We start from the raw sequence: 245,491 nt of genomic DNA, 5'->3' as shown, positions 1-245,491 counted from the left end.
ACCCGGCTTTGTCCCTTTGCATCTGTTTCTCTGTGTCTCTCTTGTATCTGTCTCTCCTTACCTCTACATCTCTCTACCTCTCTGTGTCTCTCTTTACAAATCACTGTGTCTCTCAGTTCCTGTCTTTATCTCTGTGTCCCCTCTTTCCATTCCCTAGTTCTATTCCTATTCTCTGGCTTGCGGCCTCTGGGGGCTGCAGTAAGTCCATTGGGACAGCCTGGGGAAACCTCGGGGCACTGCCCAGGGTCCTCTTCCCGGTCACCTACACATGCCGTCACCTTGGCGCGGCCTCCTTCTTCCCTGTGTAGCCGTGAGGTGTGGAGGGGGGGCCCGGAAGGGAGGACACAGTGCCCAGCATCTGCTCAGGAGCCCCGGGGCCCCTGACCCCCTCTACCGCTATTAAGGGCGCCGGTCTCGAGGCTTTGAGATGATCATGATTGCATCAGTCAGACAGCCGCGGCGCCGGAGCCGCGCGGCACGCGAGAGAGCGAGACAAAGACGCCCGCACCATCTGTTTATGCAAAGTGCTCTCCGCCGGGGACCCTGGCGTCCCGGAGCTTGACCCGGCTCGGGGCACAGGGTCATGAGTCCGCTCCTGCCCGGAGCCTCAGCCGCGCCTCGGCTCCCCCCCCTCCCCAGCACCCAGAGGGGCTGCGGCGCGAGCAGCACGGAGGGAGGCGGGGGGTGTTGATGTGATTGGAGCGGACGCGGCTGTTTCTTCAATAATGGATGGAGATGATGCGGATGGCGGAGCCAAGCCCGCCTGGAGAGGAGAGGAATAGAAATAGGGAGAGGAAGGGGCGGGGGCGGGAGACTCACCCAGGCGCGCGCCCGCGCACACACACTCACACACCTGAGCGCGCGTGCGTCACGCTGTCATTCGAATACACGCCGCCTCGCGGCTCACACCCAGGCACACGCCCACGCACTGTCACCCAGACACACACACCTGCAGGCGGAGATGCCAGAGCAGCATACGTTTACCAGCGGGCTCTTTCTGAGTCTCACATACATAGTCCTGCAGGCAGAGACACACAGAAATGCCCACACACGAGGTACACCTAGGCGTGAAGGCAGACACATAAACACGCCTAGCACATATGCACACCTAGACACTCAAGGGTTCAGACAAAAATTTAGAGGTTGGGGGAGGGTAGAACGGGTACGATACTGACAGATACGCAGGGCACAGACACACATACACCCACACACTACACCTGGAGCTCTGATACACCTCACATGCTTGGGGGCAACCACACACATATACTACACGGCAGGGGCAAAGGCACCCATAATGGCCAGGGGCACAGAGAGACCCCCATCCCCCCCACATCAGTTTCACCCCCGCTCCTATGCAGGAGCTTCTGCCTTTGCCCTGCGGCGGTGGAGTGTGGCTGAGAGGTCGCTGGGGTGCCCCAAGCAGGCCTTGTTAGCCTAGCCAAATAATGAGGTACTGGTGATAGGAGTCGCCTGGGGCTGCGGACACTGCGCCCTTCCCTTGACTGCCTGCAAGCTTCCCTCTTTGGGCCACAGCATGCGGATCTTGAGCCACTCTGGCTCCAACCCAGTTGGAAGGGGGCATAGAGGGATATTGGCGACTGCATAGAGATTGCCAAGATCGCCAACACAGCCACGAGGCAAGGGTCACTCTATCCTCTCTTATCTCCCGTGCTGCCCTACCTTTCTACTACAAGGGGCACTTTCTTTGCTAAGAGTAAAGTGGGAACTGAGGCGGGGTAGGATATCGGTTGTGTCCAAAGCCTAGTAACCCCGCCCCTCCTCCAGTCTGTTTTCAATTCAGTCCGCTCCTTGGCCCAGACTTATGACCTTTGCTGCGTGCGGCAGCATCATCCATCAGCCAGGCTGCTGCTTGCTAGAGTGGGAGCGTTGAGGGCTCACGTAGGGTCGCTGTCACTCCCGCCTCCTCCTGAGACCTTTCTGCCAGCCCACCAGGGCTCAACCCGCGGGCAAGGGCTGGGCGGAGGGCGTGACCATGGGGCTCATAGGCAATACTGGGCCTTGTGTCCCCTCTCCCGGCACCCCCAGCGCCCGTGCTTCGAGCTCGGCACAGCCGGCCTCCCCGCTCCTCTCGCCCTCCTTCTCTCGGGCCCTTTGCTTAATTTCCTATTAACTGCTGATAAATCCAATTAAACCGCCGCTCTAATTAGGGACAGCTGCCAGCTCCACCAGGCGGGAGAGGGGGGTGCCCCCGAATGCAGAGGGGGAGAACAGCCGCGCTCTCTCCTCTCGCACCCCCACACCAGCACCGCCGCCCAATGAGCCAGTAAATTGGTTTTGCTTCAGCACTGTGGGGGGCCCTCTCGAGAATCTCGGGGGGCTGTGGCCTTGAGTCCTTCAGACCGCTAGATGAAGAGCTGCGGCCCGAGCCCTAGCCTCCCCACCCCCACACTCGTGCCAGGCGGATCACGAGGGATGGGGCACAAGGCTGGATTTGTGTGGGGTGGAGGGGGACCTGGGATCTGCTCCTGTTGCAGCCCAAGGGTGATAAAAGCAGGGCTGCCGAAGTCTTCCTTTATGACCCCGCTGCCGCCCCGAGGCGTCCGAGACAGTCAAGGGCAAAGGGAACAGGAAACTGAACCCGGTTCTGCAGTCTTCTAGTGTGCTTCCCTACCCCCACTACACTTCAACCTTCTGGAAGGATGGGGGACGCGCCCGTCCCGGGCCCTCCTCTTCCCCAGCCCAGCTGAGCCTCTGCCCTCCCCCGCCAGCAGCAGATGGTGCCCGGGCTCCCGCTGCCAACCTTGCTAGGCGGTGCCAACCTCAAGCCTGGCAGACAATGGGCAGAGATCTGGTTGGCCAGGCTGACCCTCCCCCATCCATCAAGCTCAAGACCCTCCTCCTGCCCCACTTCAGGGACCACCCCAGACTGCCTCTCACTGGTCCCCAAACTCCTCGTCTCCTTCAGCTCCTTTCCCCACACCTTCCCGAGCTCAGCCACCTGCCACCCTGACCGGGGCCGGCACATTTGCATATTTGCATATGCAAACAATAACATTTGCATACGGCACGCCGCAGGGGGTCTCTGCGTGAGCCGGTTAACTGTCTGCCACGTGCCCTCTCACTCGGTACCTGTCGCAAAGGGCTGGGGCGGAGGCCGCGCGGGAAGGGTTAGGCCCCCTGGCCTCGCTAGCTGGGTTCCCGGAGGACATATGTTGCCATGGAGACGGCACGCACCCCCACCTCCCCCCTAAGGCCCAGGGTCTCTGGCTCTGTGTCTCCGGTTCTCTCCTCCACGCAACACCCCCAACCCTTCGCTCTCCAACCGAGATCTTCCATCGCCCCCTGGCGGCCTAGCTCGGCATTGAGCCAAGTTCCTAAATGTACCGGGCTGCGCGACTAAATCGCCCCCAGCTGGAGGGCCTTACCCTGTTACCCATCCTCCCAGTCACAGGGGATACGGGGACCCTAGCCCGGTTTTCTTCACTGACAGGCCTTTTTTTGGCTGGCGGTCGCACCTGTCTCCTACCTCCCTCAGCCTTAGCCAGGTGTGCCTTGTCTTACTCGATGGTGGTGAGGTGAGACAGCTGGGGAGGATACTCCACCCCCTGCGCAGGCCCTCTTCTCCCTCTTCCCACAGCCCCCAGGTAGAGAACAAACTTTCCTAACTTTTGTCAAAACTTTAATAAAATCGCATGATTCCAAAGCTCACCTCCCACATCCCCAGGGCGCCCCCTAGTGGAGTTCATTCTTTTTCCAGCTTCCACAGGCTGTGTACCCTGAGGGTCGTGGGTGACGCTGTTCTGGGCACCAGGTATCTGAGGCCCTAAGGCCGGGGTAGGGAGTCGGAACCGGTCCCTTCCCAGAAGCCTCCTCACGCTCTGGTGGGCCTTTCCACTCCTCCCTAAGCCAGCAGTACAGTTGCTTTGGCTCCCTTCCTCCCCAGCCTCCTCTGGGCCCGCCCAGAATGGGGCTTGGGTATCTCCTGCCAGCAGGCGCTTGCACGCCTAAATCTCCTCCAGGAAGTCGGTGGGGAACAGCCCCACCTTGCGGCCTGTGTAGACTTTGACGTAGCCCCCAGCTTCATCTCCTTTCTGCACCACGATCTAAAGGATTGAAGGTTTAGGGAGGAGAGGAATCAAGGAAAACGGTTAGGAGAGGAGAGCAGAGGAGTCGGAGTTACGGAGCCCCATCCTAGCCCCATTAATGGGTCAAGATCTGCAAGGAGTGTGGTTTGCAGAGGTGCCTCTGGGCCTCGGGTTAGGTTGGGGCACCAGAGCTACCTGGTCCTTCTTGAGAGTGACCTGCCCTATCTCGCGGTTCCCCACGAAGGATCTCGTTACGCGGTGCACACGCTCTCCAGACCGGACCCGAATGATGAAGTTTGGAGGAAAAAATCCGACTTTCTCTCCTATTTTCCCCTAGAGGAGATGGTAGAATCAAAATCTTAATCTTAGTTTCTAAATTCAACCCATGTCACATCCTAGCCTGGGCTGTTTCTCTTACCCGCCACCATTCCTCATTGGAGTCATCAATTACTGTGATCTTCTCTCCAGGCCTGGGAAAGAAGGGGAGACGCCTCTGAGATTTTCACTCACATATCTGGCCCTTGGCTGTGCCCAGGTCTGGCCCCCATAGGATTCAAGCCCTGAGTTCCTCTTTTCCTTTCCCATAGGGATCTGGGCTCCCCCAACTCCACTCCCAGTACATCCCACCCCAATCCTAAGGCCTCTCACGGGAAATCCAGATCGTCCTTCTCCAGGGCTTTGAACCGATAGAGAGCCACAAAGTAATGAGACTGCTGGAAGCCAGGCTGCTTGTGCTGGGGATGAAAGTGGGTGATAAGTCTCAGGGCTCCTTGGTCCCACAATTAAGGGCAGGAGTCCAAGGCACAGGCACTTTTCAGACACACTGCATTCCAGCTTTCTTCTAGGTCCATGAACTAAGAGGATGTACTGGGTGTGAGTTTGTGGTGTGCATGTGTTTGGTGGTGAAGTCAGGTTAAGGGTGATGGGAACCCACCGAGTTAAGTGTGAGCTGCTGAGACAGTAAGTGGTGTCAGACCTGGGCTGGGCGAGGACTGGGTCCCTGCAGGGAGAAAGGAGTCTCACTTTGTCATCAGGTGTCTTCTTTTCAGCCTTCTTATCCTCTTCAGGGTTTCCTGGGATGAGAAACATCGACAAATTGCCTCTGGGTCCTGGAGGGTAGCCCTCATTTTATTACTCTTCTGTTGCAGGGCCTCTTTAATCTCCAAATCTGGCATGGCCCTCCAATCCATATGCCACAGCTGAGCCCCTGACCCTACTCCATCTCTGTGGATGGAGGTGGGGGACACTCACCATTCTGGGGTTTGCCTTCCTCTGGTTTGGCAGATTCTGGCTCCTCTTCCATCATGGCAGCTAGGGGCTGAAGGGAGCACCAGAGTTAGGAAGATACTGTCCTGGGAACCCATGCTTGCCCTGGCTCTTCAGTCAGGCCAGAGAACTACAGAATAATAGGACTGCAGGGTTGGAAAGAGCCTTGGAGGAAATACCTAAGTCTAATCATCTGCCTAATGCAGAAACTTCCTCTAAAACATCCTGGCAGGTGGGCCATCCACATTGTGCTTGAATGTAGCAAATGAGAGGGAGCTCACTACCTTACAAAGTAAGCCCAAGTAATTTGGGGGCAATTCCCTATAGTAAGCCTATGTCAGTCTTCCTGTAACTCTTAGTTATTAGTCCAGATTTGCCCTGTGGAGCAACAAAGAATACAGTCTCCTTAAAGATCTGAGGACAGGTGATAAGTCGTTTTTGTCTTGTCTTTTTTAATCAGTCCCTTTAAATCACCCCCAGTGATCGTGAATCCAGGTCCTTTACTATAATGTCTGGCCTTAAAAATGGTCCAGTGTTTAAGAGAAAAAAAAACAGGCAGCTTAGTTCTTGTAATTCCCTTAAGAGAATGGGTTCTGAGTGGGCCAATCTGCCTGGGATCAGCAAACTACACTGCTAGTGCCTTATGAGTCATAGCTGAAATCTCTAATTTGCACCCAACCTCTATTATATCAACTGCTTGGAGGCCAGGTCTCTAGTTGTTTTTGTGCAGTTGATTTTTTTTTTAAATCCAAGAATAGACCTATACATTTTTCTTTACAAAATTTCTAATTATTAGTTTGGGCCTTTCTTCTAGTCTGTAAGGCTTCTGAATATATTATTCAGTGTGTAAGTTTTCCCTCCTATGTTTCCCACAAACTTAATGGGTATACCATTTTTATCTTCATTTGCATCAGTGAGAAGAATGTCCACAGATAAGGACCAAGGACCAAATCATCTTAGAAAGGTATCAGAAATCTCCCTCTAACTGCACACACCCTAAAGGATTGGGATCTTTGGGGTACTCATGCAGCCAATTTTAGGAATCCACCTAACTGTAACCACTATCCACATTAGTCCATCCTACTTGTCCAGAAAGATATAAGGTCATGCTAACTAATTCCTTGTTCAACTGAATGCCAAGTCTATAGCACTACCAATCTGGTAACCCTATTATGAAAGGAAATGAAGCTGCTCTTGGTCACTAGCTTTGTGCCTGTCTCCTCATCTACAGGATAAATGGGTCAGGTCAGATGATCTTCATGGACCCTTGCACAGCTCTCAAATTCTCTGATTACTTGGCATGACAACTAATCCCAATCCAAAAGCCTAGCTCTTGCTTTTCCCAGCAATGCCAGCAGCCTAGCCTTCAGCTGGTTATGGTGGTTAATCTGGCAGTTTCAGAAGGGAGTTCTGAAGGAAACACACACTATGGGAGGAGTTCTTAACCTGAGGCCTATAACACTGCCTGCAAAAATTTGTCTGTTGGGTTCTGTGCAGTTTTAGAGGAAGAGGATCCCTAGCTTCTGCCAGCTTTCCAGAGAGGAGGCAGGACCTGCTCCATGGGGTCTCTGGAAGGGACCTTAGTAGAAAGTGGTGCTCACATTTTTCTTATCTGCCTGTCCCTTCTTCCGTTCCTTGTTTGCCATGATCACCCCTGTGCGCAGGGTTTCAAACACAGGGTCATTGCGATTGGCAGCAGCTAGTGGGAATTGGAGAAGAAAGATTACTGGGGAGGCAGAGAAAAGCTTGGAGGAAAGAGACCTCTTAAGTAAGGGAGAGGTGGGATTGGGCAGATAGATGTGTGTGTGTGTGTGTGTAGGATCAGGGAACGGTCAGCTGGGCATACTAGGTCATCAATCTATAAAGACCTCTGAAAATGTTTCTAGAAATGTAATGTAAGAGAGAAAAATATTTAACAGCACTCCTTTCAGGCAGAGAATTACATGATTTTAGAATGACAACTTTGCTAATAAGTAGCTTGGGAGTTGGGGAATGCTCAGAATCTCTATTCTCCTAACAAGAGTGGTCCTCTGACTTTTGGTCCTCTGAGTGGCATGTATAAGCTGGGGTACTGCTCAGTGGGTTCTCCTTTTCCCATTCATGCTCCTCACAGAATTCTACTTCTCCTCCAATACTGAGCAAATTGTCAACAAGTATGTTTTTAAGGCTTGCCAGATTATGAGTCTGCCCAGGATGCCCATAGATCTAGATCTGGCCCTGAGTCTGCCATTATTCTCTAACAAGGATGAAGACAGTCCAGAATCCTTGTTTCTGTTTAAAAGTGGTTTTATGTATAAATAGCACAGAAGTCAGGCAGATGAAGGTTTCAGTCTTGGCTCTATCTCTTGCTACCTGTGTGGACACTTAGTTGAATCTTATCTCCTTCAGCTATGAAACGGGGGAAATTGACTCTGCACTCAAGATGGCTCAAATATTAGGTTGAGAGATAACCATGGGAAATGGCAACTTTCTGTTTCAGATTTTGGCTTCCAAATCTAGAGATGGTGCTAAAACCATCTCTAGACCTGCCCCTTCCCTCAGGTCCCATATGGAGAACTTACAGAGATCTTTGACACAAGCGTACTGCTGGTTGCTGTAGAGTGGGGAGCTGTAGGCCCGATGGAAACCCGGGGGCTTTAGGATGGGATAGGAGAAAATCATTAGAGACTGCAATGTAGAACCCCATCATACCCATGACTGCAACCCCTAAAAGAGGTGGGCTGAGAAAGAAAAGGCAAGGAGAAAGACGTGGGGAGGGACCGGCAGCATGTCCCCTCCCTCCCCCTTTTCTGTCCCTCAGAGCCTACTCACGATCTTGCCGAAGCACCTCTGCATCTCCACATAGGACTGACAGTGTTTATGGATGTTAGTTTTACAGTTCTTACAGCGAAGCCCAAACTTGTTGTTGACTTGGGAGAGGGGGAAGACATTTGGGTGAGGTTCCCGATTTCCCTTTCTCTTTGTACCAGTGCTGCTACTCTAGCCCTTAGGTCCCTTTTCTGTCTGGGACCTGACACTCTCAGTTTCTAATAGTATTTTCTTAAATCTTGTCACTGCCAGTCTGCTATGCAAATACTCCTAAGCACACCCCTCCCTGCCTTCAATGTCACAATCTGTCCTTTTCCCTCCCTGACTCACGCACAATCATCCGGGCACAGACATCACAGAACTTGGGCTTCTTGAAGAAATGATCTTTGAATTTGTGGGGCTTATCATTGACAAGCTTAGGAGGTTCTGGGGGCAGCTCCTCCTCCTCTTCTTCCTCCTCCTCCTCTTCCTCATAGATGTAGTAGATGGGGCCCCCCCCAGCTCCCACTGCCTCCCCATTGGCCTGGGGCTCTGGGGGGAGCTCCATCTCCTTTGTCTCTGTAGACTCCTTCCTGAATAACTGCTTCAGCCGCTGGAGCTGAGGAAGGGAAGGAAGGAAACCCAATGTTAAAAGAACTGTCATGCTCTCTGGAGTAGGTAAGGCTGAAGCCAACTAGATGTTTCTTTAGCCCTGGGCAAGGGGCACACCCAGGATTAGGAGGTATGGGGGCTGCAGGTGCTGGCTAGCATTCTAACAATAAATGAGTCACATACAAGTGACATCAATTCAAGCACTTTTGTTCAAGGGCTACAATAGTTTCCCAGCTCCCCACACCTGGTCCTCAAGGCCAAAGACTCACCCCACTTTGCCGAGTCTCTGCTGGGATGGAGGGCTTAGGGGACTCGAGCATCTCCTTCTCTGTCATCCTGCAAGAGGTTGGACCCCACTATGGAACCTAATCTGCTATTCTTCCCTCCCTTATTCCTGTCCCTTGGAGTAGGGTGGTCCTTGAAGGAGAGGCTTCTGGAGAAATTTGATTAAACAGAGATCCTTTCAGAGGACTTAAGAACAAAGACTCCATGGAGGTCCAGGGAAAAGTCCAATAGACTGAAGAACTTCCTAATCAACTCCTCAAACTTGCACCTATCCTTCCAGCCTGAGGGCCAACCCCAGAGTTTACAGCTCCAATATGGTGCTCAAGGCTGCATGGTTTAGGGCTTTCTCGCTTTCTCTACAGGTACTTGTTTTGTCTGGGAATCTGTGGGCAACAAAGTGACACACACCTTCCCACATCACCTTTCTTCAAGAGGTTTAATGTGTCCTCTAGCATGCACAGAGGGATGGGCTGGAATGTTTACTCTTCCCTCTTTTTTGGGCCCCAGGGGCCCAATGCCTACTTCCCAGCCTGCCTTGTCCTCAGCTATTTTAAGTTTTCGAGTAATATGAGCCTTTCCTCCCCTTACTACTCCAGTCCCTTGACCTCACCCCCACCCCACTCTCCAATCATAGCTCTTGTCGTGGAGTGGAATAATAATTTCACTCCGAAACCCCAAACTACTCAGACAGGAGAGAAATGAAAAAGCTGTACAGACTATGGATTGGGGAGCTGGGGTGAGCAGTCATGGAAATGGAAAAAGGATGAAGAGGCAACTTACATTTGAGGTTCCCTAAGTCAGGCCACAGTCTGTGGAGGGAAGAGGGAGCCCCTGGGGTCTTGAAGGTAGTGCTGGGGAAGGCCTGGTCCTCTTCTTTGGGGGCTAAGCCCCCCCCAGTACCCTCTGACTCACACCAGCCACCCAGACGGTATTCTAGCCTCTCGCCTTGGTGTCAGAGCTGAAATGACAGGGCTGGAGGAAAGTGGACAGCTGAGCAACACAGCTGACACAGAGAAATTGGACACGGGGAGGTCTGGACCCTAACTCCTCCCATCCCCCAGTCACTGTTCCGGGTTATTCATCCACGGTGTACAGGTCAGTATTGGCTAACCTCAGGAAGGGAGTGTCTGCTCATGCTGCATACTCATTTGGGTGACTTTAGATGACTGACAGCTTTCTCATTCTTTTCCCCCAAGGTCCAAACACCTCCCCAATTCTACCTTCCGTGGACCTACTTTAGGAGCCAGCCTCCAATTTCTCAGCCACTGTCTTCTTGTGGCATGTGTTCTTACACCCTTAGGCACATATCTAGTATCAAGCCTTAAGGAAGGCAAGGTCTTAGAGCTCGTGAAGAAAGGGAAGTTTTGGTTCTAGAGCTCTCCTGTCAGCAAGCCTAGACTGCTTTCTTGTCTGTAGGTAGTTGGAGGGCTACATTGCTGCCATCTTGTAAGGGGGTGGAGAACACTCCCAGTAATGCTTAATTTCCTCCAGTGGCCCCCAGGACACCTTCCCCTTACTTCTCTAAAGTCTTGTCCTCAGGATGACAGGAATTCCAAGAGCTGCAATAAAAAGCCAGGCTAGAATTTCCATGTGAGGAGCTCTGGGGGTGTGAGAGCCTGTTGAACAGGTAGAGATGATCTCATTAACATTGGACAGAAGGCAATAGCTGCCACATAGGGAGTTTTTACTGTCTGGAAGAATGCCCCCTTCCCCATGAGAACCACACACTCTTGGAGGTAGGATGGGTAAACACCAAACTTCCTAAATAATTTTGATTCCCTGATTCTACCTCCCTCCTCAAGGCCCCAGTGTATGAATGGATGGCTGGATGAGGTATCTGGCATTCGTATCTCAGAGGGATGTGCTTTCTCCTACTCTGGGCTGTGACATGGCTCAAAGAGGAGATATTCCCATCTTGGAGGAGAACAATTTGGGGTGGTAAGGTAATGCTGCTTTCTCCATACCTCTTAGAAGGTAAGGATTATGTCGGAGGCTGGGTCAGACAACCTTTGGAGGAGCCTGGCTAGAGATACCACTACCCAGACCCAAGAGATTTCCAGGGCAATGTGCTTTGTCACTTCTACCTCTGCTCTTTTTTCTGTTCTTAAGGAGTGGGTGAGATTGAAGAGGGGCTGCTGGATGGTTCTGGGACTATAAGCCCTTTAACAACTCAGGTGTGACTGTACATGACAGGCCAGCTTTGAGAAGACTGAAAGAGGAAAAGCTCCATCTCACAGGCAGGTGATTTCTTTCTCCAGCTTCACAGGATGGGGACTGTTGAGCATTTTGGCACTGTAAGTTGAATTGATGAAGCTTTTATTGTAAAAAAAAATCCACTTCTATTCCTGCTGGGTAGCACTCAATCCTTTGGCTTTAGGATTAAAGAAAGGCCCACTACCTCCATCACTGAAGTATTCAGAAGATTAGAAGGACAGGTATGAGGCCAGCATCTCAACTCAGCTCTGGACCCCTCCGCAACTCAGCTACCAGGGCCCAAAATTAGTACTACAGGACTAACGGGGTAGAACAACCTGCAAATGTAACCTAGTTAGTCCAAGTCTCTTATTTTACTGAGGAACACTCAGAGGCCCAGAGTCAAGAAGTGATGTGCTTGATGAACCACAGTTAGTGGCAGTGTTGGGAGAGCTCAGAAGCAAGGTCCCATTAGAGACCCAGCCATTGACGGGATGCAGGGAATAGTGTTAGGAAGATGTTTGTTCAGAAGCCAAGGAAAGCCATCCCAACCCACATTACAATCCCGCCAATGGCTCTGGGGCTGTACCTGCCCAGGACTGCCAACCCCCACCCATACCAGGGCAGCAACAGAGAAACAGCGATTGATGTTCAGTGACAGATTTTTTTTTTATATTTTAAAAACAAAATCAACCTCCCTCCTCCAAGTAACCCCCCAAACAAACAAACAAAAAATCAGATTAAATAAAATTTACAGTGAATATACCCAGCAAACATCTGTATGTGCATTAAATACTGTCTGTTACTGTGGCACGAACCTCAAACAAACAATATGCAAGTGTTCTGGGAGGTGGGGGGAAGCCCAAGTTTTAACTTTGTGGAGTTTGGGGAGACAAGATGGGAGAAGTGAGAGAAAGGGAAAATCAATTTCATTTTTCTTAATTCTGTCCATATAAATATACTCATACAGACCAAAAACAAAAAGGGAGTTTGGGATGGTAAGGAGATAGGAGTGAGGGACCCTCCTGATTCTACCTGACCAACAAATATGAAAGAAATTAATTTCATGGTAGTAGAGGAGTTAAAAAAATGACAGAAGAGGATGGGAAGGAGAGGGAAACAGCGGGGGTCAACCAGGGAAAAAGAGGGACCCATGGCTGGGGAGCAAGGAGTCCCACTCCAGGGTGAGAGTCCGTTTCCATCTTCATCCCTAAGGTCTTATGCTCCAGTTCAGCATCTGTCACCTTACTTTGTGCCTCTGTCTGTGATCTGTCAGGATTCCTGGACCTCCTCTACCCAGCCCTGCCGTGCCAGGTCCTTCTTCCCCTCCTCCACTTATTGTGAGCTGGCTCGCTCCAGGATCCTCAGGTCATAGTTCTTTTTGGCCATTCGAAGTTTGAAGCGACTCACGGAGTTGTTGAGGCGAAGGGAGGCATTTTGGGCAGCAAGGGAGCTGGGGAACACAGCCACGATGGTGTACAAGGCAGCGAGGTCCGCATGGCGGCCATTCTCGGCAGTCCCACCATTTTCCCCACCACCCCCGCCAGGCAGCCCTTGAGCATCCTTGAGCCACTGGATCTTGGCGCCTGACATGGCGAGCTGAGTGAAGAGTTTGTCTGCCTCCATACGGGTGATGCCCTCAGGGAGATCTGTCACCTCCAGCACCCGCCCTAGGACTGGAAGAGGAGGAGAGAGGATATGGTTGTCAGAGGTCTAGAGCAGGGAGGACTGGACAGTAGCCAGCAGAGAAGTGTGCAGCTGACCGAGTCTGCATAAGATTATCTCAAAAGCCTGGCCTTTCCCACTTACCCCTCTCCTCCTTCCCCAACGCCCCGCCATCCAGACTCTGATCTGGGCAGCTAGGAAATCAGGAACCTTCCTCGTCTCCTAGACCAGAGGTGTGGCATGAGACTGGGAATCCGAATCCCAGATTTTATATCTGCAGAACCACACCTCAGCTCTCTCACGGTGCCATCACTGTGAAGCAAGTGCAGCTTCTGCTGATGTTCACTCCCCAAGTCACTATCCAACCTGAAATAGATCCCATGGTTCCCTTCCCGGAGAAGGCTCAATGGGATTCCTCTTTCTTATCAACTAGGGAAGTCAGTTTCCCATCCTTTTCTTGTTTAGCAAACTGCTCCAAACGGGAAATCCTGAGCGCTCTTGTAGGCCTCATATGGAAGGCTGGCCGGAGGAGACCTGCTCCCCTGGATTCTCTAATTATTAAGTTTTGATCGAGGACTACCAAAGGTAGACATCCTATATTGGGATCAGGACTACTATTATAAGACTGTGTTACTAACAGGCTCAGCAACCCCCATCCCTGAGCTGGTCCCCATTTTTATCATCTTCCCCAGGGCCTGGTAAGGAGGACTCAGAAACTTCACTTCCCCGGCTCTTTCCTGCTCTTGAATACAAAAGGGTCCCATTCCCCCTCTCCACTCTAATCTGATTTTTCTCACCCACCCTGGGCTGGTTAGGCAGGGCCAGAGGACTAAGAATCTTCTCTAGGGGATCCAGCATCCTGTGACTCACCAACATCTGTTGTCCCCAGGTCAGTAGAGGCAGATTTGAGTGCTTGTCTCTTGCTCCGGTTTCCATGCTTCAATCCGCTCTGCCCCTTAAACATTAGAGAGATAAATCTCATCCCAGGTCAGTACTATGGACTGCCCTGCATCCCAGTGTCTGCCTGAGATAAGGGAGGAGCACTAACCCTGAGGACCCCACCCTGCCTGGCAATCAGCCTGGCCAGAGAATGGCCACTGAGAGACAAAGAACCTCTCCTTCTTGGCACTGGGGTCAGCTGGGAGGCATGAGCATGGGAGTGGGGTAAGGCCCCTCCTACTTTATTCATTCCCTCTGTAGCTGTCTCTCTTGTCCACCTAGCTGGTTGAGGGAGATGGTTCAGAGAAAGGGGCCTGAATGAGTAAGGGGGTATGATGGCCCTAAGACTGATGATGGACACCCTTACCTGGTGCACTGTGTAAGTTGACTGACCGTGGAGCAAAGGAGGGCAGATGGACAGATTATACTGTAATGGCTGGCCCAAGAGGGAGTAGCGCCCATCACCTAGAGAGGAAGAGCAGATGGCTTTCTGGGAGTTACAGAGTTGTGGTATGACTTTTATGACCTTCGTGGGCCTTGGGGACAGACGGCAATCATAAACACTATTCCTACTTTATCTCTAATAGGAGAGCCCATGTGCCTGACATAAGAGCTGTCTCTTTTCCTCAGCCCCCTGGCTCCCAGCTGTATCTCAGATACATGGGGCAATTAGGATCCCTCACCATTGAAGGAAGGCTCTGTCCACTGGAGGAAAACTGCAGACCCCTCATGAATGTCTTTTATTTCTTAGGTAGATTCTCTCCACCCCAGAGCCAGGGCTCAAGTTTCTGACTCATGTGAGGGGCACTACAGAGTAGGGTACAAGAGCACAGACTTGGAGTCAGACTGCCTAAGTTCATGTCTTGGCTGTTATTGGAAATGGGATATTGGTACATTTTCCCCTCAAAGTGTAGCTGGGAAGGTTAAACTAATGTAAGACATGCAGAGCTCTTACAGCACAGCACACAGTACATAGTTAAGCACCATGTTACCTGTTACTGTTGAGAAATATTCTATTTCAGAGCACTTTAAAGTTTTAAAACCTTGTCATCTTATTTTCATACTGCTGTGACAGCCAAGACAGAAAGCAGGTAAGTTTATTCCCATCTTATATGTGATTAACCTCATTTTATAGATTAGGAAACTGAGGTCTGGTTTCAAATTTAAGTAACATACTCAACATCACAAAGCTAGTTAGTGATGAAACTGGAACTGATAAAGTTTTTTAACCCAAACCCAGCATTCCCACTTTTAAAACCATACTGTTTCTGACACAGTCCTATGTCCCTGGTCCCACAGACTCAGCACTGATGGGTTGAACACTGTGGTTCATTAGAAAGTTCAGTGAACTTCTTTCCTATCTTACTTGGTGGTAAATAATAGATATGTAAAGGAGGTCTGGAATAAGTTAGGTATGGGCAGTGTTAAAGAGGGATAGGTGTCCTTGGCCTAACATTTAATGATGCTAAAGGAAGAGTTGGCGTCCAGAGGGATGACCAGCTGCAATGGTTCCCTGCCTGTTACTAACCTCTTGGTCTCCCCACTTGGAGCTGAGATGTGAAGGGCGAACTGGACAGCAGCCAGCCCTAATCTAGCCTTACCCTGTGCCACACCCCCAGGCCGGGGGAACTGTGTGAGAACAGGAAGGGGGCTGAGTCCTGCGCAGACACTGCTGAGACTGGTGACAGGAGAGGGTGCTGGAGATTGGGTGGGCGATGTGACGGGGCTGTTGCTCCTGTGCGTGCTGGCCTGTGGGAGAGAGAGACACACATCATACCCACAGCAAGCAGTGCTCTCTGGGTGCTCCCACAGCCTGGTCGAAATTCACCTCCTATAGGCAACGGCGCTTGCTGAATGCTGCCAAGTCAGAATGTGCTTTTAAACTGCACCCCCTCAGCCCCTGGTTAATCTATTTATTTTAATGCCTACTTTTTGACATTCTGTTTTACATATTCTTTTAGCATTTTCAAGTATTTGTCCTTTGAATCTTAGGTTCCTTGAAAAAAGATGCTTTTCCCTATTTCTTTTGTTTCTCTCCAAGAATTCCCAGGAAAAGACATGTAAAAGAGGCCAGTCAGTCAATGGCAAGATTACTCCTTAGAAGAATGTGGTCACCTCCTTTCCAAGACAAAGCTGGACTGCAGGACTCACCTGGGGGCTGCTATCAGGGTTGTACAGGTCTCCAGGTTTCTGCCCCCGCTGGTCCATGCTATAGTATTTGCAGTGACTCCACTGGACCATGGATGGGTTCTGTGGGGGCTGGGGTCCATTAGGGACATTCAGCTGCATGACTACCACACCTGGTCCAGAAGGTGACACTCCTGAGTGGGAGGAAGAAAGCAGTTGATTGTGAATTCAAACTATCCTTGGTCTTCCAGCTAACCCTGAGTGGGACATCCAGTAAGCAAAAACCACCCACTCGCCTCAGGGTCACTTAAACTGTGTCCTGCCAGGAATCTGAGATTGCTGCAGACTTAGTTCCTGACTCCCTCTCCCTGGAAGCTGAGCAGAAGGGATGTGAGTCCCAGATGCCAATGCTCTTCTGGCCTTGGTACTTTGGTATGTTTGGCAGAAAACTGCTCCATCCTGTCAAAGATAGGTATTACCAAATGCCCACATCGGATTGCTCAAATGTCTGGGCAGGGTACAGGTCCCGGTCTGGGCTTGGGCCAGAGCTACAGGCACGTGCAGGCTTTTTTGGTAATGGTTACAGATAAGATCAGTGATCTCTGGTCATTCTGGGGAAGATGAATGTACATAGCTTCATCAAGCCAGACTGAGGAAGCACTTCCTGGGCAAGGGTTGGGTAAGCTGGGAACATTTCAAGCAGAGGGAATGGCAATGAGATGTATGTCATATTCAGGAAATGACAAATAATTCAAGGTGCTAAGGCACAGGGGCTATGTAGAAGAAGTCATAGGAGATGAGATATGTTTATTCAACAAACATTTATTGATTTACTAGGTGCCAGTTCCTATGCTGGCCACTGGGTGTACAACAAACAAAACTGGTTCCTGCCCTTATGGAATGCACAGTCTAATAGGGAGTTTGGCATTACACAAATAGTTGGTGTCAGTTTGAAGCATGTTCTGGTAAGGGTCTTTATCCTGTAGGTGTGGAACTAGGATTGTGCCTCAGAGAGCCAACTCAAACAGCCAGAACATACAATGGCTGGAGGGAGGAAGTGACTAGAGGCAGGAAGATGAGTTAGGAGGCTACACAAACAGACCGAGGAGGTTCTGAATTAGAGCAGTGACAGCAGGAGTGGATGGGAGGGTCAGACCCTCTGAGGGTTTCACTGACAGGTTCAGGTGACTGACTAGATGAGGTCCTGAGGTGGTAACACAGGCAACCATGGATGACCTTATCCTCTTACAGGCTGGAGAAGGAAAAGCCTCAATGAGGAAGAATATTAAGACCTGAAAGTTCCTTATGGTGAAAGGCAAGGTGGGGATCAGGGAGAAGCAGTTTGATGGACAGTCCCTGCCTGGAAGGATGGGCAGGAGCTTTTCTTCCCACAGGGGACTGTCCAGCATGGGAGTTTGCTTTCCATCTCTGAGCTGTGTTTCTGATGGGAGACAGGCTGAGTTCATGTGTATGTAGTGGTGGAGAGATGGGATTGGGGTCACGAGCTTGAAAGCCTACTGCAATGTGCTGTTTTCATGGCTCAGTGCTCTGGGACTGCCACCATCACATTGCTTCCTGTGATGGGAAATGCTGCAGCCTCTGCCCTGGGCACCAGTCATGCTGGCAAGTGAGCGTTATTGCTTTTCTCAGGTAGCACTGGTCAAAGGAAAGGAAAAGAAACAGCAGGAAGCCTGTGAGAGCAGCTCAGGGGACACAGCACATATTGTATCCAATTCCCCAGTCCATGTATGTCCCCCGCCCTCTGGGGTTCATCTACTCAGAGAGCACAAATATTCTGACAGCTCGCAGCCCCCATTCCCTGCCAAGGGGGACAGGGTATTCATTAGCATGGCTGGCAGAAGGGCCATGGGAAAACCACCCAGCTGTGGGGTGTCATGCACACATGTGGAATTCAACAACTCGCCCCTTACCACAGTTCCTATGGGTATTTAATTCCCCACCCCGAGACTCCCACCTGCTCCATATCATCTACCAACAAAACTGCCACTGGCCTTTCAAACACCCCTGCTACCTGAGGGGCCAAGACAAAAAAATGACATGTATAGCTCTTGGGAGGCATCTCAGCCTGATGCCTCAGGCAGGCAAAAGGAGGGTGTGTGTGGATGTGTAGGACATGGGCATGAACAAGTAGGTGGGTGCTCTTCCTGATACCAACAAGTAGCCAAAGGAGCTATTAAGGGAATCAAGAGGGAAAGAGAACAAAGTCCTCTTATTATTTCCTCTGATTCCAACAAAAACAAAGTCAGGGTCCTTAGTCACAGCCTTGGTCCTGAGCTCTTCCCCACAGAGTCCTCCCCCGCTGGCCTGGAGCATTGTTCCTTCACTCAGACGAGACACAGCACAACTCCAATGATGAGCTCATTTTTATGCTTCTCTTCCTCAAGCCAAAAGCAGGTGGAATTTGTTAGCAGCTGAACTGCCACTACTTAATGGACATGGCAGACTAACCAAACCAAAACCAAAACCAAAACCGCCCAGCGACAGCATTTCTGTACAACTAACTAGGTCGGGGAAGGAGCCTGGTCCAGAGTAGGAGAGGGAGAAGGGGGTTGAGTGAGGAAATCAATTTCAGCTTGAAAGCTCTTAAGGAGAGGGGACATGTGACTGGCTTTTTAAGTGGCATCATTAAACCTGGGCAGAAAGGTCGATTGGGCAGAGCAAACTGCATAAATTCAAACAGATGACATCGATGCCCAGCGGAATTGGGTTCTGTTTAATTGCTTTTTTAGATCACAGAGGTAGAGGAGGAGTACAGCTTCTTTACCACCAGGAATCAACTCTGTGGAGAGGAAGGTCCAGAAAAATAATACCACAGGCATCACTCCCAAGTTACAGGACAGAATCCAACTGTATCTTGGGCTTTCCCTTTTTTGGCAGGGGAGAGGAGTATCTGCAGCGAGTGGGAGAGAAAAGTCTCAGCTTCCGAAACCCCTCAGCCACAAAATGAGCCAGTATGTGGGAGGCTATTTCTGTATGAGCCTCCCTCTGGCCATGCTGCTGTGTCACGACTAGTTGGGAGTCTCTGTACAGGTGTCACTGCCATTTTACGCCTTGGGCATCTTCCCCAGACAAGCATTGCTGTCAAAACCTCAAGGGACCAGCACACCATCATTTTAGTGGGAAGAAAAGTGTTTCCTGGGGTTATAGTTAGGTCTAATATCGCAGTGGAGGATTAAGGTCCAGGCCTAGGGGTAAACTGGGCAACTACAAAAATGTATTAATATGCCAGAACAGTTGTTCCCAGAACAGCCAATCCTAATCCCTGCATTTATTTTTGGAAAATGACCATGTGGCTACATGGGAGAAGGGCGGGTGGCGTCCTCTGGAGGTGACAGAGCAGCCATTGTGGGCTATGCTGGCCTTCTATCTTCCCAGTGAAAGACAAACTAAAGGCAGGCAGAATGAGCACTTTTTCTTCTACTCCTCTTATATTTCCATGAGCAAGGATTGAAGACTTGTAAAATCAATGGTATGATGAATACAGTCTCTTAGGTGACATGTATGGAAAAGAGAGTCCCATCATCTAGCAAAAGTACAAGGCATCAGTCAGAAAACTAGAATCAATTACAGTAGCTAGGAAGAAAGGAAATTTAACAGGAAATTCCAAAAAAGCAAGGGAACCAGATGATGAGAAGGACTTCCTCCAATTCTATGGATTTGGGAAGAGCCTAGATTATCTCTTTCCAATTCCAACCCAGATCTCTACTGTTGCCAACTTTCAGAACAGCAGCTGTTTCAGTTTACTTAATCCAGCACTAGGTCCAGAGCAGGTAGCAAAAAATTCTTTTCACTTGGTTTGTTTCTAATTCAAAAATCTTACATTAAAGATATGTATATTTGCATATATATATATATATATATATATATATATCCACACATATAAATATATATATACACACACACAGATTTACCACCAAGGATACACACAAAAATGTACATGCAAGCCCACCCATATGCACATGCACACATTTTAACAAACAGAAGAGAGAATACCCTGAGGAGCCAAGCACAGGTTACACTGGTTCTGGAGCTGGTTTCTAAATTTCCATATCCAGCTGGGAATTTCAAGGTCAACTGCCCCTGACTGACACTAGGAGAAACAATAATGCTAGAGAGCTAGGAGAGCTAGAGACCAATAGGTAATAAAGGTAAGGGCTGTTGAATTTAAAACCTCTCAGCCTGTCAGAGATACGTGTTTGGTATGGATGAAGACAGAAATCATCGCTCCTTGAAGGTAAGAACTGATCATGTTTTATCATTTTTGGAATCCACTCCACCGCATCTAACAGTGTGCAAGAAATCTTACATGAAAAACATTCCCCTTCTAAAATGGTGAAAACTGGCAAAATACCTCCCTCTCACCAGAAGAGGGCACTGTGACATGCCCACAACAGAGTCGAAAGGAAATGGTGGGAGGCTACATTAGCACCTCCTCCCCTCTACAACCCCTGAAGTTTAACTGCAGAGAAATGCTGCGTCAGGGTGGGCTGAACGGGAAACAAAGCAGCTGTACTTGGTGTGTTGGGGCGTAGTTCTTGGCAAAAGCAGACAGTGAATGAATGCTACACAGCATAACCCTATTCACCTGGAGAGCTGGCCCCTCCAAAGAGGGCTTTTTGCTGTTTAACAAGATATCCATTTATTTCCCAATGGAGAGAAAAGAATGGAGTACAGAGACCTGTTGAAATGTGATACTGAGAATGCAGCAAGGATTATGGAAAGTCAAAAGACCCAAGTTCAAGGTCTAGGACTGTGACCTTAGAAAAGACATTTATTCTCTTTATGAGTCTTAAATTTCCTCTTCACAATGTTGTGAGAATTACAGTGACACAATGTACATGAGCACATATGAAAAACTGCTAAACAAATCTAAAATATGACTTGTCAGCTGCCCTCACCCTCCCAAGAGAAAAGAAAAGCTGCCAATAGGAAGAATGTCTGAAGGAGAGACAAGTGAGCACTACATGTCTCAAAGGCACATGAGCATAATGCTGGACTCAGGGGAAAAAAAGAAACAGGAAAGAAAATAAGGAACCCTATCAGAGGTGTGGCTTCCCAAGGATGGGGATGGGGCAACCAACCTCACTTCTTTTGAGAGTCAACCTCTTTTGTACCCCTGGCAAACACCAGCCAGGAGTTTGGTCTCCCCCCATTTTGGGACAGAGCCAATCCCTGAACTCTCTCTGCCTCCCCAGCTCTAGAGCACAAATCCTTCAGCAGCATTTACTCTTGCCAGTGCACAGAACCCCCCAGTTCTGTATTCTCTTACCTGAGTACTGCTGTGGCATCTGTGGTGGACTGCAGGGAGAGGGAGACTGAGGCATCTGGTACTGTTCAGAGCCAGGAGGTTGCAGAAACCCCACAGAAGAGCTGGGGAGATGGAGAAGAGAGGAGTGGTAAAGCAGTAGAGGGAGGAGCACAGCTCCTGGCAAATAGCTGTTGCTTCCTGGGCCTTCCCTGTGGGAAGCAAAGGCAGCTCCAAGCCATTCCCAGATCAATTTGCCAGGCAATTTCTAAAATCACTCATCAGTTCAAAGTTAATTATATATATTTGTACTTGATCATCTTTCAATTAGGAAGCTGCTAATCAGTGATACAGATGGAATGTTAGTGACACAAGCTCTTCCCAATCGTGTGGAAACACCAGACACACACACACACTCTCTCTCTTGCTCTCTGAGAAAACACAACAGAACCACAAAGAGAGTTCCAGAGACACACAATGATAGAGAGAGATGGGTAAAAAAGTAAGGATATGTGTGATTACATATTTACACAATGACAAACACAGATGGTCACCGAAAGACAAATGGGGAAAAAAACCCCACAAAACTCAAGGCAACACAGAGTTATATATATAGAAAGACAGAAAGAAATATACACACTGAGAGAGAGACACAGGAATACATACAGATGGGCCCAGACTTAAGTCCTAGTTCCAGTTCTGCTTCTAACTAGCTGTGTGACTTCGGTAAATTTCTTAACATCCCTAGGTGGCATTTCCTCATTTATAAAAGGGAGAAAAACAACAAAGAGAAGTGGACTAGGTATTTCTAAGGTGACTACTACCTCTAAAATTCTGTTAGCTATGACATATACTAAATATATATAGACATATAAAAATAGACCATCTGAGATTAACAGAGGTACACAGAAAAGTTTACATATATACGCTCCAAATTGCTTCTTTTAATGATGAGTAGTCTCTATCCTGTAATTCTAAATCCTACTAATCAGAAAAAAAAGGGGGGGGGTGGATTATAAAGCCTCTGTCTCTGAAGCAGGAATTTTTTTCCCGCTGACAAGGTCATATGCAAGTGGTCATACCAACAAGGACAAAAAAGAGAGTGAACTCCCTCATATTACACCTGCTTTAGGGCAACACTAGGATCTTTACCCCTGCCTTTCTTTCCTTGGGCCAGTGAAAACAAAACCATGGTGCAATGGTTACTGAAGGTCTATAGGAGATGTGCCCCCACTCTCTCTGGGAATCCTCACCTCGTACCATTCTGCTGAGCTGGCGGAATCATGCTGTAGTACACGGGCACGGCCCCTGCTGGAAGGCCCCCTTGCACAGACTGGCTCACAGGGACCAGCATGGGTTGCTGGAATGGCGGCTGGACCACATTTTGTGAGTCATTACCCACTGGGACCTGGGTGGAGAGGAGAGAATAACTACTCATACTCCCAGCATCTCACTGTTCACCCAGAGATCAGCCTCTCATCATTGGACACTAACTTCCTTCCCTACTTTTGGAGGTGCCTCCTGTTCTGCTATTCTGCCTAAGGAACTGCTTATAGAGCTATCTCCACTCCCCTCTTCTCCAAGCACCACCCTTGGACATCTGACATGGAAGAAGGAGCCTGATTTCCTTTAGATTCTACTTTTTGGGGCATATACTCATTTGCATGGCTGTGTAAAGGCCAAACAATTTAGATAAAGACTCTTCTCAGACTGTTCAGGCTTTCCCTCAAATGAAAAAAACCTAAGAATTCTAGGTGGGAAACTGAATGGCATTTAGTGTTGGAGCTGTCAGAGTGTGTAATATGGGAGGCTGTCCTTTTCCTTACTCCAGGCCTGGGTGACCTTCCCAAGCAGAGAGCACCTACCTGGTAGGAAGGCAGTGGAGTGTACTGAACCACCAGGCCTTGCATCTGGCCTCCCACGGTGCCTCTCTGGCTGCTGAGCAGGCTCTGGTTCTGTGGCTGCTGGACTCCAATCATGCCTTGGTAAGCCGCCTGCTGCTGGTTAGGCATCATGGGCTGTAAACCTAGGGACAGGCAAGGCAGAGAAGGCATTAGCATGGTTTCAACAATGTTTAGGAGGTCACACTCTCAGTAATTTCCCTTCTGCCTACTTTACCATTTCTTTTTCTGGAGATCCTGGGATCCTGGGTCCTTCTTTAGGACCCTAATCACTCCTGTCTTTTTTTTTTTTCTTCTTTAAGTCAAGAAGGTAATTCTCTCTTTCCCAGTCTCCTCTCTTCCCCTATTCACTGCCTTCTTACACTTCAGTTCCTCTTACCAGGCTGCTGGGAGGGCTGAGGCAGCTGTTGACCACGCTGGGAGCTGTAGGCCACCGGGTGAGAGAGAGGTCGGTATTGCTGGTTGGAGTTTGGATACTGTCCGGGGGGATAGTAAGAAACCTGGATCTATGGTGAGAGGAAAGAGAGATGTGAGAGGGCCCCTTCAATTCAGCCCCAACACCCCCAAACTATTAAGTAGCCAGAAATCTGTAAATGGAGATATTCTGGGCCTGCTAATGAAGCATTAGCGCACAAGTTTGAAACAGAACAGGAAGGACTTGTTACAAAGAAAGGCGACCTTCTGACTAAAAGTCAGCTCTGAAGCATGAGGCAGGGAAATGGATGCTGGGCAGTTACCTCTCTGGTCTGCCTAAACTGGAGGAAGAAGGAAGAATTATCATGCTGGACAAACTAACTTGGTGATTTAAACTTGGAGCCCATGATGCTCACCTGTTGAGGGGGCTGCATATAGCCCTGGGGTGGCAGGACTTGCTGAGTAGGTGGTGCATGGCTAGAGGTGGAATAGTTGGAAGTGGGAAGGGGCTGTCCTGTAGAAGCCATGATGAAGCTAGTCTGCTGAGGGTGCTGGGAGATAAGTGGGGGCTGGAACAGAGCTGAGGAGGGGTCAGCAGCTTCAGCAGAACCTTGGCGGCTAAGGCTCATTTGTCCAAATGGGGTGCTGAGGTCATCTGCCTGTTGAGAGAGTAGGGGAGACTCAAGGACTGAGGTCATATCAAGCCCCATGTCTTTGGCTTCAATAGGCAGACAGACAGAAATAGCAACCCTCTCTACAGCCTGCCTTCCTTAGGCCAATTTGGGACACTCCTGCCTATGTGTCCTGGGAGGTCCTTTTTAGCCCTAACCCTCTGTCACATGGTGTTTTGAATTGCTATGAGCTGAATAGCTGTTTGAACCCCAATACCACAGCCAGTCTCCCCACCATATGAGGTCACAATGGTCACTCTGATCTGTCTTTATTAGAATTAATCCTAGGGAGATGGGGACAATGACACAGCTTCTGTATATAGGAACAACAGGGCAAACCAGTTGGTTAAAAAAAGGGTAAGCCTGTCTTTCTTGCCTTCCCCATGCCTCCAGCCATACAAAGAGCCCCTGTGTTGCTATAAATCTCATATTTATCATGAGGGACCTAGGTAACACCTTGAGTTGTTATAGATGGCCAGGCCTGTGGCCCAGCACCATCTACACAGCAAACACTGGTGGGCTCCCACTCCTGCTGCTTATCTCCTTCCTCCCTCTTGAGGTCATTTCCACCTCTGTTCTCTGACACTTGCCTAGAGTTCTCCTACCTTTCAGAAATGACTTCCAATTCTCACCTCTGAAAAGAGGCCAGGGAGAGTGGCTGAGCTGGAGGGCGAGACTGACTGGCCAGTCTATAATTGCCTTCTCTCTCAGCTCTCTTTTCTAAGCAGCAAGAGTGATGGTGTTCCATCTCTCACTCATATGGTGACAGGTTACATTTTGGGGCTTCCTTGTCCCTTCTGCTCCCTGGACAGTGACACACACACACACACACATGCAGAGCAGAAGTTCTTTTGTAAAGAAACTAGCAAAACAAAAGACAATGCTTTCCTGTGGTTTCATTCATTTTCAGGGACCTGATCTTCAAGATAGCTATTTTGCTACCTGAGTGGGTAGGAATAGATGAAAAGAGGATTGCACTACAGATTATTTTGAGGCCTATATATCAGGAATTTTCAGAATTTTTAGGTAAGAGGTGGGAGTAAAGAGGGGAGTCTAGTGAAAAACAGACAGGTATAATCAACAATTAAAAAAAATCATGGCTCCTATAACCACAATAGATGTTATCATCTACATAGACAAACCAGATCTTCAAAGGATTTGTAGTTAGGGTACAATCAATTTAAACAACATGCGCTATATAGAAGAGGGTTTTTTATGTAAATAACATGGTAAGACTAGTGGAACAGTTTTTACCAGTTGTACCAGAGATATCTGCAATTGTGTTTTTATTTTTAAAGGAAATGAGAGAGAACCATTCTGTACAGAACCATTCTGGGTTCCTCAGACATGTCCAGGGAGCAGATGATATGAAGGATGCACACAGCAGAGAGATGAGGAGAGCCCAGGTTAGATCAACATACAATTTTGTTCCCCAGTCTGAATCTCAGGGGAACTCAGTGACCCTTTCTGTCTTACATTTAGGCATCCTTTGATCACTAGTCACTAAAATGGAGTAGGTTCAGCCTGTGCTGGCCTCTCAAGAAGAAACATACCTTTTAACATAGCTCTCCAAAAAGTACAACTGCTTTGCAAGACTGACACAGACTGACCCAGACACACCCACAGGTACAAGCCACACACGGACAAGACAAGAAGGGGGAATGGAATTTATACCATGTTGTACTGCTGGGGCGGAGAGACTGGCAGAAGGACTTGGGGACAGGAGCCTGGAGAGAACTGAACAGGCTGCGGAGAGGGCTGTAGAGCTGGGACTGGCTGTGGACCAGTGGAGAGGCAGGTGGAAAAGGGAAGAGAAACAGGAAGTATAAGGAGAGGTCGGGGGAACACAGATGGGGAGGGAAAGGAAAGGAACAAGGTTAGTCATAAAAGAAATTCACATGAATAGCAAGGTTGCTGAGCAGGCTGGAGACCAAGCTCAGGACAGTTTGTGGTTTTCACATCATCTCTGACAGTCAATTGCTCTTACTAGGACAGACCCAGCATACACCCTGCCCCATTAGTCACTCAGAACTCTGCAGCTGTTGTGAGCAATCCTAGGACTCTCAGAGCCAGGGCCTGCTGCCTGAGTCCAGACACAGCTTCTCTCAAGGCATTTTTTTTTGACACACGATTCCTGGGGAACAAGACCAGAACCCTCCTCAAATGCCCACTTGACAAGGGATTCCTGCTTCTGTAGGAAGGTCCATCCAGGGTCTGACTCAGCTTTTCTTGCCATGCTCCTGTTTCACACCATAGCTCTCCTGGAGAAAGTGCTCATTCACAAGGATTGTCCCTCTCAAGGCAGAGAAGGTAAAAAAGCCTGTTCATGCCTGTTCTGGCTACTGCTTCCTGCTCCATGACTGTTTTGTGCTCCTCCAGGCTGGGAGTGTAGTATGAAAAATGCCCCCCATAAGCAAACAGGGAGGCACTTAGGAATAAAACAGAAACAACCCAGTTTTAGCTTAGCTTGTCCCTGCAAGCCTTTCAATAGCCTCTAGTAGGTGAATTTGTTTATTAGGAATATGGTTTGTTCTAAATCAATTAATGTAGAGTTATTTTTTCCTCTCTCTTCTCCTCCAGCTGTTTCAATCACCTCATCAGTTCTCCTCCAGTCACAGCCCCTGGTGGTAGGAAGCATGGGAAAAGGAGAGAAGTAGGAAGAGAGGGGAAAAGAGATTTCTATACGGCACCTCATTTATATACATTGTCTCATTTCAACCTCACAACAATCCTACAAGGAGATATGGCAACTTGTATTTACAGTTAAGATAGTAAGGCTCAGAGAAATTAAAACACACATCCAGGATCACACAGATAATGTGGGTGAGCTGCAGTAGGAACCTAGTTCTGCCTGACATATGTTTTTTCAAGTCCACTCTAGGATAGGGAGGGGGAGGAAGAAGCCAGACAGAATCACACAGACATCTTTCTATTTGTATCATCATTCTACCTCCTTCCAAATTTAGAGTATTAAGAGGTGTGGGGACCAAGGTATCAGTGTCCTGTCCTGCCATGTGTCTCTAGGGAGACTCACAGAGGGGACTAACAGTTTTGAATGCAGGATCCAGAAGTCAGAACCCCCCACCCCCACCCAAATGGAGGATACTCCTGATATCTGGATTAAATAAGATTAAATAAGATTTCCTTGGTTAGGAAAAAGTTATTGAGAATACACTGTGATCTGAGACAGACACTGCTGTTGCCTTGAAAACAAGCCCGTGGCTCCCCCAGCATGCCTATTTTCTATAAGCCGAATGTAACTGCAGACAAGATACTCAGCATGAGCTACTTGTGCTGGTGGGTTTTAAACCCATTTATTCTTAATCCTCTTCTTTCTATTGGGGAAGTGTCTGTTGTGCTTCAGAAAGGGGTGGCTACAGGCACAGTGAAGTAGTAAAACAAATCTGCCTGTTCTCCTTACACTGAATTCTGAGCAACAAGTGAATAGAGAGGAAACAATGCCTCACTTGGGCCCCTCTTGACTAAGGAACGGTATTGGCAGAGGAAAGCATCTCAGTGCTATTTTATAGTTGTTCCACCACTACCCTCACCTATAGATCTCTCTTGAAGACTCTCAAACTCCAGAACAAGCAAACTTCTGAAAAAACCATTTGGAAGTCAAAGACTGGGTTTGAGGTATGTGACTGCCACCTGCTGGTGACTTCTGGATTTAGATCATTGGCCCTGGATGCCTGACTGGACCTCAGGAGATGGTCTCAGAGAGCTCTAAAAAGCACCCCCCCATCCCACCCCCGGCTCACTTTAAGTAATTCCCGAGCCTCACCCCCTGGTTTTACATGTTCTGTTGATGTATGATAGGGAGGCCTGCTCTGATAGAGGCCTGCCAAGATGGGAAGAGCATCATGTGGTCAGCACTTTCACAAGGCCTGGGACAAATGTTTCTTGCTACAGAGCTAAAGGTGACTACCTTTCTAAGTATTTCTTTGAAAGAAAAACCTTTAGGGGAGGCACACAGTATGTGTGTGTGTAGTCACTTCCTTCATTCTGCACTATTATGTAGTATTTGAGAAACTGAACAGTACCTACTCTGGGGCTCAGTAACTTGAGTATGGAGAGCCACCAGCGTTCAAAGACAGGGAAAAAGATAAAGAAAAAAAAAAGACAAAAAAACAGTAGGAAGAGGAAAGGATAAAGAGAGGGGGAGAAAAAAATGGAGAGGAGGAGAAAAAGGTGCTATATTTAGTGGGCTGGTGATGGCATAATATCAGCAGCTGCTGTAAGTGCTTCAGGGACACCAAAACTGAACCTTAAGATTTTTTGGTTTGGAGTCTGATTAACCTTAAGAATAAATTTCTGAGGGAACAGAGATCTCTGTATCAAATAATGCTCTCCTGTCTCCAATCTATGGGGTCTACCCTTGCATCGGAAACCCTGCAAGAGATGAATCAATGCCTATGACTGATTACTGACCCTCATGATCCAAAAGCAGGGACAGAATCTGAGCAAAAATTTGGGAATGAGGGCCAGTCACCTAGATATTCTAAAAATTTTTCAGTCCCAAATGGTTATTCTCTTTACTTATCTTTTTATTCTCCTCCCACTCTTGCTGCCTGTTTCTAGATTGGATGGAAGGAAGAGGCAAAGGGAAGACTAAAAGGTAGAAAAGGGAGCAAGGCTGTGTTAAAATACACATTTTAGAAAACTCACAAAAATACTGGGATCTTAGAAAAGTGAGACACACACAGACACATAGGGGAGATAGCCAGAGGGTGAGCAGCACAGAGTTTACCGGCTTGAAGGTCTGAATTAGGACACAGACAGGGAAAGCATACACATGTGCTATGCTTCAGTATGGAGCGAGATACACTTGTAAGATTGAGGCAGATGGTGGTAGAACAAGAAAGTAAGCCAGGACTATAGGGAAACTGACTTAGGGACTAAGATGAAAGACTGGAATGATCTGCATGTGGGTTACATTAAGATGTAAAGCATCAATGATACTTTAATAATAATAATAATAATAATAATAAAGTAAAGTTTCCTAGCTCTTCATTGTTCTTTTAGTTTTACTTTACAATGTTTGGATGGGGTAGTACCTGGCTACTGTGGGGTCTTCCCACTCTAGTTTCTGGTTCCTGGGGCATTAGTGCTAGGGACTTGCTCCTTGCACCTGTGGAAGAGATATCTGAGGCCAAGCTGGACTAAGCAGGCGGAGGGAGCGAGGGAGGTGGACTGAGAAAATTAACGGCCTCAGAAAAGAGTACAGACCTACAGTGTTCCTGACCACCAGGATGCCCTCCAGGATAAAGGATGGGTTCTATTCACGCACTAGGAGCTCTATTCATAGACCAGAGTAAATGAAGATCTCAGTGCAGCTCTCTTTAGAGTATTGACCCTTTTTGAAGGAGACTTTTAAACCTGGAACACTGAGGTTCCAGTTTAGAATAGGATCTGATTCATCTAATGACTTGCTTGGTCTCCACAGAAGGAAATCTTCACTCAAACCCTAGCTGGTACCAACATCTACCAGTCCAGCAACAGAAGAAGAAAGAGAGAGCTCTTTTATGGCATGGAAACAAATGCAACCCTGGGGGAGGTGGGAGTTGTGCCTCATGGTGTATGTATGCCAGGGCTCCTGAGTGAAATGTTATTTCCTTCCCCCCAAACACCAACACATAAATATGTGTCTATGGGTTAACAGTCAGTGAGACGATGGTCGGAGCTGGGGAGCTGTGATGTTTTCAAGCTCTGTATATGGCTATAGTGAGCAAAATCACCTTGCTAGTTACACAGGACACAGGGGGAGACAGGCTACAGCAAAAATGGGGAATGAAGTAAAACATCCCACTGACAATTCTCAGGCAGAAGAGGAAGAGATATAAAGCAAAAACACCCAGGCTGACTAGGAGTACTTGAGTCAGACCTTCATCCTTACTCTTCTCTCACCACATCGACAACTGGGAAATGGGGAGAGGGTGAGAGTGGGGAGTGGCTCCAAATACAGATCTTCCTGCCACCCACAATACAAGATACACAACTACTTCCAGGGCTTGCCTGGCTCAGAATGGCGGGGGCTCTGGCACTGAGTGGTGACTCACCTGTGAGATCATGTGATTATTCAAGGATGGCTGCTGCTGAGGCGTGGGTGGGAGAGCAGGAAGCTGCTGCTGCTGCTGGGCTGTACAAGGGAGAAGGCCCCGGACGGACTGGGATGAGGTGACTTGGTTGCACACTTCTGGGGCACCTATCGCCATACCTAAGGCAAAGAGGAGACCCACCAAGAGCTGTAGGTGCAAGCCACAAACATACCACCTGTGGAGAGCCCAGTGCAGGGCTCTACACTTTCCCCACTGTGTCTCCTCACCTGCCTTCTGTACCTTCCCCTACTGTCATGGGAAGATACATGATTGTGCACAGATGCATTTCTGCTTCCCTGGTGATAGGAGACCTCATCTTAGCAGGTTTCTGCTCCCCAGGGACGGTAACCACCTTGGCTTTCAAAGTTTGGTTTGGGAAATGAACAAACTGTGAGCCTGCTGAGGCGCCTCCTCTGAATTGCCTAAAATCTCTCCACCTTGATTAAACAGCTGAAACATGAATGTTTGCTTTCTGGAAAGGTACAGATTCCTCGTCCCCTAGGAGAACTGTCTTCTTGTTGATTTCTTCTCAACTTGCAACATCTCATAGAGTTGCTGAGAAAGCAACTTTGCCTCTCCACACACTTGCCAGTGTACACATTCACATACAACCTCCATCGAGCTATTTTCCCCATTTCCAGGCTTTCAAAATCATGCAAGCATTCATACAAAATACTTTTACTGAGTATCTACTATGTGCCAGGCATGGTCTAATGAACTAATAAGGACACAAAGGCAAAGGGAACACAGTCCTTGCCCTTTAGCAGCACAGGATCTTATGACAGCAGATGGACATCCACACAATCACTATCTGGTAAGGGTTAAGAGCTGCATCAGTGATAGGAACCAGGTATGAAAGCAAAGATAAGGAAGCAGTAACTCCTGAAAGAGTTAGAGGGAAGGATTTGCAGAGAAAGTAGAAGGAAACATGAGTTTGGAGGATAAACAGAAGGTTGTCAGACTGAGAGGGGATAAAACTAATGCCTTATTCAAGAAATAGCTTGGAGGCTCAGAGGACAGATACTTGGAAATGAGACCGAGATGGCAAACTGGTCAGGAAGTTATGCTGTACTAAGTAATTTGGATTATGCAGGGAATGCCAAAACATAAATGTTTTTAAAAGAGGACTGATGTGATTAGATCTATTTTTTAGATGGGTAAACTGGGTCAAAAAGGCCTTAGGATGGAGCAGGGAAACCAGCTTGGGGGCTAGTGTCATAATTAAATAAAGATAAAGGCCTGGATAAAGGCAGAGGCAGTGGGGTTACAAAGGAGGTAACAGAGAAGGGCAGCAGTGACCTAACAATAAGAGGCAAAATCTTTACCACTACTGATGTCTCCTAAGAACAAGACCTACAGAACTTCTGGGGTAAAAGTCAAGCAATTCTTCAGAGGGAGGATGGTGAAAGAGGCTGACTGGGTATGAAGACCTTAAATACCTTTCTGCTAATAGTGCAACAGGAATAGATGGAGAAGGTCACACAGCAGGTCAGGAGAGCTGGAGACTGGAACCTAAGGTCCCTTTCAGTAACTAGGTTCCAGAAGAGCAGCTGCAACAGTATCTCTCGAATTTCTAGCTATTGGCTGCTACCAATTAATTACAAACAGCTAAATTCTAAGGACTCCCTCTGCTCTACAAGCTCTCTTTATAATCTTAGAGGCTACAGAATGAGAGCAGCTACCACAGTATATGACCTAAACCAAGGCTGATTGTGTGTCCCGCCTCAGTCAGAAATCAGATAAACTACTCTCATCTCAACTGGTTTTTGCCAATTAGGAAAGAAGATTTGAAAGAAAATCAGAGAGGCTGCTCAAAGGACAGTGGACCCAAGCAAGCAAATTGCTCCATGCTTGGCTGTGTTAGGTTCTAGGACACCATAACAGGCCAAGTGTCTCATTAAAACTGCTGTCAGTGATGTTTTCCAGAATCAAGGGAGAAGTAATGGGGCATGGCCTAGAAGGAGAGAGGCTGAAGTACCTGGCCTGGAGGTCCTTCCCGCACTGCCACCTTTACTGCTCCCAATGCTGTCACCCCGGGTGAGGATGGAGATCCCACTGAAGCTGCTGGCTTTGGTGACAGGGGGCCGCATGCTTCGGACAGAGCCATCAGAGTCTGTGCTGCTCCAAGGCCGTGGCTCCAGGGATTTGAGTTCGCTGTCTGTGCTGCTCTGGCGGCTGCTTGAGGTGCGGCTCAGCCCCTCACGGTTCCCCCTGCAGAGACCACAGGGGTCAGAGCACCCCCCAACTACCACTTCAGCAGAAGGGCTGGGAGAGAGTTCACTTCTAATCTTCCAATAACTAAGAAGGGGTGAAAGTTTGAGAGGAGGACGGACACTGACTTCTTGTTAGTTGGCTGGCCAATCAAGACTTGCTGGGAACAGACAGAACAAGAATCAGTACAGTAACAAAGAGCACAGAGGCAGTCTGGAAGACAGTACACTGGCTACTAATGCAATACATCAGACCAGAGGTGGACGGGAAACCACATACATGATGCTGAGATTGGCTGTGGTCTCTTCTCCCACCCATGAGGAATCCCATACATGCAGGAAACAGTGGGGAGCAAAGGGATACCAGCTCCTTCTGGGAGCTCTCAAAACAAAAGGACTCCAGAAGTTACCAGAAGGCCAGAGTGCCAATGACACAGATAAATCCCACAATAGGTCTTCCATGTAACACATGTCTCAGCTAGCAGAGGTACTATTTATGGCCACGTTTCCAGGGATGGAAAGATAAGTACAGTGTACTAAAGGGGAACTCTGGAAAACTCAATCTGAGAGTCTGGAATTGACCCAACCTGTTTTGTGCAAGTTCTATGTTGGTATGTGGGAACAACTGGTTACAGGGTCTCTAAGGGCTGAAGTCCTCAGCGTGATCAAGCAAACATGCCTTTGGGACTAGGATGGCAAGGAGCAGGGAATGACTATGTCTAGTTGCCTCCATATTAATAACCCTATTGCCCTGGCAATGCACAAGGCTATTGAGAAAAGGGATTCACCCTCTCTTATTCTGCTCTGGAAACGTCAGCATTATTGCTGGTGCTATAAGCACTGTCTGTGACTATAAGCAGCTATACTCCTCAAGACAGAGCTGACCTGAAAACCCTACATCTCATGGGACTATTACTGCTTCTTCTTCAATCAGCAACCAAGAACTAGGGATTCCCTTTCACAACCCCCACCCCACAACTGGCAACCTAAGAAAACCAAATGACAACAATTACAAATATTTTGGTAGGTATACTGGGGAGCAACTGAGCAAAAATTACAATAGCTTGGGCTCCCTTCCTTTTGCCACCATTCCACCTAAAGCAAACAGAAAACCCCATGCCAGTCTCCTCAGCTGCAATGATTTTTATTAAGGGTATAATATTAAAGAAAATACCTTTTTTTTATTAGACTATCTGCTCCAAAAGTACTGTAGGGAAAGTGGGTAAAATATATGCTAAGGTCACAATTTTAGTTTTTTGCCAAGCCAATCATGGTGGGCTAAGAACACACTGGCATAGCTAACTAGGGCCATGCCAATTCTCTGAATCCCAAGAAGATATATATATAACCTCAATGATTCTTTCTATAGTTAGAGGACTGGAAAATATTCCTGTTTCCCCAGAACTTTACCCCTCTCTCTTGGGGATGTCAAAAGTAGAATGGGAAACAAAGAAACATAAATCAGGGATTCTCCAGTAAAGGAGCCAGACCTGAAGTGAGAGCCAACAGCTGTGTCCCAATGAATAAAAAGGCAAGTCCACTGAAAGGACTCAATAAAGGTGTGTGTTTGTGTGGTGAGGGGATATGGCAGTGGCAATGGGTCAGGCTGTTCATTAGACATTAGAGCCTAAATTTTGCAAGACAAGCCCTGATGGCCGTTTTTTTTTAAATTAAGGTGTCATTGATATACAATCTTATGAAGGTTTCACATGAGCAACACTGTTGTTTCAACATTCACCCATATTATAAGTCCCTGCCACACACCCCATTACAGTCACTGTACATCAGTGTGTCCTGATGGCCTTTTATACCTAAACGAAACACTGTGCTATCTATTAGGACATTCTCTTTCTAGCAGAGGTAGGCAGTGGATGAGTCAACTTTAAAGCAAACACCCTGGGAAGCTTGTGTACTCACACAGTTCCCCCAAGCCAGTGATGGCCAAGTGCTCAAAATGTGGACTTTCTGAGGGTCTTCTGACCAACCTGGGTTAGTACACTCGACCTCTAAGAGTAGAGAATCTATGTTGAGTCTTGGCCAGGAAAGTGGTCAGTTTTCTCTCTATAACTAAATCTAATCCCTAGTCATGTCTTTCAACACCAGCAAAAAGCAGGGAATTAGGGAAAGCTACCAGACTCAGTTCTGATGTAGTTCTTAGAACAGGATTGCATTGTGTGTGTGTTGGAGAGATGGGGGAGGAGGGTGTGGGAAGCAGGGAGGACAGAGAACATTCACACTTCACACTCCTGTGAAATCAGAATTGACTTAGTTTTTACAAATAGAATTAGTGCTGGTGAAAAGTCCACTCTATTGGGTCTGGGGGTGAGTAGAGAGGCCTGTGGAAGAGGTGGCAATAAATACCAGAAAGCCTCACTGTGGCTTACTCATCAGTGGAGTAGAATCTTTCAAAGAATTGGGAAGTTGCCACAGTAATTGGAATCTGGTATACTGGTACTTGTTTCACCAACTTGGGAAAGAATGTATAAAGCAGTTAGAGAACGCCAGCTGCTAACACACAGAGGCAGCAGCTACCCTCTTAAGAGTCCACAGAACTACATTTAGATGACTAGATCTTTAATCAAACCTCAGTCTGGAAAGGAGCAGCTTAACAGGAGAAGAGATGGCTGCACGGCTCCCTAGATGTTTTAAGTTATTATCTGCACAGTCTGACGTAGTTTGATTCTCTACAATACTAACAAGGGCATATTCATAGCATTAAATATGAATTAGGGCTCTGAATAGAACCACTCAGAGAAGAAGGGATGATGTTTGCAGAGAGCTGGTATAGTCTGGTGGAAAAAAACAACACGGGACAAAAAATTAGTTCCTGTTTGGCCACTAACAGCCATTTAAATCTGGATTAGTCACTTAAATCTCTCTGCTTTTGTTTTCTCACATGTAAACCATCAGGACATCGAGAGAACTGAATCAGATAGATGATGTATTCTGGCAACTGTAAAGCACTGTACATTAAGTCACACATTTAAACTAAGTCACACATAGAAGTTAGTTAAAAACTCCTGTTTATTATAGGTATTCTGGCATGATTAATGTCCCTGAAGTGTACATTATGGAATAGGATTTTTTTTTTAAGATGAGGACTCCATCCATCTTGACCACTACCTACAATACAGAGCCCTTTATGCCTGGGGTTTTCAATTGGACCCCAGGCTGGAATGGTCTGGAAAAGGAGTTCACAGATATGGAAAAGGAGATAAATCCTCTATCCCAGGAATGGGAAATCTTGCTATCTCAATTTCCATGCGGTTTGACTAGCCTCAGAAAGGACAATAGGAAGGGACAACTGAAATACTGGGAAGGAGGGCTCTAACCTATCTGAGTTAGTCAGTACCTATGAAGTTTAGGATTCAGGAAGAGAGAAGCTCTTTGGGTTAGACCTGAATCCTAGCATTAAATAGTTAGGTTTTCTGAACTTTTTAGTTTTTCTATTGGTAAAAGGAGAAGAATATACTTAAAATGAGTTGGTGCTAGGATAGGGTCTCAAAGTAGTAATTCTCTCACCACCATAACAGAGAAGTTAATGAGGCAGGTTTTACCAACAGAGTCATGGATGATCACATAAAGACATGCTTTCAGTCCATTCTAAGGCAGACAAGTTCTTCCTGCAGTCATCTGAAACATTACACTGCCCCAAAGAGAGAATACACAGAGGTGTCTGTAATTGTTTTCATATATGTGTGTGTTTAACATTCCCTATGCTGGATCGGGGTAAGCACTTCACATCTTTCCACAGATTCCAAAAAAGGTAGCCAGAAGATACCCATTCCATTTTTTTTAAATGATGGAAGAGTAAACCTTTTTTTTCTCAGAACAAACAAACAAACAAAATCTGTAAACAAGAAGGTTCAACATGGGAACCTTCAAAACAAAATAGAAAGCCTATTCAAAGTGCAGGGCCCGTCCTGGGTATAAACACATGTTAAAATCCTCCAAAAATGCCCAGTTCTAGCAAACTTCTGTGAAGAGCAGTTACCTACCCCAGGTATATCTCTTTGGTCCCCTTCACCACCTATCCAGGACTTAAACTAGCAACCATAAAAATAAAGTCATTGAACAGGAACCATTAAAAAAAAAAAATGAGGCAATATATCCAGTGTCGCCAAAACCACAAATTGAATTATTCCACAAGCAGCCATGCATGGAGCAAACTTACTCCGCTGAAAAGATTACAGCAAAACAAAATAAAATTTAAGAAACAAACGAACAAACAAAAAAAACCAAGAAGAGATATAGATTACACAGAGTACCTAAAAATCTGCCTTCTCTTGTGAGAGCTAGAAGAAAAGGCTTCTTTGGAGAGTCTGTTGGTTAACATCAAAGAAAAGCATCATTACAGGATTGTATTGACCTCACTGACAAAGCTCAATGAGAAGCAGGGAACATGCTAAGTGGTACTAACCTGATGTCATTTAGATATCCGTTCTGGCCAGTCTAGGTGAAGGGGAGAAAACGGAAAATAACTTATAAGAAAACAGCATGGCAAAACCGAAAAGGGTGTCCGTGATGCTATGAATACCCAAGGTCCTCAAACCAAGCTCACCCCCCAACAGGGAGAGATGGAGCAGGGACAGGATGACCCACACCCACACACCCAATCTGACTTCTCACCTTTAATGCGAAAGAGCACCTGGCATTTTTAGCCTTCCCACAGAGTGTTTAAAAAGGGAGGTCGGGGATGGAAAAGAAGGAGACGAAAGTATTAACCTAACTATTTTTTCCTTTTTAGCTCTAAACTTGTTCTCTGTTGTGATTAAGTTGAGCATAATATTATTGGTGTGCTTGGTCCTAAAGAGTGTGTTCAAAGGAAGGGAAAAAGGAGACAAGAGAAATTTAGTTTTTTGGAAATCATCCTCAGACTATTCCATTTCTGTCCTCTACCCTGGCCAAAATGAAAGACATTCTAACCTGAGACCCAAGGTGAGTAAGAAATTGGGGAAGCAGGTACTTTTCAAAGCCTGGAAAAAATGAGAAAATTAAAAGTCTGAAACATTCCTCCTGGGGATCATTTCCTGACAAAGCCACTGAGCTGAGTGAAGTGTGAGCATTATGACAGGCTGGCTCCCGAGCCTTAGGAGAAGGTACAAAGAGTGTCTGGCTGCTGAGCAGAGTGGCCGGCACGGGGCAGAGCCTTGTCAGGTCACTCTTTGACCCGTAGTTCAAGCTCTAGAGAAGGCTGCGGCCGCGGGCATTTCCATCCGAGCACCCTTCTCGCCACTTCCCTTTCCTTCTGGCCTGCCTCTCCCTGACCTCCAGCCCAACTCTCAACTTCACATGTCGCATCCTGTGACTGGCTAGATTCCTCTCCACACGGCAGTCTTGGAGTATAGTGGGCTCTGGCCATTTTCCTTGTCTAAACCTTGTGAGATTCTTGATGCCTTTATCACAAGAGTTAGAAGTGCTGAAATTGAAGTGACTGATCCACAAGGATTTAACTAAGAATATATATATATTAGCAGAGGCTTGCAAGCCTAGAAATCAGGAGGAAAAAGGAGAGAAGAGCTAACTTGATTCTGTTATGGCTGCAGATAGATATATTCCAGTGATGTTCACCATTAGTCTCAACACCCTACTACAAGTTGCTTGTGCTTCCAGACTATCTGTGGCTTTGCTAATGGCTGGCATGCTGGGGTAGTCATTTTCCATGTGTCAGTGAAGCAGAGGTGCACATTACAGATGGCTATGCTATGATGTCACTGGTATTTCTTAATCTAAACTGCCCAGAGCAGAGCAAGCTATTAAGATGTGGTTTACTTTGTGGGTTAAGAGCATGTACTCTGGAGCCAGACGTGAATTCAAACACCAGCTCTTTCACTAACTAGCAGTGTGATCTTAGGTTACTTATCCTCTCTGTGCTTCAGTCTCTCATTTATAAAATGAGGAAACGAGTGTAACACTCCTCCTAGGCCTAGTGTGAGGATTAAATAAGTTAATTTATGAGAGGTGCTAGGAAGAGTATCTGAAAGATAGTTTAAGAACTACACAAATGTTTGTTATTTCTACCAACCTGCTCTATCCACTATTTGGGGTCATCACTACCGGTCACAGGCATGTACAAAAGACCTCTCTCTCCTCTCATTCCACCCAACTGGTTTGCAGGTAAAGGTAGAGAACCCTCTTTGGGTTATATAGTTGGATAATTTGGAGGACAGATTTTTCTGACTCAGAAAGGAAGTCTATTTATATAGACAGAAGGTAAGATGATTCCTTCTCTTTGAACTTTGGACCAGAAGTTTGTCATGTATCTGTCCCCAGTGAGGATCCTCAGAACACTTGGGTCCCCAGGAACAATGGGACAAGTTCATACAGGAGTTCAGTGTTCTTGAAGTAAGAGATTGTATTTTTCTGAACTAGGCGATGATGAAAAGGTTTTTTTATCTTGCTGAGGGAGGGGAGAATGAGGAAATGGGAGGAGAGTAGTGCCCATGTAAGTATACTGATTAATACTGGCAGACTATAAAGGGAGGCTGGTTCTTCTCCTGTTTGCTAAGTTGGCTGTAGAGCTGGTGCAGCTAATCTGGAGCCTCTGTTTTCTGGAGACTAGTCCTTTTGTCTATCCACAGCCTTTCCTCAATTTCTGCTACACTTCTCTTCAATCTGGTAGGCAAAGGTCACCAAGTACAGGGCCACCAAGAATATTTGAAATGGCCCACAATTCTTAAGAATAAAGTTGCCTAAAATGATTCATATTGCGTTTTGGCCCATGGAGCCAGTCCCATGCTAAGAAGCAAGAAAAGAATACAGGAAGAAAGAGACTTTCTACTCAGTTAGAGACTAGAGGGAATAGTGAGTGGTGCCCCAAGCAGGCACAATGTGGAGCTCTGGAATGGATGCCAGGTCTGTACTCTAACAATCACCAGTATACCCTAAAAAAGCCAAACAAGATGAATGTTTAGGCCGTGTGGACACTAAATCTTCCACTTAGAAGCAAAGATGCCTAAAATGGAGAGTAGAAGTGAAAGAGGGTAAGAAGGAGAGGGGTTGACAGGCAAGATTCAGGGCCCTTCCATAAGCCCTGCCAAAACAGTTTCTATTTTCAGTCTAATTATATCTACCAAATTCAGCCACTCCATTTGTTCTCTTTGTGTGCCATACAGCACAATGCATTAAAAGTAATACAAATAAATATCTGCAGCTCCCAATAAGCCACATTTAATTTTAGAGCTCAACTCGGGCTGGCTGATGTTGGTGAAACAAAACAAAACAAAACAAAACGGAACAACAAAAACAACAAAACATTTATGAAGGATTCATTCCATTCACAGTTCCAAAGATTAAGAGCTAAAAGCTATGGGCTGACAACTCTCAGAAGCTACACTTACCTCTCGGGCAAATATTCTCTCTCGGACCCTTTGATATTCCTCCTCTCTCTCTTCTATTGACTTGCTCCTCCTTCCATCCTGCAATGGAACTCTGATCTAGATCGATGAGCAGAATTAAGCTAGTTAAGTTCTCCTCGTACTGCAAGCTCACTGCACACCAGCAAGGAAGAGAAACCGGGAGAGTTTATAGTTGCCATCAAAAAAATGGAAAAAAAAAAGAAATAAAATTTCCAGTGTTGCACAGGTTTCACTGGGTACATCTGACCATGCAGTTTGGGAGATTAGGTTTTCTGGATGGCTGGGGCCTCTTCATCTCTCCCCCCCACCCGGAGTATCAAGAACAGCAACTATTTATAAGGACTGGGTTGCTTCCTTGTAGTAAGCAGGTACTCTCCAATGAGTAAGGATGAAGAGAGTAACCCAGGGAATAAACAGCATTGCTTTGGAAGGAAAGCAAGGGACAGGAGGAAACTAGAGAGGGAGATGAAGCAGGTATTTAGCAGAGTTGAATGTAGAGAAGAGTTTACAGAACTAGCACCTGGCATTACCCTTCTTTAGTCATTAACATCATGGCCTGAAGACAGAGGGGCTTTGGAAATGAAATCCAAGCGAAGCTAAACTCAAAGTTAAGTACTTTTTCTCATCTTAACTAAAGCTATTGGAGGAAGGGAAAGAAAGAGAAATTACAGAAATAGAGAAGAGAACAGAGCAACACAAAGAAGAAAATGGAAACAGAACAGAACGAAGGATGGACGGGGAAAGGAACAGACAAATACGGTATGGTGAAGGGAGGGGAGAGACAGAGTGATAGAAAAGGAAAAGACAAAAACAGAAGATGAAGAACCTTACATTCTCTGAAAAATGTAGTGAGGTGACTAGAAGGGATGGCTGGGCAGATGAGCACTTCTGGCTACCCTACCACCCAACTCTCCATCATTGTCTTTTTGCCTTTTGGCTTGTAAGCTGTGAACGCTGTCCTGAGCAGGGTGTTACACAGTGTCCGTTTCCACACAGCTCTTGAAGGCAAGGAGCTCTGAGGGAGACAACCCATCATGAATGTCATCAGGTTATGGAAATTCTGACCTTCAATCCAGAGGCTTTGAAAGCTTCTAATGAAGTGGCCAAGAGCACTGCTGCTCTAGGCTCCTTTTCCTGGTCTTCACCTACCTCCAGAAGTTGGAGTAACTTTAGGAACATCACCTTTTGGCTAGCTTTAGTTCTCACTGGCCTTAAGAACCTAAATTGTGCTAAATAAATGTCCTTTTACAAATCCCACTCCAGGAAGCCACAGAACCTAACATACTTTTGTCCTCTGCCCCTAGCACTGGTGAACCACTGGCAGAGCAGAAGGCATAATAAACAGGCTTTGAGGTCACACAGAATCTCAGCTCTGTCACCTTTAAGTAATGTCACTTCAGGCAAGCAACTTAACATCTCTTGGCCTGTTTTCTCATAATTAAGAGTTTACAAGGGGGTAATAACCCCCATCTACAATAGGCTGTGGAGAGGACTAAAAGAAATAATGTACATAATGGGTATAGAACAGAGTCTAGTTCAGAGGAAACACTCAATGAAAGAGCAATCACTGTGTTTATTATCAGTATCACATACAGAAAGTACAGAGCCTACCCTATTACAGATCAAGCCTGAAGCTGAGAGATGGAAAGTTCACAATAGGGACAGATTCCATTCTGCCCCAATGTGCCTCTAGGCCTGGATAATTCTTGATCCACAGAAAAAAGGTTTTGGGAGAATGGAGAGAAGGGCATCAGGATGGAAAGGCTCTTTCTTGTTTTTTAAATTTTACTTGTCTTTTATGTTTCATTGTTTTCAATCAGACCCAGTGAGTTTGTCCACAAAAGATAATGGCACTTCTCTCAAAGGGACTCTCTCAAATACTCAAGTAGCAAGCAGGAAAAGTCCTGGTCTCAAGACCATACTATATCCCAAAAAACTAATTATGACTCTAGTGATGAGATATTATTATAGTTATCATTAATTAGCAAGACTCATCAGATCTACCCACCCATGTTCTTTAAACCTTAATCCTGATTCTCTACCTAAACTCCTTTAGAGGCCAAGCAGAAGCAGGCTGGATCTAAACCTTGTATGTGGCTAGGAAAACTAACCCCCAAACAACCACTTACTATCTGAAGGGTAGGCTAAAAGTCAGGCAACAACTAGGCCGATAAATGAAGGGATGGGGCAGACTGTTTAGTCCTTATTCCCACAAGACTGATAAAGGGGATACTGCCTAAGGTTCCCAATACCAAAAGTCAAATTAACTCACTCACCTTGGTTGAAGGAGTTGGGAAAAGAGTAAGGAGTTGCAGAAAGGGATCAGAAACACCTTTTGAGTGGGCAAATCACATCACAACTTTGCCAGTTCAAGGCTAGCCCTGAGCTAGGATAAGAGTGGAAGTAGGGTAAAGTAGCTTTCGGTGGTCCCAGAGAAATCCCTAACTATTAAAGAAAAAAAGAATGAAGCCACCATCTGAATCAAGGCTGAAGCAGGAAGGGACCTTGATCCCCAAATGACATGGAGTTAGAAGCCAGTGGCAGAATCATGGAGTTTCAGGCCAAATGAGAAAACCCAGCAAACCTCAGCACCATGTTTCTCTGGGGTAAAAGGGTGGCATTCAGCTCAACAAGTGTGGTCAGTCCTCAACCTTAAGCCAAAGCCAACTCGGTAGAGCTGAATACATTTCCCATACTAAGATATTTAGAGTTTTCTCCATTCCACAAAATTCTCCTCCCATCCCAGTTTCTCTTACTGCAATCTCTCTATAGGCCCACCCCTTTCCATTCTTCACCTGGTTATCATCTCGGTCCATACTGGCATCATCTCTCTTGAGAATGAATCTCTGTTGAAATTCTGTATTCTTCTCGTCCTTTATATGTTCTGAGAACCTCTGTTCAGGGCTGGGATTAGGAGATATGTGGAAGAAAAGGAGGAAAAACACCCCTTTGTTAGGAAGCAGATTAGTTCTCTTAAATTCCACAACTCCCACTCAGAAGATTTTTGGAGTCAGGCATCCAAAAAATCACATGAAGGTTTTAATGAAATCCTCAAGGTCTGTTCTTTATACATCTTTAACTTGTCTTCCTCTAAAGTTATACCTGTCCTATCTGTAAAGGTGAAGAGAGGCAGAGGCCAATCTTCACACAACACCACACCTCTAATCTATCTCCAAGGCCTCGCAAAGAGTAAGAATTGATAATATAACCCCACACTGTTCCCTCCCTGAAAAGAGACATCTTGTTCCTACACCTTCTTCCTCCACCCCAGAGGCTATCCTGGGAAAGTCTTTCCCATCTGGGTGGTTTCTTCCCTTACATTCTTGTGTTACTGGTTTTGTTGATGATGACAGCTTTTCCAGTTTGATCAACATTGTGGTCCATCCCAAAATAGGCAGCTACCCGGTGTAATAGCATCCGGTGATAGGAGGTCATCTGAGGGAACTTCTTGAACTGGTTACTGAAGGGAAGCCCCAGGGGAAAAAGGTAAATAAAGACAAACAACAGCAATAATGGCATATTGTAATTTTTCTTACAAGTGTCTAATGTGGGGGAATTTTTTAAGAGAAACAGAAACATTATAAGGAAGACAGATATTTACTTAGTGGGAACCAAAAAAGTTTCTTGGCTTCTTATTCCACAGAATTTGTAGATCACTCTGATATACTATTCTCATCAAGACTACTTCTAAAGCCCTAGGTCTCACCTACTTGGATGATATTCTACAAAGAAAAAAAGGAGAAATTTAAGAATGATGAAATATGGCACAAGGGCTAGCTGCTGAAAAGCTATAAATTCCTTTCAACTCAACTTTATGGTTGAGGTGAGGTAAAAATCTCACCTGGTTTTCACATATAAACTTTTTAATCCATTCTGATAACTTCTCAAATTTTTGGTTCCCAGTAATTACATCAAAATTCAGATTTTAAAGGACAGATGAAAGAAGGATATTCTAAAATAGTACCTAAATGTCTTTCTAGTGTCCCCTCCCACCTGTAAATGTGTTTCATTCAAGTAACTTACTTGTTGTCATTAATAAATTCCAGAATCTCCTGTTCTAATTTTAGCAGCATCATTCTGTCCCTGTTTAGAAAAGATTAAAACAAAACAAAACAAAAGAAAACAAAAAGCAGCCCTCCCACAGACATTGAAAGCAAGTATTAAAAACAGCCTTCTCACTACAGAAACTGAAGGGAGGGATAGATTCAAACACCAACAGTGGACCAAAATTGCCTTGACTGCTGTGCCTCACAGGCCTGTCTCACATTACTTTAAAAAAGAAAAACAATCAAGTATACATTCTGCAGATCCTCCTAATCATGTACTTTGTTTTCCTTATCAGAAACCTAATTCTGTTGCCAGCCATAATCATATAAACACATACTTTATACTTATAAATCTAATCATAGTCTACATTCCATCTGGTTATTTATAGAATTTTTAAACAGTATGATTTAGCTTATGTATAAATCAATCATTTCTGTGCTTTTAAATTGTACCCTAAGCCTTCATATTTCCTTGTCTCTGTATTCTTTCAAAGAATTTCCCTCAACTCCTCTGAAAGCAGAAACTTCTACATGAGGGTATTCTGAATCCCTCACAGAATATGAAATTACACTGGAGAGAAACGGTGGTAGGGGATGGGCATCCTAGATTCTAATAATGGAAAAATTGTGAGAAGCTACTTGGCCTCTTGGATATCCTGCTGGCCTCTGGTATCCCCCTTCCATCAAATCATGTTTTTACCTTGGGTTCTTTTTCAGTGTATTTACAAGAAATTCATGTAGGTCTATTCCAGTGGAGTCTGTATATTCTTGGCTGGAGTCTAGAACCACCACAACAAAAGAAATTTAAAATAAATTAAACTTCTTTGCATATCTAATCCCAAGCAGAGGCCCACAACCTACCTGACCGAGACGAGAATAGGGAAGTAGAATCAAACTTCAAGGGTTTTAGCAAAACCAGAATGACCTTGATTATCAGCTCCCCAAACTCCCCATGACAATGACAGAAGGTAAAATATGCTTTCATAGTGTTGCATCAGTTTTATAATGAAAAGTAATTTTACCATCAGTAAGTATTTACTGAATGCCCTGACCAAAACAAAGTGAGCTTTATTCTAGTTAAGGAAAGTAAATTCCAGGTAAGAGCAGTCAGTGTTAAATTTTCCAGAATCTCAACAACGTTCAACTTGCTCAAATGTTGATTATTTATGTTTGTTCATAAATTTTTAATCCCAAGGCAACCTTTTTCTTCTCAACTATTGTTTTTATGGACCATCTTTTTGCTACCAGCCCAAGAGTTTAAAACCATAGAGAACTTAATAATTAGATGCCAATCTGCATTATTAAAGAAGAAATCACTCCAAGCATCCCAAAACCAAAATATAATTGGCATCTGGAGGATCTGCTATCAGTGGTGGTCTGTATCACTGTTTATTTCAGAGCAAAAGTAAAATCAGAATTGACTACAATGCCCTCCTATGGGCAGTGATAATATTGCTGGAGTGGTTCTTTGTGGTATGTGAGCCAAAAGGCAGGGTTGGATAAAGTAGCAAAGAACGTAACCTGGGTAAACACCTCCTCAAGCAACCAAGCAGTCAGCAGGCCACTGAACTGCTGGACCAATAAGGCCAACAGGGGTCAGGCTTTAAGGTGGAAGGAAAAGGTACTGCAGAGCCAAGCCTTAGGACAGATGAGAGAGGGGCAAAGTCCTCACCTCTAGATAGCATCTTTCTTGGGACTTTTTCTTTGTTTTTATCCTTGTCTTCTTTTTCAGAGACATCCTTGGTGGATTTTTCTTCCTCCTTGTCAGAGGGGCAGCTGATGTGTAATTGAATTATATCCTCGGACAAGGGAAAAGATAAATAAATCAAATGGGAAAAAAGGACTTTAACTCTCCTGTAGCTCCCTTGAAATCTCCAAGGCCAATCTTGGGGGTGGCAGTATTCTCTTAAATAAAGTATTTTGTTAATAAAGTTGTTTAGCTTTTTGTTCTACCCAAAGGGTAAAGGCCAAGGCTCTTCTACCAACAATCACAGCCTACTATATGGATAACTCAAATTACACTCGCTGTTTTTGGCATGGGAACTGGATGGAAATGGTTCTGACCACAAGAGGGAAAGGGTGTGGGTGGGAATTCACAAGATCTAGCCCTGGGATCTTCTAGTCTGCATCACCCTGGGTGGTCTAGGTGTGAAGATCTATACTTTAAGCTCTCACCCATGTCCTGCTTTACTGCAACAGCTTGTTTTGAGGCTCCACCTACCCTGATTTTCAAGCCTAATGTTTATGCTGTGATTGCTATTCTACAGTTTATCAAACAACTACAAAACTCAAAAGCTACACATACTCTTAAAAAGGACCTACCTGGGTTTCTAGTGATCCATCAGCAAATGGGACAGACGACTCCTCACACACTGCCAGGCTGCGTACCAACTTCAGCTTGGAATTAGACTGAAAAACAAAACAAAACAAAAAGACCCCAAATACATATACGTACTTTCATGATGGGCATTCAGAAAACTTCTGGCTGAATGAAGGTCATCTTCTTTGGCTCTGTTAATTGCTGCTTCCATGAAACAGGGGTTTTTCAAACAGATCTTAAATGTTAGTTTCTGATTCACTTGCAAGATAATTCTCCTGCTTAAAACAGCAGACGTATGGAAACAGCTACTCTGGACTGATAACAGGAAAACCACTTTACTTAGTTCTCCTCTCTCTTGAGCCCAGTGCTCCAATTTCAGACTGAGAAGTTTACTTAGGATATTCAGCTTGACAGACAGACAATGATTTAAGAGCTGAAAGTCCTAGCTTCAACGTGGCAAGATGAAATAGGGGACTACAGAGGCACTGTGATATAACATTAAGCTAAGACAGACCTACTGATGATACATAAGAAGGAGGACCATCTGCTCTGGACCATGGTTGACTGTGGGTAACTGAAACCTTGGAAAGCAAAATCATGGACACAGGGAACTACTATACAGAAAAGGGCTCTCACCTTGGCTCTTTTCCTGGCATGACCATGGTTGGATGTCCGCCTCTGTTAGAAGGGGATTAAAAACATTAATCTTAAGTGGAGAAAATTAACACAAGTTAAAATCAATACAACTTTACAAAGAAAAAGCACTAACTATAAAACCATTACAATAGCCAAACTACGGTAAGACCCACTTGGTGTGGTTGTTCCCCTATGCTTCAATGCTATCAACTGTGACACAGATGGGACCAGAGGCCACTTACAAATTACGACTCACCACTGAGATAAAGAATAAGAAGACACTGACTAAATGGTCTATTTCAAAGATTGATAAAAATTACTTTTGGATAAACCATGGAATCTTCTCCTGATTAGGAAGGATGCCTTCTGGAAATGTCAAGACCATAGCATGATAGAGTGTTTTTCACCCAAGCTTGCTCACAGGAGGCTATTTAACTCATATAGATGTGAAATATGGCCCCGTAACCATCACTTAAAATAACATCTTTATAGGACAACACATTCACAGTTCCTTGAGATACTCAAAAAACTTATCCCTATAGCTGTAGTAATGGAATGAAGCCTCTTCTTGCTAACTGCCTTCCTCCCTGAATAGGAGAATTATCCCAGTTCTAAGCTCCTGGTGATAGCTCTCATAGCCTGTCTGGGTCAGGGATATCAGATGGGACGGGATAAAAAGAAGGAAGCATTGAAGATATGGACAAGACCTCTAGAGCAAAGGAGGGTAAGGAGAGTGGGCAGGAGCAGGGCAGTAGCTAAGGAAGATTACCAATGAGGGCCTGAAGTGGGATGAGGGAAGAAACAACTAATTGGTAAGGTTTCTGAATAGCTGAGAAGTCAAATTGGGGGCTTTGGAAAGAGGTTGGGTAGGGTTATGTATAGTTTAAGGCATTTAGGGTTTCTGAGATCTTCAAGATGGAATTCACTGCAATTTTTGGGGTGTGGAGAGAACTGCTGGTGGGTAAGAGAAGGGAAACAAGACAGAGGAAGAGTGCCAGCATAGTCATGGGTACGTGAGGATTTCTCTATCCTTTGTCTTCTTCAGTAGTTACCAAATAGCACTGCTACAATGCAAAATGGAGAACTGGGAAGGCGGATGGAAAGTAAGAATGGATCAGGTCTGTGGCAAGATCTGTTACAGTAAAGGAACAGCCACAGTCCAGCAATATGAAGCAGTCTTTATTGCTATTTTTCAAATAGGTAATAACATAAACATAGCACGAACATTCAAGAGGAATAACGTAGGTATACAGAATAGTAAGTCTTCATTCACATATGTCCCGTCCTTCCAGGTTCTCTCCTAAAGGATCAACTAGTACTAAACTTAAAATCTTTCCAGATTTTTTTATACATACATATAAGCACATTGTGCATATATACACATAGTTTTTATTAACCAAACAGGAGTTATTGTACACACTGCTTTGAACCCAGCTTTTAAACCTTTTCTGTGGATATCACTCTAGAGCAGATCTAACGCATTTTTAAAATATATATATATATTTTTTGATATGATTAATATACAATCACAAGAGCAACACTGTGGTTACTAGATTCCCCCATTATCAAGTCCCCACCACACTCCCCATTACAGTCACTGTCCATCAGTGTAGTAAGATGCTATGGAGTCACTACTTGTCTTCTCTGTGTTATACTGCCTTATCAGTGCCCGTCCCCCAACGTTATGTGTGCTAATCGTAATGCCCCTTATTCCCCTTCTTCCTCCCTTCCCATCCACCCTCCCCAGTCCCTTTCCCTTTGGCAACTGTTAGTCCATTCTTGGGTTCTGTGAGTCTGCTCCTGTTTGGTTCCTTCAGTTTTTGCTTTGTTCTTCTGCACCACAAATGAGTGAAACCATTTGGTATTTGTCTTCTCCGCCTGGCTTATTTCACTGAACATAATACCCTCTAGCTCCATCCATGTTGTTGCAAATGGTAAGATGTTTTCTTCTTATGGCTGAATAATATTCCATTGTGTATATGTACCACATCTTCTTTATCCATTCATCTCTTGATGGATACTGAGGTTGCTTCCATTTCTTGGCTATTGTAAATAGTGCTGCAATAAACATAGGGATGCATATGTCTTTTGAAACTGGGATCCTGCATTCTTAGGGTAAATTCATAGGAGTGGAATTCCTGGGTCAAATGCTATTTCTATTTTTAGTGTTTTGAAGAACCTCCATACTGCTTTCCACAATGGTTGAACTATTTTACATTCCCACCAGCAGTGTAGGAGGGTTCCCCTTTCTCTGCATCTTCACCAGCATTTGTTGTTCCTAGTCTTTTCTTTGTTGGCCATCCTAACTGGTGTGAGCTGATATCTCATTGTGGTTTTAATTTGCATTTCCCTGATAAGTAGTGATGGGGAGCATCTTTTCATGTGCCTGTTGGCCATCTGAATTTCTTCTTTGGCAAAGTGTCTGTTCATATCACCTGACCATTTCTTAATAGGATTATTTGCTTTTTGGGTGTTGAGGCATGTGAGGTCTTTATATATTTTGGATGTTAACTCTCTGTCAGATATATCATTTACAAATATATTCTCCCATACTGTAGCATGCCTTTTTGTTCTGCTGATGGTGTCTTTTGTTGTACAGAAGCTTTTTATTTAGCATGATGTTGTCCCATTTCTCTTTTTTTTATTTTTGTTTCCCTTGCCCGAGGAGGTGTATTCAGGAAATAATTGCTCATGTTTACATTTAAGAGATTTTTGCCTATGTTTTCTTCTAAGAGTTTTATGGTTTCATGACTTACAATCAGGTCTTTGATCCATTTTGAGTTTACTTTTGTGTATGGGGTTAGATAATAAACCAGTTTCATTCTCTTGCATGTAGCTGTCCAGTTTCGCAAACACCAGCTGTTGAAGAGGCTGCCATTTCCCCCATTGTGTGTCCATGGCTCCTTTATCATATATTAATTGACCATATATGCTTGCGTTTATATCTGGGCTCTCTAGTCTGTTCCATTGGTCTATGGGTCTGCTCTTATGCCAGTACCAAATTGTTTTGATTACTGTGGCTTTGTAGTAGAGCTTGAACTCAGGGAGCATAATCCCCTCCGCTTTATTCTTCCTTCTCAGGATTGCTTTGGCTATTCGGGGTCTTTTGTGGTTCCATATGAACTGTAGAGCAATTTGCTCTAGTTCATTGAAGAATGCTGTTGGTATTTTGATAGGAATTGCATTAAACCTGTAGATTGCTTTGGGCAGGATTTTGACAATATTAATTCTTCCTATCCATGAGCATGGGATGAGTTTCCACTTATTGGTCCCTTCTTTAATTTCTCTCATGAGTGTCCTGTAGTTTTCAGAGTATAGGTCTTTTAGTTCCTTTGTTTATTCCTATGTATGTTATTCTTTTTGATGCAATTGTGAATGGAATTGTTTTCCTGATTTCTCTTTCTGCTAGTTCATCGTTAGTATATAGGAATGCAACAGATTTCTGTGTATTAATTTTAAACCCTGCAACTTTGCTGAATTCAGATATTAGATCTAGTAGTTTTGGATTGGATTCTTGTTTTTTATGTATAATATCATGTCATCTGCAAACAGGGACAGTTAAACTTCTTCCTTGCCAATCTGGATGCCTTTCATTTCTTTGTGTTGTCTGATTGCTGTGGCTAGGACCTCCAGTACTATGTTGAATAAAAGTGGGCATCCTTGTCTTGTTCCCGATCTTAAAGGAAAAGTTTTCAGCATCTCGCTGTTAAGTATACTGTTGGCTGTGGTTTTGTCGTATATGGCCTTTATTATGTTGAGGTACTTGCCCTCTATACCCATTTTGTTGAGAGTTTTTATCATGAATGGATGGAACTTTGTCTAATGCTTTTTCAGCATCTATGGAGATGATCATGTGGTTTTTGTCTTTCTTTTTGTTGATGTGGTGGATGATGTTGATGGATTTTCAAATATTGTACCAACCTTGCATCCCTGGACTAAATCCTACTTCATTATGATGGATAATCTTTTTGATGTATTTTTGAATTTGGTTTGCTAATATTCTGTTGAGTATTTTTGCATCTAGGTTCATCAGGGATATTGGTCTGTAATTTTCTTTTTTGGTGGGGCCTTTGCCTGGTTTAGTTATTAGAGTGATGCTGCCTCATAGAATGAGTTTGGGAGTATTCTCTCCTCTTCTACTTTTTGGAAAACTTTGAGGAGGATGGGTATTAGGTCATCACTAAATGTTTGATAAAATTCAGCAGTGAAACCATCTGGTCCAGTGGTTTTTGTACTTAGGTAGTTTTTTGATTACCAATTCAATTCCATTGCTGGTTATTGGTCTGCTCAGATTTTCTATTTCTTTCTGGGGCAGCCTTGGAAGGTTGTATTTTTCTAGAAAGTTGTCCATTTCTTCTAGATTATCTTGTTTGTTAGCATATAATTTTTCATAGTATTCTCTAATACTCCTTTGTATTATATGTCCATAGTGATTTTTCCTTTCTCATTTCTGACTCTGTTTATGTGAGCAGACTCTCTTTTTTTCTTGATAAATCTGGCTAGGGGTTTGTCTATTTTGTTTATTTTCTCCAAGAACCAGCTCCTGCTTTCACTGATTCTTTCTATTGTTTTATTCTCCTTGATTTTATTTATTTCTGCTCTAATCTTTATTATGTCCCTCCTTCTACTGACTTTGGGTCTCATTTGTTCTTCTTTTTCTAGTTTCATTAATTGTGAGTTTAGACTGTTCATTTGGGATTGTTCTTCTTTCCTGAGGTAGGCCTGTATTGCAATATACTTCCCTCTTAGCATGGCCTTTGCTGCATCCCACAGATTTTGCAGTGTTGAATTATTGTTGTCATTTGTCTCCATGTATTGCTTGATCTCTGTTTTTATGTGATCATTTATTCATTGATTATTTAGGAGCATGTTATCAAGCCTCCATGTGTTTGTGGACCTTTTCATTTTCTTTGTGTAATTTATTTCTAGTTTCATACCTTTGTGGTCTGAGAAGCTGGTTGGTACAATTTCAATCTTTTTAAATTTACTGAGGCTCTTTTTGTAGCCTAGTATATGATCTATTCTTGAAAATGTTCCATGTGCACTTGAAAAGAATGTGTATCCTGTTGCTTTTGGATGGAGTGTTCTGTAGATGTCTGTTAGGTTCACCTGTTCTAATACGTTGTTCAGTGCTTCTGTCTCCTTACTTATTTTCTGTCTGGTTGATCTTTCCTTTGGAATGAGCGGTGTTGAAGTCTCCTAAAATGAATGCATTGCATTCTATTTCTTCCTTTAATTCTGTTAGTATTTGTTGCACATATGTAGGTGATCCTATGTTGGGTGCATAGATATTTATAATAGTTATATCCACTTGTTGGACTCACCCCTTTATCATTACGTAATGTCCTTCTTTGTCTCTTGTTACTTTCTTTGTTTTGAAGTCTATTTTGTCTGATATTAGTACTGCGACTCCTGCTTTTTTCTCCGTATTAGTTGCATTAAATATTTTTTTCCATCCCTTTACTTTCAGTCTGTGTATGTCTGGGTTTGAAGTGAATTTCTTGTAGGCAGCATATAGACATGTCTTGTGTTTTTATCTATTCAATGACTCTGTTTTTTGATTCATGCATTAAGTCCATTTACATTTAGGGTGATTATTGACGGTATGTACTTATTGCCACTGCAGGCTTTAGATTCGTGGTTACCAAAGGTTCAAGGGTAATTCCCTTACTATCTAACAGTCTAATTTAACTCACTTAGTATGCTATTACATACACAACTTCAGATTTTTTTGCTTTCTTTTTCTCCCCCCTCCATTCTTTATATATTAGGTATCATATTCTGTACTCTTTGTCAATCCCTTGATTAACTTTGGTGGTAGCTGATTTGATTTTGCATCTGCTTAGAAATTAATTGTTTTACTTTGCTGTCATTTTATTTCCCTGGGTGACAGCTATTTAACCTTAGTAATACTTCCATCTATATCAGTCCTTCCAAAATGCACTGTAGAGGTGGTTTGTGGGAGGTAAATTCTCTCAGCTTTTGCTTATCTGAAAATTGTTTAATCCCTCCTTCAAATTTAAATGATAACCTTGCTGGGTAGAGTATTCTTTGTTTGAGGCCCTTCTGTTTCACTGAATTAAATATATCATGCCACTCCCTTCTTGCCTATAAGGTTTCTGTTGAGAAGTCTGATGATAGCCTGATGGGTTTCCTTTGTAGGTGATCTTTTTTCTCTCTATAGCTGCTTCTAAAAGTCTGTCCTTATCCTTGATCTTTGCCACTTTAATTATTATATGTCTTGGTGTTGTCTTCCTTGGGTCCCTTGTGTTGGGAGATCTGTGCACCTCCATGGAGTGAGAGACTATCTCCTTCCCCAGATTGGGGAAGTTTTCAGCATTTACCTCCTCAAAGACACTTTCTATCCCTTTTTCTCTCTCTTCTTGTACCCCTATAATGCGAATATTGTTCCGTTTGGATTGGTCACACAGTTCTTTCAATATTCTTTCATTCTTAGAGATCCTTTTTTCTCTCTGTGCCTCAGCTTCTTTGTATTCCTCTTCTCTAATTTCTATTTCATTTACCATCTCTTCTACTACATCTAATCTGCTTTTAAATCCCTTTGTTGTATATTTCATTTCAGATATGTAATTTCCTAATGTTCTAATCTCTGTCCTAAATTGATCCCTGAGTTCTTGAATATTTTTCTGTACCTCCATGAGCATGTTTATGATTTTTATTTTGAACTCTCTGGAAGATTGGTGAATTCAGTTTCATTTGGCTCTTTTTCTGGTATTTACGAGATTTCTGTTTGAACCAGGTTCTTCTGAAGTTTCACATTTTTATGTGTCGCCCTCTATTGCCCAGAAGCTCTAGTCTCTGGAGCTGCTCAGCCCCTGGAGTGATGTTGGGGGTTGCAGGGGAGCGGCGCTGGTGCCTGAGGGGAGAAAAGAGCTGTTTCCTGCTTCCAGGCTGCAGTGCCTGTCTCCCCTGTTTCTCCAAGTATTCCGCCTGTCCTAGCTGTCCAACCCCACTAATCTCCAGAGCACCATGCAATGTAGGTTTGTGCTCCCATAGCAGAACTCCAGGGCTGGGTATTCAGCAGTCCCAGGCTTCCACCCCCTCCCTGCTCCATTTCTCTTCCTCCAGCTGGTGAGCTGAGGTGGGGGAAGGGCTTCGGTCCTGCCGGATCAATGCTTTAGTATGTTACCCTGATTCATGAGGTCTGCTCTGTTCTCCAGGTGTATGCAGTCTGGTGCAACCTTCTTTCTTGTTGTGCTCTTTTAGCATTAGTTGCATTAACTGTATCTTTGTAATATATGTGGTTTTGGTAGGAGTTCTCTGTCTCACCTCTCATTCCGCCATCTTGAATCCTTCAAGATGTTTTTATTGACAGCTATATGGCATTCCATTGTGCTGCTGTACCTTAACTTATTTCACAGTTCCTTAAATTGCACGATGCGGGATGTTTTGGATTTTTCACTAGTGTAAATAAACAGCAGTTCAATGACCAGATCATTGAATATATCTGCAAATACATTACATCTCAGTACACTTAAAAATTTGATCACGTACTGCCAAATCACCCTTAAAGAGGTTATACCAATTTAATAGTCAAACACATATTGAAAGCCAAGTATGTACCAGGCATCATGCTAAGTATGGAGGACACAGAGATAAAACACAAACCTTGTCAAAAAGGAACTCATAATCCTGTTGGAGAAGACAAATAGACAATGACAATATAGTACATTAAGTGCATTACAAATACACTCATGGAGTGCTACAAGGGCACATGCACAAGTGTCTGACTCTGACCTAGTGATTCACATATTCATACATTCACAAATATTGAGTGCCTGCAAGGAATCCTGGGCCTCACTGAACTTACTTGTGTTCTGTGAAAGAGACAGGTGTTAAACAAAATTATACATTGTAGACCTGCAATGGGTGAAGTAAGCTTGCCAAGAAAGGCCTCCTGGAAAGAGACACATCTGGATTGAGTTTTGAAGCATAAATAGGTATTAGACATTAGCAAGGGATTTCAGGGATTAGAGGAGGCTGGGGCAGGAATATCAAGAAGGACATTCTAGGCAGATAAAGCATGTACAAATGCATGCTTTCTCTAAACTTTTCAGCTCCTATTTATAACAGGGACCAAGGAATCAGACAATGCTGAAGCACAGGATGCCAGAGGTCTGGCAGGAAAGGGACTAGACTAGGCCACAATATATCAGGCTGACAAATCTGGTACTTAGCCTAGGGCAAAGAGACACACAAAAGTTTGAAGAGAATTAATATAATCAGATCTTTATTTCAAAACCATCTTTCTAAAGTAGTATGGCAGATGAATTAGAAGAGATTACAAGTTTTAAAGGCAGAAAGCCAAGCTAGAAGGCCATACCCAGACAGTTATTTAAAGAACCCATCTAAGTTCAGTATGTTAAATCAGGGCTCACCCATTCTAAACTGAATCTCTGAACCTGCCTTTTATAGTACCGTTACCATGCAAAAGATGTTCTGAGTTCCAAAGGCTGATTCCAAGAATATGTCTCACACAGTTTAATGAAAGTCCCTAGTCTGCAAACTTTCCACCTCTAGCCTCCTAACAGGCACTCCCTTGACAGCATCAGTAAGAGTCTTCTGGGGTGTGAGCTGGGGGGAAGGGAGGAAAAAGGGTAGAACTTTTAGTGCTGTTGAAGCCACACATGATCTACTGGGAAGTGGTAGAGGGTAGAGGGCTTTGGAAAGGTGGCCAGCAGGACTGAAGATGGGAAGACTTTCAAGAAGGAGAAGGAGCTCCAGTAGATGGCAGCAGCTCCACCTGCTCTAGCAGCAGCAAAAATGAGTCTGAGCAGAGAGATTCCCCTCTCTACTTCCCATATACAACCTATTTGTACATCCAGGCAAAGACATTCTTAAATTGAGTGTCCATAGGGTATATAAAATCTATAGACATCCTTTCTTTTCTGCCTATCTTCAAGGAATACACACAACGGGAGTTCAGAACACTTAAAATAGTCTCCTGAGAATAGAGTAACTTGGACCCAAAAGTTCATTTAATTATTATCTTCCATGTAACATGACAGCACATAATTAAACATTCATCACTTATCTGTCCTGAAGATTTAAAATTCATTATTGGGATCAGTGGAGGCTGGAAATATAGTTGGAACAGTGGCAGACTGTCTCCACAAACTCTGGAAGGATGGGCAGGAAATGACAACTCACATGCAGAAAATAGAGGAAAGAAAAGCAGCCAGGACAGAGATCTGGCAAACTGTAAGAGGAAAGACAGTAGAAAAGCAGGCAGCTAGAGAACAAAATATTTCAGAGGGCTGTCTGATTTAAATTCACCCCTTTATGTTGCTGCTGTTTTAACCTTTAAAGATGACAAGGCCTAGGTGAACTGGGTTGTCAAGAGAAATTATGCTTCAAGTTCCTAGACCTCCCAAATGTTGCTGCTACTGCTTTTTAAATTAACTACAGTGAGAGTCTGTTTCCTAAGCATATAACAAAGACCATACTCTCACCACTGGGCATGAAGGAAAGGATTTATATAATTTGAACTTGCGTCATAGAGGAATCTAGCTGTGACCATAGGAAAGAGGACTGAATAGGCTCAGAGCCTGGGCTGGCTGGGTACCAAAGAACTGGAAGAAGCTCGGCTGGCCACCTATTGGCATGGTATCTGCAATGCAACGTGGATTTGGATGGAAAACCACACGGTCACCAAGGAGTGAAATTCCTCACTCACAATTACCAAGTGGCACGTTTAGAGACTATTTCTGACCCAGAAAATGCTGACAGCTTTAACACAACCAGGATATGAATTTAACAGTGTGTAAAGCCAGAGAGCTCTAGTTTTAAAAGTTTATTGTATAGGCCATTTTATGACTTATTAAATATGTGTTTGCATACAATTTATTTTTTCTGATAGTTAAAAATAATCAAAGTGTAGCAAGAACCAGTGTAATTCAGGTCCAAATGGACTAGGGTCTCACTCTGTCTCCTTTAGAATTCATTGTGGACTCTGAGAAAAAGGGAAGGAGATATTTCTTGGGAGCTGAAGTTGAGTTTTTAGGGAGACTCAAGTGGCCTGGGTTCCTACAGTTTCCCAATGCCACCTATAACAACATTTCTATTCAGGTATAAAGAGTGTTCATGTGATGAACTTTGAATCCTTACCTGTGTCTCCTGTCGCAAACTGGTATCTTCACTCTCTTTCTCAATTTCTTCCTTACTTGGAGTCTTAGATATAAACTTGTTTTTATTTACAGATTCTTCTACCAGTTTTTTTTCTGATTCTTTCATTATTTCCAGGGTCTCCTGAGTAGTGTTACTGTTAGACATCTTCTTCAACAGAATACAGTAGCCTCTATGGACTCCTTAAGAAAGATCAAATGCATTAAAAAGTAGATACATATCCATACCTGACACACACACAAGACTTGTATTTTAAAACAAGTCTGCAGCAGCCACCCCATATCCCATTAAAGGGTCTTCTAATAAATGCTGCTCTGGATTAGCTTTTTCAAAAAAAACTATTGAAGTAAACTGATAAAAATGTACAATTTGATGAATTATGAACCAATACATACACCTGTGAATCCACCACTACAATCAAGATAGCATATTCCTCATCCCCCAAAAGTTTCCTCCTACTCATTTGTAAGTCCTTTCCCCTGTCCCTCACCAACACTGATCTGCTTTCTGTCACTACAGATTAGTCTGCATTTTCAAGAATTTAAATCAGACCAAATTATTTGGATTCTTTAGTCAGCATAATTGTTTTGATATTCACCAGGATTCAGTTTTAAAGCAATGTAGTATGAGTCCTCTTAGATTGTTTGTTCTCCTTGTTGCCTACAGAAATTTACTCATGTTTTCAGCATGAGCACTGCAGAGTTAACTCACTAGACTCTCTCCAGAAAGAAGAAAAATATATTGTAAAGCTCTATTTACCAGCAGAGAGGAATACTCTCCTTTCCCAAGGCCAGGCTTCGACAGCTGCCACAAACTACCTCACTGTTAACAACTTCAAGTGTCCCCCGCATCCAAAAGCAGCAAAATCAGACAATGGTTAACAGAATCTTAATTTCTTTCCTTTACATTAAGCAAGCTGAAAAAGCAAGAAGAGAACTTTGCAGTCACTGGTCCTTCAGAGAGACTGGGTCTCTCCCTGAAGGAAGGGAGAATCCTTGCTTTGGTGTTCACTATTTGGGTCCAGACACTCGATGGCCTCCCAATGATTCAGAGCATCTGTAGGCCAGGGGTGGCCAGGACCTTACTATCACTATCTGAGAAATCCTGTAATGAAGTCAAGTATACTCAGAAACAGAAGTTGATGCTCTCTATACAGATTCATGTCCTAAAGCAATTACCGGAGGTCAAACATGCTGAGCTCCAACAGGTTTGTAGAAGTTTCTCCTTACATGGGTTACTGACTGTACTTTAGTCCTGCATACTGCTCTCCCTTCTTTAAAAAGATAAGGCTAGAAAAACCTCACAGGCAATATGCCCATTCCATGTGGCCCTAGGAATTGAGCTAAACAAACAACAAACAATTAGCAATGCTTCAAGAGAATTGTCACACCAGACACTTTTTCCCTCCAACTCAGTTTAAAGGAGAAGATGCAGAAGACTCTTAAGAAGCACAGGTAACCTCATCCTGGCCTAAGTTAGACAGTCTGCAAGATTACTTCTTTGTTCACCTTGTAACAGCTCCTGAGCAGCTGCCAGGTCACTTAGCTTGCACAGGGCTAGATAAATTCTCTTTAAAAGGTCAGGCAGTCATTCATACAATCACAGTCATACAGCTGAATCTAAAGATGAAAAATGCTAGGAGAACTAACTACAAAAGAAACTGGCTGATATTTTGTTTTTTTATTAACTGAATCAGTATCTAGAGGCTTCCATAAAAAGAGTTATAAAGGCTGTACATGGGAATTGCATATATCTATTTCCCCTCCATAGTGAACCAAGCCTCCATTCCTTTAGTTTGAAGTATCAAAAAACTCAGCACATGCCTTCTCCATATCTCTTGGCTGGGAAACATCAATAAAGGTCAGAATTGGGAGAGTTCTTAGATATGACCTCATGCAACCTCCTCCCTCCCTACAAAAGAAGAACTCTTTTCTGAGCTACTGAGAGGGCCTGCATGCCTATCCTGGAAAACTTCTGGACAGGATTATCTCACTATTTTTTAACTGGTCTTAAATGTTACACAGTTACTCCTTATAATAAGTCACTGCAGGGTTTCAATCTTCACCCTAAATTGGCCTAAGACATGAACAAAATTAAGTTTACTTTTTTACCACATGAGAGACTGTATTTTTCAGGCGTAAATAGCCTCAAACAGAATTCTCTGTCAGAAAGAGATGGTGAGGAGTGGGGAATGGGAAATTAGATGAACGTGGTCAGAAAGTACAAAAGTCCAGTCATAAGATAAATAAGAACTAGAGATGTCATGTACATCATGATGATTGTAGTTAACACTGCTGTATGTTATATTTGAAAGTTGCTAAGAGAGTAGATCTAAAAGTTCTCATTATATGGAAAACAATTTTTTATAACTATATGGAGGATATGGATGTTAACTAAACATCTTTCACAGTATATGTAGGTCAACTCATTATGCAGGACATCTTAAACTTATACAGTGCTGTATGTCAATTATATCTCAATAAAACTGAAAGAAGAGAAAAAAAGAAAGAGAAGGTGGTACGAAAAATATAAATCAGTTGACTGTTTCTTTTTCCAAAATAGGCCTCAATTACCAAATACATATATTTCTTCAAATCAGAATGACAACTTGGCAGCACCTGCACATGCACATCAGGAAAGGTACAACTGCCAAGACACCTGGACGAACTTTGTGGTGTCTAAGCACAAAAACCAACCAAAGGAAAAACAGTCTTTCATAACGTCCACCTGTGGAATATGATCACGTATTCCAAACTCAGATTTTAAGGAGCCACCTGGTTCCCTTCATTTATTGGGAAACAGGTCTCCCATGTGGTAAAAAGGTGAACTTAATTTACTGGGAAACTTGAGCTTTAGATTCTTTTATTTTTCTTTTATTTTTTTTGTTATCATTAATCTACAATTACATGAAGAATATTATGTTTACTAGGCTCCCTGCTTCACCAAGTCCCCCCCACAAACCCCATTACAGTCACTGTCCATGAGGGTAGTAAGATGCTGTAGAATCAATGCTTGTCTTCTCTGTGTTGTACAGCCTCCCCACGGCCCCCCATACACATTATACATGCTAATCATAACGCTCTCTTTATTTTTCCCCACCCTTATCCCTCCCTTCCCACCCATCCTCCCCAGTCCCTTCCCCTTTGGTAACTGTTAGTCCATTCGCGGGTTCTATGATTCTGCTGCTGTTTTGTTCCTTCAGTTTTTCTTTGTTCTCATACTCCACATATGAGTGAAATCATTTGGTACTTGTCTTTCTCCGCCTGGCTTATTTCACTGAGCATAATACCCTCTAGCTCCATCCATGTTATTGCAAATGGTGGGATTTGTTTTCTTCTTATGGCTAATAATATTCCATTGTGTATATGGCCCACATCTTCTTTATCCATTCCTCTACTGATGGACACTTAGGTTGCTTCCATTTCTTGGCTATTGTAAATAGTACTGCAATAAATAAAGGGGTGCATCTGTCTTTTTCAAACTGGGCTGCTGCATTCTTAGGGTAAATTCCTAGAAGTGGAATTCCTGGGTCAAATGGTATTTCTATTTTGAGGACTCTGAGGAACCTCGATACTGCTTTCCACAATGGTTGAACTAGTTTACATTCCCACCAGCAGTGTAGGAGGGTTCCCCTTTCTCCACAACCTCGCCAACATTTGTTGTTCTTTGTCTTTTGGATGGTGGCGATCCTAACTGGTGTGAGGTGAAATCTCATTGCGGTTTTAATTTGCATTTCTCTGATGACTAGCGATGTGGAGCAACTTTTCATGTGTCTGTTGGCCATCCGAATTTCTTCTTTGGAGAACTGTCTGTTCAGCTCCTCTGCCAATTTTTTAAATGGATTATTTGCTTTTTGTTTGTTGAAGTGCATGAGCTCTTTGTATATTTTCGATGTCAACCCTTTATTGGATCTGTCATTTATAAATATATTCTCCCATACAGTAGGGTACCTTTTTGTTCTATTGGTGGTGTCCTTCGCTGTACAGAAGCTTTTTCAGCTTGATATAGTCCCACTTGTTCATTTTTGCTTTTGTTTCCCTTGCCTGGGGAGATATGTTTGTGAAGAAGTCACTCATGTATATATCCAAGAGATTTTTGCCTATGTTTTTTTCTAAGAGGTTTATGGTTTCATGACTTACATTCAGGTCTTTGATCCATTTTGAATTTATTTTTGTTTATGTGGTTAGACAGTGATCCAGTTTCATTCTCTTACATGTAGCTGTCCAGTTTTGCCAGCACCATCTGTTGAAGAGACTGTCATTTCCCCATTGTATGTCCATGGCTCCTTTATCATATATTAATTGACCATGTATGTTTGGGTTAATGTCAGGAGTCTCTACTCTGTTCCAGTGGTCTGTGGCTCTGTTCTTGTGCCAGTACCCAATTGTTTTGATTACTGTTGCTTTGTAGTAGAGCTTGAAGATGGGGAGTGAAATCCCCCCTGCTTTATTCTTCCTTCTCAGGATTGCTTTGGCTATTCGGGGTCTTTGGTGTTTCCATATGCATTTTTGAACTATTTGTTCCAGATCATTGAAGAATGCTGTTGGTAATTTGATAGGGTTTGCATCAAACCTGTATATTGCTTTGAGCAGGATGGCCATTTTGACTATATTAATTCTTCCTAGCCAAGAGCATGGGATGAGTTTCCATTTGTTAGTGTCCTCTTTAATTTCTCTTAAGAGTGTCTTATAGTTTTCAGGGTATAGGTCTTTCACTTCCTTGGTTAGGTTTATTCCTAGGTATTTTATTATTTTTGATGCAATTGTGAATGGAATTCTTTTCCTGATTTCTCTATTAGTTCATTGTTAGTGTATAAGAAAGCCACAGATTTCTGTGTGTTAATTTTGTATCCTACAACATTGCTGAATTCCGATATTAGTTCCAGTAGTTTTGGAGTGGAGTCTTTAGGGTTTTTTATGTACAATATCATGTCATCTGCAAATAGTGACAGTTTAGCTTCTTCTTTACCAATCTGGAGCCTTGCATTTCTTTGTTTTGTCTAATTGCTGTGGCTAGGACCTCCAGTACTATGTTGAATAACAGTGGGGAGAGTGAGTGAGCATCCCTGTCTTCTAACCTCAGAGGAAAAGCTTTCAGCATCTCACTGTTCAGTATAATGTCAGTTGTGAGTTTATCATATATGGCCTTTATTACGTTGAGGTACTTGCCCTCTATGCCCATTTTGTTGAGAGTTTTTATCATGAATGGATATTGTATTTTGTTGAATGCTTTTTCAACATCTATGGAAATGATCATGTGGTTTTTGTCCTTCTTTTTATTTATGTGGTTGAGTGATGTTGATGGATTATCGAATGTCATACCATCCTTGCATCCCCGGGATGTATCTCACTTGGTCATGGTGTAAGATCCTTTTGATGTATTTTTGAATTCGGTTTGCTAATATTTTGTTGAGTATTTTCACATCTACGTTCATCAGGGATATTGGTCTGTAGTTTAGTTTCTTGGTGGGGTCTTTGCCTAGTTTTGGTATTAGGGTGATGTTGGCTTCATAGAATGAGTTTGGGAGTATCCCCTCCTCTTCTATTTTTTGGAAAACTTTAAGGAGAAAGGGTATTATATCTTCTCTGTATGTCTGCTAAAATTCCGAGGTAAATCCATCTGGCCTGGGGGTTTTGTTTTTGGGTAGTTTTTTGATTACCAGTTCAATTTCTTTGCTGGTAATTGGTTCGTTTAGATTTTCTGTTTCTTCCTTGGTCAGTCTTGAAAGGTTGTATTTTTCTAGGAAGTTGTCCATTTATTCTAGGTTTTCCAGCTTGTTAGCATACAGGTTTTCATAGTACTCTCTAATAATTCTTTGTATTTCTGTGTGGTCCATTGTGATTTTTCCCTTCTCGTTTCTGATTCTGTTGATGTGTGTTGATTCTCTTTTTCTCTTAATAAGTCTGGCCTAGAGGCTTATCTATTTTATTTATTTTCTCAAAGAACCAGCTCCTGGTTTCACTGATTATTTTCTATTGTTTTATTCTTCTCAGTTTTATTTATTTCTTCTCTGATCTTTATTATGTCCCTCCTTCTCCTGACTTTAGGCCTCATTTGTTCTTCTTTTTCCAATTTCGATAATTGTGACATTCAATTATCCATTGGGGATTGTTCTTCCTTCTTTAAATATGCCTGGATTGCTATATACTTTCCTCTTAAGACTGCTGTTGCTGTGTCCCACAGAAGTTGGGGCTTTGTGATATTGTTGTCATTTGTTTCCATATATTGCTGGATCTCCATTTTAATTTGATCATTGATCCATTGACTATTTAGGAGCGTGTTGTTAAGCCTCCATGTGTTTGTGGGCCTTTTTATTTTCTTTGTAAAATTTATTTCTAGTTTATACCTTTGTGGTCTGAAAAGTTGGTTGGTAGAATTTTAATCTTTTTGAATTTACTGAGGCTCTTTCTGTAGCCTAGTATGTGGTCTATTCTGGAGAATGTTCCATGTGCACTGAGAAGAATGTGTATCCTGTTGCTTTTGGATGTAGAGTTCTATGTCTATTAGGTCCATCTGTTCTAGTGTGTTGTTCAGTGCCTCTGTGTCCTTACTTATTTTCTGTCTGTTGGATCTATCCTTTGGAGTGAATGGTATGTTGAAGTCCCCTAAAATGAGTGCATTGCATTCTATTTCCTCCTTTAATTCTGTCAGTATTTGTTTCACATATGCTGGTGCTCCTGTGTTGGTTGTATATATATTTATAATTGTTATATCCTCTTGTTGGACTGACTCCTTTATCATTATGTAATGTCCTTCTTTATCTCTTGTTACTTTCTTTGTTTTGAAGTCTATTTTGTCTGATACAAATACTGCAACACCTGCTTTTTTCTCCTTGTTGTTTGCATGAAATATCTTTTTCCATCCTTGACTTTTAGTCTGTGCATGTCTTTGGGTTTGAGGTGAGTCTCTTGTAAGCAGCATATAGATGGGTCTTGCTTTTTTATCCATTCTATTACTCCGTGTCTTTTGATTGGTGCATTAAGTCCATTTACATTTAGGGTGATTATTGAAAGATACGTACTTATTACCATTGCAGGCTTTACATTCGTGGTTACCAAAGGTTCAAGGTTAGCTATTTTAGTATCTTACTGTCTAACTTAACTCGCTTATTGAGCTATTATAAACACTCTGGTTATTCTTTATTTCTCTCCCTTCTTATTCCTCCTCCTCCATTCTTTATATGTTGGGTGTTTTATTCTGTGCTCTTTTGTGTTTCCTTTGACTGCTTTTGTGGGTAGTTGATTTTGTTTTTTGCCTTTGGTTAGTATTTGGTTGGTCTGCTTTCTTTGGTGTGATTTTATTTTCTCTGGTGATATCTATTTAGCCTTAGGAGTGCTGCCATCTAGAGTAGTCCCTCTAAAATACCCTGTAGAGGTGATTTGTGGGAGGCAAATTACCTCAACTTTTGCTTGTCTGGGAATTGTTTAATCCCTCCTCCTTATTTAAATGATAATCGTGCTGGATATAGTATTCTTGGTTCAAGGCCCTTCTCTTTCATTGCATTAAATATATCATGCCATTGTCTTCTGGCCTGTAAGGTTTCTGTTGAAAAGCTTGATGATAGTCTTATGGGTTTTCTTCTGTAGGTGATCTTTTTCCTCTCTCTAGCTGCCTTTAAAACTCTGTCCTTGTCCTTGATCTTTGCCATTTTAATTATTACGTGTCTTCATGTTGTCCTCCTTGGGTCCCTTCTGTTGGGAGTTCTGTGTACTTCTGTGGTCTGAGCGACTATTTCCTCCCCCAGTTTGGGGAAGTTTTCAGCAATTATTTCTTCAAATACACTTTCTATCCCTTTTTCTCTCTCTTCTTCTTCTGGTACCCCTATAATGTGCATATTGTTCCTTTTGGATTGGTCACACAGTTCTCTTAATATTGTTTCATTTCTGGAGATCCTTTTGTATCTCTGTTAGCTTCTATGCATTCCTGTTTTCTGGTTTCTATTCCATCAATGGCCTCTTGCATCTCATTCATTCTGCTTTTAAATCCTTCCAGAGATTGTTTTATTTCTGTAGTCTCCCTCCCTACTTTGTCCATTAGCTCTTGCATTTTTCTCTGCAGCTCCATCAGCATGGTTATGACCTTTATTTTGAATTCTTTTTCAGGGAGATTGGTTAGGTCTATCTCTCCAAGCTCCTTCTCAGGGGTTGTCTCTGTGATTTTGGTCTGGATTAAATTCTTCTGCCTTTTCATGTCAACAGAGGTAGCTGTGGGGAGCTGGCACATGTGTCAGCTGGGAGAACATCCCTTCTTGCTAGTTTGTGGCCTTCCTCTCTTAGGAGAATGGTGACCCCTAGCGGCTTGTACTGGGCATCTGCACAGAGACAGGGTCTCTGATTCTTGCCTGGCCTCTGTGGAGTAAGTCCGTGGTTGCTGTGGGCATGGCCGCATTGGAGGGGGAACAGGTGGGAGGCTGTTTATCACTGTGAGGGACCTCAGAGCTGTGCTGCCACCCAGAGGGTTAGGGCTCTCCGTGTTCCCCAGGATTCCCAGCTGCTGGGCTGGGTGTCCCAGGACGCTTCTGTCCAGCTGTTGGATCCCTGTCCCTTTAAGACTTTCCAAAACTACTCGCTTTTCTTTGTCACAGGGGCGCTGGCTGTGGGGACCCGCTCGCAGGTTTTACTGTCCCATTTCCCTAGTATCCAACATCCCATGCACTGTGTGTCTGTGCTCCCAGTGCGGATGGCTAGGGCTGGATATTTAGCAGTTCTGGGCTCTCTCTCCCTCCCCACTCCGACTCCTCTCCTCCCGCCGGGAGCTGGGGTTGGGGGGGCGCTCGGGTCCCACGGGGCCGTGGCTTGTATCTTACCCCCTTCACGAGGCGCTGGGTTCTCGCAGGTGTAGATGTGACCTGGCTGTTTTCCTGTATCTTCTGGTCTCTCTTCTAGGGACAGTTGTATTTGTTGGGTTTTCAAAAATATGTACGGTTTTGGGAGATTTCCACTGCTCTACTCACACTGCCATCTTGGCTCTGTATTCTGAGCTTTAGATTCTTAAAAGAACACCAATGAAACAGTGATTAATGCATCCACTTTTCAGAATTTTGACGGTCATTCCTACCAAGATCACTGGCCTCTGAGGGAAAGGGGGCAGCAGAGGAGAAGGTACAGTATTACACTGTACAGCTGCTTCCCCAAGTTTTCCCTTGCTTTCACACACATTAATTTCGTCCACTTTCTTTTGGTGTTTGACTTCCTTGAGCCCTAAAACGTGTATCTTAATCAGCTAGACCAACCACGGTAATTCTGTTTTGTTTTTGTGACTGGTCTGGGAAGGGACAAGTGACTCAACCTTCACCAATAAGATGTGAAAGGACTTTGCTGGGTGGGTGGCTTCAAAGAAATGCTTGGTACTGTATTTGTTTTTAAAGCCACCAGAAAAAAAGGCTGATATCTTCTGCTAAAGGTGGTCCTGTGTTCAGATGATGGCTGGCAACATGTGGCAATGGTAGAGCAGAGACAATAAGCCTGGATCCTTGAGGCTGTGATACAGACACTGAGTTAGTCAGCCTGGATCCCCCAGCTCTGTACCTATTGATATGTGAGGTCATAGATCCTCTTATCATGTAAGCTATTTTGAGTTGACTGTTTCTTGTAGCTAAAAGCATCATGAGATAATCAAAAATGGTATGTTAAGAGAGGGACTATCTGGACTAGAGACCAGCTTTATAAGTAGAAATAAAGGGAGAGAGATGATAATTATAATCAGGTGAATTTTCTGGAGTGCTTACATCATGCCAGGAACCCTACTTAAGTGCTTTATGTACCTCATTTAATTTTACAACAGTCCTATGAGATACATATTTTATTATCATCATTATTTTACAGATAAGTAAACTGAGGCACAAGGAAATTAAAGAATTTGTTTAAGGTCATACTACTAGTACATTGCAGAGCTGGGACTCAAAGCCAGGCAATCCAGCTCCAGTGCTTGCATTCTTAACTTTTACATAATACTACCTCTAACTAAGGGGACAGATGGTCAAATACCAGACAAGAAAATGGGATGTCTACCAAAGGTACAAAAGAATCATGGAGTCTCTGGATAAATAAGATGTGGTACACAATGGATTATTATTCAGCCATAAAAAAAGAAAAGAAATCCTGTCATTTGCAGCAACATGGATGGATCTAGAGGATATTATGCTCAATGAAATAAGTCAGCTGGAGAAAGACAAATACCAAATGATTTCACTCATTTGTGGAGTACAAAAACAAAGCAAAACAGAAGGAACAAAACAGCAGTAGACTCACAGACATCAGGAAGGGGCCAGTGGTTACCAAAGGGGAGGGGTTGGGAAGGGAGGGAGAAAGGGATTAAGGGGCACAGTAATTCACAATCACAATATAGGTAGGTGACAGGGACGGTAGTACAGCACAGAGAATACAATTAATGACTCTATAACATCTTACTATGTTGACAGACAGTGGCCACAGTGGAGGGAATGAGGACTTGATAATGATAATATGGGTAAATGTTGAACCATTGTGTTGTGTGTGTGAAACCATCATAAGATTGTATATTAATGATACTTTAATAAAAATAAAAAAAGAATCATGGATTCTCATAATTGGAAGGGGACTCAGAAGCTTTCTCATTCAGCTCCAGCCTTCTACATCCATAGTCCTCTGTAAGCAGGTCCTTGAATCATTAGTAACTCTGAAAAATGGCTGTCCTGACCCTGCTTATATATATCTAGTGAAGGGAAAAAGCATGAAGAAGCAAAACTTGTCTTTGTGTTACTTCCTCCTGCTGGCCCCAGTTTAGCTCTCTGTGCAAGTCATAAAGAACAAGCATAATCTTGCTTCCATGTCGGTTCCTTACAGAAGATATTTTTATCTTACTGCCTTTTCTAAACATTTCCAGCTTCTTAAATCAGGTCTTCAAATCACATGATCTTAAATTTCCTCACCATTTTGCTTCTGGGATAAGAGAAGCTATCCTCAATTTAACAAAGCCTAGTAACCAGGGTAGTGAGTGATACTATTCCAAGGTCAAGATCTACTGGAACAAACGCTGAGCTCAAAACCATATTTCTTGAGCTGAGGCTCTCTTCTATTCTCCAAAATAACTTAGTCATTTCCAGCCCTTTAATCCTATGCAGAAGGCTCTTCTCACTCTTGGGGCATAAAGATTCCTGGAAACGAATTTTCCTGGGCCAAAACAAAAGCCAAAGTTGCAGGTAAGAGACAAGACAGTTTATTAACAACAACAAAAGCCTTAAAGAGTGAGAATAAGACCAGTAGAAAAGGGTTAGAAGGCAGGGAAGTAATGTTCACACTGCATGTTTTATTTGGAATAGAGAGGAAATGAAGGGATTGGGAGGCTGTTTGGTGGGAGAAGAAGGAAGGAACTATTTCATGTATGACTTGACTAGAACAAAGCAAAGACATTATGCTCCCAGGAGAGCCTAGATGTGTGCTTCTCTACAACCTATTTGTGCACATCGTACATTTCATCCAGACAAACAGCACAATTTTAAGGCAGAATGTATCCTGAGGACACTGAGTGGCTCAAAGCTAAACAGAGGAGACAGTCAGAAGTGGGGGCCAAGGAGGGGGAGTGAGGAAACAGGATAATGCAGAGGATGATGCCTGGGAGCCAAGATCTGGCATTTTTTTCAGGGAGAATACTGTACATTCTCCATAAATTTTTTAACTGCCAGGATAAGTACCTTCCAAAGCTCAGTGAGATTATATATCCTTCCATCAATCTATAAATAACTTCCTAGGCACTGGGTCAAAAAGAATACATTATATAGGGGACACTCAGAGACAGAAGGGCAGTTTCATTTTCTCCCTTTTTAACCATGGCCAAGTAGAGAGAATACAAGCAAGAAGACAATAACTAGAATTTTAGACAATAGTGACTTACGATTTTAGACAATAGCTAAAAATTCTGACTTACCCTGTGGTAAAATCCCTTTAACTTTTCCAGTCCTTTACTGATTTGTATCTCAAAAATAGATTACTCCCAACTGACAGTTTAAAAATTGTTTAAAATCTAGAGGCTTGGTATAATGGATAAACAAACTGTGGTAATTCATACAATAGAATATTGTTCAAAACTAATGAATGAACTTTTAGTGTTCGCCTTTCCTCTGAGGACACACGCCCAGGGAAGGTGACCCTACCCCTGAGTCCTAGCAGGTGGAACTTAATTAGCTAGACCAAATCATGCTAATTCTGTTTCCTTTTTTTGTGTGACTGGTTTGGGAAGGGAGTGACTCAATCACCACTAGTAAGACATGAAGGAACATTGCTAGGTATATAATGACACACACAATAACATGGATGGATCTCAAAACTATTATGGTAAGTAAAGCAAAGCAGACCCCCCTCCAAAGGAATACTACTATATAATTCCATTTATACCAAGTTCAAGAACAGGCAAAACTAACCTATAGTGATTTAAATAAAAAAATGGTTGCTTAGGATTTGTGGGTAAAACATGAATTGTAAAAAGACATAAGGGATCCTTCAAGAGTGATGGAAATATTCTATCTTGTTTGGGGGTAGTGATTACATGGATGTATACAATATTCAAAACTTACTAACTGAATCCTTAAGACCTGTGCATTTTATTGGTATGTTATTTACACAAACAAACACACACTCAAGAGAGAAAAATGCCCTTGGGAGTCAAGACAGTGAGGACAAAACATTCACAGGGTTAAAATGACAGGTTAGAAACAAAACAAAACAACACTATTGGGCTGCTCATAGATGGCAAGCCTATTCTTAGACTCTTTGACATGGGAATTAGAAGAAAAGGAAAAAAGCAATGTTTATTGAGCATGGTTATGAAGCTGGTCTTTGTGCACTTCAACTCATATTTACCAAGAGTAGTTAACAACTTAACTGGCCCAAGGCCACACCACTACTAAGTGACTGAACCAGACCAGACTCTGGTGCTGATTCCAAAGTCTACATTCTGTCTATGACTTTATTTTCTGTATACATTACTTTATTTAATCCTTACAAGACTCCTTGTTAGGACATATAGAGTAAGAAACCAAAGCTCAGAGGAATTAAATAACTTTTCCAAGTTAATACAAGAGGAGCAAGGGCAAGAGTCCAACAAATAGCTATGTCCAACCCCAAAGCCAAAGTTCTAGGTGTCCCAAGGTGGACATTCAGGAGAACTCTGGGGTGTCAAAAGTGGGATGGGAGGGGTGCCTAGACCCAAGGCCTCTCTTCAGAAAGTATCAGTGGAGGACATATTTTGGGGTTCAAAAATTAGGTTTCTAAACCTAATTTTTAATCTGGGCTTAAATGACTAAATCTTTTAAAAATTTATAGAGAGTATCTTATTTGATCTTCTCAAGCTATAAAATATTATCTATATTTTATAAATAAAATACTAATGGTCAGAAATATTAGGTGAATTGTTCAGAGCCATACAGTACAAACAAGGAGTCAGAATCCAAACCCAGGTCTTCTTGATTGTGTACCCCATGTTCATTCACAACTGTGTCTAAATAAAGGACAAAAAACCAAAGCAGTGTAAGTATATGCCTGAAGAGGCAAATGGCTCAAAAACCCTTGGGAGAGGGACAAGAAAGAAGGCCCTGCTGGGTTATAAATAGGGGATATGGGTCCAATGCTCTCTTCTCTTTAAAGAGAGAAAGCAGAATATGGGGGAATAAAGTGTAAAGCACTCGTGGAACATGTAAGGCTATAGTTATGTGAGTCACCAGGTCCTTTAAGGATCTCAGAAGTCAACTGTCACAGGTTTTACTACTACTATGCCAATACAAAATAATAATGATAACAGTAACTACTGCAGAGAATCAGGGAAGCACAAGAAAGTCATTCTGCTCCACAAATGCAAACGGATTCAAGGTGTGTAAGGAAGACCACAGGAGTTGGCTGGTATCCAGAACAATTCCTTAGGCAAATTCCTCTATAGAAACAAGATTAAAATGTTCCAGACATGTATCCTCTTTCTTTGTTTAGTATCTGTTATGGCTGTTACCTGCCCTGAAATGAGAACTGCAGGTGCTTTGATCAATGAACTGACATGTTAGTTGGGCTTCATTATCAGCTTCTCTAAATTCTTGACCAAAAATGCCTACTTTACTTCTTCGAGTGGAAAAGAACAAATTCAAATTTCATTCTGCTTCAAACAAAGAGTGTAGTGGGAGCTTTTTTCTCTGCTGCTTCCATTTTCTTTAGCTTTATCAAAGTAATGCCACTATGCAGAAAATATCACAGAATCCAAGGATGGAAAGGACCTTCAAAGACCACACTGTCTTCTCCTAAGCACTGGCAAAACTGCTCCCAACTCAACTTTAACGCATTCTGCCAAAGAAAGGAAAGTCACAATTCATCTACTGCTCATGGCATTTCAGGATGCCTTCTTTTCCTAGCTAAGTCTACACTGCCCTACTCTGATGACATTAGTGGTCAATACCACCTGAATCAACGATTTATAATTAAAAGACCAAACAAAAAAGAAGTAAAAGACCCAAAATCTGAAACTGTATGTGGATTAAAGATGACAGCGTGAGAGGTGAAACACAGGCTTCCTCCTAAAACTGCACATAATACAAAAATATAATTAATATGACTAATCCTGAAAGAGCAACAGGAAAGAGGGCTATGCCAAACTGCATACACCTGGAGAAAAGAATACACCTCATGGAACAGGGTAACGTACCAAAGCCATGGCCCGGCAGGACCCAAGCCCTTCCCCCACCCCAGCTCACTGGCAGGAAGAAGAGAAATGGAGTGGGGAGGGAGCAAAGGCCTCAGACTGCTGAATACTTAACTCCAGAGATCTGCTCTGGGAGCACAAACCTACATTTCATGGTGTTTTCATGGTACTCTCACAATTAGGGGGTTGAAAAGATAAGACAGGCAGAATACCTGGAGAGACTGAGAGTTCAGCCACCTGTGGAAAGCAGGGATCCATATCCGGCTGCTCTTGGACAAGAGAAAGGCGAGAAGTCTGAGAGATTTCCTAACAGCAAGAGGGCTACTTAAGGGGCAAGGATTGCACAGAGCTTACTGCTCAAGAGAAAGGACAGGTAGACAAAATTGTCGGGTGCACGTGGCCCAGCAGGTTGGGAACTTTATCGATCTTCATGCACTCCAGCTCCGTGGCTGGTTACACAGCTCCAAGGACCCCCTCTGTGATACACAGCCTACTGCACCTTTCTCCTGGAGAGCCCCACCTGGCTCGCAGATCGGCAAACCCTACCCTGGCGTTAGGCCAGCCAGAGGGAAGCCCCGTCTACAGCAACTACAAATGCAAAGCATAGAGGCTTATACCTGTGTGCTTGGCACACTGGTTCTGGTAGTGGAGGCAGGCATAGCAGCCGCTAAGCAGGAAACAGCTCTTTCCTTCCCCCAGGCACCAATACTGCTCCCCTACAACCCCTGTCATTGCTTCAGGGGCTGAGAAGCTCCAGAGAATAATGCTTCTGGACACTAGAGGGTGCCGTATAAAAATATGAAACGCCTAAGAAACCTGGTTCAAAGTAAAATTATGAATACCACACCTGAGAAAGATTCAAATGAAATCGACCTCATGAATCTTCCTGAAAGGGATTTCAAAATAAAAATCATTAACATGATCATGGAGGTACAGAAAAATATTCAAGAACTCAGGAATAAATTCCAGTCAGAGATCCAAGCATTGAAGAGCACAATGGGAGGGTATTAAAAACAGATCAGATATGGTGGAGGAGACGATAAATGAAATAGAAATTAGAGAAGAGGAATACAAAGAAGCTGAGGCACAGAGAAAAAAGTATCTCTAAGAATGAAAGAATACTGAGAGAACTGTGTGACCAATCCAAACAGAAAAATATTCACATTACAGGGGTACCAGAAGAAGAAGAGAGAGAAAAAGGGATAGAAAGTGTCTTTGACGAGGTAATTGCTGAAAACTTCCCCAATGTGGGGAAGGAGATAGCTTCTCAGGTCATGGAGGTGCACAGATCTCCAAACACAAGGGACGCAAGGATGACAATATGAAGACATATAGTAATGAAAATGGCAAAGATCAAGGATATGGACAGACTATTAAAAGCAGCCAGAGAGAGAAATAAGATCCCATACAAAGGAAAGCCCATCAGGCTATCATCAGACTTCTCAGTAGAAACCTTATAGGCCAGAAGGGAGTGGCATGATGTATTTAATGCAATGAAGCAGAAGGGCCTTGAACCAATAATACTTTATCTGGCAAGATTATCATTTAAATTTGAAGGAGGACTTAAACAATTTCCAGATACACGAAAGAGAGAATTTACCTCCCACAAACCATCTCTACAGTGTATTTTGGAGGGATTGATACAGATGGAAGTGTTCCTAAGGTTTAACAGCTGTCACCAGAGGTAATAGAACCACAGTAAAGAAGGTAGAACAGTTAATTACTAAGCAAATGCAAAATTAAATCAACTATTCCCAAAGTCAATCATGGGATAAACAAAGAGTACAGATATGATACCTAACATAATAAAGAATGGAGGAGGAAGAAAAAGGAGGAGAAAAAAAGAACCTTTAGATTGTGGTTTTAATAGCATATTAATTGAGCTAAGTTAGACTCTTAGATAGTAAGGAAGTTAACCTTGGATCTGTGGTAACCATGAATCTAAAGCCTGCAATGGCAATAAGTACATACCTATCGATAATCACCCTAAATGTAAATGGACTGAATGCACCAATCAAAAGTCACGAATGGATAAAAAAACCAAGACCCAACTATAAGCTGCCTACAAGAGACTCACTTTAAACCCATAGACATACACAGACTAAAAGTGAAGGGATGAAAAAAGATATTTCATGCAACTAATAGGGAGAAAATAGCAGGGGTGCAGTACTTGTATCAGACAAAATAGACTTCAAAACAAAGAAAGTCACAAGAGACAAAGAAGGACATTACATAATGATAAAGGGGTCAATCCAACAAGAAGATATAACCATTATAAATATCTATGCACCCAACACAGAAGCACCTGCATATGTGAAACAAATACTAACAGAATCACAAGAAGAAATAGAATGCAATGCATTCATTCTAGGAGACTTCAACTGTCCACTCACTCTGAAAGACAGATCAACCAGATAGAAATAAGTAAGGAGACAGAGGCACTGAACAACACATTAGAACAGATGGACCTAACAGACATCTACAGAATTCTACACCCAAAAGTAACAGAATACACATTCTTCTCAAGTGCACATGGAACATTTTCAAGAACAGATCATATACTAGGCCACAAAAAGAGCCTTGGTAAATTAAAAAAGATTGAAATTGTACCAACCAGTTTCTCAGACAACAAAGGTACAAAACTAGAAATAAATTACACAAAGAAAATGGAAAATCCCACAAACACATGGAGGCTTCACAACATGCTCCTAAAAACCAATGGATCAATGACCAAATAAAAACAGAGATCAAGCAATATATGTAGACAAATGACAACAATAATTCAACACCACAAAATCTGTGGGATGCAGTTAAAGGCCATGCTAAGAGGAAAGTCTACTGCTATACAGGCCTACCTCAGGAAAGAAGAACAATCTGAAATGAACACTCTAAACTCACAATTAATAAAACTAGAAAAAGAAGAACAAATGAGGCCCAAAGTCAGTAGAAGGAGGGACATAATAAAGATTAGAGCAGAAACAAATAAAATCGAGGAGAATAAAACAATAGAAAGAATCAATGAAAGCAAGAGCTGGTTCTTTGAGAAAATAAACAAAATAGATAAATCCTAGCCAGACTTATCAAGAAAAAAAGAGAGTCTACACATACAAACAGAATCAGAAATGAGAAAGAAAAAATCATGACGGACACCACAAAAATACAAATTATGAGAGAATACTATGAAAAATTATATGGTAACAAAGTGGATAATCAGGGAGAAATGGACAACTTTCTAGAAAAATACAACCTTCCAAGGCTGACCCAGAAAGAAACAGAAAATCTGAACAGATCAATTAACAGCAAGGAAATTGAAATGGTAATCAAAAAACTACCTAAGAACAAAACCCCTGGCCTGGATGGCTTCACCGCTGAATTTTATCAAACATTTACTGAAGACCTATACCTATCCTCCTCAAAGTTTTCCAAAGAGTAGAAGAAGAGGGAATACTTCCAAACTCATTCTATGAGGCCAGCATCACTCTAATACCTAAACCAGGCAAAGACACCACCAAAAAAGAAAACTACAGACCAATAACCCTGATGAACATAGATGCAAAAATACTCAACAAAATATTTGCAAACCGAATTCAAAAATACATCAAAAGGATCATACACCATAACCAAGTGGGATTCATCCCAGGGATGCAAGGATGGTACAACATTCGAAAATCCATCAACATCATCCACCACATCAATAAAAAGAAGGACAAAAACCACATGATCATCTCCATAGATGCTGAAAAAGCATTTGACAAAATTCAACATCCATTCATGATAAAAACTCTCAACAAAGTGGGTATAGAGGGCAAGTATCTCAACATAATAAAGGCCATATATGACAAAACTACAGCCAACATTATACTTAACAGCAAGAAGCTGAAAGCTTTTCCTCTAAGATCGGGAGCAAGACAAGGATGCCCACACTCCCCACTTCTATTCAACATAGTACTGGAGGTCCTAGCCACGGTAATCAGACAACACAAAGAAATAAAAGGCATCCAGATTGGCATGGAAGAAGTTTAACTGTCCCTGTTTGCAGATGACATGATATTGTACATAAAAAACCCTAAAAACTCCACTCCAAAACTACTAGAACTAATATCTGAAATCAGCAAAATTGCAGGATACAAAATTAATACACAGAAATCTGTTGCATTCATGTACACTAACAATGAACTAGCAGAAAGAGAAATCAGGAAAAGAATTCCATTCACAGTTGTATCAAAAAGTATAAAATACCTAGGAATAAACCTAACCAAGGAAGTGAAAGACCTATACTCTGAAAATGACAAGACACTCATGAGAGAAATTAAAGAAGATACCAATAAATAGGAACACATCCCGTGCTCATGGATAGGAAGAATTAATATTGTCAAAATGGCCATCCTGCTTAAAGCAATCTACAGATTCAATGGAATTGCTATCAAAATACCAACAGCATTCTTCAATGAAGTAGAGCAAATCGTTCTACAATTCATATGGAACCACAAAAGACCCCAAACAGCCAAAGCAATCCTGAGAAGGAAGAAAAAGGCTGGGGGAATTATGCTCCCCGATTTCAAGCTCTACTACAAAGGCACAGTAATCAAGACAATTTGATACTGGCACAAGAACAGAACCATAGACCAATGGACTAGAGAGCCCTGATATAAACCCAAACATATATGGTCAATTAATATCTGATAAAGGAGCCATGGACATACAATAGGGAATGGACAGCCTCTTCAACAACTGGTGTTGGCAAAACTGGACAGCTACATGCAAGAGAATGAAACTGGATTATTGTTTAACCCATACACAAAAGTAAACTCGAAATGGATCAAAGACCTGAATGTAAGTCATGAAACCATACAACTCTTAGAAGAAAACACAGGCAAAAATCTCCTGAATTTTTGCATGAGCAACTTCTTCCTGAACGCATCTCCTCAAGCAAGGGAAACAAAAGCAAAAATGAACTTATGGGACTACATCAAACTAAAAAGTTTCTGTACAGCAAAGGACACCATCAATAGAACAAAAAGGCATCCTACAGTATAGGAGAATATATTTGTAAATGACATATCAGACAAGGGGTTAACACCCAAAATATATAAAGAACTCACATGCCTCAATATGCAAAAAGCAAATACCCTATTAAAAAATGGGCAGAGGATATGAAGAGACAATTCTCCAAAGAAGAAATTCAGATGCCCAACAGACACATGAAAAGATGCTCCACATCACTAATTATCAGGGAAATGCAAATTCAAACCACAAATGAGATATCACCTCACAGCAGTAAGGCTGGCCAGTATTGAAAAGACTAAGAACAAATGCTGGCGAGAATGCAGAGAAAGGGGAACCCTCCTACATTACCGGTGGGAATGTAAACTAGTTCAACCATTGTGGAAAGCAATATGGAGGTTCCTCAAAAAACTAAAATTAGAAATACCATTTGACCTGGGAGTCCCCTTCCTTGAAATTTACCCAAAGAATACAACTTCTTAGACTCAAAAAGACATATGCACCCCTGTTTAATTGCAGCAGTATTTACAAGAGCCAAGATATGGAAGCAACTTAAGTGTCCATCAGTAGATGAATGAATAAAGGAGATGTGGTACATATACACAATGGAATACTATTCAGCTATATGAAAGAAACCAATCCTACCATTTGCAACAACATGGATGGAGCTGGAGGACATTATGCTCAGTGAAACAAGCCAGGTGGAGAAAGACAAGTGCCAAATGATTTCCCTCATTTGTGGAGTATAAGAACAAAGCAATATTGAAGGAACAAAATACAGGCAGACTCACAGACTCCAAGAAGGGACTCGTAGTTAGTAAAGGAGAGGGGTATAGGAGGGCGAATGGGGAGGGAGGGAGAAGGGGATTGAGGGGTATTATGTTTAGTACACAAGGTGTGAGGGGGTCATGGGGAAAACAGAGCACAGAGGAGGCAAACAGTGAATCTGTGGCATCTTACTACACTGACGGACAGTGACTGCATTGAGGTATGGGTGGGGACTTGATAATATGGGTAAATGTAGTAACCACATTGTTTTTTCATGTGAAACCTTCTTAAGAGTGTATATCAATAGTACGTTAATAAAAAATTTAAAAATAAAAATAAAAAAGAATGAATTCTAAGAATCTAAAAAAATGAAATAAAACTGGATATGATATTGGCTACAGACATGAAATAACAGCGATCTAATTACATATTAAGGAATGAGAAACCTTTAAGAAACATTATTCCTTTAGCCTCTGCTGCAAAAGACAGCTGATATTTATTCCCCAATGTTCAATCACCTCTTCTTTAACAGTACTACTGAATTTAGGTGGGCACATGGCTGCCTAGAAAAAAGCTACACACACCAACCTCTACTGTGGTGAAATATGAGTAGTGATTAAGTTCTAGTCTATGAAATATAAGTAAAAGTAGATTGAAATGTGTCCCCTCAAAATTTGTATGTTGAAGTCCTAATCTCCCATACCTCAGAATGTGGATGTATTTGGAGACTGGGCCTTTAAAGAGGTGATTAAGTTAAAACAAGGCCATTAGGGTTAGCCCCACTCTAATCTGACTGGTAGCCTTACAAAAAGAGGAAATTTAGACAAACAGAGAGATACCACAAATATGCAGGTAAATGAGAAAGACCATGCAAGAACATAGTAAAAAGGTGGCTATTAGCAAGTACAGGGGAGAGGCTTCTGGAAAGACCAAATCGGCCAATATCTTGATCTTGGACTTCTACCCTCCAGAACTGTGAGAAGATAAATTTCTCTTGTTTAAGCTACCAGTGTGTGGTATTTTGTTATGGCAGCCCTAGCAAACTAACACAAGTAGTAAACACAACTTCTATGAAGTATCCTTAAAGGAAGTGGGCAGCTTTCTCTACTCATCTCTAATTCCTGCTGGCTTGAATGTAGAAGTAAAGGTTGGTGCTTCAGCAACCATCTAGGTCTGTGAGATGATACTAGGACTGAAAACAAAACAGGGCACCATAGATAAAATCTGGGTCCTTGATTAGAGCAACCCTGGGCTGAACTAACTAATTCTGAATTTCCTGAATGTGAGAGAAAAATACACATCTGTCTGATTTAAGACAGTTTTTTGCTGTAAATATCTAATAAAAGGTGCATGTATACACACATACTCTAAGTAATAACAATAGTGAAAATAATAATAATAAACAATTCTTCAATTCCTATAAGCAGGGAATCCTGCAGCAGCACTGGGGCTTCTATGTACTTGGAGAGAAGAGGTATAATAAGGAAAGTTAGCATTTTAATGGAGAATGGAAGAGCATCACCTTTGTGCTCTAATATTACCTCTGCTGCAAGGAAAAGACTGAGCATCATTATAGATGACACCCATCAAAATAAAGAACATTCGACCTCTAGAGGGTAGGAGGCAGAAAGCATATCATAGTTTTTGCACTTGCAGATAAGTTTATGGACTTTGTGGTTTGACATGAATTTGGCTACGAGACTACTGTTCCACAATTTATTAATCACATAACTGAGATTCAGCCTCCTCATCTGTAAGATTAGGCATGGTGCCAACCTCCTAGAGCACTGGAAAATCAAGACATAACAAATATAATGTGGCTGCATAGAGTAGGTGCAGGAGAGAAAGATAACTGAGAGACCTGTTTTCCTTGCAATTCACTGGTACTGGTTTTCTCTTATGAATGAGCTTATTTCCACTCAGAATTGTCATCTTATATATACCTTTTGTCCAATCAGTATGGAACCCACATTATTCTGCATAGGTGAGATCCTTGCCTATTTTAACGAGAATTCGACAGTAAAAGACTACAAGAAAGAGAAAATACGAGAATTCTATTTACTCCTTTTTCTGTACTTAGCTTTCTATTTTTCTTGGTACTTTGGTATTTTAAATTAGTAAGTCAATTTGAGTAAATGCTTCTTCCAAGAGAACTGCAATGTCTGATACAGCTGTAAGCATAGGCCTAAGGCAAGAGATGAGTACTGAAGAGTGGCTGGTTCCTTCAGACTCTGTTAGCCAGGACGGCTTGCCAGGTGTTTAAAGGACAATGTTTGACAGCTCAGATCCTAAGGAGGCCTCATTTTTATAATGTTTATTATTGATCACTTTTTTGTGTGCACAGACCTAGAAAAGTAACAAGTAAGATGATTAGGGAGTAAATCCTCCTGACACTAAATTCAAATTCTTTCCAAAGTCTGATGCGTTCCTGCACTTCCACTGCCCCACCGTGTGGTCCAAGCCACCACCTCTCTGGCTGAATGACTGCAATAACTTTCATCGCAATCACTGATTTCCTGCTCTCCATCTTACTCCCATTCAGTATTTTCTAAACACAGCAGCCAGAGTAATTGTGTAAAAACACTTTCAATCATGTTATGCTTCTGCTCAAAACCCTCCAATGCCTTCCATCTCAGAGCAAGTCAAAGTTCTTAAAATGACCTACAAGATCTTGAATAATCTCAGCACTCGTTTGCCCTCTGAACCCATCTCTTTCTATTCCCCCGACTCAGGCAGTTCCAGGCATAATGGCTCCTCCCGTACCCTAAACTCACTTTCCAGTGATCGCTCTCACCGTTCCTTCCTTCTGGAATGACCTCCCAGATAACAGCATGGTTTGCTCATTCAGGTCTTTTGCTTACTTTAGGTCTTTAGTCAAACGTAGTCTCAGTGGGCCTTTCTCTGCTCACAGTAGCTAGAACTACAAAACTTCAAATATTTTGCTCTTCTTTGGTTAACAGATGAATCTGAAGTTTGCTTTTTTTCCTCTTAGAAGGCAATAGTATAATGAAAAGTTCACATCTCACTCACAGAGATTTGAATAGCTCAAAAGAAGGGAACAAACTCATGGACCACTTGAGGTCTTTTTCAATATTTCAAATCTGCAAAGAGCCAAGCATGGGAGCACTACAGGGAAAGAGAACAAGACCCACCATAATCTCAAGTACCCCTGATGTAAAACATAAGAAGAGAAAGACAATACTCTCAACTTCTTCCATTAAAAAAATCTAGAGGGGAAATTTTCATAGTATGAATGACTCATTCTCAGTCTCCAAAGCAGTAAGGTACAGGAGAAGATACAGTCTTCTGTATCTTGCAACAGTCTGCTATGACAAGGAGATAACAATGATCTGAGTAAAATCTCCCAGACCTATGTCAATAAACGTGAACAAGCTAGGGAAATGAAGATTCAGAACATGGGAGCTAATCCCAGCTAATACTCTAATTCCAGACTAAACTGTGTGCAAAAGTAGCACAGACAGCGATCTACCATATTGGAGTAGAAGAGAATGAAGGAAAAACAAGTAAGAAAAAGCTATCAATTTATGACTCAGCTTTAAAGCTACCAAAATAAGCAAGGCAGCTTCAAATATAGAGACAAATCTCTGGTCTGGAAGACAAGAGTTTGACTTGGACTTGGCATAAGATCAACTGACTGCAGCAGCAGCTTGATTCAGACAGGTGATAGGTGTTTCCCACCATATCTTCTCCCAATCAAATCACATTAAAAAGATAATGTATTATTATAGTGTTTATTTTAAACAGCAACTATCTAAAGAGAAGAGAAAAAAAAAACACCTTATACCATTCTTGGAACATTTTATTTCACAGCTCTCTATATAATTATGGTATTAATGTCATATATCATGAATAAATGAACTCTGCAAGGTTAAATGATGATATGCTTATGTTCCATATGCTCATTGGCCCCCGGGTCAGCCAATCTGATCCAGGATTCCATGGCAACAGGCTCCATCACTAAGGGCTACCAGATGAGATTTCCCTTGCCTTTTTTTTTTTAATAAAGCATTTTCCACAGACACTGCTGCAAATACTGTTAAAGAATAGTCTCTACAAATAAGAAATTATGCCATTCTCGTATACTAAAAACTAATAGTGGGGGGAAAGAGTGAATAGCAATGACATGAATTTACACAAATAAGAAGGGATCCTAAAAGCTCCAGAGATTTTCCCTTGTTTAATTTTAGTACAGAAATTCAGGAATCCTGATATGAAGAACACCAGGACAAACTGTGGACTTAGTAGGAGGGGCATGTTGCCCAGTTGAAACCACAATATTGAAGCTTCCCATGCCGTAACATACAGAGAGAATTAAAAGTTTTAAGACTGCTAATCTTTACAAGTTTCCCATAACTTTTTTTTAAATGTCAAAATAAGCATCAAAACTCACAGATCTCAGACTTTATTCTCCATATTCTCAAATCTGTCCTTGAAATTCTATATCTGTCCTTTCCTCTACATGCCTCTTCCCTACCAACCTCTAGCATGCTTAAGAAAAAAACTGCCCTGTCCAAATGAGAAAATAGTATTTGCTCCTTACATTTCATATGCCCCCATTCCTTCCCCTTCACCTACAGACCTCCTTAAAGCAAAGAGGACACAAGGTAATTACAAAGTAGATGAGAAGACTAGACAAAAAAAAACCCCTATCATTCTCCCCAGTAGTGTTCATTAACATTCTAATTCCATCTGACTGCATTACAAGGTATTCCTCTTTCCTGACATGCTTTTCACCAATAACCAGTGCAATATCTCTGTCTGCAATAAGTATCTTTGGTCCCCAACTTCTGGTATATGGTTGTAAGTGAATGTTGAGAAGTAGGCACAATCTGAGATGTTTAGGGTCAAAATTAGCTTGAAAACTGTACATTTTCACCTGGTTTACATTGTTGCAGTTTTTGTTTTGCTTGGTCTTAACTGTGTAAAATCCACATAATATAAAAATTACCATTTTCATTATATTTAAGTGTATAGTTCCATAGCATTAAGTACATTTATTACTGTGCATTATAGAAGAGAAAATGGTCTCAGGTACAAAAGCCATTGTGTTAAAACTACAGTCATTGTTTCTGTGACTACTAAATATGTATTTATTGTACAAGTTACTTATGTAAAGAACTATAGTGAATATGAATAATAAACAGTCAAATGTTACAAATATTTGACAGTACTGCCCAGTAAAAAGTTATCAATGTGTGTATTTCCAGTATGTTTGGCACATGCTGAATGTAGTTTCTTATATGTGCATTTCAGTTCCCAAGCAAGTCCAGAGTAGATGGAAGTCTACATGTCTTGTCAGCATTGGGTTCCAATGGACCCATAAAGGCAAACTAACATAAGAAGCAACAGTCAGAGTTCCAGAAATTCCTAGAACTGAGAAAACCTTTTTCTGTTACACTGTTTCAAATTTCCCAAGAATTAAGGAGACATCAAGAAGAATCAAGGTCATTGAAGAGGCAACCCAGAAAATGGGGTAAAAGCAACTTGTAGTGGGAGTTATTAATTAAACCAAAGCTAAAAAACAAAAAAACCCAAAAAGTCACTGCAAAGAGAATCACTTGGAGGCCTTTCTCTCTAAGTTTCCTGTATACCTTCACAATAGAAAACCAAAACATCTCACTCTGCCTACAACATTTTTTTTTTAAAGATCCTGTACCAGTACATAGCACAGCATATTTACTGACCTCAGAAAGACAAGAAACTGTACAAATGGGTTACTTTCTCAGTGTTATTGCCTCCCTGCATGAAAGCCCCGCGCTCTGATTACATGGGGCTATTTCTTCAAGTAATATAACAACAGCCACAGCAACTATCATTTATTGAGTATTTACTGTATTCCAAACACTATGCTTAGGAATTTATATGTCATCAAATTTATATTCACTTCAGCACATTCTGAATATTTACTTTCAGATACAAATAATAAGGATTTACAATTTTTTTATTCTTGTTTTATTATTAGGCTTCTTTATACTTAGAGAAAACACACAAAAGTATAAGGAAAGAAAAATCACTCATAATCTGTAACTCAAGAGATAATTGCTATTAATAGCAGCAGTGTTTCGATATATTTTTGTTAACTTTGTTTCCATATTTGTATGGAATTTGTGTCCATACTGGGTATGCTGCCATAACCAATTTTTGCAATTTATATATTTTTATACCATGTTTTTTCTACTACTAAAACTGTGACCATTTTCCCCATTGTTAAGTACTTTTAATAAAGTCATTTTAATAGCTATCTAATACTCTACTACATACATTTATCATAATTTATTTAAGCATTTATTATTGGATATTTAGGAAGCTGTTGATTTTTATAATAAAATAATGCTGTCATGAATATCTTTGTATCTAAACCTTTATTCACATTTCTCATCAAGCCCATAGGATAAATACATTCAAGTATTTTTTGGAGATAAAAAATCTACCCCTTAGTTCACTCTTGTTAATAGAAGCAAGCACAGTCTTACTATCTATTTATAATGTTTCTCAACTGTCATCCCAGCAACATATAATGTCCACTTAGCATATCCCATTGTAATGCCTGGATTTTAAGGACATTCACTCCCACAGTGCTTCTCACTTTCATTTTTCTTCAATTCACGTCCTTTTAATAATATCAGTTCTCCTTCCTCATATATTCCACTAGAGCAGATATGTACCCCATATTCGTAAGACTCACGGGGCTAAGAAAATTCACTGGGAGGAATGGATAAAAAGTTATGCAGGGAGATACTCTCTTTGCCATTATCTACCTTACTAGCTCTTGTTAGTGTACCTTGGTGGTTTAAAGAGCAACCAAAAATGTGAAGTTTTGAACACCACAAAAGAGTAACATTCTAAGTCTTTAATATTAAATTTTTAAAAAGTAAAAGGGCATGGAGATATCGGGTATTTTAGTATTGTGATTTGACATTTGATTCATTTAAGATCCTTGATTTTTTTTTAAGTTTGCAAATTTTAGGAGTCTTTATACATAATGCTTCATATAAATCTTACACTCCCACAAATTTTTGGAGAAAGAACAATGCCACATCAACTCACATACAGAGGAGCAGAGAATACAGTTTCAGAGGTGAACAACAAAGGCAAGTGTCCTAATATTTTTAAGTAGATCAGAACTAACGACAGAAAGTAAAAAAAACAAAACAAAAACTAAAGAAACAATCTACAGAAGTCAGAAGATCAATGATGGCCGAAGAAAGAAAAGGAGAGCTGTTAATCCAAAGAAACGTGTTCCAAGTTTGGTCTATAAACATCAAATTAGAAAAGATACTTCCTAAAGGATCAACTATGTCAATTTTAAGTTTCAATATTTAAATTATACTTATATTCATTTTAAAAACTCAATATCCTTAATGGTTTGAAAATTTCTTTTGACTTCCTCAAAAATTACAGGTGATCCCTGTTTAATTTCTAAATATTAATAACAATGGCTAATGCTGTAAGCCTTTAAAATGACTAGGACCTTTTTTTTTTGACTAGGAACTATCTTAAATGTTTTACATGCATTAACTTTTAATCCTCAAAAAACCCCTAGGAGGTGAATACTATTATTATCTTCATTTCACGTATTTTATATATGAAGAAATGGGAAGGTTAAGTAATTTGCCCAAGGTCACAAAACCAGCAATTGGCATAGCTGGGATTTGAACTCAGGCAACCCAAAATACATGGTCCAAGCATTTAGCCACTATGCCTTCCCAAAAAGTGGAGATCCAGCAGGTTAAGTAACACTGGGTGTGGGTGGGCTAGGATAGAACATGAGAGAGAAGTACATGTAGTAACCTTTAAGAACAGAAATAGTCCCTATCAATTTTGCCAGCAATTTCTTCTAACATATACCACATTTTTAATTATCCCAAACAGGGTGATGCTAAGCATCTTTTGCAAAAGCAGTTCTTGATCTTTTCTTTAAAATGAAAGAAAGAAACAAAGGAAATCTGAAAAGAGGATATGTGAAAAATGTGGAAAGGTAAAAAGAAACTGAAATCTTACTTCTCCAGGGCCTTTCAACAGCTTTTCTTTCCTTGACTTTTTCCAAAACCTTGACAGAAAACAAAGGTTAAAAAGAAGGTACTTTCAGCTGAAATGAAAAAACCTCTTAGTAATTTTTCTACTGTTAATGACTGAAACATTTAAGGAAGACTTTAGGTTTATCCCACCCACTCCTATATGGAAGGAAAACTAAGTTAACAAAACTGTCATCTTTTAATTTCACAGCAGTTTTCTTCCCCCTCAGAGGCTAATCCTGTCTTCGTTGTAGACAGGGAACCGCTCAAATGAAAAATCCTCTTAGCAATTTTTCCATTGTTAATGACTGAAACATTTAAGGAAGACTTTAGGTCTATCCCACCCACTCCTAAATAAAAGGAAAATCAAGTTAACAAAACCGTCATCTTTTAATTTCACAGCAGTTTTCTTCCCCCTCAGAGGCTAATCCTGTCCTTGCTGTAGACAGGGAACTGCTCCCAGTGACGTCAAAGCAGTCTCCCAGCAACAATTAATGAGGGTTGTCCACCACAGGGGTTTCCTGAAAAGCTAGCAAGAAATTATCCACATATTTGCTGCAATATCAAGGATGCAATGGAATTTCTCTTAACCTTTATAGCTCCACTCTCTGGCAAGCTTCTAAATAGGTTATATCTTCTGGAATGCTCTCAGTTTACCCTATGATTATCTTCGTTTCTCTTCCCCCGACTTCTCTCTAAGTTAAATTAGAATTTTGTTAGTTTGGAAAATTTATAGTTATAAAAAATAATAACATAATTGAACTACCATAAAAACTAGGGCTGTGTAAGGAAGCTAAAAGCAGACATTACTTTTCCCCACACACACAGAACTCAGAATAGATGAAAGCACAGAACAGAGAATATCAGATAGAAAACAAACCAGCAAGTTCTTAATGTCACTTTTTCATATGTGGTATCCAAACACACCCACAGACAGGCAAACCTTCAATTTTCCTAGGCTATAGTTGCTGAATTTTCACACTGACCTCTGTACCAGACCTCCAGAGATCAGTGGTATAAAAATGGAGCTGTATACAAAGAACTAGAAGCCCAAACACTTAATCCAAAAAACAGATAACTTAGGTTCATACCTAGGAGTATATCTAGTAATTCCTTCCTAACACTTTGCTTCAGTTCCATACATTCAAAATGAGAATTTCACTCTAACTACAACGGCAAGGAATTTTATGTAACTACCTATTCTTGAGGTCTGAGAAACAGCATACAAACTGCCTGTTCAGAAGCAGTGGAAATAAGGTAGAAAAATTCCAAATTACAAAACCTAACTCATGGATGCTAGATTCTAGAACCTGCTTATGAACCCTTTTTCATTCCATATTTAGAAAAAAAGCAATTAGGTAAAATTCATCATCAGCAGGATATATAGGGTTAATTCAGGCATTCTGCTTCATCAGTTCTCACTTTGGCCCCAGCTATCTAAAAGGAAACAAATAAAATAGCATCTCTATCATTACCAACATCCTACTTTGGCCTCAGCTCTGTTCAATGGTACCCAGTTATCATCAAGGCAAAGACGGGAGAACGCACCGCTTCAGACGGATTTTTCTTCTTCCTTCTCTCTGTCCCCTCCCCTCAGAAGAAAACGACTGCAAACAAAATCACTACGTCACTGGAGGTAGAGGGAATCCCATCTCTACACTCTTCAAAAGCCAAGGCCAGCAAACAAAAACAAGACAGTTATAAGAAACAAACAAGTAATCCAAAATAAGCAGCAGTAAACCCACAGGAAATTATTGTGACAACCTCAACACATCAAAAGGCATGTTTCAGTAAAAAGGCTGAACAAATTCCTCCTAAGATGTTCATAATCAAAAAAGCTTCCTAGACACAGCAAAGGCAACATAGTTCTTCTTATCACATTTAAAGACTAGGGGACAGTTACAGAAAGACATAGGACAGGGAGACATATTCACCAGCTGGGTGTGGATAGCTGTGGAATGACACAGTGAAAGATATTTATAGGGGATTCCCTGCTTCTTGCAATGTGCGTCAACAGCATCACCAAGAGAACAGAAATCACCACTCTTCCCATAAGCTAAATCTGAATGAAGCACTGCTTGAAATAGTCGTGGAAGAGGTAGAATCTGAATAGAATAAAAGTTCTAGCAAACCTAATTTTAAAAATATTTTAAAGATAAAAAACAATGAATGAAAATACCCACAAAACCCCCAAGAAACTTAACACTTGAAAATCCTCTATTTCCCTACTGTGTATTATACAGTTAAATCGACCAAGATACAAAAGATACCTATCTTTTCAAGCTTCTTCCCTACCCAGTCTGTGGAGTTCAAGGACTTTATGTATAAAGAAAATTATCCAAAACTCACCCTGGATGGATCTGCACTTAAACCAACAGCGAGTTCACATTATTAGTGGAGACCTCATTGTAAGAATTTGCTCTGCCGGAATTTTGCTGGAAGAAATTCCTTCAAGGAAACCTGTGCCTAATCCCCCACCCACAGTTCCCCCCACCCCACCCGCCACCCTCTTCACCATGGAATGAAATGCTACTGATCCCTGCTGCGTCTCCAGCAAGCTAATTGCTCTGACAAGCAGTTCTGAAGCAGACCATCGCCCAGCTGTTCAGAGGGATGTCACCTAGAGCTCTGCCAACAGTCACACTCACACACACACACACACACACACACACACACACACACACACACACACACACACACTCACAGAGGATGCAAGATCACCCCCTCCCACCTCTTCTTGCTCTCATTCAAGCACTTCAGTGACAAGCCTGCCTCCACACTGCTCTGAGGATAGCTTTTAAAGACACAGCAGCAGCTCTTTTTTGCTGCATACATTGAAGTGCCAAAATAGAGGCTTATTAGAGCAGAATAATGAGCTGGGGATAAGTATTGAATTAAAAGTTCATTTTTAAATTTATTTTGCCTTTTTCTTACCTGAAAAATACCTGAGCCAGAGAAATGCTCTTTGCCTAAAAGGTACTAGTCTGGATTTTAGAAACTAAGAAAATTTTTCTTTACAGGGAGCTATATTTAGTAAAATCTTTCATTACAGGGAAGAAGATGAGCAACCTAGGATACTTGTAGCTGTCTGTTCCTCCTCTCACATCTGCCCCCAAAGAGTGGGGAGAAGACTTTGGCTATACAAAGGGGAATGAAGAAACCGTGAAGGCATCTTACTGATAGAACTGATGAAAAAGGGTGAGAATAGAGTATAAGAATGGGGATGGGGATAAATAGATTAAAATAAAGGAAGTGACACAGAGGATACTAGGAAAGAAGAGTAATAGTTCTCAAAAGTATACATGGCTCTGGGACAGAAGACTTAGAAATGACCTCAGGTCCTAATTTTTGAGAGTCTAAGGTAGGAATAAACTCTATTGCCACAGGAAGTAATGAACATCATAGTGGTGCAAAGTCTGTAGCAGCACAAAATGACATATACATGGGGTGCAGGAATCCTAAGGAAAACATAAAACCTGTCACAAAGACAACTAGTCATCCATTCAAACATTTACTTAGTGTGTGTGCTTTTGTTCTTACTGTGGGCCAGACACTAGCATATGCTCTAGGAATATGAGATAGAATCATAAGAGGCTATACAGAAGCAGAGAAAAAAGAAGATTCTGGCTTTTTACAAAGAATTAGGTGAGAAGCCATGAAAGGGTTAGAAGGCTGATCCTGAAGGCCCAAACACACCACTGAAAGGAATCTAGCCATTACACTTAGATGAGAGGCCACTGAGAATTTTTAAGCAGAGGAATGGCATGTTTTTCACCTATATTTCTTTTTCGCTTCAAAATTTTTTAGAAATTTCTAACAGAGAGAATTTGCAGAAATAAGAGCTACCTAGATTCAGATACAGATTTAGTATATATGTGTGCATGCATGTATGTGTATATAAATTTTCTTCACAACTATTTGAGATATTCTCATAATGAGTCTTCGCAGATCTGAAATAATTCAGCATGTATCTCCTAAGTCACTTTGACTTTTTTTTAAATTTTGTTGTCATTAATCTACAATTACATGAAGAATATTATGTTTATTAGGGTCCCCCCTTCACCAAATCCCCCCAACAAACCCAATTACTGTACTGTCCATCAGCGTAGTAAGATGCTTGTCCTCTCTGTGTTGCACAGCCCTCCCTGTGCCCCCCCCATTATACATGCTAATCGTAATGTCCCCTTTCTTCTTCCCCCACCCTTATCCCTCTCTTCCCTCCCTTTCTCCCCAGTCCCTTTCCCTTTGGTAACTGTTAGTCCATTCTTAGGTTCTATGATTCTGCTGCTGTTTTGTTCCTTCAGTCTTTCTCTGTTCCTATAGTCTTTGGGTTTGAGGTGAGTCTCTTGTAAGCAGCATAGAGATGGGTCTTGCTTTTTTATCCATTCTATTATTCTGTATCTTTTGATGGGTGCATTCAGTCCATTCACATTTAGGGTGATTATTGAAAGATATGTACTTATTGTCATTGCAGGCTTTAGATTCGTGGTTGCCAAAGATTCAAGGTTAGCTTCTTTAGTATCTTACTGTCTAACTTAACTCACTTATTGACCTATTTTAAACACTGTCTGGTCATTCTTTATTTTTCTCCCTTCTTATTTCTCCTCCTCCGTTCTTTATATGTTGGTTGTTTTATTCTGTTCTCTTTTGTGCTTCCTTTAACTGCTTTTGTGGGTAGTTGATTTTATTTTTTGCCTTTAGTTAGTATTTGCTTGGTCTGCTTTCTTTGCTGTGATTTTATTTTCTCTGGTGACATGTATTTAGTCTTAGAAGTGCTCCCATCTAGAGCAGTCCCTCTAAAATACCCTGTAGAGGTGGTTTGTGGGAGGCAAATTCCCTCAACTTTTGATTGTCTGGGAATTGTTTAATCCCTCCTTCATATTTAAATGATAACCATGCTGGATACAGTATCCTTGGTTCAAGGCCCTTCTTTTTCATTGCATTAAATATATCATGCCATTCTCTTCGGGCCTGTAAGGTTTCTGTTGAGAAGTCTGATGATAGCCTGATGGGTTTTCCTTTGTAGGTGACCTTTTTCCTCTCTCTGGCTGCCTTTAAAACTATGTCCTTGTCCTTGATCTTTGCCATTTTAATTATTACGTGTCTTCGTGTTGTCCTCCTTGGGTCCTTTCTGTTGGGAGTTCTGTACACTTCCATGGTCTGATCGATTATTTCCTCCCCCAGTTTGGGGAAGTTTTCAGCAATTATTTCTTCAAATACTCTTTGTATTCCTTTTTCTCTCTCTTCTTCTTCTGGTACCCCTATTATGTGGATATTGTTCTTTCTGGATTGGTCACACAGTTCTCTTAATATTGTTTCATTCCTGGAGATCCTTTTATCTCTCTCTGAGTCAGCTTCTATGCGTTCCTGTTCTCTGGTTTCTATTCCATCAATGGCCTCTTGCATCTTATCCATTCTGTTTGTAAATCCTTCCAGAGATTGTTTCATTTCTGTAATCTCCCTCCGGACATCTGTAACCTTCCTCCAGATGTCTGTAATCTCCCTCCAGACTTCATCCCTTAGCTCTTGCATATTTCTCTGCAGCTCCATCAGCATGGTTATGAGCTTTATTTTTAATTCTTTTTCAGGAAGACTGGTTAGGTCTATCTCCTTTTCAGGGTTTGCCTCTGTGATCTTGGTCTGTATCAATTTCTTCTGCCTTTTCATGGCGATAGATATATTTGTGGGGAGCTGGCGCCTGTGTTGGGTAAGAGAAAGTACCTTCTTGCCAGTTATGGCCTTCCTCTCCTGGGAGAACAGTGGCCTCTAGTGGCTTGTGCTGGGCAGCTGCGCGCAGACGGGGCTTCTGATTCTTGCCCGGCCGCTATGGAGTTTATCTCCGCTGTTGCTGTGGGTATGGCCTGCCTCAGGCTGCTGCTCCAATATGGCGGTGCCGCATCGGAGGGGGAACAGGCAGGAGGCTGTTTATCTCCGTGGGGGGCCTCCGAGCTGCGCTGCAGGGGTTCAGGCACCCAGAATTCCCCAGGATTCACAGCTGCTGGACTAAGTGTCCCAGGCGCTTCCGTCTGGCTGTGGGGTCCCTGTCCCTTTAAGACTTCCAAAAAGCACTCACTTTTCTTTGTCCCGGGTGCGCCGGCTGCAGGGACCCACTCACAGGTCTTACTGTCCTGTTTCCCTAGTATCCAGCACCCCACGCACGCACTGTGTCTGCGCTCCGGTGCGAATGGCTAGGGCAGGGTGTTCAGCAGTCCTGGCCTCCCTCTCCGTCCCCACTCCGACTCCTCTCCTCCCACTGGGAGCTGGGGTGCAGGGCACTTGGGTCCCGCTGTGCTGCAGCTTGTATCTTACCCCCTTTGCGAGGTGCTGGGTTCTCGTGGGTGTGGTTGTAATCTGGCTGTTGTCCTGTGTCTTCTGGTCTCTCTTTTAGGATTAGTTGTATTTGTTGTATTTTCAAAAATATATATGGTTTTGGGAGGAGATTTCCACTGCTCTACTCACACTGCCATCTCGGTTCTCCAAGATCTACTTTTATAAGTTGAACTATTTTATATTCCACCAGGTCACTTTGATTTTTGAAAATAACTACTGGCCAAGTCCTAGATGAGTTAATGAGTAGTATATATGCAAAAGAAAAAAAATTTTTTTTATACTTACTACTAGCAATGCACTTGATTTCTTAATTCTTTTTTTTAATTAAGGTATCACTGATATACAATCTTATAAAGGTTTCACATGAGCAACACTGTGGTTTCAACATTCACCCATATTATCAAGTTCCCCCTCACATCCCATTTCAATCACTGTCCATCAGCATAGTAAGATACTATAGAGTCATTACTTGTCTTCTCCATGCTGTATTGTCTTCCTCGTGACCTTCCATACTGTGAGTGCTAGTTATAATGCCCCTTAATCCCCTTGTACCTCCCTTCCCTCCCACCCTTCCCAACTCCTTCCCTTTGGTAAACTATTAGTCCCTTCTTGGAGTCTGTGGGTCTGCTGCTGTTTTGTTCCTTCAGTTTCATGCAAAACAAATTTAAATAGCACTGTAAAAGCTTAGAAGCTGAAATGACTATCCACTGAAATGAAATCCACTGAAGGCTGGACAGAACTTGTACACTGAACTCAAACAGGTCAAATGTCTGCTAAAATACAAGTCAACATTTACCATGACATTTAAAGAAGATCCTTGTAAAATAATATTCAAATTTTCCAAGATACAATCCAAAGTTACTCAGCATACAAAGAATTAAGATAATCTCAATTTGTGTAGAAAAAGAGATGCACAGATACAACACTGAGATGACACAGATATAGGAATTACCTGCCAGCTATTAAAGCAGCCATTATAAAAATACTTCAACAAGTTACAGTAAACACTCCTGAAACTAATGGAAGGACAGACCATCTCAGGAAAGAAACAGAGGATTATAAAGAAGAAACAAATGGAAAATTTAGAACTGAAAAACGTTAACAACCAAAATATAAATACACTCACTTGATGGGTTCAACAGCAACACAGAAATGACAGAAGAGACAGTGCATTTGAAGGCATATCAAATTCAAACTGAAAATAGATAAATTTGAAGACAGATCAAGTTTCAATAGAAATATAAAATTTTAATCAATATCAAATGTGAACAATACAGAGAAAAAAGCCTGGGAAAACAGAAAAGATTATCAAGGACCTGTAGGAAATACCAAAAAGTCTAATATTTGGGCCATCAGTGTCCCAGAAGGAGGGGAGAAGGAGTGTGGTGATATATTTGAAGAAATAATGGCTGAAAACTTAACAAATTTGACAAAAGTCATAAACCTACAGAGTTTAGAAGCTCAGTAATCCCCAAACAGAATAAATACAACAAAATCCACTCCTGGATTCACAATAATTCAACAGCTAAAAAAATAAAGACAAAGAAAAAATAAATCTTGAAAGCAACCAGAGAAAAATGATGCATCATTTAAGGGAACAATGATTTGAATGACTTCATATTTCTCATCAGAAACTATAAAGACCAGAAGAAAGCAGAACATTTTTAAAGTGCTAAAAGTAAAAAAAAAAAAGTATAATTTTCAGAGAACTATAAACTTAGACTTCTATATCCAGAGAAAAATCCTTCAGTAATGATGATAACATAAAGACACTCTGTGATGAAGGAAAACTAAGAATTTACTGCCAGAAGACCTGTTCTAAAAGAATGATCAAAGAAAGTTCTTCAAAAAGATGGGAAGTAATACAACTAAACTTTTCTATATCCAGAGAAAAATCCTTCAGTAATGATGATAACATAAAGACACTCTGTGATGAAGGAAAACTAAGAATTTACTGCCAGAAGACCTGTTCTAAAAGAATGATCAAAGAAAGTTCTTCAAAAAGATGGGAAGTAATACAACTAAACTTGGAACACCAGGAATAAAGGGATAAAAAAATAAATGCAAAAAATCTTGTTACATATAATAATAGATTATTTTTCTCCTATTGAGTTCTTTAAAATGTTTGAGAGCAAAAATTTTAAGATTATCTCATGAATTTTCAGTGTATGTATACAAATGTAATACATAAGACTATGACATTAAGGGGGATAGGAAAGGAATCTATCTGGTGGTAAATTTTTGAAATTCCACATGAAATAGCAAAATATTAATTCTAAATAAACTGTTAAAGGTAGGGTTTGTATGTACTGAAAAAGAGCTATCCATGGAGAAACCAATAAAAAACTACATGAAGATATTAGTCAAAACCTACTAGATTAAAAAAAAAAACCCTAACAGATTAATTTAAATGATTAAAAAGCAATACTACAAAATGTTCAAATGACTTAAAAGGCAGGAAAAGGGAATCATCAGAAGATTCAAAAATAGGAAGAACAAACAAGCCAAAAAAACCCAGTATGACACTAGACCTAAATGTAAACATATCAGTAATTACAGTACATGTAAATGATCTAAAAATGCCAATTAAAAGACAGGGATTACCTAAATAAATTAGAAACTCATTTCAAATATAATGATATAATCAGGCTAAAAGAAAATAGGATAAACTATTCCATATAGTACTTAAATAATGGAGATATGTGATATACATTTGTCAAAACCCATACAATTCTACAACACAGTGAAATCTAATACAAATTATGGACTTTAGTTAATAATTTATCAATAGTGGTCCATCATTTAACACATGTATGACACTAATGCAAAATGTTAACAATAGGGGAAACTGCGTGTGTATTGTGGGAGGGTACTGTATAGGAACTCTGTGTTCTTTTTGTTCAAATTTTCTGTATACCTAAAATTGTTGTAAAAAACAGTCTATTCATTTAAATTTTAAAAGACTGAAAAAGATACACTATACAAACACTAGCCAAAGAAACCTGGAATGGCTATATTAGTATTAGACAAAGTAGACTTCAAAGCAAAGAAATTACCAGGGATAAAGAAAAAAATTACATAATGATAATGAAGAAGATAGTTCTCAACATCTATGTACCTAACAACAGAGCTTCAAAAGACACAAAGCAAAAATTGAGAACTGAAAGGAAAAATAGACAAATGCACAATTACAGTTGGGTATTTTAAAACCCTTCTTTCAGGAAAGACACACCCTTCTAGATCAAAAATTAGCATGGGTAGAAGAACTGAACAATATCATCAAACAATGGGATCTGACATCCATAGAACACTGCAACTAAAAATAGAATACATATTCTTTTCAAGTGCTCATGGAAGATTCACCAAGAGAGGCCACATATCCTGAGCCCTAAGACAAATTTACACAATTACAAGCTATAAGACAAACCTTAACAAATCTTATAGAATTTAAATCATACCAAGTCTGTTTTCTGACCACAGTGGAATTAAACTAGAAATCAATTATAAAAATACAATAGGAAAATTGCCAAACACCTGGAAATTAAGCAAACAAAATTAAACAAATAATCCATGGGTCAAACAGGCAATCTCAAGAGAAACTGGGAAATATTTTGAACTGGAAAAAATATATAAATACATCAAAATTTGTGATGCATACTAAAGAAATACTTAAAGGGAAATATTTTTGCAACACTTTTATACTTACATGCTTTTATTAGAAAAGTAGTGTCATGTACTGAATATTTGTGTCCCTCTAAAATTCACATGGTGAAGCCCTAACCCAGTATAGTTATATTTGGAATGGTGCCTCTAAGGAAATAAAGTTAAATGAGGTTATACAGATGGGACCCTGAACCAAAAGGATTTGTCCTTTTAAGAAGAAACACCAGAAACCTTGTTCTTTCTCTCTCTCCCCTGGCATGCACAAAAAGAGGTCGTATGAGAGCACAACCAGAAAAAAAAAGCCTATAAGCCAAGAGAAGAGGCCTCAGAATGAAACCTACCTTGCTAACATCTTGATCTTGGACTTCCCAGCCTCCAGAACTGTGAGAAATAATTTTCTATTTAAGTCAACCAGTTTGTACTCTTTTGTTGTGGCAGACTGAGCTGACTAATATGAGTAGAAAGGTCTCATATCAATGTTCTTTTACCCTTATGAAGCTAAGAAAAGAGGAACAAAAATAAACTCAAAGTAATCAGAATGAAAATAATAATAAAAAGCAGAAATCAATGAAATTGAAGATGGGGGGAAAAAATCAGTGAAACCAGAAGCTGGTCCTTTGAAAAGATAATTGACAAATCTCTAACAAGGCTGACAAAGAAGAAAAAAAATAAAACACACATAATAACAGGGATAAAAATAAATCACTAGATTCTGCAGATATTAAAAAGGTAATGAGAGTATTACACACAATTCTAAACAGATAAATTCAACTACTTAGTTGAAATAAACCACTTCTTTAAAAACCACAAATTATCAAAAGTCACCCCAGATGAATAAATTGAATAATTCTGTAACTATTAAAGAAATCCACACACCCAGACATTTTCTCCAATAAATTTTAGCACACACTTACAAGAAATAGTACCAATTCCATAAAATCTCTTCAGAAAATAGGGGAAGGAAACACTTCCCCACTCACTTTATAAGTCCAACATTACCCTGATATCCAAAACACGCAAAGACATTACGAAAAAACTACAGACCAATATCCTCACTAACAAAGATGTCAAAAGTATCAACAAAATATTAGCAAATCAAATCCAGTGACATATAAAAAGGATAATGCATTACAAACAAATAGGTTTTATCCTGAAAATGCAGAGCTGGTTCAATTTTTGAAAAGCAATCAATGTAATCCACCACATTGAGTCTAAAGAAGAAAAAAACACATGATTATTTAAACCACTGCAGAAAAACATTTGGCAAAATTTAACACCCACTCATAACAAGAACTCTCAACAAACTAGGAATAGTAGGAAATCTCCTCAGTCTTATAAAGGCCAACTGTAACAAACTTCCAGACTGAGATCAGAAACAAGGCAAGGTTGTCCACTGTCACAATTATTATTCAACATCATAGTGAAAGTCCTAGCCAATTCAATAAGCTAAGAAAAAGAACTAAAAGGCATACACATTATCAAGGAAGAAATAAGAACTATTCTTTTTGCAGACAACATAGTTATGTACATATAAAATACCAGGGAATCCATACCAAAAAAACCACCCCCAAAACAAGCAAACAAAATAACTAGTAAATGTGCTTAGCAAGATTATAGGACAAAGTCAACACTGCCAAATCAATCAAATTTCTATACACTAGAGATATTCAAAAAATAAAAATAAAATACTATTTGTGGTTGCTGTATCAAAATTAAATACTTATGTATATACTTCACAAAACATGTACAGATCTGTATACTGAAAGCCAGAAAACACTGAAGAAAAGAATTCAAAGACCCAACGAAATGGGGAGACATACTATGTTCATGGACTAGGAGACTTAACATAGTAAAGATTCTTCCCAAATTGATCTAAAGATTTAGAATTCCATTCAAAAATCCAAGCAGGAATTTTTGTAGATACAGAAGACTAATTCTAGTAGTTATATGGGAAAGACAAAACAGCCAAAACAATTTTGAAGAATAAAGTAGGAATCATAGTACCCAATATTAAAACCGACTATAAAGTTACAGTAATCAAGATAGTATAGAATTGGTGAACGGAAGGACATATAAATCAATGGAATAAAAGAAAAGAGTCCAGAACCATACAAATATACCAACTGATTTTCTAGAAAGGTGCAAAGGCAATTTAATGGAGAAAGGACAGTTTTTTAAACAAATGATACAAAAGCCACTGGATATCCATATGCAAAAATAAATAAATTAGCAACCCGAACCTCACACCTTACAGAAAAACTAACTCAAAACAGACTGTTGATCTAAATGTAAAATGTTACACTATAAAAAAAATGCTTAGAAGAAACACAGGAGTAAATCTTTGTGACGGGATTGGGCAAAGAATTCTTAAACAAGACACCAAAAGCACAATCCATAATAAAAAAAATTGACAAGTTGGAATTTATCAAAATTAAAAACTTTCATTCTGCAAAAAACATTAAGATAAAAAGATAAGACACCATACAGAAGAAATTACATGAAAATTATTTATCCAACAAATGACTTGTATCCAGAAAATATAAAGAACTCTCAAAGCTCAGTAAGAAAATAACCCAATTTAAGATAGACAAAGGACTTACATATAAAATACTGATAATCCTAGTGACGACAGAGAACAACTGGAACTCTGATATAGCCACTATGGATAACAGTTTGATAGTTTCTTATAAAGTTAAAATACACTTACCATATGACCCAGTAATCCTGCTCTATTAATAACTGAATAAAAAGGGGAAACAATCTAAATTTCCCTCAGTGAATAAACTGTAGTACATTCATACAATGGAATTCTACAGAGTAACAAAAAGAAATGAACTAACACATGCAACAACTTGGATGAATCTCAAAGTTATGTTGAGCAAAAGAAGCAAGTATTAAAACATTATATACTATGAGATCCAAAATTATAGGGATAGTAAATAGATTAGTGGTTACTAGGATCTGGGGGTAAGGCAAGGACACCAACTACAAAGGGCAAAAGGAACAAGGTGATGGTTAACTCTGTATATGGATTGTGGTAGTGGTTACAAGATTGCATATTTTTGTCAAAACTTATAAATTCAACATCTGGGAATTTACCCAAAAGAAACAAAATCATAATTAGAAAAGATATGTGTACCCCTATGTTCATTGCTGCATTACTTACAACAGTCAAGATAATGAAAACAACCAAAAGATCCACCAATAGATGAATAGATAAAGATGTGGTACATATACACAACAGAATATTATTCAGCCATTAAAAATAAATAAATCCTGCCTTTTGGGATGATATGGTTGGACCTAGATTATTATGCTAACTGAAATAAGCCAGGTGGAAAAAGAGAACTACATATGATTTCACTTATTTGTGGAATTTAAAAACAAAACAGAACAAAATGAACAAAATAGCAGTAGACTCAGAGACATTAAGAAGTGACTGGTGGTTACCATGGGGAGGGGTTAGTGTGGGTGGGGATGGCAAGGGGGATAAAGCGGCACAAAAAATTCTCAATCATAATGTAAGCTGGTCATGGAGATGTTAGTAAAGCATGGGGAATATATAGCCAATGATTCTATAACATCTTCCTATGTTGACAGATGGTAACTGCACTAATGGGGGGGAGGATTTAATAATGTGAGTAGTTGGTGAACCACTGTGTTGTGTACTTGAAACCAACATAAGATTGTGTATCAACAACACTTAAATTTAAAAAAAGAACTAAAAAAAACTTACAGAGCTGTTCACTTAAAAAGGGTAAATGTTACTCTATGTGTATTACATCTCAATAAATATGACTTAAAAAAATAAAAAAATAATAATCAAGTAGGGATAAGCAATGGCTAATGGTATAAATTAAACAAGAACAGCAGAATGTTGATGATTATTGAAGGATATATGGGGGGGCTCATTATAATATTCTATTTACTTTGTATTTTGAAAATTTTCATTAAGAAAAAAGAAAAAACAGCAAGGGAAACTAAGAAGGAATGGCCATGGAGGAAAGAAAGTGCAATGTTTTGGAAGTCAAATGAAAAAACATTTCAAGGAAGAGAAGACAATAAACATCAAATACTTATAAGACAAATGAGATGAGAACTTACAATTGATTACTGGATTTAGGAATAAAAGGTGGCAGTGGGGAAAGCTTAAATGCAGTAGGTCAAGAGAAAAAAGGAGAGAAATTGGTGATAGCAAAAATAGGTAACTCCTTTAAATAATTTTACTGTAAAGAGAAATGAGATGTAGCTGGAGCAGAGAGAGAATCAAGAGGGGCTTTTGTAAGATGGGACAGACTGCAGTATATTTGAATGCTAACATTCCTTCACAAAGTTATTCTTTTAAAAAATCATTAGCTAAAGCCATATAAGTACTTTAAGACCTCCAGGTCATATTAAGTGATAAAAGGAAGGTGCATTTGCCAAAATCTGAGTATGTTCTATGATCTAGGCACCATTCTAAGCATTTTAAATGCTTTTCACTGAAATCTCATTCTTCAATATTCAAATATATGGAAAATATTTGTATATAAAAATGTTCATGAACATTATTTATAATAGAGAACAATCTGGAAATAAGTTAGATAGCAAAAAATAGGAATAATAAATGATGACAAATTCAAATGAATGACTATAAAGTCATTCTCATGATGTGATTATAAATTTTTTAATATATAAGGGAAATACTTGTGATAGTCTAGAAAAACTCACGCAAAACTATATATGCATTATATTAACTGTAAATAAGTATGAAAAGATAATGGGTTAAATATACATAACAAAAATATAAAAAGTATCTCTTAGGAGTGAGATTACAGGTGATACTTATTTTTTCCTTTATGTAGTTTAACCCACCTGTATTTTCTAAAATGTCCTTAATAACCATGGATTGATTCTGTAATCAGATATTTTTAAAAGTCATTCTTATATTGAACTACATGAGTTAACAGATGATAATGATGAGGAAAATAAGCAATTGGGAATTTTTAGGTCCCTCCATGCATAGTATATTAAGACTTAAATGTGAGTTTTACATCAAATAGAATCCTCAAAACTGAACTTAGGGTTAACTAAGAATCTTAGCTATTCACTGGGTCACACAACTACGCGTGTTCAGATTCTCATAATTGTTAGCAAAGCAAATCAAGTTTTAAAATGGGCAGTATCAAGATTCCAGTAAAAGCCTTCCAGCTCTTCTAGACTGAATCACAAAAAAATTCATCCATAGCATCCCCAAATACACAGTGAATTCTCTGGTTCCCACAATTTGTTCCACTAAAAAGTTAAAATCCAAACCTTGTTTGGATCCATATTCATACAATCATAAGAAAAGATACCTTGGAGACAACTAGGGAAAACTGAACATGAACTGGATAATCAATGAATAAGATGTACTCCAAATTAGTTCATAATTAAGACTAAAAAACAATAGTGTTCATTTGTATCAACAGGATACCGAAAGGAAGCAATAGGTAAGGTCTGTGATCCAGAGTTTTGAGGGAGTATGTGCTGCTTCTAGAGCACAGAGCAGATGGAGAATTCATAAAGACAATGTCACTATTTCATTTTGGCAAGACTTTATACTTCTCACTGAAAGATCTTCCTTGAGGTAAAGCACAAGGATTAACAGCGATTCATTTGCAGGTTTTCTACTCACTAATCACATAACTGGCAAACTACTCTACTTCTTTGAGCTTCATCTGTAAAATGGAATAAATGTACTTGCCTCGCAAGATATTACAAAAATGATCAACAAATCACTGACACAGTACCAGACAGACATTATCATTATTACTGAATTGAACAGGAAAAACTAGTATCCATTACAGTCAGGAGTGAAATAAGGAAGCTCACCATCACTCTGTCTCTATTTAATATTGAATGGAGGTCTTAGACAAAAGCAGTAAGACACAAAAATGAAATAAGATGTACAAAAATTAGAAAGAAAATCAAAACTATCCTAATTTAGCAGTATGACTGTGTAGGATCTCAAGGACTAACCATTCAGCATCAAAAAAATTCAGAAGCAGTGAAAATCAATATACTAAAATTAACAATGTATCTGTATTCTAACAACAACAGAAAAAGAGAACCCAAACACAATAACCAGTACTACCTCGGGATAAAAAAAAAAAAGATTTTCAATGAAATATTTATGAAACACTAGTGAAGGATATTATAAAACCCAAATAAATAGTTACAGACCATACCTCTGGTGAAATACTCAATATTGCTAAGCCAGTTCTCTTCAGTTAATCTATAAATTCAATGCAATCTAACAAAAATGTCAATGGAGAAAGAGTAAGATAAACAAGGTGGAAAGATCTGCCCTACTGGGTGTAGGTTTTTTCATTTGTAATTAAGTAGTAATTAAGACATGTGGAAATTAAGTGGAAATTAAGCAGACCAATGGGAAAGAATAAAGATCCTAGAATAGACTCACACATATCCAAAAACTGGATTATATTAGAGGAGTCATAATTAATATTCAATAACAAAGGGTTTGGGCTAATTAGTTACCTATATAGAATAGAAAACCAGAGTCACATTGACACACACACAAACATAAATTCCAGGTGGAATAAAACTACATATGAAAAGTAAATCCTTAAAACTGTCAGAAGCAAATGCAGAAGAATCTTTATTGACCTCAGCATAAGGAAAGACTTCTTAAAAATCAGAAACACAGACTAGAAAATAAAAAAAAAAGATTATAAATGATGACTTTAAAATTTAAAATGTCCATACAATGAAAAAAAATCATAAAGAGATAAGCTACAGAATGCAAATTTTTGAAACACACACGACAAATAATTGATATTCAATATATACAAAGAATTATAAACCAAAAAGAAAAAGACAAATAACTCAGTAGAAAAGTTGACAGAAGACTCAGAAGTAGAAACCCAGAGCCAATAATGAAAGCTCATCTTTTACCAGTAATTAGGAAAATGCAAATTAAGACAAGGAAGACACCCAACAGTCAAAATTTTCAATTAACAGCTCTTTACAATACCACGTACCAGTATGTCAAAAGATTGCTCATTTTTATTGCTGAGAAGTACACCACTGCATAAATAAACCACAATTTGTTTATCTACCTCTTAAGTAATGCATGGGTTGGTTCCAATTTTTAACTATTACAGAGTTGGTATAAATATTCAGTGCAAGTCTTGATGTGGATTTAAGTATTCATTTCAGAGGTAGAATTGCTGTGTTATGATAAATATATGTTTAATGTTTTTAAGTCAAACTGTTTCGAAATGGTTGTAAATCTTACATTCCTATCAGTTACATATTAGAGTTTCAGTTGCTCCACATCCTCACATTTGATTCAGTCACACTGTTTAAGATCAGCCACACTAACAGCTGTACAGCAATATGTTGTGGTTTTACTTTGTATTTCCTTAATGACTAATGTTGAACATCTTTTCATGTGCTTATTTGCCAATACCATACCTTCTTTGACAAAGTGTTCACATCTCTTGACTATTTTTTTAATTGGATTGTCTTACTACTGAATTATAAGAGTTCTTCATATATCCTACAAGGGAATATTTTCTTAAACTTTTTTTTTTCTGCCAGTCTATAGCTTGTCTTTGCATTTTCTCCACTGTGTCTTGAAAGAGAATTATTTTATTTTGATGAAATCAAACATCCATTTTTTTAAACTTCGTGCTTGCTTTTCATGTTCAATTTATGACAATTTTGTCTGATCTATGATCACAATAATTTTCTCAGATGTTTCCTTCTAGAATTTGTTTTAGCTCTTATATATAAGTCTACAGTCCATTTTGAGTTAGTTTTTTGATGGTGTCAAGTTGGAGGGTTATATTTTTTGTTGTTTTTTTCAATGTGGTAAAGGTAACAGCATTTGCCACCACAAAATCTGCCACTCTGGCATAAGCATTATTTTGAGCAGAAGAAAATTGAGAAGCAGATAAAGAAAAGCCCTGTGCCCTCCATTTGCCTAACAACAGGAATTAAATTTACAAAACTGTCCTCCTCTTTCTTTACCAAAGAAGACACAAGTTAACCATGAGAGACAACCCTTATCAGCCTGGAGATGGTACCAGAGGACCCTACATAAACTGTACTAAATAACTAGCTTTATCTACCATATATATATACATATATAAGTACTCACATAAATTTGCCTTCCCACAATTTGCCACCCCTAGGGACTCAAGGTCCTTTCCCTTTGTCATATCAGTTCTCTAAAAAATTATTGTTCCTTTGCTTAAGTTCTAACCAAACCTTTGAGTTACTCATGCATGAGTTTCTCCCATGTATATATGAAGTATACATGTTATAGAACTTTTTTCTTTTGTTAATCTGTCCCAGACAGTAACCCAGCTGAGAACCTAGAAGAGTAGAAGGAAGAAGTATTTTTCCTCCCTTAAAATGGTTATCCAATTGTTTAAGGACCACTTATACAAAAATTATCATTTCCCCACTGAAATATCTTGGCAACTATCAAAAATCAACTGACCATACCGTATGGATTTATTTCTGGACCTCTATTATCTTCCTTTGATCTATATGCCTATTTTCACACAAATGCCACATCACCTAATTACCAGATCTTTATAAGTCTGGAAATCAGGTAGTGTTAAGCCCTCCAACTTTGACCTTTGCTTCAAACTTTGTGTATTCTAGACACTTTGTATTTTCAGATAAATTTTAGTGTGTGTCAGTTAACTTGGATTGTGTTGAATCTACAGATCAATGAGGGAAGAAGTGAAATCTTAACAATACAGAATCCTCTGATCCAAAAGCAGTGTTTGCAGTTTCCACTAAACAGCTATTGCACATGTCTTGCAAATTTTGGCCTAAGAATTTCATATTTTTATGCTATTTGTAAATGATGCATTTCATCAGCCTCAGTTTCATTGCTCTTCATAGTATATTAATTGATTTTTTGATACAGTACCTACTTATTTTATTTGATTTTTTACAATCTTTTTTTTATTAAGGTATCATTGATATACACTCTTATGAAGGTTTCACAAGAAAAGCAATGTGGTTATTACATTCACCCTTATTATCAAGTCCCCCCCTATACTCTATTGCAGTCACTGCCCATCAGTGTAGTAAGATGCCAGAGTCCCTATTTGCCTTCTCTGAGCTACACTGTCTTCCCCATGACCCCACACATACCATGTGCACCAGTCATGTTACCCCACAATCCCTTTCTCCCTCACTCCCCACTCGTCCTTCCCCACCCCTCCCCTTTGGTAACTACTAGTCCCTTCTTGGAGTCTGTTGCTGCTATTTTTATATACTAACTTTGTATAGCTTATTTCACTGCTGAGAATTGTCAGTACTATGTTGAAAACAAGTGGCAAGAACAAATATTCATGCCTTAATTCCTGCTCTTAGGAGCAAAGAATTCAGCATTTCATCATTAAATATAGTATTAGCTGGAGGTTTCTCAAAAAGCTCTCCATCAGATTGAGGAAGTTCCCTCCTAATTTGCTGCAAGTTTTTAACATGAATGGAAGATGAATTTTCTCAAATTCTTTTTCTGCTTTTGAGATAATCAAAATGTTTTCTTTTTTAGTCTGTTAATACAGTGAGTTATAGTGCTTGAATTTTGAATGCTAAACCAACCTTGAAATGGTGGGATAAACCTTACCTGGTCATGATGTGTTCTCCTTTGTATATACTATTGGCTTCAGTTTACTAAAATTTTGTTAAGGATTTTTGCATCTATGTTCATAACAGATATTGGTCTGTAGTTTTCCTCTACTTTTCCCTGGTTTTGGTATAAGGGTAAGGTTGGGCTCACAGAAAGAACTGGGAAATGTTGCCTCCTCTTATTTCTTCAAAAGTTTATATAGGAGGTAAAGAAAAAGATGGTGGAGTAGGAAGGAAATGCAGAAACCTCCTCCCGAAAACACATAAAAGAAAATACAGCAAATACAACTAAACCTGAAAAAGACCTAAAGACTGCAGAACAGACCACCTGCACCAGGGGAAGAAAAAAAGACCACACAGATAAGGGTAAAGTGGCAGAGCCACTACTGAACAGGACCCAAGTCCTCCCTTGACCCCAGTCCACAGGGGGGAGAAAGAGGAATGGAGCAGGGAGGGGAAAGGAGTTCAGGTATGCTGCAAACCTGGCCCCGAAGTACTGCTCTGGGAGGACAAGTCCACATTGCACTGGGTTCTGGTAATGAGCAGGGCTGGACACCAGGGACAGCTTGAACACGCTGGAAGACTGAGACTCCAGAGTTTGTTGTTGAGGGCAGGCATGCACCACCAGTCCTGAGACCCAAAGCAGAGATGGCAGTTTGAAAGACTTGCCAGCAATAGGAGGGGAAAAAGAGGAGTAAGGATTGGACAGAGCTCTATCCTCAAGATAAAAGGCAGGTGGGAGATATCTCCCCAGCCCTCCTTCAGCCCAACAAGTCTGGAACTCTTGGGAGCCCCAGACACTCCATCCCTCTCACTGGCAATTCAGACCCAAGTTGCCTCCATGTGCACTGCTAGCAAGCCAACCCACTCAGCCCAGCAGCAGTGTCAGACTTTGCTGCCTGGCAGAGAAAAGGAGACTCTCCTAGCTTGCTCAACCCCATTTCAGAAAAGCCAGGGAGATGCCTGTAGGAGCCCACCCAGGGAGTTTCTTCCTCCCCACAGGTCTCCAAACACGGTGCTGCACATCCCATCCTGCCCCAGGGCCACACAATAGCCCCACTCACCCCGTTAACACTGCAGCCCAGCCATCACTGCAGGGCAGGCAGAAGGCAACCCTGCCCACAGTGATCCCAGCAGCAGCCTCTGCTCAGATCACAAAGGTGGCTGAAGCAAACTGAAAGCAGAGCTGCAGCCTCAGATGAAAGGTGGCCCCACCTACTCCACACCAAAAACAGCTGGGGTTTCTGCAAAGCAGAACCAGGCACTGGAGAATACAGTCTTGAGCTCTGGACACCATAAGATGCCTCCTTCATAAAGATATTACTCTATAGGCCAGGAAACATAACAGATCCATCTACTACAAGGGAAGAAACACAGAAACCCTGACAAAAGGAGGAGGCAGAGGAGTATGTTCCAAACAAAACTACAGGATAAGACATCAGAAATAGGGCTAAATGAAATGGAGATCACCGATCTTCTTGATAAAGATTTCAAAGTAAAAGTCATAAACATGCTCACTGATCTACAGAAAAATGTTTCAAGATCTCAAGGAGAACTTCAAAAAAGAGAGACTACCTGAAAAAGGGCCACTCAGAGCTGAAAAACACAGTATCTGAAATGAAACATACAATGGAGGGATTTAAGAGTCAGCCAGCCCTACAGGATATGTTAAAGGAACTTTTTAGATGGAAATATTCCTTAGTCTAAATAGCTTTCACAAGTGAAAATAAACCCACCAGTAAAGGTAGACCAATTAATTACCAAGCAAGAGTGGATTACTGCAGGTAGAGAAGACAATGAGATAGAAATTGGAAGACAAGAGAACAGGAACACAACAAAGCTGAGGAACACAACAAAGCTGAGGAACAGAGAGAAAAAAGGATCTCTAGGAATGAAAGAATAAAGAGAGTGCTGTGTGACCAATCCAAATGAAACAATTTATATAATAGGGGTACAAGAAGGAGAAGAGGGAGACAACGGGATAGAAAGTCTTTTTAAGTAAATAACTGTTGAAAACTCCCCCAATCTGGGGAAGGAAACAAGACACTCAGGTCATGGAAACTCAGAGAGCCCCTAACAAAAGGAACCCCGGGAAGACAACACCAAGACATAATAATTACAATGGCAGAGATCAAGGATAAGGAGAGAGTCAACCAGAAAGAGAAAAAAGATTACTTATAAAGGAAACACCATCAGTTATCAGCAGACTTCTCAGCAGAAATTTTACAAGCCAGAAGAGACTGGCATGATATACTCAATGTAATGAAACAGAAAGACATCCAACGAAGAATCCTCCACCTGGTAAGATTATCACTGAAATTTGTAGAGGGGATTAAACAATTTCCACATAAAAGTTGAAGGAATAGTCAGCCAGCCCTACAGGATATGTTAAAGGAACTGTGTAGATGGAAATATTCCTTAGTCTAAATAGCTTTCGCAAGTGAAAATAAACCCGCAAGTAAAGGTAGACCAATTAATTACCAAACCAGTACACAATTAAAACAAAAGAAGCAAAATCAAGTATTCACAAAATAAGTCAAGGGATACACGAAAAGTGCAGATTATGACATCTAATACATAAAGTGTGGAGGAAGAGGAGGAGGAGGAGGAGGAGGAAGAAGATGAAAAAGTACCTTTAAATTGTGTCTGAAATAGAGTAATTAGCAATTTAAGATAGACTGTTACATAGTAAAGAAGCTTTCCTTGCAGTTTTGGTAACCACAAAACAGAAGCCAACAATAGATTCACAAAAAGAAAATTTAAAAAAAAGAGAAATTCAATCACAACACTTAAGAACGCCAACAAATAACAAAAGTATAAGAAAGAAAGGAACAGAGAGGAGCTATTAAAACAGCCAGAAGATAAAGAAGATGTGGTACATATACACAATGGAATATTATTCAGCCATAAGAAGAAAACAAATCCTACCATTTGCAACAACATGGATGGAGCTAGAGGGTATTATGCTCAGTGAAATAAGCCAGGCGGAGAAAGACAAGTACCAAATGATTTCACTCACATGTGGAGTATAAGAACAAAGAAAAACTGAAGGAATAAAACAGCAGCAGAATCAGAGAAACCACAAATGGACTAACAGTTACCAAAAGGAAAGGGACTGGAGAGGATGGGTGGGAAGGGAGGGATAAGGGTGGAGGAAAAAGAAAGGGAGCAATACAATTAGCATGTATAACGTCGGAGGGGGTATGGGGCAGGCTCTACAACACAGAGAAGACAAGTAGTGATTTTGCAGCATCTTACTACGCTGATGAACAGTGACTGTGAAGAGGTATGTGGGGGGGGACTTGGTGAAGGGGGCAGCCTAGTAAACATAATGTTCTTCATGTAATTGTAGATTAATGATACAAAATTTTTAAAAAAACAACAACCAGAAAACAATAAAATGGCAATTAAGTACATATCTATCAATAATCACCTTAAATGTACATAGACTGAATGCAACAATCAAAAGACACAGAGTGGCAAACTGGATAAACAAGACCCATCTATATGCTGCCTATAAGAAACTCATTTCAGACGCAGACATACACAGACTAAAAGTGAAGGGATGGAAAAAAATAGTTCATTCAAATAATAGGGTGAAAAAAGCAGGAGTAGCAGTATTTCTATCAGACAAAATACATTTCAAGACAAAGAAAGTAACAAGAGACAGAGAAAGACATTACATTATGATAAAGGGGTCAGTCCAACAAGAGGATATAACCTTTATAATGATCTATACACCCAACATAGGAGCACCTAAATATGTAAAACAAATACTGATAGAATTAAAGGGGGAAACAGAGTGCAACACATTCATTTTACCAGACTTTAACACACCACTCACATAGATAGACAGATCAACCAGACAGAAAATAAATAAGGAAGCAGAGGAACTGACCAATACATTAGATCAGAGGACTTAACAGATATCTACAGAACATTCCACCCAAAAGCAGTAGGATACACATTTTTCTCAAGTGTACATGGAATGCATGTACACATACTAGCCCACAAAAAGAGCCTCCCTACATTCAAAAAAATTGAAACTGTATCAAGCAGCTTCTCAGACCACAACTGTATGAAATCAGAAATAAATTACACAAAGAAAACAAAAAAGCCTACAACCACATGGAGGCTTAACAACATGCTTCTAAATAATCAATGGATCAATGAACAAATTAAAACAGAAATCAAGCAATACATGTAGACAAATGAAAACAAAAACTCAGTAACCCCAAATCTGTGGGACTCAGCAAAGGCATTTCTAAGAGGAATGTACACAGCAAATACAATTTACCTCAAAAAACAAGAGCAATCCCAAATAAACAGTCTAAATTCACAATTAAAGAAACTAGTAAAAGAAGAATAAATGGACATAATAAAGACCAGAGCAGAAATACAGAAGAACAGAAAAAAGTCAATGAGACTAGAAGCTGGTTCATAGAGAAAATAAACAAAACAGAAAAATCTCTAGCCAGACTTACCACGAAAAAAAGAGGGTACACATATAAACAAAATCATAAACAAAGAAGGAATAATCACAATGGATACCACAGAAATACAGAGACATATTAGAGAATAATACGAAAAATTATTCATCATTAAATTGGACAACCTAGAAGAAGTGGAAAACTTTCTAGAATATAACCTTCTAAGACTGACCCAGGAAGAAACAGAAAATCTGAACAGAACAATTACCAGCAATGAAATCGAACTGGTAATCAAAAAACTACCTAAAAACAAAACTCCAGGTCCAGATGGCTTCACAGCTGAATTCTACCAAACATTTAAAGAACATCTAATACACATCCTTCTTAAAGTATTCCAAAAAGAAGACGAGGGAATACTTCCAAACTCATTCTATGAGGCCAGCATCACTCTAATACCAAAACCAGTCATACACCACAAAACAGAAAAACTTAGACCAATATCCTTGAACATAGATGCAAAAATCCTCAATAAAATATTTGCAAACTACATTAAAAAATAGATCAAAGACCATCCATTAGGGCCAAGTGGGATTTATTTCAGGAATGCAAGGATGGTACAATATTTGTAACTCAAATCAGTATCATATACCACAGTAACAAAAAGGATAAAAACCACAATGATCATCTCAACAGATACTGAAAGAGCATTTGACAAAATTCAACATCCATTCATGATAAATACTCTCAATAAAACGGGGTTTAGAAGGTATGTACCTCAACATAATAAGGGCCATATACAACAAACCAATAGCCAACATCATATTTAACAGTGAAAAACTAAAAGCTTTTCCTCTAAGATCAGGAAGAAGATGAGGATGTCCATTTTCAAAACTTTTATTCAATGTAGTACTGGCAGTCCTAGCCACGGCAATCAGACAAAATAAAGAGATAAAAGGCATCTAAACTGGAGAGAACCATGATGGCGGTGTGAGTAGAGCAGCAGCAATCTCCAACCATATATATTTTTGAAAATACAACAAATACAACTAATCCTAAAATAAAGACCAGAAGACACAGGACAACAGCCAGACTACATCCACACCCATGAGAAACCAGCGCCTCGCAAAGGGGGTAAGATACAAGCTGTGGTCCAGCGGGACCCAAGCGCCCCTCACACCAGCTCCCCGCGGGAGAAGAGTTGGAATGGGGAGGGAGAGGGAGCCCAGGACTGCTAATCACCCAGCCCTAGCCATCCGCACCGGAGCACAGACACACAGTGTGTGCGTGGGGTGCTGGAAACTGGGGATACAGGACAGTAAGACGTGTGAGCAGGTCCCTGCAGCCGGCGCACCCAGGACAAAGGAAAGCGAGTGCTTTTTGAAAGTCTTAAAGGAACAGGGACCCCACAGCTGGACGGAAGAGCCCTGGGACACTTAGCCCAGCAGCTGTGCATCCTGGAGAACTCTGGGCGCCCAAACCCCCACAGCGCAGCTCGGAGGCCCCTCACCACAATAAACACCATCCCGCCTGTTCCCCCTCCAACGCAGCTCCGCCATATTGGAGCAGCAGCCTGAGGAAGGCCACGCCCACAGCAACTGCAGAGCTAAATAAACTCCATAGCAGCAGGCAAGATCAGAAGCCCCGTATGCATGCAGCTGCCCAGCACAAGCTGCTAGAGGCCGCTGTTCTCCCAGGAAAGGAAGGCCATAAACTGGCAAGAAGGGACTTTCTCTTACCCAACACACATGCCAGCTCCCCACAAATATATCTATCACTATGAAAAGGCAAAAGAAATTGATACAGACCAAGATCACAGAGGCAAACCCTGAAAAGGAGATAGACCTAACCAGTCTTCCTGAAAAAGAATTAAAAATAAAGCTCATAACCATGCTGATGGAGCTGCAGAGAAATACGCAAGAGCTAAAGGATGAAGTCCAGAGGGAGATTACAGACGTCTGGAAGGAGATTACAGAAATGAAACAATCTCTGGAAGGATTTACAAACAGAATGGATAAGATACAAGAGGCCATTGATGGAATAGAAACCAGAGAACAGGAACGCATAGAAGCTGACACAGAGAGAGATAAAAAGGATCTCCAGGAATGAAACAATATTAAGAGAACTGTGTGACCAATCCAGAAAGAACAATATCCACATAATAGGGGTACCAGAAGAAGAAGAGAGAGAAAAAGGAATACAAAGAGTATTTGAAGAAATAATTGCTGAAAACTTCCCCAAACTGGGGGAGGAAATAATCGATCAGACCATGGAAGTGTACAGAACTCCCAACAGAAAGGACCCAAGGAGGACAACACGAAGACACGTAATAATTAAAATGGCAAAGATCAAGGACAAGGACATAGTTTTAAAGGCAGCCAGAGAGAGGAAAAAGGTCACCTACAAAGGAAAACCCATCAGGCTATCATCAGACTTCTCAACAGAAACCTTACAGGCCCGAAGAGAATGGCATGATATATTTAATGCAATGAAAGAGAAGGGCCTTGAACCAAGGATACTGTATCCAGCATGGTTATCATTTAAATATGAAGGAGGGATTAAACAATTCCCAGACAATCAAAAGTTGAGGGAATTTGCCTCCCACAAACCACCTCTACAGGGTATTTTAGAGGGACTGCTCTAGATGGGAGCACTTCTAAGACTAAATACATGTCACCAGAGAAAATAAAATCACAGCAAAGAAAGCAGACCAAGCAAATACTAACTAAAGGCAAAAAATAAAATCAACTACCCACAAAAGCAGTTAAAGGAAGCACAAAAGAGAACAGAATAAAACAACCAACATATAAAGAACGGAGGAGGAGAAATAAGAAGGGAGAAAAATAAAGAATGACCAGACAGTGTTTAAAATAGGTCAATAAGTGAGTTAAGTTAGACAGTAAGATACTAAAGAAGCTAACCTTGAACCTTTGGCAACCACGAATCTAAAGCCTGCAATGACAATAAGTACATATCTTTCAATAATCACCCTAAATGTGAATGGACTGAATGCACCCATCAAAAGATACAGAATAATAGAATGGATAAAAAAGCAAGACCCATCTCTATGCTGCTTACAAGAGACTCACCTCAAACCCAAAGACTATAGGAACAGAGAAAGACTGAAGGAACAAAACAGCAGCAGAATCATAGAACCTAAGAATGGACTAACAGTTACCAAAGGGAAAGGGACTGGGGAGAAAGGGAGGGAAGGGAGGGATAAGGGTGGGGAAAAAAAAGGGGACATTACGATTAGCATGTATAATGTGGGGGGGGCATGGGGAGGGCTGTGCAACACAGAGAAGATAAGTAGTGATTCTACAGCATCTTACTACGCTGATGGACAGTACCGTAATGGGGTTTGTGGGGGGGATTTGGTGAAGGGTGGATCCTAGTAAACATAATATTCTTTATGTAATTGTAGATTAATGACAACAAAATAAATAAATTACTTTAAAAAAAGGCATCTAAACTGGTAAAGAAGTTAAACTGTCACTATTTGCAGATGACAAGATATTATACATAGAAAACCTTAAATACTCCACCAAAACACTATTAGAACTAATAACTGAATTCAGCAAAGTTGCAGGACACAAAATTAATATACACAGATATGCAGCAATTCTATATACTAACAATGAACTGGCAGAAAGAGAAATCAGGAAGGCAATTCCTGATTACAAGTGCATCAAAAAGAATAAAATATGTAGGAATAGATCTTCTAACCAGTGAGGTGAAAGACCTATACTCCGAAAACTACATGACACTCATGAGAGAAATTAAAGATCATCAATAAATGGAAATGTATCCCATGCTCACAGATAGGAAGAATTAATACTGTCAAAATAGCCATCCTGCCTAAAGCAGTTTACAGATTCAGTGTAATCCTATCAAAATACCAATGGCATTTTTCAATGAACTAGAACAAATACTTCCATAAATTTATATGGAACCATGAATAGCCAAAGCAATCCTGAGAAGGAAGAACAAACCTGGGGGGATTATGCTCCCTAACTTCAAGCTCTACTATAAAACCACAGTAATCAAACCAGTTTGGTAATGGCACAAAACCTGACCCATAGATCAGTGGAACAGAATAGAGAGCCCAGATATAAACCCACACATACATGGCCAATTAATATAATATATGATACAGGAGCCATGGATATACAAGGGGAAAAGACAGCCTCTTCAACAAATGGTGTTGGGAAAATTGGACAGCTGCATGTAAGAGAATGTGTTGTTCTGGATTATTGTCTAACTCCACATACAAAAATAAACTGGGCATGGATCAGAGACCTGAATGTAAGTCATGAAACCATAAAACTCTTAGAAGAAAACATGGGCAAAAATCTCTTGAATATGAGTAATTTTTTCTGGACACATCTCCTCAGGCAAAGGAAACAAAATAAAAAATGAACAAGTGGAAGAACATCTAACTAAAAAGCTTCTATAGAACAAAGGACACCATCAGCAAAACAAAAAGGCATCCTACAGTAAGGGAGAATATTTGTAAATGACATAAACTACAAGGGGTTAACATCCAAAATATATAAAGACTGCACATGCCTCAACACCCAAAGAACAAATAACCTAACTAAAAAATGGGGAGAGGACCTGAACAGACACTTCTCCAAGAAGAAATACAAATGGCCAACAGGCACATGAAAAGATGCTCCACATTGCTAATCATCGGGGAAATGCAAATTAAAACCACAGTGAAATTTCACCTCACACCAGGTAGGATGGCCACTATCCAAAAGACAAAAAATAACTAATGTTGGCGAGGATATAGAGATATGGGAACCCCCCTATACTGTTGGTAGGAATGAAAATTGGTGCAACTGCTGTGGAAAGAAGTATGGAGGTTTCTCAAAAAACTAAAAACTCCTAGGAATTACCCAAAGAAAACAACTACTCAGCTTCAAAAAGACATATGCACCCCTATGTTTACTGAAGCACTATTTACAATAGCCCAGATATGGAAGCAACCTAAGTGTCCATCAGTAGATGAATGGATAAAGAAAATGTGGTACATCTACATAATGGAATATTATTCAGCCATAAGAAACAAACAAATCCTACCATTTGCAACAACATGGATGGAGCTAAGAGAGTATTATGCTCAGTGAAATAAGCCAGGTGAAGAAAGACAAGTACCAAATGATTTCACTCATTTGTGGAGTATAAGAACAAAGCAAAAACTGAAGGAACAAAACAGCAGCAGACTCACAGAACCCAAGAATGGACTAACAGTTACCAAAGGGAAAGGGACTGGGGAGGGTGGGTGGGAAGGGAGGAATAAGGGGATTAAGGGGCATTTTGATTAGCAGTCATAATGTAGGGGGGGGCATGGGGACGGAAGTATAGCACAGAGAAGACATTAGTGACTGTATAGCATCTTACTATGCTGATGGACAGTGACTATAAGTGCGTAGTATATGGTGGGGACTTGACAATAGGAGGAATGTAGTAACCACAATGTTTCCTCATGTGAAGTCTGACCATAAGATCGTATATCAATGTTATTACTTTAGTAAAAAAATTTTTTATATGGTTCCAAAAAATTTAACTAGTTACCTTCCGTATCCTCTTGCTTGAGCCTGAGGACTGAACTAACACAATGTGTAGTAAAGAGTTTAACTTCGCCCAAAGAGAGGTCTGTTCTTTGCCTTCAGCTCCCTCAAAGCAAACCTAAGTCATTGGCATGTCCTGTTTGTTAAGAATCTTTGTTTACTGGGGGCCTTGAGCTGTGCCAGACAGTCTAACAATATGATTTATGGTGAGGCCTTTCAGCCACATAGTATCAGCTTCACCTCAGGAGAGGCTGGAAGCTGAGGCCAGCTACAAAGTTAGTCAGCCATATCTGTGTGATGAGTCCTAACAACTCCTGGGTACTAAGGCTTCAGTGAGCTTCCTCTTGGCAATACTCCATGTGTGCTGTCATATATTATTGCCAGAAAGAGTTAATGCTGTCCATGATGCCACTGGGAGACAAAAATTGGAAGCTTCAGCATTTGGAAGTTTCAGCCCATGTGTCATTTCCATTGCCTGATTTTAATCTGGATCCTTCTGCTGAAATGAACCAGAATTTGCTGTGAGTCCTAGCAAATTATTGAACTCAAGGGTGGTCATGAGGAACCTTGGACTCTCCAACTGGTGCCAGAAGTGAAGATGACTGTTCTCTAACTTAGCACACAGTAGCAGCATTGGGTCTGAGGATTTAGCTAGCATGAGGCTCAGAAGGGAGCACAAGTGTTCAGGAGACTAATTTCATACAGAAGCATGCTACAAATAAGTAATCTCAAGTAGCTTCCCATCCAGCCCTTACTCAGGAACATCATGCTGCCTACTCCCATTCTCCTACCCTGACCCATACAAAGCACCTTAATCACCATCTAGTGATCTAAAAAATGTCAGGAAAATGAAACACAAATCCACCTCTTAAAAAGTCAGGGCTTCTAGCTCTGAATTAAGATCTCTAAAGTAAATCCAATTCTCACCAAGTGTCATGGGAGGGTGGGGGGAGGTGGTGTTGGAAAATGAAGTTTACAGCCCTGAATAATATGCAATTCTGATTCTAAATGTCACCTGAAGACTTTCTTAGTAAACTGATGTGAACCCAAGTTTGCTAAGGACATAAGTACACCATCGACTGTCAGGGATAAACTTCTGTTCAAACAAGCCATTCTGGCATGTCAGTAATAAATATGCCCCAACTTTGTTAGAAAACACTTGGATGGCTACTTTAGAAAACAAGCATGTATTTTTGGACTTTCAATTATAGTCTGTGTCAAATATTTTCATCTACAAAATATAATCCCAAGGACAACTGTAAAGTCTTCATACTCTTACCAATTCTAAGATACAAAATGGAGAATCCCCAGTATTTCAGATCCATTTTTCCCTACATTGATAATACATTATACAGTGAGTCTGCCTGAAGTAAGGCAGATGGCTGCCTATCATGTGCTGAGAGCAGGAGGAACCATAAGCCTCCACAAAAAACAAGATACTTGCTTGTGCCCTTACAACTGAAATCTGCAATTTAAAAATATATGTGTGAAATTAAAAACCAACATAAATTTTAAGTAATGAGAAAAACAGGTCCATTCATCTCTGATTTCCCCGTAAGATTAGACCTCCTTAAGCACTGTGACTATGCTTTAAATCAGCAACCTGAAAACAGAAGGCTCAATAAATACAAAAGTTAAGAGTACAAACAAATTAGTAAATTGGACAGCTTGAATCACCGAAAATTTCCTAAAGAATGCACTAGATTTTTCAAGGAGTCATGGAAACATACTGGCAAAGAGAGTCAAGATAACTTGATGGAGAGGAAAAGTCAAGAGAGTAAATTTAGTCTAGTTCAGTTTGGCTGATGCAGTCCAAAGAAATAAGTTCAAGGAAATGTCAGGAAAACAGTCAGTGAATGGGGTGGTGCCAGGTCCTTCAGAGAGACGTAGGGTTTTGTGCAACCGAGAGCCACTTATCCCAGGAGTAAAATGGTAACAATGATGATAAGCAGAATCACTGAGCTGTGAGACATCAGCTTGTCAGCCAGTGGCACTGAGCAAAGCAGCAGAGAAGGCCAAAATATTTGTTCTGGTTCAAATTGTGAACATATCTCATCATTACTCCAAGGATGAGAACCAATCCTACACCACTACTTTTTTTTTAAAAGGTATGAGCAAATTCAGAGATGGCCAACAGGGTTAAGGGGACAAACAAAGTTTCTCCCTCTGCAGTGCCCAAATGGTTGACAGCTACCCCCTTTCCACCTACAAGGATATGAAAAACTATTTTAAGAAGTAAATACATAGTGGTGTGTTCATACATCACAGAGGAAAATAGCAGCAATATCAAGAAAGAAAAATATTTCATGGAAGACAGGATGCAGGAAAAAACACAGAATGAAGACAAAAGAGACATCAGTTCTAATGCACTGGAAAACAGAAAAGGGAAAAAAATCCCACTCAAAATAATTGCCTCACTCTTGGGTATCGCCATCCTTCTTCCCAGCCTATGGTCTGTAAGAAGGTGAAAGAACAAGCAATGAAAAGAAATAACTTGCAAACAAAAAACCCCGAATCCCCAACAGCATAATCCCCAGGATCAAGGAATTTCAAAGTTCCACAAAGTATCCAGGCCATAGTTATCACTAAAATTAATCTTAGAAAATAAAATAAAAACCATTCCTGTACAGAGGGGAAAAAAATATAACATGTGATCCTGGTTTGGATCCAAGATTAGGAAAAAATAGCTGTGAAGGACATTATTGGAGCCACTGATGATATTTGAAAATGGCCTGTGGATTGGATGATAGTATCCTATCAATTTTCAATTTCTTGATTTTGATAACTATACTGTGGTTACGGAAGAGAATGTCTTGGTCTTAAAAGACAAACACAAAATATTTACATGTTTGGGACACAAAATCTCCAATTTACTCTCAAGTTACTCAGAAACACATACATACAGTTAGAAGGAAATGATAAAGCAAAAGGGCAAAATGTAAACACTGATAGATCTGGATAGATGTTATAGGGAGCTCCTTGTACTATTTGTGTAATTTTTCTATAAACTGGAAATTATATGAAAAAAATAAATAAATCTTGACTTAATTCTGTGCTATAGGGATTCTTCCTTCATCTTTCCTAAAAATGAAACACCTATAAAACATAATCATCAAAAAAATCAACGTTAACACCAGCCCTATCTCTGAGCAGAGTCTAAAGGTAGAAGATAGCATAGGTTCTTCTATTTTTCCCATTGCTGCCAAAACAAAACCATAAGCTAAAAGTCTGAATGCTCTTACAGTATATCTCAGATTGTGGCTTGTTCCCACATGGCCTTGCAACCTTCCCAGGACAGACCAGTGGGACTTAACATGAACCAAATCTGTCAACCAAGCTAAAAAAAGACACATGGGTTCTAATGAGCAGCAGTGAAAAAACATACTGCTCCATTCAGCTCCAAACAATGATAAATAATTCAGGAAAAGAAATGCTGCAATACACAGCACAGTAGCCAGATTTAAAAATAGACCATAGGCACAGTGACTGTAATGGGATATGTGGTGGGAACTTGATAATAGGGAGGAATGTAGTAACCACAATGTTGCTCATGTGAAACCTTTGTAAGATTGTGTATCAATGATACCTTATTAAAAAAAAAATAGACCACTAGCTATAGAGCCTACATAGGGGAGTGAGGAGTCAAAGAAAATGGATTTATGTCAACAAATTCCCAAGCCCTTTGCAAAACAGGATGCTGCTGAAACTGTCACAAAATAGATGCCAGAATTCTAATGTGCTTTTTCAAACAAAAAAGTGTTTTATTAGGAACTTGGCAAATTTAGTAACAAGAGATCGAATAAACAATAGTACTATCTGGCAACAATAGTTATTATAGAAAAAGAAAACCCAAATGACATCTGGAAGGCATATTTTTAAGAAAAAAATTAGAAGGGCATTAAAATTCTATTTTCTATACATCAAGTTCTAGGTCTAACATCAACATGGACTTTTACTTAATTATGCCTCTAGTCTTGAGGGTACATAGCAGTGAAGATTTTTCTCTTCATTTTTCAACCTCTAAATAGATCTGATCATGCAACACATGCAAACACAAGATTCTCACCTGTTAATAAAAGCTGAAAAACTGAACAGAAGCCAAGATTATGTTCTTACCACATTTAAATTAAACTCCAAATCTAACAGAACTGATGAATTTATAATTAGATGAGGATAGTTTAAGATCCCGGCTTCCTGTGGATTGTATAGGTTTCAACCTACTAAAGAATGCTTCCAGGATTCAAGATGGCGGTACGAGAGATGAGACAGAGAACTCCTCCCAAAAGCACATATAGTACGAAAATATAGTTAATACAACTATATATCAACAGGAAAGAAGGCTGAACCAGACTGCACACAAACCTCACGGACAGAGCAGACCTCACAAAACAGGGTAACTTACCAAAACCTTGATCCAGCAGGACCCAAGCCCTTCCCCCAGCCCAGCTCACCGGCGGGAGGAAGAGAAATGGAGCAGCAAGGGGGTGGAAGCCTAGAACTGCTGAACACCCAGCCCTGGAGGCCTGCTTTGGAACACAACCTACACTGTATGGTGCTCTGGAGGTTGGGGAGCTGGGACAGGTGAAGTGCTGGAGAGACTGAGATTCCGGCTGATTGTGGAGGACAGGATCCACGTCCGCCGCTCTGGGACAAAGGAAAGACAGGCGGTCTGAGAGGCTACCTAGCAGCTAGAGAGCTGTTGAAAGGATGGGTTGCATGGAGCTTGCCGTGCGGAAGAAGGGAGAGGTGGACAAGATTGTCTGGGGGAGCTCTGCCCAGCAGGTTGGGAACTTTGATGACATTCAGGTGCTCAATCCCCCTGGCTGGCTACTTACCTCTAAGGCCCCCCACTGTGACATGCAGCCTGTCACACCTCCCTCCTGGCTTGCCGGCACAAGCTCGCAAGCCAGCAGTCACTGTGTAGCGTCAGGCAAGCCAGAGGGAGTCCCTGCGTACAACAGCTAGAGGCGCAAAGCACAGAGGCTTACACCTGTGTGCTCAGCACACTGGCTCTGATACTGGAAACAGGCTCTGCAGCTGGGAATCAAGAAACAGCTCTTTGCTCTCCCAGGCACCAGTGCCGCTCCCCTACAACACCCGAGCACACTCCAGGGACTGAGCAGCTCCAGAGACTAGAACTTCTGGGCACTAGAGGGCGCCACATAGAAATGTGAAACGTCAAAAGAACATGGTTCAGACCAAAATCTCACAAAACATAGAACTAAGGCCAAATGAAACTGAACTCACCAATCTTCCTAAAAGAGAGTTGAAAATAAAAATCATAAACATGCTCATGGAGGTACAGAAAAATATTCAGGAACTCAGGAACAAATTCAAGATGGAGACACAATCATTAAGAAATTCCATATCTGAAATGAAACATACAATGGAGGGATTTAAAAGCAGATTTGATGTAGTAGAAAAGACAGTAAATAAAACAGAAATTAGAGAAGAGGAATACAAAGAAGCTGAAGCACAGAGAGAAAAAAGGATCTCTAAGAATGAAAATATTGAGAAAACTGTGTGACCAATCCAAACAGAACAATATTGGCATTACAGGCATACCAAAAGAAGAAAAAGAGAAAAAAAGGGGTAGAAAGTGTCATTGATGAGGTAATTGCTGAAAACATCCCCAATCTGGGGAAGTAGATAGCCTCTCAGGCAATGGAGGTGCACAGATCTCCCAAAATAAGGGAACCAAGGAAGACAACATGAAGACATACAATAATTAAAATGGCAAACACCTAGGATGAAGACAGACCTTTTTTTACAAACAGAGATCAATTTATTTTCTGTCTAATCAATTAATTAGCACTTACCGTGTTACATTTTGTACTATGATCATTTTTTTTTGAGAGGGCATCTCTCGTATTTATTGATCAAATGGTTTTTAACAACAGTAAAATTCTGTGTAGGGGACTCAATGCAAAATCATTAATCAACCCCAAGCCAGGCTCTCAACAGTCTCCAATCTTCTGAAGCATAACGAACAAGTTCTTACATGGCGAACAAGTTCTTACATAGTGAATAAGCTCTTACATGGTGAACAGTGCAAGGGCAGTCATATCACAGAAACTTTTGGTTTTGATCACACATCATGAACTATAAACAATCAAGTCAGATGATTATTCATTTGATTTTTATACTTGACTTATATGTGGATCCCACATTTCTCCCTTATTTATTTATTTATTTTTTAATAAAATGCTGAAGTGGTAGGTAGATGCAAGATAAAGGTAGAAAACATAATTTAGTGCTGTAAGAGGGCAAATGTCGATGATCAGGTCTGTGCCTACAGCCTAAGTATTAATCCAAGCTAGACAAGGGCAACAAAACATCCACAGATGCTCAAGATTTCTCTCAAAACAGAGGGGGTGAGGTTCTAAGCCTCACCTCTGTTGATCCCCAATTCCTCACCTGATGGCCCCCCTGCAACTGTGCCTGTCTTAGGTTGTTCCTCCCTTGAGGAATCTTACCCATCTCTGGCTAACCAGCCATCTTCCGAGGCCATACAGGGAGATGTAAAGTCGGTAAGTGAGAGAGAAGCAATATTCTTAGAAAAGGTTAGCTTTTTACTTCTTTGCAGATTTATGCCTTGTAGCTTCTATGCCCAGCATTTGGAAGCCAGACTTTCAGACTTTTAAAAGCAGCTAGAGATACAAAAAAAGATCACAAAAGGAAAACCCATCAGGCTGGCTTCCGATTTCTCAACAGAAACCTTACAGGCCAGAAGGGAGTGGCATGATATATTTAATGCAATGAAAGAGAAGGGCCTCAAACCAAGAATACTCTACCCGGCATGGTTATCATTTAAATTTGAAGGAGGGATTAAACAATTTTCAGATAAGCAAAAGCTGAGAGAATCTACCTCCCACAAACCACCTGTACAGTGCATTTTGGAAGGACTGCTAAAGATGGAAGTATTACTAAGGCTAAATAGATATCACCAGGGGAAATACAACCACACCTAAGAAAAAAAATGAATTACTAAGCACATGCAAAATAAAATTAACTACCCCCAAAGTCAATCAAGGGATTGACAAAAGAGTAGAGAATATACATAACATATAAAGAATGGAGGAGGAAGAAAAAGGAGGAAAGAAAAAAAGAAACAACAACCCTTAGGTCGTGTTTGTAACAGCATACTAAGTGAGTTAAATTAGACTGTTAGATAGTAAGGGAACTCCCCTTGAACCTTTGCTAACCATGAATCTAAAGCCTGCAATGGGAATAAGGACACACCTATCGATAATCACCCTAAGTGTAAATAGGTTGAATGCACCAATGAAAAGACATAGAGTCACTGAATGGATAAAAAAACAAGACACATCTATATGCTGCCTACAAGAGAGCCACTTCAAACCCAAAGACTTACACAGACTGAAAGTAAAGGGATGGAAAAAAATATTTCATGGAACTAAAAGGGATAAAAATGCAGGAGTTGTGGTACTTGTATCAGACAAAATATACTTCAAAACAAAGAAAGTCACAAGAGACAAAGAAGGACATTACATAGTGATAAACAGGTCAGTTCAACAAGAGGTATAACTATTATAAATATATATGCACCCAACACAGGATCACCTACATATGTGAACCAAATAATAACAGAATTAAAGGGGGAAACAGAATGCAATGCATTCATTTTAGGAGAGTTCAACACACCATTCACTCCAAAGGACAGATCAATCAGACAGAAAATAAGCAAAGACACAAAGGCACTGAACAACATATTAGAAAAGATGGACCTAACAAACATCTACAGAACACTCCATCCAAAAGCAACAGGATACACATTCTTCTCAAGTGCACATGGAACATTTTCAAGAATAGATCATATACTAGGCCACAAAAAGAGCCTCATTAAAATAAAAAAGATTGAAATTGTACCAACCAGCTTCTCAGATCACGAAGGTATGAAACTAGAAATAAATTACACAAAGAAAATGAAAAAGCCCACAAACACATGGAGGCTTGATAACATGCACCTAAATAATCAATGGATTAATGACCAAATAAAAACAGAGCTAAAGCAACATATGGAGACAAATGACAACAATAATTCAACATTGCAAAATCTGTGGGTTGCAGCGAAGGCCGTGCTAAGAGGAAAGTATATTGCAATACAGACCTACCTCAGGAGAGAACAATCCCAAATGAACAGTCAAAACTCACAATTAATGAAACAAGGAAAAGAAGAAAAAATGAGGCCCAAAGACAGCAGAAGGAGGGACATAATAAAGATCAGAGAAGAAATAAATAAAATTGAGAATAAAACAACAGAAAGAACCAATGAAAGCAGGACGTGGTTCTTTGAGAAAATAAACAAAATAGATAAACCCCTAGCCAGACAAATCAAGAAAAGAAGAGAGTCTACACACATAAACAGAATCAGAAATGAGAAAGGAAAAATCACTATGGACACCACAGAAATACAAAGTATTATGAGAATACTATGAAAAATTATATGGTAACAAACAGGATAATCTAGAAGAAATGGACAACTTTCTAGAAAAATACAACCTTCCAAGGCTGACCCAGGAAGAAACAGAAAACATAAATAGAAAATTACCAGCAAGGAAATTGAATTGGTAATCAAAAAACTACCTAAGAACAAAATCTGAACCAGATGGTTTCACTGCTGAATTTTATCAAACATTTAGTAAAGACCTCATACCCAACCTCCTTAAAGTTTTCCAAAAAGTAGAAGAGGAGGGAATACTCCCAAACTCATTCTACAAGGCCACCATAACTCTAATACCTAAACCAGGCAAACATACCACAAAAAAAGAAAATTACAGACCAATATTCCTGATAAACACAGATGCAAAAATATGCAACAAAATATTAGCAAACTGAATTCAAGAATACATCAAAAAGATCATCCATATCATGATCAAGTGGGATTCATTCCAGGGATGCAAGGATGGTACAACGTTTAAAAATCCATCAACATCATCCATCACATCAACAAAAAGGACAAAAACCACATGATCACCTCCATAGATGCTGAAAAAGCATTCAACAAAATTCAACATCCATTCATGATAAAAACTCTCAACAAAGTGGGTATAGACGGCAAGTACCTCAACATAATAAAGGCCATATATAAGAAACCCACAGCCAACATTATACTTAACAGCAAGAAACTGAAAGCTTTTCCGTTAAGATCAGGAAAAAGTTAAGGATGCCCACACTCCCCACTTTTCTTCAACATAGTTCTTAGCCATGGGAATCAGAAAATACAAAGAAATAAAAGGCATTGAGATTGGCAAGGAAGAAGTCAAACTGTCCTTGTTTGCAGATGACATGATATTGTACATAAAAAGCCCTAAACAATCCACTCCAAAAGTACTAGAACTAATATCTGAATTCAGCAAAGTTGCGGGATACAAAATTAATACGCAGAACTCTGCTGCATTCCTATACACTAACAATGAACTAGCAGAAAGAGAAATCAGGAAAACAATTCCATTCACAATTGCATCAAAAATAATAAAATAACGAGAAATAAACCTAACCAAGGAAGTGAAAGACCTATACTCTGAAAACGACAAGACACTGATGAGAGTAAATAAAGAAGACAGTAAATAAAGAAACACATCCAGTGCTCATGGATAGGAAGGATTAATATTGTCAAAATGGCCATCCTGCCTAAAGCAATCTACAGATTCAATGCACTCTCTATCAAAATACCAACAGCATTCTTCAACCAATTGAGCAAATAGTTCTAAAATTCATATGGAATCATAAAAAACCCTGAATAGCCAAAGTAATCCTGAGAAGGAAGAATAAAGCAGGGGTGAATTACGCTTTCTGACTTCAAGCTCTAGTACAAAGTCACAGTAATCAAGACAATTTGGTACTAGCATAAGAACAGACCCATAGACCATGGAACACACTAGAGAGCACAGATATAAATACAGCATATGTGGTCAATTAATATACAATAAAGGAGCCACAGATATACAATGGGGGAAATGACAACCTCTCCAACAGCTGGTGTTGGAAAAACTGGACAGCTACATGTAAGAGAAAGAAACTGGATTATTGTCTAAACCCATACACAAAAGTAAACTCCAAATGGATCTAACACCTGAATGTAAGTCATGAAATCATAAAACTCTTCGAAAAAAAACATAGGCAAAAATCTCTTGGACATAAACATGAGCAACTTCTTCATGAACATATCTCCCCGGGCAAGGAAAACAAAAGCAAAACTGAACAAGTGGGACTCTATCAAACTAAAAAGGTTCTGTAAAGCAAGGGACACCCACCATCAGTAGAACAAAAAGACATCCTACAGCATGGGAGAATATATTCATAAATGACATATCCAATAAGGGGTTGATATTCAAATTATATAAAGATCTCACGCACCTCAACAAACAATAAGCAAATAAGCCAATTAAAAAATGGGCAGAGGAGTTGAACAGACAGTTCTTCAAAGAAGAAATTCAGATGGCCAACAGGCACATGAAAAGATTCTCCACATCACTAATCATCAGAGAAATGCAAAATAAAACCACAATGAGATATCACCTCACACCAGTAAGGACTGCCACCATCCAAAAGACAAACAATAACAAATGTTGGCGAGGCTGTGGAGAAACGGGAACCCTCCTAAACTGCTGGTGGGAATGTAAATTAGTTCAACCATTGTGGAAAGCAATATGGAGGTTCCTCAAAAAACACAAAATAGAAATACCATTTAACCCAGGAATTCCACTCCTAGGAATTTACCCTAAGAATGCAGCAGCCCAGTTTGAAGAAGATACATGCACCACTGTTTACTGCAGCACTATTTACAATACCCAAGAAATGGAAGCAACCTAAGGGTCCATCAGTAGATGAATGGATAAAGAAGATGTGGTACATATACACAATGGAATATTATTCAGCCATAAGAAGAAAACAAATCCTATTATTTCCAACAACATGGATGGAGCTCTTTAAGGGTACTATGCTCAGTGAAATAAGTCAGGCGGAGAAAGACAAAGTACCAAATGATTTCACTCATATGTGGAATATAAGAACAAAGAAAAAACTGAAGGAACAAAACAAGAGCAGAAACACAGAACCCAAGAATGGACTAACAGTTACCAAAGGGAAAGACTGGGGAGTATGGCTGGGAAGGGGGGGTAAGGCAGGGGAAAGAAATGGGGTATAATGATTAGCATGTATAATGTTGGGCGGGGGCATGGGGAGGGCTGTGAAACTCAGAGAAGACAATTAGTGATTCTACAGCATCTTACTACACTGATGGACAGTGACTATAACAGGGTATGTGGGGGAGACTTGGTGACGGGGGGAGTCTAGTAAACATAATGTTCCTCATGTAATTGTAGATTAATGATACTAAAATTTAAAAAAATGGGCAGAGAAGCTGAATATACACTTCTCCAAAGAAGAAATTCAGATGGCCAACAGGCACATGAAAATATTTTCCACATCACTAATCATCAGAGAAATGCAAATTAAAACCACAATGAGATATCACCTCACACCAGTTAGGATGGCCAAAACCCAAAAGATAAACAACAACAAATGTTGGTGAGGATGTGGAGAAAGGGGAACCCTCCTTCACTGCTGGTGGGGAATGTAAATTAGTTGAACCATTGTGGAAAGCAAATGGAGGTTCCTTAAAAAACTCAAAATAGAAATACCATTTGACCCAGGAATTCTACTCCTAGGAATGTAACCTAAGAATGTAGGAGCCCAGTTTGAAAAACACATATGCACCCCTATTTATCACAGCACTATTTACAATAGCCAAGAAATGGAAGCAACCTAAGTGTCCATCAGTAGATGAATGGATAAAGAAGATGTCGTACATATACACAATAGAATATTATTCAGCCATAATAAGTAAACAAATCCTACCATTTGCAATGAATTGGATGGAGCTAGAGGGTATTATGCTCAGTGAAATAAGCCAGGCGAAGACAAGTATCAAATAATTTCACTCATCTGTTCAGTATAAAAACAAAGAAAAAAACTGAAGGAACAAAACAGCAGCAGACTCACAAAAACCCAAGAATGGACTAACAGTTACCAAAGGGAAAGGGACTGGGGAGGGTGGATGGGAAGGGAGGGAGGAGGGGAATAAGGGTCATTACGATTAGTACACATAACATTGGGGGGGGCGGGCAGGGATAAGGCAATATAGCACAGAAGAGACAAGTAGTGACTCTATAGCATCTTAGTACGCTGACGGACAGTGACTGTAATGGGATACGTGGTCGGGACTTGATAACAGGGGAAGTCGAGTAATCATAATGTTGCTCATGTAATTGTACATTAATGATACCACACACACACAAAAAGAATGCTTCCAGTATGGATCCAATGAGTAGTGACTGGTGTAACTGCTTTTTGAGCACTTGGATTTTGTCAGCTCTGGGTACATAATATTTACCATTTTTAAACAGAACTTCATCATCTTTCTTTCCAAACTGGTATCCTCTTTGGTGTTCCTATCTTAATGGTAGAAATACCCACTACACTTGCTCTCAAACTTTTTGTTATCAGAACTTTTAACACTTTAAAAGTTACTGAGGCCTCTAAAAATACTTTTATGGGGGTTATACCTATGAGTATTAATGTAATATAAATTAAAACAAATTTAAAAACATTCATTTAAAAATGACAATAAATCTATGTTACCGAAAGCAATTTTTAAATGAAAGTTGTTTTACAAAATAGCAACAATAAAATTTAGGGAGAAATGTGTCATTGGCTTTATTTTTACCAAATTAATTTAATGTTGGGGTTAATAGAGCACAGATGAATTCTCATATCTGCCCTTTCATTCACTTACTTGTAGTATTACATGCTGTGTAGCTTTTGGAAAATACTATCATATACCTGCAAGAGCATGAAAGTGAAAAGGGCAAACAGGATCTTAGTATAAAATGATTTCGACCTTGTAGATGCCATGAATCAGTCTTGGAGATCCTGGGGTCCCAGGCCACATTTGGGAGCTGCTTTTCTGTCCAGTCACCTGGGTGTCCTCTCTGTTCCTAATCATAACACACATCTCATACAAAACTAAGTCATAATGATTCTCTGTGCTTAAGCCTCTTTTGTCAGAGTTCCCTCATTCCACAGCCAGCATGTGTATCTCATCTTTTTCCTATCTGGTGTGTCTGCCTCTATTTTATCTTCTAGTTCCTAAGCATCCACATCATAGCAAAAGTAATCTTTCTAAAATAGAAATATGATGATGTACCTCATTTATGAAACCTTTACAAGTTTCTTGTATCTTTGGTTAGTACACAGGATGTTTTATGATCCTGTTTCCACTAACATCTAACTTCTTCTCAAGCCACTTTTCTGTGAGTGCCTCATACTGTAGCTTCCTTTATGTAATACTTATAGTTCTGAGAGGCATCATGGTGATACATACATTTGTGTTAATATTATAGTTTGTTGGATTCATACTATATTCCTGGCACTGTTCTATGTACTTTAGATGTATTACCTCATTTAATCTTCACATAGCCTTCCAAAAGGAGAGTGCTCCTATCATTACATTTTTTTCTTATTTTGGTATCATTAATCTACAATTACATGAGCAATATTATGGTTACTAGACTCCCTCCATTATCAAGTCCCCCCCACATACCCCATTACAATCATTGTCCATCAGTGTACTGAGATGCTATAGAATCACTGCTTGTCTTCTCTGTGTTGTACAGCCTTCCCTGTGCCTCCCAACCCACATTATTTCTGCTAATCGTAATGCCCCCTTCCCCCCTTATCTCTCCTTTCCCACCCATCCTCCCCAGTCCCTTTCCCTTTAGTAATTCTTAGTGCATTCTTGGGTTCTGTGAGTCTGCTCCTCTTTCGTTCCTTCAGTTTTTTCTTTCTTTTTATGCTCCACATATGAGTGAAATGATTTGATACCTGTATTGTAACACCTGGCTTATTTCACTGAGCATAATACCCTCTAGCTCCATCCATGTTGTTGGAAATGATAGGACTTGCTTTCTTCTTATGGCTGAATAATATTCCATTGTGTATGTGTACTACATCTTCTTTATCCATTCATCTACTGATGGACACTTAGGTTGCTTCCATTTCTTGACTATTGTAAATAGTGCTGTGATAAACATAGGGGTGCATCTGTCTTTTTCAAACTGGAGTGCTGCATTCTTAGGGTAAATTCCTAGAAGTGGAATTCCTGGGTCAAATGGTAAGTCTATTTTGAGCTTTTTGAGGAACCTCCATACTGCTTTCCACAATGGTTGAACTAATTTACATTCCCAGCAGCAGTGTAGGAGGGTTCCCCTTTCTCCACATCCTCACCAACATTTGTTGTTGTTTGTCTTTTGGATGGCGGCGATCCTTACTGGTGTGAGGTGATATCTCATTGTGGTTTTAATCTGCATTTCTCTGATGATTAGCGATGTGGAGCATCTTTTCATGTGCCTGTTGGCCATATGAATTTCTAATTTGGAGAAGTGTCTATTCAGATCCTCTGCCCAAGTATTAATTGGAGTATTTGCTTTTTGTTTGTTGAGATGCATGAGATCTTTATATATTTTGGATGTCAACTCTTTTTCAGATATGTCATTTATAAATATACTCTCCATACTGTAGGATGTCTTTTTGTTCTATTAATGCTGTACAGAAGCTTTTCAGCTTGACAGAGTCCCACTTGTTCATTTTTGCTTTTGTTTCCCTTGGTTGGGGAGATATGTTCATGAAGAAGTTGCTCATGTTTATGTCCAAGAGATTTTTGCCTATGTTTTTTTCTAAGAGTTTTATGGTTTCATGATTTACATTCAGGTCTTTGATCCATTTCGAATTTACTTTTGTGTATGGGGATAGACAGTGATCCAGTTTCATTCTCTTACATGTAGGTGTCCAGTTTTGCCAACACCAGCTATTGAAGAGGCTGTTATTTCCCCATTGTATATCCATGGCTCCTTTTTCATATATTAATTGACCATGTATGTTTGGGTTAATATCTGGAGTCTCTAATCTGTTCCACTGGTCTGTGGGTCTGTTCTTGTGTCAGTACCAAATTGTCTTGATTACTGTGGCTTTGTTGTAGAGCTTGAAGTTGGGAAGTGAGATCCCCTCTGCTTTATTCTTCCTTCTCAGGATTGCTTTGGCTATTCGGGGTCTTTTGTGGTTCCATATGAAATTTAGAACTATTCCAGTTTGTTGAAGAATGCTGTTGGTATTTTGGTAGGGATTGCACTGAATCTGGAGACTGCTTTAGGCAGGATAGCCATTTTGACAATATTAATTCTTCCTAGCCAAGAGCATGGGATGAGTTTCCATTTGTTAGTGTCCTCTTTAATTTCTCTTAGGAGTGTCTTGTAGTTTTCAGGGTATAGGTCTTTCACTTCCTTGGTTAGGTTTATTCCTAGATATTTTATTCTTTTTGAAGAAACAATTTTTTTATTTGAATAAACAATTCAAAAAAATAAACAAGCTATTTTGAAAAACAGTTCTTTTTGCAATTGTTAATGGAATTGTTTTCCTTATTTCTCTTTCTGCGAGTTCATTGTTAATGTATAGGAAAGCAACAGATTTTGGTGTATTAATTTTGTATCCTGCAACTTTGCTGAATTCAGATATTAGTTCTGGTAGTTTTGGAGTGGATTCTTTAGGGCTTTTTATGTACAATATCATGTCATTTGCAAATAGTGATAGTCTGACTTCTTCTTTACCAATTTGGATGCCTTGTATTTCTTTGTTTTGTCTGATTGCTGTTGCTAGGACCTCCAATATTACGTTGAATAAAAGTGGGGAGAGTGGGCATCCCTGTCTTGTTACCTATCTTAGGTGAAAAGCTTTCAGCTTCTTGCTGTTAAGTATGATGTTGGCTGGGGGTTTGCATATATGGACTTTTTTATGTTGATGTACTTGCCCTCTGTATTCATTTTATTGAGAGGTTTTATCAAAAATGGATGTTGAATTTTGTCGAATGCTTTTTCAGCATGTATGGAGATGATAATATGGTTTTTGTCCTTTTTGTTGATGTGGTTGATGATATTGATGGATTTTTTAATATTGTACCACCCTTGCATTCCTGAAGTAAACCCCCCTTGATCTTCATGTATGATCCTCTTGATGTATTTTTGAATTCGGTTTGCTAGTATTTTGTTGAGTATTTTTGCATCTATGTTCATAAGTGGTATTGGTCTGTAATTTTCTTTTTTTTTTTTGGTGTCTTTGCCTGGTTTTGGGATGAGAATGATACTGGCTTCATAGAATGAGTTTGGAAGCATTCCCTTCTCTCTCTTTTTTGGAAAACTTTTAGGAGGATGGGTATTACGTCTTCTCTATATGTCTGATAAAATTTAGTGGTGAATCCATCTGGTCCAGGGATTTTTGTTCTTGGGTAGTTTTTTGATTACAGATTCAATTTTGTTGCTGGTTATTGGTCTGTTTAGATTTTGTGTTTCTTCCTGGATCAGCCTTGGAAGGTTGTATTTTTCTAGAAAGTAATCCATTTCTTCTAGGTTATCCAGCTTGTTAGCATATAGATAGATTTTCATAGTATTCTCTAATAATTCTTTGTATTTCTGAGGTGTCCGTCATGATTTTTCCTATCTCATTTCTGATTCTGTTTACGTGTGTAGATTCTCTTTTTCTCTTAATAAGTCTGGCTAAAAGTTTATCTATTTTATTTATTTTCTCAAAGAACCAGCTCTTGGTTTTATTGATTTTTTTCTATTGTTTTATTTTCTCAATTTTATTTATTTCTTCTCTGATCTTTATTATGTCCCTCCGTCGGCTCACTTTGGGCCTCATTAGTTCTTCTTTTTCCAGTTTCAAATATTGTGAATTGAGACTATTCATTTGGGATTGTTCTTCCTTCTTTAAATAGGCCTCGGTTGCTACATACATTCTCCTTAGAACTGCTCTTCGCTGTGTCCCACAGAAGTTGGGGCATTGTGCTGTTTTTGTAATTTGTTTTCATATATTTCTTGATCTCTGTTTTAATTTGGTCATTGATCCATTGATTATTGAGGAGCATGTTGTTAAGCCTCCATGTGTTTGTGAGCCTTTTTGTTTTGTTTGTACAGTTTATTTCTAGTTTTACATTTGTGATCTGAGAAATTGGTTGGTAGAATTTCAATCTTTTTGAATTTACTGAAGGTCTTTCTGTAGCCTAGTATGTGGTCTATTCTGGAAAATGTTCGATGTGCACTTGAGAAGAATGTGTATCCTGCTGCTTTTGGGTGTAGAGTTCTATAGATGTCTATTAGGTCCATCTGTTCCTAGTGTGTTGTTCAGTGCCTATGTGTCATTACTTCTTTTCTGTCTGCTTGAACTGCCCTTTGGAGTGAGTGGTGTGTTGAAGTCTCCTAAAATGAATGCACTGCATTCTACTCCTCCATTAATTTGGTTAGTATTTGTTTCACATATGTTGGTGCTCCTGTGCTGGGTGCATAGATATTTATAATGGTTATATCCTCTTGTTGGACTGACCCCTTCTTCATTATGTAATGTCCTTCTTCATCTCTTGTTACTTTCTTTGTTTTGAAGTCTATTTCATCTGATACAAGTACTGCAACACCTCCTTTTTTCTCCCTATTGCTTGCATGAACTATCTTTTTCCATCCCTTCACTTTTTGTCTGTGTATGTCTTTGGGTTTGAGGTGAGTCTCCTGTAAACAGTATATAGATGGGTCTTGCTTTTTTATCCATTCTATTACTCTGTGCCTTTTGATTGGTACGTTCAGTCCATTTACATTTAGGGTGATTATTAATAGATATGTACTTATTGCCATTGCAGGCTTCAGATTCGTGGTTACCAAAGGTTCAAGGATAGCATCTTTTCTATCTAACCGTCTAACTTTAACTCACTTATAATACTATTATAAACACAGTCTGATGATTCTTTATTTCTCTCCCTTCTTATTCTTCCTCCTCCACTCTTTATATGCAAGCTGTTTTATTCTGTACTCTTTGTGTTTCCCTTGACTGCTTTTGCGTATAGCTGATTTTATTTTTTGCCTTATTTAGTAATTGATTGATCTGCTTTCTTTGCTGTGATTTTGTTTTCTCTGGTGACATCTATTTAGCCTCAGGAGTACTTCCATCTAGAGTAGTCCCTTTAAAATACCATGTACAGGTGGTTTGTGGGAGGCAAATTCCCTCAACTTTTGCTTATCTGGATATCGTTTAATCCCTCCTCCAAATTTAAGTGATAACTGTGCTGGATTCAGTATTCTTGGCTCAAGGCCCTTCTGTTTCATTGCATTAAATAAATCATGCCATTGAGCACTGACCCCCCTATACAGAATTTTATTGTGGTTAACAACCATTTGATCAATAAATATGAGAGATGCCCTCACAAAAAAAAAAAGTACATAGTTCCAATTGTAAAATAAATAAGTAACCGGGATGTAATGTATAGCATAAGGAATATAGTCAAAATATTGTAACAACTTGGTATGGTGATAGCTAGTACCTAGAATTATCATGTATATAAATATTAAATCACTGTGTTGTACACCTGAAACTAATGTAATACTGTGTGTCAACTACCCTTCAATAAAAATAAATAAATAAATAAATCATGCCATTCTCTTCTGTTATGTAAGGTTCCTTTTCTGTTGAAAACCTTGATGATAGTCTGATGCGTTTTCCTTTGTAGGTTATCTTTTTTCTCTCTCTCTGCCTGCCTTTAATACCCTGCCCTTGTCTTTGATCTTTGTCATTTTAATTATTGTACGTCTTGGTGTTGTCCTCCTTGGGTCCCTTGTGTTGGGTGATCTGTGGGCTTCCGTGGTCTGAGCGGCTATTTTCTTCCCCAGCTTGGAGAATTTTTCAGCAATTATTTCTTCAAAGACCCTTTCTATCCCTTTTTCTCTCTCTTCTTCTTCTGGTACCCCTATTATGCAACTATTGTTCCGTTTGGATTGGTCACACAGTTCTCTTAATATTCTGTCATTCCTATAGATCCTTTCATCTCTTTCTGCCTCAGCAGCTCCATATTCCTGTTCTCTGATTTCTATTCCATTAACACTCTCTTGCACCTCATCCAGTCTGCTGTTAAGTCCTTCTATTGATTGTTTCATTTCTGTTATCTCCCTCCAGACTTCATCCCTTAGCTCTTGCATATTTCTCTGCAGCTCCATCAGCATGGTTATGACTTTTACTTTGAATTCTTTTTCAGGAATATTGGTTATATCTATGTCACCAGACCCTGTCTATGGGGTTGTCTGAGTAATTTCTGACTGGACCAGACTGTTCTTCCTTTCATGGCAATAGAAGTGATCACCGGCAGGTGGCGCATGCATCAGCTGGGAGAACAAAGTCCCTTCCTGCTTCCTGGTCATCTTGCCCTTCTCCACTGCCTGTGCTGGTAACCTGCACACAGGGAGCATTCTCCAGGTTAATTCCCTTAGCTGCCATGGGCGGAGTGGTCCTCAGGGTAGCCTAGGGCACTGCCAGGGATTGCAGGTGTGCAGAGTGTGTTCTGCATGAACAGCACCCCTTCGTACCTTCTGGACTTTGCGCTGGCTTCCTGTCTCTGCCAGGCAGCTGCATGCTGGTGGTTTGCTCCACACTGGGAGAAGACTCTGTGTGTTTGCTGTGGACATGGTTGCTCCTGGCTGGTCTGCACTAATGGCGGGGCAGCTGGTTTGCTTGCAGTACCAGTGGCAAGGAATGATTGGTAGGCCACTTATCACTGTGAGGGGCTTCAGAGCTGCATTGCCACCCAGGGGGTTCGGGTGTCTGAAGTTCCTTAAGATTCCCAGCCTGCTGGGCTGACTATGCCGGGACGATTTTGTCCACCTATTATACCTTTGTCCCTTTATGACTTTTAAGGCGCCAGCTTTTCTTTTGTCCCAGGGGAGCCAGCTGTTGGAACCGCTCACTATCTCCGTCTCGGGTTTTACTTTTCCGTTTCTCTAATATCCAGTACACCATGCAATGTGTTTTTGTGCTACCAGTGCAGATTACTAGGGCTGGTTATTTTAGCAGTCCTGTGCTTCCACTCCCTCCCCACTTTGATTCTTTTCCTCCCACCGGTGAGCTGGGGTCAGGGGAGTACTCAGGTCCCACTGGGTCACGGCTTTGTGAGATGCTGAGTTCTCACAGATGTAGATGTAGCCTGGCTGTCATATTGTATCTTCTGGTCTCTCTTTTTCGAGTAGTCGTATTTGCTGTATTTTCAAAAATATATATGGTTTTGCAAGGAGATTTCCACCACCCTATTCACACCACCATCTTGAGTGCCTTCTGCTCCTCTGCCCACATTTTGGTTGGGTTATTTGTCTTTTGGGTGTTGAGGTGTGTGAATTTTTTATATATTTTGTATGTCAACCCCTTATCAGATACATCACTTACAAATGTATTCCCCCATACTGTAGGATGCCTTTGTTCTACTGCTGGTGCCCTTTGCTATACAGAGGCTTTTCAGTTTGACGTAGTCCTATTTGTTCATTTTTGCTTTTGTTTCCCTTGTCCGAGGAGATGAGCTCAGGAAAAAGTTGCTCATGTTCATATTCAAGAGATTTTTACCTATGCTTTCTTCTAAGAGGTTTATGGTTTCATGAGTTACATTCAGGTCTTTGATTCATTTTAAGTTTACTTTTGTGTATGGAGTTAAGACAATAATCCAGTTTCATTCTATAACATGTAGCTGTCCAGTTTTGCCAACATCAATTTTTAAAGAGGGTGTCTTTTCCCCACAGTATATCCATGGTTCCTTTATCATATATTAATTGGACATATATATGTGGGTTTACATCTGGGCTCTCTATTCCGTTCCACTTATCTTTGGGTCTGTTTTTGTGCTAGTACCAAACTGCTTTGATAACTGTGACTTTGTAGTAGAGCTTGAAGGTAAGGATCATAATCCCCCCAGCTTTATTCTTCCTTCTCAGGATTGCTTTGGCTATTCGGGGTCCTTTGTGGTTCCATATATAGTTCAGAACTATTTGTTTTAGTTTGTCAAAGAGTGCTATTGGTATTCTGATAGGGGTTGCATTGAATCTGTAGATTGCTTTAGTCAGGATGGCCATTTTGACAATATTAATTCTTCCTATCCATGAGCACAGGATGTATCTCCATTTATTGGTGTCTTCATTAATTTCTCTCATGACTGTCTTGTAGTTTTCAGGGTATATGTTCTTCACCTCATTGGTTAGATTTATTCCTAGATATTTTATTCTTTTTGATGCAACTGTAGACAGAATTGTTTTCCTGACTTCTCTTTCTATTCATTCATTTTTCATATATAGGAATGCAACAGATTACTGTGTATTTTGCATCGTGAAACTTTGCTGAATTCAGATATTAGATTGAGTATTTTCTTGGATTCTTTAGGGTTTTTTTTATATGTTCAATATCATGTCATCTGCAGTGACAGTTTAACTTCTTCTTTACCAATCTGGAGGCCTTTTATTTCTTTGTGTTGTCTGATTGCCATGGCTAGGATCTCCAGTATTATGTTGAATAAAAGGGGTGAGAGTGGGCATCCTTGTCTTCTTCCTGATCTTAGAGGAAAAGCTTTCAGCTTCTTGCTGTTAAGTATGATGTTGGTTGTAGGTTTGTCATATATGGTCTTTACTGTGCTGAGGTATATTCCCTCTATACCCATTTTGTTGAGTTTTATCATAAATGGATGTTGAATTTTGTCAAATGGTTTTTCAGCATCTATGGAGATGATCATGCAGTTTTTTGTCCTTCTTTTTGTTGATGTGGTGTATGACATTGATTGATTTTCAAATATTGTACCATCCCTGGAGTAAATCCTACTTTGTCATGATGGATACTTTTTATGTATTTTTAAATTCAGTTTGCTAATACTTTGTTGGGGATTTTTGCATCTATGTTCATCAGGAATATTGGTCTGTAATTTTCTTTTTTTGTGGTGTCTTTGCCTGGTTTTGGTATTAGAGTGATGCTTGCCTTATAGAATGAGTTTAGAAGTACTCCCTCCTCTTCTACTTTTTGGAATACTTTAAGGATGGGTATTAGATCTTCTTTAAATGTTTGGTAGAATTCAGCTGTGAAGCCATCTGAACCTGGAATTTTGTTTTTACATAGTTTTTTCATTACCAATTCAATTTCACTGCTGGTAATTCTTCTGTTCAGATTTTCTGTTTCTGCCTGGGTCAGTCTTGGAAGGCTGTGTTTTTCTAGAAAGTTTTCCAATTCTTCTAGGTTAGTTAGTCAGCATATAATTTTTCACAGTATTCTCAAATAATCCTTTGTATTTCCATGGTGTCTGTAGTGACTTTTCCTTTCTCATTTCTGATTCTGCTTATGTGTGTACACACTAATTTTTATTTTTAAGTCTGGCTAGGGGTTTATCTATTTTATTTTCTCTAAGAACCAGCTTCTGGTTTCATTGATTTTACTGTTTTATTATTCTTCTTTTATTTATTCCTACTCTGATCTTTATTATGTCCCTCCTACTGACTTTGGGACTCATTTGTTTTTCTTTTTCTAATTTCATTAATTATGGGTTTGGACTATTCATTGGAATTGTTCTTTCTTGAGGTAAGCCTGTATTGCTATATACTTTACTCTTAGAACTGCCTCCACTGTATCCCACAAGTTTTGGGCTGTTGAGTTTTTGTTTTCATTTGTCTCCATTTATTGCTTGATCTTTGTTTTTATTTGGTCATTGATCCATTGATTATTTAGAAGCATGTTGTTACGTCTCCATGTTTTTGTGGGTATTTTTGTTTTCTTTGCATAACTTATTTCTAGTTTCAAACCTTTGTAGTCTGAGAAGGTGGTTGGCAGAATTTCAATCTTTCTGAATTTACTGAGGCTCTTTTTGTGGCCTAGTATGTGATCTATTCTAGAAAACGTTCCATGTGCAACTTGAGTAGAATGTGTATCCTGCTGCTTTTCCCCCCATCCCTTTTTTAAGAACTTCGGAAGGAAGGAATTATTAGACAGTAGTCAGTAACAATGGGTCTTCCTAATGTTACTGAAAAGTCTGGTCTGGGGGGGGGGATCCCATTTCTGAATAACAAAGAGTAACAGGGATCATATTTACCTTCTTAGCCGAAACAACTAAAAAACCACACAAAATATGTGAAACTGGTTTTAAAGCCACTGGACATCAGATAATGAAGGACAGTGATTTCTGAGAGATGGGAAACAAGGTAAGCCCTATGATTACCCCAAGCATAATGCCTAGAGAGTTCCCAAATAATATCAAAAGGAAGAGGGAATCAGGGGGAATCTTGGCAGGGTCCAACATGCTCCCTGAGAACATAGGAGTAAGAGTCTGAGGACACAGAGAGGATTTTGAGTTTAAAGAACAGAGTATGCTACAGATTGGAGGAAAAAATGTACAAATCACATATCCAACAGAGGACTTGTATTTAGAATACATAAAGAACTGTCAAAACTCAATAGCACAGAAACAAACTATCCAATTCGAAAATGGGCAAAAGACATGAAGAGACATGTTCAAAACCATCAGCCATTAGGGAAATGCAGATTAAAACCACAATGAGCTCTATAGCATCTTACTACACTGATGGACAGTGACTATAATGGGGTATGTGGTGGGGACTTGATAATGGCGGGAATCTAGTAACCACACTGTTGCTCATGTGATTGTCTATTAATGATACCCCAAAAAAAGGGTCAATAAACACTTAAAAAAAAATGTCCTGCAGTGGGAGGTCAGTGCCCAGGAAGTACACCAAGTGCCAAGGAGTCTCTGGTTTTTGTCTTCCACCCAGCCACAGACGGATTTCACATGTTTTGGAAACTCACCTCCAGATGGAGTGTTTTTCCTTCTGTTAAGAATACACAGAAATAGAAAAATCTTCTTTTGTCTGTGAACATTTTTCTGCGTAAACCTGCTTATTGGCTTTCTCTTGAGTTTATACAAAAGGAAAAAATTTCAGAATAGATTTTCATTTCTAGAAATATTTTGAAATGCAAATATATTCTAACCTGTTTTCTAGAGAAGATATTTGTCAAAGCTTTAGTGACAAAGGCTAGCAGATAAGATTAGCTTGAAGTTTAGAAGATTTATTTTTCCAAAATTCTTTGCTAAGCAGAAATAGTGACAGTATTTTTCTCTTTAATATGGTCACAGTGAGAAAGAAACAAGGGAATGTGCTCATTTTTTCATCCCCCATCTGAGACTTAATTTCAATGGATAAAGTAGAGTCAGCATAATAATCTAGTCTAGCTTAGTAGGTAACAACTGGGTTTACATATGAATGTAAACTCTGTAGAATTTTTATCTGTTTTTCTAGGCTGCTGTATCCCCAGCGCCTAAAAATGCCTGTTGTGTAGAAGGTGCTAAGTAAATACATATTTGTTGTATATATAAATTTTGAGGTAGACAGACATTTAATTGTTTGATCTGCCATACCACCTGGGTGAACCTGGTGAGTTGAGCATCATTTTCTGTCTGAAGTGGAGACCCATCACACAGGACAGCTGTGAGCATTAAAGGAGAGAACACATGTCGAATGTCTGACCTCATGCGGAGGATGAAAAGAGGTCATGATCAATACTTTCTCCCTAAACCAATGAGGGCAGGATGCATCTGTGCTACAGGAACATGGTTACACTAAGAAAGTACCCCCCATCTATGAAGGCTGGGAAACAGTCACTAACAGATATAAGTTCTGGAAACTCTTTCTATAAAGCTATTCAAAAATTAAAATAAAAAAAATACCAAATATTGACAAGGACACAGAAAAACAGGATCAATTATAAATACCTGGTGGGAATCCAAAATGTTATAGCCACTTTGGCAGACAGTCTGGCAGTTTCTTATAAGATGAAATATGCAATTATCATACCACCCAACAGTTGTACTCTTGGGCACTTATCCCAGACAAATAAAAGCATGTTTACACAAAAACCTTACATTGATGTTCATAGTGGCGTTATTCACAATAGTCAAAAATTAGAATCAACACAAAAGTCCTTCAAGAGGTTTATGTTTAAACAAACCTGGGAGAGCTGTAACAGGAACACTACGGGTAATAAAAGGGTACAAACTACTGATACATGTAACAACTTGGATAGATCTCAAGGGAATCACGCTGAGTAGGGGATGGGGAACCTCCAAACTGTATGATTACATCTAAATAACAGTTTGAGATGACAATATTAGAGAGATGGAGAACAGATTAGATTGCCAGGGTTACAGTATTATTAATGGGGTGTAAGAAGGTGGGGGTAGTTATAACAGGGCAATAAGAAGGAATCTTGTGGGAATGGAAATGTTCTATGTCTTTATGGTGGTTCTGGATATACAAATTCACAGATGATGAAATTCCACAGAACTACAGACACATAGAGACACACACACACACAAACACAAAAGTGCATGTAAAATTGGTGAAGTCTGAATAAACTCTGTAATACTGCACCAGTACCAGTTTCCTGGTTTTGGTATAGTACCATAATTATACAGGTTGTTACCATTGGGAGAAACTAGATGAAAGGCACATGGAACACTGCTGTACTTTTTTATTTTTTAACTTCTTGCAAATTATACTTTCCACAATGAAAACTTAAAATAAATTACTGAGAAAGTATACAGATTATGGAATTAGTAGAGACATAAAAACACTAAAAAGTTACTACAACCAACTTCCACATGTGCAAAAATAGAAAAAGCAAGCATTTCAGGTAGAAGCAAGAAAAAAAAAAACCTCTGAAATATTAGAAATAAAAATACACTATGTAAGACTAAGAACAGATCAAATATTGCAAAGAACACATCAGGGAAAAAAAAACTTGAGGACACAGCAATAGAAACTAACCAAAATAAAACACAAGGGGAAAAAACACCAAAATAAAACACAAGGGGAAAAAACACCAGAATAAAATGAAGAAAAAGCATCAGTGAACTGTGGAATAAATTCAATTGCCTAATTTTTATGTCAGTGCTATTTCCAAAGAAGAGAAATGGGAAAAATATTTAAAGAATATTATTTAAAAAATAGTTCCAAAGTGGGGAAAAATATTTAAAGAAATATTATTTAAAAAATAGTTCCAAAGTGGAATACAACTATAAATACACAAATCCAAGAAACTCAAACACCCAAACCAAGAATACATCATTATCAAACTACCTAAAACCAGTAACAGAGTAAATTTAAAAGCAGCCAGAGAAAAGAATATATTATATAAAGAGGAACAAAGATGAAGTTGATAACAGAATTCTCACTGTAAACCATTCAAATCAGAAGACAATGGAGTACTACCTTAAAGGACTGAAAGAAAAGAACAGTCAACCAAGAATTCTATACTCAAAGAAAATATCTTCCCAAAAAGAAAGGCAAAATACAGACCTTTTTAGACATAAAAAGACTGAAAGGATTCATTACCAGCAGACCTGTACTAATCCTTCAGGCTGAACAAATAGAATAACAGAAATCTGTACCTACACAAAGGAATGAAATGCACCAAAAATGGTTAACAAAGTGGGAAAACATAAAAACCTTTTACTTTAAAAATAAAAATATTTTAGAAAAATTATCAACTAATCAAAGCAATAATTTAAAATATACTGTACATTTTATACATACAAATAATAAGTATGACCAGAATAGAGCAATGGCCAGGAAGAAACAAAAGTACAGTATTTTAAAGTTCTTATACATGAGGCAGGGCATTACCTTGAAGTAGGATGTATGGCCCATAAAAGGAAAAATGGCAATCAATAGAAACTCACTTAGGAAACCCAGACATTGGACTTAGTAGTCAGACTTTAAATCAGCCATTTTAAGTAAGATCAAAACAGGAAAGGAAATCAAGACTAAAGAATTAAGGGAAAAATACGAGGACACTATCTCACCAAAAATGATACTGCAAAGTTAGAAATTATAAAAAAGAACCAAAAAGAAATTTTGGAGTTGCAAAGTATAATAATGGAAATGAAAAACATCAGTAGAAGGTTTGACAGAAGATCTGAGCAGGGAGAAAAATCACCAAGCTTGAATCTAGGACAATTAAGATCACCCAGTCTGAGGAACAGACAGAAAAAAGAATGAAGTAAAATAAACAAGGCCCCAGAGACCTGTGGGACACTACCAAACATATCAGAAAGTTCATGTTGGGAATCCCATTAAAGCAGTGAAAGGAGAAAAAGAAATATTTAATGAAATAATGGCCAAAATTTTCTCAAGTTTGATTAAATCCAAGAAGCTCATCAGAAACCATGGAAGCCAGAAAGCAATGAGAAAATATATTCAAAGGGCTGAAAGAAAAAGACTGTCAGCCAAGAAGCCTTATCAAGCAAAATTATACTTTAAAAATGATTAAGAAATTAAGACACTTCAAGGTAAAAATAGGAGAATTCATCACTAGTAGCGCTAATCTACAAGAATACTAGAGAGAGTCATTAGGCTGAAATAAAAGGACACTAGGCTGTAACTCAAATCCAAATGAAGAAATAAAGAGTACTGATAAATGTAACTACTTAGGTAAGTGCAAAAGACAAATAAATGTATTTTTTGTAACTCTTTCTTTATCTGATTTAAAAGACAACTACATAAAGCTATCATTACAAATCTTTGTTGACAGGCACACAATGTATAAAGATGTAATTTATAATGATAGCACAAAGCAAAAAGAGAAGAGAGGGAATAGAGCTATTTAGGTACAAAGATTTATATACTATTGTAATTGAGTTGGTATTAACTGATCTACACTGTAATAAATTAAAATGTTAACTGTAATCCTGAGGGGAATGACTAAGGAAATAACTCAACCTCATAGAGGGAACCTACAAAACCCCATAAATAAAGTTATACTTTTGCTACTTCTATTCAACATTACAGTGGAGGTTCTGTCTAGGGCAATGAGGCAATAAAAAGAAAGAAAAGGCATCTAGGCTGAAAAAGAAGTAAAACTATCACTTTTTTCAGATGGTATGATCTTATATCTAGAAAGTCCTAAGGAATCCAATGAAAATCAGTAAGTTCAGGAAGATTACAAGATACAGGTTCAGTGTACAAAAAGTGACAGTACTTCTGTACACAAACAATGAACAATCCAAATATGAAATTAAGAAAAAAACCCATTTACAATAGTAACAAAAATAATAAAATACTTAGGTATAAATTTAACAAAAGAAGCATAAGGGGGTAGGGCTAAAAAAGGGGTTAAGATTTATATATTAGAAATTATTAAGTATTACTGATAGAAATTAAAGAAGATTTAAATAAATGGAAAGGTGGTCCATGTTCATGGATTGGAAGATGTAATATTGCTAAGATGGTAACACTCCCAAAACTGATCTGCAGATTCAATGCAATTCCTAACAACATCCAGCTGGCTTTTCATAGAAATTAACAAACTGATCCTGAAATCACACGGAAATACAAGAGCCATAGAATATACAACATAATCTTGAAAAAGGACAAAATTGGAGGACTCGCATTTCCCAATTTCAACTACTACACAAAACTACAGTAATCAAAACAATGCTGAAGTGGAATAGAATCGAAAGCCCAGAAATAAATCCTTATATTTACAGTCAACTGATTTTCAACATGGATACCAAGACAATTCAATAGGCCAAGGATAGCCTTGTCAACAAATGGTGCTGGAATAAATGGTACATAAAAAAGAATAAAATTGGAACCATACGTCACACCATACAAAAAAGTAATTCAAAATAGATCATAGACCTAAACGTGAGCGCTAAATGTACAAAATTCTTATAAGAAAACATGGGAATATATCTCTGTAACTTTGGGTTAGGCAAAACCTTCAATATCTTAAGGCAAGGGGAATTAAACATGGTCACGTGAGAAGTGAGACAGAAACCTCCTCCCAAAACCACATATAATATGAAAATATAATTAATACAACTAATCCTGAAAGAGCAAAGACTATGACAGATTGCCCACATCTAGGGAAAAGAGAAGGTCTCATAGAAAAGGGTGAAGAAGCAAAGCCGCAATGGGTGGGACCCAAGCCTTTCCCCCACCCCAGCTCACCAGTGAGAGGAAGAAAAACAGAGTGGGAAGTGGGTGGAGGCCTAAGACTGCTGAACATCCAGCCCTGGAGATCTGCTCTGGGAGCATGAACGTATGTCACATGGTGCTCTGGAGATTAGGGGGGTTGGAAAGCTAAGACAGAAGGAACCCTTGGAGAGACTGAGATTCCTGCTGCTTGTGGAGGACAGGTACCCACAACCAGCTGCTGTGGGACAAAAGAAATGTGGGCACTCTGAGATACTTCCAAATAGTGAGAAGGCTGCTAAAGGAGTAAGGATTGCGCAGAGCTTGCTGCTCAGGAGAAAGGTCAGGTGGACAAAACTGTCACAGCACACTCAGACCAGCAGGTTGAGAACACTGAGGAGCTTCAGGAGGTTCATCCCCCTGACTGGCAACGCAGCCCGAGGCCCCCACCACAATATGCAGCCTGCTGCTCCTTCCTCCCAACTGGCACGGCTTGAAAACCTGCTGACCCCAACATGCATCGGCCAACCAGAGGGTGGGCCCACTTATGGCAGCTACAGGGGCATAACACATAGGATGCTCCCTGCGCGTTCAGCCCACTGGCCCTGACAGTGGAGGCAGGAACTGCAGATTAGAAGCAGGAAAGTATTCTTTCCTCCGAGCAGGCACCAGCACTGCACTCTTGTGACTCCCACCATCGCTCAAGGGGCTGAGAGGCTACAGAGAGTAGAGCTTCTGGGCAATAGAGGGTACTGCCTACACAAAGTTATTAGTCCATATTATTCATTACAAATATGAAATATCAAAAGAACCTGGTAGAAACCAAAATCCCACAAACACCAACAATAGGGCCAAATGAAACAGAAACCACCAATATCCCTGAGAAAGATTTCAAAATAAAAATCAAAAACATACACATGGAGATACAGAGAACTATTCAACACCTCAGGGAGGAATTCAAGAAAGAGACAGAAACTTTGAAAAATACAGCATCCAAAAATGAAACACACAATAGAGGAATGTAAAAGCAAATTAGATGAGGAAAAACGAGATGCTACACATAAAAGAAATGAGAGAACAAGAATAAAAAGAAGCTAAAGGCACTGAGAGAAAAAGGATCGCTAGGAATAAAAGAAATGAAGAGAACTTTGTGACCAATACAAATGGAATAATGTTTGTATTATAGGGGTACCAGAAGAAGAACAAAGAGGAAAAAGGGATAGGAAGTGTCTTTGAGGAAATAATTGCTGAAAACTTCCACAATCTGGGGAAGGAAATAGTCTCTCAGACCATGGAAGCTCACAGATCTCCCAGCACAAAGGACTCAAGGAAGACAACACCAAGACACATAATAATTAAAGTGGCAAAGATCAAGAATAAGGACACACTATTAAAAGCAGAGAGAGAGAAAAAAGATCACATACAAAGGAAAACCTACCAGGCTATCATCAGACTTCTCAACAGAAACCATACAGGCCAGAAGGGAGTGGCATGATATATTTAATGCAATGAAACAGAAAGGCCTCAAACCAAGAATAGTGTACCCATCAAGATTATCATTTAAATTTAAAGAAGGGATTAAACAATTGCCAGATAAGCAAAAGTTGAGGGAATTTACCTCCCACAAACCGTCTCTACAGTGGATTTTCGAGGAACGACGATAGGCAGAAGTCTCCCTAAGGCTAAATAGCTGTCACCAGAGAAAATAAAACCACCATAAAGGAAGTACACAAATTAATAACTAAGCAAATGAAAAGCAACTACTCCAAAGGTGAGTCAAGAAAACACGAATACTACAAATAATGGCACCTAATATATGAAGAATGGAGGAGAGAGAAAAATGGGGGAGAAAAAAAAGAACCTTTAGACTGTGTTTGAAATAGTGAACTAAGTGAGTTAAGTTACAATATTAGATGATAAAGAAGATACCCTTGGACCATTGGTAACCACGCATCTAAAGCCTACAATAGCAATTAGTAAATATCTATCAATAATCACCCTAAATGTAAATGGACTGAATGCACCAATCAAAAGACACAGAGATACAGAATGGATAAAAAAGCAAGACCCGTTTATATGCTGCCTACAAGAGACTCACAAACTCAAAGACATACACAAACTAAAAGTGAAAGTATTTAAAAAAGATATTTCATGTAAATAAAAGGAAGAAAAAGCAGGTGTTGCAGTACTTGTATCAGACAAAATAGACTTCAAAACAAAGGAAGTAACAAGAGACAAAGATGGACATTACATAATGATAAAGGCATCAGTCCAACAAGAAGATATAACCATTATAAATGTCTACACACCCAACATAAGAGTACCTACATATGTGAAACAAATACTAATAGAATTGAAGGCAGAAATAGAATGCAATGCATTCATTGGGAGACTTCAACACACCACTCACTCTGAAGGACACATCAAACAGACAGAAAGTAAGTAAGGAGACAGAGGCACTGGACAACACATTAGAATAGATGGACCTAACAGACATCTATAGAACACTCCACCCAAAAGCAGCAGGATACACATTCTTCTCAAGTGTACAAGGAACATTTTCAATAATAGATTATATAATAGGCCACAAAAGAGCCTCAGTAAATGCAGAACGACTGAAATTGTACCAACCAGCTTCTCAGACCAGAAAGGTATGAAACTAGAAAAAAATTATGCATAGAAAACAAAAAAGCCCATAAACACATGGAGGTTAACAACATGCTCCCAAATAATCAATGGATCAATGACCTAATAAAAACAGAGATCAAGCAATATATGGAGAAAAATGAACACAACAACTCAACACCATAAGATCTGTGTGATGCAGCGAAGGCCATGCTAATAGGGAAGTATACTGCAATACAGACTTACCTCAGAAAAGAACAACAATCCCGTATGATCAGTCTAAATTCACAATTAATGAAAGTAGAAAAAGAACAACAAAAAGTCAGTAGAAGGAGGAACATAATAAAGTCTAAGGCAGAAATTTAAAAAATCGAGAAGAATAAAACAGCAGAAAGAATCAATGAAACCAGGAGCTGTTTCATTGAGAAAATAAATGAAATAGAAAAGCCTGTAGCCAGATTTATTAAGAGAAAAACAGAATCAACACACATCAACAGAATCAGAAACGAGAAAGGAAAAATCACGACAGACCCCACAGAAATACAAAGAATTATCAGAGAATACTATAAAAACCTATATGTTAACAAGCTGGAAAACCAAGAAGAAATGGACAACTTACTAGAAAAATACAACCTTCCAAGACTGACCAAGGAAGAAACAGAAAATCTAAACAAACCAATTACCAGCAACGAAATTGAAGAGGTAATCAAAAAACTACCCAAGAGCAGAACTCCTGGGCCAGACGGACTTACCTCGGAATTTTATAAGTCACACAGAGAAGACATAATAACCATTCTCCTTAAAGTTTTCCAAAAAACAGAAGAGGAGGGAATACTCCCAAACTCATTCTATGAAGCCAGCATCACCCTAATACCAAAACCAGGCAAAGACCCCATCAAAAAATAAAATTACAGACCAATATCCCTGATGAACGTAGATGCAAAAATACTCAATAAAATATTAGCAAACCAAATTCAAAAATACATCAAGAGGATCATACACCATGACCAAGTGGGATTCATCTCAGGGATGCAAGGACGGTACAACATTAGAAAATCCATTAACATCATCCACCACATAAACAAAAAGAAGGACAAAAACCACATGATCATCTCCATAGATGCTGAAATAAAGCATTCGACAAAATCCAACATCCATTCATGATAAAAACTCTCAACAAAATGGGTATAGAGGGTACACACGTCAACACAATAAAGGCCATATATGACAAACCCACAAGCAACATAATACTTAACAGCAAAAAGCTGAAAGCTGTTCCTCTAACATCAGGAAGAAGATAAGGATGCCCACTCTCCCACTTTTATTCAACATAATACTGGAGGTCTAGCCACAGGAATCAGACAACACAAAGAAATAAAAGGCATTCAGATTGGTAAGGAAGAAGTTAAACTGTCACTGTTTGCAGATGACATGGTACTGTACATAAAAAACCCTAAAGAATCCACTCCAAAACTACTAGAACTGATATCAGAATACAGCAAAGTTGCAGGATACAAAATTAATACATAGAAATCTGTTGCATTCCTATACACTAATGATGAACTAGCAGAAAGAGAAATCTGGAAAACAATCCCATTCACAATTGCATCAAAAAGAATAAAATACCTAGGAAAAAACCTAATGAAGGAAATTAGAGACTTATACCCTGAAAACTATAGGACACTCATGAGAGAAATTAAAGAACATACCAATGAGTGGAAATACATCTGTGCTCATGGATAGGAAGAATTGATACTGTCAAAATGGCCATCCTGTCTAAAGCAATCTATAGATTCAATGCAATCCCTATCAAAATACCAATGACATTCTTCAACGAACTAGAGCAAATAGTTCTAAAATTCATATGGAACCACAAAAGACCCAGAATAGCCAAAGTCATCCTGAGAAGGAAGAACAAAGCTGAGGGGATTATGCTCCCTAACTTTAAGCTCTAGCACAAAGCCACAGTAATCAAGACAATTTGGTACTGGCACAAGAACAGACCCATAGATCAATGGCACAGAATAGAGAGCCCAGACATAAACCCAAGCATATATGGTCACTTAATATATAATAAAGGAGCCATGGACATACAATGGGGAAATGACAGCCTCTTCAACAACTGGTGTTGGCAAAACTGGACAGCTACATATAAGAGAATCAAACTGGATTACTGCCTAACTCCATACACAAACGTAATCTCGAAATGAATCAGAGATCTGAATGTAACTCATGAAACTATAAAACTCTTAGAAGAAAACACAGGCAAAACTCTCTTGAATATAAACATGAGCAACTTTTTCCTGAACACATCCCTTTGGGTAAGGGAAACAAAATAAAAAATGAACAAATGGAACTACATCAAACTAAAAAGCTTCTATACAGCAAAGGACACCATCAGTAGAACAAAATGGTATCCCTACAGTATGGGAGAATATATTCGTAAATGACATATCCAACAAGGAAATAACACCCAAAATATATAAAGAACTCACAAGAATCAGCACCCAAAAAGCAAATAACCCTATTAAAAAATGGGTGGAGGATATGAACAGTCACTTCTCCAAAGAAGAAATTCAAATGGCCAGCAGGCACATGAAAAGATGCTCCACATTGCTAATTATCTGAGAAATGCAAATTAAGACCACAATAAGATATCACCTCACACCAGTTAGGATGGCCAACAAACAGAAGACAAGGAACAACAAATGCTGGCAAGAATGTGGAGAAAGGGGAACCCCCCCACACTTGCTGGTGGGAATGTAAATTCATTCAACCATTTTGGAAAGCAATATGGAGATTCCTCAAAAAACTAAAAATAGAAATACCTTTTGACCCAGGAATTCCACTCCTAGGAGTTTACCCAAAGAAAACAAGATCCCAAATTCAAAAAGACATTTGCACCCCTATGTTTATTGCAGCACTATTTACAATAGTCAAGATATGGAAGCAACCTAAGTTTCCATCAGTAGATGAATGGATAAAGATGTGGTACATATACACAATGGAATATTATTCGGACATAAGAAGAAAACAAATCCTACCATTTACAACATGGATCGAGCTAGAGGGTATTATGCTCAGTGACATTAGCCAAGCAGAGAAAGACAAGTGCCAAATGATTTAAAGACAAGTACCAAATGATTTCACTCATTTGTGGAATATAACAACAAAGCACAACTGAAGTAACAAAACAGCAGCAGACTCACAGACTCCAAGAAGAGACTTGTGGTTATCAAAGGGGAGGGTTGGGAGAAGGCGAGTGCGGAGGGAGGGAGAAGGGGATTGAAGGGTATTATGATTGGTACACATGGTGTGTCAGGGGTCATAGGGAGGACAGTATAGCACACAGAAGTCAAGTAGTGACTCTGGCATCTTAATACGCTGATGGACAGTGACTGGATGAGGTACGTGGGGGGACTTGATAATATGGGTGAATGTAGTAACCACAATGTTGATCATGTGAAACCTTCATAAGAGTGTATATCAATGATTACCTTAATAAAAGAAAAAATCTTAAGGCAAAAAAACTGAAAGTGTAAGCAACAATAACAAAGAAGTAAATCAGGTAGATTTCATCAAATTTAAAACTTGTCTGTAAACAATACCTTAAAGGAAGAAAAGACAGACACATAGAACAGGAACAAATACTTACAAATTGTATCAGATAAGGAACTTGTACCTAGAATAAAGAACTCTTATGACTCAATAAGAAAACAAATTACCCAATTTTTCTAAAGGCAAAACCACTTTATGTTCATAATATTTATGCCAGGTGAGGAATGACATCATCTAAACCAAGCTACCATCATCTCTGACTACAGCAGAGATTTTATTTTTTAATTCAGCTGAATTCAATCTTGATACACTCTCTGAATCTCAATTTTATTCATCTACAAAATGGGTACAGTAACACTTGCAACCTCATGAGGTTATATGAGGATTAAATGAGAAGTCAGGTACAGCACTTAGTTTGTTGCCTGGCACATAAAAAGTGCTCCATAAATGTTGCCTATTATTACCTGAATAAATGTTCAGCCTCCATGAGTCCAGTGCAGGAATGGCATCACATATAAGAAACAAGTCTAACCTCAAAAAAAAAAAAAAAGTTAAAAGCAATTTAAATCTTACTGTAATAAGACTCTCAAAGAAAATAAAAAGATTCATTTCAAAATCCACAGCAGCCATTTAGTATCTTCCTTCACAATTCCTTTTGCTCACAATGTTTCTCACAAACTTACAGCGGACCTGAACCCTCTATATCAAAACCCTATGCTCATTCGCAATAAAACACCCCACTCATTTGGCTTTTTTCTTTCTATTGATCCTCTCTTCTTATAAACAGTTCTTGGTCCACATTCTGATATAAATTAAGCATCTAACCTTAAGTCCTTCAAATTCTTCAGCTGTTCTTTTGCTCATTATCCTGTTACACAAGACAAGTGTAGAAACTAAATCAGCAGACCTAAAATCTCTCTTAGTAAGGTGAGAAGCAAAGAGAGAACAGAGAGTTTTCTTCTGAGTAGAAATAAATCTTACAAACACATAAATTTAGTATCTCCTCACCCCAACTGCAATATTTATTACTGTTACTACTATTACAATAGGGATGAGGGCTGGCTGCTGCTTCATCCACTTTAGGAACCCTGAATCCTGAGTGATACCACTGCAACCCTTCACATGCCCAAACCAGCCTGTGTTCTTGGAAGCCCTCAAAAGAGCTAGCCTCTCAGTGTGTGCACTGCCTAAGGGGGGAGTATTCCCAAAACACCAGTTTCATAATTCTATCCCATAATATCAAATCACTAAAATCATGCCTTCCCAATTATATACTAAGATACATATAAAAAAGCTATTCTTGTTCCTTTATAGCCCTTGTACATCAGGGTTTTGGCATTAGAGATGAGGCAGTTTGCTTACGATTGGGAGGCATGGCCAGAATATACTGCTCTTCCCCTTTTCACCACCAACACTGCTCCTGAAACACTGCCTACATGGTGAATTTTTTCACAGGAAATGCCTTGTTCTCCCCTACACAAAGAAATCACTAGTTGCCTGGCCCCAGTGGCCCTTAAGCCATGCCAGACATGTCTTATTTTCAAGGGGGTACAGGGGGTTCACACTAAGAGCCCTGCCACACCAAGCAATCACTCTACAACTCTTGAGTCAGAGAATCAAGACCAACATAGTTCAAAGCACTCAGTAATGATTTCCTGGCCATTTATAATCTTATCAAAATTAAAAGTGGAATACTGTACTTTCTGAAAAAAGTTCAATTCCTTTCTGCTGTGTATCCTTCCATAACCCCTACATGATTATCAGTTTTTCAACAAAATGCAATAGCCTATTAACTCACCTCTCTACTTCCACTTTGGGCATGCTGCTGTTCTCTCCAGAAAAGCATGAGTGATCTTTTAAAAATTTTAATCAGATCATTTAGCTTTCTTGCTCAACTAGCTTCCTCCCACCAACAGCTTCCCATCATCCCAAAGAAGGTCTGTACAGAGATTAAAGATGACGGCGTGAGAGGTGAGACAGAGAACTCCTCCAAAAACCACATATAATGCAAAAATAGAGTTAATACAACTAATCCTCAAAAAGCAACAGGAAAGAAGGCTGCACCAGACTGCATACACCTGGAGGACAGAGCAGACCTGGAGGGTAAAGCACCAAAGCCTTGATCCAGTGGGACCCAAGCCCTTCCCCCACCCCAGCTCACTGGCAGTAAGAAGAGTAACAGAGCGGGGAGTGAGTGGAGGCCTGGGACTGCTGAAGAACTAGCTCTGGAAATCTGCTCTCTCTGGGAGCACAAACCTACTTTGATGGTGCTCTGGTGATTAAGGGGGTTAGAAAGCCAAGACAAGCAGAATACCTGCAGAGACTGAAATTCCAGCCACTTCTCGAAAACAGGGATCCATATTCAGCTGCTCTGGGACAAAAGAAAGGCAGGTAGTCTGAGAGACTTCCTAACAGCAAGAGGGCTGCTAAAGGAGCACGGACTGCACAGAGCTTACTGCTCAGGAGAAAGGACTGGTAGACAAAATTGCCCAGGTGCACTCTGCCCAGCAGGTTGGGAACTTTCACGATCTTCAGGCATGTCAGCCCTCTGGTGGCTAAACAGCTCCAAGGCCCCCCACAGTGCTACACAGCCTGCTATGCTTTCCTCCCAGGTAGCCCGCACCAGGCTTGCAACCTGGCACACCCTGCCCTGGTGTCAGACCAGCCAGAGGGAAGCCCTGCCTACAGCAGCTACAAACGCAAAGCATAGAGGCTTATACCTGTGTGCTTGGCCCACTAATTCTGGCAATGGAAACAGGCATAGCAGGTGGGAAGCAGGACACAGCTCTTACCTCCCCCCAGGCACCAACACCGCTCCCCAAAAACGCCCCCAACATTGCTCCAGGGGCTGAGCAGCTCCAGAGTGTATGAAACGTCAAAGGAACTGGTTCAAACCAAAATCATAAATACACCAGACAGAGAGTCAAATGAAACTGATCTCATGCATCTTCCTGAAAGAGATTTCACAATAAACATCATAAACATACTCACGGAGGAACAAAAAAATATTCAAGAACTCAGGAATGAATTCCGGTCGGAGACCCAATCATTACAGAACACAGTATCAGAAATGAAACTTACAATGGAAGATTTTAAAAGCAGGTTAGATATGGTGAAAGAGATGATAAATGAAATAGAAATTAGAGAAGAGGAATACAAAGAATTGAGGCACAGAGAGAAAAAAAGGATCTCTAAGAATGAAAAAATATTGAGAGAACTGTGTGACAAATCCAAACAAAACAATACTTGCATTATAGGGGTACCAGAAGAACAAAAAGAAAAAGGGATAGAAAGTGTCTTTGAGGAGATAAGTGATGAAAATTTCCCCAATCTGGGGAAGGAAATATTCTCTCAGGCCATGGAGGTGCACAGATCTCCCAACAAAAGGGACCAAGGAAGACAACACCAAGACATATAATAACTAAACTGCAAAGATCAAGGATAAGAACAGACTTTTAAAAGTAGCTAGAGAGAGAAAAAAGATCACTTACAAAGGAAAACTGATCAGGCTATCATTAGATTTTTCAACAGAAACCTTACAGGCGAGAAGGGAGTGGCATGATGTATTTAATGCAATGAAACATAAGGCCCTCAAACCAAGAATACTCTACCCACAAAGATTATCATTTAAATTTGAAGGAGGAATTAAACAATTTTCAGATAAACAAAAGCTGACAGAATTTACCTACCACAAACCACCTCTACAGTGTATTTTCGAGCAACTGTTATAGATGGAAGTGTTCTTAAGGCTAAGTAGCTGTCACTAGAGTAAGTAAAGCCACAGTAAAGAAAAGTAGAACAATTAATTACTAAGCAGATTAAAAATCAACTCAACTACACCCAAAGTCAATCAAGGAATAGACAAAGAGTACAGAATATGACAGCTAATATATAAAGAATGGATGAGGAAGAAAAAGGAGGAAATAAAAAGAGGTTGTATTTGTAATAGCATATTAAGTGAGTTAAATTAGACTGTTAGATAATAAGGGAATTACCCTTGAACCTTTGGTAACCACGAATCCAAAACCTGCAATGGCAATGAGTACATACCTACCAATAATCATCCTAAATGTAAATGGTCTGAATGCACCAATCAAAAGATGGAGTCACTGAATGTATAAAGACACAAGATCCGTCTATATGCTACCTACAAAAGACTCACGTCAAACCCAAAGACATGCATGGACTGAAAGTAAAGGGATGGAAAAAGATATTTAATGCAACTAATAGGGTAAAAAAAAAGGAGTTACAGTACTTGTATCAGACAAAATAGACTAAAACAAAGAAAGTCACAAGAGACAAAGGACATTACATAATGATAAAGGGGTCAATCCAACAAGAAGATAAAACCATTATAAATATATATACACCCAACACAGGAGCACCAGCATATGTGAAACAAATACTAACAGAACTAAAGGACAAAATAGAATGCAATGCATTCATATTAGACTTCAACACAACATTAACTCCAAAGGACAGATCCACCAGACAGAAAATAAGTAAGGACACAGAGGCACTGAACAACACACTAGAATAGATGGACCTGATAGACATCTCTAGAACTCTACACCCAAAAGCAACAGGATACACATTCTTCTCAAGTGCACATGGAACATTCTCCAGAATAGACCACATACTAGGCCACAAAAAGAGCCTCAGTAAATTCCAAAAGATTGAAATTCTACCAACCAACTTTTCAGACCACAAAGGTACAAAACTAGAAATAAACTGTACAAAGAAAGCAGAAAGGCTCATAAACACATGGAGACTTAACAACACGCTTCTAAGTAGTCAATGGATCAATGAACAAATTAAAATGGACATCCAGCAATATATGGAAATAAATGACAACTACAACACAAAGCCCCAACTTCTGTGGGACGCAGCGAAAACAGTATTAAAAGGAAAGTATATAGCAATCCAGGCATATTTAAAGAAGGAAGAACAAACCCAAATGAATAGTCTAATGTCACAATTATAAAAATTGGAAAAAGAAGAACAAATGAGGCCTAAAGTCAGCAGAAAGGACATAATAAAGATCAGAGAAGAAATAAACAAAATTGAGAAGAACAAAACAATAGAAAAAAATCAATGAAACCAAGAGCCGGTTCTTTGAGAAAATAAACAAAATAGATAAGCCTCTAGCCAGACTTATTAAGAGAAAAAGACAATCAACATGCATCAACAGAATCAGAAACGAGAAAGGAAACATCACGACGGACCGAACAGAAATACAAAGAATTATTAGAGACTACTATGAAAACCTATATGCTAAGAAGCTCAAAACCTAGAAGAAATGGACAACTTCCTAGAAAAATAAAACCTTCCAAGATTGACCAAGGAAAAAACACAAAATCTAAACAAATGAATTACCAGCAAAGAAATTGAAGTGGTAATCAAAAAACTACCCAAAAACAAAACCCCCGGGCCAGAAGGATTTACCTCAGAATTTTATCAGACATACAGAGAAGATATAATACCCATTCTCCTTAAAGTTTTCAAAAAATAGAAGAGGAGGGAATACTCCCAAACTCATTCTATGAAGCCAACATCACCCTAATACCAAAACCAGGCAAAGACCCCACCAAAAAACAAAATTACAGACCAATATCCTGATGAACATAGATACAAAAATACTCAACAAAATATTAGCAAACTGAAATACATCAAAAAGATCATCCATCATGATCAAGCAGGATTTATTCCAGGGATGCAAGGATGGTACAATATTAGAAAATGCATCAAAATCATCCAACAACATCAACAAAAAGGACAAAAACCACAAGATCATCTCCACAGAAAAAGCATTTAACAAAATTCAACATCCATTCGTGATAAAAACTCTCAACAAAATAGGCAGAGAGGGCAAGTATCTCAACATAATAAAGACCATATATGACAAACCCACAGCCAACATCATACTTAACAGCAAGAAGCTGAAAGCTTTTCTTTTAAGATTGTGAACAAGACAAGGATGCCCACTCTCCCCACTTTTATTCAACATAGTACTGGAGGTCCTAGCCATGGCAATCAGACAACACAAAGAAATAAAAGGCATTCAGATTGGTAAGGAAGAAGTTAAACTGTCACTGTTTGCAGATGACATGGTATTGTACATAAAAAACCCTAAAGAATCCACTCCAAAACTACTAGATCTAATATCTGAATTCAGTAAAGTTGCAAGTCACAAAATTAATACACAGAAATCTGTTGCATTCCTATACACTAACGATGAACTAGCAGAAAGAGAAACCTGGAAAACAATTCCATTCACAATTGCATCATAAAGAATAAAATACCTAGGAAAAACCTAATGAAGGAAGTTAAAGGCTTATACCCTGAAAACTACAGGACACTCATGAGAGAAATTAAAGAACATACCAATGAATGGAAATACAGCCGTGCTCATGGATAAAAAGAATTGATATTGTCAAAATGGCCATCCTGCCTAAAGCAATCTACAGATTCAATGCAATCCCTATCAAAACACCAACAGCATTCTTTAAAGAACTAAAGCAAATACTTCTAAAATTCATATGGAACCACAAAAGACCCCAAATAGCCAAAGCAATCCTGAGAAGGAAGAATAAAGCTGGGGGGTTATGCTCCCTGACTTCAAGCTCTACTCAAAGCCACAGTAATCATGACAATTTGATACTGGTACAAGAACAGACCCATAGACCAATGGAACAGACTAGAGAGCCCAGATATAAACGCAAGCATATGTACTTGTCAGTTAATATACGATAAAGGAGTCATGGACATACAATGGGGAAATGACAGCCTCTTCAACAAATGGTGTTGGCTAACATGGACAACTATGTGCAAGAGAATGAAACTAAATTATCGTCTAGTCCCATACTGAAAGTAAACTTGAAATGGATCAAAGACCTGAATGTAAGTAATAAAACCATAAAACTCTTAAAAGAAAACATAGATAAAAATCTCTTGAATATAAACATGAGCAATCTTTCTTGCATGCATCTCCTAGGGCAAGGGAAACAAAAGCAAAATTCTCCCATACTGTAGGGATGCCTTTTCATTCTGTTGATGGTGTCCTTGCTGTACAAGAGTGTGTATCAATACATTAATAAAAAAATTTTTTTAATCCTACATTAGTCTGAATTCAAACTTATGTCATCAAACTCACCTACAAGTACCCAACCATAATGCTCATAAAGCTCTCTAGCCCAGATGTATTGCCTCACCCACTAGGTGAGGTATAAAAACTGTACTTATCAAGCATAACTCGGGGAGACACGGGAGAAAGGATAGTGGATGGCCTCCAGCAATTCACCTAGGAAGGGGAAAAATCTACCCCTTTCACACCCAGCACCAAGCTATAACAAGTTTTCAGCAAGAGTCAAACATAATCCTCAGAATAGTTCTGACTTTTCACTGGACTCTGTGTCTTAATTAAGTAGACTGGACAACAGTGCAAAAATTAATTTGAAGTTGCCTTTCTTCTTCCTTACTCTGAAAAGCTGAATATGGTCTGTCTTGACTATTAAAATCCCCACAGATTTCAATCCTGCAAGAGTTCTACATGGTTCTAAATTTAGCCAAGTAATAGAATAGTTGGAAGGCATGCAATTTATTTTAATATCTGCACTTTTATGTTGCCAAGAAGCTAATTTCTTAAGTAATCATAGAGCAATCATCCATATAAAAGAATAAATGTGTTATATAATCAACTGATAGGCTCATAATGCTATTAATTAAAATATTACCTGTAACTTCTAGAAATGACCAACTTGCCCCTTCCAAAAATATATTCTATATTTCTTTCACAGGGATTATAGGCAAGACTTAAATATTTCAACAGAACATGGCAACATTAACAGCACATCATCACTTTCCCTACAGCTTATTTATGTTCCCATGTCAAAGAGACATACATATAGGTTTAATGTTTTTCACCTTCAGTACAGAATGTTTTTGTAGAAGGGACTGACATGTCTTATTTCATGTAGAGTCCTAGAGCATGATGTTCTCAAGCTATTGGACTGTAAATGATTAGGGTGTACCAGATCTCAATTCTAAGACTAACTATGTTCTAGATCTTCTAAATCAGACCTCATAAGTAGCCATAAAATCATACTCTAATAGGACTGTTCAATAAGTTAAGACACTCCAATTTCATGTCAGTTTCCTAGACTGTATTCACAGACCAGTATGTTAGATTATATATACAGATAAATGACAGCTTCAGATTTTAATGGAGATTTTAATTCAGATGGAAGAGAACACATGAAGGAAACAGCTCTGAAGTGACTACACAACAGCAAGTTTATTACATGAGGGTAAGAAGGATATGAAACTTATTTTCACCTTGACATTTCATTGCTAAGTTAGAAAAAAAAGCCAACATGATGCCAATTTTCTGCACAATACCCAATCTCCTATGATAAGTCATCAGAGTGGCCTATATGTAAGTCACTTTGTTCTGAGAAATAGTTCAACTTAGACATTTTACTATCGAGTACATTTGGGAAGACACAGAAGAAAGAGTTTTAGATCTGGAGACACTCTACTGTTTTCTTTTTTATTGGATGTACTGATCCCATAAAGAGAGCAAAGGACAGATTTTCAGAATGAGAACCAGTTCCCCTTGAAAGGAACCATTCCCCACTAAACGAATTAGGATTCCACATAGAAATGACTGACTTCAAGTCTGGCGCAAGTACAAAGTGAGTCCAAAACACCTTCTTGTCCCAGAGTGTAAGGAAGTGTTCAAAACCTGACTGAGACATGTCAAAAGGACCTAGGAGTCAATTGGAAGGAGGTCTTATTAACCAAATTTACAACAATTGCTGTATTTTTAATACTGAATATTGTCAGGTATTTTTAATATTAACAGCAATAGGTTGTAATGTATTTAGCTTTTTACAAATACCAAATCTATAGCGATCTCAAAAATAAAAAATGGGAGAAGTAAAGTTCTTCATTATAGGATGTCAACTGGTAAATGTAGAAGGAATGAGACAATCAACATTTTGTAACCACCACTGCAATAACTGATTCAGTGAACATCTACAGATGTTCATGCCACTGGGTAAAATGTTGAGGAACAGAAGAGTCACACATTCTTAAAAGTACCAGCTCACATTGTTTTCTTAATGACAAAGGAAAAAAAGGTATTCTTACAAAGAAGAAACGATGCTGACATCAACTTAACTAAGTGATTGAATGTAGTAGCACCAATAACGGGACAAAGTGACATTATGTGCCCAGAGAAGCACACATCATCTTGCCCAAAAAAATTTAACCTGAATCTAAAGATGACAAACCCAAATTATAAAACATTCTTGAACTGACCTGGGCTCTTCAAACAAAAGTTTCCTGACATCTGTAATTTCCTACTACATCAATAAAAAATTCTAATACCCAATAAAAAATGTGTACACAAACGATGACCTCTATCTGGTGTTGGGCAGATCCTAGGAGTTTACATCTTTCCTGCATTAACCTCTGTGAGCAGCTGTCAGCTTACTGGGAGAGAAACCACCTAGAAATACAAGTCCTTGATTTTGTCAAAAGGATTCCAATAAAATATTTTAAAACAAATAATAATAAATGATAATGTGTATACATGTAAAGAGGGCAGAGGAGACAGGTGAGTAGAGAGAAAAGACAATAGAGAGTGTGAGAACACAAATGTGGCAAAATATTTGATAGACATAGGTAAAAATCATACTGGTGTTCACTGTATCACTCTTTCAACTTTGCTATAGGTTTGTAATTCTTCCAAATACAAAAGCATCAGGGCAAAAAAGAATAAACAGGGTGGAGCCAAGAAGGCAGCATGAGTAGAGCAGCGGATATCTCCTCCCAAAACCATATATATTTTTGAAAATACAACAAATACAACTCTTCCTAAAAGAGAGACCAGAAGAAACAGGACAACAGACACACTACATCCACACCTGCGAGAACCCAGTGCCTGGCGAAAGGGGTAAGATACAAGCCGTGGCCCAGCAGGACCCGAGCGCCCATCACCCCAGCTCCCGACTGGAGGAGAGGAATTGGAGTGGGGAGGGAGAGGGAGCCTAGAACTGCTAAACAGCCAGTCCTAGCCATCTGCACCAGAGCACAGACACAGTGCGTGCATGGGGTGCTGGAAACTAGGGAAACAGGACAGTAAGACCTGTAAGCCAGTTCCCGCAGCTGGCACCACGGGGACAAAGAAAAGTGAGTGCTTCTTGAAAGTCTTAAAGGGACACGGACCGCACAGCTGGACGGAAGCATCCCGGGACACTTAGCCCAGGAGCTGGGAATTCTGGGGAACTCCAGGTACCCTAACCCCCTGGGCAGCAGTGCACCTCAGAGGCCCCTCATGGAGATAAAGAGCCTCTGGGCCGTTTCCCCTCTGAGGCAGCTCTGCCATATTGGAGCAGGAGCCTGAGGCAGGCCACGCCCAAAGCAACCACAGAGCTAAACTCCATAGCGGCTGAGCAAGAATCAGAAGCCCCATCTGCGCGCAGCTGCCCAGTACAAGCCGCTAGAGGTCGCTATTCTCCCAGGAGAGAAAGGCCACAAACCAACAAGAAGGGACATTCTCCCAGCCATCACTCACGCCAGCTCCAGAAACTATCTCTATCACCATTAAAAGGCAGAATATGAGACAGACCAAAATCACAGAGTCAACCCCTGAGAAGGAGATAGACCTAACCAGGCTTCCTGAAAAAGATTCCAAAATAAAATTCATAACCATGCTGACGGAGCTGCAGAGAAATATACAAGAGCTAAGGGATGATGTCCAGAGAGAGATTACAGAAATGAAACAATCTCAGGAAGGATTTATAAACAGAATGGATAAGATGCAAGAGGCCATTGATGGAATAGAAACCAGAGAAGAGGAACGCATAGAGGCTGACGCAGATAGATATAAGGATCACTAGGAATGAAACAATATTAAGAGAACTGTGTGACCAATCCAAAAGGAACAATATCCGCATTATAGGGGTACCAGAAGAAGAAGAGAGAGAAAAAGAGATAGAAAGTGTATTTGAAGAAATAATTACTGAAAACTTCCCCAAACTGGGGGAGGAAATAATCGATCAGACCACGGAAGTACACAGAACTCCCAACAGAAGGGACTCAAGGAGGACAACACCAAGACAAATAATAATTAAAATGGCAAAGATCAAGGACAAGGACAGAGTTTTAAAGGCAGCTAGGGAGAGGAAAAAGGTCACATACAAAAGAAAAACCATCAGGCTATCATCAGACTTCTCAACAGAAACCCTACAGGCCAGAAGAGAATGGCATGATATATTTAATGTAATGAAACAGAAGGGCCTTGAACCAAGAATACTGTATCCAGCATGGTTATCATTTAAATATGAAGGAGGGATTAAACAATTCCCAGACAAGTAAAAGGTGAGGGAATTTACCTCCCACCACCTATACAGGGTATTTTAGAGGGACTGTTCTAGACGGGGGCACTCCTAAGACTAAAAAGATGTCACCAGAAAAAATAAAATCACAGCAAAGAAATCAGACCAATCAAATACTAACTAAAGGCAAAAAATAAAATCAACTACACACAAAAGCAGTTAAAGAACACACAAAAGAGCACAGAATAAATCACCCAACATATAAAGAATGGAAGAGGAGGAATAAGAAGGGAGAGAAGGAAAGAACCATCAGACAGTGTTTATAACAGCTCAATAAGCAAGTAAAGTTAGACAGTAAGATGCTAAAGAAGCTAACCTTGAACCTTTGGTAACCACGAATCTAAAGCCTGCAATGGTAAAAGTACATGTCTTTCAATAATCACCCTAAATGTAAATGGACTGAATACACCAATAAAAAGACATAGAGAAATAGAATGGATAAAAAAGCAAGACCCATCTTTGTGCTGCATACAAGAGACTCACCTCAAACCCAAAGACATGCACACACTAAAAGTAAAGGGATGGAAAAAGATATTTTATGCAAACAACACGGAGAGGAAAGCAGGTGTTGCAGTACTAGTATCAGACAAAATAGACTTCAAAACAAAGAAAGTAACAAGAGATAAAAAAGGATATCACATAACAAATGGGTCAGTCCAACAAGAGGATATAACAATTATAAATATATATGCACTCAACACAGGAACACCAGCATATGTGAAACAAATACTAACAGAATTAAAGGAGGAAACAGAATGCAATGCATCCATTCGAGGAGACTTCAACACTCCACTCACCCCAAAGGATAGATCCACAAGACAAAAAATAACTAAGGAATCAGAGGCACTAAACAACACACTAGAACAGATGGACCTAATAGACATCTATAGAACTCTACACCCAAAAGCAACAGAATACACATTCTTCTCAACTCCACATGGAACATTCACCAGAATAGACCACATACTAGGCCCCAAAAAGAAGCTCAGTAAATTCCAAAAGATTGAAGTTCTACCAACCAACTTTTCAGACCACAAAGGTATAAAACTAGAAAAAAACTGTACAAAGAAAACAAAAAGGCTCACAAACACATGTAGGCTTAACAACATGCTCCAAAATGATCAATGGATCAATGAACAAATTAAAATAGAGATCAAGCAATATATGGAAACAAATGACAACAACAACACAAAGCCCCAACTTCTGTGGGACGCAGCGAAAGCAGTCTTAAGAGGAAAGTATATAGCAATCCAGGCACACTTAAAGAAGGAAGAACAATCCCAAATGAATAGTGTAAAGTCACAATTATCGGAATTGGAAAAAGAAGAACAAATGAGGCCTAAAGTCAAGAGAAGGAGGGACATAATAAAGATCAGAGAAGAAATAAACAAAATTGAGAGGAATAAAACACTAGAAAAAATCAGTGAAACCAAGAGCTGGTACTTTCAGAAAATAAACAAAATAGATAAGCCTCTAGCCAAACTTACTAAGAGAAAAAGACAATCAACACACATCAACAGAATCAGAAACAAAAATGGAAAAATCATGACAGACTACACAGAAATACAAAGATTTGTGAAAGACTACTATGAAAACCTAAATGCTAACAAGCTGGAAAACCTAGAAAAAATGGACAACTTCCTAGAAAAATACAACCATTCGAGACTGACCAAGGAAAAAACACAAAAGTTAAACAAACCAATTACGAGCAAAGAAACTGAAGCGGTAATCAAAACAGCACCCAAGAAAAAAACCCGTGGGCCAGACGGACTTATCTCGGAATTTTATCAGACATACAGAGAAGACATAATACCCATTCTCCTTAAAGTTTTCCAAAAAATAGAAGAGGAGGGAATACTCCCAAACTCATTCTATGAAGCCAACATAACCCTAATACCAAAACCAGGCAAAGACTCCACCAAAAAAGAAAATTACAGACCAATATCCCTGATGAATGTAGATGCAAAAATACTCAATAAAATATTAGCAAACAGAATTCAACAGTATATCAAAAGGATCATACACCATGACCAAGTGGGGTTCATCCCAGGGATGCAAGGATGGTACAACATTCGAAAATCCATCAACATCATCCACCACATCAACAAAAAGGAAGACAAAAACCACATGATCATCTCCATAGATGCTGAAAAAGCATTGGACAAAATTCAACATCCATTCATGATAAAAACTCTCAGCAAAATGGGAATACAGGGCAAGTACCTCAACATAATAAAGGCCATATATGATAAACCCACAGCCAGCATTATAGTGAACAGCGAGAAGCTGAAAGCATTTCCTCTGAGATCGGGAACCAGACAGGAATGCCCACTCTCCCCACTGTTATTTAACATAGTACTGGAGGTCCTAGCCACGGCAATGAGACAAAACAAAGAAATACAAGGAATCCAGATTGGTAAAGAAGAAGTTAAAACTGTCACTATTTGCAGATGATATGATACTGTACATAAAAAACCCTAAAGACTCCACTCCAAAACTACTAGAACTGATATCGGAATACAGCAAAGTTGCAGGATACAAAATTAACACACAGAAATCTGTAGCTTTCCTATACACTAACAACGAATCAATAGAAAGAGAAATCAGGAAAACAATTCCATTCACCATTGAATCAAAAAGAATAAAATACCTAGGAATAAACCTAACCAAAGAAGTGAAAGACTTATACTCTGAAAACTACAAGTCACTCTTAAGAGAAATTAAAGGGGACACTAATAAATGGAAACTCATCCCATGCTCATGGCTAGGAAGAATTAATATCGTCAAAATGGCCATACTGCCCAAAGCAATATACAGATTTGATGCAATCCCTCTCAAATTACCAGCAACATTCTTCAATGAATTGGAACAAATAATTCAAAAATTCATATGGAAACACCAAAGACCCCGAATAGCCAAAGCAATCCTGAAAAAGAAGAATAAAGTAGGGGGGATCTCACTCCCCAACTTCAAGCTCTACTACAAAGCCATAGTAATCAAGACAATTTGGTACTGGCACAAGAACAGAGCCACAGACCAGTGGAACAGATTAGAGACCCCAGAAATTAACCCAAACATATATGGTCAATTAATATTTGATAAAGGAGCCATGGACATACAATGGCAAAATGACAGTCTCTTCAACAGATGGTGCTGGCAAAACTGGACAGCTACATGTAGGAGAATGAAACTGGACCATTGTCTAACCCCATATACAAAGGTAAACTCAAAATGGATCAAAGACCTGAATGTAAGTCATGAAACCATTAAACTCTTGGAAAAAAACATAGGCAAAAACCTCTTAGACATAAACATGAGTGATCTCTTCTTGAACATATCTCCCCGGGCAAGGAAAACAACAGCAAAAATGAGCAAGTGGGACTACATTAAGCTGAAAAGCTTCTGTACAGCGAAAGACACCATCAATAGAACAAAAAGGAACCCTACAGTATGGGAGAATATATTTGAAAATGACACATCCGATAAAGGCTTGACGTCCAGAATATATAAAGAGCTCACACGCCTCAACAAACAAAAAACAAATAACCCAATTAAAAAATGGGCACAGGAACTGAACAGACAGTTCTCCAAAAAAGAAATACAGATGGCCAAGAGACACATGAAAAGATGCTCCACATCACTAATTATCAGAGAAATGCAAATTAAAACTACAATGAGGTATCACCTCACACCAGTAAGGATAGTTGCCATCCAAAAGACAAACAACAACAAATGTTGGCGAGGCTGTGGAGAAAGGGGAACCCTCCTACACTGCTGGTGGGAATGTAAATTAGTTCAACCATTGTGGAAAGCGGTATGTAGGTTCATCAAAATGATCAAAACAGACCTACCATTTGACCCAGGAATTCCACTCCTAGGAATTTGCCCTAAGAACGCAGCAATCAAGTTTGAGAAAGACAGATGCACCCCTATGTTTATCGCAGCACTATTTACAATAGCCAAGAATTGGAAGCAACCTAAATGTCCATCGGTAGATGAATGGATAAAGAAGATGTGGTACATATACACAATGGAATACTACTCAGCCATAAGAAGTGGAAAAATCCAACCATTTGAAGCAACATGGATGGAGCTGGAGAGTATTATGCTCAGTGAAATAAGCCAAGCGGAGAAAGAGAAATACCAAATGATTTCACTCATCTGAGGAGTATAGGAACAAAGGAAAAACTGAAGGAACAAAACAGCAGCGGAATTACAGAACCCAAAAATGGACTAACAGGTACCAAAGGGAAAGGAACTGGGGAGGATGGGTGGGCAGGGAGGGATGGGGGGGAAGAAGAAGGGGGGTATTAAGATTAGCATGCATGGGGGGGAGGGAGAAAGGGGAGGGTGGGCTGCACAACACAGAGAGGACAAGTAGTGACTCTACAACATTTTGCTAAGCTGATGGACAGTAACCGTAATGTGGTTGTTAGGGGGGACCTGATATAGGGGAGAGCATAGTAAACATAGTATTCTTCATGTAAGTGTAGATTAAAAATTAAAAAAAAAAAGAAATAAAGAAAGAAAAGGGGGATTACTCCTTGACAGGATAAAACTATTGGTAAATCAAAGATCAACGCATGCTTTAAATATCCTTAATGTTGATCACTTAAAGGGTGTCAGATGATCAGCTATGGAGGTACTCTTTTCTGATAATATTCCTTTCTCTTAATTAAAAAAAAAAAAAAGCAGTTACTGTGTGCTGACCTCCAATGAGTTCTGCACAGTGGTATAGAGGGCATGTCAAAGTGTGGGCAAAGGGTCTGTTTGTTTCTATGCAGAAGATCAAGGCCTAGCTTGGATACCCAGAAAATGAACTAAGATACGATACGAGGAGGAGCTTCCGGCATCAGCTATGGAAGTACATTTTTCTGGTAATATTTCTTTCTCTTAAAAAAAAAGCAGTTCCTGTGTGGTGGTCTCCAATAGGTTCTTCACAATGGTATAAAGGTCATATCAAAGTGTGGGCAAAGGGTTTGTTTGTGTTTATACAGAGGATCAAAGCCTAATTTGACTACCCAGAAAATGAATTAAGATACGATACGAAGAAGAACTTCCAACATCAACATCACTGGAAGAGTCATTTCAGAAGATGATCATCAGAAAACTTCAACAAAGACCCTGGCACTGTTGCAGTTGGAGCTGCATTCATCCCACCGGTTCCTGGACTTGCCATTGGAATGAAGAAGGAGATATCTAAGCTGGCCTGTGCATATAGTAAAACAACAAATTTGACTGGATCTATATTGTCGGAACTCAACCAAGAATTAGAAGGAGTGCAAGTTGCAGTGCTCCAAAATGGTGTGACTATAGACTATCTACTGTTAAAAGAACATTTGGGATGTGAAGAGTTCCCAGGAATGTGTTGTTTTAATTTGTCTGATTTTTCTCAAACTATTCAAATTCAGTTAGACAAGATCCATCATATTATTGATAAGTTTTCACAAATGCCTAGGGTACCTAACTGGTTTTCTTGGTTTCACTGGATATGGCTGGTAATTGTACGTCTGCTTTTGTTATGTATCTGTATTCCTATTCTGTTAATGTGTGTATGCAATTTAATTAGTAGTTTGTTAAAACCTATACATGCTTATGTTACTCTACAAGAAGTTATGTCAAAGAAATAATCAATCTTCCCATGTTTTCTTCCGTCTGCTACTTCTAAAGCTTTTCTTCTTCCTTCCTAATTACAACCTTTAGTAGAATTCATGCCTCATATCAAAAATTACCAAGCACCATAATTCTTCCAAGTGGTAAAGATACCTCAAGACAAATGCTGGGTATAGAAGCCACAGGGCATAAATCTGCAAAGAAGTAAAAAAATAACCTTTTCAAAGAATATTGCTTCTCTCTCACTTACCAACTTTACATTTCCCCGTATGGTGCAGGAAGATGGCAGGTTAGCCAGAGTCGGGTAAGATTCCTCAAGGGAGGAACAACCTAAGACAGGCACAGTCACAGGGGGACCATCAGGTGAGAAATTGGGGATCAACAGAGGTGAGACTTAGAACCTCACCCCCCGTTTTGAGAGAAATCTTGAGCATCCATGGATGTTTTGTTGCCCTTGTCTAGCTTGGATTAATACTTAGGCTATAGGCACAGACCTGATCATCTACATTTGCCCTCTTACAGCACTAAATTATGTTTTCTACCTTTATCTTGCATCTACCTACCACTTCAGCATTTTATTAAAAAACAAATAAGGGAGAAATGTGGGATCCACATATAAGTCAAGTATAAAAATCAAATGAATAATCATCTGACTTGATTGTTTATAGTTCATGATCTGTGATCAAAACCGAAAGTTTCTGTGATATGACTGCCCTTGCACTGTTCACCATGTAAGAACTTATTCACTATGTAAGAACTTGTTCACCATGTAAGAACTTGTTCGCTATGCTTCAGAAGATTGGAGACTGTTGAGAATTAGGCTTGGGGTTGATTAATGATTGTGCATTGATTCCCCTATACAGAATTTTATTGTTGTTAACAACCATTTGATCAATAAATGAGAGGTGCCCTCTCTAAAAAAAAATGGGCAGAGGAGCTGAACAGACAGTTCTCCAAAGAAGAAATTCAGATGGCCAACAGACACATGAAAAGATGCTCCACATCGGTAGTTATCAGAGAAATCTAAATTAAAACCACAATGAGATATCACCTAACACCAGTAAAGATGGCTACCATCCAAAAGACAAACAACAACAAATGTTGGCAAGGTTGTGGAGAAAGGGAAACCCTCCTACACTGCTGGTGGGAATGTAAATTAGTTCAACCATTGTGGAAAGCAGTATGAAGGTTCCTCGAAATGCTCAAAACAGACTTACCATTTGACCCAGGAATTCCATGCCTAGGAATTTACCCTAAGAATGCAGCACTCCAGTTTGAAAAAGACAGATGCACCCCTATGTTTATTGCAGCACTATTTACAATCGCCAAGAAATGGAAGGAACGTAAGTGTCCATCAGTAGATGAATGGATAAAGAAGATGTGGTACATATACACAATGGAATATTATTCAGCCATAAGAAGAAAATAAATCCTACAATTTGCAACAACTTGGATGGAGCTAGAGGGTATTATGCTCAGTGAAATAAGCCAAGCGGAAAAAGACAAATACCAAATGATTTCACTCATCTGTGGAGTATAAGAACAAAGGAAAAACTGAAGGAACAAAACAGCAGCAGAATCACAGAACCCAAGAATGGACTAACAGTTACCAAAGGGAAAGAGACTGGGGAGAATGGGAGGGTAGGGAGGGATAAGGGCAGGGAAGAAGAAAGGGGGTACTATGATTAGCATGTATAATTTGGGGGTGGGGGAAAGGGGAGGGCTGTGCAACACAGAGAAGACAAGTGGTGATTCTACAACATCTTAATATGTTGACGGGCAGTGACTGCAGTGGGGTTTGTGGGGTGGACTTGGTGTAGGGGAGAGCCTAGTAAACATAATGTTCTTAATTTAATTGTAGATTAATGATAACAAAATAAAAAAAAAGAACAAGCCACATTAACCCAACCTTTTGGCTAACCAGTATAAATTCTGCTGTGTCCTAGAAAGCAATTCTGGGTGGTGGTTACAAGTACAGACTTCAGCATAAAACTGGATCATGTCCGTGATAATGGACAAATAACCCAACTTAACCTCACTGCTATGGTCTGGATATATCCTCCCAGAATTCATATGTTGAACCCTAACCCCAAAAACTGATGGTAACAGGAAGTGGGGTCTTTGAGAGGTGATTAGATTATAAGGGCAGAGCCTTATTAAAAAGGTTCCTTATTTAAAAAAGGATTAGTGCCTTAAAAAAAACGTTCGAGAGATTGCCTATCCTCTTCCACCATGTGAGGACACAGTGAGAAGATGCTGTGAACCAAGGATGAAGGCTCTCACAAGAATGTAGCCATGCTGATGCCTTGATGTGGGACTTTTTAGACTCTAGAATTGTGGAAATGAATTTGTTGTTAATAAGCCTTCCCATCTGTGGTTATTGTGTTATAGCAGCCCAAACAGATTAACACATTACCTAAGCTTCAACTACAAAAGAGGGATCATACAGTACTACTCCACGGGGATTATTGAAGGGATTAGTATGTGCCATCATTATTACTAATTACTATTATTATTATTATCCTGTAATATCACTTTCTTTGTTTACTTAACTACCTTGTAAGTCTGGGGAAACTGGACCAATATTTACCCTTTCTGTGTCTTTGCAACTAGCTTACAGGCTACAATAACTTTATTAAAATTTTGTGAATTGCCAAATATATTCAAATTTCAAATGAGAGTTAAAATAAAATGCATTCCATCTAAGAACCTATAAAAATAAATCGACCATTCCAACAGGCACATGAAAAGATACTCCACACTGCTAATCATCAGGGAAATGTAAATTAAAACCACAATGAAATATCACCTCATACCAGTTTGGATGGCCACTATCCAAAAGACAAGAAATAACTAATGCTGACAAGGATGCGGGAAAGGGGAACCCTCCTACACTGTTGGTGGGAATGTAAACTGGTGCAACCACTGAGGAAACCAATATGGAGATTCCTCAAAAACCTAAAAATAGAAATACCATTTGTCCCAGGAATTCCACTCCTAGGAATTTACACAAAGAAAACAAGATACCAGATTCAAAAAAAGACATATGCACCCCTATGTTTATCACAGCACTATGTACAGTAGCCAAGAAACAGAAGCAACCTAAGTGTCCATCAGTAGATGAATGGATAATGAAGATGTGGTACATACACACAATGGAATATTATTCAGCCATAAAAAGAAAAGAAATCCAGCCATTTGCAACAACATGGATGGATCTAGAGGGTATTAAGCTCAGTGAAATAAGCCAGGTGGAGAAAGATAAATACCATATGATTTCATTTATTTGTGGAATATAAAAACAAAGCGAAACAGAAGAAACAAAAAAGCAGTAGACTCACAGACACTGAGAAGTGACTAGTGGTTACGAAGGGAGAGGAGTTGGGGCAGGTTGGGGAAAAGGGTGAAGGGGATAAAGGGGCACAATAATTTACAATCACAGTATAAGTCGGTCATGGTTATGGTAGGTAGTACAGCATGGAGAACATAGTAATTCTGTAACATCTGACTACACTGACAGACAGTAACAGCACTAAATGGGGGTGGTGTGAGGATTTAATAATATGGGTGACTGTTGAACCACTGTGTTGTATATTTGAAACCAACATATGACTGTATATCAATAATACTTTAATTTTAAAAAGTACCCAAACCAAAATAAATAAATAAGTAAATAAGTAAATAAATAAATGATTAGCACAAATAACGGAGCAAATGTACTCTAAAGTACCTGTCAAAAAGCTGGAAGCTTACATTTGCTCCTTCCTCAAAACACTAGTGGGTTACATGTCAGGTACAAGCACAAGCTGCCTTGGGCCCCAAAATGTCAATAATTACATTACAATCCAATACCATCAGGCCAGAAGTGCTTCAAAATTCTATTAACCAAAGTTCCTGGGGCTTCATCTCAGCTTTCTCATCACTCTAAAGTTTGCCCTGGTTAATCTTCTACCCTATCATGGACTGAACTCCCACCATGTGTAGAGTACTCTAAAACCTAAATACCTCTGCCTCTCTCTAGTGCTCCAGATTCATTTATACAAAAAGCTGCTACATCCAAAAATGAACACTCTACCAACACTCTTCTAACCCCAAGCAAGCCTGCCCCGTCTTTTTAGTGATATAATTGAGATAACATTTATTAATTATAGGTGTACAACATGATGCTATATATGTATATATTGCAAAATGATCACTGCAATGTCCATCACCAGACATATTTAAAAATTTCTTTCCTTGTTATAAGAACTTTTAAAATATCCTGTTAGCAACTTTCAAATATACAATCAATATTATTAATACTGTGCCATGTTAATGTCATCTGCTATGTGCAATGTTGTACATTACATGCCTAAGACTAATTTTTTTTAATTCACAAGTTTGTATCTTTTGTCTACCTTCACACATTTTCCCAATCCCCAGCCCCTGGCAAACATTAATCTGTTCTGTCTTTATTTGGCTTTAACTTTTTTTTTTTTTTTAGATTCTACCTAAGTAAGACCATATAGTACATATAGTATTTGTCTTTCACTTCGCATAATGCCCTCAAAGTCCATCCATGTTACTGAAAATGACAGGATTTCCTTCCTTTTTATGGCTGCTTAATATCCCATAGTGTGTGTGTGTGTGTGTGTGTGTGTACACATACCACTTTTTAAAAATTCATTCATTGCTAGACACTTAGGTTGATTCCACATCTTGGCTATTCTAAATAATGCTGCAATGAATATGAAGTGCAGATAACTCTCCAAGATAGTGATTCCCTTTCCTTAGTATGTATACCAGGAAGTGGGAATGCTGAGTCATTTGGTAGTTCTAATTTAAATTTCTTGAAGAACCTTCATACTACAGTGGTTATACCCATTTACATTCCCACCAATAGTACACAGGGTTCCCTTTCCTCCATATCCTTGCCAATACTTGCTACCTCATCATTTTGATATTAGCCATTCTAACAAGTGTGAAGTGAATCTCATTTGAAGTTCTGATTTGCAATTCCCTGATGAGTAGTGGTTTTGTATACCTTTTCATGTACCTGGTGGCCATCTGTATGTATTCTCTGATTTTTAAACCAGATGGTGTTTTTTCTATTGAGTTGCATGAGTTCTTTCTGTATTTTGGATATTAACCCCTTATCAAATACATAATTTGCAAACATTTTCTCCCATGCAGTAGATTGCCTTTTAATTGTTAATGTTTTCCCTTGCCATGCAGCTTTTGCTTTTGTTGCCTTTGTTTTTTTATTGTCAAATCCAAAAAACCATCACCAAGATAGATATCAAGAAGCTTACTACCTATGTTTCCTTTTGGGCGTTTCATGGTTTCAGGTCTTACATTCAAGTCTTTAATCCATTTTGAGTTGATTTTTGCATATGGCATAAGATAGCAGTCCAGTTTCATTCTTACGTATGTGACTGTCCAGTTTTCCCAACTCCAATTTTTTAATAGACTTTTCCCACTATATATTCCTAGCTCCTTTATCATAATTAATTGACCATATATGCCTGGGTTATTTCTGGGCTCTCTAGTCTGTTTCATTAATCTGTATTTTTTTACACCATACTGTTTTGATTACTCTAGCTTTGTAATATAGTTTGATTTCAGGAAGTGTGATGCCTCAGGTTTTGTTCTTTCTCAAGATTGCTTTGACTACTTGGGGTCTTTTGTAGTTCCATACAAATTTTGGGATTGTTTCTTCTAGCTCTGTGAAAAATACCACTGGAATTTTGAACAGGAATTTCACTGAATATGTAGAATTGCTTTAGGTAGAGTTTGGACATTTTAACAATATTAATTCTTCCAATCCATGAGCATGGAAAGTCTTTCCATTTATTTGTCTTCAATTTCTTTCATCAATGTCTTTATTAATAGTTTTTAGTGTACAGGTTTTCCACCTCCTTGGTTAAATTTATTCCTAGGTATTTTCTTCCTTTTGATGCAACTGTAAAATGGGGCTGCCTTCTTAATTTCTTTCTAGTAGTGAATTAGTGAATAGAGATGCAACTAATTTTGTGTATTGATTTTGTATCCTGTAACCATACTAAGTGAATTCAGTCTGTCTTTTGGTGGTATTTAGGGTTTTCTACACATAATATGTCATCTGCAAACAGTCACAGTTTTACTTCTTCCTTTCTGACTCTGGATAACTTTTATCTTTTTACCTTGCCCAACTGCTCCAGCTAGGACTTCTAACACAATGCTGAATAAAAGTAGCAATGAAAAGTTCAGCTATTCACTGTTGAGTATCATGTTAGCTGTGGGCTTATAATAGATGGCCTTTTCACACAGTGGACCTGTGGCATCTTACTACACTGATGGACAGTGACTGCACTGGGGTATGGGTGGGGACTTGATAATATGGGTAAATGTAGTAACCACATTGTTTTTTCATGAGAAACTTTGGTAAGAGTGTATATCAATCATACCTTAATAAAAAATTAAAACAAACCAACAATAAAAAATAGATGGCCTTTTATTATGTTGAGGTACTTTCCTTCTATTCCCACTTTGTTGGGAGTTTGTAATCATAAATAGATGTTGAATATTGTCAAGTGCTTTTTCTGCATCTATTGAGATGATATGACTTTTATCCTTCACTTGCTTATGGGTATTATATTGATTTGTGAATGCTAAAACATCCTTTCATCACTGAATAAATCCCACATAATTATGGTGTACAATCACTTAAGTGTATTGTTAAATTCAGCCTGCTAGTATTTTGTTGAGGATTTCTGCATCTGTCTTCACCAGGGATATTAGCCTGTAATTTTCTTTTTTTGCAGTGTCTTTGTCTGATTTTGGTATCAGGGTTACACTAGCCTCATAAAATGAGTTTGGAGTGTTCCCTCCTATTCTTTTTTGTAAGAGTTTGATAAAGATTGGTATTTATTCTTCTTTAAATGTTTTATAGAATTCACCAGTGAAGCCACTTGGTCATAGACTTTTGTTTGTTGAGAGGTTTTTGATTACTGATTCAATCTCTTTAGAGGACTGTTCAGATGAATCTATTCAGATTTTCTGTTTCTTCATGATTCAGTCTTGGTGGTTGTACATTTCTAGGAATTTAATCATTTCTTCTAGATTGTCCAATTTGTTAGCATATAATTGCTCACAACAGTCTCTCAGGATCCTGTTTTTCTGTAGTATCAGTTGTAATATCCCCTCTTTCATTTCTGATTTTTGTCTTTTTTTTCTTGGTGAGTCTAATTAAAGGTTTATCTATTTTGCTTATCTTTTTTAAAAAGCCAGTTCTTAGTTACGCTGATTTTGTCTATTGTCTTTTTAGTCCCTATATCATTTATTTCTGCTTTCATCTTTGTTATTCCTTTGTTCTACTAAATTTGGGCTTAGTTGTTTTTTCTTTTTCTAGTTCTTGAGGTACAAAGTTAGGTTGTTTGAGATCTTTCTTATTTTCTAATGTAGGCATTTTTTGCTATGAGGATCTCTTCTAGAATTGCTTCTCCTGCATCCCGTTTTGTTATGTTGTATTTCCATTTTCATTCATCTCTTGAGTATTTCTTTATTTCTGATTTCTTCTTTGACCCACTGGTGCCTATTTAATATTAATAGCACATTGTTTTATTTCCACATACTTGCGAATTCTCCAGTTTTCTTCTTGTAACTGATTTCTAGCTGCACACCACAGTGGTTGAAAAAGCTTCCTGATAAGATCTCAATCTTCTAAAATTTACTAATATTTGTTTTGTGACCTAACATATGATCTATTCTGGGTAATGTTCCATGTGCACTTGAGAAGAATGTGTACTCTGCAGATTTAGCATAGAATGCTCTGTATATGTCTGTTAAGTCCACCCGGTCTAACATGTCATGGAAGGCCAATGTTTCCTTACTGATTTTTCTGTCTGGATGATCTACCCATAGAAATATCCACTGAAAGTTGGGTATTAATGGGGAAGACAGTGTAGCACAGAGAAGACAAGTAGTGACTCTGTGGCATCTTACTACAATGATGGACAGTGACTGCAATGGGGCGTGGGGGGGCAGACTCGATAATATGGGTGAATGTAGTAACCACATTGTTTTTCATGTGAAACCTTCATAAGAATGTATATCTATAATACCTTAATTTAAAAAATTGTATTAAAAAGAGACATTATTGGGACAACTGACAAAATCTGAAAGGGATCTGAGGATTTGGTGGCAGCCATGTGTCAGTGTGAATTTCCTGACTTACATGGTTGTTTATGAGAATACATAAAAGATGGTGGGATATCAGATTACCAAATAAATCTCAGATGGTTCAAGGAAAAAAAAAGTTGGGTATTAGTCTCCTATTACTATATTGCTGTTATTTCTCCCCTTAGGTCTGTTAATGTTTGCTTTATGTATTTCGGTGCTCCTAAAACCTGCCCCTTTCTTTTCTCAGTTAGCAACATTACCCAATACCAAAACTGAGTCATCTATTCACGGTTCCTTACCTCTCATCCTACATTTAACCAATCTCCAAATTTTGGCAACATCTCCTGGATGCATCCAATGTTCTCAGTTCCTGTCCCCACTCTTCCATTCCCATCACTTCTGGGTAGAGAATTTAGTTAATGCAACAAGACCTCTTGGAGCTCTTTTATCCTTCCAGCAAAGCAACTGCCTATGTTCCCAACAGTAGCTGCTCTGTCTGCCTCTGTCAGCCCTTATCCTTGAATAACTGAAAGGCCTTGATGTACAGTGCAAGTGAAAAATAAATTGTTTCAAGTTACTGAGATTTGGGGTTTGTTTCTTACCCAGCATATCCTGGTCTATCCTGCTCTTAACACCATCTGCATTGGCAGCTATATGGCCTCCCAACCAATGTCTCTCCCTCTACTTTGAATCCCCTATATAAGTGTTTCTCCAAATTGCTACCACAGTGACCTGTGTAAAATAATCATTCCATTTCTCTGATTAAAATCTTTAGAGGTTCCTCTTTGCCTCAAAATATTCCATATAGATCTTAAAGCCTACCATACAGCCAGCTCCATATACATTCTCTCCAGCTATTCAAAATAGTGCTACCTCTTCATACATACCAGATTCCTTAATACTACAAGATTTTTGCCCAGGCTATTTTATTCGAAATGCCTTCCCACCCTTAGCCACCCCATCCTACCTTTACTGACTAGCCATACATGACCCCAAATCATCTATCCTACCCACTCTCAACAGCTATTCTTTGGCTCTCTTCTCAAAGGCCCTATTTTACCAACCCACTTTACTCTGACACACCAGCGCACAACCCAAAAGGATAAGTCTCCTATAGTACAAGGAATATTAAGGCCATAAGACAGGAACTCCATCAAATTCCTTTGTTCAAATACCAAATATTTGCCCCCAGCCCTTTCTTAACCTTTTCCTTCTATCTTAATGAGAGAGATAATAATAATTCTACCTCTGCTCTAGATTTCACCATCTTTACATGCTCAAGAACTTCACCTAATTACTACCACTCTCCATGGTCTCTCATCTTAAGAAACTCTTCCTTGAACCCCATATTCCTTCAGTACCATCTACTCTCTCCAGCTCTTTGCAACCAACTTGAAAAACAGAGCTTATTTGCCTTTTCTTTCCCACCTCTTATGTATTCCTCAACCCAGTGCAATTGGGTCATCACTCCAGTAACCCTGCTCTCGATGTCATCAATGACTTGAGTACCAAATCCAGTAAGTTCTTTTCTGTCTTTACTGCACTTGACCTTTCTACCATATCTGTACCTGTCACAACTGCCTTTCTCCTCTGTGAAACACTCTCCTTTAAGATGCTATGATGGAAACTTTATTGGTTTTCTATCAACTTTCCCAGCCTTTTCAATTTTATTCCAGGGATCCACAGCTACCAGTCGAACTTTTAACTGTCAGTATTCTCCAAGGCCTTCTCCTCAGCCTTCAGCTCTTCAGTGTTGACAACACATATAATGCTAACTCCCAGACTCCCCAGAATTCTTTCTCCAAATCCAGACTGGTACATCTAACTTCCTGCTAGGCATTTGTGGATTCAAATTCAACCAGTCTAAAACCAAACACCTCACCTTTATTCCCAAGTATGCAATTCCTGATTCCCTAACTCATAATGTCACCATTCACTCTGGTATGGAACCCAGAAAATCAGGAGTCACCTAAGAGCTCATCCCTCTCACTTAACCACTATAATCTCTCACACTAACACACAAACTCCAAGTGTAACAGATTCTGCCTTCTAGCTATCTCTTGAATCTGCTCATCCCTGGGCACTTGGCAGGAACACTTTGGACCCTCATTATTTCTTATCTGGATTATTTTGATTGTTCTTAAACTTGACTCCCTGATTCCAGTCTTTACTCTAACCAAGTGCCCACACTGCCAGAGTGATATTTTAAAAAAATTAATGCTTTAATAGTTTTCATAGTTTAAGATAAAATTCAAACTTTTAAGGCAAAATTCAAACTTTTTAGCCTGTCAAATAAGGCCTTCAAGATCAGGCCCTACCTACCTCTCTAGTCTCTCTCTCTGACTAATGCCCACAAGTATTCTTATGGTTGGCACATGCTGCTCCTTGCCATTTGTCAAAGGCACCATGCTGCTCTGCTTTACATCTCCACACTTTACATATGCAGTTCCTCCCTAGAACTCTTGTCTCCAAACATCCCTACCTGGCTAACTCCTGTTGGTCTTCAAAATTCAGCTGGAGAATCATTACCTGATAGAAAATCTTTCCAATCTCCATTGTACTTCCAAAGCACCTTGGGCATTCCTCTAGCTCAGTTTTCATCAGGCTGCAGTATCACTGACTGAGCTGTCTGTCTAACCTCTTTGAAGGTAAGGACTATGTCTTGTTCTTATACACCCCCAGCACCTAATATTGTAGCTATTCATATGCTGGTTGAATTAATGAATCCATTGGGGCTCAATTCAAATTTTACCTACTCTGAAATGCTGAACCTGATTCCATCATTTAAAGTAGACCATCCTACCTGCTTGCTCTCATGTTATATTTTATCACCATCTTGTAAACTTATGACCTTGTAATTTATTTACTTTTTTTGTAATCTATAATAAAACATGACCTCCTCAAAGACAGGGTCAATGTCACATTATCTTGGTATCGTCAAGATATAACACAGTATCTAACAAATGACAGGCACCTGTTAAACATCTGAATGAATAAGTTGCTTTTACATACATTTTTTTTATGTTAGGTATTACTTTGGAAGCAGTTCTGTAAATATGACATGAAGATTCCTCCATTATAAAAATACAGAAAGACCAGAAACTAGAAGATCTTCTGACAGACATCTATCCCAGGAAGAAAACATGCATGTGATGCTTATTCTAACACAGACTAATAAATAAAATGACAGTTTCTCTGATTTCTAAGCTAATACTGTATGATAGGCTCATAGTGTATCAAAGCAGTTAAGTAACAGTAGATCTGTGGTAAGTGAAAAAAGCTAGGTTGCTAAAGCGAAACAGTGGCAAGTGAATGCCTGTAATTCTTAATTGAAAATCTATAATCTTTTCAGAGGGGGTCTCACGTGGCAGACTACATATATAGGTAAGGCTCATTTGTGTTATGGTGGGCATTGAGCAAAACACAGCCAACAACAAAGGACAGGATAAACTAGAGAAAAAAGAGACTTTCAGGACATAGACCACATTAGGAATCAAAATAGATCCTATGGCTGCTAAACTGAAAACAGAATTCTCATTTCGCAACCTAAAAGAAACCAAGAGTCAGAAAAACAAGTTATGAAAGCAATGTTAATTCCAAAGATAAAGAGGATAATAGAACACATAAATAAAGCACTACTTCCTCACTGCCAATATTAACTTCAATGTTACTGTTATTTAACAGCTCTGGAGAACATTATTTAGAGACTAGTAATTTGATTATGCTTAATATAGACTGTCCTTCCGTGAGTAGGCTATGCTTGCTGACAGTGGACCCCAAAAAGTGCAAACACATCCCAGCTACATGGGAAGTGTGCTCATCAGTAAAATCATTGTCCCTCTTCTGTATTATCTGCTAACTATAGGTGGAGTGAAATACTGAAGCCTAAGAATCCATTAAGTGCAGCTTCATCCTAAAGTGCTTATCAATAGATGCATCAAGGAGTATTACTGTACTTAAGAGATACCTCCAAAAATCAGTTTTCCCTTTACCCTGAAAGGAAACAGACTATCAACTCCATTTTACATACACAGACATTCATTCAGCAGAGCTAATAAACGTAAACTCAGTAAAGCCTCAGAGAACTTCAAACAAGGTTAAAAATGGAAGGTTTTAAGCACTGACTCTGATTTTACTCCTACAAAGAAACCAAACACATTTGTATTCTTTCAATAGTCCTGCTTTCTTAGTGGTCAAATATACTTAGTTTTTCAGTCTTTACACCAATTCAATTAAAAGGAAAGAAAAAATATTCCTGCACTATCACATAGGGAAAATATTCCAAGAGTAAACCCTCTTGGTCTTCCCGTTTCTTCATAATCAAAAATACCATTAGGATGATGACTAACACACAAAGAATACATTTTAAACCAAATAACCCCAATGGGAAAATAGGGAGAATTGGCAAGGAAGATAACTAAGGCTGAATGGGAAAGATAAAACTGATGGCACAGGTGGCAAGGGCAAAAACTTAGTTCAAGGTTTCAATTACTGGCCATAATATAGCTCTGGCCCAAACCAAGACTCAGTGATCTCTCTTGGGTATGGTGTTAGCTAGGAGGGGCAAGACAAGTGGCAAAATCATAAGCCAGAACATACTAGAACATATGCCTCGAATCATCTAGCTTCTTTCTTTCCTTCTGTGTTCCTTACAGACAGTAGAGGAATAAGACAAAAGAAAACATGCTCTGGAGAGCTCTTTTGGCACAGGAGAGATTACAATTCCAGCAAATTTAACTTCAGTGCAAGCAGAAACACAGAATGAAATGCACAGATGGAAATAGAGCTAAGATAAAGGCAAAGAGCATCCCTGTCTAAAGCAATTTACAGATTCAACGCAATCTCTATCAAAATACTAATAGCATTCTTCAACAAACTAGAACAAATAGTTCTAAACTGTATATGGAACCATGAAAGACCCAGAATAGCCAGAGCAATCCTGAGAAGGAAGAATAAAGCTGGGGGGATTACACTCTCCGACTTCAAGCTCTAGCACAAAGCCACAGTAATCAAGACAATTTGGTATTGGCACAAGAACAGACATATAGATCAATGGAAAAGAATAGAGAACCCAGATATAAACCCAAGCTTATATGGTCACCTACTATACAATAAAGGACCCATGGATATATAATGGGGAAATGATAGCCTCTTCAAGAACTGGTGTTGACAAAACTGGACAGCTACATATAAGAGAATGAAACTGGATTATTGTGTAACTCCGTACACAAAAGTAAACACAAAATAGATCAAAGACCTGAATGTAAGTCATGAAACCATAAAACTCTCAGAAGAAAATATAGGTAAAAATCTCTTGAATACATGAGCAACTTTTTCCTGAACACATCTCTTCGGGCAAGGGAAACAAAAGCAAAAATGAACAAATGGGACTACATCAAGCTAAAAAAGCTTCTGTACAGCAAAGGACAGCATTAGTAGAACAAAAAGGCATCCCTACAGTATGGGAGAATGTACCTGTAAACGACATATCTGACAAGGGATTAACATCCAAAATATATAAAGAACTCACACACCTCAATACCCAAAAAAGCAAATAACCCTATTAAAAAATGGGTGAAGCAGGTATAGGCAATATGTCATTACAGACCATATATAAAGAGCTCGGCCCAGTGCTCTGGGCGACATGGTGGCACAGCTGTAAGGCTGCAGGAGAGCAGAGCGGAGGCTGGAGTGGTGGCAGCACCAAGGACAGAGGCAGAGCAGAGCTGTGTGGGCTGAGAGACCCAGAGGACAGCTGTATGGTAGAGAGGCCCAGAAGTAGAGACCGGCTTGTTGCACGCAGACTCACTCTGAGTGAACGGGATTTTAGTGACTGACCTGCCACCATGGAAATAAAGTTGGGTATAACCCTTTCATCCCCCCCAAAAAAAAAAATGGGTGGAGGATATGAACAATTATCCAAAGAAGAAATTCAGATGGCCAACAGGCACATGAAAAGATGCTCCCCATCGCTAATTATCAGAGAAATGCAAATTAAAACCACAATGAGGTATGACCTCGCATCAGGTAGGATGGCCAACATCCAAAAGACTAGGAACAACAAATGCTGGCAAGGATGCAGAGAAAGGGGAACCCTCCTACACTGCCAGTGGGAATGTAAATTAGTTCAACCATTGTGGAAAGCACTATTGAGGTTCCTCAAAAAACTAAAAATAGAAATACCATTTGACCGACAAATTCCACTCCTAGGAATTCACATAAAGAAAACAACTTCTCAGATTCAAAAAGACATATGTACGCCCATGTTTATTACAGCACTATTTATAATAGCCAAGATATGGAAGCAACCTAAGTGTCCATCAGTAGATGAATGGATAAAGAAGATGTGGTATGGAGCCAAGATGGCAGCATGAGTAGGGCACAGGAAATTTCTTCCCAAAGTCATATAAATTTCTGAAAATACAACTAATACAACTATGCCTAAAAGAGAGACCAGAGGATACAGTACAACAGCCAGGCTACATCTAAATCTGCGAGAACTCAGCATTTCATGAAGGGGATAAGATACAAGCCAGGGCCTGGCAGGACCTGAGTGCTCCCCACTCTCTAGCTCCCCAGCGGGAGAAAAGGAGTCAGAGCGGGGAGGAAGTGGGAGTGCAGGACCGCTGAATAATTAGCCCTAGTAATCTGCACAGGGAGCACAGACATACATTCTGTAGTGTGCTGGATATTAGGGAAACGGAAAATTAAAATTTGCGAGTGGGTACTGGCAGCCGGCTCCCCTGGAACAAAAGAAAAGCAAGTGCTTTTTGAAACTCTTAAAGGGACAGGGGCTTCACAGCTGGACAGAATCGTCCTGGCACACTCAGCCTAGCAGGCTGGGAACTCTGAGGAGCTTCAGGAGCCCCAGTCCCCTGGGAGGGAACGCAGCTCTGAAGCCCCTCATAGTGATAAACAGCCTGCCATTCATTCCCCCTCCGGCATGGCCGCGCCACAGAGGCCGAGCAGGCTGAGAGAGGCTGCGCCAACAGCAATCGCCCAGACTATCCTCCCAGCATGCAGCCACCCGGGCCAGACCCAGGGGCCGCCACCGGCACGCAGCTGCCTGGCACAGGCATAGGAGGCTAGAGCAGGGTGTGAAGGGGCACTATTCTCCCAGGAGAGCACACCCGGTGCACCTGCCACTCCCCGCAGGGCTCTGAGCTACCCAGAGGGCTACTCCCAGTGTGCAGGTAACCAACACAGGCAGCAGAGAGGGGCAGGATGGTCAGCAAGCAGGAAGAGACACCGTTCTCTCAGCTGACACACACACCACCTGCCTACGACTACCTCTATCACCATGAAAAGGCAGAAGAATAGAAGAATTTGGTCTGGTCAAGAATCACCCAGACAACCCCCAAGAGAGAGCTTGGGGAGACAAATATAACCAATTTTCCTGAAAAAGAATTCAAAATAAAGGTCATAACCATGCTGCTGGACCTGCAGAAAAATATGCAAGAGCTAAAGGATCAACTTAGGAGGGAAAATACAGAAAAAAAACAACCTTTCGAAGGACGTAAGAGTAGACTTGATGAGGTGCAAGAGACTATTAATGGAATAGAAATCAGAGAACAGGAATACAGAGAAGCTGAGGCAGAAGGAGACAGAAGGATCTCTGGGAATGACAGAATATTAAGAGAACTGTGTGACCAATACAAACAGAACAATATTCACATTACAGGGGTACCAGAAGAAGAAGAGAGAGAAAAAGAGATAGAAAGTGTCTTTGAAGAAGTAATTGGTGAAAACTTCCCCAAACTGGGGGAGGAAATAGTCTCTCAGACCATGGAAGCCCACAGATCTCCCAATACATGGGACCCAAGGAGGACAACACCAAGACACATAATAATTAAAATGGCAAAGATCAAAGACAAGGACAGAGTATTAAAGGCAGACAGAGAGGAAAAAGGTCACCTACAAAGGAAAACCCATCAGGCTATCCTCAGACTTCTCAACAGAAACCTTACAGGCCAGAAGAGAATGGCATGATATATTTAAGGTAATGAAACAGAAGGGCCTTGAACCAAGAATACTGTATCCAGCACGATTATCATTTAAATATGAAGGAGGGTTTAAACAATTCCCAGACAAGCAAAAGTTAAGGGAATTTGCCACCCACAAACCACCTCTACAGGATATTTTAAAGGGAGTGCTCTAGATGGAAGCACTCCTAATACTAAAAAGATGTCACCAGAGCAAATAAAATCACACCAAAGAAAGCAGAACAACCAAATACTAACTAAAGGCAAAAAATAAAATCAACTACCCACAAAAGCAGTGAAAGGAAACACAGGAGTACAGAATAAAACACCTAACATATAAAGAATGGAGGAGGAAGAATAAGAAGGGAGAGAAATAAAGAATCATCAGACTGTGTTTAAAATAGCTTAATAAGCGAATCATGTTTGACAGTTAGATAGTAAAGAAGCTACCCTTGAACCTTTGGTAACCACGAATCTAAAGACTGCAATGGCAATAAGTACATATCTTTCAATAATCACCGTAAATGTAAATGGACTGAATGCACCAATCAAAAGACACAGTAACCGGGATGTAATGTATAGCATAAGGAATACAGTCAAAATATTTTAACAACTTTGTATGGTGATAGCTGGTAGCTAGAATTATCATGTATATAAATGTTGAATCACTGTGTTGTACACCTGAAACTAATGTAATACTGTGTGTCAACTACCGTTCAATAAAAAAAAATTTTTTTAAAGACACAGTAATAGACTGGATAAAAAAGCAAGACCCCAGATACAGGGAAAAGATGGTGGCATGAGAGGAGAGATAGAGGCTTCCTCCTAAAACTGAATACAATTAGAAAATTTAATTGGCGCAATTAATCCTGAGAGAGCAACAGGAAAGAGGATGGCGCCAGACTGCACACACCTGGAGAAAAGAGCAGACCTCATTGAACGGGGTAACGTACCAGCACTGTGGCTCCATGGGACCTGAGCCCCTCCTCCCAAGCTCACCAGCAGGAGGAAGAGAAACAGAGCAGAGAGGGAGTGGAAGGCTTGGGACTGCTGAATACGTAGCTCTGGAGATCTGCTCTGGGAGCACAAACCTACATTTCATGGTGCTTTCATGAGACTCGCATAACTACCAGGTTGGAAAGTTAATACAGGCAGAGTTCCTGGGGAGACTGGGATTCCGGCTGTTTGTGTAAAACAGGGATCCATATTCGGCTGCTCTGGGTCAAACACATACCTGTGTGACCAGCCCACCAGCTCAAGCAGTGGAGACAGGCACAGCATCCGGGAGGCAAGGAACAGCTCTTTCCTGCCCCCCGGTACCAGTACCACTACCCTGCGACCCATGACATAGCTTCAGGGGCTGAGCAGCTCCAGAATAGAGCTTCTGGACACTAAAGGGTGCATTATACAAACATGAAACACCAAAGGAACCTTGTCGAGAGTAAAATTATTAATACAATTCCCAAGAAAGATTTAAATGATATAGACCTCGTGACTCTTCCTGAAAGGGAGTTCAAAATAAAAATCATCAACATTCTAACGGAGGTACAGAAAGACATCCAAGAACTCAGGAATGAATTCAGGTCAGAGATCCAATCATTGAAGAGCATGATGGAGGGTATTAAAACCAGGTTGGATACAGTGGAGGACACAATAAATGAAATAGAGATGAGAGAAGAGAAATACAAAGAAGCTGAGGAACAGAAAGAAAAAAAGATCTCTAAAAATGAAAGAACATTGAGAGAACTGTGTGATCAATCCAAGTGGAACAATATTCGTATTATAGGGATACCAGAAGAAGAAGAGAGAAAGGAATAGAAAGTGTCTTTGAGAAGGTAGTTGATGAAAACTTCCCCAACCTGGAGAAGGAGATAGTCTCTCAGGCCATGGAGGTACACAGATTTCCCAACACAAGGGACCCAAGGAAGACAACACCAAGACACATAGTACTTAAAATGGGAAAGATCAAGGATAATGACAGACTGTTAAAACCAGCCAGAGGTAGAAATAATATCACATACAAAGGAAAGCCCATCAGGATAACATCACACTTCTCAGCAGAAACCTTACAGGCCAGAAGGGAGTGGCATGATGTATTTAATACCATTAAGCAGAAGGACCTGGAACCAAGATTACTTTATCCAGCAAGATTATCATCTAAATTTGAAGGAGGGATTAAACAATTTCCAGATAAGCAAAAGCTGAGAGTTTACCTCCCACAATCTGCTATTTTGGAGGGACTGCTATAGATGGAAGTGTTCCTAGGGTTGGATAGCTGTCACCAGAGGTAGTAAAAGCATGGTAGGGAGGGGGGAGCAGCTGAATGCAAGGCAAATGCAAACTTAAATTGACTATCCCCAAAGTCAATCAAGGGATAGACAAAAAGTACAGAATTTGATACCTAATATATAAAGAATGAAGGAAGAAGAAAAAGGAGGAGAAATAGAAAAGAACCTTTAGATTATGTTTGTAACAGCATACTAACTGAGTTAAGTTAGACTCTTAGATAGTAAGGAAACTAACCCTGAACCTTTGGTAAACACGAATCTAAAGCCTGAAATGGCAGTAAGTACAAACCTACCGATAATCACCCTAAATGTAAATGGACTGAATGCATCAATGAAAAGACACAAAGTCACTGAATGGATAAAAAAACAAGACCCATCTATATGCTGCTTAGAAGAGACTCACCTCAAACCCAAAGACATGCACAGACTAAAAGTCAAGGGATGGAAAAAGATATTTCATGCAAACAATAGGGAGAAAAAAGCAGGTGTTGTAGTACTAGTATCAGACAAAATAGACTTCAAAACAAAGAAAGTAACAAGAGATAAAGAAGGGCATAACATAATGATAAAGGGCCCAGTCCAACAAGAGGATATAACCATTATAAATGTATATGCACCCAACACAGGAGCACCAGCATATGTGAAACAAATACTAACAGAACTAAAGGACGAAATAGAATGCAATGCATTCATTTTAGGAGACTTCAACACACCATTCACTCCAAAGGACAGATCCACCAGACAGAAAATAAGTAAGGACACAGAGGCACTGAACAACACACTAGAATAGATGGACCTGATAGACATCTATAGAACTCTACATCCAAAAGCAACAGGATACACATTCTTCTCAAGTACACATGGAACACTCTCCACAATAGACCACATACTAGGACACAAAAAGAGCCTCAGTAAATTCCAAAAGATTGAATTTCTACCAACCAACTTTTCAGACCACAAAGGTATAAAACTAGAAATAAATTGTACAAAGAAAGCAGAAAGGCTCACAAACACATGGAGGCTTAACAACACGCTTCTAAATAGTCAATGGATCAATGAACAAATTAAAATGGACATCCAGCAATATATGGAAATAAATGACAACTACAACACAAAGCCCCAACTTCTGTGGAACGCAGCAAAAACAGTATTAAGAGGAAAGTATATAGCAATCCAGGCATATATAAAAAAGGAAGAACAAACCCAAATAAATAGTCTAACGTCACAATTATAAAAATTGGAAAAAGAAGAACAAATGAGGCCAAAGTCAGCAGAAGGAGGGACATAATAAAGATCAGAAAAGAAATAAACAAAATTGAGAAGAATAAAACAATAGAAAAAAATCAATGAAACCAAGAGCCAGTTCTTTGAGAACATAAACAAAATAGATAAGCCCCTAGCCAGACTTATTAAGAGAAAAAGAGAATCTACACATACCAACAGAATCAGAAATGAGAAAGGAAAAATCACAGACTAGAGACTCCAGACATTAACCCAAACATATATGGTCAATTAATATTCGATAAAGGAGCCATGGACATACAATGGGAAAAGGACAGTCTCTTCAACAGATGATGCTGGCAAAACTGGACAGCTACATGTAAGAGAATGAAACTGGATCACTGTCTAACCCCATACAAAAAAGTAATTTCGAAATGGATCAAAGACTGAATGTAAGTCATGAAACCATAAAACTCTTAGAAAAAAACATAGGCAAAAATCTCATGGACATATTTCTTCCGTCTGCTACTTCTATAGCTTTTCTTCTTCCTTCCTAATTACAACCCTTTAGTAAAAGTCGTGCCTCATATCAAAAATTACTGAGTATCATAATTCTTCCAAGTGGTAAAGATACCTCAAGACAAATGCTGGGCATAGAAGCCACAGGGCATAAATCTGCAAAGAAGTAAAAAGCTAACCTTTTCAAACAATATTACTTCTCACTCACTTACCAACTTTACATTTCCCTGTATGGCCCAGGAAGGTGACTGGTTAGCCAGAGACAGGTAAGATTCCTCAAGGGAGGAACAACCTAAGACAGGCACAGTCGCAGGGGGGCCATTAGGTGAGAAATTGGGGATTAACAGAGGCGAGGCTTAGAACCACACACCCCTCTGTTTTGAGAGAAATCTTCTGTATCCATGGATGTTTTGTTGCCCTTGTCTAGCTTGGATTAATACTTAGTCTATAGGCACACACCTGATCATCTACATTAGCCCTCTTACAGCACTAAATTATGTTTTCTACCTTTATCTTGCATCTACTACCACTTCAGCATTTTATTAAAAATAATAATAACAATAATAAGGGAGAAATGTGGGATTCACATATATATCAAGTATAAAAATCAAATGAATAATCATATCTGACTTGATTGTTTATAATCAAAACCAATAGTTTCTGTGATATGACTGCCCTTGCACTGTTCACCATGTAAGAACTTATTCACTATGTAAGAACTTGTTCACCATGTAAGAACTTGTTCACTATGCTTCAGAAGATTGGAGACTGTTGAGAATTAGGCTTGGGGTTGATTAACGATTGTGCATTGAGTCCCGTATACAGAATTGTATTGTTCTTAACAACCATATGATCAATAAATATGAGATGCCATCTAAAAATAATAATAAAATAAAAAATAAAATAAAATAAAATAAAATAAATAAATATAAAACAAAATAAAATAAAATAAAATAACAAAATAAAATAAAATATCCTGATGCAGCAGAAAAAAAAATAATAATAATAAAATAAAAAATAAAATAAAATAAAATAAAATAAATAAATATAAAACAAAATAAAATAAAATAAAATAACAAAATAAAATAAAATATCCTGATGCAGCAGAAAAAAAAAAATCTCATGGACATAAACATGAGTGACTTCCTCACAAACATATTTCCCCAGGCAAGGGAAACAAACGCAAAAATGAACAAGTGGGACTATAACAAGCTGAAAAGCTTCTGTACAGCAAAGGACACCACCAACAGAACAAAAAGGTACCCTACAGTATGAGAGAATATATTCGTAAATGACAGATCCGATAAACGCTTGACATCCAAAATATATAAAGAGTTCACGCACCTCAACAAACAAAAAGCAAATAATTGAATTAAAAAATGGGCAGAGCAGCTGAACAGACAATTCTCCAAAGAAGAAATTCAGATTGCCAACAGACACATGAAAAGATGCTCCACATCGCTAGTTATCAGAGAATTGCAAATTAAAACCACAATGAGATATCACCTCACACCACTAAGGATGGCTACCATCCAAAAGTCAAACAACAACAAATGTTGGCGAGGTTGTGGAGAAAGGGGAACCCTCCTACACTGCTGGTGGGAATGTAAATCAGTGCAACCATTGTGGAAAGCAGTATGGAGGTTCCTCAAAATGCTCAAAATAGACTTACCATTTGACCCAGAAATTCCATGCCTAGGAATTTACCCTATGAATGCAGCACTCCAGTTTGAAAAAGACAGATGCACCCCTATGTTTATCACAGCACTATTTACAATAGCCAAGAAATGGAAGCAACCTATGTGTCCATCAGTAGATGAATGGATAAAGAAGATGTGGTACATATACACAATGGAATACTATTTAGCCATAATAAGAAAACAAATCCTACCATTTGCAACAACATGGATGGAGCTAGAGGGCATTATGCTCAGTGAAATAAGCCAAGTGGAGAAAGACAAATACAAAATGATTTCACTAATTTGTGGAGTATAAGAACGAAGAATAAACTGAAGGAACAAAACAGCAGCAGAATCACAGAACCCAAGAATGGACTAACAGTTACCAACGGGAAAGAAAATGAGGAGAATGGGAAGGTAGGGAGGGATAAGGGCGGGGAAGAAGAAAGGGGGTATTATGATTAGCATGTATAATGTAGGGGGGAGGAATGCGGAGGGATGTGCAACACAGAAAAGACAAGTAGTGATTCTACAACATCTTACTATGCTGATGGACAGTGACTGTAATGGGGTTTGTGGGGGGGCGTTGGGGTAGGGGAGAGCCTAGTAAACATAATGTTCTTCATGTAATTGTAGATTAAAGATACCAAAATAAAAAAAATTAAAAATTAAAAAAGTTTTTTTAAAAAGACACATTAGGTGTCTGACAAAAATAAAAGCAAGACCTATCTATATGTTGATTACAAGAGACTCACCTCAAACCCAAAGATGTACACAAACTAAAAGTCAAGGGATAGAAAAAGATGTTTCATGCAAACAAGAGGGACAAAAAAGCAGGTATTGCAGTATTTCTATCAGAGAAAATAGACTTCAAAACAAAGAAAGTAAAAAGAGATAAAGAAGGACATTACATAATGATAAAGGGCTCAGTCCAACAAGAGGATGTAACCATTATAAATATATCTGTACCCAATACAGGAGCACCAATATATGTAAAACAAATACTAACAGAATTAAAGGAGGAAATAGAAGGCAATGCATTCATTCTAAGAGACTTCAACACACCACTCACTCCAAAGGACAGATCAATCAGAAAGAAAATAAGTAAGAACACATAGGCACTGAACAACACACTAGAACAGATGGACCTAATAGACATCTACAGAACTCTACACCCAAAGGCAGCAGGATACACATTCTTCTCAAGTGCACATGGAACATTTTCCATAATAGACCACATACTAGGCCACAAAAAGAGCCTCAGTAAATTCCAAAAGACTGAAATTCTACCAACCAACTTTTCAGACCACAAAGGTATAAAACCAGAAATAAATTGTACAAAGAAAAGATTCACAAACACATGGAGGCTTATGAACAAGTTCCTAAATAATCAATGGATCAACAACAAAATTAAAATAGACATCAAGCAACATATGGAGACAAATGACAACAACATCACAAAGCCCCAATTTCTGTGGGATGCAGCGAAGGCAGTTCTAAGAGGAAAGTATATAGCAATCCAGGCATATTTAAAGAAGAACTATCCCAAATGAATAGTGTAAAGTCACAATTATTGAAATTGAAAAAAGAAGAACAAATGAGGCCCAAAGTCAGCAGTAGGAGGGACGTAATAAAGATCAGAGAAGAAATAATAAAATTGAGAAGAACAAAACAATAGAAAAAAATCAATGAAACCAAGAGTTGGTTCTTTGAGAAAATAAACAAAATAGATAAGCCCCTAGCCAGACTTATTAAGGAAAAAGAGAATCTACACATACCAACAGAATCAGAAATGAGAAAGGAAAAATCAAGACGGACCCCATAGAAATACAAAGAATTATCAGAGAATACTATGAAAATCTATATGCTAACAAACTGGAAAACCTAGAAGAAATCGAGAACTTCCTAGAAAAATACAACCTTCCAAGACTGGCCAAGGAAGAAACAGAAAATCTAAACAAACCAATTACCAGCAAAGAAATTGAACCAGTAAAAAAAAACTACCCAAGAACAAAACCCCCGGGCCAGATGGATTCAACGCTGAATTTTATCAGACATATAGACAAGACATAATACCCATGCTCCATAAAGTTTTCCAAAAAATAGAAGAGGAGGGAATACTTCCAAACTTATACTATGAAGCCAGCATCACACCAATACCAAAACCAGGCAAACACACCACCAAAAAAGAAAATTACAGACCAATATCCCTGAAGAACATAGATGCAAAAATACTCAACAAAATATTAGCAAACCGAATTCAAAAATACATAAAGAGGATCATACACCATGATCAAGGTGGGATTCATCTCAGGGATGCAAGGATGGTACAACATTAGAAAATCCATCCACATCATCCAACACATCAACAAAAAGAAGGACAAAAACCACATTATCATCTCCATAGACACTGAAAAAGCATTGCACAAAATTCAACGTCCATTCATGATAAAAATTCTCAACAAAATCGGTATAGAGGACAAGTACCTCAACATAATAAAGGCCATAAATGACAAACCCACAGCCAACATCATACTGAACAGCAAGAAGCTGAAAGCTTTTCCTCTAAGATCAGGAACAAGACAGGGATGCCCACTCTCCCCACTGTTATTCAACATAGTACTGGAAGTCTTAGCCATGGCAATCAGACAAAACAAAGAAATACAAGGCATACAGATCAGTAAAGAAGAAGTCAAACTGTCACTATGTGAGGATGACATGATATTGTTCATAAAAATGTACAATATCATTTTTGGAGACTCCACTCCAAAACTACTAGAACAAATATCTGAGTTCAGCAAAGTTGCAGGATACAAAATTAATAAACCGAAATCTGTTGCTTTCCTATACACTAATGATGAACAAGCAGAAAGAGAAATCAGGAAGACAATTCCATTAACAATTACATCAAAAAGAATAAAATACCTAGGAATAAACCTAACCAAGAAAGTGAAAGACCTACACCCTGAAAACTACAAGACACTTTTAAGAAAAATTAAAGAAGAAACTAACAAATGGAAACTCATCCCATGCTCTTGGCTATGAAGAATTAATATTGTCAAAATGGCCATACTGCCCAAAGCAATATACAGATTCAATGCAATCCCTATCAAATTACCAACAACATTCTTCAATGAACTGGAAGAAATAGTTCAAAAATTCATATGGGAACACCAAAGACCCCAAATACCCAAAGCAATCCTGAGAAAGAAGAATAAAGTGGGGGGGACCTCACTCACCAACTTCAAGCTCTACTACAAAGCCATAGTAATCAAGACGATTTGGTACTGGCACAAGAACAGACCCACAGACCAGTGGAACAGATTTAGAGACTCCAGACATTAACCCAAACATATATGGTCAATTAATATTCGATAAAGGAGCCATGGACATACAATGGGAAAAGGACAGTCTCTTCAACAGATGATGCTGGCAAAACTGGACAGCTACATGTAAGAGAATGAAACTGGATCACTGTCAAACCCCATACACAAAAGTAGATTCCAAATGGATCAAAGACCTGAATGTAAGTCATGAAACCATAAAACTCTCAGAAAAAAACATAGGCAAAAATCTCTGGGACATAAACATGAGCAACTTCTTCATGAACATTATCTCCCAGGCAAGGGAAACAAAGGCAAAAATGAACAAGTGGGACTATATCAAGCTGAAAAGCTTCTGTACAGCAAAGGACACCATCAATAGAACAAAAAGGTACCCTACAGTATGGGGGAATATATTCGTAAATGACAGATCTGATAAACGCTTGACATCCAAAATATATAAAGAGCTCACGCACCTCAACAAACAAAAAGCAAATAATTGAATTAAAAATTGGGCAGAGGAGCTGAACAGACAGTTCTCCAAAGAAGAAATTCAGATTGCCAACAGGCACATGAAAAGATGCTCCACATTGCTAGTCATCAGAGAAATGCAAATTAAACCACAATGAGATATCAACTCACACCAGTAAGGATCGCCACCATCCAAAAGACAAACAACAAATGTTGGCGAGGTTGTGGAGAAAGGGGAACCCTCCTACACTGCTGGTGGGAATGCAAATTAGTTCAACCATTGTGGAAAGCAGTATGGAGGTTCCTCAAAAAGCTCAAAACAGAAATACCATTTGACCCAGGAATTCCACTTCTAGGAATTTACCCTAAGAATGCAGCAGCCCAGTTTGAAAAACACAGACGCACTCCTATGTTTATCACAGCACTATTTACAATAGCCAAGATATGGAAGCAACCTAAGTGTCCATCAGTAGATGAATGGATAAAGAAAATGTGGTACATATACACAATGGAACATTATTCAGCCATAAGAAGAAAACAAATCCTGCCATTTGCAACAACATGGATGGAGCTAGAGGGTATTATGCTCAGTGAAATAAGCCAAGCGGAGAAAGACAAATACCAAATGACTTCACTCATATGTGGAGTATAAGAACAAAGAAAAACTGAAGGAGCAAAACAGCAGTGCACTCACAGAACCCAAGAATGGACTAACAGTTACCAAAGAGAAAGGGACTGGGGAGGATGGCTGGGAAGGGAAGTATGGGGGGCATGAGGGAAGAAAGGGGGCATTATGATTACCATGTATAATGTGTGGCGGGGGCATGGGGAGGGGTGTACAACACAGAGAAGATAAGTAGTGAGTCCACAGCATCTTACTACACTGATGGACAGTGACTGTAATGGGGTATGTGGCGGGGACTTGGTGATGGGGTGAGTCTAGTAAACATAATGTTCCTCAAATAATTGTAGATTAATGATACCAAAATAAAATAAAATAAAATAAAAGAATATGTGGTACATATACACAATGGACTACTATTCAGCCATTAAGAAAACAAATCCTACAATTCGCAAGAACATGGATGGATCTGGAGTGTATTACACTCAGTAACATAAGCCAAGGCAGAGAAAGACAAGTACCAAATGATTTCCCTCATTTGTGGAGTGTTAACAATGAAGCAAAACTGAGGTAACAAAACAGTACTTACAAACTCCAAGAAAGGACTAGCAGTTACCAAAGGGAAGGGGTCAGGGAGGGTGGTGGTTAGGGAGGGAGGGAGAAGGGGATTGAGGAGTGTTATGATTAGTACACATGATGTGGGGGGGCTCACGGGGAAGACACTATAACACAGAGGAGACAAGTAGTGACTCTGTGGCATCTTACTATGCTGATGGACAGTGACTTCAATGGGGTATAAAGGGGACTTGATAATATGGGTGAATGTAGTAACCACAATGTTTTTCATGTGAAACCTTCATTAAGAGTGTATATCAATGACACCTTAGTAAAAAAAATTTTTTAAGATAAAGGCAAAGAGGAACTCAGCTTTATGGGAACTGGTTCAAAAGAGGCAGACAAAATGAGAGGTTTGGTATGTCCTGAAAGGGTTCCAGAACATGATAGCTAAACTGGGAGGGTTTTTGTTTTAGCTGCTTTGGGGTAGAGAGGCAGTCAGGGGAAACAAAAATGATAAACCCAAAGGCAGCAAGATGAGAAAACATCACTCACCAGTAGCCTAGCCTTGAAATCAAAGGGAAAACAGCAAAATATGCAGTTTAGGTAAAGCTCCCAGATTTTTTTAAGCCTAGCCTTTACACTGGGATCAAGAAAATATTAGGTTTTAGCCAAGAGAAAAATAACAGATTTTCATTTTCATTGGTTGAAAGGTACTGAACTAAATGAAAGATTGGAAAGAGCAAGACTAGAGTAGAAAGGCCAATTAAAGGCCATCACAGTTATCTAAATGAGAGATGATGGTCTCCTAAACTATGGCAGTAGCACTGCTGGAGAGAAATGTAAAGATTCAAGAGATACTGAAGAGACAAGAGTACATAACTTTATAATTACTAGATATTAAAGACTAAGGACTCAGGTATGACATCCAGATTTCTGGCTTATGCAACTAGGTGGTATCATTAACAGAAAAAAGATCTAAGAACAAGTTCCATGGAAAAAATTGTTTTTGCTTTGGTCATGTTGAATCTGAGGTACAGTGTGAAGTCAAATGGAGATGTTCAAGAGTCCACAGAATAAAAAAGCCTAGAGTTCAGGCAAGAGATTAGAACTAGAGACAGACTCACAAATTACCAGCTTATAATATATATATATATATATATATATATAGTAAATGCACCTATCCGAGTGGATGAGACTGATGGACAGTGCAAATCAAGGCTTTTCTAAATGTCATCCAAGACACCTGACCAGAGACATGAGAAACACCTGGAATGTTTGTTAAAATACAAATTCCTGGGCTCCATCTCAAGCCTACTAAACCACAATCTCTGAGGATAAGACCCAGGAATGCACATTTCATTCACTCATTCAATAAATGTGTATTGAGTGACTATTCTAGGCACTAGGAATACAGCAGTTACAAATAAATAAGGTCTCTGTTCTCATAGGGTTTAAGTTCTAGGTATCAGCCAGACTACAAACAAGAAAGCAAACAAGATAACTTAAGATAGAGGTAAGTGGACATACAAACGGGGAAATGACAATCTCTTCAACAGATGATGCTGGCAAAACTGGACAGCTACATGTAAGAGAATGAAACTGGATCACTGTCTAATCCCATACACAAAAGTAAATTCCAAATGGATCAAAGACCTGAATGTAAGTCATGAAACCATAAAACTCTCAGAAAAAAACATAGGCAGAAATCTCTTGGACATAAACATTAGCGACTTCTTCATGAACATATCTCCCCAGGCAAGGGAAACAAAGGCAAAAATGAACAAGTGGGACTATATCAAGCTGAAAAGCTTCTGTACAGCAAAGGACACCATCAATAGAACAAAAAGGTACCCTACAGTATGGGGGAATATATTCGTAAGTGACAGATCTGATAAACGCTTGACATCCAAAATATATAAAGAGCTCACGCACCTCAACAAACAAAAAGCAAATAATTGAATTAAAAATTGGGCAGAGGAGCTGAACAGACAGTTCTCCAAAGAAGAAATTCAGATTGCCAACAGGCACATGAAAAGATGCTCCACATTGCTAGTCATCAGAGAGATGCAAATTAAAACCACAATGAGATATCACCTCACACCCGTAAGGATCACCACCATCCAAAAGACAAACAACAACAAATGTTGGCGAGGTTGTGGAGAAAGGGGAACCCTCCTACACTGCTGGTGGGAATGCAAATTAGTTCAACCATTGTGGAAAGCAGTATGGAGGTTCCTCAAAAAGCTCAAAATAGAAATACCATTTGACCCAGGAATTTCACTTCTAGGGAGAATGCAGCAGCCCAGTTTGAAAAACACAGATGCACCCCTATGTTTATCACAGTACTATTTACAATAGCCAAGATATGGAAGCAACCTAAGTGTTCATCAGTAGATGAATGGATAAAGAAAATGTGGTACATATACACAATGGAATATTATTCGGCCATAAGAAGAAAACAAATCCTACCATTTGCAACAACATGGATGGAGCTCTTAGAAGGTACTATGCTCAGTGAAATAAGCCAGGCGGAGAAAGACAAGTATCAAATGATTTCACTAATATGTGGAATATAAGAACAAAGAAAAACTGAAGGAACAAAACAGCAGCAGAATCACAGAATCCAAGAATGGACTAACAGTTACCAAAGGGAAAAGGACTGGGGAGGATGGGTGGGAAGGGAGGGATAAGGGCAGGGAAAAAGAAAGGGGGCATTCCAATTAGCATGTATAATGTGTGGGGGGGGCATGGGGAGAGCTGTGCAACGCAGAGAAGACAAGCAGTGATTCTACAGCATCTTACTATGCTGATGGACAGTGACTGTAATGGGGTATGTGGCAGGGACTTGGTGATGGGGGGAGTCTAGTAAACATAATGTTCTTCATGTAATTGTAGATTAATGATAACAAAATTAAAAAAAAAAGAGAGGTAAGTGCTATGGAGATAGTCAAACAGGAATATGATGAAGCACAAAGGGAAGGTTAACTATTTTGGATAAGATAGTCAGGGAAGGTCTACAGAGAATCACTTGAGCTGAGGCATGAATAATGAGAAGAGGCAATTCAAGAGAAGATCTGAGAGAATAACATTCCAAGCTGAAGGAATTCTAAGTCAATGGCCTTGGAACAGAAAAGGGCTGCTACAGATAGAGCATAGCAAGGACAGGAAGTGTGGTACAAGGTACAAGGTAGCTCAGAGAGGCTGGCAAGAACTATATCATAAAGGCTTTTGTAAACCACATTCTTAACAAATTCTCCAAGAGGCACTTATGCTGTTAGGGGTTAAGAACCAGAGGGGGAGAAGGAGAACAAATCAGAAACCTTAAAGGAGATACACATTTAAGGGATGCACAAGAGAAAAAAAGTCAGGAATGCAAGTGAAAAAGAAACTAATGTCACAGAAACATTTCAAGAAAGAGAGGGTCAATGCTGATAAATGCTGCAGAAAAACTAAGAGAGGAATTCAACGGGGTCCATTAGACTTAATAACAAGTTCTGCCATGTTCTTCCCGTTGGTTGTGACAGCTGCTGAGACCTGCCTCCACCAAAAGCATTAGAAACACTAACACTCCCATTCGGAGTGCAGATTCACCTGCTATCCATCCACAGCACCTTGTTCCCTGGAAGTTATCAGCTGGTTAGGTATCACAGAATCACAAAGTAAGGGTAAGGAGAAAGAACAATTTGTGAATACAGGAGAAAATATATTTCAAATGTGCCTGTTACTAAGTCTGGATTGTCACTGTCTTGATTACCTTCCTCCTACTTCTTTGTTATGAACCTTACAGAAGGTTTCACAAGTCTGAACCACCAAGGGATGAAAAACTACCCGATGCTCACGATGTTGCTTACATGCCAAAATCATGCATAAGTCCCAACACTGGCATATGCAACAAAACACTGCCCCCACAAAAAATATGAACTGCATACTTGAAAAATCTAGTCTTTTAATGTAAATGTTCACACTACTTTAAGGTCCAATGAGGTTCAAAAGAGAAAAGTACTCTGCAGTTATTACACATAGTTTTGATCATTATTAATAATAAATACTGCAACTGGCACAGATGTTATCAACATGAAATACACCAGAAGCATCCATACAAGGAAGATAATGGACCAAGTGGCAGAAGAAACTAGTTAGTGAAGTTAAGGCAGTATATCTCTATTCTGTACATTAGTCAAGAACTGTACAGAAGACTATTAGTGGGAGCAAAAAACTACCTCCAAAAGGTCAAGGTAGAATTTGACTAAAACTTGACTAGCTGTTTCTCTTTTCCCACTACAGACTCACAAATACCAACTAGAAATAAACTGAGTTATTTTTAACCCTGCTGATTACTTATCTTTACACTTCTAGCTCTGTAGGATGAGGACTTGAGCTTGAGATCCTTCCAGACTCAGAGTAATTGTATGAGTGCAAAATTACAGTTTTTACTTGCTTGCAAAAGATCTTGAGGTCTTTAATGAAAAAAAAAAAAAGGCTGAAAACATACTATAAACACCTAGAGAAATGGAATAATCAGAACACTGGCCCAAGTTAGGGAAGAGACCTTACAGGAGCATTTAACAACTTGCTTCATTTTTTTCCAAAAGAAATACCCAGAAAGGCATGAAAATTGTTTCCCAAGAAAAATCAAAATCTTTGACAATTTAGAGAAGTCACAGTATGACAAGTAAACAAGCAATTAAAGGAAATGAAAAGATTTTTGATGCTTTTGTGGTTAACAAATTAAGGAGGAATAGAATAAGATGAGTCCTTCAAAAATACCACACGTGTTTTGACTATTGGGAGACGTGGACTGCCTGAGGCTTTTGCACTTTTCTCCTAATCCTCTCTCATCTCTAGGCTGGGGTTCCTAATTTGACTACTTCTGCTTTTAAAAAAACACAGGAAAGCTCTCTGGGAAACTTACTACTGTCAAACTAGAAAGCTGAACAGCTTTCCCTCCAACAAGTGGACTGAACAACTCACAAGAGATTCAGCAGAAAAGCAAAAAGAACACCTGGATTTAAGAAGCATCCAGAATCTTTATTACATCTGGAGTAAAAACGATGACACCACTGTAGATTATTGTAATTAAAGGCTTTCAATATCAGTATTTTTTAAGTGTTGGAGAAAATATATGCTAAGGAAATCCAAGGAACTTGAAGAGGGCTCAAAACATCACAGTTAAGAATTCTTTCCTATCTGTATCCTTTCAGAAATAAATCCGGACAGAGTAACTTCATTGCACAGATGGAACACGTGTACACTGCTAAACTGGCAACTTTGGTAAGAACTAAAGTTAACCTCTAAAAGACTACTAAGTGGAATGCTTTCTACACAGAGGGTGAGAAGGATATAGGTGGAGGAAAATACTAAAGCCACTGTGTATGAAGGAGGTCTCTAAAATTACACCCACTAACTGTATTCATGAACACACATTCAAGCTGAGTCCAGTTATTTTTCCTACTTGAAAGTTCATAGCACATTCCACAGAGGGACACTCAGAGTCCCTTACCCAATCTTACAGGAAGGCATACATAGAAAACTACACATACACACCACACAGTTTCACAAAATTATCTCCTCTGTACTTCCTGGGACCATGCAATACTTTTTATCCCTTTCTCAAACTCTGCTTTTTTCTGAAAGCTTTCCTTGAGTTCCTGAAGAGAGGAAGCAGAGGAATAAGCACAGCGTCATTTAGAAACTGTTCATACACTGAAATGTTGTCAGTGCTCAGTATTTATCTGTACAACATTAGAAAACAGTATAGAGATGTTTCAGTATCTCTGCGGCCTAAGAAAGACTTCCGAGAAATAGAAACTCTGTTAAAAATCTTTTAAAAGGATTTAAAAGAGGATGATAGAAGTTTCATTTAAGCTTCTGTCATATCAGAAACTGTTATAAAACTAATATGCTTCTGATGCTGTTATTTATTTATGCTAATATCAGAACCACCAGTCCAACAGATAGAAGATCCCTAATTTTTCCACCCACCCCCACCCCTATCCCAACTGTTCTCTTAAAGGTATGGCAGCTTTCAATGTCCTGTCAAAGGTTTAAGGAAAAATCTTACTTTGCCAAGAGCATTCCCACAAACTGTTAAAAGCACTGCCTCACTCCCTTTGCCTTCCTAAGCTGGGTAACAGTGGCCTGGACTGCCCCAAAGAGAAATCTCATCCAGGCCATTCTAGCCAGAGGTCAACGAAGGTAACAAATACACCAATCAAGAAATAAGAAAGGAAAAAACAAATGAGGGATAATCCACAGAACTCAGGGGACCTGCTCCTTTTATCCTCAGACTGACATAGAACTGAGTTGCTATAAATGCCCCCAAAAATGTGTTTATTAAAAAAAGGATCAGAGGCTCCCCATAAACGAACACTCCTCCATTGTTAAAGAAAGCCTTATAGTTTTTTTAGCTCAACTGTCTCCACATAACTGGAGAAAAAAATCTAACCCATACAGCTTGAACTTAACTATTAACATCTTCAGTCTTCTGAAAAATTCAAAGTGGAATCAGTCTGCTCAGCATTCTAGGGCCAAAGAGGTTAGTGCACATCAGTTAGTGCACAAACCTCAAGGGAAGCACCCGAAGCAGTAGGTAAAAATTCTAGCCACATGAGCTCTGAGATAATCTTCCTCTATCTTCCTCAAAGACTACCAATGCCAAAGATATACCAACACTCTGACTTCAAAGTGCTTTCATTCAATAACCCGAAAGCACTAGATTTCTGCCAAAACAGAAATGTAGCAAGAACTGACAGAAAAAATCATCTTGAGACTCCCAATGAGTACCTTACAAAAAATCCTAGTGAAAATCCATTCTGTACCTCCAAAGACAACTAATCACAATCAGAAATTCATGACAATAACTGTTCAAAAATAAAACTCCCCCTCTTTACCTGGTAAGTTTGTTGAGCACAGAATGCATCTTAAGTGCCATGCTAAGTGCTGAGATACAGCAATTAACAAAACAAGACTATCTGCCCTCATGAAGCTTACTTCCCACTGGGGGAAACTAAATATATAGTATAGTACACGCTGAGGCAGAGAGGAAAATAAAGCTGAGAAGTGAGATGGGGAGTTCTGTATGCGTAGGAGAGGCTATGCAATTTAGAAAGTCAAGGAAATGTCACTGTTAGAGTGACATCTGAAAGAGGAGAAGGGACAAGGCTATGCAGCTTTATAAGGAAAAGATGAGACAGGAAGATGCTGAGAACAAGTGCATAGCCCCCAAGGCAGAAGTGTGCCTGCTGTGCTCAAGGAACAGCCAGGAGACCACTAAGTATGTTGGAGAGAAGGGTGCTACAGATCTAGGGCTTTAAAGGCAACTGTAAAGTCTTAGTTTTTATTTTGAAAGAGAAAGGAAGCCACCTCCCATTCTGACTCCTTTCCATTAAAAAATATCAGGCACCCTATTTTTACATAGGCACATTTTTAAAGTTTTGTTTGAAACTGTAGAAATCCACAGTATAGATGGTATAATGGACATAAAGATAAATGGAACTGCAACTCTAAAATTTACTTTTGCTGACGGTTAATCAGACCTTCAAAAGGGTCCTCTGTACTCTCAACCCTGTGGGGACCAGCAATGGGGAAGGAGTAACAACAACTAAAAATTGAATTGAATTAATTTAATTTAAATAGTTTTTGTCTCAATGCCCCAGCCTCCAGAAAGGGAAAAAATAGGAACTATTGGAGAAAGAAAATGGTGGGGGGGTGGGGGGAAAGCATTAGGAAGAAAGAGGAGCCACAAACTAATTCAAGCAACAATTTGACCATCTAAACTACAATCAAATGCCAGGAATTGTTACATCCCTAAAGTGGAAAATACCACTTCTCTCCTCCCCAGCCTCCAAGTTGCCTATCAACATCAGACAGGACCCAGGCTTCTCCACTGTAGTTAAACCCATCTGGAAATAACATGTATAGAAACATTCATCCAACAGAGACCAAATTTAAATTTTTCCACATCAACAAAAACACTAATTGAAAGGGTATCTGCACACCCATGTTTATTTGCGACATTATTCACAATAACCAAGACATGAAAATAACCTAAGTGTCCATCCATGCATGAACAGGAAAAGAAGTTGTAGTATATACACAGCTGACCCTGAACAACATGGGGTTTAGGGAAGCTGGTGTCAAAATCCACAAATAGGAAGCATGTCAAAAATCCACAAGTAACTTTTTGACTCCCCCAAAATTTAACTAACAGCCTACTGTTGGCTAGAAGCCTTACTGATAACATAAACAGTCAATTAACATCTATTCTGTAAAGTTATATGTTTATATACTGTATTCTTATAATACAGTAAGCTAGAGAAAACAAAAGGTTAAGAAGATCATAAGGAACATAAAATACATTCATAGTACTGTATTTATCAGTACCATAAGATTACCTTGTCTGTTTACAAGATGAATCATGTCAGTACCTACATCAACACTGTCTTACATGATACAAAACATACAGATGTTACATTTACATGTATTACTAACACAAAACATTAGAAATGAAAAGATAATGTGAAAGAGAAACTCGTACTTATTTATAAAGCAGGAGCAATATGATTGCTCTGTGGTAGCATACTGTAAACAAAACGACTACTTCACAGCAGCCTAGCCTATACACTAATGAATTGATCATGAAATTTTTATGGCATACAGTATTAGTCATATTCATAATACAGCATTGGACATACCTAACTTTCTCTTAATTTTTTCAATATTTCTAAGCTATGTGGTTCATCTACAAGTTTTTTTCAAATTGTCTCAAATCTCAAAAAAACTTTCCAATGTATTTATGGAAAAAAAATCTGCATGTAAGTGGACCAAACCCATACTCAAAAGTCAACTGTATATACAATGAAATATTATTCAGCCATAAAAGATAAGGCAATCCTACCAGTTACAACATGCACCTTGAAGGCATGTAAGTCAGAGAAAGACCCTGTGTTTCAGGTAATAAAAGAAATCTAAAAAAAAAGAATGAGATTCATAAAGAAATCAGACATGTATGTGGTTAGCAGAAAGTGGGGGAGAGGGGGAATCAAGAGGAAAGGTGCAAATTGCCAAGTTTTAAGTAAATACTAGGGACATATATACAATACTACTATAGCTAATACTGCTGCACGACAGTATGATATACAGGAAAGTTGTTCAGAGTCCGAAGTGTTCCCATCATGAAGAAACATTTTTTTTCTTGTTCTAATTGTTCTATTGGATGATGACTGTTAGCTGAACCTATTTCGATAATCACTTCACAATATATGTAAATCAAACAATCACGCTGTACACCTTAAACATACACAATATGTCAACATTTCTCATAAAACTGGAAAAGATTCTCCCATACCTTTCTTGGTTTAATGAACTTCTGCGGCTGTTATTTGCTCATTTCTCATCATTATCCAAGAAAACTCACTCTGAGTGAATAGTCTGTGGAGTTAGGCTAATGATCACAAAGGTTGAAAATTTTTGGCTCTACAGGAAACCAAAAACTGAGTTTTCAGAGGCTCAAGAGTGAGTTATGGGCATAGCGCAGGCCCAACTTTAGAGCTACAGAAACATCTCCGTGTTATGTTCCAACTTAAATCTCTGTCCCTTTATACACTCGGACACCGCCGTGTTTTTAACATTGCAACACCCTCCCTTCCCATTTTTCCAATGCTCCCAGAAAAACGGAGACCCAAGAAACACATGGACCTAGTCACCCCCAAGTACTACAAGGGCGCAACAGTGCCTGGTTCCCAGCAACAGGCCACAGGTGGCGCCAGCACCCCCGCCCAGAGCCCCCGCGCCCCGTCGGGGCGTCTCTGGCCTCGGGGCAGTCCCTGACGGGAGGATCCGGCCCTGACCCTCCTCCCCACCAGCCGGACAGCTCCAACACGAGGTACCCAGGTCAGGGCCCCAGCCCGCCCGCGCGGCCGCCACGCCCCCTCCCCACGGTCGCCCGCGCCGCCCGCCCCTCGGCCAGGAGATGGCCTCACCTCACGCGGGGCGCAGCGGGGAAGGCGCCCGCGTCTCCGCCCGCCGCCCGGGCCCACGGCCACTCGGCTGCGGCTCGGCCCCGACCGCCAGGGGCGGCGCGCTTCCGGGGGGGGGTCTCTTTCTCAGAGGGAGCTCCCCCGGGGCCCAGGGCGGGGGACCAGGGGGACTGGGGCGGGGGAGGGGAAGGAGGGGGAAGAGGGGGTGCAAAGGGGGGAGCCAAGCCCAGAAAGGGAGAAAAGGGGGGAGGGGGAAACCAGAAGGGAAGAAAGGTCTAGAGTCCGCCCCCCGCGGCGGCCTGCGCGCTGCGCCAGCACGTCTAGCGTCATCGTCACGGCGCCCGGCGCGTGCCTGCTTCCGGTGTGCTCCCTCTGCCAGCCTGGCTCGCGCTCGCCTTCCCTGTGCACGCGCCCACGCCGGCGCGTTCCCTCGCTAGTTGTAGCTCGGTCCGCGCTACGCGAGTGTCAAACCTCCAATTCAGTCCGCCGTAAAGTCACCAAGCCTGTCAGACTCAGCCAAGATTTAAACAACACTAACAGGCGTAAGGTAATGGGAATTCCCCAAGCACTTTCAAACTAGCCTTTCTCTTAAGACGGCAACTCCTGCGCCCAAAGGAGCATATATGCAACAAATATTTGTAGCGTAAATGAATAAAGACCATGTGGTTGGGTGAACGTCCATTTCCAGATGTAAAAAAATGTAACTGAATAAAGCAAGTTTAAGTCCGTCCTATTAAAATCACTTCTGACCACCACACACTCTAAGATACTGGTCTTTTCCTTTCTGGACGGAATCAACTTAGTTAACCAATAATGTGTATTTGGATCATTTGCTTCTGACCCACCCCCTCAAAGACACTTAGTCTTACATTGGTAGAATTCGACCATTAAAGATTTACTATGTGACAAGAACTGCAGTAGGCAAATATATGTATAATAATAATTATAATGCAATGTAAGTGCTATAAAAAGGTGTTCAATGTGCTGTGGAAACACAAGAAGGAGCAATTCTTAGAGGCAACGGAGATTAAACTACAGAGAAGCTACAGCTAAAATTTCAGCTAACCTTAAGAATGTAGATAGACGTCCAGAGAGGCAAAGTAGAGATTCCAGCAAAGTCATAGAGGTATGAAATTCTTCTTTCCTTCAAGGGTCAGCAAGTTCCAGGTTTTCCAGTTGGAGGAAAGGGCAATGGTAACCAAAAGGAAAGAATGAAAGGGTATCTCGCCGCGACCCTTCTTACCCAGAACATGGAGGATAAATTACTATATTCTTACAAAGAATAGCTAATATTTTTATTGTGTGTGTATGTATAATATAGAATATGTACATCTATTATTTCAACTCAATCCTCAAAACAATAGGTACTATTGTTGTACCCATTTTATAGATAAGGAAACCTGAGGCGACTTTTTTTTTTGCATATAGTTGATACACAATACTACATTGGTTTCAGGTGTACAAAATGCTCACCATAAGTGTAGCTACCATCCATCACCATACAGAGCTATTATAATATTATTGACTGTCCTACTTTGTTGTATTTTTCATCCCCCTGACTTATTTATTTCATAATTGAAAGTTTGTATCTCTTTATCCCCTTCACCATTTTTGCCCGTCCCCTGTATTACCATCCCCTATAGAAACCACCAGTTTTGGTTGTTCTATGTATTTATGAGTCTATTTCTGTCTTCTTCATTTTGGTTTTGTTTTTTTTTTCTTTACATTCCACATTTAAGTGAAATAACATGGAACTTGTCTTCCTCTTATTTCACTTGGCATAATACCTCTAGGTCCATCCATATTGTCACAAATGGCAAGATTTCATTCTTTTTCTGTGGCTAAATAATACTCCATTGTGTCATGTACTGCATCTTTATCCATCCATCTATTCATGGACACTTAGTATGCTTCCATATCTTGGCTATTGTAGATAATGCTGCAGTAAACATAGGGATTGATATATCTTTCCAAATTAATGATCTTGTTTCTTTTGGTAAAAACTCAGAAGTGGAATTATTGGTTTCTATGGTATTTCTATTTTTAATTTCTTGAGGAAACTCCATACTGTTTTCCATAGTTGCTGCACCAGTTTATAGTCCCACCACTTATTAAAGTGAAATAAGCCAAGCAGAAAAAGGCAAATACCATATGATTTCACCTATTTGTGGAATATAAAAACAAAACAAAACAAATGAACAAAGTAATAGTAGACTCAGAGACCCTGAGAAGTGACTGGTTTGTTACCATCAGGGAAAGGTTTGGGTGGGTGGGTAGGGAGGTTGAGGGGAATGAAAGGGCACAAAAATTCTCACTCACAATATAAATTGGCCATGGGGATGGAGAATATAGCCACTGGTTCTGTAATATTGTCCTATGTTGACAGATAGTAACTGCACTAGTGGGGGTGAGGATTTAGTAATATGGTAACTGTTGAACTACTGTGTTGTATACTTGAAACCAATATAAGACTGTATATCAATGATACTTCAATTTAAAGTTTATTGCCTATGTTTTCTTTTAGGAGTTTTATGGTTTCAGGTTTTACATTTAGGCCTTTAATCCATTTCAGGTTTATTTTTGTATTTGGTGTGACAGTAATCCAGTTTCATTCTTTTCCGTGAGACTGTCCAGTTTTCCCAAGACCATTTATTGAAGAGACTGTCTTTTCCCCATTGTATATTCTTGCCTTCTTTGTCATATGTTAATTGACCATACAGACATGAGTTTATTTCTGAGCTCCTACCCTGTTCCATTGATTTATGGGTCTGTTCTTGTGCCAGTACTATACTGTTTTGATTACTATAACTTTGTAGTATAGTTTGAAATCAGGGTACAAATACCTTCCCACCTTTGTTCTCCTTTCTCAAGATTGCATTTGTGATTCCATATAAATTTTAGTATTATTTGCTCTAGTTCAGTGAAAAAATGCTATTGCTATTTTAATAAGGATTGCATTGAATTTTTAGAGTGACCAAAGTGCCAGATTTTGAACTAAGTTTATCTTCAGAGCCTGCTCTTAATCACTACCCCGTTAGAAATGTAAGTGGAGAGGGCAGGATACAAAGGACCTGTCATGATGTATGTCATGTTACAGAGTGAAACAGTCAGTTGGATCTTTCTGAGACAATACTAACTAAAGAACAGTACAAAACAGAAACATGAGGGATCCACCCCTTAAAGAAGCCCTCCTCTGCTTCTCCCCCTTTTGCTTACTTTCTCATTCACCACTACTTGCCAGAGAGAAGAGGAGTAACTGAAGACATCCTAGGATTTGAGGGGGCCTGGGAACTACATACTGTAGTCAAGACATGAAACAAATGGCACTATAACTACCTCCCCCAAACTCAAAGTTATCATCCAAGAATGAAATTTGGGATATTAAAATGTTGGGATATTAAAATGTCAGTCCCTGTGGGCTGGAGTGAGGAGAGTGGGGAATGATTGCTAATGGGTGCAGGGTTTCTTTTGGGAGTGATGGAAATGTTCTTAAATTACATAGGAGTGATGGTCACACAACTCTATGAAAATACTAAATCACAAAATTGTGAGCTCTAAATAAAGGGTGAATTTTATGTTATGTGAATTGTATCTAGAAAAAACTTTTTTTAGATAAATTAATTTATACTAGAAACTAAATAATGAATCTACCTCTATCACAGCCCTTAAGAAAAATTAAAATTAAAAGCCATTGTAGGAGAGAGCTAAGAAAGTGACACACAAAAATCTAATCAAGGCATTTTGAGTATAGCTTCTGAGAAGCAGCCTGGATTCACTCAAATATATTTTAAACATCTATATCACAAATCAGACACTGTGTGTGATGCTAGGAAGATAATGATAAACAGCAAAGATGACTTGCTAAGTGACTGCACTACAAATGGTGACTGGGGGCATGGTGTCTAGAAAAGGAGAATTCAGAAGGGAAAAATATTGGCAGATTCCTTCAGTACATCTAGAATTGAAGTTACTCAGGCCCACAAACAAACCTATGTAACAGGAATAACACTAAACTTTTATTAAGCACTTACCATGTGCCAGCCATTGGAAGTGCTTTACAAAATTATTTAAATCTCAAAACTCTGAGGTAATCATTATAGACCTATAAATCCCATATTCAAAATTCATAGGGCCAGACATTTCAGAATTCAGAAAATTCAAGTTTTAGAAAAGTAAAACAGTACAAATACTTCATATTATATAACACCCCAAAGGCAGCAGCCCATAATCAAATAATTAGTATTTCTGGAGTAAAAATGTATAAAAAGTGTCAGTATGGTTTTTTTTAGCTTTTGCATTTGCCCATATATTTACATTTTTTGAGATCTTTGTATTTTCTTTTTTTTCAGTTTCAGCAATTGTGCTAATTATTGTTTTTATTTTATTTTTTAATTTTTTAATTTTTTACAATTTTTTAAGTTATTATTGATATACACTCTTATGAAGATTTCACATGAATAACAATGTAGTTACTTCCTTCACCCATATTATCAAGTCCTCCCCATACCCCATTGAAGTCACTGTCCATCAGTGTAGTAAGATGCCACAGAGTCACTACTTGTCTTCTCTGTGCTACACTGTCTTCCCTGTGATCTCCCCCACACCATGTGTACTAATTAATCATAATACCCCTCAATCCCCTTCTCCCTCTCTCCCCATCCCTCCCCTTTGGTAACTGCTAGTGCCTTCTTGGAGTCTGTGAGTCTGCTGCTCTTTTGCTTTGTTGTTATATTCCACAAATGAGGAAAATCATTTGGTACTTGTCTTTCTCCACCTGGCTTACCCTCTAGCTCCATCCATGTTGTTGCAAATGGTAGGATTTGTTTCTTTCTTATGGCTGAATGGTATTCCATTGTTTATATGTACCACATCTTCTTAATCCATTAATCTACTGATAGACACTTAAGTTGCTTCCATATCTTGGCTATTGTAAATAGTGCTGCAGTAAACATAGGGGTGCATATGTCTTTTTAAATCTGAGAACTTGTATTCTTAGGGTAAATTCCTAGGAGTGGAATTCCTGGGTCAAATGGTATTTCTATTTTTAGTTTTTTGAGGAACCCCCATATTGCTTTCCACAATGGTTGACTAGTTTACATTCCCACCAGCAGTGTAAGAGGGTCCCCTTTCTCTGCATCCTTGCCAGCATTTGTTCTTAGTCTTTTCCATGCTGGCCATACTAACTGGTATGAGGTGATATTTCACTGTGGTTTTAATTTGCATTTCCCTCAGTATGATTTTTTAAAAGACCATAAATAACCTCACTACTTTTCCAATCAGGTTTAGCCACCATATGAGTTACAAAAAATTGTATGGATTACAGGGATTTTTTAACTTGGGAATCATGGATAATCATTTTTCCTATTTCTCCAGTGAAGAAACTGAAGCAGGAGAGGTCAAGTACTTGCCCAGAATCACACAGCTAATAAAAGGAAGAGAAAAATTTAACCAAGGCCATCTACCTAAAAACCTGAGCTCCTAACTCCACTAGCCATTCCTGCCATTAAATCCCCACTGTGGAAACAGAACTTTCCCTGAAAATCTACCACTTTGGACCTTTGGGGAAAAAGCCAGGAATTCTGTGAAATCTCAAAACTTCCTTTCCTAAACAGAAGAAACCTCAAAGGTGAGCAAATCCAGCTCTCAAGTCCCTTCTCCACCTTCAGACTCCCTCTGAGGAAACGGAAGACCTGGCGCCTCCTCTCCCTTAACCATTAGACAGGCTGATTTTCAGCCCAGCTTGGCGAAACCCAACCCAGGGCCAACGAAGGAGTCTGGATTGTGAGCCTCAAGGAGGGAGGGTGCAGGGCAGGGACTTTGAGAAATACCAGGCAACAGACAATGCAACTCTCAATTGCCTACATGACATTGACCTAGAGTGTCCTGCCAATGACCCTCTCTTCTTTGAGAGTCACCCTCTAACACTCTATTTTAGGACCTCTGCTCTCTCCCTTTCCCCCCAGACCTTCCAACAGGGCTGTTGTTCTGAAAAGGAATTTCATCTCTACCCTTTGTCCCCAGGCCTGGCAGCTCACATGGATAATGCACTACCTCCTAACATTGGCCCCTGGACATTTCTTTCCCAAAACAAACCAACCTCCCTCACATCCCCCACTCTGTACTTTCACTGATTTTGCATTGGCAACTTCTGCCAAGTTCTGCCTGTAACTGGCTTCAACTCTCAAATCCAATGTTTGGCTGCTTTATCCCCTGCTGCAAGGAGTCATGCCATCTGTACACACTCTCCTTCTAGGGCCCCTGGTGGCCAGGACAGAGCCCAAATCACAGGTGTTGGGACCCTGAGCTCTGGGTTCGAGGCTCTGTCTCGATTCTGTTGATCCAGGAGGACCTCCCCCAGCAATGATCCGCTCATTGTTCCTGGCCTTCCTACTCCAGCTCCCAGCCACAGTGGCCATTTCCAGAGCTGACAGTCAGTGTCTGGCATGTGGGGGCCCTGCCTTGGACCTGGAGAGCCAACGGGAGCTGCTTCTTGATCTGGCCAAGAAAAGCATCTTGGACAAGCTGCGTCTCAGCCAGCGCCCAACACTGAGCCGGCCAGTGTCCAGAGCTGCTCTGAGGAACGCCCTGCAGTGCCTTCATGGGCCCCCCCAGGGGGCACTTCTGGAAACTGACAGGAGACAGGAATATGAGATCATCAGCTTTGCTGAGACCGGTGAGTTCATGGTCTGTAGGTCCCTCCAAACCTGTCCTGTCAAGGAAAGGGAGAGTATCCGTCCCAACCTGACCCTGACTTCCTCCCCCACCGTCCCAACCCTTGCCTCCCACAGCCTGTCATCTCCTAATCTCAGGCTCCCTCCTGTAGCTTTAGTCTGGCCAGTGAGCAGCTGGAGCATGGTTTAATTTTGCTTCTTTTGGGACTGTCTGCCCCTTGCACTCTGGCTCTTCTTTGCAGGCCACGTAAACTTCCACAAGCTATAGTGGACACATTCTCAGTGGCGCTGGGAACTGGGGAGTCTGTCCTTTCTCTGGCCCCAGGATCCAGCCTCTCTGTCCCTCTCTCCCCCAGAGGCCTCATTTTGGGAAAAGGCAGAAAAGGGAAACACTGGCACTACAATACCTCTCCATCCTACCCCTGCCCTCTTGCCTTGCTACCTTGGGTCCCCACATCAGAACAGTATCAAAATGGGACTCAGAAAGGTGGATAAAGGATAGAGAAGAGAAAGTTACTGCCATGCAGGGGAGAGGAGCTGGAGAATTTAGCGGGCAGCTGGAAAGACCAAGAATCCGGAGACAGGACTCCAGAACGAGCACAGGATGATCCCGCTGGCCTCTGAGCTTCACTCAAGATCTTCCTTAGGTTTTCCCATTCCTGGCCTTTCCAAATTCCTGGCCCACTACCCCCGGCCAGCACCTACTCCCGTTTCCCTTCAAGACTCAGCACTCCCATCCTCAAAAACCCACCCTGACCTGAGAGTGAGGGGCTCCCTTTCTGGCAGCCCCCACACCCTCACCCTGAACTTGATCTCCCCCTGTGGAATTGCAGGTTTTCTCTGAAGTCTGTGCTCCCAAGAAGGCCAACCCCTTGAGGTCAGGAACTGTCCTTTATTCCTCATACTAGTGTAGTAACTAACCCTAGTACAATGTTGACTGTGGCCTAAGCCTATAATATACACTAACTCCTTGAAATTCTCACAACCCCGTGAAGCAAAGCACTTTTATCCCCATTTTAAAGGTGATGAAACTAAGACACAAAGAGGTTGAGTAACTTGCTCAAGGTCACATGATGGGTAAGTGGTGGAGCCAGACAGTCCAGCTCTGGAATCCATGGCCTTGACCGCTGTACCACTCTGTCTCTTGAGAACATAGGAGAGATGCTCAATAAACACAGGTTGCACTAAATAAGCAAACCACGCTATAGGTCAGCTCAACCACAGTCCAGAGTCCCCAGTAACAGATGAGACCCTATTCTAGTTCAAAGGGAGGTTTCTTCTCATGATTAAGAACACAAACTCTGGAGCCAGATAACCTGGGCTTAAATCTATGCTCAGCCACTTATTACTGTGTGACCATGGTGGCTAATAGTTTTCTCATATGTAAAATGGGAATTTCACAGAACTAAATGAGCTAATACAGGTGATGTGTTAAAAGGCTATGGTGGGAGAAGCAGGAAATAGAAGATTCAGCTCCTGTCCGTGATGGTTTTGGTTGCTGCTGCTGAAATAATTGGATTAGAATATAAAGCAGAATGAAATAAATGCTAGATGAAGTCACAAGAGTTTTCTGGGCCAGACAAGAATTATCTGGAACCTGAAGGCAGGGCCTTCAGAAGACTAGAAATGAGCTAGCATTGTAGAGCAAGTTTGACTTCAATGGGTAGTGAATAGCAAATGGCATCCTAAAGAGAGGGGAAAACATGGTAACACTCTGAAGGAGCAGACTGCTTTTGGAGTTGAAAGGTAGTTTGGAGGAGATGAGTGCAAGGTGGATAGATGGCCATGAACCATGAGTCCCTTGAACGCTGAAATCCTGGCTGTTTTGTTGGTTTTTTCCCCACATTTGTGTCCCTAACACTTATCCCAATTCCTGGCACATCCTGAAAATAATAATGGTTACTAGACATTTAGTGTACCCTGCCTCATCTCATTTAATCCTCACAACTACCCCATAAAGTAGACTTTAATTATTCCCATCTTATGAATGCAGAAACTAAGACTCAAAGATCATTTATATGGCCAAGGTCACACAGCTAGCAAGGGGCAGAATTCAAACACGTTCTCTCTGACCTTCAAAGTCTATATACTTTCCACATATTTACTAATCAATGAATGAATACAACATTCAGGCCAGAGGGTGTCTGATCTGAGATGACTTGTTGGGAGGTGAGAATGACTGATACCTGGATTCCACCTTTTATATTTAAATATTTTAGCTTGAAGTTTCATTCCAATTTAAGCTATCATCTACACCACAATGTGAAAGAAAGATCTGAGAATTATTCCTGGAGATACAAAGAGAGTGAGCTTGGGACTCTGGGGAAACTGGGGTAGGGGCCTTCAGTAATGTCTTATATCTGGCTCATAAGACTGATTATAAACAGCCCCCAACTTCACATCCAGTGACACCACATTGATAGTTTGAAATCAGCCATGATAGGAGAATTTATAGTGTAGAAATTGGTAAACACTACCAATCAGGGTTTTCTTTTCTCCAGAATCCAGTTGTTAAACATTTATCAGCACACTACTCCCTGTGTCCTAAAAATTTGGTTATCTTCCTCCCACACCCGTGACATACAAAGCTGAAAAACAGACAGAATAACCAAAATTGATACTCTTGTTCAAAATGGTACTGGGAGAGTGGGAGACACACAGCAGTCACTGATCCATGAAAATTCTGATATCTAGGCACGTGTCTCAGGCTACCCCAAATCCAGAATTCCCTTGGTTAAGGCCTGGTTCTACTGCCTGGTAGGATTTTCCTCTCATCTTAAGGAGAACCCACCACTGCCCTCCTTGGCTTCTAGATCCACTCTCTCAGCCCTTGGCTTCACCCTCTGAGATGTCTTTCCTTTTCAGTAGGAAATGACCTGTGTTTGTGGCTAAGTAGTGTTCTTAGCCTGCTTCTTGCCCAAAGAAGTTGGGGACCTGGAGACCTCTTTTTATTATGAATTGTCTCTGTACCTTTTAGTCCAAACTAGTGATGCTTTCACTATTGAAATTCTCTTTAAAATTCTGTGGGCCTCCTAAATAATAAATTGTCTACTCAGTTGGACAAAAGGCACTCCACTCTATCAAGACAGACCCCTTCTTTTTTTTTTTTTCAGATTTTCATCCTTTTATTGTGGTAAACTATACATAGTATGAAAATTTCCATTTCAACCATTCTTCAGTGTATGGTTCCATGACACCCACACCCAGTGTTCTCATTGCTGGGCAGTCATCACCAATGTCTCCAGATCTTTTTTTTTTTAATTTTTTATTGAAGTATTATTGATACATACTCTTATGAAGGTTTCACATGAAAAAACAATGTTGTTACTACATTGACCCATATTATCAAGTCCCCACCCATGCCCCAATGCAGTCACTGTCCATCACCACAGATCCACTATTTGCCTTCTCTGTGCTACACTATTTTCCCCATGATCCCCCACACCATGTGTACTAAACATAATACCCCTCAGTCCCCTTCTCCCTCCCTCCCCACTCACCCTCCCCTACCCCTCCCCTTTGGTAACCACTAATTCCTTCTTGGAGTGTCTGAGTCTGCTGCTATTTTGTTCCTTCAGTTTTGCTTCATTGTTATACTCCACAAATGAGGGAAATAATTTGGCACTTGTCTTTCTCCACCTGGCTTATTTCACGGAGCATAATGTCTTCCAGTTCCATCCATGTTGTTGCAAATGCTAGGATTTGTTTCTTTCTTATGGCTGAATAGTATTCCATTGTGTACATGTACCACAGCTTCTTTATCCATTCTTCTACTGATGGACACTTAGGTTGCTTCCATATCCTGGCTATTGTAAAAAGTGCTGCGATAAACGTAGGGGTGCATATGTCTTTTTGAATCTGAGTTGTATTCTTTGGGTGAATTCCAAGGAGTGGGATTCCCAGGTCAAATTGTATTTCTATTTTTAGTTTTTTGAGGAACCTCCATATTGCTTTCCACAATGGTTGAACTAACTTACATTCCCACCAGCAGTGTAGGAGCGTTCCCCTTTCCAAGACAGACCCCTTTTTAAGTTACAAGTCAGGGTGTTGTAGGATGACAGTCTTAAGATTTTTAGAAGCCCTTTTGTCTACTTGAGAGAGTCTATGGAGCATCATCTTAAATTTTAGATTTTCACAAAGATGTTTAATCTTAACAAAGGGTCCTACAGCTGACTCTTTATTTGTTTTGATCTTCATTCTGAGGCCATGTTTTACTGTCAATGCCCTGGATTTGATTTTTGCTTTAAGACTATTACTTACTTTGAGAACCTTTTGTCAGAGAGGCTAGAATGAAAAAAAATATTTTATTGTTCAATCTATGAAGTCCTGTTGGAAATATTTTTTCTAAATTTTGCTTGGAAATTGAACAGTTCCTTTTTTTAGTTCATCTCACATCAGTTAAAATAAGCCAATTGGCACTTTCAGCATTCTGCCTGGAAATATCTTTAGCTAAATTCACAACTTTGTTAGATACCAATTCTAGCTTCCAAGTTACCACAGATGATAGCCAATACATAGGTTCCCCTTTCTCCAGCTTCCAAAAGCAATTTCTTCACTGATCTTCCTGCCTTCACTAATAGTCTCCTCACCATCCTTCCAACCTCTGCCTGCCACCCAGTCCCAAAGCCAGTGTGTCATACTGTAGGTCTTTGTTATGGAGCAGACCATTTCTGTCACTTATTTCTGTCTTAGTTAATCCAGTAATATAACTTATCAGCCCAAATGCAGAGGCTTAAAGAAGTCAGTATTTCTCATGATTTGTGGTTTGACTGGGCTATGGGAGAGTCCTGCTCCATGCAGCATAGCTGAGGTCATTCGTGCGGCTGCATTCGGTCAGAGGCTCGGATGTGGCTAGACCGTCTCCCAGGGTCTCTGATCCTCTAAAGCCTCTCTCTATGTGGCTTCTCATCATTCAGCAATCTAGCCAAGTTTCTTTAAAGCATGATGGCTGGCTCCCAAGAGAACAAGGCTTCAGTGTGTGTAGGTACTTTTCAAGCTTCTGCTTGCACCACTCTTGCCTCTGTCTCATCAGCCCAATCAGGTCATATGGCCAAGCCTAAAATTAATATGGGCAGGAACTGCCCAAAGCCATGAATATTGGGAGGTGCTGCTCAATGGGGGCTAACCATGTAGTGATCTACCACAACCCCTGCTGGTCATGTATCTGCCTGCCATAACTGGGGTGACTTAAGGGGCTCTAATCGTAGGGTATTTGGTGACCTAGCAAGAAAAATATTAGTTGGGCCAATCAGACAACTCTTCTAGGATTTTGGCATTGGGACACTGGAAACAGATCAGCTCTCTTAGCTAAGAATTGCTGACTAAGTGATTTCATACACTCAGGAGCTGGGACCACCATTTTGGGACCTGAGGAAGCTGACGAGGAGGCAGAAGAAGTAGATGCACAGAAAGAATGGAGTCCACTTACATAGACCAAGATAAGAGAAATCCTGTCAGCTGCAAGGGCTGTCAAGGGCAGCCTTATTCTTGACTTTCCAATTTGGACAAAGCCTAGTGGAACTTTATTTTCTGCCCTTTTATGCCCAGAATAAGAAATAAGGGTAGCTAAGGCCAAATCATAATGGACATTTAAATGCTTCCTAAAAGAGTTTGGACTTCATTCATGAATGAGGTTTTGAATGAATTTTGTGATCTAGCCAAGGTTTTGGAAAATAATTCTGGTGTCGGTGTCAAATGAGAGTTAAAGAATGAAAGGCCATTCATTCAGCAAAGGGTTATTGAGTGTCTACTATGTACTAGTTTCTAGGGCTACAACAGTGAGCTATATAACCACAGCTCCACAGAGTTTACATCTCCAGCTCTTGGGGGCAGAAGACAGGAGGTGGGAAAAAGTACATAGTAAATAAATGAACAAAAAACCCAGATGACTACAGAGAGCAATAGTGGCTCTAAAGACAGTTAAGCAGGACAATGTATTGACAGATGGAGGTAAAGTTGAAGGCTGCTTTAGATAGGTTAGTCAGGAAAGCCACTCTGAGAGGAGACATTTAAGCTGAATGCCAAAAAAGTAGCCAGTCATTCAGACATCTTGGAAAGATACGCTAGGCAGCAAGAATAGCAAGTGCAAAGGCCAGAGGTGAGTCCATGGAACAGATTGAACAGAAGAAAGGCCAGTAAAGGTAGAATACAGTCATTAAATGACAGAATTCCTCATCATATATGTTTTCTATGTTAAGGGGCTTAGATTTTATTCAAATAGCAATGGGAAGCCCTCAAAGGATTTTTAAACTGAGGATTAAGCTGATCAGATGTATATAATAAAATCATCACTCTGACTGATATGTGGGGAATGGTGTGGGGGATGAGAGAGGACCACTGGGGAAGCTATTGCCATAATTCAAGAAAAGGGTAGTCATTGATTGAACTAACATATAATAAAGGAGGTGGAGATAACTGAAATTATGTTATGAATTGGAGGTATTGTTGACAGATCCTGCAGTTAATTTCCAAGTAGGGGAAGAGGGCAAACAAGGTTTTGACTTAAGCAATGAATTTATAGGGAAAGGGAAGATTTGAGAAAGAACAGGTTTGGGTTGGAGGGATAAATCTAGAGTTCATCTTGGAACATTAAAAAGTTTGAGATATCATTGGATATCCATGTGGAATATCACATCAGAAGCTGGATGTATCAATGCCTGAGGCTCAGGGAGAGGGAGAGGGCAGGACCAGGGATATATATTTGGGAGTCATCAGCATATAGATGGAATTGAAAGCCATGGGAAATCACGAGATCATGCTGAGAGAAAGTATAGATAGAAAAGAGAAGGGAGCTCAAGACCGCCAACACTTAGAAGTCAAGGAAATTAAGAGGGGCTGTCAGCAAAGACCAAGATAGAGAAATGGAATGGCCAGAGTCACAAAAGCCATGAGAAGGAAATATTTCCAGAAGGAGGGAGTGATTACACATGTTAAACACTGCTTAAAGATCAAGTAAGAGGAACATAAACAGATAAAACCATTGGACTGGCAATGTGGAAGGCTGGTGATCCTGACAAGAGCAAATGCAGGGGAATAGAAGCCCAGTTAACGTTTCAATAGGGCAGGTGGGGAATAAAGAAAGGAAATTGGGCAATAGCAAAAGGGACAGGAAGAAAAGCACAGATGTCAGAAACAGTGTGATGAGGGACTGGATGTGGGGAGTGAAGCGGGGATCATAGGCTTTCCAGAGGTGATAAAGGTAGCAGTGCCACCAAACCTAGGAACAGGAAAAGTAGAAAGGAAGGAAAATAATGATTTCCATTTGGAACAAATTGATTTCAGTGGGCAACAGGACATTCATGTGGTACAATTAAGCAGTTAGAAGCTCAGACTTGAAGCTTGATGATTCCCAAATCCAGATGCCTAGTCCAAAAGTACAAATGGCCAGGACTGGACATCCAGATCTGGACTCACCAGCATAAAAATTGTGCTGGCTGACCATGAAGGTAGGTAAGGGCCCCCTTCAGTGTAGAGTAAGGAAATGAAAGTCAAAGACAAACCTTGGAGAACTCTTGCATTAAAGGGATAGTCAGAGAAAGAAAAGCCAGCAAAGAAAACCAAGAAAGTCATAAAAGATTGTGTCATGGAAGCCAAGAAAAAAAAAGGTTTTCAAGAAGGAAAAGGCAGTCAGTAATGCCAAGTGCTTCAGAGAATTCAAGTATGCAGAGACTAGAGAGGGACCTGGTAGAACTGACATTCCTAAGGCTACAATGATGGGCATCTTTTGTCCACAGGCCTCTACAACATCAACCAGACCCGTCTTGATTTCCACTTCTCCCCTGAGAGAACTGCTGGTGGCATGGAGATCCAGCAGGCCAGCCTCATGTTCTTCGTGCAGCTCTTTCCCAATACCACCTGGACTTTGAAGGTGAGGGTACTTGTGCTAGGCCCACAGGACACCAATCTCACCTTGATCACTCAGCAACTGCTGGAGGTAGATGCCAGTGGCTGGCACCAGCTCTTTCTGGGACCCGAAGCTCAGGATGCTTGCAGCAAGGGCCACCTGACCTTGGAGCTGGTACCTGAAGGCCAGGTAGCCCAGAAATCAGTCATCCTGGATGGGGATGCCCATAGACCTTTCGTGACAGCCCAGGTGAGAGTTGGGAGCAAGCACCAGGTCCATCGGCGAGGCATCGAATGCCAGGGTGGGTCCAGGATGTGCTGTCGACAAGAATTCTTTGTGGACTTCCGTGAGATTGGCTGGCATGACTGGATCATCCAGCCTGAGGGCTACACAATGAACTTCTGCACAGGGCAGTGCCTGCTGCCTGTGGCAGGCATGCCTGGTATTGCTGCCTCTTTTCACACTGCAGTGCTCAGTCTTCTCAAGGCCAATTCAGCTGCAGGCCCTGCTGGAGGGGGCTCATGTTGTGTGCCCACAGCCTGGCGCCCCCTGTCTCTGCTCTACTATGACAGAGACAGCAACATTGTCAAGACTGACATACCTGACATGGTGGTAGAGGCCTGTGGATGCAGTTAGTCCACATGTGGAATGAACAGCCTATAGTGGGGAGGACACGCCCTCACAGAGGTGCCCTACCTCTAGAGGAGGGAAAGACTCCATTACTGCTTCTGTCCAGGTGGGCTCCCTCCTCCTGAGCAACCAGTGCAAATTATCCCAACTTGGACTTGAAGAGGTCATCTAACTAGAGTCACTGTACCACCTCCATGACCACCAGGTCCTCTCCTAGAGCATAGACCATCCAACCCCACGTGTTTGACTGCCACCCTAGGGACACTGACCCACCTGCAACAACAAGCAGTGCCATCTGGTTCCCAGTGAAGACACCCATACCCCGTCTGTAATCCACCCTCTACTCCTCTGTGCCTCCCTGTCCTACCCTCTCATTAGTTCCCACCCCAGGATGAGCTGACCCAGAGCCTTCCCTGATTTTGTGGATCTCCAGAGAGCACCTCGCTGGAATTTACCAAAGATGAGATCACCATTCTCCAAAGAGAAGCTTAGGCCTCTCTGCCTTGAGCTTCTTAGCTGCCCCTGGGGATGCTGAGGCGCTCTTGACACCCTCATCCATTCTTTGAACTTCTTTGCCCTGCTGTACATATGCTCTTGGGGGCTGACTCACCTGAGCCCCTTTGACCTCTGGCTTCCTGCTGAGTTTGACTAAGGGGAGAGACACAAGCAGGTGATCAAAGAACAGGAGGATACAGAAGTCAGGGGATTTCTTATTCCTGTTCCCTCTGCTTAAGTGCCATGGTTCTGTGTGACTTCGGCTGTGGCCATGTCCCCACATCTCCTGTTAGGCTCCCTGCTTCCATGGCTCCAGCTCTACCAAGGTTCTGATATCCCTGCTTCTGTGCTGAGGGCTTGTAATGACTTTCCATTCTTGGTAGTCCCTGGGTGCTTCAGCATCCCTCCTTGCTTCCCTTAACCCTGCCCATACCTCTGTACATAAGTTCTTCATTTAGCCTTCTTCATGAGACAAACACAGACAGCTGAGTGGTCCTGTTTTCTGCCAGAGCCCTGGCTGCCACCACAAGGACATGGAGTCTGTCTGCCCTGCCCACTTTTCTCTTGTCACACAGGCTTCACAGAGATGAGCTACTTAGTGTCCATCCCACACTTCAGGACTTTCCCTTCCCCAGCTGCCTCCTCTTCTCTCTTGGGCCTCCTCCTGCCTCCCAGAACGATCTTTACTAGCTTCAGGGTTAACAGAGGCCTGGGGTTTACCTGCTCCTTTCCTCCCTCTGTACTCACTCCGAGAGGAGACAGGCTGGTGCTCAGTCAGCAAGCAGGGAGACAACCTGGCAACATGTGTGCTGGGAAGCATGGCTCAGAGATGGCTGCCTTCCCTCACCAGCCACCAGAGCCCTGTCCAGGGTTCCTGCCTGGAAGCTGGGACTAGCCAAGGGCCACTTAAGTGGGACAGAAAGAAGAAAAGGAAGCCCTGGGATTAGGAAAGAGAGGCATTTGCCCTGGGACTGAGTCCTCTCTGGACCTTTGCCCTCTTCCCCCACCATCTTCTCACTTTGGTTGGACAGCCCTGAACCATGGGGTCGATATTGTCTGCAGCCCAAGGCCGAGTTTGCGCAAAAGCTGTGTGTCCTTTGGGTAACGTGATGTCTGTGTTTGCTCAGTGTATAACCCTCTCCTAACAGGGTCTGAGGTCCCTGCATTAGGAGCCCTAGAGGAGAAAATTGGACAGGGGCCTCCTGGTAGACTGCCAATCTGAGCTGTGGGGCTTCCTGAGCAACCCATGGAAGTCAGCCCACCTTTGACTTGAGGAGATCTTCATCCAAGGAGAGAATCTAAGGAAGTCTTCTGTTGCCTGTCCCTCCTCCTCCTTCCCCCACATCTCTCCTCCCCACCCTCCACTCCTCTCCCAGATCTAACTTCCCTCCCTCCCTCCAATTGCAGCTTCAGTCCCCAGGGCCAAGACTAAGGTGAAGCAAAGCAAGGCACTTGCCTGGGGAGCAGAATTTTAAGGGAATGCCAAAAAATTCATCAATTGAGGTCCAAATGATATCTTAATGCAATATTTTAGAAACAAAATTAATGCCAAAAAATCTGTGATGAACACAACAGCAAATTTTTAAATAAACACAGGATCAGTATTATTCCCTTTTTTTGGCTCTGCCTTTTGTTAAGGGGGAAAGACAGAGTCTGTCTTTTTCCAAAGCTTTTCTTCTGGAACCCCCGGACCCCTAACTCTAGACTCTGCCAGGCTTTTCTCATTCAGGCAAGATGATCATTCTGTCTTCCTCTACTTCCTTACACTCCCCAAGCCTATCACCACCCCCCAGCCCCAACCAGGTTGGTGGTAGGACGGACTGTGAGGCAGATGGCTGGGGTATTTATAACCAAGAGTACTTCTTGAGAAAAGTGACTAAGATGCTAAGAGCATATTTATAGCTGGGTTCTGACGTAAGTGTCAGTGGGGAGGTAGGGCCAGGCCAGGCACAGCAGCAAGAGGGTAGGAAAAGCTGGGAATTGGGGGCATCTGACAGCAAGGGTAGAGAAGAAGTGGGGTCAGCGACTCCTGAAGCCACTTCTTGCTGCTTCCCCTGTCTTCTGGCACCAACAGGTAAGCCTTCTGAGACACCACCAGGGGCAGAAACCTCTAGTTTGTAGTTCCATGGTCCAGACTCCAAAGGGTAGAGAGCTGTCACTCCAGCCCCCACCAACAGAGGGGTTGCTGGGAGCTGGAGGGAGCGCTGGACAGAGGGGCTTGAATATGTTCCAGGACCTGGGGAGATAGACAGCGTGGACTGAGGGTTTCAGTCTCGTTGTTCTTTCTCCCCTCCCACGACATGGTGCCCTGAGTTTCTAGGAAGAACCTGACTCCCATCACCTAGCTCCACTGCCACGCATCAATGTGATGAGGTCCAAAACCAAAGGCAGCAGTGATGTGGGTCCTGATGACCGCCTCTGCTCTCTGGCAGGGTCGAGAGGAGAAGACAGAGGGCCAGCTTTCTGGCTTTGTGTTGGAGAGGCAGGAAGAGGGTGGGAAGCGCCCATCTCTCCACTCCCCGAGCAGCCCCTTCCTTAGGAGCCGGTCCTTGCTAAGCCTGCTGCTGTCCAGTGGCACGGCACTGCCACATGGTGGACACTGGCGGTACTGCGCCCAGTCCCCAAAGCACCGCCTCTCTCCCCCAGTTCCCCCAGTGCCTCATCTAGTATTCTCTCTTTACAGCCCCCGTGGCTAAATAGAAGAGAGATTATTAAACGTTGTAGTGGCACATTTCCAAGTCACGCTCACTTCCTCCCAGCTTTTTGAAGAAACTGGAGTATAAGGAGAAAGACTAGCATTAGGTCTACCTTCATGGGTTCAAGGTGGAAGGGCCTGGGTCAGTGAGAAATGTGCTAAGCAGAGCTGGGATTGGAAGGAAGTCTGCTGCCCTCACCTTGCTTTGCCCCTAAAAGTCCTTAAACCTCCCATTGTCCACCCCTGTTACTAGAGGCCCAGCATCACTTCTAGGATGCCCCAAACTTACACAGTTCTCACAGTGCCCTGAAAGAGAACCAGCAGTCGGGTGCAGGCCCTCCCAAGGGCCATGCCCTCTGCCAGCCTTGATGGACTTTGCTCTGCTGTAAGATTGCATCATCACCACCGCTGCCTTGCTGGGTTTCCTGCGACATCACAGTAACATGTCCGCACTGTACTCTGGCCCTCCTCCACACTGTGCTCTAGTCCAACTGGACTCTGGGCGGCCAGCACAGTCAGGGTCAGGAGGTGACTTCTGTGCCCTGTGGCACTGCCACCTTGGCCTGGGCAAGAGGACTTCATTCTTCCTGCCCCCCACCAACCTCTCACCCCTGTCCCAGCCCCATTGCTAGGCATGAAAAACCAGAGTGCTCCTTCCATCCCAGAGACCCCAGAGAGAGAACCACTAGAACTCACAGCTGCCTCATGGGAACTGCTGCAGCAGTGGTGGCTGGGTGAGCTAGAAAGACTGGAGGTATAGGGGCAAATTGCCCTTCCCCAGTTTGCTCATATGGAGTTCCCTCCTCCAAGCCCCAGACCTTGGGGACTGAGCATGTGAAATCACCCTCTTTCTTGCATCATGCGTGTCCACATTGCCCCTCTGCCCCCATACCCATACCTCAAACTTAGTGACTAGGGCCAGATGGTGAAACCTGAGCTCTGGGTGGGGGGGGAAACTCCACCCCCTGCAGGGGCCTGATGGGCAGTACAACTGGCCAATCCTGGGGCTCAGAGGGTAGGCCTGCCAGCTGACCACTAGGTGAGGGAGCCCCAGGTTGCCTGCTCTAAAGAGGCCCCAGGCAGTGACCAGACAAGAGCTGTGAGGGTCAAACTCCCAGATGGTGCTAAACACAGCTATCCATTGGACCACCCACTTTCTGCCTTCCTGAGTCCTAGGCAATAGAAGACAGGTGGCTCTACCCTTGGCCAAGGATAGGTGTGGCACTGGTGTCTGCTGCTGCGGGGCCCTCACTGGCCTCCACACAATCAGATCAACAGAAGGAGCGACTGCCACCCGAGGCTCCCGCCCTGACCCAGAGTCCTTCACCAGGAGTATGGGGATCCGTGATGTCCAGCTCTGGCCAGTGCTGCTGTGGGCACTGTTGTGGGCACTACTGTGGGCACAGGGGGCAGGGGCTGTGTGTCCTTCCTGTGGGGGCCCCACACTGGCACCCCAAGCAGAGCGAGCTCTGGTCCTGGAGCTAGCCAAGCAGCAAATTTTGGATGGGCTGCACCTGACCAGCCGTCCCAGAATAATTCACCCTCTACCCCAGGCAGCGCTGACCAGAGCCCTCCGGAGACTACGGCCAGGAAGTATGGCTCCAGTGAATGGGGAGGAAATCATCAGCTTTGCTGCCAACACAGGTGGGTGAGGCAGAGACAGGCAGAGAGCAGACAGGGGAAGGGAGGTCAAGGGGGTGACTAACAGAAAAAGTGGAAGTAGTGGGGTATAGAAATAGAAGGAGGAGTTGGGGCGGGCAGTCCCCATTTTTTCTAAAGGTGGTGCTAGGGAGAGCAGCGGGCAGGACATGCCGGAGTCTCTGAAGAGAGCTTCATCTCTGCTCACGTCCTTCAGTCCTTCTCCATCTTTCTGGCAGAGTCCTCCACTGCAACCTGCAGCTCCATGCTCACCTTCCACCTGTCTACTCCTCAGTTCCACCACCTGTACTATGCTCGCCTCTGGCTGCACGTGCTTCCCACCCTTCCTGGCACTCTTTACGTGAAGATCTTCCACTGGGGCCTGAGAAGGAAGCACCAAGGGTCCCGCACCCTCCTGGCTGAGCACCAAATGACAACCCCGGGCTGGCACGCCCTGGCTCTGCCTTCTAGTGGCTTGAGGGGTGAGGAGTCTGGGGTCCTGAAACTCCAGCTGGACTGCAGACCCCTAGAAGGCAACAACTCTGCTGCCAGACCACCTCGGCGGCTCCTGGACACAACGGGAGACCAGAGACCCTTCCTGGAGCTTAAGATCCAGCCCAATGAGCCTGGAGCAGGCCGGACCAGGAGGAGGACCCCCACCTGTGAGCCTGAGACCCCCTTATGTTGTAGGCGAGACCATTATGTAGACTTCCAGGAGCTGGGATGGCGGGACTGGATCCTGCAGCCTGAGGGGTACCAGCTAAATTACTGTAGTGGGCAGTGTCCCCCTCACCTGGCTGGCAGCCCAGGCATTGCTGCCTCCTTCCATTCTGCTGTCTTCAACCTCCTCAAGGCCAACAACCCTTGGCCCTTGGGTACCTCTTGCTGTGTGCCTACTGCCCGAAGGCCTCTCTCTATCCTCTATCTTGACCGTGATGGTAATGTGGTCAAGACAGATGTGCCAGACATGGTGGTAGAGGCCTGTGGCTGCAGCTAGCGAGAGGACCTGAGGGTCTGGAGTAAAGAAGTCAAACTGGGGGTTCCCAGGCAAAGGGCATCTGTGGCTGGAGGCATCAGATTCCTGAGCCACACCTCCACCCAATGGGCCACCTGGTAGTATTACTGGATCAACCCTTATGGGACCCAAATGGGTACTTTCTTGTCCAGACTTTGGCCTATTTCAGGTTGGTTGATGTGTGGGAGATGGGCAAAGTGTATCGTCTAAAGGAGTCTACCCAGAAAGCATGATTTTCTACCCTAAGTCCTATGAGAAGATGGCAGAAGTGAGGGAGGGAGAAGGCAGAGAAAAATTACTTAGTCTCTCTCAGGAAAAGAAAGTCCAGTAGTGAGGGAAGGAAGAAGCAGTCCCAGAGCCCAGAAGGCTTGGGACAGGCGAAACAGGCTAGCCAAGGGAAGGGGCAGTTGAAGCGCTTAAGGCAGAGCCAAGGAGATGGGCAAGCGGCTGAGAGAAGGTGTTTAGGACAGCTCCAGAAAGGGGAGTCAGGAGTGAGGCACCTGAGAAGTTCCCTGGCTTTTCCCAGGTGTGGGGCAGGACCCACTAAGGGGACAAACATTTATACGTACCTAATAAAAAGGAGGGAAAACATCAATTATGAGTCATGGAGAAAAGCTGTGGTGAGGGTCCAGAGCATTAGTTTTCAAGGTGTGGTCTGGGGAGCCCTGGGAGGTCCCTGAGACTTTTTCAGGGGTGTTCACAAGATCAGAACTATTTTCATAATAATACTAAGATGTTATTTGTCTTCTTCATTTTCATTATCTCAAAAGCATACAGTGGAGTTTCCTGGAGGTTGTATGGCATCTGACATTGTTAATGGGATGTGTGCTTGTGTATTCCTGCATTACAAGTTTTTTCAGTTTTGACTTCAAATATGGTAAATTGATAGACACCACAGTAACAAAAGTTGAATAATTTCTAAGAGTGCAGCAGAGACTTGAAACCAAAATGTTTGAGAATCACTGATCTCGAGAAAGTAGTATGCTCTCAAAGAGCTTCTCTGCAAAAAGAGCATATGGCTGGGGCTGGGGTGTGTGCCAGGTCCCTTCTTCTCCACTGACCATTGGTCTTGCCTGACCCTCTGGGTGTAACTGGTGTCCAGGCCAAAGTCATGAGAAGGTGTTTAGGACAGCTCCAGAAATGGGAGTCAGGAGTGAGGGGTGGTGAGCCTGAGAAGGGTCAAATAGGACTCCTTGTCTGTTCCTCCACAGTTACTACCTATATTGGTGGGGTCTGAGACCCCTTCCTAGCTTCACCTTTTCCCCTTGACCCTCAGACTGAACAGTTAATCTACTTTCTAGGCCCAAGGAAGTGTTCTTGGAAGCAGAGCAAGAATATGGGAGCTCTGTCTGAGGGGTGAGAGAAAAGGAAGAGACTCCTTTCCCCACCAATTCTTTTTCCCTTCTCAGAAAAGCCGGAGAGACTAAAATAGTTGCCCCTTCCCCTGCCTCAGGTGCATCACCATGGAAACACGAATCCAGAGGGTCAGGACACTCCCCTGTCAGACACTAGGGCTCTGCATTAGCAGCCTCTGCAGTGTGCCCACCCTTTCTTGAGACTCATACGACCCCTCCCTGGGCTCCTAACTGGGCTTTGGAGAGGGGACCTCCTAAGCCTCCTACTCCTTCAGCAGCCCCAGTCTCCTCTTGCGTCAGGACACCGAGAGGGTGTCGTGTGCCAGCAAGGCCAGCAGAGGGAGCAGACGACCTTGAAGCTCCGGAGGAGAGCGGGCTTCGCAGAGGTGCCGAAGTGGCCGCAGTCACCAGAACTTCTTTGGGAAGGAGAGCGAGGAGTCTCGGCGACCAGTACTTCAGTCCCGAGGTTCCTTAGTAATCTTGTGAACACATACTCGGCTCGCAGAGCCTCAGCTGCTGCTTTTCTTTTTTATGCTCCATAAACCCCTCACCCGCAACCCAACTCTGTCCCAGTCCTGTTCCCACCAAACGCCAAATCTGTCCTAAATCCTTCATGTTCCATCCAAAGGCTGAGGCCGGCAGATAGATTACAGGATGGCGGAATGCTCGGGAAGCACCCACAAGGTCGATGACCTTGCCTCCAATATTATCTTTCTCGGATGAACTTTCTTTTGTCGCTCCCCCTCCCCCCAATATATTTCTCAATGTTTTTTTCTGGCTCTGCTTCAGGGCCTCTTCATGGGCTGCCGATCCAAGAATCCATGCCGGGATTTACTGCCCACCAACAGCAGCGTGTTGGGGGGGGCAGTGTAGGCAGTATAGGGTCCCTCAAGGGAGGGGGAGGATCCTGGGGGTCCTGGGGGTGCAATAAGCCCGGCACCCCCTCTCTGGCTTCCAGCTACCCCGCCTCATCCTCCAGAACGGCAAGAGGGAGGGAAATAGGAGGGAGGTGAGGGACGAGCGGGAAGAGCGGCGGCGAGCCGGCGGCTTGAGCGAGAAAAAGTTTTTGCAAAAGGAAAAAAAAAGTTTGCGCTTCTCGCGGGTGGTCCCGGCTCTGGGCCCGGCGAGCTGGGCCGGCTGGAGGGCTGGCGGCCAGGTTAGGGGGGGCGGGGGTGGCACTGAGGCTACGCTGCCGTGGCCCTGTCTGCCCCCCCTCCCACCGCACATCCCCCAGCCCGGACTCCAGCCCTGGACCGCGCACCCCGAGCCCAGCGCCCAGACGGAGGTGAGAAGGGGGGCAGGCGGGGGCCACCTGGGAGCGGTGGGGGAGGGGGCCTGAGGGGATGCTTAGTTTGCGAGGGACTCTGCCCAACCGAGAGGGACACCTGGGGCACAGAGGCAAAATTGGGGGGTAGGGGGGAGAGCCTGAGGTGAAATGTAGAAAGTCGGGAGATTTTCATTTGTATCTCCTCCGGATCTTTTTTCTTCTGACAGCCTGTCTGTCTCCGGCAATCGTGGATCTCTTTGTCCGACTCCGCCTCTCCCATCTATTAGAGACACCTCACTTTCGTGAGGTTTGGTTGAAGAGGCTGGAGCGACTGCTAGCTGGAGGTCTGCGTGATAGAGAGGGAACTCCAGCTGTGCTCTGAGTGCCGGCAGGAAGACGTCGGTGTTTCTGAAAGGAGGGGACAGCAAAGGATTGAACTCTAGGTGGGGTAGGGATGGGTGTGTTTAAGGCGACAGAACCACTGGGGGTGGCTGGGCTCGAACCCCTGACCTGTCTTGTGCCAGATGGGCTTGTTGGTGTATGTACATCGGAGAAAAGGAGTGTCTTCTGTACTAGGAAGGGGCCTGGAGTGGCCCGTGTCTTGTTTAGGCCCTAGAAAGACTCAAGGAATTTGGACTCCTAAGTCCCAAGGACTGTGGTCAGGGTGCTAGGCAGGAGTTGATGAGACCTTGTCTTGACCCTCTAACCTCAGGACCACCAGGGCAGCTGGGGCCAGCGGAGGGAAGATACCCCTACTGGGACTGGGCGGGACCACTGGCCACAGTCTGCCGGTGCATCCCCATTGGCCCTCTCTCCCAAACAGAAGCTGGGGACCAAGGCCCCTCCTTTGATTCAGACCACCCTGCCTGCCCTTGCTCCCCGCTCCGAAGCCTCTTTCAGGCTCCCTGACCCCGAAACAATCCTCTCTGGGTAGCTAGCTTTGGGGACAGGATTAGGGAGAGGGGAATCCCACAGAGACTGGGGACAGAGGTTTAAGGGGGCTGAAGGAATGGGGTCTTCTAGGATAAGTCTTTACGGTCCAGTAGAGGCAGAAGGCGGACCGACTGCCTGGGGAAGTTGTAAAGGCCGGTATTAGCGTCGTTTTCCCTAGGAGGCAGGGTTCAGAGACAACCCCCCATCCCATATCATCTCCCCGGCATCCTCTGCCCTGCAGCACTGACCCCGCCCTTGACGTCACTAAGGGTTTCCCGGGGGTCCTGAGGGGTTAACTCAGGAACAGCCAGCTGGGATACCAGGAACCTAAGGTGTCCGGACCCCTTCTTCTCCCCATACACACCTTATTTTATTCACCCAGACCTCTTTCTCTCCCTATAGTTCTGGATTCTTCTTTCTTTTCCACCTCTCCAACGGGACCCCAGTTCTCCAACTCTGCCCCCACCCCCAACCCAGCCTCTAGGCTCCACCACCACCTTTCTGGATGCACTGAGTGGAGGAGGGAAAAATGTGGTCCGCCTCTCAAGCCCCCCACCCCACCCCCGCCCCAACAGCTTTTCTCCACCGCGGCTTGCTCTACTGGGCTCCCGGGACGGGCGGGGGAAGCCGAGCCGTCTGCAGCCAGAGCCTGCGGCGGCGACTTGGGTGGGCCGAGGAGGCACGGGGGCGGGAAAGGCGGGCCCGGGAGAAGGGGGCGGGGCCGGTGCTTGGGAGTTGGGGAGGAGGACTCTGGAAAATAGGGGGACACATGAGATGATTCAGGGCTCCATCAAGGGAACCCTAGGACTCCAGAGCTCCCTGCCCCATCCTGCTCTCTCATCCATACCCCAGAAAACTTAACTGAAGCTGGAAAAGTTGGCAGAATTTTTCTTTAACCGCGTGAAGGGAAGACGTGGGTGGGCTGTTGCACGCGTGGGCGAGGAGGGATGTCGCCCTATTTCCATCGCGGCTCTGCTGCAGCTGGGCAGTGGGACGGAGATGACTGAAAGGACGTTTGGGGGAGTCTCTTTAGTGTCTGCGGGGGTCGTTTGAGAGCCACCGCCTCCTTCCTCAGGATGAGTCATAACGGGGGAAAGAGGCGAGAGACGTGTCCCCCACACACACACCCAGCTGCCAGCCAGCTGTGCCCCCAACCCCCAACCAACAGAGTGCCAAGGTCGAGTTGGGAGGTCTTGGATGCGGGATCCGATCTCCTCTGGGAAAGTAGGAGTTAGTAGGGGTACAGCCCAGGCTGCGGGGCTCGAGCTGGGTCATGGGGTCCATGTTCCGCTCCCCATCCTACCCCGCCCTCACCCTAAATCCCAGCATCCCGGGATCACCCACCGCGCCGGTGGCCCGCTCCCAGTCGTTCTCCACCCTACCCCGCCCCGCCCCACCCTCAATCCCGGGAGACCGGAAAACCCGGGGCAGATTTAAAACTGGAGTTGGAGAAAAAGAACAGTAGCACCCTCCCTTTCCTCAGACTTCGTTCTCCCAAAGCCTTCCTTCCCTCACAGTCCCTTTCCTGTTGCCCAAATCAGGCGGAAAGAGGTGGGCGCTCAGATCCAAACCACCCCAGAATAATATCAGCTTCCATCCTTTGTACCCAGCAGCCCCAGGAAGGCTCCCCTCAGAAACCTTATCCCATTCCACACGGTTTTCTGCCGTAGAGAAAAAAAGCAGCTCATCCCAGCTCCCACTTGGCCCCACCAGCCTCGCGGGCTGGGCTGTGGTGAGGACTCCCTCTGCTGGGGAGATGGCAGATGGGCTGTCTGTGGGCTGGCACCAATTAAGGTAAGGGAGGGGGGCGCAAGGAGAGCAGCCCACCCAGTGCTTGAAGTCAGACTCTCACAGGGGTTCCCCCATTCCACCCCTCAATGGTAGCCATGGTCAGGGCAAGAAGAAATAGAGAGGCCACGGTATAAAATCACTTGGAGCTCAGGTAGGTACCAATAGTCCACACCATTCCTCCCTACACACGCACACACACACCCAGGCAAAGCTCCCACCCAGTTCCCACAGAGATCCCCAGCACTGCCACCGCTGCCTCTTCAGCGCTTCTCCCTTTGCCCTCACCCTGAGTGATGATCGTTTCAACTTGATTTCCCATGGCAGATGTCTTGGAGTGGCTCTGCTGGGGTTTTGTGCCTGAGTTAGGTATTTGGCCTTATCTATTTCTCTCCCTGTCTTTATAACTTTCAGATCACCCTTCTCCTCCTACAGTATCCCTGCACTCTGCTCTGAGGCACCATGTTCAACTCGATGACCCCACCGCCAGTCAGTAGCTATGGCGAGCCCTGCTGCCTCCGGCCCCTCCCCAGTCAGGGGGCCCCCAGCATGGGAACAGAAGGTCAGTGCATGTATCAATCCCAGTGTCTTGAGGATGGGCAGACGTCTCACCTAGCCCCAGAGATCCCTCCTCTACCTCCTACCCTGTGCGTTTCCCATCTAAGATTTGAGGCCCCATGTCAAAAGGGCTTAGGACAGGGGATCAGGTCTTCCCTGGGGTCTCAAGGTGAGGCCTTATGTGTCCTCCATTCCCATCCCCCATTCCAGTGGTCTCTCTTTTCTAGGACTGCCTGGTCTGCCCTTCTGCCATCAGGCCAACCTTATGTCAGGCCCCCAGAGTTACCAGCCAGCCAGAGAGAATGACAGCTTCACAGAGGGTGAGGCCTCAGGCAACATCTCTGAAACTTGTCCTGAGGGGGAGGGCGGGAGCACAAGGGAACTAACTTGGAAGAAATGCCTGCAGATGGGAGGGGTCAGACCATGATCAGGAGGTCACAGATGGGCAAAGCACAGTCAAGTGTCCTCTTTTTGCTAAAAGACGTGTCCCTTGACCATATCTCCTGTTTCCTGCCCCAGCCCCACTCTTTCCTCGCCCCCTGAGTGCAGTCAAGTTGACCAAGAAGCGGGCGCTCTCCATTTCACCTCTGTCAGACGCCAGCCTGGACCTGCAGACAGTTATCCGCACCTCACCCAGCTCCCTCGTGGCCTTCATCAACTCTCGCTGCACATCTCCAGGGGGCTCCTATGGCCACCTGTCCATCAGCACCATGAGGTGCAGACAGCCTCAGGCTAAGAGGCTCCTAAAGATCAACTGAACCCCATTAAAAGCCTCAAGCCCTCCAAACCACCTGACCCTATTTGAATCCTAATCATTTCAAAGGCACTGAAGCCTTCCTCAGTACCTCCCTAGGACTGACTCAGCCATTTCCCATACCGTCTTCCAGAAACCCTCCAATAGCCCAAGAACTCCTGAGACTTTCTGAGATGATGGTCCTAAGTAATTGCCTCCCCTCCTCCTCCTTAGCCCATCTCTGGGACTCCCACCCCAGATGAATCGCCAAAAAGGGACCTCGCCTTCCTTCGGGGTCCAGGCCTGTGGTCCCCATGACACCACCCAGGGTGGGATGATGCCGCATCCTCAGTCCCGGGGAGCCCTCCCAACTTGCCAGGTGAGTCCTCATGTTGCCATGTGATTTCTTTCAGCTCAGGGTGCATGGGTGGTAGACTTTATACGGGAAAGAGGACACAAAAGTTTTCAGTACCAGAAAAATAAAAGGGTCTGGATGCTGGGGTTCAGTCCTCAGGGTTTAATCAGACTCTTCCACACAAGATCCCACCTTTTGCCTATCCCAGTCACCAGTGCAGTCTGAGAAGGAAGTGCCTTCCAAACCCAGGGGTTCCAGCTGCACGGGTGGGGGTGCACAGGGCAGGAAGACCTGGCTGGGCTTCCTCTTCCTTCTGCTCACTTCCACCTTCATCACCCTCACCTCTTCCCTTGGGGAAGCTGAAGTCTGAGCTGGACATGCTGGCTGGCAAGTGCGTGGAGGAGCCCCTGGAAGGTGATATGTCCAGCCCCAACTCCACAGGCACACAGGTAAGGGAGGAGAAAATTTACCTCTGGAAACTGAAAGAAGCAAAAGCTGTTGCCTAAATGACCTGATGATTGTGTCTCCTCCTCTAGGATCCCCTGCTGGGGATGCTGGATGGGCGTGAGGACCTTGAGAGGGAGGAGAAGCCTGAGCCTGAATTTGTGTATGAGACTGACTGCCGCTGGGCTGGCTGCAGCCAGGAGTTTGATTCCCAGGAGCAGCTGGTGCATGTGAGCCCCAGTGGATAACAGGAATACTGGTGGGAGCCTGCAGGATGTTCTGAGCAGGACATTGCAGAATCAGGCTAAGGGCAGGAGGTCATGATATAGAGGTCAGAGGTTGATTGCCAATTTGGGCAGGCAAAAACTCATGAGTTCTGGCTTTGTTCTAGAAACCAGGAAGACCTGAGATGTGGGCTATGCTATCCTTCCTGCCCCTTCACAGTCCCTCAGGAGGTGGGGCTGTGGAGTAACTGGGTGGGGTGGGAAGTCCAAGGGAGGGTCTGTTCTGGGTCTCAGTAAGCCTCTGCCTCTCCCCTCTTGCAGCACATCAATAGTGAGCATATCCACGGGGAGCGGAAAGAGTTTGTGTGCCACTGGGGGGGCTGTTCCAGGGAGTTGCGGCCCTTCAAAGCCCAGTACATGCTGGTGGTCCACATGCGGAGACACACGGGCGAGAAACCACACAAATGCACGGTGAGGCACCCACTTCCCAGGCTCAGGGTGGTTCCACAAGGCAGGGCCTATTGACTCCCCTGGGCCCTAGGCACTGTGCCTGCTACTCTGCCGCATGGAGAAGCCCTGCATTGTGGACATAAGGTACTCCCAGGACAGCCCTATCCCAAGATGACCTAAAATCCCCATACAGGGAGATCTGCTCTGGCTGGACCAGATGCTCACTGCCTCATCTCCATGTCCTTGCAGGAAGAGTGCCTCCAGCTCCTTGTCTGCCCTTGTCCCCAGATTTTGGGAATTCTCCTGAAGCCCTAGTGCTTTTCCATCTTGAGTTACGTTCTCTGTTATCTGTCCCTTTTGAGATTTAGGGTTCCTCCAATCCCCATGTCCTTATTTCTGAGCTATCCTTTGACCCCCACATTACCTAGTTTGAGGGGTGCCGGAAGTCATACTCACGCCTTGAGAATCTGAAGACGCACCTGCGGTCACACACGGGTGAGAAGCCATACATGTGTGAGCACCAGGGCTGCAGCAAAGCCTTCAGCAATGCCAGTGACCGAGCCAAGCACCAGAACCGGACCCACTCCAATGAGGTGAGTGCCCCACCTAAGAAACCCTCCTCATTTGAGAAGCTCCTGCTGGGAGATGTCCCACAAGAAATCTTTAGTTCAGCACCCACTCCACAGAGGTGAGTTTCCCTCCCTCCACAGACTTCACCTCAAGCAGGCCTTTCTGAAAACAAGAATTTCTATTTGCCACCCCTTCCCTTACCTCTAACTAGCCAAGAGCTAACCTAAAATAGGGCATTCCAACTAGGAGACCCCTGGTCCCTTCAACCCAAGTTTATGAGTCCTCAAAGACCCCTCATCTCTCCCAGCTTTGGGCTACCAGCTTTCCTGAACTTCTCCTTGAACCTCTCATCTTCCACTCCAAAGGCCACCCTCTCCTTACTTCCTTGGGTGCTGTACACTGCTCCCTGACCCACCTCATCCTCAGTTGGTGCTACCACTTTTTTTCATTCCTTCGGCCTTCTCCTACTTTGATCCCTTTGCCTGATGCTTTCCACTCAACAGAAGCCGTATGTGTGTAAGCTCCCTGGCTGCACCAAACGCTACACAGATCCCAGCTCACTCCGGAAACATGTCAAGACAGTGCATGGTCCTGATGCCCATGTGACCAAGCGGCACCGAGGTGATGGCCCCCTGCCCCGGGCATCATCCCTTCCCACAGTGGAGCCCAAGAGGGAGCAGGACGGAGGCCCCATCAGGGAAGAGAGCAGACTGACTGTGCCAGAAGGGGCCATGGTGAGACAGCCCAGGCAGCCCCCTGCCTCCACACCCCACTTGCTTTGCTGACCTCTTTCCAGTCCCCTCCCAATTCCTCCATACCCTCCATTGTAAATCACTCTTCTGTGGCCAGTCCTCACACTGCATCCCAGTGTCGCTTCTTGGGTTACCCCAAATCTAGGGATTTTAGTGTACTTAACCTACTTAATTGGTGCCACAAACTCTTATATAGACTTAATATATCATTCTAAGCCTTTTTACATACATAGTTTCACATACACCTCACAACAACTTCATGAGAAAGGTATTTAACTGTCCCCACTTTCAGGTGAGAAAACTCAGGCACTGAGAAATTGTCCAAGGTCATAGAACTAAAAGCATGAATTCGAGCCCAGGTAGTCTGTGCTCCAGCTTGCACTCTTCTCATCAAATATCCCCTCCACTCTGCCCCATCCGTCACCTGCTCAGTTCACTCTATACCTGCAAGCCTCCCCAAAGCCCCAGCAGTCACTGGCACACAGGCTTTAGTGATTCACTAAGTTCAGAGCACTGTGGGGAAGGGGGAAAGGTGCCACCCTCAGCCCTCATCTTCCCTACAGAAGCCACAGCCAAGCCCCGGGGCCCAGTCATCCTGCAGCAGTGACCACTCCCCAGCAGGCAGTGCAGCCAATACAGACAGTGGTGTGGAAATGACTGGAAATGCAGGGGGCAGCACTGAGGACCTGTCCAGCCTGGATGAGGGGTCTTTCATTGCTGGCCCTGGGCTGTCCACTCTTCGCCGCCTTGAGAATCTCAGGCTGGATCAGCTACATCAACTCCGGCCAGTAGGGCCCCGGGGCCTCAAACTGCCAAGCTTGACCCACACAGGTGAGACCTAAGTTTTGGGGGGGGCATGGTGCTTGCTGGGCTAAGATCTTGACCTTCTCTGTGGCTGAAAAGGGGACTTCACCCTTCAGAGCTGCCATACAGCACCTTTGTACAATTAGAAAAAGTCCCCCTTCCTCAAGACACTTTCCTTCCACCTATCAGAAAACTGTTGTGATATACAAAGTCTATGATGGGAATACTGTCCCCTAGGACTGTGCAGTGTACAACCTGTACAACTTCACAGTGGCTCTGAATCACTGGTGACCTAGAGCAGAAAGGGCATGAGAGAAGGAGACAGAACTGAGTAGTTACGGAGCCTGCCCCTGGTATTCAAGGATAAGGCTGTCCCATGAGGGAGGCAGGGTGACATTCACAGTTTTCCCCGGCCACCCTGCCTTTTCTCCCTGTCACTTGCAGGCACCCCTGTGTCCCGCCGTCTGGGCCCCCCAATTTCTCTTGACCGCCGCAGCAGCAGCTCCAGCAGTGTCAGCTCAGCCTATACTGTCAGCCGCCGCTCCTCCCTGGCCTCACCTTTTCCCCCTGGCTCCCCACCAGAGAATGGAGCATCCTCTCTGCCTGGCCTCACGCCTGCCCAGCACTACCTGCTCCGGGCAAGATGTGCTTCAGCCAGGGGAGGTGGTACCCCAACTACTGCAGCACCCAGCCTGGATCGGATGGGAGGTCTTCCTGCACCTCCCTGGAGAAGTCAAACTGAGTATCCAGGGTACAACCCAAATGTAGGAGTCACCCGGAGGGCCAGTGACCCAGCCCGGGCTGCTGACCGCCCTGCCCCAGCCAGAGTCCAGCGATTCAAGAGCCTGGGTTGTGTCCACACACCTCCCCCTGTGGCAGGGGGAAGAAGGAACTTCGATTCCCAACTCCCAATCTCTGTCTACTCACCACAGCCCCCCAGCATCACTGAGAATGTCGCCATTGATACCAGAGGGCTACGGGAAGAGCCAGAGGTTGGGACCTCCATAATGGGCAGTGGTCTGAACCCCTATATGGGTTTCCCACCTGCCAATACTCTGGGATATGAGGGGCCTGAAGGGGCAGCAGCTGAGCCTTATGGAGCAGCTAGGGGTCCAGGCTCCCTGCCTCTTGGGCCTGGTCCACCTGCCAACTATGGCCCCAACCCCTGTCCCCAGCAGGTCTCTTATCCTGAACCTATGCCAGAAACATGGGGTGAGTTCCCTTCCCACTCTGGGCTTTCCCCAGGCCCCAAGCCTCCAGCTGGAGCCTACAGCCAGTGTCCTCATCTTGAACATTATGGACAAGTGCAGGTCAAGCCAGAACAGGGGTGTCCAATGGGATCTGACTCCACAGGACTGGTACCCTGCCTCAATGCCCACCTCAGTGAGGGGCCTCCATGCCCACAGCCTCTGTTCTCCCACTACCCCCACCCACTGCCTCCCCAATATCCCCAGTCAGACACCTATACCCAGTCACCCCCTGATTATCTTCCTTCAGAACCCAGGCCCGGCTTGGACTTTGATTCCCCCAGTCATTCCACAGGGCAGCTCAAGGCTCAGCTTGTGTGTAATTATGTTCAGTCTCAACAGGAGCTACTGTGGGAGGGTGGGGGCAGAGGAGACCCCCCAGTCCAGGAACCTCTCTACCAGAGTGCCAAGTTTCTGGGGGGTTCCCAGGTTAGCTCAAGCCCTGCCAAGACTCCCATGTCCACATATGGACCCGGCTTTGCCCCAAACCTGCCCTGTCATCAGTCGGGCCCCTATGCCACCCCTTCACCATGCCGTGGAAACTTTGCGTCAGGGGCAAACGAGGCTTCCCACCGGGGAGCAGCACTACCCCGACTTCTGCCCCCGCTGCCCACATACTGTGGGCCCCTCAAGGCAGGGGGCACCAACCCCAGCTGTGGCCATCCAGAGGTCAGCAGGCTGGGAAGGGGTCCTGCCTTGTGCCCTCCTCCTGAAGGGCAGGTGTGTAACCCTCTGGACTCTCTTGATCTTGACAACACTCGGCTGGACTTTGTGGCTATTCTGGATGAGACACAGGGGCCAAGTCCTCCCCCTTCCCATGACCAGGGGGATAGTTCTGAGCATACCCCACCTCCCTCTGGGCCTCCCAACATGGCTGTGGGCAACATGAGTGTCTTACTGGGATCCCTGCCTGGGGAGACACAGTTCCTCAACTCCAGCGCCTAAAGAGTAGAGAACCCACCCATCACAGATCCACACTTACAGAGAAATCAGGAGGAGGGGCCACAGCCCCCAGGATGCCCCCAGACAGGAGATAGGGGCTGAGGCTGCACACAGTCTGTATGTTTTGGGGAGGAATTTGATGACAACGCTGTTTCCTGGTAATAAAGGAACTGCATCAGAAAGAGCTCCGCTTTATGCATCATTGTCTTGGGGAAGGGGCCATGACTGGGGACAAGAGAGGCAGGGGTTAATCCACCCACTTCTCTCTTTAGAGAAGCTCCTTCACCCCACCTGAACTCTTCACATCAGACTCTCCAAGACGGAGACAGTCATTTGGGAAACAGGATTTAAAGGAATGTCTTCAAAACACACCTGGCCCCACGCCTGCCCAAGGGCACCCAACAGATCACTGGAGACATGTATCTCTTTTTCCTTGCTCAGGGGAAGAGGCTATCGAAGTTGGTGAGCAGCAGCTGGACCAGCTGCCCAGGGTAGAGAGCATGGGCTGCCGGGTCAGCAGTCTCCTGCTCTGGCCGAAATAGGGTTGGTCCAAACACGATTCCCAGGTTGTGGGGGGTCATGCGGTTCTTATCGGAGTGTGCTATCACCCTGCGGACAAAGGCCAAGAGAAGGGGCTATAAGCAGGGCTTTGCCACTTCAAATAAGTCTAGCCTCTCAAAGGTTTAAGGAGGGAAGAGTTCACTTTGGGTCCCTCCATGTGGCCAGAAGAAACCAAGGAGAGAGGCTCAAGAGAAATTGAGATGGGACTAGTGGACAAACTTTTAGGATACAACTTGAAGGTGCAACCTAGGATACACCTGCCTCTTCCCACTCCAGAGACTGCCCCTAGAGCCTCTCCACTGGCAATCTGGGAGGCTTTCATTCAAATGGCTATCTTCTCTCAGAAGCCACTGCCTAGGCTCAGCTTAGCCCATTAAGCCATCACCACTGTCCCAAAGAAAGACAAGAAGGCACAGGGAAGTAGAGGAGGTTTGCTTTTCCATATTTCTCTTACAGTATCCCCGGGCTTGTTTTGGTCCTCATTTCCCCATCTGATGCTGACCAATCACAAGGCTTTGCCCCCGGTAACATGTTCCCTGCACAGTGGTTGCCTGTTTTCACATTCTGCCCTAAACTTAGGTGTTCCCCTACCTTCAACCCATTTGAACAAAGAATCCCTGCTGCATGCTCCACTCCCCACTCCCCCTGCATGAACCCAGATGTTCAGTCCTCCTGACCTGCGTAAATGCTCCAGGAGGTACCACAGAGTGTCATGGTTGGGCTTTGGCATGGAGTCAATTAATTCTTGTATTTGAGAGAGGCGCTGTTCTGACTCAGAGAGTGCTAGAGAAAAGAGTGATGGGAAGGGCATGGGGCTGAGGTTAGGCACGGTAGTGGGCAGGGGTCTCACTCCTCTTTCCCATGCCTGTTGAAGACATCATTAACCTATCCCAGCTTCCTTTTTCACAGAGCCCAAATGCAGCCTTAGAATTGTTTTCAACTCAGTGCTCTAAACCTTCACAAACAGACAACTGGAGTCAGCACATGAGTTGAAAGTTACTCTCCATGTCTGTGCTCAGGAGGGGTCAAAGGAGTGTAAGGGAGCCTCCACTCTACTCATGCCCCACCCCATACCAAGGGCACTGTCAAAGCAGTGCTCATCCCTTACCAAGGGCAGCACGAAAACGGGGAAGCAGCAGTGGGGGCACCAGAGGCTGGGGTAGCTCCCTAAGAAAAAGCTTCAGGGCTCCAGTGACCACGTGAATGTCGTCCCACTCAGCACTGTCCAAATCTAATCGGCCTTCTGGAAAGAGAAGGTAGTACAGAGGGGTTCAGGGCTCATGCAGGGTTAGAGGGACCCAGAGATTGAGGGAAAAGGGGTTTGGGAGAATATCCACTAAGCAGACCCAGAAATGACTAGGGGATCCACAGTGGGACAAGACAGCAGAGGTGGGGATAGGGACAACCCTCCCAAGAACAGGACATGGGGGAATCCATGGGGAGCAGGAAGGATTTGGGGAACTCTGAAGGGCCTAAGGGACCTTCCATGGAAGTACCTTGTCCTGGATGTTCTGGGAACATGTACCTCCCATCAGAGGTCACTGCCCGCTCTGCCACATGTATGAGAAGAGATCAAGAGCTAAGACATGCAGTTCCAGCCAGCAGATCTCCCTGTCCTGCCAACCCTCTCCCTCAGAACTGCCCGTGGTTCTCAAGCACTAAGTTTTTAGTACCACCACTTGACCATAAGCCTTCCTCACCTCTGTCTACTAGAAAGCGAAGCTTCTGGACCACTGCCAAATTCCCACTCACTCGGTAAATGCCATCCACATCTAGACCTAGGAGATGAGGCAGGGAGCAGATGAGGAAAACTGCTGCAGAGTGTATGTGGTAAGGGCTAGTGAGGGGTCTGAGGGTGGAGAAGAAAAGGACAGAGGAAGACAAGGGTGTGGGAGGTGGGCAATTCTAGGCCTTGGAATTGAGTAACAGGAGATTCTGGAGTCTCTGGGAAAGTGACCTCTCTTATCCACAGCAGCAATGCAAAGCTGAACAAAGCTGGGCACGGTGTCCCCTTCCCGTTGACACAGTGATTCCAACTGGCAGCCGAACACCTGGTCTGGAGAGGCACAGAGTGAGATGGGAAGCCAGAGCCAGCAAGCCCCATGGAAGATTGTGTCGGCTCACCCTTCACCGCTTAGGGTGGGGTTGCCCTCTTGAGGCCCCCTGCCCCCCATAATCAGCAGCAGGGGGAAAAGCAGTGGTCTCAGACAGCTGAGCCTGTCTGGGAAGCTCTGCTCTGGACCTCACTTAAGTTTCTTCATCCATGAAACAGGCTGATGCCCATTTCGAAAATGCAAACGCGCTCGCCAAACGCGGAAGCAGGACACAGAACAAGGACGCCAGCCTGCCTGGCCCCCCTCACCTCGCAGCAGACCCCGCTCCTGCAGGCTTTGCAAGGGCGGTCTCTTTGCAATAAGTCGTTTAAGTTTGTTCCGCACGCGGTTCTGCTCAGTTCCTTCGGGACTCCGACCTGCAGGAAGCAGGTAGGAGAAAGGTGGAATCGAGCGCGAGAGCAACGGCCCTGCCGAGCAGCTAGGAACCGCGGCGCCGGTCCGCGCGGCCCGCCCCTCACCGGAGCCCCGGCGGCTGCCACCGCCGAGCCGCAGCAGTGGCTTGGACACCGGCCCCGCCTCCTCTTCCTCGTCCTCCTCGGCGCTCAGCTCCCCCAGCTCCGCGGGTCCCGAGCCTGACAGGCGCAGCTCCAGCGGGTTCTCCCGATCCTAGACCCGGATGGAGAGGGAGCCGAGTCCAAGTTGGAAGAGCGAGGAGAGATCTGCATCCCCGCCTCCAAGCAAGGAGACCCTCACTTGCTGCTGGGGTCCCCCGCCTCAGGCCCACCCCCGCAGCCCCTTGTCGCGTCCCCTCTCCCTCCGCACGCCCCGGCCCGCGGACTCCCACCCCTCTCACCAGGCGCTCGATGACCGCCCGCAGCGCCCGATGCCAGGCTCGCAGCTCGGTCTCCTGGTCTGACTGCAACAGGAACTCGTGACCAGGGACCGTGCGGATCTGAGGGGCCGGTGGGGAGAGGAGTAAAAAGCATGCAGGCGAAGCGGGAGACCCGCGCGGGAAGTGAGGCGCACCCTCGGTCTTTGAGGGTGCGCCAGGGAACTCACGTGCAGGACATTGCGGCGGCTGGACAGGTGGCGGCCGTGAGCCACGGCCGCCCCTCGCAGGTCCACGCTGCTTTCGGGTCGGCTACCCGCTGGTCCCTGGCAATTAGGGGATAAACTAAGGCGGCGGCGCTGTATCCCTCCCTGCCTCTTCCTGCCCAGTGGACTGCGAGGAAGCGGAAGACTGTGCTCTTTCCCCCCGTCGCCCCGCAGTGGGCCTGGGGTGGCTAGAAGTTGTGCAAGACCGCCCCCCGCACGCCCGCTTCTCGTCTCCTCCCTTCCCACTCACCCAAACTGAGGACGGCGCAGTCGGTGGAGGCTCTCGGTAGAACACCAGGCTGTTACCTGCTAATACCACCCAAGATGGGCCCCAGTTCTTCCTGTGGGAGGTTGTGGGAGGAGTGGTGGCAGTGCAAAGGTCACTTAGATTCACCAGTGGAGGGCACTCTCCCAGCACAGCCCTAGACTAGGGAATCCAACCACAGGGCCCCGGCCCTATTCTGGTCTTACCTGAGCTTGCGACCCCCCTGGGCGATCTTAGTCACGTTGAGCGGGCCCGACTTTTCTACCTCCTGGGAAGTGGAAGTGTGGGAGAGTAGGGGGCGTGCGTCAGTAAGTCACCCAGCGCCCCCCACAGGCGCCCATCTTTCCCCAGAGGGTCTCCCTAGAGTAAGGGCCTTTCAAGTGGCTGGTGGGAGGGGGTTGGGTAAGAGGATGCCCAGAGAACACTCAGGAAGAGGAAGATGTTTCTGGAGTAGGAATTGGGGGCTGCGGCAGGGAGGATCTTGGCATTCGCAAGGAAATGGGAGACTTACGTGGGGATCGTCCAGAACCTGTGGCAGAGGTCGAGGGGGCTGCAACGCTGAAGGCTGGTCTGAGGGGTTGAACTGGGTGGCGCGTTGGTGGAGGCCCGGTGAACCCTGGGGGAGGGGATTGGAGAAACAGGTGGAGGAACCTCCAACTTCCGAGTCCCTGGCTGTAGGGGGAAGAGGGGTGCGGATGTGGGTGAGAGGCAGAGGGTATGGTGGGTAAAGAAGAAATGTCTTGCATAAAAGAAAATCGTAAAAAGATGGCTTTTCCTACATGTGATCTCAAGGAGGGAGGGATCTCACCTGGGGGCCAAGCAGTTCTGGGGTCCCTGTGTCAGATTCTGAGCCCTTTGCCTGAGGTTGCAGGATACTGTTGTCCCTATTCAGGGTCTGTGCCCCCTGCATGGATCCAGGGATCTGGGGGAAAGGAGAGGTGAAGTTACATTTAGATGTAACTCTCTCCACCACTCTCAACACCGGTCTCACAATTTTTTGATTCTTCTGAGAACCCCAGAGAGAAAATACACTACTCTGGGGTTCAGTAGGGCAAAGAAAGGGATTAAGGGGACAAAGAGATAAGCAGTAGGGAGGCCTCACCATCTCTCGAGTGCGAGTGTGGCGTGGGGGCTTCCAGGACTTGGAGCCAGTCAGCGAATTTATGTAGTAGCAGCGTCCGGAGTTGAGATCCAAGTGCTGCTCCCAGGCGTCCAGCCTCTGCAATGGGGGGCATGCAGGGCTTGGGGGTGGGGACCGTGGACAACGGCGAAGGTCCACCAGGTTGCAGTACACAGGAAGCTCTGACATGAGGGGCTGGGGTCTTACCTACCAGAAAGGAGGAAGAAAGAAGTAGTCATTCTGCTGTGCCTTTCCCCACCTTCTCTCCATCTGCCACCTCCTCCCCGCCAACCATTTTCTTACCAGCAGCTCCTGGCTGGGGTGACCCAGGTCCTGGGGAAGAAACCCCAGTCCCTAGCAGGTTTGGTTTTTCTTTTTTCTTTTTTTTTTTACTCCCTCCCTCATAGTCTTCTTTGCTTTTCTCCTCACTTCCTGTGGCCAACTTCCCTCCTCCCCCACCCCACCCCAACCCAGGGCCTCAGGAAAGGGGAACAGGCTTTGTGTGTGTGTGTGGGAGGTGGGGGTGAGGGGAGTGCCTCACCCTCACCCGCTCCAGAATAATAGGAGACTGGAGAGGGGTCAGAGCTCCCTACAAGGGACTGTGAGAGAGGAGGGGCCATTTTTCACCAACTAGTAAGTAAGAGAGGGGAGGGGCTGAGTCTTCTGGAGGAGCAAGAGAGTTACCTCTCTAGAGCAGACTTGCTGGTGACTTGAGCTGTCAAGACAGGACACAGGAAACACCATACCCTGGCTCAGGAGTCATGAGGAAGAGAGAAAAAAGCACAACTGAGTTGGCCTTCTGTCTGCCAGGTGCCATATACTTCGTGATCTTTGCTACTTGGTGTCCCTCAGCTAGAATTTCTTCTCACCTCCTAGTTTGCTTCCTGGTTGTCTTTTCCTCCCCCTTATTGAGATTCAACTAAATGACATTTCTTCAGAGATACCCTCCTAAACCACATCATCTTTCTCCACCACATATATACTTCTTGGGAGCTCTTATCAGTACCAAAGCTTATCTTACTTATTTGTTTATGTGTTTTCACCCCCATGGGAATCCTTTGAGGGCAGAGAGTCTGTCTGTCCTATTTGCCACTATGCCTAGAATAGGGCCCAGCAGAAAATATCTATTGCACTTCCTGCTCAGAAGAGCTGGGACTCACCACATTGTCACTGGCCTCTGTCAGCAAGTCTTCCTGGGAGAAAGATCTTCCACTTGGGCCTTCCTGGAAGGGCTTCAGGAGGGTAGGCCTCAAATTGGTAACATTGACACTTCTACACATTTTGGGGGGAAGAGGAGGAGGCTGCTCAGACATAACCTGGGTTCTGCCCGGGCATTCCTGAGACAGGTGCAGCTCCTTCAGGGAGCCAGGAAACAACTTTGGCCCTGGAAAACATGAGAAATGGGAAGAATGGGGGTCAGGCCATCAGAGGTGTGATGTTAGCTGGGTCCTCTATCCTGGGGGCTCACAGAGAAGGCAAGAGCAGGGGAAAGTTACGGAAAATTATATGAGACCTAGAAGGCTTGAGACTGAGAGGAGAGGCAATAGGGACACCATGGTGGGAATAAGGAGTACGTTGATCAAAGGGAAGTATGAGAAGGGGGTGAGCAGGAGCTTTGGAGAGAAGGATCCTTCCAATAATTCCCAGAAGCTGAGGAGGTAGGAAGGTGACCAGGCAGGGCTTACTCACCATGAGACCAGAGGGATTGGCTGGGGCTGGTGGTGGTTGGGCTCTGGGAAGGGATGGATTCCTCCATCATGAAGGCAGCTGGGACAAAGATGGGTGGAGAGACAGAGGGTGCTCCCAGGCGCCTTGCTAACCACCAGTCTGAGTTGGTCTTCTGAAGCAGTAGGAACCTGTCCCCTTCAGCCAGAGACACCTGCTGGCCATCTCCTCCAGTGTAAGTGAAGGCATAGAGGGCACGGAGCCAGGATCCCTGAGAAGGGCTTTGGAGTCCCAGCCCTAGGCTCCCCCAGGTACTTGGCCACCACTGGCCTGACAGCATTGTGGTCAGTACTGTCACCTGTAGGAAAAAGGGGTGTTGGAGATCCAGAAAGGGACAGGACTGGCTGCTTCCAGGCAGAGAGACATGGCTCTAAGAACAGTATCAGAGGAAGGTAATGCTAGGAACCCTGAGATAAGAAGAGAGGGTAAAGCAGAGCCTAGGTGGGGGTCAGTGACAGGTTTTAGGGGCTGAGAACTCCTGGGTGATGTGACTGGTGAGGAAGTATATAAGTAAGGTGAGAGAGGATGTGGTCAACAGGGCTGTGAGGCCACCAAAGCAGGAAATCAGAGGAGTGGGCCTAGCTCGGTGATTTTCCTCCAAGTACCTTCTGGGGCCCATCAGAGGGGCAGGAGGAGCTGGTCCTGGATGGTAGGGGGACTTTCGATCTGGATACAGGAAGATGAGAAAAAGGAATCCACTCTGAGACAGAACAGAGGCAAAGAGACAGGAGTTAATGACAAAGATAAAAAGTTTGTGACCCTTTATTAAATTTACACAGGCACCGATGTTTCCGTTACCAATTGCCACAGACCTAAAGCTGCATACTTCCTGTGCAGACTCAGAGAAACATAGAGGTAGAAAAACAAAGAACCAGAGAATAGTAAGACCAAATTTGAAAGAAAGAGAAAGTGGATGGGAGAAACACAGTAGTTTTCAAAGTCAGAGGAAGGGATGAAAATATCACCATTCTCTTAATCCAGGATGTGTTTTTAGGAGCTGAGAAGCCTGATACAATCCTCTGTACATAAGCCTCTTGGTCGGGGCCCTGCTTTATTGTGTGGGTTCATTCATTCATGCTCTTAATAAGGATGGGATGAGCACCTCCTGTGTGAAAAGAACAGTGTTAGGCACTGGAGATGAGAGGGGAAGAAGAGAGACACAGCTCTTGCCCCCTTGGAGCTTAAGGAAAGATTCTAACTAATGACCCAATAAATTTATTAATTATAATTGAATCAGTGACTATGAAAGGACAAGTGGTACAGGATGCTATGACAGCATATGAGGGCGGATGGGGGATTGATGTCAACT

At 41.7% G+C, this 245,491-nt stretch overlaps 6 protein-coding genes across 40 annotated transcripts; 3 read left to right on the top strand and 3 right to left on the bottom strand.

Annotated features, from left to right (window-relative positions):
• Positions 1-3,618: 3,618 nt before the first annotated feature.
• On the bottom strand, positions 3,619-9,978 carry STAC3 (SH3 and cysteine rich domain 3). Of its 5 annotated transcripts, none has more exons than XR_012121436.1 (12): positions 9,777-9,974; positions 8,981-9,047; positions 8,451-8,718; positions 8,124-8,221; positions 7,874-7,946; positions 6,914-7,011; positions 5,298-5,364; positions 5,070-5,119; positions 4,695-4,780; positions 4,465-4,516; positions 4,242-4,369; positions 3,619-4,064 (listed from the first exon to the last, which is right to left on the bottom strand). XR_012121436.1 is itself a non-coding variant. In XM_017643402.3 (12 exons), coding segments are annotated over exons 1-12 (1,098 nt in total). In that variant the 5' UTR covers positions 9,779-9,970; the 3' UTR covers positions 3,619-3,965. The 5 variants fall into 5 exon arrangements, 4 of the variants coding, with proteins under 4 accessions (XP_017498891.1, XP_036848471.1, XP_073069502.1 ...); XM_017643402.3 differs by having other exon boundaries at positions 4,242-4,379; positions 9,777-9,970; XM_036992576.2 differs by lacking the exon at positions 8,981-9,047 and having other exon boundaries at positions 4,242-4,379; positions 9,777-9,970.
• Positions 9,979-11,839: 1,861 nt separating this feature from the next.
• On the bottom strand, positions 11,840-204,272 carry R3HDM2 (R3H domain containing 2). Of its 22 annotated transcripts, none has more exons than XM_073213385.1 (28): positions 203,957-204,169; positions 150,624-150,691; positions 105,564-105,711; positions 85,436-85,484; positions 56,969-57,168; positions 46,841-46,882; positions 46,207-46,293; positions 45,557-45,683; positions 44,585-44,663; positions 43,862-43,921; positions 43,158-43,298; positions 42,634-42,742; positions 39,821-39,916; positions 36,901-36,932; positions 36,749-36,802; positions 32,249-32,481; positions 30,232-30,389; positions 25,847-25,948; positions 23,918-24,160; positions 23,467-23,593; positions 23,052-23,212; positions 22,440-22,594; positions 21,211-21,311; positions 15,945-16,114; positions 15,395-15,542; positions 14,161-14,258; positions 13,725-13,809; positions 11,840-12,865 (listed from the first exon to the last, which is right to left on the bottom strand). In XM_073213385.1, exons 2-28 carry the CDS (start codon positions 150,644-150,646, stop codon positions 12,525-12,527), a joined length of 3,369 nt encoding a protein of 1,122 aa, XP_073069486.1. In that variant the 5' UTR covers positions 150,647-150,691; positions 203,957-204,169; the 3' UTR covers positions 11,840-12,524. The 22 variants fall into 22 exon arrangements, with proteins under 22 accessions (XP_073069486.1, XP_073069485.1, XP_073069490.1 ...); XM_073213384.1 differs by having other exon boundaries at positions 150,624-150,686; XM_073213389.1 differs by lacking the exon at positions 105,564-105,711.
• On the top strand, positions 203,324-221,666 carry INHBC (inhibin subunit beta C). The gene is made up of 3 exons (XM_017680807.3): positions 203,324-203,859; positions 209,327-210,626; positions 218,358-221,666. Exons 2-3 carry the CDS (start codon positions 210,314-210,316, stop codon positions 219,101-219,103), a joined length of 1,059 nt encoding a protein of 352 aa, XP_017536296.1. The 5' UTR covers positions 203,324-203,859; positions 209,327-210,313; the 3' UTR covers positions 219,104-221,666.
• Positions 221,667-221,682: 16 nt separating this feature from the next.
• INHBE (inhibin subunit beta E) lies at positions 221,683-224,924 on the top strand. Its single transcript, XM_036992075.2, has 2 exons — positions 221,683-223,931; positions 224,165-224,924. The coding sequence occupies exons 1-2, from the start codon at positions 223,622-223,624 to the stop codon at positions 224,920-224,922; spliced, it is 1,068 nt and encodes a 355-aa protein (XP_036847970.2). The 5' UTR covers positions 221,683-223,621; the 3' UTR covers positions 224,923-224,924.
• Positions 224,925-227,460: 2,536 nt separating this feature from the next.
• On the top strand, positions 227,461-237,375 carry GLI1 (GLI family zinc finger 1). 4 transcript variants are annotated; one of them, XM_036992069.2, is made up of 12 exons: positions 227,461-227,580; positions 230,698-230,845; positions 231,069-231,161; positions 231,361-231,556; positions 231,809-231,953; positions 232,289-232,378; positions 232,466-232,603; positions 232,919-233,068; positions 233,476-233,640; positions 234,121-234,351; positions 234,933-235,200; positions 235,618-237,375. In XM_036992069.2, the coding sequence occupies exons 2-12, from the start codon at positions 230,746-230,748 to the stop codon at positions 237,363-237,365; spliced, it is 3,324 nt and encodes a 1,107-aa protein (XP_036847964.2). In that variant the 5' UTR covers positions 227,461-227,580; positions 230,698-230,745; the 3' UTR covers positions 237,366-237,375. The 4 variants fall into 4 exon arrangements, with proteins under 4 accessions (XP_036847964.2, XP_036847965.2, XP_036847963.2 ...); XM_036992070.2 differs by having other exon boundaries at positions 227,464-227,580; positions 230,719-230,845; XM_036992068.2 differs by lacking the exon at positions 227,461-227,580 and adding an exon at positions 227,871-228,005.
• Positions 237,376-237,537: 162 nt separating this feature from the next.
• On the bottom strand, positions 237,538-244,858 carry ARHGAP9 (Rho GTPase activating protein 9). Of its 7 annotated transcripts, XM_017680798.3 has the most exons (19): positions 244,788-244,858; positions 244,147-244,480; positions 243,618-243,841; positions 243,142-243,204; positions 242,440-242,664; positions 242,146-242,259; positions 241,849-241,953; positions 241,544-241,605; positions 241,323-241,413; positions 241,037-241,132; positions 240,831-240,929; positions 240,496-240,643; positions 240,286-240,393; positions 239,881-239,979; positions 239,624-239,701; positions 239,420-239,473; positions 239,032-239,166; positions 238,601-238,706; positions 237,538-237,971 (listed from the first exon to the last, which is right to left on the bottom strand). In XM_017680798.3, exons 2-19 carry the CDS (start codon positions 244,460-244,462, stop codon positions 237,800-237,802), a joined length of 2,295 nt encoding a protein of 764 aa, XP_017536287.1. In that variant the 5' UTR covers positions 244,463-244,480; positions 244,788-244,858; the 3' UTR covers positions 237,538-237,799. The 7 variants fall into 7 exon arrangements, with proteins under 7 accessions (XP_017536287.1, XP_017536288.1, XP_036847966.1 ...); XM_017680799.2 differs by lacking the exon at positions 244,788-244,858 and having other exon boundaries at positions 242,440-242,556; positions 244,147-244,477; XM_036992071.2 differs by lacking the exons at positions 239,881-239,979; positions 244,788-244,858 and having other exon boundaries at positions 244,147-244,477.
• Positions 244,859-245,491: the final 633 nt, after the last annotated feature.

The sequence above is a fragment of the Manis javanica genome, chromosome 10 (genome assembly GCF_040802235.1).
Source record: "Manis javanica isolate MJ-LG chromosome 10, MJ_LKY, whole genome shotgun sequence".
NCBI lineage: Eukaryota > Metazoa > Chordata > Mammalia > Pholidota > Manidae > Manis > Manis javanica.
This window is presented reverse-complemented; position numbering and strand designations above follow the sequence as displayed.

What these genes read in the sequence shown, in the direction of transcription:
- ARHGAP9 (XM_017680798.3), bottom strand. Translation starts at nt 244,462, where the DNA reads ATGCTGTCAGGCCAGTGGTGGCCAAGTACCTGGGGGAGCCTAGGGCTG. An exon ending in TGGCAGCCGCCGGGGCTCCG is followed by an intron (nt 240,394 to 240,495) that starts GTGAGGGGCGGG and finishes TGCTTCCTGCAG; the next exon opens with GTCGGAGTCCCGAAGGAACT. An exon ending in TCGCTTTCTAGTAGACAGAG is followed by an intron (nt 239,474 to 239,623) that starts GTGAGGAAGGCT and finishes TACATGTGGCAG; the next exon opens with AGCGGGCAGTGACCTCTGAT.
- INHBC (XM_017680807.3), top strand. Translation starts at nt 210,314, where the DNA reads ATGATCCGCTCATTGTTCCTGGCCTTCCTACTCCAGCTCCCAGCCACA. An exon ending in CATCAGCTTTGCTGAGACCG is followed by an intron (nt 210,627 to 218,357) that starts GTGAGTTCATGG and finishes TTTTGTCCACAG; the next exon opens with GCCTCTACAACATCAACCAG.
- GLI1 (XM_036992069.2), top strand. Translation starts at nt 230,746, where the DNA reads ATGTTCAACTCGATGACCCCACCGCCAGTCAGTAGCTATGGCGAGCCC. An exon ending in GAGCCCTCCCAACTTGCCAG is followed by an intron (nt 231,954 to 232,288) that starts GTGAGTCCTCAT and finishes CCCTTGGGGAAG; the next exon opens with CTGAAGTCTGAGCTGGACAT. An exon ending in CTGTGCCAGAAGGGGCCATG is followed by an intron (nt 234,352 to 234,932) that starts GTGAGACAGCCC and finishes TCTTCCCTACAG; the next exon opens with AAGCCACAGCCAAGCCCCGG.
- INHBE (XM_036992075.2), top strand. Translation starts at nt 223,622, where the DNA reads ATGGGGATCCGTGATGTCCAGCTCTGGCCAGTGCTGCTGTGGGCACTG. An exon ending in CAGCTTTGCTGCCAACACAG is followed by an intron (nt 223,932 to 224,164) that starts GTGGGTGAGGCA and finishes TCTTTCTGGCAG; the next exon opens with AGTCCTCCACTGCAACCTGC.
- R3HDM2 (XM_073213385.1), bottom strand. Translation starts at nt 150,646, where the DNA reads ATGGAGGCTGAACATTTATTCAG. An exon ending in ATATGCAGCCCCCTCAACAG is followed by an intron (nt 23,594 to 23,917) that starts GTGAGCATCATG and finishes CTCTCACCATAG; the next exon opens with ATCCAGGTTTCTTACTATCC. An exon ending in TCAGCCCTCCCAGCAGCCTG is followed by an intron (nt 23,213 to 23,466) that starts GTAAGAGGAACT and finishes GCCTGTCCCTAG; the next exon opens with GTTTACAGCCCATGATGCCT.
- STAC3 (XM_017643402.3), bottom strand. An exon ending in CGCTTGTGTCAAAGATCTCT is followed by an intron (nt 7,012 to 7,873) that starts GTAAGTTCTCCA and finishes AATTCCCACTAG; the next exon opens with CTGCTGCCAATCGCAATGAC. An exon ending in AGAAGACACCTGATGACAAA is followed by an intron (nt 4,781 to 5,069) that starts GTGAGACTCCTT and finishes TTTCATCCCCAG; the next exon opens with CACAAGCAGCCTGGCTTCCA.